Here is a 215,598-nt window from a genome sequence, read left to right on the forward strand (position 1 = left end):
GTGGAAGCTCCGCTATCTAAGGTCCCACGGAATACCGGTTTGGGAGAGAAAGGTTTCATATCTGATAGACCCCCACCTACGACCACTGGACGTGATAATTTTTTCAATCGCTGTGAACATGTGTTAGCCGAGTGACCAAACTGCCGGCACTGGTAACAACATGCAGAGCTTCGCACGGGACGCGGCTTGGGACCGGCGCGGGACACCTCCATAGGTTCAGAAGGTATCAGCTCCTGAGCGGGAAATTTTAGCGGCTCAGAGAAGGTGGGAGCCAACACATCCCTTCGCCTGGATTGCGCACGCTCCAGCCCGCGCTCCGTAAACCGGAGATCAATGCGGGTGGAAATGGCAATCAATCCTCCAGAGTTGTGCCAACCTCTCTGGTTGCTAGAGCATCCTTGACATGCTCCGCTAACCCTCTCCAAAACACAGGGACGAGTGTCTTATCAGGCCACTCCAGCTTGGAAGCCAATGTCCGGAATTGGACGGCGTAATGGCTGACCGAGAGGGACCCCTGTGTTAGGGCTAATAGTTGGAGAGAGGTGTCGTGAGTGACTCATGGACCCCAAAAAGACCTGCTAAATGGATGTGAGAAACTGAGCGGCGCTCAGAACCACGAGGTCATCACGCTCCCACAATGGCGTAGCCCACTCTAACGCCCTGCCCGACAGGAGAGACAATAAACCCCACCTTAGCCCGCTCTGTAGGGAATCGTGTGGCCAGTAGCTCAAGCTGAATAGAGCACTGGCTCATGAATCCCCTACAGGTGGCGCTGTCACCCGAAAACTTGTCGGGCAGCGGGAGGCGGGATGTCAGTGCCGGTGTGAGCGTGGGCATACGTGAGACAGCCTCTGCGACTGCCTGAACAGCGGCCGCAGTAGCATTCGCAGCTGAGGTGGGACTCTCGAGAGCCGCCAACCTGCCCTGCAGCTACCGAATGTACTGCCGCAGCTGCTGTTGGTCCGCCATTACTAGCCAGACCCTGGCGCTAGTATAATGTTAGGGACAGCGGAACGCACTAAATATTAAATAATAGAAAGTGCGCTCATCGCCTGGGGTCCACCATGCAGTGTTAAAACCGCTGCTAGACAATGGCAGACGCGCTATATGGTGGTATAATGCACACGGGTTCAACGTCACCCGATGTGGGCAAAGCGGACTCTCAGAGGCGCTGTAACATAAACATAAACACCGAGCCTGTTAGACTCAAAGGTCTCAGCGAAATTGCACGCATGGTATCTGGTCACAGGACACGGGTCCAAGACAGGGGACGGTGTCCGTCTAGACCTACCGTGCGTGTGGCGTCGCTACTGCGGACGCCGGTAAATGCTGCTGAATGCAACGCGGCGGCAGACACAGCCACTATGCGATAGTGCCGTGAGAGACGTGACACCACCGGACGTTAGTGTAGAGGTGCGGTGTGCACAGTGGCCTAAGGTTTGCTACTGACTGGCGCTGACTCTTTCTATAGTTCCCTATCCACATGCGTAATATCAGAAGGAGGGGAATCTTAATAAGTCAGTCACCAGAATCATACATCCATCACCATTCACACATCTAGCAAGAAGAGTCTAAGCTAGCGCATGGCCGAGCGGCCATGCGGGCCTTTTATAGCCGTACACTGCCGGGACCTTCCAGATCAGGAGAAGGACCTGAGCACGTGACTCCCAATCTCCATTGGGAGATCATCTCTTGAGCATGCCCGGTAGTGAGACGAGAGGACTTAGCCTCTGGAGTGGCTTGCTGCAGGACAGCCTGCGCTGCTATTGCTGACCCAGAGGTGGCAGCAACAACCAGTCCTACAGAGCTGGTCTGAGCAGAGCGTCTGGGATGCCGAGATTGCTGTGCAGGCTCCTGAGTGGACGGTGGAGAATGGGAGACCACTGGATGCAAGGCTCTGGCTTCCCACTGTGCAGCTGCAGGAACCCGATGCCTAACACCACCAGTGCTGTAGAAAAAAAACGGACATTGTCTACCAACAGTTCAACCCTTACAACAACTTTAGAACATCAGGAAGAAAGTACCTGAAGGTCTGGGCAGCCTCCTCGACCACTAGCCAGACCTAGTCGCTTTGGAGGATGATGGGCATGAGGGGCAATCCTTTATCCAATGACCAGATACCCCGCAGTAAAAACAGAGCTGCTTCTCCCAGTGGTGTTTCCTCTCCTTCTGCTTGACCGAAGTGGTGCCAATCTCCATGGGTTCTGGAGCGACACCGGTCTCTTTGCTGCTGGAGAATCTTGGAGGCGTTCAGACAGGTCTCTGCGGAATATGCCCCGAAGGGCGGCATCATCCCATGAGACCTCTGCAGCCCAGCGTTGGAACTCCGCACAAAACCACTCAGCCGAGCGTTTACCCTGATGCACACTCATGACCATATCTTCAGCCACACGTACTCTGTCAGGCTCATCATATATTCGGCCCAGGGCATCAAAGAAGGCATCCACTGTCATTCTCTCGGGGGCGTTGGGAAACAGAGAGAAAGCCCAAGCTTGGGGGGCACCCCGCAGCAGAGAAATAACAACCCCCACCCTCTGGAATTAGTCCCCAGAGGAACAGGGCCTTAAAGAAAAAAAAGCTTACATCCCTCCCTGAAGGACCTAAACTCCTTTTAATCCCCTGAAAAGGGGTCAGGCAATTTGACCGGAGACTCAGGGGATACCACAGATACGTCCCTGGAGACCCTGCCACCATGGCCCCCTGCACGGTGTCAATCAACTGCTGTTGTGTATGGGTCATCGTGCGTTGTTCCACATTAAGCTTTTGGAACATTTGGGTTAGCTGTTTGACTTGATCGGCCAAAGCCTGCAGGGGATCCATAGTGCTAAATAGCCCAGAAAATATACACAACTTTCCCCAACCCTGAAAAATGTGCGGTCGCTTATAATATCAGGATCCTGTCAGCGCCGGCAAACTGCCATGGCTAAGCAGGCTGACTCACCCACACTAGGATCCAATACTGCAAGGAAAGTTCAGACAGAGGACCTGCGACGTTGAAGGTAGTTAGAAGTACAAGGACCTGCGATCATGTGACCACAGGGGGTGGGGCTTAGCATCCCACTGCTTGAGATGATTGTAGGATTCTACTACAGGAATCCTGGAGTAGAGGCGAGGGGACTTCAGGTCAGACAAACGGGGGGGTCATACACGGAGAGGGCGGCGCGGTACCAGAGGGGCGAGCAGAGAGTAGTCAGAACGTAAGCAATGAGTCATACACTTAGATAGCTGCGCAGCACAAGAGGGGTAATCAGAGAATAGTCAGGTCATAGGGAATGAGTCATACACAGAGATAGCAACATAGTACAAGAGGGACAGGCAAAACTCATAACAGGGACAAAACCAGATCAGAACCAAACAAGCATAAAGTATCACAGTCACAAAGCACACCAGGGTCACACACACTCGGCCAAGGGTCTGAGTATAAGCGATGAGGAATGAGCCCACAATGAGGCTATAAAAAGCCTCCCAGAATCTCAGAGTGAATTTTGTCAGATAATACTCAGTTTCTTCCTGAAAATGATTACAATCACAAATTCTTTGGTATTATTATCTTCATTTAATTTGTCTTAAATGAAAAAACACAAAAGAGAATGAAGCAAAAAGCAAAACATTGATCATTTCACACAAAACTCCAAAAATGGGCCAGACAAACGTATTGGCACCCTCAGCCTAATACTTGGTTGCACAACCTTTAGCCAAAATAACTGCGACCAACCGCTTCCGGTAACCATCAATGAGTTTCTTACAATGCTCTGCTGGAATTTTAGACCATTCTTCTTTGGCAAACTGCTCCAGGTCCCTAATATTAGAAGGGTAACTTCTCCAAACTGCCATTTTTAGATCTCTCCACAGGTGTTCTATGGGATTCAGGTCTGGACTCATTGCTGGCCACCTTAGAAGTCTCCAGTGCTTTCTCTCAAACCATTTTCTAGTGCTTTTTGAAGTGTGTTTTGGGTCATTGTCCTGCTGGAAGACCCATGACCTCTGAGGGACACCCAGCTTTCTCACACTGGGCCCTACATTATGCTGCAAAATTTGTTGGTAGTCTTCAGACTTCATAATGCCATGCACACGGTCAAGCAGTCCAGTGCCAGAGGCAGCAAAGCAACCCCAAAACATCAGGGAACCTCCACCATGTTTGACTATATGGACCGTGTTCTTTTCTTTGAATGCCTTTTTTTTCTCCTGTAAACTCGATGTTGATGCCTTTGCCCAAAAAGCTCTACTTTTGTCTCATCTGACCAGAGAACATTCTTCCAAAATGTTTTAGGCTTTTTCAGGTAAGTTTTGGCAAACTCCAGCCTGGCTTTTTTATGTCCCGGGGTAAGAAGTGGGGTCTTCCTGGGTCTCCTACCATACAGTCCCTTTTCATTCAGGCGCCGAAGGATAGTACGGGTTGACACCGTTGTACCCTTGGACTGCAGGGCAGCTTGAACTTGTTTGGATGTTAGTCGAGGTTCTTTATCCAACATCTGCACAATCTTGCGTTGAAGTCTCTTGTCAATTTTTCTTTTCCGTCCACATCTAGGGAGGTTAGCCACAGTGCCATGGGCTTTAAACTTCTTGATGACACTGCGCACAGTAGACACAGGAACATTCAGGTCTTTGGAGATGGACTTGTAGCCTTGAGATTGCTCATGCTTCCTCACAATTTGGTTTCTCAAGTCCTCAGACAGTTCTTTGGTCTTCTTTCTTTTCTCCATGCTCAATGTGGTACACACAAGGACACAGGACAGAGGTTGAGTCAACTTTAATCCATGTCATCTGGCTGCAAGTGTGATTTAGTTATTGCCAACACCTGTTAGGTGCCACAGGTAAGTTACAGGTGCTGTTAATTACACAAATTAGAGAAGCATCACGATTTTTCGAACAGTGCCACCCTCTTTTTTATGTTTGGTGTGGAATTATATCCAATTTGGCTTTAGGACAATTTTTTTTGTTTTTTCATTTATAATAATAGCAAAGAATTTGTGTTTGCAATAATTTTCAGGAAGAAACTGAGTATTATCCGACAAAATTGCAGGGGTGTCAATACTTTTGGCCACAACTGTATGTTTGGGGTAATCACTGTCACGGTTCCACCCCTCAAGGTGTCTGGGATGCAGTTACTGACAGCTCGGCCTTCCAATCTGATATAGGGATGTGCCAAAGCTGTTGGTACTTTGATTGACAGCTTGGCCATCCAATCTAGTACAGGGGCAAGCTGATCTGTCTGGGTTGATTGACAGCTTATCTATCCAATCTGAGACTGTGAGGTGTCGACTGTCTCCAGGTTTTCATTATTTCAGGTGATTGCCATGCTTCTTTACTGAGCTGCGTCTCCCAGAACTCTGCCAGACGTACATTCAGCTTGTGAGGTTTGTGCTTACCTGTGCCATGAGTTCTGTAACCTTGATCTGTTGCCTGACCTTGGACTTCATTCTGACCATCCTCCTGTTTAAACCCTTCAGCTCTGATCCGTTCTCCTCCCAAAACACTGATCTTGGAACGTTACCTGACTACGCTTGTTGCGTTCCCATGCGGTCGGCAGGCACATCAAAACGACGCATCCACATACATCCGCATGTCCTGCATACCCAATGTTAAGCATAGGTACGCAGGACGCATGCAGAAGTAGGCGGACCTAAACAGAAGTGTGGAAGTGGGTGGAGCTTTAGGTAGGAAGTACGCACTGTCCGCAGAGCCCCGGTACGCAAGTGTGAACTTAGCCTAAGTCACTGTCCAGTTGGGGAACCTGAAGGGTTTTTTTCACTGTAATATGCAAAAAAAAAAAAATTAACCCCAGACCACATCATTTGCTGGCCTTAAATTGTTGTGCTTGACTAAGGCCAGGTTCATACAGTGTTTTAAGGCAGCCCGTTCAACACATAGCGTTGATGGGCTGCGTTAACGCTATAGCATAACGTGTGATTCATCTGTGCTAGCGGTGACGGAGCCTCAGACGCTGCAGCCCACGTCCGAAGCTCCGTCAGTGAATGACGATTGCGATGCGCCTGACAATGGAGGGCAATGGCAGCGTTAACGGACTGCGTTACACTGTGCTATGCAGCAGTATAACGCAGTCCATCTAACGGACTGCCTAAATGCAGTGTGACCCCGGCCTAACACTGATAGCGTAGCCATAGGATAGGTCATTAACTCCTTAGTGACCACCAATATGTCTGTTTACTGACCTCAAATATCAGATAATAGCATCCCCTGACTGATGAAAATGCAGCAGCTGTTGACTGTACACTATAACTGACACCTTGCTATATCAGCCTTGATTGGTTTTGGCACCAACCATGACTTTTTAACCCCTTAGATGCTGCTGTCAGTGACTACGGCATCTAAATGGTTAACAGAGAGTGGGGGCTCCCTCACTGAGATCATGATTGTGTAGTTCTGTTTGTCATAGCAATTAACAGCCAAATAACAGCCTTAGAGTCTGTTAGCTATAGCGACCTGTTCAGAAGTTAGCAACATTTATGTGGTAGAAATAACATTTTTCATTCATGTCATGCCACTTTGTATTAATTCCTGAAAAGCAGCCGAATGGTTAATAAACTACCTGACAACAGTTTTCAATATGTTGAAGTGTTCTTAAAATGGTCTTGTGAAGGAAATTTGGTTAGGATAAATCTATCCCTGTGTGTGCTGCGGCCGCTCCCAATCAGGCTGAGTATTAGCACGCTCAAGAATGACACTGTACACCGAGGTGACAGAATAACATTCCATCAATACTGATGGTTTATTGTACATACATGGGTTTATAGGTGCATATAGAAAGGGGTGGTTAGGCTAGTTTCACACTAGCGTTTATGAGCGCAGCGACTGCCTGCGCGCGGCCGCCGCTAAGCCCCGCCCCCTGCCGCGCCTCCGCCGGTAGCTCCGCCTACCGGCGCATGACGCTGCATGCGCCCTGCGTCCCCTATCATTATCACTGGGGGCGCAGGGCGTGCGCAATATGCGTTTGGCGGCGCATGCGTCCTTTTGACGGTGCGCCGACCTGCGTCAAACGCAACCTGCTGCAGTTTGGTTGCGCCGGCGCACCGTCAAAAAGGCACATGCGCCGCCAAACGCATATTGCGCACACCCTGCGCCCCCAGTGATAAAGATAGGGGACGCAGGGCGCATGCAGCGTCATGCGCCGGTAGGCGGAGCTACCGGCGGAGGCGGGGCTCAGCGGCGGCCGTGCGCAGGCCGTCGCTGCGCTCATAAACGCTAGTGTGAAACTAGCCTTAGTTAATTACCATATTGTCAATCTCCTTTGTTATTGGCTATCTAAATATATGGAATATCGTGATTTAGGCTGGGTTCACATTAGTTTATGTGTGCACATACCGATACCTGCATACCGATTCGCATGAGTCTTGCATACATATCTTTAACATTGTGTACGCAGGGACAGGCGTTTGCATGCGGATGCGTACACATGCGTCGTTTTGCTGTGTGCGGTGCACACAACATGCTACATTTTTTGAGGCGTCAATTTCGTGCAGACATACGCATGTGGATGAGTGCATCAAAACAACGCATTACTGTCTATGGGAATGCATTGGTACGCAAGGACTTGCGTACGTATGCATTTGATACGCATGTGTTCTTCACACTAATCATGTCCAGGAAATGATAACACTACCTGCAAAATCCCTGCTGTATAAAAAGGGGTTTGGAGGCACGAATTCTCCTGGAACAGCATTTGCTACATTACAAAATTTGATGAAAATGTGAATGCAAGTGCTGAAAAAACGCAAACGCATGCGAAAATGCATACGCAGCAGTTTTTGGCGTCATGCGTAAGCTGATGCGGATAAAAAAAGAGTAACCATGCGTTGGAATGCGTTTTGGCATGCGTTTGCGCATGCAGATGATACGCTGGGCACAGAGACGCTAATGGGAACGTAACCTTATGCATGGCCAGATGCTGATTAAGCACCTAAAGTATAACTGTAGGTTTTTCTGCAATTATGCTAAAATTCGAGACATTAGTTCAGGACATCTAGTGCTCAGTTCCTCTTTATGCCTGGAAAGTCCCAAACCGTTGTCTGGTTTGTGGCGGCCATTTTAAGCAGATGGAATTATACTGTATATATTAGCTGTGAGTATGAGTATATATGAAAGTGAGATCTATATGAAATCTATACATATTTCTATCACAGTCTCACATTTGGGGATTTTATGACATATACTGTATTTTTCAGACTATAAGACACACTTTTTCCCCCAAAAAAATTGTGAGGAAAATGTGGATTCGTCTTATAGTGCGAACGCAGGCTTACTGGGGGGTTGCGGCAGTGGTGTGGCAATGCTGCGGCGCGGTGGGCGGTACGGCGTGCACCTGAGCAGGGTCCCTTCCTCAGGTGTGGTGACGCCACGGCCCGGTGTCCACGAAGAGCAGAGCCGGGTGAATCAAGGGTTTCTCGATGGTGACGGCCATCTTCCTGAGGCCGCGTGTGTGCAGATTGCATTCTCTGCTTCCCGGGCTTCATGAAAATGGCCGCAGGAGGCCGCGCGTGCACAGAGATCGCGGCAGCCATTTTCCTGAAGCCGAGTGCGCAGATTGAGATGTCTGCTTCAGGAAAATGGTCACCGCGATCTCCATCTGGGAATCCAAGTGGCGCTTTAAAACCTATAAAACCAAAAATACAGTACCTACAATATATGATTTCTAGTCTAGGAGTGCAATGTGCTACAAAGACGATAAATTTAAAGCATCTCTTCAGTGTATTGAGTAATGTAAAAACATATGTTTATTTACTTAACATATATAACAACTGAATTTTTTATTTAGGACATAGGAAAAAACACTCCGATCAAAAATTGTTTAGTTGTTGCTAGTTGATTAAAAGGCCCACTAGTAGTCACTGCTGTGAAGGTTTGTGTAGGTCTCCTCATAGGGCATGTTTCACAATCACCCTCCAGATGGTCTAAAATATAGGGACAATGTTATGAGGACGGTGTTATATACTGCTGACAAGGGGTTTTAATAGGTGACACAAAATAATATCTTTTAAGAAATGTATTATTAGAAAAGTTTCTATAAAGAAAGTGTCAGCTTTTTACCTCAGTCATTGTAACTGACTAGTTGACTCAGTGGCTGTAGTAGTTGCACGGTCAGGTAAAATATGGTCTGCAATAACCAGGCAGTGAGATGGATGTTACTGTTCCATCGTAGGAGGAATGGTAGTTAAGTCTTCTAATCGGCGGTGTGGTTTGAATGGCGCAAGCAGCCTGCGGTGTCAGTGGTGCCGGTAAGCAGCGTTCAGGCACCGGCCGCGGGATAGGGCCCAGAGTTAATGTATTCCTGTGCTCTAAACAGAAAGAGGCACGATGTGTCGGAAAGTGCTATACGAGAGAGATTTCTTGCTTAGTAATAACAAACGATAATGATAGTACCTGCTGATGTAATAGATGCAGAGTGGAAGATTCACAGAAGGTCTGGACGGACTTGAGGGGAGCAGCGCTGGTAGGAAGTCTTGCAGTCGGCGTTTGCGCGTGATTTGGATACTGCACACCAGTTCAATTATAGATACCTGTCGCTATTTGGTGGGTATGAAGTGAGAGTTCAGATAGGCACCATAATTAAAAAGTGGGCAGAATCAGACGCTGTCCTGGCCGGCGGCGAATGTGATTAAAAACTGCCGATAGTTCTGGGCGGATTACCGCTTCAGAGGATGGGGTAGTGACGTCACTCCCAAACCAAAGGTTGGGTCTGTGGGAATAATAGAGTCTAAATCCAACTGGTTTCGGGAGCTAAAACGGCTTCCTTCATCAGGGGTCATTATTTTAAATTTTAATTTAAACTTTCTAACATCTTAACAAAATAAACGGATATTTTAAAAATGGTGCTGATGTAAATCAGACAGGAGGTGTTAATTAGTATTTTATGTAGTATGACTGGCCAAAGTTTGAAAATTACTAATTTTTAGAATTTGTTTACAAATTTCGGATTTTTTTTTATAAATAAACGCAGAAAACGTCGACATAACTTTACCACTAACATAAAGTACGTGTCATGAAAAAACAATCTCAAAATAAATGAGATCTGTTGAAGTGTTCGAGAGTTATTATTACTACATAAAGTGACACTGGTCAGATATCAAATTTGACCCGTCACTAAGGGGTTAAAGGGAACCTGTCACCCCCCCCAGGCGTTTTTTAAGTAAAAGAGCCACCTTGTGCAGCACTAATGCTGCATTCTGTCAAGGCGGCTCTGTTACTTAGCGTCCCTTCCACCGCAGAAATAATCGTTTTTAAAATTGTTCAAAAATACCTGAATTTTGACAGGGGGCAGGTTCCCCCCCCCCCTGACAGACGCCTCGCATCCATCAGTCATTTCGCATTTGGCGCCGCCTCCTCAGTGTTATTTTGATAGGCTTTCATATCGCGTGGCCACAGATCCCGCCCCACAGTCGCTTATGATTTATTCACACTGCGGGGCTGGGAATCTTGGGCATGTGCAGTAGTTCTCTGCGGCTTTCATGCCCAAGATTCCCAGCCCCACAGTGTGAATAAATCATAAGCGACTGCGGGGTGGATCTGTGGCTGCGCAATATGAAAGCCAGGATGTGATCTGAGAGCACGGGCACGTCGGGCAGCGCTAACTGCGCATGCCCACAAAACTATAGTACAGCGCAGGTGCCAGCATTTCAAAAGAACACTGAGGAGGCGGCGCCAAATACGAAATGACTGATGGATGCGAAGCGTCTGTCAGAGGGGGAAAGCAGGGTGGTGGAGTCGGAGTTGTGGAGTCGGAATAAAATGGTCCGACTCCTAAAATATATAATAAATTGGGTACAGTAGTTCAATGCAGAATGTGCTGAATATTTTTTCATAGGAATTTGGGAAAGTTATGAAATGTCCTATAAAGTACTGTTCTATTCCTGATCTAAGGCTACATTCACACACAGCGTTTTTGCTGCGTTTTTTGAGGATTCGTTTTTCAGCTGCAAAAGCAGATCAGCTTTTTAAAAAACCGCATCACCTGAAAGGTTTTTGAGCTCATAGATAATGTTTTGAATAGCAAAAGCAGATTAGAAAAACGCCACACAACCTGACATGCTCATTCAGCCCAGAACGGATCCTCACAAAACGATGTGTCTGAATGTCATATCTTGAAACCCATTGACTTTGCTGGGATGCCCAGAGTCACTGCATTTTACTGCAAAAAACGATTCCGCAAAAACGCTGTGTGTGAATCATGGCCGTAGCCAGCGAGGGGCAGGGGGGCAGCTGCCCCCCCTAGAAGCAGGGGCACGCACCTATCAAAACTCACTTGTATGCTGTAGTGCTCCCGTCGTGCACCGGCTCCAGACTGCAGGGGGCAATCTCCCCTCCTCTGTCCTGTCTTCACCAGAGAGGAGGGGTGCCTGCCCTGCACAGGATCCGATTCCTGGGCCCCGGGCTGGAGAAAGTTGTGCACACGCTGTAGCTGGCAATAGGAGATAGTCTGCAAGAGGGACATGCTGGAAATCTGATTGGAAAAGTGAGGTAATTGGTTAAAATTGATTCCATCTTGAAGAGACGTGCTGGGAAAGGGGCAATTGTCGATCAAGCCACTTGGTGGGGCAGCACTTATTTAATGACTGAGCGATTGCTTGAACTAAAACCGTTTCTTATAGATATGGCGAACCCTCAGGTAACACTACATGAAGGTCAATGGACACAGGTGGCTGAATTGAAAGAATTGCTTAATCACCCATTTACCATGACTAAAAAATTACAAGCTGAGGATTTAACTCCTGGCATTTTCATAAGGGAGTGGAAGAACTTGCTATTTTGCCTGTCCCAAGAGGAGGTTTAATCGCAGATGGCATTTCTGCTTCAATGAAACGGAGAGACACAGCTATTGGAAAATAAAATTTTTCTGGCAGCTGTTTATGTGGACCCAAGTCATCGTATACTGCTTGATGATCAACAGCTTACTAATGGAAAAGAAGCTCTGACTGAGGTAGCAGTTAGGATGAGTGGCCTACATGGGGACTGCCAGGCGCAAGAGAACTTGGGTCCTGACAGTGCTACTGCTGCCATATCTTCATCCTCATCAGATGAGGAGTATGACTTTGACAAGTATTTGGATGACATGGAGCAGGCAAAGCGTTGCCGCAAGGAAAAAGATTTCACTCCGTCTCCTATAGCAAGCAGATTGACCATATTTCAGCAAAATGTTTCACTTGCTCTCAAAGAAATAGAAAAATTCAACCGTTAATAATAATAATCTTTATTTATATAACGCCAACATATTCCGCAGCGCTTTACAGTTGAACAGTTTCAAACACAACAATCATAAGTAACAACGTTAACAATACAATAATTAAAGCGAAATAAGACGACCCTGCTCGTGGGAGCTTACAATCTACAATGAGGTGGGGCAGATACAAAGCACAGGTTTGTATTTACAATGATGTATTTACAATGATGGTCCAGCCATCTTCAGGGGGTGGGGGTTAGATGGAGATAGTCAATGGGCTACACACAAACATAAAATGACTTTGATTACTGAATGTGATAGGCCGCTCTGAACAAATGTGTTTTGAGCGAGCGCTTAAAACTAAAACCGTTCATCAAAACTGTGTATGAGGCAAGTCCTTTATACCCGGAAATTGTTAGAGATGTTGCCCATGTGGTTACGGCTTTGCCTCCAACCCAAGTTAGTGTAGAGAGGTTGTTCTCTAGCCTTAAAATTATTAGGTCAGATTTGAGGTCATCTATGAAGGAGGATCTGATGGAGGCAATTCTGTTTCTTAGAACAAATTCATAGACTGCACAATGAATGTGTTGCATGGATTTATGTCTTTTTACATCAATTAAGGAATTTCCCTTTTAAAACCTTGTGGGGGCATCACAACACAGAACTAGACCCCAATCAGAGGACCATAAAACATCTGGACTCCTTATCTATGAACTGGTCCAATGTTTATATTTATGTTTCTCCCTCTCCCATATTGATAGTTCTGTTACCAGTTTTTCAGTTAGCCATTAAAAGGTATCAACTACTGAGTACTCTCAATTCTGAATATTTTTCTATAGACTGCACAAATGTTATTTAGTATGTTTTTGTTGAAAACTGTTTTTTGCCACTTACATAGTGATATACAGTATATAATATATATACATACAATATATATATATGTTATCGATATTACATAGTGCATTACATATTTACAATTTATTAGTTTTTTGTGTTCTAAAGTTGTATTCCAATAAATATATATTATGTTTTAACTAAATATCTTGATTATTGTATAATAAAAATGATTAAATGTCTGATGTTCACATTGTACTACAATAAATTTTTCACTTAAATATAAGCAATATATGTGAGAGTCAGAGTCAGTGTAAGGGAAATGAGGAGTCGGAGTCGCAGGTTTGGCTTACCGACTTCCACAGCCCTGGGGGAAAGACCTGCCCCCCTGTCAAAATTCAGGTATTTTTGAACAATTTTAATAACGATTACTTCTGCAGTGGAAGGGACGCTAAGTAAAAGAGCCACCTTGACAGAATGCAGCATTAGTGCTGCACAAGGTGGCTCTTTACTTAAAACGTCTGGGGGGGTGGCAGGTTCCCTTTAACCCCTTACCTACAATTGACGTAATATTCTGTCCATGTGACCATGGACCTAATTACCATGGACGGAATATTACGTCATCGCGATCAGCGGCGCCCACGTGGTGAGCGCCGCTGATCGCGGCCGAGTGTCAGCTAATTATCATAGCTGACACCCGGCACAATGTGTCAGGGGCGGTCACGGACCGCCCCCGACACGTTAACCCCTTGCACACCGCGATCAAACACGATCGCGGTGTACCGGGGGTTAAAGGGAAGCATCGGCAGGGAGGGGGCTCCCTCCTTGCTTCCCTGAGCCCCCCCACGGCAGCGCAATGTGCAGCGCTGCTGCGGGGGACTCCTTTCCTGCAGGTCCCCGGATCCAATATGGCGACGGGGACCTCCGGGGGCCTGCAGGAAGCTGGCTTCCTCAGTGCCTGCAAAGCGCAGGCATGAGGAAGCCTGTGCAGTGCCTGTGACAGATCGCTGATCTGTCACAGTGATCTGTGATGTGACAGATCAGCGATCTGTCACAGGTCAGTGATGTCCCCCCCAGGGACATTGTAATAAAGTAAAAAAAAAATAAAAAAAAGTGTAAAAATAATTAAAAATAAATCGCCAAATAAATTAAAAAAAAAAAAAATATTCCCCAATAAATTCATTTTTTGGAAATAAAAAAAAAAAAAACAATAAAAGTACACATATTTGGTATCGCCGCGTCCGTAACGACCCGCCCTATAAAACTGTCCCAATAGTTAACCCCTTAAGCGAACCCCTTAAAAAATAATAAAAAACGAAGCAAAAAATGATTTATTATCATACCGCCGAACAAAAAGTGCAATAACGGGCGATCAAAAAGACGCATATAAATATCCATGGTACCGCTGAAAACGTTATCTTGTCCCGCAAAAAACGAGCCACCATACAGCATCATCAGCGAAAAAATAAAAAAGTTATAGCTCGCAGAATAAAGTGATGCAAAAAATTATTTTTTATATAAAATTGTTTTCATTGCATAAAAGCGCCAAAACATAAAAAAAGACCTAAATGAGGTATCGCTGTAACCGTACTGACCCGAAGAATAAAACCGCATTATAAATTTTACCGCACCCGGAACGGCGTAAACGCACCACCCAAAAGAAATTCATGAAACGCTGGTTTTTGTAAATTCTGCGTCCCAAAAAACAAAATAAAAGCGATCAAAAAATGTCACATGCCCGAACATGATACCAATAAAAGCGTCAACTCGTCCCGCAAAAAATAAGACCTCACATGACTCGGTGGGTTAAAATAAGGAAAAATTATAGCTCTCAATATGTGGTGATGCAAAAACTATTTTTACAATAAAAAGCATCTTTTAGCGTGCAACAGCTGTCAAACATAAAAACCGCCATAAATAGTAAATCAAACCCCCCCGTTATCACCCCCTTAGGCTAATTTCACACTTGCTTTTTTTTGCAGCGCGTTTTTCCCGCAAAAAAACGCATTGAAAAAACGCATAGAAAAGCATACAACTGCTGCGTTTTTTTCAAGCATTTTTATGAGCATGCATGAAAAAAACGCAGCGTTTTTATGCGTTTGTATGCGTTTTTAGTGCGTTTTTACCGCGTTTGCGTTTTTTCCAAACATTAGGTGGCCCCTCACACTAACCCAAACCATGACTTTACTAACCCAAACCCTAACTAACCCTGACCCTGACCCCAACCCTGACCCCAACCCTAACCCTTAACCAAACCATACTTAACCCTAACCCAAACCCTAACTAACCCTGACCCTAACCCTGACCCTTAACCAAACCATACTTAACCCTAACCCAAACCCTAACTAACCCTGACCCTTAACCAAACCATACTTAACCCTAACCCAAACCCTAACTAACCCTGACCCTAACCCTTAACCAAACCATACTTAACCCTAACCCAAACCCTAACTAACCCTGACCCTTAACCAAACCATACTTAACCCTAACCCAAACCCTAACTAACCCTGACCCTAACCCTTAACCAAACCATACTTAACCCTAACCCAAACCCTAACTAACCCTGACCCTAACCATGACCCTAAACCCCCTTAACTAACCCTAACTCTAACCCAAACCCCTAAATTCCATGGTTAACAAAAAAAAACGCATGTGCAAAAAAACGCATACATAAGCATGCCAATGCGCACATATGCGCACCCATAGACTTATAATGGGTGTCTTGCTGTAAAAAAACGCATTGCGCGCGCATGCGTTTTTTTGAGGCAAGTCGGACGCCCAAAAAATGCAACAGGTTGCATTTTGTGCGCCCGAGCGCATACCGCGAAAAAAAACACAAATGTGAAACCAGCCTTAGTTAGGGAAAAATAATAAAATTAAAAAAATGTATTTATTTCCATTTTCCCATTAGGGTTAGGGCTAGGGCTAGGGTTAGAATTGTGGGTTTCCACTATTTGCGCACATCAGGTGCTCTCCAAACGCAACATGGCATCTGATCTCAATTCCAGCCAATTCTGCTTTGAAAAAGTCAAATGGTGCTCCTTCCCTTCCAAGCTCTGCCATGCACCCAAACAGTGTTTTACCCCCTCATATGGGGTATCAGCCTACTCAGGACAATTTGCAAAACAACTTTTGGGGTCCTATTTCTCCTGTTGCCCTTGGGAAAATAAAAATTTGGGGGCAAAAATATCATTTTTGTGGAAAAAAATGTTTTTGTTATTTTCACGCCTGGGCGTTATAAACTTCTGTGAAGCACTTGGGGGTTCAAAGTTCTCACCACACATCTAGATAAGTTCCTTGGGGGGTCTAGTTTCCAAAATGGTGTCATTTGTGGGGGTTTCCACTGTTTTGGTACATCAGGGGCTTTCCAAACGCGACATGGTGTCCGATCTCAATTCCAGCCAAAAAAGTCAAATGGCGCTGCTTGCCTTCCGAGCTCTACCATGTGCCCAAATAGTCATTTACACCCACATATGGGGTATCAGCGTACTCAGGACAAATTGCACAATAACTTTTAGGGTCCTGTTACCCTTGGGAAAATAAAAATTGGGGGTGAAAAGATCATTTTGTGGAAAAAATATGATTTTTTCATTGTACCGATGTACATTATAAACTTCTGTGAAGCCCTTGTGGGTTCAAAGTTCTCACCACATATCTAGATAAGTTCCTTAGGGGGTCTAGTTTCAAAAATGGGGTCACTTGTGGGGGGTTTCCACTGTTTAGGTACATCAGGGGCTCTCCAAACGCGACATGGCGTCCGATCACAATTCCAGCCAATTTTGCATTGAAAAAGTCAAACGGCGCTCCTTCCCTTCTGAGCTCTGCCATGCGCCGAAACAGTGGTTCCCCCCAACATATCAGGTATCAGCGTGCTCAGGACAAATTGCACAATAATTTTTGCAGTCCAATTTCTCCTGTTACACTTGGTAAAATAAAAAAAATTGAACCTGAAGTAATTTTTTTGGTGAAAAAAAGTTAAATGTTAATTTTTTTTTAAATATTCAAAAAATTCCTGTGACGCACCTGAAGGGTTAATAAACTCCTTGAATGTGGTTTTAAGCACCTTAAGAGGTGCAGTTTTTAGAATGGTGTCACTTTTGGGTATTTTCTATCATATAGACCCCTCAAAGTGGCTTCAAATGTGATGTGGTCCGTAAAAATAAAATGGTGTTGCAAAAATGAGAGATCGCTGGTCAACTTTTAACCCTTATATCTTACTAACAAATAAAAATTTTGGTTCCAAAATTGTGCTGATGTAAAGTAAACATGTGGCAAATGTTACTTAACTTTTTTGTGTGCTGTATCTCTGTGATTTAAGGGCATAAAAATTCAAAGTTGGAAAATTGCGGAATTTTCAAAATTTTCGCCAAATTTCCGTTTTTCTCATAAATAAACGCAAGTTATATGAATGAAATTTTACCACTAACATGAAGTACAATATGTCACGAGAAAACAGTGTCAGAATCACCGGGATCCACGGAAGCGTTTCAGAGTTATGACCTCATAAAGGGACAGTGGTCAGAATTGTAAAAATTGGCCCGGTAGTTAACGTGCAAACCACCCTTGGTAGTGAAGGGGTTAAACGGAATCTGTCACCCTTTTTTTCCCCTATTGGCTGCCAGCATAGACATGGAGGGCTTATCTACAGCATTCTGTAATGCTGTAGATAAGCCTCCGATGTAACCTGAAAGAGAAGAAAAACACGTTATATTATACTCACCGAGGTGGGCGGTCCGGTCCGATGGGTGTCGCCGTCCCGTCCGGCGCCTCCCTTCTTCATGCGCATGATGTCCTCTTCTCCCGTCCTGTAATGGCTCCGGTGCAGGCGCACTGCTCTGCCCTGTTGAGGGCAGAGTAGAATTCTGCAGTGCGCAGGCACCAGACCTCTCCCGACGCCTGTGCACTGCAGGACTCTGCTCTGCCCTCAACAGGGCAGAGCAGTGCGCCTGCACCGGAGCCATTACAGGACGGGAGAAGAGGACGTCATCGCATAAAGGGAGGCGCCGGACGGACCACCCACCCCCGTGAGTATAATATAACGTGTTTTTCTTCTCTTTCAGGTTACATCGGGGGCTTATCTACAGCATTACAGAATGCTGTAGATAAGCCCCCGATGTCTATGCCGGCAGCTGAAAGGCCAAAAAAAGGGTGACAGATTCCCTTTAAGGGTGTGTGCACAGTGCACACGCTGCGGATTCTGCTGCGGTTCCGCAGCAGTTTTTGCTGCGGTGTACAGTACCATAATATCCTATGGATATTAAAAACCGCAGTGCAGACGGTGCGGATATTTCCGCGCAGTTTCTAAACCGCAGAATTGACATGTCAATTCTTTCTGCGGATTCCGCTGAGGTTTGCCATCTCCTCCAATGTGGAGATGAAACACTGCAGGGCATAAGCGCGGGCTAATCCGCAAGTCTTTTGACCTGCAGATTTTACAAAATCCGCAGTGTGTGCACGTAGCCTAAATGTCTGATCGGTAGGGGTGCGATACCTCCCTTTTCAGCTGGAACTGCGCATTTACTTAGCTGCGCCATCTCTTGCACAGCGGCCCTGGTCGGTACTGCACATCTGCCCATCACAGAAGGTGGATGGGTAATACCGGCCACTAGTTTTCTCCTCCCTACATTCGGCTGTGTGCAGGCAGCACCATAGCGCTGTTAACCAGATTAACCCCATATCTGCAGGGTAACAGCGTTATTCCTGGGATTACACTCTGAAGAAATGGCGGCGCTATACAGCTGTATAATGAGGCACTGGCTTCACAGTCAGGGACTGGAGAGATAACATTGGAAAGTAGAGGCGCCCAGAGCCCGGTATCCGCGCCGCTCCTGTCACCACCTCATAGCCACGTGCACTGCTGCTGTTTTTCTCCAGTCCTTGCTGTCAGCGGCGCTATTTGTAAGGCCCCGCCTCTTCCCTTGACGTCACGCCTCTCCGGAGCAGATCCATTGGATGTTCACCCAACCGTCACCCGCAAGGCCTACGGCTTCCAGCCAGTCACCTGTCTCCGCTCTTCTTTGCTTGCAGGAGGCCCGTGACTCCTGTGTCGCTATTGGTGGATGCGCGGAGACGAGCGATTGGATGTTCCTAAACTACAGTGGTCGGGAACGCGAGCGGTAGAGATGCGTTGTCCCGGTTACCAGTCCCGCGCCGGTTCTGTTTTGTCGCCCGGTGTTCCTGTCGTAAAGTGACGCGGGCATCTTCTGTGAGGCTTCCTGCTACTTCTCCATGGTTGTCGTGTGGTGGAGCTGTTCCTGACCGCAGTGTAACATCTCCATAGAGGAGCCATGGCTCACCGGCTGTCTAAGGAGGAGTTGGATGAGCAGTTTGAACAGTTCTTAAAGGAGGTAGGTAACCCACAAGGAGCTGGAGTGTCCCGAGCTCTAGGACCCTGCTCTACCTCACACATCTCACAACGTGACAGCGTATGTCAGCTACATCATAACTACCAATGGAGTATGTGGTGACCGCACCTGGGGGGCTTCTGTCCTTCCACATTGTTACCTGCCATTATGGCAGCGCTACCTTATACTCTTATTACTCAGGTCTCCAGGTCGGTCACTGACGCCGTAGCCGAAGGATAGGTCGTCAATGTCACAACAGTGGGGGCTCCACACCAGGGACCGCCACAGATCAGCCTCCAGAATTTCATACAGCTCCATATACGGTGTAGAGCTCCACTCTTAATGAATGAATGGGGGCTGATCTGCTGCACTCGGGTGTACGGAGCTGTGCCGGGTCTGTACGCTGTGGACCACTAAGGCTTACACATGTCAGCACCGCTCTGTACTGGATGCCTCATGTGACCCCCTTCCTCTGATCTTGTTGGACCAGATACAATCTTATTCACCGCACTAAATATCAGTTTTTAACCCCTTCACCCCCAAGGGTGGTTTGCACGTTCATGACCGGGCCAATTTTTACAATTCTGACCACTGTACCTTTATGAGGTCATAACTCTCGAACGCTTCCATGGATCCCGGTGATTCTGACATTGTTTTCTCGTGACATATTGTACTTCATGATAGTGGTAAAATTTCATTCAAATAACTTGCGTTTATTTGTGAGAAAAACGGAAATTTGGCGAAAATTTTGAAAATTTCGCAATTTTCCAACTTTGAATTTTTATGCCCTTAAATCACAGAGATACGGCACACAAAAAACTTGATAACTAACATTTCCCACATGTTTACTTTACATCAGCACAATTTTGGAACCAAAATTTTTTTTTGTTAGGAAGTTATAAGGGTTAAAAGTTGACCAGCGATTTCTCATTTTTACAACACCATTTTATTTTTAGGACCACATCACATTTGAAGCCACTTTGAGGGGTCTATATGATAGAAAATACCCAAAAGTGACACCATTCTAAAAACTGCACCCCTTAAGGTGCTCAAAACCACATTCAAGAAGTTTATTAACCCTTTAGGTGCGTCACAGGAATTTTTTTGAATATTTAAAAAAAAATGAACATCTAACTTTTTTTCATAAAAAAAATACTTCAGGTTCAATTTTTTTTATTTTACCAAGGGTAACAGGAGAAATTGAACTGCAAAAGTTATTGTGCAATTTGTCCTGAGTACGCAGATACCTGATATGTGGGGGGGAACGACTGTTTCGGCGCATGGCAGAGCTCAGAATGGAAGGAGCGCCGTTTGACTTCTTCAATGCAAAATTGGCTGGAATTCAGATTGGACGCCATGTCACGTTTGGAGAGTCCCTGATGTACCTAAACAGTGGAAACCCCCTACAAGTGACCCCATTTTAGAAACTAGACCCCCAAGGAACTTATCTAGATATGTGGTGAGAACTTTGAACCCACAAGGGCTTTACAGAAGTTTATAACGTACAGCGGTACAATTAAAAAATCATATTTTTTCCACAAAAATGATCTTTTCACCCCAATTTTTATTTTCCCAAGGGTAGCAGGACCCTAAAAGTTATTGTGCAATTTGTCCTGAGTACGCTGATACCCCACATGTGGGGGTAAACCACTATTTGGGCGCATGGCAGAGCTTGGAAGGGAAGCAGCGCCATTTGACGTTTTTGGCTGGAATTGAGATTGGACACCATGTCGCGTTTGGAAAACCCCTGATGTACCAAAACAGTGGAAACCCCCCACAAATGACACCATTTTGGAAACTAGACCCCCTAAGGAACTTATCTAGATGTGTGGTGAGCACTTTGACCCCCCCAGTGCGTCACAGAAGTTTACAACGCCCGGGCGTGAAAATAAAAAATTCGTATTTTTTCCACAAACATGATCTTTTAGTCACCATTTTTTTATTTTCCCAAGGGTACCAGGAGAAATTGGACCCCAAAAGTTGTTGTCCAATTTGTCCTGAGTATGCTGATACCCCATATGTGGGAGAAAACTACTGTATGGGCACAAGTCGGGGCTCGGAAGGGAAGTAGTGACGTTTTGGAATGCAGTCTTTGATGGAATGGTCTGCGGGTGTCATGTTGCCTTTGGAGAGCCCCTAATGTACCTAAACAGTGGAAACCCCCCACAAATGACACCATTTTGTAAACTAGACCCCCCAAGGAACTTATCTAGATGTGTGGTGAGCACTTTGACCCCCCCAGTGCTTCACAGAAGTTTACAACGCCCGGGCGTGAAAATAAAAAATTAGTATTTTTTCCACAAACATGATCTTTTAGTCACCATTTTTTTATTTTCCCAAGGGTACCAGGAGAAATTGGACCCCAAAAGTTGTTGTCCAATTTGTCCTGAGTACGCTGACACCCCATATGTGGGAGAAAACTACTGTATGGGCACACGTCGGGGCTCGGAAGGGAAGTAGTGACGTTTTGGAATGCAGACTTTGATGGAATGGTCTGCGGGTGTCATGTTGCCTTTGGAGAGCCCCTAATGTACCTAAACAGTGGAAACCCCCCACAAATGACACCATTTTGTAAACTAGACCCCCCAAGGAACTTATCTAGGTGTGTGGTGAGCACTTTGACCCCCCCAGTGCTTCACAGAAGTTTACAACGCCCGGGCGTGAAAATAAAAAATTAGTATTTTTTCCACAAACATGATCTTTTAGTCACCATTTTTTTATTTTCCCAAGGGTACCAGGAGAAATTGGACCCCAAAAGTTGTTGTCCAATTTGTCCTGAGTACGCTGACACCCCATATGTGGGAGAAAACTACTGTATGGGCACACATCGGGGCTCGGAAGGGAAGTAGTGACGTTTTGGAATGCAGACTTTGATGGAATGGTCTGCGGGTGTCATGTTGCCTTTGGAGAGCCCTTAATGTACCTAAACAGTGGAAACCCCCACAATTGACACCATTTTGTAAACTAGACCCCCCAAGGAACTTATCTAGATGTGTGGTGAGCACTTTGACCCCCCCAGTGCTTCACAGAAGTTTACAACGCCCGGGCGTGAAAATAAAAAATTCGTATTTTTTCCACAAACATGATCTTTTAGTCACCATTTTTTTATTTTCCCAAGGGTACCAGGAGAAATTGGACCCCAAAAGTTGTTGTCCAATTTGTCCTGAGTACGCTGACACCCCATATGTGGGAGAAAACTACTGTATGGACACACGTCGGGGCTCGGAAGGGAAGCAGTGACGTTTTGGAATGCAGACTTTGATGGAATGGTCTGCGGGTGTCATGTGCGTTTGGAGAGCCCCTGATGTACCTAAACTATTGAAACTCCCCACAAGTGACCCCATTTTGGACACTAGACCCCCCACGGAACTTATCTAGATGTGTGGTGAGCACTTTGAACCCCCAAGTGCTTCACAGAAGTTTATAACACTCGGATGTGAAAATAAAAAAATCATTTTTTTCCACAAAAATGATATTTTTGCCCCCAATTTTTTATTTTCCTAAGGGTAACAGGAGAAATTGGACCCCAAAAATTGTTTTGCAATTTGTCCTGAGTAGGCTGCTACCCTACATGTGGGGGTAAAACACTGTTTGGGCGCATAGCAGAGCTTGGAAGGGAAGGAGCACCATTTGACTTTTTCAACTCAGAATTGGCTGGAATTGAGATCAGACGCCATGTTGCATTTGGAGAGCACCTGATGTGCCCAAACAGTGGAAACCCCCAATTCTAACTCCAACCCGAACCCCAACACGCCCCTAACCCTAGCCCTAACCCTAGCCCTAACCCTAACCCTAGCCCTAACCCTACCCCAACCCTACCCCAACACACCCCTAGCCCTAACCCTAGCTCTAACCCTAATGGAAAAATGGAAATAAATACATTTTTTTTATTTTATTATTTTTCCCTAACTAAGGGGGTGATAACGGGGGGTTTGATTTACTATTTATGGCGGTTTTTATGTTTTGCGGCTGTCGCACGCTAAAAGACGCTTTTTATTGTAAAAATAGTTTTTGCATCACCACATTTTGAGAGCTATAATTTTTCCGTATTTTGACCCACCGAGTCATGTGAGGTCTTATTTTTTGCGGGACGAGTTGACGTTTTTATTGGTACCATTTTCGGGCACGTGAAATTTTTTGATCGCTTTTTATTCCGATTTTTGGGACGCAGAATGAACAAAAACCAGCGTTTCATGAATTTCTTTTGGGGGGGGTGCGTTTACACCGTTCCGCGTGCGGTAAAATTGATAAAGCGGTTTTATTCTTCGGGTCAGTACGGTTACAGCGATACCTCATTTAGGTCGTTTTTTTATGTTTTTGTCGGTTTTATGCAATGAAAACTATTTTATATAAAAAATAATTATTTTTGCATCGCTTTATTCTGCGAGTTATAACTTTTTTATTTTTTCGCTGATGATGCTGTGTGGCAGCTTGTTTTTTGCGGGACAAGATGACGTTTTCAGCGGTACCATGGATATTTATATGCGTCTTTTTGATCGCGCGTTATTGCACTTTTTGTTTGGCGGTATGATAATAAATCATTATTTTTTGCTTCGTTTTTTATTTTTATTTTTTAAGGGGTTCGCTAAAGGGGTTAACTAATGGGACAGTTTTATAGGGCAGGTCGTTACGGACGCGGCGATACCTAATATGTGTACTTTTATTGTTTTTTTTTTTTATTATTTTCAAAAAATGAATTTATTGGGGAATATTTTTTTTTTTTTTTACTAATTTATTTGGCGATTTTTTTAAATTTATTTTTACACTTTTTTTTAATTTTTTTTTTACTTTATTACATAGTCCCAGGTGGGACATCACTGTCCTGTGACAGATCGCTGATCTGTCACATCACAGATCACTGTGACAGATCAGCAATCTGTCACAGGCAGTGCACAAGGCTTCCTCATGCCTGCGCTTTGCAGGCACTGAGGAAGCCAGCTTCCCCAGGCCCCCGAAGGCCCCCGTCGCCATCTTGGATTCGGGGGCCTGGAGGAAAGGAGCCCCCCGCAGCAGCGCTGCACATTGCGCTGCCGTGGGGGGCTCAGGGAAGCACGGAGGGAGCCCCCTCCCTGCCGATGCTTCCCTTTAACCCCCGGTACACCGCGATCATGTTTGATCGCGGTGTGCAAGGGGTTAACGTGTCGGGGGCGGTCCGTGACCGCCCCTGACACGTAGTGCCGGGTGTCAGCTGTGATAATCAGCTGACACCCGGCCGCGATCAGCGGCGCTCACCACGTGGGCGCCGCTGATCGCGGTAGACGTACTATCCCGTCCCCGGTCATACGGGCCCGGGTACCGTGGACGGGATAGTACGTCTCATGTCAGGAAGGGGTTAACCAGCATGTTGCAGCATTCTAGAACATATAAAAACATGCATATTTGCCCCCCCCATGTAGTAATGTATCCTGACCTTTCTCCTTACTATCATAATGCCCCCCATCATGGCCCTTCCTAGAACAATGTCCCCCATCCTGAGCCCTTTTCTGGTATAATGTCCCTTCCATGTATAAGGTCCCCCATCCTGTTCCCCTACATAGTTTAATGTCTCTATCCTCTGCTCCTTTATAGTATAATGTCCTATATTCTAGGCCCACAGTTTCCCTCTCCTAGCTCCTTCCTGAATAAATGTCCCTCATCCTGGGCTCCTTCCTAGTATAGTGCCCCCCTCCTAACCCATTCCTGTCATAATGACCCCCTTAATCCTCAACCCCATCCAGTAGCAATGTCCCCCATCCAGGGCCCCTTCCTGGTATAATGTCCCTCTTTATTCTCCAGCACATTTCTTTTTTTAAAATAAACAAATGATTATTCTTATTTTCACCCACTGCCACGATGTATGGGGTCTTCTATAGCCGATGCAAAAGCTGACCTTGGCGTGTCGGCACGGGCAACGCAAGGCGTCACTGCCATGAGCCTCCCGTGACGGGCACACCAATGGCATCTTTCGGCCTCTGATTAGCCATTGCAGGGAACCAGCAGGTCTCTGCACCACAATACATTTCAGCTTCCAAGGAAATATTTGCAGTTGGCAAGCCCTCCTCTCACACCGGCCCTTTTGCAGTCGTAACCTCTAACTGTGATCGTTACGCTTCTAGATATGATGAAATGTTTTAATCTTTTTAGTTGCTGTGTGCATGTCACGTCCTTTGTCACTTGTACTTGTGCAAGCATATATACCGTAGTTATAATGCATGTTTGGATTTTTTTTCTGTTAGCCGTTTCATTATTTGCTTGTATTCAGTCTCTTTCAGATGACTCATTTGATAATAACAAAAAATCAATTGTTCTTGAAAATCTTGGAAAGCCGAAAGTTAAAAAAGCAAACAAGAAAGATACTTCTCCATGGTGGATGACTGAAGAGGACTCTGGTGATGGAGGTATGAAAAACAAGCTTGTCTGGAGGCCTCTTGCTGATTGAAGAACCTAGAAATTGAAAAAAAAAAAAGTAGCTCTATCATTTTGCAAAGGATGAAATCAGGTTAGATACTGTATTGTAATAACCTTCCTGTATGCAGTCAGTGAGAACTACGATTATTCTGAGGATAGAGTCTGTGCTGATCACATACACAGCTTTATACAAGTACAACACCAGAGCTGTATGTTGTCACATCATAGTTCATTGTTATCCTTGTAGGTAAACAATACAAGAGTCCACTATTGGACTAAGATGTCTTCCTGCAATGTCTGTACAACATATTTGTATGATAATCTCTCACTGATAAAACAGTGATAATCCGCAGGTTAATAGCATTCTCAAGCCATGTGGCCACAACACAGGGAGCTCTGCTGCCAGTGGAAATAATCTTTATTCCTTCCGACAGCTTCTGGCTTTTAGTCATAGAGGTGCGGCGTCCGTCACTGTACTGTACATAGTGCACCAATGTACTGCTGAGCAAGTCAGTGCCTGGGATTGTGGTTACAGCTGCCTCTCACTATGTACTAGTGCACCTCTGTGACTGAAAGCCGGAGGCGACCAGGAGGAATATTAATATTCCCTTTCTCCCATGACAGCATCACCTGAGAGAGGGAATCTGCCCATCAAGGACCTACTGAATAAAGTAGTTGTTAGGGCTGGCGGAACGCACCAAATTATAAAACAGAACAAAACAAAAACCCTCAAAATACATTATAATTCATACTGTGCAAGTGCACAAATGCCCCAAGTGAAGTAAAGGAGGTAGAAACGACTCACAAAAACTGAGAAAAAGGAGAAACTGAGTCCAAAGTTACATAGAGAAATAACAACTTTATTTTTCAAGACAATACAGAGAGCAGGACGAGTAAAGGCGCTAATAAAATCAGATGAAGGGAAACAATGTCATATATCACCGGATACAAAAAAGAACCTGTGCAGTGTGGTCAATGGCACATAAGGGTAAGTTGCATTTAAGTCCCTCAATAGGGGCTGGCAAGAAATGGTGTATTATATAATAGCAAAAATTCTCTAGACCCCAGTTAATAAAGTCATATGGAGATATAATACTCCTAAGTAACCAAAGCGGAGTAATAGAGAAAAAAAAAGGTATTGGTTCGTCTATTGCACATAACCCAGTAAAATAATCATGGACGGAGTTAAAACACACCCATCATGTCAGCCACCGACAGCACCGCTAACCAGGAGGACCCCAACGCACGTTTCGCGGTACACCCGCTTCTTCGGGGGGCGTACTGCTCTCTGTATTGTCTTGAAAAATAAAGTTGTTATTTCTCTATGTAGCTTTGGACTCAGTTTCTCCTTTTTCTCAAATTATAAAATAATAGTAGGTGCGTTCGCCGCCCGGGGTCCACCGTCCAGAGGTGTTACGCTGCTGCTAAGCAATGGCGGACGCACAATATGGTGGTATAACACGCGGGTTGAACGTCACCCGGTGTGCGCTGGGCAGGCTCTGTTACATCAGAGTCGCCGAAGCACTAAACACAAATACTGAGCCTGTTCAAGCTCACAGAGCTCAGCGAGATGCACGCTCGGTATACAGTCACAGGACTCTGGCCCAAGTCACAGCGTCAGCGTCTCTCTAGACCTACCGTGCGTGCGGCGTTGCAGCTGCGAACGTCAATAACTGCTGCAGCGAGGCGACAGACTGCCGCGGTACAATAATGCCCTGTAATGGGCCACACTATCGGACGCTAGTACAGTGGAATGATATGCACCGTGACCTGTAGCTTGCCACTGACTTGCGCGGACTCTATCTCTAGTTCCCTGTCCACACACGTAATATCAGAGGGAGGGGAATCTTAATGAGTCATTCGCAGTTCCATGCATTCGTCATCATTCACACATGTAGCAACTAGAGTCTTTACTAGCGCATGGCCGAGCGGTCATGCGAACCTTTTATAGCCGAGACCTTCCGGAAGTTTCCAGATCTGGAGAAGGACCTGTGCATGTGACTCCCGATCTCCAATGGGAGATTGTCCTGTGAGCATGCTCAGTGGAGCGACTGAAGAACTTAGCCTCAGGAGTGGCTTGCTGCTGAGCAGCCTGCATTGCTATTGCTGGCCCAGTGGTGGCAGCAACAGCCAGACCCACAGAGCTGGTCTGAGCAGAGCGTCGGGAACGACGAGACTGCTGAGCAGGCTCCTCTGCGGTCGAAGAGGAATGGGAGACCGCCGGATGCAAGGCTCTGAATTCCTGCTGTGCAGTGGCAGGAACCTGACGCCTAACATTAGTGGTACATCTCCCCAGCATCAGTTTGGTTTCCTGTCCTTGAGGTAACCTTAAAGCGAACTTGTCAGCAGGATTTTGCTAAGTTAACTACAGGTATTGTCAGGTTGGCAGTTTTGAACTGAATGAAATGATACCTTGTGTGAAGAAATCAGTCTTGTGGTACTTGTGTAATCAGTGGTAGATGTTTTCTGTTAATGATATGCCTGTGCTCCAGGACGGGACTGTAGGCAGAGTCTTATCTTCCTGCTCTAAGCCAGAGAAACCAAGAAGAGACCTGTTTACAAACTGCCCCAAAACTCATAGTAAGTGAGCATTTCTGAGAAAATTCCTCATATCAACAAGAACTTCTGGCCGTAAGATATGCGCTCCTTCAATTTCTACCGCATCTGCGGGGGTCTCGTGTACGGATACACTCCGGCAATACAACAGTAGTGGCTTATCTAAACCATCAAGGGGGTACAAGGTCGTATTCCCTGATGAACACCGCAGAAGAAATATTGAACCTACCCGAAACGCAACTCCTCTCCCTGTCGACGCTCCACATAAAAGGGGAGCACAACGTGTAGGCAGATTATCTCAGTCGACATTCTCTAAGCCAGGGAGAATGGACCTTGAGCAGGGAGATCTTCAGGAAAATAGTGCAGTTGTGGGGCCTATCGGTGATAGACCTATTTGCCACAAGGGAAAACAGGCAGTTCAGGAGATTCGCATCTCTGTGAGTGAGGGATCTGCCAGAAATGGTGGATTCCCTTCAATCCCAGTGGGAATTTGTCCTGGCATACGCATTCCCCCCTCTGTGTCTAGTCCCTCTGGTCCTCAGCAAAATGAGGTAAGAAGGGGCGAGAGTAATTCTGATAGCCCCATTTTGGCCCAAAAGGCCATGGTTTTCATGGCTGAAAGCAATGTCTGTGACCGACCCCTGGATATTACCATCGAGCCTGGAGAGGGAGCTACTGAGGAGTAGAGGGTTCTCTGAACCTCTAATTACTACATTGTTAAAAAGCAGGAAGGAGATCACTGCAAAGACTTATTGTAAAACGTGGAGGAAGTTCTTAATGTTTCACCCGACTCCTCTATCAGATGTTATTCCGATTTCTGCAATTTTGGAATTTTTACAGCAAGATTGGGAATTGGGATTGTCAGTCAGCACTCTTAAGGTGCAGATATCCACATTAGGGGCATTATATAACAATAATATAGCGGGCAACAGATGGGTTACTAGGTTCATTTACGCCTGCGAACGAATGAAACCAGTACACATTGCCAAACTACCAGCAGGGGACTTAAACATGGTATTAGATGCATTGATGGTTCCACCCTTTGAGCCGTTAGATTCAACTTCAATGAAGGTATTAACCTTTAAAACTGCCCTGTTGGTAGCATTAACTTCAGCTAGATGGGTCAATGATCTCCAAGCATTATTGGTAGATCCTCCCTTTCTAATGGTCTAGCAAGACAAAATAGTTTTAAAACCAGACCCATCTTATTTACCGAAAGTTCCTTCTAAATTTCATAGAAGTCAAGAAATCTATTTGCCTTCCTTTTATGATAACCCAGTCACACCGGAGGAACAAATGCTCCATAGCCTAGATGTTAAGAGTACTGCTAGAGTAGTTAACAAGGACTCATAGCTGGAGGAAGAGTAGGGCACTTTTTATTGCTTTCCAGGGACAATGAAAAGGGTCAGGTCTCACAAACAGTTCGATTGCTCGGTGGATATGGGATGCAGTCAGCCTGGCCTATTCGGTAACGGGAGAATCGCCGCCAGAGGGAATAAAAGCACATTCAGCACGAGCTATGGCCTCATCATGGGCGGAGAAGGCGGATGTCTCCATTGATGTAATTTGTAAGGCAGCTATATGGGTGTCAACTTCTACCTTTTATAAGAACTACAGGCTTGACCTGTCATCCGCCTCTAATCTAGATTTTGGGCGTACAGTACTTGGTGCTGTGGTCCCTCCCAAATAATAGTCTCTTTAAGTCTCTCCGTGGGTGCTGTCGTGGCGATAGAAAAACCGGTTATTACTTACTGGTAATAGTATTTTACAGAATCCACGACAGCACCCGCATATTCCCCCCCCTTGTAATTATTCACTAGTTTCCTACACTCTGAAGGGAGTTTTTGTATGGTTTCACTCTGGAGAGGTGACGGTGTATGACAATGTAAATAGGATAATGATCATTATGTACTAATTCATGGGTGGTTCCTCTCATACTCTGAAACACAAACTGAGGAGGCAAGGGGACCGCCCCCCTTTTTAACCTGTAGGTTCCTGTCCTGATGGTGGGCGGATCCCCTCTCCGTGGGTGCTGTCGTGGACTCTGTAAAATCCTATTACCAGTAAGTAATAACTGGTTTTTGGTTCCCAAAACATTGCATTAAAATGCAAGAAAGGGGTGATCAAAAGACACCAAAATGGTATCACTAAAAACGTCAGCTTGGCATGCAAAAAATAAGCCCTCACCCAGCGCCAGATCACGAAAAATGGAGATGCTACGGGTCCGAAAATGACGCAATTTTTTTTCGCCATTTAAATGAAAAACAACCTATACATGTTTGGTATCTACGAACTTGTACTGATCTGGACAATCATAATGGCAGGTCAGTTTTAACATTTGGTGAACAGGGTGAAAAAATCCCAAAAACTGTTGTACCCGTCCCGCAAAAAACAAATCCTCACATTGACAGAAAAATAAAAAAGTTGTGGCTCTGGGAAGAAGGGGAGAGAAAAACAAACGCTAAAACAAAAAAGGGCTGCGGCGTGAAGGGGCTAAAAGCAGAAAACCAGTGCCGACTGAGTTATATGGTAGAACTTGGGCAAGGTTCTTGTCTAGTTCAGGGGAAAGCTTGGATGGTGACATACCAATTCATGCCTGTGGAGTCACGGTGGGGGGGGCAGTGGGTGTTCTCGTCTGCTACTCTGAGATAGCATGGACCGGGGCTCATCCCACTGAACGCCAGCTCTCCTTTTATTATGGGCATAATGCTACTCAGACAACGCAATACTTTATTGAACCACAAAACGGGCAAATAACAGATAGAGTAGTCCCAGCAAAATTACAGTGTGTCACCCTTCCGCTGACTCACCAGGATTAGAGCAGCTGTGACTCCAGGACTTCCAGGGCGTAAATGGTGTATGAAGGAACAGGTAGAGACCTGTTCACACAGGAGGTGAACCGCAAGACTGCGAAGAGGTGCTGCAGTTTGCGGAGCACAGGCAGCGTCGCAAGAGTGCGGAGCACAGGCAGCATCGCAAGAGTACGGAGAGGACACAAGGATAGACACAGCAGGGAAAGTAGCCACAGACGAGGAGACCAAGAGACAGAGGTAGGACTGAGTACAGACAAGGTAATGGTACGAGACAAGGTACAGGAACAAAGACACAGAAACCAGGATATTCTGCCTCCTGGAGGGCAGACAGACAGGTACAAGGCAAAGCTAGGAATCAAGCCTCCAGAGAAGGCGAAACACAGGACAGGACTTGGCAACTCAGTAGCAAGACACTAACTGAGTTGAGACATTGCACAGGCAGCTACCACCGGGTGGAGCTGCCCTAAATACTAGAGGCCTCTTGGTATTTGGCCAGGGACACATTAGACAGGTGCACCCTGATTCCATAAGAACCAAAGAGTTCTGGCGCCGCCCCCTTATGCACACAGACAGGAAGCATGCAGAGAGCAGGGAGGAAGCAAGAGGCACACAGCATGGAGCCGGCAGCAGACAGAACACACAGCAAGGCCTGGAGCAATGAGTAAGTTGGGGTGTGGGGGATGGGAAGCCATGCAGTGATGCCGGCAAGGTTGTTACAGTAAGTTGATAGTGCATTGAGGAACATGGCCAGGTGACCGGATTGTCACAACTTGGCTTCTCCGAATGTGTCCATGGAGCCAGGTGATTGGTGGGTCCCAATCCTGGCTTCCCAAATGGTGACTCAGGTGACTGTTGGGTCGAAATCCTTGCTTCCCCAAAGATATCCATGGGTTCAGTGATGGTGAATGGAGCAGATCTTTATTCTTCCAGCCGGGGCCGTGGGTCCCCTAAGCTGACATCCTGTAGAATGTCAAATCTGTGTTCCTTGTGATGGAGCCATGATGTCCTGGCTGCTGTCCTGTAGAGTGTTGCTGGCTGTGATTTTGTAGACAGTCTCTGGTTCTTCTTGCAGAATGATAGAAATACTTTTTTTTTCATACCCACATCTGTGTTTCAGGTCCTCATCCACAAGTCAAGGGGGAGGTGGGATGAGTTTATCTCATTGTTTGAGTATTTAATCAATTTGCATAGTTTTCCCTCCACTGTTTTGCAAGTCAACAAGCCACAGGGTTCCACGCAATGGTCAATCAGCATATAATCAAATATTGATTGTTCAATGACCTTGCATCTGTCTTGCAAAGATAACAGACTATAAACTTTAGGGGCTGATATAAGAGGCAAACGGCAGCCTTTCAAAAATATGAAGAATAAACTTTTAAGACTCATGACAACAGTCTATAGTTCTTGACCAATTGAAAATAGATGTCTGGATAATTAAGATTAAATTCTGTGTCGTCACAATGTCATATTACAATTCCTCCAGAAAGGTATGGAACTGGGCCTATCCTTTAGCACTCTTACAGTGCAGGTTTTGGCCCTTGGGGAATTGTACAACTATAACCTGGCAGCCAATAGATGGATTGTTAGATTTATCAGAGCTTGTGATAGGTCCAGACCAATCCTTAGTCTTAAGATACCTCCCTGGGATTTGAACTTGGTTCTAGAAGCACTAGCTAAGTCCCCTTTTGCACAACTGGAAAGAATGTCAGTCAAGATTGTAACTGTAAAAATGGTAATTCTAGTGGCATTAACTTCGGCCCATAGAGTCAGTGATATACAAGCCCTGTCAGTTAACCATCTGTTTACACAGATTTTTGAAGTTAGGCTGGGCCTGGTCTTAAGACAACCCTATCTTCCAAAAGTCGCCACATAATTTCATAGAAGCCAGGAAATTATTATTCACATCTATTTTAATGAAGAGGAGAAACTTTACACGCTAGATGTTATACGGGCTCTAGTAGAGTACTTAGCCGTGAGAAAACAGTGCAGAAAGAGTTGGTTCTTGTTTGTTTCCTTCTTGGTAACTAGGAAAGCATCAGGGTGACAAGGGGTACCCTTAGCTAGATTGATTAGGGAAGCCATTAGGTTAGCCTATTTCTCTAGTAATGTGTCAGTTGCAGAGAACTTGAAAGCTCATTCTTCTTGGGCTGTCACAACCTCTTGGACAGAAAAGGCGGGGAGGGTGTATATCGACCACAGAAGTAAGGCAGCGACTTGGTCCTCTCTTCGACCTTCTATAAACATTAAAGGCTTAATCTGCCCTCCTCTGCTGATCTACCCTTTGGGAGAAGGGTTTAACAAGCGGTGATCCCTCCGTAAGTTGGATTTTGTTCTATATACTGTTTTGTTAGGACTGTAAGGCCATGTGCACACGTGCAGATTTTTCACGGTATTTCCGCTGCAATTCCGCTACTCCCTGCTGCGGGAAATACAGGAAAAATCCTCATGCTGATTGACAGGTTAGTCACACTCGTCAAACATAGTGTTTGACGAGTGTGACCAACTTTTTTACTATTGAGGCTGCCGATGCAGCATCAGTAGTAAAAGAATGTTAAAAATATTTTTTAAAAAAAAAATCGTGATTTTTCTCACCTTACGGCATCCGCCGCAGCCTTCCCGGTCCTAGTGATGCCTTGCGACAATGACCTCTGATGACGTAGCATCACGCGAGACAGCAACGTCATTATAGGTCATTGTCGCGCAAGGCATCGCTGGGACCGGGAGCATCGCTGAGGCCTGGGGACGCCGGAAGGTGAGAATATCAACGATTTTTATTTATTTATTTTTTTTTACCAGGGATATGGTACCCAGGGCCTGGAGGAGAGTCTCCTCTTCTCCAGACCCTGGGTACCATCCGCACATTTTCCGCAAAAAGAATGAGCCTGCTGCGTATTTTTCGGCGATGCGATTTAGCCGCGGAAAAATACGCAGCATTAGCACAGCATGTGCGGAATGCCATTGAATTCAATGGCTTGCTTATTTTATGCGTTTTCGCAGCGTTTACGCTATGAAAAACACGGCAAAAACGCATAAAATACGCAGGAATTCCGGACGTGTGCACACAGCCTTAGACGCACTTTTTTTCCTCCAAAATTCAACTTTCTCCATGCCCATCGAAGTTGAGCAAGGTGAATATTAATTTCTCTTAAGTAGCGGCACAAGTGACCACCCTGCGCTGCAGGAATGCTCCAGCTGACACTGCGCGCTACTGAAGAGCAATGAATACTCACTGCTCTACGCGCACACAGTCCCGGCGTGCAGAGCAGTGAGTATTTCGGCAGCTTCCCTTCGGCTTGCAAGCAGCGCATGACGTTCCTGCCATGCGCTGCTTACAAGTATAAAGCAGCTGCTTGTATCAGAACGAAATGCTGTTTGGGAGCACTGGAAAAGTAAGTATAATTTTTTTTTTTTATGTTTTCTGAAGGGGCCATACATATCAGGATAGGGATGGGGCCATGCATACTAGAACGAGATAGTGACCCTGCATACCAGGATAGGGAAGAGGAGACATGTATACCAGGATGGGGATGAGGGGGACTATTCCTACCAGGATAGTGATGAGGGGGCCATGCCTACCAGGCTAGAGATAAGCGAGCCATGCATACCACGATGGGGATGAGGGCCATGCATACCACTATAGGGATAAGGGGGCCATGCACACCAGAATAGGGATGAGGAACCTTGCATACCAGTATAGGGATGAGGAGCCATGTATACCAGGGATAGGGATGAGGAGCCAGTCATACCAGCATAGGGATGACGGAGCCATGCACACCAGGATAGGGATGAGGGCACCATGCATACCAGGATGGGGATGAGGGGATCATATATACCAGGATAGGGGATATTAAGTACAGAGTTGACCACATTTTTTTGCTTCAATTTTTTTCTGTAATTTCCTCCTCTAAAACCTAGGTAAGTCTTATGGTCCGGTGCATCTTATAGTCCGAAAAATACGGTAAATCTCTCAGGTGATGTCATGGGAGAAAGAGAAAAAAATCTTAGTTACTTACATGTAACTGCATTTTCCAGAGCCAATGACAGCGCTCTTATATTCCCCACCCCCTATCAATGGTTTCTGTGCACTTTTTGTTTGGTGTGTAGTCTAGACATTGTGGTGTTTGTTGGGTGATGGTTTGTACATACAGTGGGTACGGAAAGTATTGAAACTCCTTTAAATTTTTCACTCTTTGTTTCATTGCAGCCATTTAATAAATTCAAAAAAAGGTCATTTTTTTTCTCATTAATGTACACTCTGCACCCCCATCTTGATTGAAAAAAAAATGTAGAAATTTTTGCAAATTTATTAAAAAAGAAAAACTGAAATATCACATGGTTATAAGTACTCATACCATTTTCTCAGAATTGAGCAGAAGCACCCTTTTGAGCTAGTACAGCCATAAGTCTTCTTGGGAATGATGCAACAAGTTTTTCACACCTGGATTTGGGGATCCTCTGCCATTCTTCCTTTGCCAATCCTCTGCAGTTCTGTCAGTTTGGATGGTGAACGTTGGTTAGCTGTGTTCTTAGGGTCATTGTCTTGTGAACCTTCGGCCAAGTTTGAGGTCCAGAGCATTCTGGAAGAGGTTTTCATCCAGGATATCTCTGTACTTGGCCACATTCATGTTTCCTTCAATGGCAACCAGTCGTCCTGTCCCTGCAGCTGAAAAACACCCCCACAGCATGATGCTGCCACCACCATGTTTCACTGTTGGGATTGTATTGGGCGGGTGATGAGCGGTGCCTAGTTTTCTCCACACATACCGCTTAGAATTATAACTAGAAAGTTCTATCTTCGCGTTATCAGACCAGAGAATCTTATTTCTCATAGTCTGGGAGTCCATGTGTTTTTTAGCAAACTGTATGCGGACTTTCATATGTCTTGCACTGAGGAGTCTTCTGTCAGGTAACTCTGCCCTAAAAGCCCAACTGGTGGAGGGCTTCAGTGATAGTTGACTTTGTGGAACTTTCTCCCATCTCCTTACTGCATCTGTGGAGCTCAGCCACAGTGACCTTGGGGTTCTTTTTTACCCCTCTCACCAAGGCTATTCTCCCATGATTGCTCAGTTTGTCTGGATGGCCAGGCCTAGGAAGACTTCTGGTGGTCCCAAACTTCTTCCATTTAAGTATTATGGCGGCCACTGTGCTCTTAGGAACCTTGACTACTGCAGAAATTCTTTTGTAACCTTGGCCAGATCTGTGCCTTGCCACAGTTCTGTCTCTGAGCTCCTTGACCAGTTCCTTTGACCCAGGGCTGTGGAGTCGGAGTCGGAGTTAGTTTTGGTTGGAGTCGGTAGAAATGTAACGACTCCGACTCCAGCTTTAAAAAAAATGTATTAATATTTCATAATTGAACTTTCATATGAATTTTATAAATGTTACTCAAATATATATGTTCTATCAAACTATGAACAACAGTGATAAGCAGTTCTGCTGGAGATAGAGACATTTCTTACTTCTTGTGTGTCACTGTTCTCCACTGCCCTTATCTAATCTTATACTTGGTTAACCTCATGCTGCCCCAACCCCCCTACTTACAATGTATGAAACTGAAAGTGAAAATGTGTTGCAAATTCTTAGTAGTAAAGCTCCTCCTCTAGACTAGATCATACTAGGTGTGCGTCTTCCAAGCATCTCACAGCTGCCTGCTACTCAGAAGAGGAAGACTGTAAGAAGTATTATCCTTTCAACAAACTTTGCATCAGTTAACTGTGAGTACATGAGGAATAATAACAGTATTACTGACAACTATATCAGTTGTACGACCTGGCAATAATTTTGTACAATTGTTTTTAGGAAAAACAATTGTCATTTGGATTGTGAATGCAGAATTAAAAACCTGAGAATGTCAAAGAAGCATCACATTAAATCAGCTGTATTTGAACATTTCACCATCACTCAAGATAGAAAACATTATGTCTGTCAGTGTATGACAAATGATCCAGACGAAAACAAATGCTGTGAAGCCAAGATGAGTGCATATTCAGGCAAAGATAAAAATGCTCCTACCAGAGCTTCTAATCTAAAGAGACATTTACAGCGCTTTCATCCAGAAGTACTGAAAGCAGTGGATGAGAAAGACTGCATCCAAACCAATGAACCAGTGCCCAGCTCTTCCAGCCAAACAAACAAACAAAGGAGCAGAGAACTTTGCAGCCATCAGTTGCAAGATATTTTGTCAGTGACAAAGTTACTGTGACAATGACAGTAGATACATTTAAAAAACAGATCATAGAGCTTGTTGTAAAGGATAGTGTGCCTATTTCATTATTTTCACGACCAGCTTTTATGTGTCTGAATGGGGAAATGGCCCGCAAGCTTGGTGTTTCTCTGGAGAGAGAGAGTATTAGAAAATTAGTAATCGAAGAAGCTTTTAAACAAAAGGAAGAACTTAAAAAAAACTCTCAAGGGACGCTTTCTGTTTCTTAAAATGGATGCCTGCACACGTCACAGAGTGAACTATTTTGCCATCAATGTCCGATTTGTTTGTGACAAAAATGAAATAGTTACCAAGACATTGGCAGTAAAAGACACCAAAGCTCATCACACCAGTGAGTTTCTCCAGGTCTTGGTGGAAAAGGTTCTGCAAGACTATGAACTTAAAAAAGAGCAAGTTCTTTCTGTCGTAACTGACAATGCTTCAAATATGATAAGTACTATTAAGCTAATGAATGAGAGTAATGATGGTGACCAGCAGCTAGAAGAACATTCTGGGTCCACAGACACAGAAATGTTTGAAATAGAGGAACACAGTATTGTAACTGAGGAGCAAACTGAAGTTGCTTCAGATGAACAGCAACATGATAGTTTAGATGATCTTGTTGAAACTGTGTCAATATGTTCTTTCATTCATCACATGCGCTGTGTTGTGCATACGCTACAGCTGGCTATAAGAGACAGTCTGCAAGAAGGACATGCTGCTGCACTGATTGGCAAGGTGAGAAAATTGGCTACTGTTGCCAGAACCCCTAAAGTTGACTCAATTTTGAAGAGACGTGCTGGAAAAGGGGCAATTATTGATCAAGCCACACGATGGGGCAGTACTTACTTAATGATTCAGCGCTTGGTTGAACTGAAAACCTTTCTTGTAGACATGGCTAACCCTCAACTAACGCTAAATGAAAGTCAGTGGAATCAGGTGACTGAGCTGGAAAAATTGCTAGAGCACCCATTTACAGTGACTAAAAAATTACAAGCAGAGGACTTAACTCCAGGTATTTTCTTAAAGGAGTGGAAGAACCTGATGTTTCGCCTGTCCCAAAGAGGAGTGTTAATTGCAAGTGGCATTGCTACATCAATGAAACGGAGAGAGGAGCTACTATTACAAAATAACATTCTTTTGGCAGCTGTTTATGTAGACCCAATGCATCGGATTCTTCTAGATGATCAACAGCTAAGTAAAGGAAAAGAAGCTCTGTTTGAAATAGCAGTAAGGATGAAAGGGTTGCAGAACAGTCAAGAGGAACAAGAAGAATTTGGTCGTCCTGCCACATCTTCACCCTCATCATCAACTGATGAATTTAATTTCGAAAAATATTTGGATCACAAGGACCGTGCAAAGCGTTCCCGCATAGAAGAAGAGTCATCCCCATCAAGGAACACAGCCAGTACATTTCAGCAGAATTTTTCATGTGCACTAAAAGAAATTGAGAAATTTGACCATTCATCAAAAATAACAGTGCAACAAGCGATTCCTCTGTATCCTGACATTGTCAGAGATGTTGCCCGAGTGGTTACTGCTTTGCCACCAACACCAGTTAGTGTAGAGAGGTTGTTCTCTGCTCTCAAAATAATTAGATCAGATTTGAGGGCATCCATGAAGGAGGATCTGACAGAGGCAATACTTTTTCTGAGGACAAATTTATAGATTTCTTCTTATTAACTGCATAAAAGTGTTTATTGCATATTTACTTACAGTTTAGAAAAGTTTATAAAAGTTATTTGCTATATTCTAATTGTATTCTAATAAATGTAGTTTTTGCTCTAAGTGGTCTGATTACTTATATGATGGTGAGAAACTGAATAAGCACGATGTTTAATATTTTACAACAGTAAATTTGTTGTTATGAGTTGGCCATTTATGAAGGAGTCGGAGCCGGAGCCTGATAAAATCCAGGAGTCGGAGTCGCAACTGTGGCTTACCGACTCCACAGCCCTGCTTTGACCTCATGATTCTCATTTGGTCTGACATGCACTGTGAGCTGTGAGGTCTTATATAGACAGGTGTGGGCCTTTACAAATCAGTTCCAATCGGTTTAATTAAACACAGTTGGATTCCAATGAAGGAGTAGAACCATCTCAAGGAGGATCACAAAGAAATGAACAGCATGTGACTTAAATATGAGTGTCTGAGCAAAGGGTCTGAATACTTATGACCATGTGATATTTCAGTTTTTCTTTTTTAATAAGTTTGCAAAAATGTGTGCATTTCTGTTTTTTTCAGTCAAGATGGGGTGCAGAGTGTACATTAATGAGAAAAAAAATGAACTTTTCCGACTTTACCTAATGGCTGCAATGAAGGAAATAGTGAAAAGGGGTCTGAATACATTCCGTACCCACTGTATAATTGTCCAGATGTCCTCTCATGCTCTGTAACTCCACTAATGCGGGGGGAGAGGTACTGCCCTGTTATTCAGTAGGTCTTCTGTTCTTGATGGGTTGGATCCCCTCTCTTAGGTGGTGCTGTCATGAGCTCTGGAAAATCCTGTTACGAGTAGGTAACTAAGATTTTCCTCTCTTTATTTATGCCAGCTTTCAGTGCAGCCGCACAGCTTCCGAATGTTATTAACCTGCTAATTAACCAGAAATCAGCTGGTCAATAACTTTTTTTTGACAACACAGGTTCCTGTTAATGCCCTATGACTGATACAGTCATATGTTAAAGTTTGGGCACCCCTATTAATGTTAACCTTTTTTCTTTATAACAATTTTGGTTTTTGCAACAGCTATTTCAGTTTCATATATCTAATAACTGATGGACTCAGTTATATTTCTGGATTCAAATGAGGTTTATTGTACTAGCAGAAAATGTGCAATCTGCATTTAAACAAAATTTGACCGGTGCAAAAGTATGGGCACCCTTATCATTTTCTTGATTTGAACACTCCTAACTACTTTTTACTGACTTCCTGAAGCACTAAATTGGTTTTGTAACCTCATTGAGCTTTGAACTTCATAGCCAGGTGTATCAAATCATGAGAAAAGGTATTTAAGGTGGCCACTTGCAAGTAGTTCTCCTATTTGATTCTCCTATGAAGAGTGGCATCATGGGCTCCTCAAAACAACTCTCAAATGATCTGAAAACAAAGATTATTCAACATAGCTTTTCTGGTGAAGGATACAAAAAGTTGTCTCAGAGATTTAACCTGTCAGTTTCCACTGTGAGGAACATAGTAAGGAAATGGAAGAACACAGGTACAGTTCTTGTTAAGCCCAGAAGTGGCAGGCCAAGAAAAATATCAGAAAGGCAGAGAAGAAGAATGGTGAGAACAGTCAAGGACAATCCACAAACCACCTCCAAAGACCTGCAGCATCATCTTGCTGCAGATGGTGTCACTGTGCATCGGTCAACAATACAGCACACTTTGCACAAGGAGAAGCTGTATGGGAGAGTGATGCGAAAGAAGCCGTTTCTGCAAGCACTCCACAAACAGAGTCGCCTGAGGTATGCAAAAGCACATTTGGACAAGCCAGTTACATTTTGGAAGAAGGTCCTGTGGACTGATGAAACAAAGATTGAGTTGTTTGGTCAAACAAAAAGGCGTTATGTATGGAGGCTAAAAAACACAGCATTCCAAGAAAAACACTTGCTACCCACAGTAAAATTTGGTGGAGGTTCCATCATGCTTTGGGGCTGTGTGGCCAATGCCGGCACCAGGAATCTTGTTGAAGTTGAGGGTCGCATGGATTCAACTCAGTATCGGCAGATTCTTGACAATAATGTGCAAGAATCAGTGACGAAGTTGAAGTTACGCAGGGGATGGATATTTCAGCAAGACAATGATCCAAAACACCGCTCCAAATCTACTCAGGCATTCATGCAGAGGAACAATTACAATGTTCTGGAATGGCCATCCCAGTCCCCAGACCTGAATATCATTGAACATCTGTGGGATGATTTGAAGCGGGCTGTCCATGCTCGGCGACCATCAAACTTAACTGAACTGGAATTGTTTTGTAAACAGGAATGGTCACAAATACCTTCATCCAGGATCCAGGACCTCATTAATAGCTACAGGAAGTGACTAGAGGCTGTTATTTTTGTAAAAGGAGGATCTACGAAATATTAATGTCACTTTTATGTTGAGGTGCCCATACTTTTGCACCGGTCAAATTTTGTTTAAATGCAGATTGCACATTTTCTGTTAGTACAATAAACCTCATTTGAATCCAGAAATATAACTGAGTCCATCAGTTATTAGATATAAGAAACTGAAATAGCTGTTGCAAAAACCAAAATTGTTATAAAGAAAAAAGGTTAACATTAATAGGGGTGCCCAAACTTTTACATATGACTGTATATTCTTCAAGGAGCTGGTCAGGATGTATGGAGCAGGCTCAGAAACCTGGATTGAATAGCAAATATGGTTTTTAACACAGTGGCTGGAACTGAGCTCCGCCTGCTGCTGTTAACCATTTAATGCCACTGTCAGTTTCTGACAGCATCCCTTATATGGTGCCATTGCCGGGGCACCTAGTTTTATCGGCTTCCTATGACACTGTCACAGAGCATACCATTGTTTTTTTTCCTGTTAAATTCCATATGGCTATATATACAATGAAAGATAAGTTGAGGTATATTATGTATCCATAGACTGCGGTCAATGAGGTGATCAGAAACTGTAGCATGCAGGCTGCACAGAACTATAATATGGCCGTAGGCTTTCCGTTTTATTGTTGTTCCATTTTAGCAGAGACACCAGAAGGTCTGTGTGCTTTGTCTTAAGTAATATTTTTTTTTAATCATGCTCATTTATGATTGCATGCTAATTTCATATACACGTTAAGTGAATTTTTAATAAAGGGGGTTTTAACACACCTGTAGTTTTTAATGCATATATATGTATTATTTATATCTTTTTGTTTTCATTATAAAAGCACTGTGGGCAAATCTATGCATTTTCCATATACAGCATTAATTTTTGCCATATTTATAATTTTTTATTTTTTTTGGGGGGGTGGGGGCATTGTCAATTTTTCCATAAGAAAGCAAAAAACACAAATATCCTAAAATAAAAAAGTAAAAAATAAACTGCAAATAATGCATAAAGTTAATAATAAGGGTATTTAGTAAACATAATATTGATCAAAATAATGTACAAGCCATCCCACCACGTCACGGCAACCCTTGTGGGACAGTCCCTACTCTAGTATTTAAAACCTTTTCACTTGCCAAGTGACGTGAATGTGAACAAGGATCGAGGGACTGACCCACTAGTAACAGCTTAGGCCGGACTGGATGGCTTTCCCAGCTCAGAAAGAGGGCGGTCACACCCCTATATGCACAGAATGCACAATAAAATGAAGTTCCATAAGGTATGACACTTTTCTGGTGTTCTTATGCAAAGGCTCATGTATAGAACTTCGAATAAGTTAGGAGGAAAAAAAATCCTATTAATTAAAGGTGAGTGAAGGAGCCCTTAGGCTATGTGCACACGTAGTTTTTTTGGTGTGCGGATTTTGTAGAGAAAACCGCAGGTAAATCCGCAGGACAAAAGTCCTGCGTTTTATCTGCGGTTTTGCCCTGCGGTTTTACACCTCATAATGGATGAGGTGTAAAACTGCAGCGTTTCTGCACCAAACAATTGACATGCTGCGTATTGTAAACCGCAGCAAAACCGCGTGGAAAAAAACGCAGCATGTGCACAGCTTTTTTTAATTTCCATAGGAAATAAAGGTACTGTACAACGCAGCAGAATCTGCTGCGGACCCGCAGGTGCAGAAACGCTGCGGAACCGCAGCAGAATCCGCACCGTGTGCACATATCCTAAAACTTGCTTAAACATAAAAGTGCAATGACACCTCATTACCACCATGAGTCAGGTGTGGCTTAGTAAAAAATTTTCTAATAGCTTTTGTACCGTTTTGGGCTCGGGGGGGAACTCAATCTAGTTATCTTCATCTTCAGTCCTTTTTTTTCTGTTCCTCTTTCTGTGCATCTTTGTATTTACATGTCTGTTATGCTTGTTCTCCTTGTTTCTTTTTCTGTTGTCTATTTTTTTTTCTTTAAGTACAACAATCAAGATCATATTTAAAACAGAGGAAGCAAAAGAGCCAGGGGATAGCAGACAGACATCATTCTAAATTGGATGATAATAAGAAACCTGTCTCAACCTTCCATACCGGTATTGCTTTTGTTGTGCTAGTTAAGTTGATTGTATTGTACAGTTTTTTCTGTTTGACACATTTTTATGTAACCACATCTCGCAATGCATGGCAATATTTTCTAGTTGGCTGCCATGTTATGTCACTGATTGAGGACCCTATAGGCTCAAATAAACGATACCACCAATTATATGAGCGTGGCAAACAATACCACGTTCATATCATGGCTGGGAGTATAATGCTTCGGTGTGATTGTACTTAGCACACAAACATGAAAAATAACCTCCTGATCTGCCCATCAACACAGTAAAGGGCGAAACGCGTTTAGGTGACATAGCACTGGTGCTAGGGACTGTATCGTCACGGTCCAGCAACTGTCAGGCTTTAGATTTATCAGTCCCCCTATTATTTAAAGATACAGTTTGTGCTTATGGTGAGGGGTGTTATTGAATCAATGTGAACAGACGTGATTCAATAACTAATCACTCCTCTGCTTCTATTTGTCCTAAGGAGCTTCTAATTTGAGCAGTCTTACAGTGATGCTAGTGACACTGGTTTAAGTCTATGGTACTAGGTGGCAGTTTTTGTCTTGCCATGGTACTTTATATGGAAACTTTCCTTTTCCAATTGAGGATAATGTGCAATAGGTGTTGCACTTTATTAGACTGTTTTTTTTTCATTGCGTTAGAGTCTTATATCAGGGCTCTATGGAATTAATGGTACACGGTCAATGATTAATATTTCCTTATAAAGGGCAAAGTGCAATAATTGGTCGATCCCTATGCGCATGATAAATTTTGGGCTATACTGAGTCCTATATTATGGCTCATTCTATTATTGATGACATATAATCAAAAATATTTCCCCTATAAAGGGCAAAGTGCAGTTATCCTTTGATCTTTATGCACATTATATTTTTCTGGGATATTTTCCTCTGTCGTGGATGCAGTGTGGGAGATGCATTTCTTGTATTTGTATCCATATAGGATACAATATTGGGTCCTCTCATTTTACTATCCTTGATATCCCAGTGTCCTACTTTAATTTTATCAGTGTCCATTACATTACCCTGGTTTTGTCACCTTCGGGGTAGACTGCACAAAAGTATGGTGGATCGGTTATCATTATTTTATTTAGTTTTCTTTATAAGTTATATTTTATGTTGTTATTCTAAGTTTAGGGTATAATTTATGTAAAAGGGGTATTCTCTCAATTTATTAAATTGCTTTAGTTAGCTAGACATCATGAAAATAAGCAAGTTTGCTATTAAGTTGCTTTTGCTTCTTCTATCTGCGAGCATTTTCCTGTAATATGAGCTTTTATCTTTCATAGTGTACAACTCATTTCCATAGAGCTTGGCCACTAGCACCTTCCCAGATCCTGGCCAAAAGTGCACAGTACATACATTCTAGGAAAAAGGTTAACTCCTAACATCACAGTCACCTCTCTCCAGCCCATTTATTGGTATACAGCAGTTATCTGCTCCCCTCCATTTCACTCCCTCAGCTTCTGAGCCTGCAGCTTTCAGAGCAGGTCTTCAAGTCACGACGCTGTCCTCAGCTGTGTTCTTGTTCAAATGCCATGTTATTTCTATATGTAAATATTGTGATTAGAGTGTATACTCCATCAATCAGTAAAGACGGAGGCTTGGCTTGCTAGCAGGTATCATACTCAGGGACACAACATTTGATGTGAACTTTTTATCTGATTTTCCCTATAACTGGGGCTGGAATATTAGTTCCTGTTACACTGTAAATTCATATTACTGCCAGCATAGCTGAGTTGACTTGGACTCCTAGAACCCAGCAGCTCCTTCTCCTTCTTTACACCTAGTATTCACATGATTACTGGGCCCGGAAGAGGAAGCACTGTCAGTGCTTCCTATACTGCATGCACATCTCTTGTTCAGCTCTGTGTTTACAGCAATCAGTAAGAGAGATATGTCAATAGAGATGAGTGAATTTGTTCGGATTTGGTTCCAAATACGATCGGATTCGAAATATTGTTTTTTGCAATATTTGTCCAACACAGCCGAACTTTAATAGAGGCAATGGGAGTAGAAATTACCGAATATGTTCGTAAAGTAACATAAGACATACATTCGGCACGAATAGTGGTCGAATATGGCCCAAATGTGTCAAAATCAGATATAGGGCCAAAATCCGAACAAATTCACTCATCTCTAGCAATAAACTCTGACGTCTATTTGGGGATTCCAGCTGTGTCTGACTTATAGTTGAAATTCTATGCAGCGATATTTTCGAATGGGCTGTCTGCAAGTAGTTACACTGAAGCTTCAGCAGCATCAAAGTCACCTTTATTAGATTCTGTTAAATGTGAGTTGCAGACTTTATTTTTTTTTCCATTTAATAACTCGCTCATTCTTTAATTCTCTTTTCTCCCACTTTCTTTTTCCTAATGACTCCAAATACCCCTTAACCATACAATAGAACAGAATCCTTGTAGACCATCCCTTAACAGGACACTGGATAAATGCATGAAATTGGATCAATATTACAAATCAAAGCAGACATGTTGTTTTGATGATCAAGATGAATCCCTTTCTTCTGAGAGTGCAGAAAGTCCGGATGGTAAAATATCAGTTTATGTATGCCGTTTGGTCATGAGGTCTTGTGATAAAATGCCTTGATCAAGTGTTTCCATCTACCCTAAAGGAGTATTATTGTGACATGTATTGCAATGTGGTTTACAATTTATCATTAACAGTAATTCTGACAAGGAGTATTACAATTGTTTTTCTCCTTTTTGAAATTCTCACATCTGAGCAGTTTTGACTGGAGTGAACAATTGTTGAAAGAACATTGAGCTGTATCCCCATTTTGTAACAGTCTGTTAAAGCCCAAATTGTTCTGAGTTTTTGCTACTTTGTCTCAGAGCAGCATTATGTAGGGGCAGAGACCATGATTCCTGAGATGTATCACTTGATTTGCTGGTTGCTACAATTTGGATACAATATCTGTTTTATCTGCTGCAGATATAATAATAATATTTATATAGCGCCAACATAATCCGCAGCGCTTTATAGTTTAACAGTTTCAAAACACAAGTCATAAGTAACAACGTTAACAATACAATAAAGCAAAATAAGACGACCCTGCTTGTGAGAGCTTACAATCTACAATGAGGTGGGGCAGATACAGAGTACAGGTGTGTATTTACAATGATGTATTTACAATGATGGTCCAGCCATCTTGAGGCAGTTGGGGATAGATAGAGATAGTGGGTGTGCTACACACACTTACACATAAATTGACTTTGATCAGGGATCATGATAGGTCGCTCTGAACAAGTGTGTTTTGAGGGAGTGCTTAAAACTATGCAAATTGTGGATGGTCCTAATTTCTTGGGGTAGAGCATTCCAGAGGATTGGCGCAGAACGGGAGAAGTCTTGGAGTTGGGAGTGGGAGGTGCAGATTAGTGCAGAGGTTAGTCGAAAGTTGTTTGCAGAGCGCAACGGTCGGTTAGGCCGATAGACAGAAATGAGGGAGGAGATGTAGGGGGGGGATGTAGGAGAGCTTTGTGGGTGAGAACAAGTACTTTGAATTGCATCCTATAATGAATGGGCAGCACGGGTAATGATTGGCGAAGAGCAGACGCGTCCGAATACCGATTAGCCAGATGGATCACCCTGGCTGCTGCATTAAGTATGGACTGGAGAGGGGAAAGTCGAGTAACGGGGAGGCCAATTAATAGGATGTTGCAGTAGTCTAGGCGGGAGTGGATCAATGCGACAGTGAGGGCTTTTGTTGTTTCCATGGTGAGAAAAGGGCGGATTCTGGAGATGTTTATTAGGTGTAAGCGGCAAGAGATTGTATATGGGAGGTGAAGGAGAGATTGGTGTCAAACATAACACCCAGACATGCCGGGGTGTTATTATGGTGCCACCCACGGAGAGGGAAATGTCAGATTTAGGGAGGTTAGTAGACGGCAGGAGCAGAAGAAGTTCAGTTTTTGAGAGGTTGTGTAAATACCTTCTGATGGTTTGTATAGTCATTGATTGATGCCTTAGTCTGGTATGTGATGGCTAGTGTCATGATCCCAGTGCAGGTTTTTGAGCTGCACGTCAGGGGTTAATTTCTGGAGCTGAGTGCAGGTTTTGACCTGCACACCTGGGGTTAATGATTGTGGCCTCTCTTTGGTACTGGGAGAGCTTCTTAAACCCCTGGGAAGCTCAAATCCCTGTCAGTTATACTTTTGCCTTTGGCCTGAGTGTGGTGACCTCTGTGTGCCTGTTTGTTGTTATAGCTTGTTTATATGGTTCTGACCCGGTTCTGCTCTCCGGTGTGAGTTTGCCTGTTGATTCTGTACTGCGCTACCCTCTGTGTATGACTCATTGCCTGTGAGCTGACTACTCTTTGCTCACCCCTCTTGTACCTTGCAGCTATCTCTGTGTATGACTCATTGGCTACGTCCTGACTATCCTCCCTGTCTATGCCCCTTGGTAACTTTGTCTCGCAGTTACCCTGCTAGGAGTTCTCTTGCAGCTCCTAGCTCTCTGGAGTTTGGGCCACGCCCACAGCAGTCACGCGCTTCAGGTTCTGCTGTTCTGAAGTACGCACCGACTCGGCTGCTGCCCGCTCCACAGGTATCTTTGAGCACAGTTTACTTTACTCAGGACACGCGCACTGGCTCAGTGAGCAAGTTCAGTGCGGTGTTCCTGACATTATAACTGACCCTGAATTTTTTTTTTTCTCTCCTCACTTCTGCAGCATGGACCCAATGTGTGCTTTATCTGAGAAGGTGAAATGCTTGACTCAGTCGCTGCAGAAGCTTAGTTTGGAACACCAAGCTCTGACCCAGTCCCAACGGCGGGTTGAGGACTCAGTTCAGGGGGTGCTTTCCGCAGGCTTTCAGCAGGTGGGGAATAGAGATGTCATTTTAGTCCCACCCGAATCCCCGGTTAAATTGCCAGATACGTTTTCTGGTAACAAAGATGAATTCAGAGCATTTAAGGAGGGCTGTAAGCTCTTTTTCTCTTTGAGACCCCACTACTCTGGGGATGAGAAACAGAGGGTGGGGGTGGTTATGTCCCTGCTTAGGGGTCCCCGCAAGCCTGGGCATTTTTGCTTTCCTCTTCTGCCCCAGAGAGAATGTCTGTGGATGCCTTTTTTTTAATCCTTTGGGCTTATTTATGATGAGCCTGATAGAGTGCATTTGGCTGAGGATAAGGTGATGAGTGTCTGTCAGGGGGAGCACTCAGCCGAGTGGTTCTGTACTGAATTCAGACGTCGGGTAGCCGAGATTTCTTGGAGTGATGCCGCCCTTCGGGGGCTGTTCCGTAGAGGCCTGTGTGAACGTCTGAAGGATGCCTTGGCACTCCATTCCTCCACCTGACTCCCTGGAGGATGCCATGAGCCAAGCGGTTCACATGGATCGCAGACTACGGGCTAGAGGCGTTATGCAACTGGAAACACCTTTATTCTTCAGTGGGGATGAGACCCGGACTCTTCCTGTGGCTATAGAGGTGAGTGTTGTCACCTGTGAGGAAAAGGAAAGAAGACGCCGCCGGGAGAAGCAGTTGTGCTTCTATTGTGGGGAATATGGACACTGGAAGAAGGACTGCCCCTCCTGTCCGTCATCCTCCAAGATGGCGGGAAACGACTAGGTCTGGGTAGTAGTCGAGGAGGCTACCCAGACCTTCAGGTACAATTTTCCTCCGGTGCAAAAATGGTGCTGCAGGTGGAACTGGAACTTGGTAATGGTCCGGTTCAGACTACTGCTTTTGTTAACTGTGGTTCTGCTGTGAACCTGATTGATACCAAAATTGTGACTCTTATTAAGATGGGGACAGTCAGGCTTCAGGATCCTGTTAAACTTGTGGCAATTGACTCGTCCCCTCTTACCCAGGACGGTATCTGTTGCACGTCTGAACTTTTTCCTCTAAAAGTGGGTTCCACCCATGTGGAAAAACTAAGTTGTCTTGTGCTAGATAACTTGCTTGCAGGACTGGTACTGGGGATGCCTTGGCTTCAACGCCATAATCCTACCATTGATTGGGTTGCAGAGTAGATCACTCAATGGGGATGCAAGGATAAATGTGGTATCCTGGGACACCTTTTTAATGCTGTTCAATCCGTATCTGTGTCGTCTGTCGGTCTGGAACGTATTCCGGAGTACCTGAAGGATTTCGAAGACATTTTTTCCAAAAGTGAGGCTGAGGCGCTGCCACCACATAGACCCTACGATTGTGCCATTGATTTAGTACCCGGAGCCAAGTTACCTAAGGCTCAAATGTTCAATTTGTCTGGGCCTGAGCGCCAAGCCATGAAGGAGTACATAACTGAGAGTCTCCGCAAAGGGCATATCAGGCCTTCTGTGTCACCTGTGGCAGCAGGATTCTTCTTTGTGAAGAAGAAAGATGGTGGTTTGCGGCCGTGCCTCGACTTTCGGGAACTAAACAAGATAACGGTTAGGAACACTTACCCGCTGATTTCCGGGGGGCCTACAATCTGATAAGGGTTTGGGATGGGGATGAGTGGAAAACTACGTTCCTCACATCAGAAGGACTCTTTGAAAACCTGGTAATGCCGTTTGGGTTAACTAAGGCACCCGCTATTTTCCAGAATTTCATCAGTGTTGTTTTCTGACCTGATAGGCCGTTTTGTTATTATTTATTTGGATGACATTTTGGTGTATTCCCCGGACAACCAATCTCACTTGCAACATCTACAGACAGTTCTCCAGAGACTCAGGGAGAACCAATTGTTCGCTAAATTGGAAAAATGTTCGTTTTTTGTACAGGAACTGTCTTTTTTTGGGGTTGATTGTGTCCTGTGAGGGGTTTCGAATGGATCCTAAGAAGGTGCTGGCGATGGCTGACTGGGTTCAGCCTCGAGATCTCAAGGGGCTCAAGCGCTTCTTAGGATTTGCTTACTATTATCGGAGATTCATTAAAAGTTTCTCACAAGTGGTTAAACCACTCACGGATCTTACCCAGAAGGGCGCTGGTGTGAAAAATTGGTCTGTACTCGCTAAGGAGTCCTCAGCTATTAAGAAATGTTTCATGTCCGCCCCGGTGTTGGTCCAACCATATCCGTCCAAACCATTCATTGTGGAGGTGGATGCTTCTGAAGTAGGGGTGGGGGCAGTGCTGTCCCAGGGTCCGGCCACCCTTACCAATCTCAGACCCTGTGCCTTCTCCAAGAAGCTCCCTTCAGCCGAGAGAAACTATGATGTAGGCAATAGAGAACTACTTGTGGTCAAGCTGGCGTTTGAGGAATGGAGGCACTTTTTTGGAAGGGATGGCTCACCCTATCACGGTTGTTACAGATCACAAAAATTTGGCATACCTTGAATCTGCTAAGAGGCTTACTCCTAGACAAGCCCGTTGGTCATTTTTTTTTTCACGATTTCAGTTTTCCATAACTTTTCGACCGGAGTCCAAAAAATGTTAAAGCGGATGCCCTGTCCAGAAGTTTTGACCCGGTGTCTCCCCCCAAGCAGCCATCCTCCATTCTTCCCCCAGGGGTGGTAGTGGCAGGGGTCTCATCTGAGTTGGAACAAGAAATTCTAAGGGCTCAGGCCCTAGCTCCGGCAACCAGGCCAGGGGATAAATTGTTTGTTCCAGATTTATTGCGGCCTAGACTTCTGCAGGAGTTTCATGAGTCTAGGCTGAGTACTCATCCAGGTATCACGGCCACTATAGAGGCAGTAGCCAGGGGTTTTTGGTGGCCTTCACTAAGGTCCGATGTCAAGAAATTTGTTTCTGCTTGTGGTGTGTGTTCCAAAGGCTCGCATAACTGGCCGGCTGGGGAACTCATACCTTTACCGGTTCCTGATAGGCCATGGACTCATCTTTCCATGGATTTTATTACCGGCCTTTCACCTTCCAGGGGCAATACCGTGATCTGGGTGGTGGTGGATAGGTTTTCTAAACAGGCCCATTTCATTCCCTTGGCAGCATTACCCTCAGCAGAAACATTGTCAAGGTTGTTTGTGCAGCATGTAGTCCAATTGCATGGGGTACCCCTGAATGTTGTGTCTGACAGAGGTGTGCAGTTTGTGGCCAAATTTTGGAGGGCGTTCTGTATGAAATTGGGTATCTCACTCTCCTTCTCGTCGGCATACCACCCGGAGAGTAATGGTCAGACAGAACGCACCAATCAATCCCTTGAACACCTTCTCAGGTGTCTGACCTCCGCCAGACAGGAGGATTGGTGTGATGCGTTACCGTTGGCTGAATTCGCTTTTAACAACCGGGTGAGTCAGTCCACCAACATGTCTCCATTCCTAATCAATTATGGGTTTAATCCGCATTTTGGGGAGTTTTCTCGGGTGGATTCCGGTTGTCCAGGGGTAGAGGGGTCCATTCAACGGTTAAAAAACCTCTGGGCTGAAGTCCAGCGTAATATCTCTCTGGCCCAGGGGAGGTACAAATATTTTGCTGACAAAAAGAGAAACATGGGAGACATGTTTCAGGTGGGAGAGAAGGTTTGGCTTTCCACACGTAACATCAACTTAAAAGGACCGTCAGCTAAGTTGAGACCAAAGTTCATTGGTCCGTACGAGATTATGGAGATAGTCAACCCAGTGGCATATAGGTTGCGTCTCCCTGCCTCCTTAAAAATATCCAGTATGTTCCATAAATCTCTCTTGAAATCCGTAGGGTCTGTCAAAGAGGACTCCGAGCCTGTTGTTCCTCCAGTGCTGGTGGCGGGTCAATTGGAGTATGAGGTCGGACATATTGTGGACTCTCGGCGGGTGCGCCGCTCTTTGCAGTACCTGGTCCACTGGAAGGGATATGGACCAGAGGAGCGCTCATAGGTCCCTGCTCACTCGGTACTTGCAGATCACCTGCTTCGGGCTTTCCATGCCAAGTACCCGGGGAAGCCTGGAGGTCCAGAGGCCCCCTGTTGAGAGGGGGGTACTGTCATGATCCCAGTGCAGGTTTTTGAGCTGCACGTCAGCGGTTAATGTCTGGAGCTCAGTGCAGGTTTTGAGCTGCACACCTGGGGTTAATGATTGTGGCCTCTCTTTGGTTCTGGGAGAGCTTCTTAAACCCCTGGGAAGCTCCAATCCCTGTCAGTTATACTTTTGCCTTTGGCCTGAGTGTGGTGACCTCTGTGTGCCTGTGCCTGTTTGTTGTTATAGCTTGTTTATATGGTTCTGACCCGGTTCTGTTCTCCGTTGTGAGTTTGCCTGTTGATTCTGTACTGTGCTACCCGCTAGGAGTTCTCTTGCAGCTCCTAGCTCTCTGTAGTTTAGGCCACGCCCCCAGCAGTCACGTGCTTCAGGTCCTACGGCTCTGAAGTACGCACTGACTCGGCTGCTGCCCGCTCCACAGGTATCTTTGAGCACAGTTTGCTTTACTCAGGACACGCGCACTGGCTCAGTGAGCAAGTTCAGTGCGGTGTTCCTGACAGCTAGTTTCTATTGCAGTATAGAATTGATTATTCTTGGAACCAGGGGTACGGCCATTTCTCCAAAGTGTCACGAGTAATTTTTCAGTATGACAATGTCAGGCTGCATATTGCTTGTGTTACTGTGAACAGTCTGCAAGGCCTAAATGTACTTTTTTTTGCCTGCAGCGCCTCTGAACTTGTCTCCTGTCTAGGACGTCTGGGAGATCATTGGTCGACTATTGCTAATGGAGCTGCTGTTAGCGGATCTTCATGATTTTCGTATCCAATTGCATTTAACTTGGGGGATCATTCCACAGACAATAGTTATTAAAGGGAATCTGTCACCTCGTTTTTGAGCTATGAGCTGCGGACACTGCCTTTCGGGGCTTATCTACAGCATTCTATAATGCTGTAGATAAGCCCCTGATCTAACCTGAAAGATACGAAAGCATGTTTTATTATACTCACCCGGGGGCGATCCGGTCCGATGGGTGTCGCATGTCCGGGTCCAGCACCTCCCATCTTCTTGCGATCTCGTCATCTTCCTCGTTTCATGTTGTGGCTCCTGCACAGGCATACTGATCTGCCCTGTTGAGGGCAGAGCCAAGTACTGCAGTGCGCAGGCGCCGGGCCTCTCTGACCTTTCCCAGTGCTTGCGCATTGCAGTAACAGGGCAAATCAGTACGCCTGCGCAGGAGCCACGACATGAAACAAGGAAGATGACGACATCGCAAGAAGATGTGAGGCGCCGGACCTGCGACACCCATCGGACCGGACCGCCCCGGGTGAATATAATAAAACTTGTTTTTCGTATCTTTCAGGTTAGATCGGGGGCTTATCTACAGCATTATAGATTTCTGAAGATAAGCCCCGAAAGGCAGTGGCCGCAGCTCATAGCTCAAAAATGAGGTGACAGGTTCCCTTTAACATTACTGATAACATGCCAAGGTGTATTTGTGCTCAGGGCGCTCAGACTTGATACTGAATAATCCAAGATGTTTTTAAAATTTTATTTCCATGTTTTCATCATTCGTATATCACTATCATCTCTGTCGATCCTGTGATTTCTATAGATCCATGACTTTTCCTTCTTGGTGTTGTAATTTCAATATTAAGGAGTGTAAATTGACAAAATGATGCCAGCATAAAAGACATATGGAAAAATGATGTCCTTTTCGTCTCTGTCTGTGCTGTTTATCTTTTTAGGACGTTGCAGCAGACCTTGTAGATAGTCACAGCCAGAAAAACCTACCTATACTATGAGATATAGATTTATCTGCAATCTGTCGCAATGGTGGATTGACGCCAAAGCATCCATTCAGACAATAACCACAAATTTTGTGAGCAGCTTGCCTTGAATGGTTTGAATACATGCTCTGTAGTCTTCTGGGATCTCCTGTATAACGTCTAAGAAGATTCACAATCTTTTAAATGAAGCCCCACATTGATATGTTCCTCCAACATATAATAATTGTAGTCCAGCAAACAAATGGTGCCTTTCTTTATTCGTGTATTGAGACGGAATGCAGTCCTGGTGGCCCCAACGACAAGAAGGGTGAGGAGATGCAACTGTTTTTCGCTGACGCATAATCTCAGGACTTGTTTGTGTAATAACCAAAGCATTTAAGTTAAATGCATACATCTAAATTGTACATTCTTTGCCCTTTAGACCTCGTGAGGACAAGCCGCAGCTTTTTAAAGTCTCAAAGTACATCACAGCCCATTGAGGAAGTAGAAGAGGAGCATGTTGAGGAGATGCAGCAATCCATTGATCCTCTGATCACATCAGTAGAAAAGGACAGCTTGGAGATTGACGGTGAGTACACAGGAGGTTCCCCTGTGGAGTTGGCAGGTTTGTTAAGTATTAACATACTTGCAGCAATTGTAGAGTAGACAAAGAATAGGAAATTAATTTTAGCCATAACTATTGGAACCCCCTCAATACCTCTATTCTTGCTATATAAGGCGTGATTGCTGTCATACTGTGAAAAGAATGAGAATTTGAGAAGGTAAAAGTTTATTCATATACTACAGTGGGTAAGGAAAGTATTCAGACTTCTTTACATTTTTCACTCTTTGTTTCATTGCAGCCATTTGGTAAATTGAAAAAAGTTCATTTTTTTCCTCATTAATGTACACTCTACTCTGCACCCTATCTTGACAGAAAAAAACAGAAATGTAGACATTTTTGCAAATATATTTAAGTTTTTCTTTCTTAATATCACATGATCATAAGTATTCAGACCCTTTGCTTTGATCGTTGGGTTTTTCTTTACCTCTCTCACCAAGGCTCTTCTCCCATGATTGCTCAGTTTGGCTGGACGGCCAGGTCTACAGTAGGAAGACTTCTGGTGTTCCCAAACGTCTTCCATTTAAGGATTATGGAGGTCACTGTGCTCTTAGGAACCTTGAGTACTGCAGAAATTCTTTTGTAACCTTGGCCAGATCTGTGCCTTGCCACAATTCTGTCTCTGAGCTCCTTGGCCAGTTCCTTTGACCTCATGATTCTCATTTGGGCTGACGTGCACTGTGAGCTGTGAGGTCTTATATAGACAGGTGTGTGCTTTTACAAATCAAGTCCTATCAGTTTAATTAAACACAGCTGGACTCCAATGAAGGAGTAGAACCATCTCGAGGATGATCCCAAGGAAATGGACAGCATGTGACTTAAATATGAGTGGCTGATCAAAGGGTCTGAATACTTATGACCATGTGATATTTCAGTTTTTCTTTTTTAATAAATTTGCAAAACTTTCTACATTTCTGTCAAGATGGGGTGAGAGTGTACATTAATGAGAAAAAAAATGAAATTTTTTGAATTTACCAAATGGCTGCAATAAAAGAAGAGTGAAAAATTTAAAGGAATCTGAATACTTTTCCTTAGTCACTGTATACACCCTTAGGGTATGTGCACACGTTGCAGATTTGGCCCTGCGGATCCGCAGCAGTTTTCCATGCAGTGTACAGTACCATGTAAACCTATGGAAAACCAAGTCCGCTGTGCACATGCTGTGGAAAATTCTACGCAGATTTGCTGCCGTTTATTTTCCACAGCATGTAAATTCTTTGTGCGGAATCCGCAGCCAAATCCAATCCAAATCCGCAACGTGTGCACATAGCCTTAGGCTATGTGCACACGTTGCGGTTTTTGCTGCGGATCCACTGTGGTTTTGGCCGCTGCCGATCTGCAGCAGTTCCGCAGACAGTGTACAGTAGCATGTAAATCTATGTGATTTACATTCTGCTGTGCACATGCTGCGGATTTCTAACTGCGGAAAAGCTGCGGTTTTGAATCCGCAGAAATAATTGACATGTCAATTATTTCTGCGGATTCTGCTGTGGTTTGCCACCTATTCCATTGTCCAGGTGTCAAACCGCAGGGGAAAACCGCAGGCCAATCCGCAGGTAAAACCGTAGGTGATTTTACCTGCGGTTCCGCAGATACAAATCCGCAGACCAATCCGCAGCGTGTGCACATAGCCTCAAAGTATGGTTGATTGTCGTGGAGCAGGCTCTTTGTAACATAGTATCAGAACATGTATCAGTTTTAACCTGTTGTGTGATGAAAGCTTACTTTACCTGTTCATGCAGGTTTAGACGCCAAAGCTGCATATTTTTGTTCTGTGGGGAAAAAAAATTGACTTGTGTCAAGATATCTATTGTTTTTATGGTTGTCGTGAACATATTAGGGACTTTCCAATAACACCTATAGTAAAATGTTTTTTATGCTGTGATTGCTACAGTTTTGTTCTTTTACTAGGTAGAATCGCCTAGCAAACTGCCGTACTCTAGTCTCCCTGTAGGGCTCTATGCCTCAATAAAGCACTTGAAATTTGCCTTTCCAGACATAGGCACTTTCACAGAAACCTTTTATGTCTTTCTTTAAAAAGACTAACATAAAAAAGAAAAGTAAAACGCAAAAATAACATATTATGTATTTTAGAATCAGTTGTGGCTTCTGGACCAAATCAGACATTTCATGGGGTTGGACTTGATACTTTGGAAGAACAAGAAGAAAAGGAAAGATTTTTTGCAAGACTTGAAAAAGGGGCTTCATCTACCATTGACTATTCTAAATTAATTAAGGAACTGGATTCTACTGATTCCACACAACGTACAGCCTATATGCGGTGAGGTCTTTATTTCTTGTCTACTTTCATCCTGTTGTCTATTTCAAGCGTAGAAAAGGTTTCGTCTAGGTCAGTGTTTCCTAAACTCCTGTCCTCATGCCTCCAACAGGTCATGTTTTCAGGATTTCCATTAGGTTGCACAGGTGAGAGAATTCTGGATGTCTATATGATATTCACACCACTTATACAGTTCTAAGGAAATCCTGAAAACTTGACATGCTGGGGGCTGTGATGACTAGAGTTTGGGAAACTGTGATATTGATAGCCTCCTCTCTATGCAGCATGTGATATACTGCTACTACAGATCACATATGTATGGCACAACCACTAACATTCCATCCACACAAATTTGTACATGGTCATCAACCAAGAACTTACAGGACTGAAATCCATCACTACTGCATTCTTATTTGTATGATTTGATTTGTTAGCAGTGCATTATTACTCTTTGGTCACAGTTTATGGATTTCATATGTGTTTTTAGATTTCTTTTTACTTTTGTAACTCTTAAGTTGCTCCCTACTGTTAGAAGACCCAGTAAAATAATTAAAGAAGTGAATGCTCTGACGGTGGCATGTGGCAAATGCTTGTAGGCTAGCCCTGCCCGATGTGTGTAAATTACTATAAAATAGTGTTTTATATTGTGTATTATATTTTCTTTTATTTTTAGTGATAATGATCATGTTCCAGAGGATGAGCATAAAGATGAAAGTAAAGATTTGTCAGGTAAATTCAGTAGCATGTGGTGTTATGGGCACGTTTTTGTTCCTCACCAGATGTCGTAAACTGAAGGTGGCCCAACTCCGTAGACATGACTAAACACCATACACTTGCGCACTCAGCATATGTAATAATAATAATAATAATAAATTTTATTTTTATAGCGCCGACATATTCCGCAGCACTTTACATTTCAGAGGGGATTTGTACAGACAATAGACATTACAGCATAACAATAATCACATCCAGTAGATTATAACAAATAACAAGAGGAGTGAGGGCCCTGCTCGCAAGCTTACAGTCTATGAGGAAAGAGGGAGACACGAAAGGTGGGTGGTAACAGTTGCCCTGATTGTATGGACCAGCCATAATGTTAAGTGTGTAACAGTACAGACACAGAGGGCTAATGGATGCATAAAGCATGTGGGAACATGATGCTGGGAACCTGGTTATGGTAAAACTTTTGGCTCTGCCACACAGGGATAGGTTAGGTTAATGTGTTGAGGCGATAGGCCAGTCTGAATAAATGCGTTTTCAGGACACGCTTAAAATTGTGGGGATTGGGGACTAATCGTATTGACCTGGGAAGTGCATTCCAAAGAATTGGCGCGGCACGTGTAAAGTCTTGGAGACGGGAGTGGGAGGTTCTGACTATTGAGGATACTAACCTCAGGTCATCAGCAGAACGGAGGGCGCGGGTAGGGTGGTATACTGAAACAAGGGAGGAGATGTAGGGTGGTGCTGAGCCATGGAGGGCTTTGTGGGTGAGGGTAATAAGTTTATACTGAATTCTGGAGTGGAGGGGTAGCCAGTGTAATGACTGGCACAAGGTAGAGGCATCGGTGTAACGTTTGGTGAGGAATATGATCCTGGCTGCAGCATTCAAGACAGATTGGAGAGGGGAGAGTTTGGTAAGAGGGAGACCGATTAGAAGAGAGTTACAATAGTCGAGACGAGAATGAATAAGAGAAACAGTAAGAGTTTTTGCAGAGTCAAAAGTAAGAAAAGGTCGAATTCTAGAAATGTTTTTGAGGTGCAGATGACAAGAGCGAGCCAGTGATGGAATGTGGGGGGCAAAGGAAAGCTCGGAATCAAGTATGACCCCAAGACAGCGGGCATGTTGCTGGGGAGTAATAGTGGAACCACACACAGAAATAGCAATGTCGGGTATAGGTACATTAGTAGCGGGAGGAAACACCAGGAGTTCAGTCTTTGACAGGTTCAGTTTCAGATATAGTGAGGACATGATATTAGACACAGCGTTTAGACAATCGCCAGTGTTTTCTAGAAAGGCTGGCGTGATGTCAGGAGAAGAAGCGTATAATTGGGTGTCTTCAGCATAGAGATGGTACTGGAAACCAAATCTACTGATTGTTTGACCAATAGGGGCAGTGTACAAGGAGAAGAGGAGGGGGCCTAGAACCAATCCTTGAGGAACCCCAACAGTAAGGGGAAGGTGAGAGGAGGAGGAACCGGCAAAAGAAACAGTAAAGGAGCGGTCGGAGAGATAGGAGGAGAACCAGGAGAGAACGGTGTCCTTGAGGCCAATGGAATGGAGCATAGTGAGGAGGAGCTGATGATCCACAGTGTCGAATGCTGCAGAGAGATCCAAGAGAATTAGCATGGAGTAATGACCATTTGATTTAGCTGTTAGCAGATCATTAGAGACTTTAGTGAGGGCAGTTTCGGTGGAGTGTAAAGAGCGGAAACCGGATTGGAGAGGGTCGAGAACAGAGTTTTCTGAGAGATAGCGGATAAGACGGGAGTGGACCAGGCGTTCCAGGAGTTTAGAGATGAAGGGAAGATTAGAGACAGGTCTATAGTTAGCGGCACAGTTTTGGTCGAGGGATGGTTTTTTAAGTAGTGGATGTATGATGGCATGCTTAAATGAGGAGGGAAAAATACCAGAAGAGAGAGAGAGGTTAAATATTTTAGTTAGGTGAGGGGTGACAGCAGGGGAAAGGGACTGGAGGAGATGTGACGGAAATGGGTCACTGGTGCAAGTAGTTGGGCGAGAAGATGCAAGGAGCCTGCTTAGTGCATGGTATGAGGGGATTTGGAGATAATTTCCTGTCGGATCTGGTCAATTTTTTCTTTGAAGTAATTGGCCAGATCGTCAGCTCGGAGCTCCGTGGTTGGGGCCTGTACTCTTGGATTGAGTAGAGAATGAAAAGTGTCAAAGAGACGTTTCGGGTTGTTGGACAGTGAGGTGATGAGGGTGTTGAAATAGGTTTGTTTGGAGAGGTGAAGGGCAGTGTTGTATGTTCTAAGCATAAACTTAAAATGGATGAAATCTTCGTGTAGATTGGATTTTCTCCACAGACGTTCGGCGCACCTGGAGCACCGCTGCAGGAAACGTGTTTGCACCGTGTGCCAGGGTTGTCGCCGTCTGTGTTGTGGTGTTCTATTTATAGGGGGTGCAAATTCATCCAGGGCACTTTGAAGTGTTTCATTGTAATGCTTCAATGCAGAATCAGGACATGAGAGGGTGGAGATAGGGGCCAATGAAGACTGCAAGTTCTTCAGAAGTTTCTGGGTGTTAATGGCCTGTATGTTTCTATAAGTCTGGACAGTGGGGGTGACCTGAGCAGCCTGGCAGTTCTTTATAGAGAATGAAAGAAGATTGTGGTCAGAGAGCGGGAGAGGGGAGTTTGCAAAATCATCCACTGCACAAAGCCGAGAGAAGACCAAGTCGAGGGAGTTTCCGTCTTCATGCGTTGGAGAATTAGTAAGCTGCGAAAGGCCAAATGAGGAGGTTAGAGATAAAAGGTGAGTAGCAGATGGGGAGAGGGGAAGAGCAATGGGGATGTTGAAATCTCCCATGATGAGGGTAGGGATGTCACAGGAGAGAAAATGTGGAAGCCAAGTGGCAAAATGATCCAGGAACTGATGGGAGGGGCCGGGAGGACGATACACCACCGCCACTTGCATGGAGAAAGGGGTGTAGAGTCTGACGGCATGGACCTCAAAAGAAGGGAAGACAAGTGAGGGTACTTGAGGGATAACCTGAAAGGTACATTTTGGTGATAGGAGCAGACCAACGCCTCCACCAGCTCTATTGTCTGATCTTGGGGTATGAGAGAAGTGTAGCCCCCCCGTATGAAAGAGCAGCAGCAGCGGTAGTATCTGACTGCTGGATCCAGGTTTCAGTAAGAGCCAGAAGGTTAAGAGAATTAGAAAGGAAGAAGTCATGAATGAAGGAGAGTTTGTTACACACTGAGCGAGAATTCCAAAGTGCACAATTAAGAGAGACAGATGGCATGCAGGGAATATTAATAAGATTAGAGGGGTTTCTGAGTGTAGCAGTGGGGGGGTTTGACTTTCTATAACATGGGGGACCAGGGTTGGGAGCAATGTCTCCTGCGACTAGGAGAAGGAGGATAGAAAGAGTGAGCAGATGGTTAAGTGATTTGTGAGAGCGTCTCTGGTGTTGAATGGTGGGACTGCCTGGATCTGTGCAATTTAACAATTTGAAAAGAGCGTGAGTGCTATACATAGGAGAGGAAAGAAGCGAGGTGCCAATATGGTTGGAGTGTGGAGAGTTAATGCCAGGGCGGTGGATGTGTGTGAATGCAGCGGCAAGGATATACATTACACAAATGCATATGGTATATATTTGTTGTACTCCAAATGTACAGGGAGTAGATGTATATAAATGTCTTACCTGTCTCCTGCCCTGTCTAACTGCCATGTTATAACTGCCAGAAGTACTTTGATACATGTACTTCGATTACATGTGCATAAATGCCACCCCTGCATAAATGCTCCCCCTAGCTATGTCTGAATATATAGGAGGTTAAGGCTAAGTTTTTTTTTTTGTTTTTTTTTGGCTCTCTCTTCTCGATAATCAATCACACTAAATTGAGACACCAGGACCCAATAAAATGTTGTGGTCAAATAAACACATGTCCAGCACCATAAAGCACTTTGAAAAGTTTCTTGACCTCACAACATAAGGGGACAAGCAGAGTAAGTTGAAAAAAACTATATACCAGATATAAGTTTGCAGAGTTGAAAACACATAGATAGCATTCAGGATTAACTGCTTGCTGACATTGAATGGAGACACAGGAGTGGATTCAGAGCAGAGACTGGAAAAGCTGGTTACCAGATATAAATTTGCAGAGTTGAAAACACAGATAGCATTCAGGATTAACTGCTTGCTAACATTGAATGGAGACACAGGAGTGGATTCAGAGCAGAGACTGGAAAAGCTGGTTACCTGTATGAAGAGAATAGAGATGCTGTGTAGATCATTTTTGTAAAACACTTGCAGAAAAATTTGCAAACTTCTTAACAGTATAGTCCATAATCAATCTATTTTTTCCAAATTACCAGTAAATTATAGTGAAGACTTTGAAGATGAACTTGAAGCCAACACTCATTTTGTCAGAAAATCGGAAGAAGAAAATGATAACCCAATGGAGTCTCCAAATCAGGTGAGATTATAACTTTTTTTTTAAGTTGTATGGTTCTACATCGATATACATCATAAAGTGTAAATGTGGAGATTACAATCCAGCCCACGTACTTGTGACATAAACCAATTTGCAGCTTCCGCTTGTCAGTTTTGTTGTCCATAGAGAAAACTAAAGGCGCAAAAGGTAAAGTATATTTTAGCAACATTTTCAGGGATTTTTTTATTCATTTTCAGAGAACTCTTCTCAATTGCTACTGTGTTGTTTTAAATAAGAAAAAATAGTTTTTCTCGCCCTTCCCAGGTCCATCTGTGCTCCCGGTGTCTGTTCATTTTGTCTGCAGTGTTGACCTCACGTTGAAAGTGCCACAGCCAATAAGTGGGCTCGGAGGCTCTGTCTAAGCGGATGTTAAACGCGCGGCTCAGAGCCGCTCACTGATTGATTGCAGCGTTGTCAATATGACATCAGCACTGCAAACAATAATAGACACGAGAGCAGCGGTGGAGACTCAACACGAGTCAGGGAGGAGTGAGCAAAGCAATGTTTGTGTTTTTTAAGGCCACGTTCACATGTTCAGTATTTGGTCAGTATTTTACATCATTATCTGTAATGTAAGCCAAAACCAGGAGTGGGTGATAAATACAGAAGTGGTGACGTGTTTCTATTCGACTTTTCCTCTGATTGCTCCACTCCTGATTTACAAATACTGATGTAGAATACTGACTCAGAGCTGAACATGTGAACTTGGCCTAAAAGAAACTGCACGTGGAAACAGGGGTTTTCTCAAAACAGAAAACCCATTTTAAACAAACAGTTCTAGTTGTTCTCTGTAAGCTGCTATTTCACACAGTGAGGGGGCTGACGAACGATGGCAAATATTTTGAACACGATAATTAGGTTTTGTTTTTTTCCCCCCCATATTATATGCTAATGACCTATATAGTGAATATGCATTTGCTCACAGAGTGGAGTTGCGTTAGATTCAACAAAACCATTATTTACCCACAAAAAAAACAATAAAAAATGTAATGCCTCTTTGAATCTTTACAAGGATTAGACAACCTGCCATGTATGAGCACATGCACAGGGCTGAAGTGTTCAGCCGTTCATCTCTTCATGTCAGGCAGAATGCACATTGCCATATATTTATATTAGCTGCCTCTTGCCACCAGTGTTTGTTCAACCCAGGACCTGAATGCTCATTCTACTTCACTAAAAAGATAAATTGTGTTCCTGGTTCTTCATATTTTCAAAAGTTGTCAGGTTCAGTTATGATATGAGTCATTTTTATGGTTTTGACCTCATGAATTCAAATCTGACAATGAAAATTTTTAGTTGGCTCTTGTTTCTATGATGTCAAAGAGGTTTCCTTTTACTGCTACATATAATTAATGTAGGAAACTTATCAACCATTCAAGTAACTAAAACATGTCTAAACACTATTGCGAATTATAAACAGTTCCAGAAATTGCAGTACAAAATTTGGTTCTAATTCCGTGACAACTCTTTTTTGCTTGTGATAAGTATAGCGTGGCACTACCGCAGGGTGCACAAGTAGGTTACCCAGACCTAAATGAATAACAAATAGTAACTTGGCACTCAACTTGAATGATCCTTTTTGAAAGAAAATTTTATTATGTGCAGTCTCAGAAACGTTTCGGCCCACAACAGGCCTTCATCGGTCCGACTGATGTCACAGTGTGGTGACTAAATGCAAGTCCAAAATTTCGTATATATTGATTCCTGCTATCAAGGTTGGTGCAGATGTGCACTGTGCACTCACTTGATACTGTTTGCGTATGGGCTGGTAAACTAGCCAGACTCAATATATATTGATTTTGGTGCGGTATCTAACTCCTTGGATTCAAATAAGGATGATGCACATTGTGGGATGCTTGGCCTTGTGGAGGTCGGTTGGGTATGTAGATCAAAACGCGGTATCCACCACTTGTATGACCTACATACAAGTCATACAAGCGGTGGATACCGCGTTTTGATCTACATCGGACCGATGAAGGCCTGTTGTGGGCCGAAACGTTTCTGAGACTGCACATAATAAAATTTTCTTTCAAAAAGGATCATTCAAGTTGAGTGCCAAGTTACTATTTGTTAACTCTTTTTTGCTTGTCTCTTATCCTCCTGCTTCGGATCATCTCTTACAATTGCTCCACAGTTTTTTTGAAAAAAAATCTAGATGCTAATGCAAGAAATGTAATCTTTAAGGACATGTTACAGCCAAGATATGTTTTGAGTAGATTTTCCACCAACTCTTCATAGTTATATGCTCTTAAGTTTCCCAAATAATTAGTTACCTCTAAAGCGAATGCTACCCATGCAACCTATTCTTTGCCTTGCAACAAATAGAGAAACTACTCATCTTGAAGACAATTACAAATCTGAGGTCCAATAAAGACTCCTCCTTTTGTCTTTGCTTCACTCAACCTTAGAAATCTATTAATGAGATACTTCAATGATTTTGTATTTGTATCCATTGCCTTTACAAAGTTCTAACTTGTTATGCAGTGGTGGTAACAATATCTTATGTGGGTCAACAAGTTCGGGATGGACTTTTTTTTTATCCCTGTCTGAACTAAATGTTGGAGAGGCCAGTCTCTTTTATTGTAGTGACATTCTCTTGCGCAACTATCCTACTCACACAGAAAGCAGCAGTTCTTTGCTTATCCACTCTGGAGACTAAGTAAGTGGGTAACCAACTTCAAGTCACCACAAAGGGGCCACAAATGTTGGTCATAGTTCAGGCACCTCAACAGCTGTTTCATAATGCCATAGCTTTCTTTCACGGGGACTTCATAACCAACTAAAATTGAAGGTACCACATTACCATTATGCAGCAAGCTGGCTTTTAAGCTTGTTTTGGGCAAATCGATGAAGTTGATCCATTCAGGAAATCGGAAAACCAGGGGAAGAGTCTTGAGGAGATCATTTGCATATTCCCAGTGCCTTCTGGGATAAGTGAAGAGTCTCCGCGAGCTCAACGATCACTGGGTTTTGGCCGTTGCAGCTGAAAAGAGGAAATCTGAAAACCAGGGGAAGAGTCTTGAGGAGATCATTTGCATATTCCCAGTGCCTTCTGGGATAAGTGAAGAGTCTCCGCGAGCTCAACGATCACTGGGATTTGGCCGTTGCAGCTGAAAAGAGGAAATCGGAAAACATTTTGACTCATCTTTCATCGTTTTTAAGAAATCTCAAGATGGAAGAGGCCAGGAGCCATTTGGTGAGCTGCATTTCTTGCTACATGTTCACAGATTTACCAGTGGAAAAGCCAAACTTCACATGCCACAAATGCAAGCTTGTGACCCTGTTGGAGGAAAAGTTGCAAAATCTCGAAGAGAGGTTAGCTACATTGAAGATCATTAAGGAAGGTGAAGAGTTCTTGGACAGAGCAGAATTATCTCTTCATGTTACAGAAAGAGAAGAAATTCGAAGTGCACCTGAAGAAACAGAGGAATGGAGACATGTGACCCAGAGAAGCAGGAGGATCAGGAGGCAGTCAGCACCCATACTTCTCAGTAACCAGTACCAGGCTCTCACGCAGGAAAACGATGAAGAAATACATCAGGATAAGACTTTGCCAACAAACAGCAACCTTGTACGCCTTCAGAGTCCTCCTGGATGGAGAAAGAAAAATGTTGTGAAGAAGAAACGGAGAGTGGTGGTCATGGGGGATTCCCTGTTGAGAGGAACAGAGGCCGCTATCTGCAGACCGGATATAACTTCAAGAGAAATGTGCTGTCTTCCAGGTGCAAAAATTAAAGATGTGTCTGACAGGATATCAGGACTCTTCAGACCTACAGATGACTACCCATTCCTGCTACTACATGTGGGGACAAATGACACCGCAATAAACGACCTGGAAACCATCTGCAGAGACTTTGAAGACTTAGGCAAGAAAGTGAAAGAACTGGGAGCGCAGGTGGTCTTCTCTTCCATCCTCCCAGTGGATGGCCATGGAACAAGGCGGTGGAATAAGATTCTGCAGGTGAACAACTGGCTACGTCGATGGTGCCGTCAGCAACGATTTGGATTTCTGGATCACGGAGTGAACTACTTATACGATGGACTACTTGCTAGAGATGGGATGCACCTTACGAAGACTGGAAAGCAGGTATTTGGAAGTCGCCTTGCTACACTTGTAAGGAGAGCTTTAAACTAGAACAACGTGGGAAGGGAAGCAAAAGACCAGAAAAAGCCATACACCTGACAAATGCTATTGAGAACTTTGCTATTAGGAGTGGAAAGGAAGAACAAAGACGAAAGAATCTAATTAATAAAAATATTGGAGAAAGAGAAACCAATCACAAACTAAAATGTTTCTATACTAATGCACAAAGCATGGGCAACAAACAAGGAGAATTGGAACTACTAACACAGGAAAAGAAATATGATGTCATTGGAATCACTGAAACTTGGTGGGACAATACACATGATTGGAATACAAGACTAGAAGGATACAACTTATTTGCAAGAAACAGACTTGATAAACGAGGAGGGGGTGTCGCATTGTATGTTAGAAACGCGTATATCTGCACAGAGATTGAAGCTTCAGAGACTGGGAGTTCTGTGGAAACTGTTTGGGTAAGAATACAAGGACAGAACAATGGAAAGGACACCATTGTAGGCATTTACTACAGGCCGCCTGTGCAAGCTGAAGATATGGATGAACTCTTTATGCATCAAATGGCCAAGTTCTCCAAAAAATATGACATAGTTGTCATGGGAGATTTCAACTATCCAGACATTTGTTGGGAATCTCTCTCAGGCAAAACTAACAGGTCAAGGAAATTCTTATCCTCTCTTGCTGACAACTTTATCTTCCAAAAGGTAAGGGAGAAAACAAGGGGAACTGCTACCTTGGATCTAATTCTTATAAACAGGGAGGAAATGGTTGAGGAGGTAAAAGTGGCTGGGACCCTAGGAGGTAGCGACCATGCTATTTTAGAATTTTGGATAACTAGAGGCGGAAGACCTGTGAAGACTCAGACGTCAAGGTTAGATTTCAGAAAGGCAGATTTTAAGGGATTCAGAAAGAGAATTGGAGGGATCCAATGGCTGGATATCCTTAAAGACAAAAATGTCCAGGAAGGATGGGAAATCTTGAAAAATGAAATTCTCAAAGCACAGTTGTTAACAATTCCGAAAAGAGGGAAGAATAGGAAGCATTTAAGGAAACCAGGATGGATGAACACAGAAATTAAGCACATGCTAAAAAGGAAGAAAAAAATGTTTATAAAATGGAAAGAGGGAGGCATATCTAAAGAAGAATATAATGCTGTCTGCAGAACCTGCAGGGCACAAATCAGATTATCTAAAGCTGAAAATGAATTGAGGCTTGCAAGAGATGTCAAAAGCAATAATAAAGGATTTAGGGGATATGTCAAAAGTAAAAGAAAAGTCAAAGATGCTATAGGATTTTTACAGGAAGAAAATGATGAAATGGTAAGACAGGATGTTGAGAAGGCTGAACTTTTAAATTCCTATTTTGCATCTGTTTTCTCTCAGAAAGGAAATGTAACATCAACTGTTATTCACTGTCCTATTAAGGGAATAGAAGAATCCAGGATATCTATAAACAGAAAGATAGTGAGGAAACACTTAGCTAACCTAAATGAATTCAAGTCTCCAGGTCCAGATGAATTACACCCCAGAGTACTGAAGGAGATAGCAGAAGAAATTTTTGAACCCCTCTCCATAATCTTTGAAAATTCTTGGAGAACAGGAGAAGTGCCAGAAGACTGGAGAAGAGCAAATGTTGTTCCTATCTTCAAAAAGGGGAAGAAGTTGGACCCAGGCAACTATAGGCCGGTGAGTCTGACTTCTATACCAGGAAAGATCTTTGAACAAATTATTAAACAACATGTATGTCAATACCTGGATAAGAATTAAGTGATTAAGCAGAGTCAGCATGGGTTTGTAACTAATAAGTCATGTCAGACTAATTTAATTTCCTTCTATGACGGTATTACTGATTGGGTGGATCAAGGAAATGCTGTAGATATAGTATATCTTGACTTCAGCAAAGCATTTGACAAAGTATCTCATACAATCCTTATTGAAAAAATGACTAAGTATGGAATGGACAAGGCAACTGTTAGGTGGATTCATAACTGGCTTAGTGATCGGACCCAAAGAGTGGTCGTAAATGGCTCCACATCCAGTTGGAAGAATGTCTCAAGTGGGGTACCACAGGGCTCTGTCCTGGGCCCTGTATTGTTCAACATCTTTATCAACGATTTAGATGAAGGAATTGAGGGTAAACTGATTAAATTTGCTGATGACACAAAGCTAGGAGGGATAGCTAATACTAGAGAAGAGAGAGAGAGGATTCAAAAAGATTTAAATAAACTGGAGAAGTGGGCAGCAACTAACAGAATGGTTTTTAACAGGGAGAAATGCAAAGTACTACATCTGGGCAATAAAAATGAAAAAAGCATATATAGAATGGGAGGAATAGGGCTAAGTGACAGCACATGTGAAAAAGACTTGGGTATACTAATAGATCACAGACTGAATATGAGTCAACAGTGTGATGCAGCAGCAAAAAAGGCAAATGCAATTCTAGGATGTATTAACAGAAGCATACAGTCTAGATCACGTGAAGTCATTATTTCCCTCTATTCCTCTTTGGTCAGACCTCATCTGGAATATTGTGTGCAGTTTTGGGCACCACATTTTAAAAAAGACATCAACAAACTGGAGCAAGTTCAGAAAAGAGCGACCAGAATGGTGACCGGTCTGCAAACCCTGTCTTATGAGGAAAGGTTGCAGGATTTGGGAATGTTTACTTTGCAAAAGAGAAGACTGAGAGGAGACTTAATAGCTGTCTACAAATATCTAAAGGGCTGTCACATTGTAGAAGGATCAACTTTATTCTCATTTGCACAAGGAAAGACTAGAAGCAATGGGATGAAACTGAATGGGAGGAGACACAGATTAGATATTAGAAAAAACTTTTTGACAGAGTGATCAATGAGTGGAACAGGCTGCCACGAGAAGTGGTGAGCTCTCCTTCAATGGAAGTCTTCAAACAGAGGCTGGACAGACATCTGACTGGGATGATTTAGCGAATCCTGCTTTGAGCAGGGGGTTGGACCAGATGGCCCAGGAGGTCCCTTCCAACTCTACGATTCTATGATTCTATGATTATATGATTCTATGAGGCGGCCATGCATACCAGGATAGGGATGAGGCGGCCATGAATACCAGGATAGGGATGAGGGAGCCATGCATACCAGGATTAAGGACCAGGATAGGGATGAGGGAGCCATGCATACCAGAATAGGGATGAGGCCATGCATACTAGGATAGGGATGAGGAGGCCATGCATACCAGGATAGGGATGAGGGGCCATGCATACCAGGATAGGGATGAGGGAGCCATGCATACCAGGATAGGGATGAGGGAGCCATGCATACCAGGATAGGGATTAGAGGTCATGCATACCAGGATAGGGGTGAGGGAGCCATGCATACCAGGATAGGGATGAGGCGGCCATGCATACCAGGATAGGGATGAGGCGGCCATGAATACAGGATAGGGATGAGGGAGCCATGCATACCAGGATTAAGGACCAGGATAGGGATGAGGGAGCCATGCATACTAGGATAGGGATGAGGGGGCCATGCATACCAGGATAGGGATGAGGCGGCCATGAATACAGGATAGGGATGAGGGAGCCATGCATACCAGGATTAAGGACCAGGATAGGGATGAGGGAGCCATGCATACCAGAATAGGGATGAGGAGGCCATGCATACTAGGATAGGGATGAGGGGGCCATGCATACCAGGATAGGGATGAGGAGGTCATGCATACTAGGATAGGGATGAGGGGCCATGCATACCAGGATAGGGATGAGGGAGCCATGCATACCAGGATAGGGGTGAGGGAACCATGCATACCAGGATAGGGATGAAGGGTCATGCATACCAGGATAGGGATGAGGGAGCCATGCATACCAGGATAGGGATGAGGGAGCCATGCATACCAGAATAGGGATGAGGCCATGCATACTAGGATAGGGATGAGGAGGCCATGCATACTAGGATAGGGATGAGGGGCCATGCATACCAGGATATGGATGAGGGAGCCATGCATACCAGGATAGGGATTAGAGGTCATGCATACCAGGATAGGTATGAGGCGGCCATGCATACCAGGATAGGGATGAGGCGGCCATGAATACAGGATAGGGATGAGGGAGCCATGCATACCAGGATTAAGGACCAGGATAGGGATGAGGGAGCCATGCATACCAGAATAGGGATGAGGAGGCCATGCATACTAGGATAGGGATGAGGGGGCCATGCATACCAGGATCGGGATGAGGAGGTCATTCATACTAGGATAGGGATGAGGGGCCATGCATACCAGGATAGGGGTGAGGGAACCATGCATACCAGGATAGGGATGAGGGGTCATGCATACCAGGATAGGGATGAGGGAGCCATGCATACCAGGATAGGGATGAGGGAGCCATGCATACCAGGATAGGGATGAGGGAGCCATGCATACCAGGATAGGGATGAGGGAGCCATGCATACCAGGATAGGGATGAGGGGGCCATGCATACCAGGATAGGGATGAGGGAGCCATGCATACCAGGATAGGGATGAGCGAGCCATGCATACCAGGATAGGGATGAGGTTTCCATGCATACCAGGATCGGGTTGAGGAGGTCATGCATACCAGGATAGGGATGAAGCGGCCATGCATACCCTGGATAGGGATGAAGAGGTCATGCATACCAGGATAGGGATGAAGAAGCCATGCATACCAAGATAGGGATGAGGAGGCCATGCATACCAGGATAGGGATGAGGGAGCCATGCATACCAGGATAGGGATGAGGTGGCCATGCATACCAGGATAGGGATGAGGCGGCCATGAATACCAGGATAGGGATGAGGGAGCCATGCATACCAGGATTAAGGACCAGGATAGGGATGAGGGAGCCATGCATACCAGAATAGGGATGAGGCCATGCATACTAGGATAGGGATGAGGAGGCCATGCATACCAGGATAGGGATGAGGGAGCCATGCATACCAGGATAGGGATTAGAGGTCATGCATACCAGGATAGGGATGAAGCGGCCATGCATACCAGGATAGGGATGAGGCGGCCATGAATACAGGATAGGGATAAGGGAGCCATGCATGCCAGGATTAAGGACCAGGATAGGGATGAGGGAGCCATGCATACCAGAATAGGGATGAGGAGGCCATGCATACTAGGATAGGGATGAGGGGGCCATGCATACCAGGATAGGGATGAGGGAACCATGCATACCAGGATAGGGATGAGGGGTTATGCATACCAGGATAGGGATGAGGGGTCATGCATACCAGGATAGGGATGGGGATGAGGGGCCATGCATACCAGGATAGGGATGAGGAGGCCATGCATACCAGGATAGGGAGGAGGGGCCATGCATACCAGGCTTATACTCAACTCAATAAGTTTTCCCAGTTTTTTTGTGGTAAAGTTAGGTGCCTTATATTCAGGTCGGCTTAAACGCGAGTATATATGGTACAACCTCCTCTGGATCTGGAAAATTAGAGTAAATCAGAAAATGTAAGCATCATATTTGTTTCAGCACCACAGAATTAGATGAGGTCATCTGTTTAGCTGTAGAACAATATTTATACCCTATATTCAGATGCTGCACATCCTCAAGGCATGACTATGCATCTAGAACCAATGTAGGATTATTATTATTATTTACTATTATAGCGTCATTTATTTCATGGCGCTTTACATGTGATGAGGAGTATACATTATAAAGAACAAGTACAGTAATCTTAAACAGCACTGGTCACGACTGGTCAGGAGGAGAGAGGACCCTGCCTGCGAGGGCTCACAGTCTACAAGGGCTGCCTATTCTCAGTGGTATAGAAATGTCAGACCAGTCTGTGTACACATATAGATTTTTCGTATCTGTGTACAGGAGAATATTTATTTCCTGGGTAAATATTCTTTATTGAACAAAGTATTTGTAAAACATGGTAACATTTTTTTCCTTGAATTAAAAATAAAAAAAAAACGATGATATGCTGTATAATTTATCAACAAAGCAGTTGATTTTCCCTCCCAACTTTGTTTTGTTTTTTTGTTATAACAGCATTGTGTGCAAGATTTTAAGAAATTTCATACCCACGCTGCAAAAATATCCTCATCTGAAATTTACCAGAGCCGTAAATTTGATATCTGCAGCATATCCTGTAAACTGTGAGCCCTCGCGGGCAGGGTCCCCTCTCCTTATGTACTTGTGTGTCCCTTGTCTTACACATGTTTATTATACTTGTCTATATTTCCCCTTTTCACATGTAAAGCGCCATGGAATAAATGGCGCTATATAAATGCATAATAATAATAATAATGATATGTGGAAAAAGGTTGAAAAGTTCCAGGGGGCTGAATACTTTCTCAAGGCACTGAATGAAAATATATATATGTATATGTGACAAAGTTACTGGTACTGTAATAGAGGGCAGATATGTTTCATAATAATAACCATTTATCCTGTGATGTCAATGCAGATTATCAACACTATGTGCATTATGGAGTTACTGCTAGGCCTTTCCACAGCATACGTACTAACGTACTCTGAGAAGTCCGTATTGGTCCTGAAAAAAGAATGCAACTTTTTGGGTTAGTGTAAGATATATAAAAGCACTTTTAAAGGGAATCTGTGAGTAGGATTAATCCTTCTACACCTTCAATATGGGCACGCAGGTCATAGGAAGATGAATAAAGTGATACCTTGATATCTGTGATCTGATGTCTTATTCCGGAGATATCTACCATATTCTCATTTATGTAAATGACCTCCTCCAGGTTATGGGCTGGACTCTGATCTCCATGAGAATCTGCCTCCAGAGCTTATTGTACATAAAATAGGGCATTACCCTTGTGAACCAAGTAATGACTTGACTCTTTTTACTGTCATAATCACACACAGCTATGCAGGGAGATCAGAGTTAACACAGTACAACAGAAATGAGCAAAAAACTGAGCAAAATTAGAATAAAAACTGACCGTATTTGACCTCGTAGCAGGTTCTCTTTAAAGGGGTTGTCCGGGCTTTTCACATAATCTCAGTGCATATCTGGGCTGCTGAATGTTGACAATAAGTAATTTACCTTCTGTCGCCAGTTTGCAGCGTTTGCTAGATATCATCTCTTGCTTGTAAGAAAAACGTCCCGGGGGGGGGTGTTCTGGCATTGAAATGAGAACTGGTCGTTTCCTCCTCACTAGTTTCACTTTCCATAGACCACTGTTCAGTGTGTGCCTGGGGGAGGAGCAGCTGGGTGGTTCTGCTTTCTGCACTGAGGCTGCTAGAGGGGGAGGATTTGCTGTGTGAGGAGGGCTTCTTCATGTGGTAGGGGAGGGCCTGTTGCTATGGTGGGTGGGGTTGTTGCTATAAAGGACATGTTTTTAGTAGAGTAGGAGGAAACAACCAGTTCTCATTTCAATGCCAGAACACCCCCCCCTGGACGTTTTTCTTACAAGCAAGAGATCATATCTTGGAAACCATGCAAACTGGCCACATTAGGTAAATTACTTATTGCCAGCATTCTGCAGCCCAGATATGCACTGAGATTATGTGAAAAGCCCGGACAACCCCTTTAAGGTAGTAAAAAAAAATGTGAAAGCCATAAAATTATTCTTTCTAAATCTCATATTGGTATATAATGACATTTTTTCTTTATTTTAAGTCCCATCATGAAGAACAAAAACATGGAATGCTTGCTAAAGGTGAGTCAAAAACCATGAATAAGATAATAAGTCTATCATATGTCTTAGGCTACTTTCACACTTGCGTCTTTTTGCGCTGCGCACCGTGCGCAGTGCAAGCGCACACAAAAAACGCATCATGCGTTTGTGTGCGTTTTTTTGCGGTTTTGCGCATGTTTTTTTTAAAAAAAAAACGCATGCGCACGTCAGCGCACCCATAGATTATAATGGGTGTTTCAGTGAATTTTGTGCGCATTTCGTGCGCATGCATTTTTTTGGGACAAGTCAGACGCACAAAAAATACAACAAGATGCATTTTGTGCGCCCTAGTGCACACTACAAAGAAAACGCATGCGCATACAAACGCATGTGTATGCGCACACATGTAAAGTATATGGGAAAAAACGCATGCGATTTTTTTGCGCAAAAAAAATGCATGTGTGAAACCAGCCTTAAGTGCGAACATGTCCCCCAGTATCGCATAGACTGACATAACCCCACACCCGCCCAGTCGCCCCAATAATGGCCATAATAACCCACAAAATAGTTGTTTTAATCGCAAAAATAAATATTTATCAATATTTTGGGATATACAAATTACGTTGACTGGTTGAGGAGGGTGTATCTCCACTAAGAGCTTTATTGCCTTACTTGCTGTAAATATTAATTGTGGGCGTGAGTGATGTTCTTTTGACTCCACGTCTTCTCTTCTGCACATGAAACATTGCGCATGTGCAAGAGTAGATGTGCTTGATGGGAGACAATTCTGGAGATGCTACAGGCCTTGGTAGCACGATGGGCCAGATGTGCTGCTCACATTAGCATCAGCAACATGTGACATATTGAAAAATTGCTTCTGGAACACTTTTGCATTCCTTTTTGAAAGCCTCTTCATCGCATTTCCCAATGGTCTCCAGACCAATCTCTGGTATCTTTGCAACCAAGACAAATACGGGACTCATCATTGAAGTCTTTCCAGCTTACATTGCTATCTTGCTTTACACGATGATAGCCGTTGAGTACATTGGCGTGAGTTCAATGTGGAAAACCTATAAGACATTTGAAGAATACAGGAGATTGTTGTTGTTGTTGTCACATGAAGTACACAACCAGTACTTGGCAGAAATTCTTGCAGGTCCTTTAATGTTGCTTTAGGCCTCTTGGCAGCCTCCCATATAAATTATCTTCTCTTCTCAGCAATTTTTGAGTGATGTCCAGTAATAGGTAATTTCACTGTTGTGCCAAATTTTAAGCAATTTTTTAAATATTTTGATTGACAACTATCAACCACGAGATACCTTTGCTGTGTTGTAAGCTGTTTACACAGCATGACAGTTGCTGTAAAATGCAACTAAGGAAATGTCAGGAAAATCTGACTAGAACAGCTATCCTTTATATAGGGTTTATCTGAATCGCTATAAATGATTGCACCAGTGTGCTGGCTACTATTTTATAGGAGTTTAAATGTAATTGGCTAATTATGAAAACAACCACTCCCCCAATTCCAAGAGGGCATACCCACTTACGTAAATTTATTTTACTTTTGTTATCCTCCTCCCCCCCCAAAAGGATTTAAGTTTGCCTCTAAGTGGATTTATACTAATTATGGGTGACATTAACCCCTTTGTGACATGCGCTGTACTAGTACTGCTCTGCGGGAGGTGCGTTCGCGCCAGCTGCAGTACTAGTACGGTGCAGCTATTTCCGGTCATCGCACGGTGACCGGGTTAAGATGGTTTCTGTCAGGCTGCACCCCCCTCCTGCATCAGTGATCACTATGATTTTCAAAAGGCTAAAATTCCGACAATTCCTGCCCAGTAAGAGGTCCATGTATGGGATAAAACTGTACAAACTGTGTGAGAGTACCTAAGGGTACACCCACAGATTTAGGGTCTACGAGAGGAAGGACACCCAGATTAACCCCTCTGAATGCCACCCCGTCATGAGGGTGAGTGGGAAAATTGTGTGGGAATTGTTGCACCCACTGCTGGATAAAGGTTATTATCTCTACATTGATAACTTTTACACCATCATCCCGCTCTTCATGACCCTCTCTGCCAGAGGTACAGTTGTATGTGGCACTGTGCGAAAAAAATCAGCGTTGCCTCCCTGATCTGCTAATTGGGCAAATGCTGAGAAAAGGTGAAAGCAGAGCCCAAAGCAGCAACAACATGCTGGTGGTCAAGTATAGGGACAAAAGGGATGTCCTTATCTTGACCACCATACACCATCACAACAGCTCCCTTGTCACTGTTTGTGGTAACACAACACAAGTCCCAAAGCCAGATTGTGTCTTGGATTACAATCGGTACATGGGGGGTGTAGATCTCTCAGATCAGTTCCTCCAACCATACAGTGCCTTTTGAAAAGCCAAATTATGGTACAAAAAATTGGCTGTGCACATTGTACAGATGGCACTATACAATGCTTTTGTGCTGTTCCGATATGCAGGCAATACGTGGTCCTTTAGTTTGAAGTCTTCAAGGCCCTCTTGTTTGACACTCAGGGAGGTGAGGGTCCCAGTACTTCTGAAACTGATAGGGCCCGTATTGTCCCAGGTCAACATTTCCCAGGACAGGTTCCCCAAACAGCGAGAACAGGACGATCACAAAAACTATGCAGAGTATGCTCCAAGAGGGGAATCCGAAAGGACGCAACTTACCATTATGAAACTTCCCTGACAAACCTGGCCTTTGCTTTAGGGATTGCTTCAAAGCTTACCAATCATCCACAAATTACTAAAATTAGTTTATACCCTGTTGATACAACTCACTTTTATAATCTGATGTAACCCGCACATCTTACACATGTAAAACTAAAAGCATTATAATCATTACTATAAAAAAATGCCACTAGATAAATTCCTTCAGGGGTATAGTTTCCAAAATGGGGTCACTTGTGGAGGATTTCCACTGTTTAGGCACATCAGGGGCTCTGCAAACACAACATGACGCCCGCAGGCCATTCCATCAAAGTCTGCAATCAAAAACGTCACTCAATCCATTCCGAGACCTGCCATGCGCCCAAACTGTGGTTTTACCCCACATATGGGGTATTGGCATACTCAGGAGAAATTGCTCAACAACTTTAGTTGTCCATTTTCTACTTTTACAGTTGTGAAAATAAAAATATTGTTGCTAAAAGATCATTTTGGGGGAAATTTTTTTTTTTTTTTTTTTAATTTTCACGGCTCTACGTTATAAATTTCTGTGAAGCACTCGGGGGTTCAAAGTGCTCACCACACAGCTAAATAAGTTCCTTGAAGGGTATAGTTTCCAAAATGGGGTCACTTGTGGGTGTTTTCCAATGTTTAGGCACATCGGGCTCTTCAAACGCAACATTGCGTCCACTCTCAATTCCAGCCTATTTTGCTTTCAAAAGTCAAAAGGTGCTCCTTCCCTTCTGAGCCCTGCCATGCGCCTAAACAGTGGTCCCCACCCACATATGGGGTATCGGTGTACTTGGGAGAAATTGCGCAACATCTTTCATGGTCCATTTTTTCCTTTTTACTCTTGTGAAAATCAAAAAAATTGGCTGAAAGATCATTTTTGTGACTAAAAAGTTAAATGTTCATTTTTTCCTTCCACGTTGCTTCAGCTCCTGTGAAGCACCTGAAGGTTTAATAGACTTGAATGTGGTTTTGAGCACCTTAAGGGGTGCACTTTTTAGAATGGTGTCACTTTTGGGTATTTTCTTTCATATAGACCCCTCAAAGTGTCTTTAAATGTGATGTGGTTCCTAAAAAATGGTTTTGTAAAAATTGTTGAAAAAATGAAAAATCGCTGGTCAACTTTTAACCTTTATAACTTCCTAATAAAAAAAATTCTAAAATTTGTGCTGATGTAAAGTAGACATGTGGGAAATTGTTATTTATTTTGTGCAATATGACTCTGATTTAAGGGCATAAAAAATTTTGAAAAGTGCGAAATTTTCCAAGTTTTCACCAAATTTCCGCTTTTTTTTAAACAAATAAACACAAGTCATATCGAAGAAATTTTACCGCTATCATAAAGTACAATATAGAAAACAATCTCCGAATCAGTGGGATCCATTGAAGCTTTCCAGAGTTATTACCTCATAAAGTAAGAGTGGTCAGAATTGTAAAAATTGGCCTGGTGACCAAGGTGAAAACAGGCTAGGTCTCCAAGAGGTTAAAAGGAATAAATTCTTAAAGGATTCTTCTTGATATAGTTTTTTTTACATGACAAAATCGTGACATAATCATTTTAACAGGGGTGTGTAGACTTTATATATCCACTGCGTGTGTGTAGATAGATATTAAATATATACAGTCATATGTTAAAGTTTGGGCACCCCTATTAATGTTAACCTTTTTTCTTTATAACAATTTTGGTTTTTGCAACAGCTATTTCAGTTTCATATATCTAATAACTGATGGACTCAGTTATATTTCTGGATTCAAATGAGGTTTATTGTACTAACAGAAAATGTGCAATCTGCATTTAAACAAAATTTGACTGGTGCAATAGTATGGGCACCCTTATCATTTTCTTGATTTGAACACTCCTAACTACTTTTTACAGACTTCCTGAAGCACTAAATTGGTTTTGTAACCTCATTGAGCTTTGAACTTCATAGCCAGGTGTATCAAATCATGAGAAAAGGTATTTAAGGTGGCCACTTGCAAGTAGTTCTCCAATTTGATTCTCCTATGAAGAGTAGCATCATGGGCTCCTCAAAACAACTCTCAAATGATCTGAAAACAAAGATTATTTAACATAGCTTTTCAGGGGAAGGATACAAAAAGTTGTCTCAGAGATTTAACCTGTCAGTTTCCACTGTGAGGAACATAGTAAGGAAATGGAAGAACACAGGTACAGTTCTTGTTAAGCCCAGAAGTGGCAGGCCAAGAAAAATATCAGAAAGGCAGAGAAGAAGAATGATGAGAACAGTCAAGGACAATCCACAGACCACCTCCAAAGACCTGCAGCCTCATCTTGCTGCAGATGGTGTCACTGTGCATCGGTCAACAATACAGCGCACTTTGCACAAGGAGAAGCTGTATGGGAGAGTGATGCGAAAGAAGCCGTTTCTGCCAGCACGCCACAAACAGAGTCGCCTGAGGTCTGCAAAAGCACATTTGGACAAGCCAGTTACATTTTGGAAGAAGGTCCTGTGGACTGATGAAACAAAGATTGAGTTGTTTGGTCATACAAAAAGGCGTTATGCATGGAGGCTAAAAAACACAGCATTCCAAGAAAAACACTTGCTACCCACAGTAAAATTTGGTGGAGGTTCCATCATGCTTTGGGGCTGTGTGGCCAATGCCGGCACCGGGAATCTTGTTAAAGTTGAGGGTCGCATGGTTTCAATTCAGTATCAGCAGATTCTTGACAGTAATGTGCAAGAATCAGTGACGAAGTTGAAGTTACGCAGGGAATGGATATTTCAGCAAGACAATGATCCAAAACACTGCTCCAAATCTACTCAGGCATTCATGCAGAGGAACAATTACAATGTTCTGGAATGGCCATCCCAGTATCCCAGTCCCCAGACCTGAATATCATTGAACATCTGTGGGATAATTTGAAGCGGGCTGTCCATGCTCAGCGACCATCAAACTTCACTGAACTGGAATTGTTTTGTAAACAGGAATGGTCACAAATACCTTCATCCAGGATCCAGGAACTCATTAATAGCTACAGGAAGTGACTAGAGGCTGTTATTTTTGCAAAAGGAGGATCTACGAAATATTAATGTCACTTTTATGTTGAGGTGCCCATACTTTTGCACAGGTCAAATTTTGTTTAAATGCAGATTGCACATTTTCTGTTAGTACAATAAACCTCATTTGAATCCAGAAATATAACGGAGTCCATCAGTTATTAGATATATGAAACTGAAATAGCTGTTGCAAAAACCAAAATTGTTATAAAGAAAAAAGGTTAACATTAATAGGGGTGCCCAAACTTTTACATATGACTGTATATATAGATAGATGAGAGAGAGAGAGATATGGTATATCATGTACATACAGTACTTAGCAGTTTTCAACTTTCTGTTGGTTAGTCTTGGGAACAGTCGAGAAAGTTCCATAGTCCTAAAATGTTGGCTCAAGCAATTCAGCAGAAAGTTGGAAGCATAAATGTAGCAAATGGAAAACATGAAGTTAAAATTGTTACAAAACACACACTTATGTGTGTAGATTTAAACCATGAGTTTTTTTCTGTAAGATTCATAGATTTTACAAAAGAGCAGTCTTCATACTAATCAAATTAATTTCCTCTAGTTTTGCTGATTGATTCAATGGATTCAACAATTGACACTCAAAAGATTTTGCAGCAAACGCAAGACGATGCTGAATCCGTTTTGCCTCAAGGAACCAATGAGGCAATAGGCACGGGTGGGTACTATTCTTTTTAAATGCTAATTATGCAAATTGTCTCTTCAGAGAGGAAGAGGACTAGAACTCTAGTGCCACCTATTGGAAGTAGCAATCCTAGAAGTCAATGTCGACCCTTTAACAAGCCTTGTCACATGACTTAGGATAAAAGCCAAGCCAAAATCTCATTTTGCAGACTCTGTGTTTCGGGGTACTGCCCCTCGTCAGTGCAAAGTGTGAGAACTGGTTTGGCTGTGAGAGAGGCGTCTGACCGATATCCAAGAAGTAGCATGTCATTCTCCTCAAGGCGAAATGATACTTCTTGGATATTGTTTTTAAATGAGAGATTTAAGGTCCTTCTCTGCTACAAACTCCATTGATTTTCACAGCAATATCCTTGTTTTGATTGATAGTGATTGGTCTCCATTTCCATTTTGGAAATCAATGAAACCGATTAATATGTAAGTGCATTCTGTTTCTTGTTCAGCTGTGAGAACAGAGAAATATAATTCATACAGATAATGGATCTGTCACCTGGCAGACACAAAAGACACCTGACTGTTCTCAATTTTTGACTCTCTGTCTTCTAGTAAAAAGAATGGAATATATAATAGAGGTTTAACTCCAATGCATAATTGTGCAAGTTAACAAAATAAAGTTATTTATTCAGTAAATGAAAAGACAAATGTAAAAAATAAAAAAACCCTCTGCACTGTAGCTGGTTTTGTTTTGCATTTCTTATAAAGAATTTATAAAAATTGAGGCAACCTATCTGTAGCAAGTAGTGCATCATACAGGTAATTCACTCCATGGTCAAGAAACCAAAAATGTTGCTCACGGCACCATCGACGTAGCCAGTTGTTCACCTGTAGAATCCTATTCAATCTTCTTTGTCCATCTCCATCCACTGGGAGGATGGATGAGAAGAAGGCCTGCGCTCCCAGTTCCTTCACTTTCCGGCCTAGATCTTCAAAGTGAAGGAGCTGAGAGCGCAGGTCTTCTCAGGTCTTCACCAGCCTGGGGATATCCTTTTTTATGTAACAAAAGAATGGACATTACCGGACTGATGGTTTTTCTAAATATACAGTATGTTAGTGTTAAAAGTATGGAGAAGTAACCTTACTGCTCCTGAAATGGACTCAATTGCTAGCAGAAATCTCGGTCAAACTTCTGGATCGAGAAATCCTGTTATACAGAGTGGGATCCCACAATACTCCGCGACCTCTTTCGTAGTGAACCATTTGGGAACCACTTAGTTATGAATGCGCCAATGCTGGGTTAGTGTCCAAGCCGAGATCTTGCTCTTTCACTGTGAGGCACAGTGTAGTGTTGTCGAATGCCGCTCAGAAAATCGGGCCCTTTCAAAGGGCATTAGGGTTACATTTCTGTGAACTTTTGTCAATAACTTATATTCAGAAAAATCTATTATTAACCCTTTCAGTAAATTTTCATTTTTGTGCTTTCATTTTTTTCTAATCTCTTTCCAAAAGCCATACCTTTGTTATTTTTCCTTCGGCATAGCTGAATGAGGACTTTTTTTTGTAGGATGTCTTGTACTTTTGAATGACACCATAAATTTTTACCATATCATGTACTGACTAGAAGGGAAAAAACTCCAAGTGCTGTATAATGTTTGAAAAATGTGCAGTTTCGACAATTTTTTAATTTTTTGTGCTCATGGTCATGGCATTCATAGTGCAGTAAAAAGAACCTGGAAACCTGGTTCTCCAAGTCAGTATGATTATAGTAATACCAAACATTCTTACATATTTTTTTTTAAGTGAGGGGAAAATAGAGTCCTAAGTTAGGAAATAAGAAAATTTTGTGTGTGTCACCATTTTACGAGACACATAACATTTTTACTTTACCATCAATAGAGCTGTTTGTGGGCTTGTATTTTTATATGGCAAACTGACATTTTCATGGATCCGCTGAATTGTTTTTAGATTATGAAAGATAAGACTTTGAGTAATGTGGCAATACTAAATATGTTATTTTTTTTTAATTCTTTGTTTTGTATGGGGAAAATTGGATGATTTGAGTTTGAATATTTGTGTAACTTTTTAAAAAACTTTTTATTTTTCACTCTTATTTTGTATCCTTCCTGTGCGAATTGAACCTTCGATCATCAGATTGATTATGCTATATACTGCCAAAAAACATATTGAAAATTGCCCTCCTCATAAAGCTGAACTGAAAAGGCAATGATGGAGGCCTGCAGCAGGTCCTCAGCTGTCATGTCATTTAAAGGGACTCTGTAAGGACAGAATGACTGTTCACACCAAGTACAGGTGCTGGGTGCTTCACAGCGCGGCCAATCATTTATATCCATTTTCTCACCTGCTAGGTTTCCATCTATCTCCGCCCTTTTGTATGAAGCCAGAGGTGAGTGATAATCAAAGAAGCATGGGCTGTTGATAAATGGAAATCAAGCAGGTGGGAATGTGTATTTAAATGTTTGGCTCTGCCATGAAGCACCGAGTGGCAGGACTTGGTTTAAACAGTCTTTCTGTGCTGACAGAGTCCCTTTAAATGCCGCTTTCAGAGACTGACATCGGCATCTAAATGGTTAACAGCTACAGCCTAAACTCTTCTGCAACCTTGGCTGATAGACACACATGCTGACTTTGTAATATAGCTGGTCATTGGCTGCATGTGGAGGACACTCAGCTCCTGAGCCCCCTTGATGTGCATTCAGTGCAGCGACGACATACATTTATATCCATACATGCAAAGAGGATAAGCAACTTGTATTTATTCTTTAAGGCCAAATTAGACCTGCTCCTTAAAGGGGTTGTCCACTACTAGGCCATCCTCTTTTCAGGCATCTTGTTCCCCCACAAGTAAAATAATTACAGCTGCACTCGTGTCAGGTGCTGGCACCGTTCCAGCGGTGTCGGCACTGGCACTCTTAGGGCTCGAGTGACATTGGCCACAGGGCCCACATAGCATAACAATCAGCGGTGGCTTCACTCTCCTCTCCTACAGATGCATCTGAAACCTGAACAAAGTCAGAGCTGCAGTTGCCATCTGACTTCCTCCGGATGTTAGGTTTGTCTGAAGAAGAGGAGAGTGAAGCGGCCTCTGATTGGTTGCAGGGGTCACTTGGCATAGCAATGTCATGCAAGCCCCGGCAGGATGTAATCACGTGTCATGTTTTATGGTTGGTCCACTTTTGGGGAAAAATGGAAATTTGTTGGCTATTTACTCTGGCAATAAAAGCTGATCTCACAGGAGAGTTTTTGAAGAGGAACCCCCTCTCTACTATTTCCTGAGTGCAGGAGGGGGGGGGAGTTTACTGTGATAACCCCAATGATCAACTGTTATTGGATTGGTAAGCCGCCAGTAAATCTTTATTTTCCCCAGCAGTAGATAAACTGGGATATTTGCAATATTTAGGGATTGTCATAAATGGACTCTTAATGTATTTTACAGTGGCATTTTTTTAAGTTACCATACATTTTAAGGGAAGTTATTATCTTTTGACTTCAAGAATTACCCATAGTAAGTATGCTTATTCATATTTCCGTTTAACGTTTGTATGAGAGACATGCAATAAGCTCTAAATATGGATGATCGGACCTGTGGATGTTTGGGTTCGTCGGGTTTGACCGAACTTTAGTCAAAAGTTCGATTCGGGTACCAAAACTCTATCCTACTTAAATCCGAACCCCATAGAAGTCGATGGGGATCCAAACTTTGGTGCTGCAAAATAGTCGTAGTAAAGGCTAGGGGGCTGCCAAATGAAGCACAGTCTCTTTTTTTTTTCTCCCTCTCTCTCTTTCTTTCTTTCTTTTTTTCTTTCTTTCTTTCTATTTCTCTTTTTCTCACTCTTTTTCTTTTACTCTCTCTCTTCTCACGGAACTCCGAACACTAAAATGGACTTCCAGGAGAAGTTCATGTTCAGATTTCAGCACTAGGTGTTCAGTATGAACCCCGAACTTTGCAGTTCGACTTTGCTCATCACTAGCTCTAAAAACACGGTTGGATCCCAAAGTTCCAAAGCTCATTTTTTGGAGCTAAATCTGCAGTTCCAAAAAAGAATCTAAAAGCAGTTTCACACTGACCTTTTTTTTCCTAAAGAAAAAGAGAGAAAAAATATCAAACATATTTGCATTATTGATTTATTTTTTTTTATCTAAAGCCAGAAGCGGTGCACCAAGAAGAATTAAATTTATGTTAATAGGCATTGGGACCACTCTATTTATCACAATGTGTCTGCTCATCCACTTGTTTTTGTTTTGATACTTCAATGCAAAAGCCAATTTAAAAGCGGCAAGCTTTCGTTGTTACTCTATAATTGACTTGTCTTTTGTTTTTATTTTATTTATTTTGAAGGTATTTCAAATCAGTACACAAACAGTGACATGGAAGCTCTGCATCAAGCATACCAAAACCTTGACACTTCAGATAAAGGCACAGATGACCAGATGAATTATCTTAAAGTTGCAGACAACACAATTACACCCTATGAGCATGGTATGGATTCAAAAGAAAATAGCATTAACAGAGGGTCTGCTGGTGATTCAGGTGACAATCATTTTTAATGTATCATTTAAAATCAATAGTTTTATTTGTATCAAATCAGGAACGGTTCACACAGGACCTTCTTCACAGCAGCCACATAAAGGTTCTCTCACATACTTTGCTGCTTTCAACAGAGAGTGTGCAATGCTTTATTTCTCTTGTGATGGTGGTGCTGCAGGGAATATGAACACTTGCCACAAATTTTCCTGTATGCAAAACAAAGATTTTGGGTACCTATCGTAAAATCTTTTTCTCGGAGCCTTCATTGGGAGACACAGGAAACCATGGGTGTATGCTGCTGCCACTAGGAGGTTGACACTTTGCAGAAAAAGGGTTAGCTCCTCTTCAGCAGTATATTCCCATCATCTGGCAGAAAGCTAATCCGTTAGTGAGAAAAGCAGTAGGAGAAGTAGAGAACATAGCCACATATATGTAACAGATAAGAACGGAACCTGATACAACAGTAAACAAGGGCGGGTGCCTTGTCCCCCACTGAAGGCTCCGAGAAAAAGATTTTATGGTGGGTACCCAAAATCTTGGTTTCTCTCTCGCTTCATTGGGGGACACAGGAAACAATGGGATGTCCTAAAGCAGTCCCAAGGGTGGGAATAAGTATAATACCCTCAGGTCAGAGCTCAGGCCACTGCCGCTTGCAGGACCTTTCTACCAAGGTTCGCATCCGATGAAGCATGAGTGTGAACCCTGTAGAACTTGGTAAAAATATGAATGGAAGCCCAAGTAGCAGCTTTGCAGAGCTGTGAGGCCGATGCCTGATGGCGAACTGCCCAGGAGGCCCCCACCGAACGCGTGGAGTGTGCCGTGATCCTCAATGGGCATGCTCTACCTCTTAGACGGTAAGCCTCCAGAAAGGTGGGACGGATCCATCAAGCAGTGGTGGACCTGGACGCAGGGAGTCCATGTCATGCACCTTCTGGAATGATGAACAGAGAATCTGAGCGCCAGAAAGGCTCAGTCCTGGACAGGTAAACACGTAGAGCTCTCACCAAATCCAGTTTGTGGAGCGACCGCTTTCGGGGGTGAGAGGGGGACGGACAAAAAGAAGGGAGTATGATGTCCTCATTAAGGTGAAAAACGGAAACCACCTTTGGAAGAAAGGATAGAACAGGACGTAGGACCACTTTGTCCTTTATGAAAAACCAGATAAGGAGAGCAACAAGAGAGCGCTGCTAGCTCTGAAACCCGTCTAATTGAAGTAATCGTGACCAGGAATGGGATCTTCCAGGAAAGGAAAGTGGAAGAGACCTCACACAGTGGTTCTAAAGTGGACTCCTGTAAAACGTTGAGAACCAAATAAAGATCCCAGGGATCCCCTGGGGGGCTGGTGGGAGGGAACGGAGTGAGCAACTCCCTGGATGAATGTTTTGAGCTGTTGGCGATTCGCCAAATACCTTTGGAACAGAATGGACAGAGCTGAAACTTGTCCCTTAATAGAACTAAGGGACAGTCCGGATTCCAGACCCGACTGCAGAACGGACAAAACGGATGGGAGGTGAAAAACCATTGGAGCGATCTGGTGGCTCTCACACCAGCGAAAAAATGCCTTCCAAGTCCGGTGGTAGATGCAGGCTTCCTAGCTCTAATCATGGTCTGAATGACCTAATCTGAGAACCAAGCCGACTTCAAAACTGCGGCTTCAACAGCCATGCCGTTAAATTGAGCAACTGAGAACTCCGGTGGAAGAGGGGCCCCTTCGACAAAAGGTCCGGGAGATCCGAAAGTTTCCATGGCGTGTCCGCTAGGAGGTTCACCTGCTCTGCATACTAGGGTCTTTGTGGTCAATCCGGGGCAATGAGAATGGCGGGAATTCCCTCCGCTCCGCTAGTGCATCGAATCCGATCGCTAGTGGTTTGCGAGATCTGGACACAAAGTGAGGAACCTTATGGTTGAGTCTGGATGCCATGAGGTCGACGTCCGGAGTCCCCCATCTGAGACAGATCCTGTGAAAGACTGACGGATTCAGTAACCATTTGCCTGTGACAGGCCCTCTCGGCTGAGAAAGTCTGCTGCCCAGTTTTCGACTCCAGGTATGTGCTTCGCAAAAATTGCTGGAACATACTGCTCGGCCCAAGACAGGATCTGAGCGACCTCTGACATCACTACCCGACTTCGAGTTCCCCCCTGATTGTTGAGATACGCTACAGCCGTGGTGTTGTCGGACTGGACTCGAATCGTACATCCGTGAAGGAGTTCCTGCCAGTGTAGTAGGGCGAGGAATATCACCCGAAGTTCCGGGATGTTGATCGGGAGGGATGACTCCTGAGCTGACCATCAACCCTGAACCATCATATCTTGGAAAACCGCTCTCCAGCCGAGAAGGCTGGCGTCTGTTGTGACTACCCTCCAATGAATGGGTAGGAGGGACCTCCCAAGAGGGATCGACTGCAAGCACTCCCACCAATTCAGGGACTGTTTTATCTGTGTGGGAATTAAGACACACCTATCCAGGGAGCGGATCGACTTGTCCCATCTCGCTAGGAGGAAAAGTTGGAGAGGGCATGTGTGAAATTGAGCAAAAGGGACTGTTTCCATTGAAGCAACCATCTTGCCTTGCACCCTCATGTAGAAGCAGACAGAGCAGGGAGAATGACCTCTGAGAGACCAAACCCCGCGGATCGACTTGTCCCATCTCGCTAGGAGGAAAAGTTGGAGAGGGCATGTGTGAAATTGAGCAAAAGGGACTGTTTCCATTGAAGCAACCATCTTGCCTTGCACCCTCATGCAGAAGCGGACAGAGCAGGGAGAATGACCTCTGAGAGACCAAACCCCGCGCATCAGTGCTGAAGACTTTTCCTTGGGCAGGAAAATCTTTGCTTTGGCAGTGTCGAAAAGCATTCCCAGGAAAACAAGGCTTTGGACTGGGATCAGAGACTACTTTGTGGTGTTGACGATCCAGCCCAGACGGGAAAGAGTGCCTAGGGTGATCCGTAGACTCTCCCGGCATGCCGAGGGTGTTGCGGCCTTGATAAGAATGTCGTCTAGATAGGGAATGACGAGGTTGCCTCAGCCTCGTAGAATGGCAATCACCGTTGCCAAGATCTTCGAAAAACTCTAGGAGCGGTGGCTAAGCCAAACGGTAGTGCTGTGAACTGGGGGTGGAGGCCCTGAATGGTGAAGCGAAGGAATCTCTCATGCGAATGAAATATAGGAATGTGCAGGTAGGCATCTTGAATGTCCACCGAGCAGAGTAATTCTTCTGGCTCCATGGAAGCTATCATGGATCGCATGAACTCCATCCTGAAATGGCACAGGCACACACTTTTTTTTAGTAATTTGTGGTCCAGAATGGGACGTACTGAACCGTCCATTTTGGGGACCACAAACAAGTTTGAATAAAAACCTGAGAAGCGCTCTTGGTGTGTGGGAAAGGAGGTGATAATGCCAGCCCTGAAGAAGGCCGGAGTGAGGGGGGGGTATTCTTTGGTGGCCGGGACCAAAAAAACGAAACCGAGGGAGAGTAGAAAACTCTATCTTGTAGCCGTAGGAGGCGACGTCTCGGACCCATGCATCATCGACTACGGATAGCCATTCTTCCCGGAACTGAAGGAGATGACTGCCCATCCTGAGACACCTCCCAGGTGGGGGCGACCCATAATTCTGAGAAAAATCTGTTGGAGCCTGACCTGGTTGGCCGATGTTGAGTAGGTATTGAGCACCAGGTTGGGGTTGGTTTAAAGGAGGGCCTTTTCCTTTGTTGACGCACCAGAGATTTGTCCTGTCGGAGGTTAATCTGGTGGAAGCCTCCGAAATTACGATGAAGTGTACGTTTGGCTCTCTGTTGGGGTAGAGATGTACTCATTCCTCCTGTGGCGTTGGAGATAATCTTGTCCAGCTCTTCTCCAAAGAGCCGAGATCCGTGGAAGGGAAGGCCTGTGAGGGACTTCTTTGAAGTCCCTCACAGGCCTTAGAAAAAACTTTTTGACAGAGTGATCAATGAGTGGAACAAGCTGCCATGAGAAGTGGTGCGTTCTCCTTCAATGGAAGTCTTCAAACAGAGGCTGGACAGACATCTGACTGGGATGATTTAGCGAATCCTGCTTTGAGCAGGGGGTTGGACCAGATGGCCCAGGAGGTCCCTTCCAACTCTATGATTCTATTCCAGGCCGTCAGCCAAAGTACCCTGCGGATAGTGATGAGGTTGCCTGCTGCTATGGCTGAATAGGCGGCTGCATCGAGACACGCGGACAATAGGTATTTTCCCACGTGGCCAATCTGGTCCGCTAGGTCCGCCAGCTCGTCTGCAGGGGCACCAGAGACTATAGCCTGGCGGAGTAGCATCGCCCAGGCGAATACTGCTTTGACCATCCAGGTAGCCGCGAAGGACGGGCAGAGGGAAGAACCCATGGCCTCAAAGGCGGACTTGGCCAGGGACTCTTAATGTGTCTGTCGGAGGGTTTCTTTAAGGCAGAACTGTCAGACAGAGGGAGTAAAGTATTTGTGGCCAGCGGTGAGACCGGAGGGTCCACAGAGGGAGACGCTGCCCACTTGTTAAGCAGGTCAGTTGCAAAAGGATACAGGACGCTCATGCATTTTCTTCTCTGGAAACGCTTGTCTGGGTGCTGTCCTTCCACTGCGAAGATCCTGTTGAACTTGTTGTGGTTGGCAAAGGTACGGGGAGGGCGCTTCATTTTCCTGAAAGACAGTCTGTTCAGAGGGAGAGAACTCAGAGTCTTTAACATTAAGAGTCTTCATTAACAGCAACAATCAAACTATCCACCATGTCTCATAGTTTAGGGTCCTGTGCTGAGTCCAGATCTGAATCTGACTCAGAACGTGGGTCTGACTCTAGTGCCTCTGGAGCTTCGGATGAGTGAGATAGGGAGACTGCCGGTGTCCTGGGTGGAGACGGAGATGATGAACAGGATGGTGAGGTAATGCGGGCGTGCTTTTTGGAAATCCTGGACTTCCTGCATGGAGAATCCTTTTCGGTATGTGAGGGGTTAACAGCTGATGCATCCGAAGGGGGTGGTTGTGACCCACTGGCAGGGGTAGGATCAGGAAGCTGTTCCAAAACAGAGACCAAGGTGTGAGATACCTTGGTTAGATCAGCTGCCAACTGAGAAGAGGTGTCACCCACTAAGGAGGGGGCGCACTCTCATTGTGAGCAGTGGGGGGCTCCTGGGAAGACATATTAGATGGCTTGCAAATATGGCAGATGGATGAGTTCTGACCAGAGGGTAACTTCTTGTTACAGGAGAAACATGCAAAGTGTACCACAATGGGAGGAGGATGGGAGTGAGGCTCCCTAGAGTTAGACATAAAGGAGATGAAGGTGATAGAAGAAGACATCTTATGCCAGGGTAGAGCTTCCGGGGATGGGAGCTGACCCCTCAGTGACAGAGTACCCAGACCTGGATCCTGGCCGGGAAATTGTTAGGCAGAACCGCAGAGAGCAGGTTGTAGACCGAGTGCTGCGGGTGGTAGGCCGCAGGGAGCAGGTTGTAGGCTGGATGTTGTTGGAGGGAGGCTACAGATGGCGTGGAAGTGCTGCGGGTGGTAGGCCGCAGGGAGCAGGTTGTAGGCTGGATGTTGTTGGAGGGAGGCTACAGATGGCGTGGAAGTGCTGCGGGTGGTAGGCCGCAGGGAGCAGGTTGTAGGCTGGATGTTGCTGGAGGGAGGCTACAGATGGCATGGAAATGGCGCCCAGTCGTGGGTGGAGCCTGTAGCGCGCGCAGAGTTTCCCGCTCTGTGAGGAAAAAGGGCGCAGTGTTGCCGGGTCCAGGAGAGAGGGCGGTGCTGATAGGCCGGCGGGTTGTGGTGGAGCTAGCTGGAGCGTGGATGATAGGGCGGCCTGAGGGGGCGTGGCCTAGCCCTCTTGTAGGCCGCAGCACTGCCACATGGACATACCTGTCCTGAAGAACCTGCATCCTTCACAGAAATAGCGCTGGAAGACGAACTTTCGTGCAGACCTCAGGGCCACTGAATGTCTTCGGTGGCCGTCGGGTACGATTCTGTCTTCCTCCCCTAAACGACCAGCTCTGGAGGGCTGCGGCGCAGGGGGTAGTGGCAATGACCAGTCCGCATCTACTGTCCCTTGGATGCCCCAAACACTCTTGAAATGTTAGGAGTCATGGGGTCCTGCCTGGCAGACACGGGAGGGTACAGTAGTGATGCATTCCCACACTGTGCTCCCGATCTCTAGGGGGAGAGCAGAGTGACGGTTACTCTCCGTCACCCAGATCACAAGCCGAATCTGAAAAATAGAGATCATTAATAAAAAACAACAATACCTAAAGGTAGATACGGGGCTGAGGGCAGCCCGTGTCCACCTCCTACTGACACTAAGCTAAAACTGATTAGCTTTCTGCCAGTTGGTGGGTATATACTGCTGGGGAGGAGCTAACCCGTTATTTGCATAGTGTCAACCTCTTAGTGGCAGCAGCATACACCCATGGTTTCCTGTGTCCCCAATAAAGCGAGAGAGAAAGCAGTAAAATTTATAGTACCGGCATGATTTTTTTCAGGGGCTATAAAAAATGTAGCTGTTTAATTGGAGACCCTTTAAAATGGAATTGTTCCACTTAATACAGTGCAAAAGATCAGTTAAGCTGATAGGAAAGCAAGCTGATTCTAAAGCTATGTTCACACAGTTTTTTGAGACATTCAAAGACCTACCAATTTTTTCAAGTGGAAAAGTTTTTTGTTTTTTTTTTGAGGGGGGGGGATATTCTTTAAAAAAAAAAAAAAAAAATGTTAAGGAGGGTTTTTTAAAAAAGAAAACTTCATAAATTAACAAAATTTCTCAACTTAGTAAATATTATGTGATCCCCCCAAAACACTGATTACAAACAATCAAAATATACCTATCTAAACAGGATGGCCGTGCTGTACTAAAATATTGTCATGATAGGAAGGCAGAGAAAGGGATAAACCAGAGTATATAAAATCAAGATTATCAGGCAAAAATCCAAAGAACAATATACATATCGATGACACAAGGTCAACTAAGACAATAAATCAACCAGGATGGAAGATCAAAATATTACCCTGAAAGAAAGAGAGAGAAGGGCGCCCCAAAAAAGAAATATGTTTTATACACCGAATAAATAATGTAACAGAATAAAATAGAATTATCTTATACATAACCCAAACAAAACCTATGTCATATATGTACTACAAAGAGTGACCTAGTATAGAACCCACTAAATGGTGTCAGCATTTAGGTAAAGCAAAAAATGGAGTAACACTAAGTCATATGGAACTTATGTGTAGCAAAGGTCATAATAGTCACGTAGTGAACATTAAAGTAAGTAACACACCTAATGGTAGCAATGAATTATGAGTATAGAGCACACTGGGTGTCATCGGATTTAATGAGATTGTCCACTACTTTTACATTGATGACCTATCCTTAGGACAGGTTATCAATGTCTGACACCCAGCACACCCGCCGATCAGATGTTATCGGTGTTGACGGCAGCCGAAGGAGGCGAATGTATAGTTCCCTGTGGCGACCACTACCAGAAGACCGCCAGCTCCGCAAGTTAGTACTACCGGCCGACGGCTGCCGACCAAAACACCGATAACAGCTGATCGGCGGGTGTGCTGGGTGTCGGACCCCGGCTGATCAGATATTGTAGGTCAAGAAGTAGTAGACAACCTCTTTCAGTAAAGGAAAAAAATGTAGAATCACTATGTCATCTAGAACGTGTGCATAGCAGAAGTCATAATAGCAATGTAGAGAGTATTAAGGTAAAGAACACACTTGATAGCAGCAATGAGAGTGCAAATAAATAGACAACTATATAGGATAATCATTACCTATAGACATTGAAGGCGGTAGTGTAAGATACTGGGGAGAGACACTAGGAGGGGGGCACACAAGCACCTTTTTAAAAACTTATTCAGGGGAAAAATAAAGCTCCACATATGAACAACATGGACGATTTCCCATAGAAATGAATATGATGCGTTTATGAGGAGGATTTTGGAGTAGATCTGCTCCAGAAAACTTTGAAGATGGCTTGATAGTAACGAGCAGCACATTAGCGGATAAGTAATGCAGTGTTTGATATAGTTACTTTTTTATGTGAATTAGTTATCTCCACTGTAAAATGTGTTATAAAATGATGAAAGCTGATCTTGTTGTGAGACAGACATGTCTACAGTGGACGAGTTAATGCAGCGTATTCGAGGAGAACACCGCTTTAATGCATCAAGGTAAGCCATGATTAATTTTCCATTGAAACCATATTGGATTCCTTATTAGTTTTTCTACAAATTGATTGATTTGCTTTTTAATATGTTCCTTAGCGTAAGCATGAACACGGACAAGGGGGTGCTTCCACTAACACCGCATCAGCCAGGACATGAGCCACAAGAGTCTTTCTCAGCAGAGGAAGCTTCACAAAAATGGCAAGATTGGAATGATGAAAAACAAAACCCGAGTGATGTTTTTCCCGCTCTTACATTTAACAAGAAAAATATAATAAGCACAGATCAAAAGGATCAGAAAAAGCAAGAACAGCCTAAGATCGCTTTGGAGAAAAGTAATTCAGAAATGTTTACAGTGTACTCCAGTGACAGAAGTGGCCATGTAAGATTGTTGCTACCGGCATTAAATATTGCTCATATTTGCCATATTCCGTCTTGTAAAGAAATCTTAGACTAAAGCAAAAGGTTGTAGCTACTAGAACATGTCAGGATGCCTTTAACCTAGGCTCAAAGGGCTTATGTGTGAAATCTGCATTTGGATTACAGATATTGTCCAGGCTGAAATGAAAAGTCGAATTGTGTCATTGTGATGCCCCTGTATTGCCTGGTTGGTTGGGTTTGTGGCCGTGTGACTGCATATATGCAATTTGCATACTTGCGGCCTAACATTGAGTAGACTCATCCAGCTTCACTCAATGCTCTTCTACTTGAAGAAGCCACGTGAGCCTACTCCTCACGTGTCCGCAAGTGGGCAAATCGCATACATCAAATAAGTTCCAAGATAAATCCACCTCCATTAAAGCATAGTATTTATTAGATATGCTTTAGACAGTTTTTCAGATACGTGCTGCTCAGATGTAACCATGGCACTCACGCCAGAGCCCATGTGTGAGTCTGCTGGAAGCAGCTGATCAGAGCGCTTTCTGGATTGTTTGTGGACCCCACTGGATCTGCTAGACTCTGTGGAAGCCTGCAGGAATCTGCTGATTGGAGTGGTTCCTGGGTTGTCTAAGGATACCTTTAATTCTCCTGATCAACCTTTTACCAGTGGAGGGAACTAATCTAAGTACGTGTATACCGTGGTTTAATCTAGTTTGATTTAACATTTGTATTGGTCTTTAAATAAGCTTAGCATCCGAACTGAGAGGAGTGTTCTAAATCTGATCATGTGTATTTTGTGATTTTGGATACCCTGACTATTAGGTCATGTGCTAATATTGAATTGGAACTTCCTGCAGTGTGTGTCCACGAGGATAACAGTGGCATTGTTGCAGCTAATAAATGGTTAACAACCAATGTTTTTAAGGGTGTGTCTCTCTACCTATAAAAGGAAATGGTATACGGTATCAAACATATCCTGCCATGATTAAGACCTACTGTATATTGTTACTGTAGTTTGTAAGTTATTTCTGTCCTTTTTTAACCAATAATTAAGGAATTTTGACTCGTGCTGGGTTGCATTTTGGAGTCTCCCAGGATCTTGGATGCTTCCTCCCTCTATCTAATACATATTTTGTTTTAATGAGGTTGATTGTTCTGTGAATCTCTTCCGTTATTGTGGTTACTTCCGTGAATGTCTCTAGTTGTCAATGATTCATGTGATTGCCCACTGACATGGGTAATACAAGAGAATCATGAGCTGCAGTTGTATAGTTCACAGATGCAGAAATTTCTAGATTGCGTTCCATCGGGCAAAAGAGCTCAGCGACCCATCCACGTAAAGGAGGTGTTTAATAACTCATCTGAGAGGAGCATAATCTAGAGATAGAGACCCTGATTCCACCAATGTATCACTTAGTTTACTGGGTACAGCAGTTGTAATAGGATCATGAGTTTCTGCTTTCAGATTTAGCTGTCCTCAGAAAGCTAACTCTGCCCACACTACTGTATAGCAGCTTTCTATGTACATTGTATATTGATAGTAATGCGTGGTGGAAGCTGAGTTGGACCAGGAGACATGTAGGCAGCTAGCCCAGCATTGGTAATCTCCTAAAGATGAAGAACTGTATTGAAACAACAGCACACAGCCTAATAAGTGACACATTGCTGAAATTAGTCTCAGCCCCTACGTCATGCTGTTCTCAGGTTACACACCACAAACTGCTGTCAGCTTCCTTTTAAGCCATAAGCCAAGACACTAAAGCTAATGTCTGACATGTACATACTGGTTTTAGCCGTGCATTTATTGACGTTCTGTGCTGTGATGTACACCCTAATTATTGTCAGCATAATCATAACTTAGGAGAATAATATAATAACAGATATATGGCTGAAAAGCACCTATTTTACATACATCTAACCAACCAGTATGATATGGAAAATGCCACAAAAAAAAAAAAAAGGGCAGTCAAATCAAAACATTGGGCTTTGATTTTATGTACAGATCGTGTTTTATTGTAGTGTAAATTAATTTTTCTTAGCAGCAAATCTATTCCATTGATGGCTAAGCAGTATGCTACAGGTGCTAATTTCATGTTTTTATTGAATTCACAGCATCAGGCACATGAATCGCATTAATCCTCCTACAATCTTCAGAGAACTTCTCTTTTTATATACTTCCTCTGGGAATGTTGTCTGTCGTGTTGTGATTTGCTTGGTGTCTTTTATTCATGATAATTGTGAATGCATTCATTTCTTGAAATTGCAAGTGAAATGTTTTTTTTCACATAGGCTGACAAACTTGGAAGTTATCCTGCTGTAAGTACAGCCACTTCAGGCCTGATTCATAACAAGCACCCAAACAAGATGGTCAGCAGTCCACCATCTTATCTAAAAAGAGTACAAAACCCACATTTTTCTCATGTGAAGAGCTCTGGCTATGGAAGGGTTAGCGTACAAATGAAGCGGACTTCTGATGATGACAGCTTAAAGTCCAAGGAATTGCATACGGACATGAAATGGAAGTCACCTACATCTCAGAAATCAAAAGGTTTTGATGATTCCATTAAATGTAACTATACATTAGACTGCTGTTTTCACTACTCCGATAAAAATTATTCCGATCTGCATCGTGTATACACATCAGTGTCCTTGCCCCAGTTGTGTAGATAAGTACGAGAAACAGGACCCTAGAACGAATAATCGGTGAGGAGCCCAGCAATATAACGAGTTTCACCTAATTTGTGAAGAAGCCATAATATTTTTATTGTGGGAAAACCAGTTCCTAGATTCATGTTGCTGTGGAATTTGGCTGCCATGTTTGTCTCTGGAATGCCGCTGCGTTTCAGAGAAAATATCGATTGTAAACCCACCTGGGAACTTTTGGATAGACATGACTAGTCCACACATCCTCGGGCACACTTCTCCATACCCATTGTAAAGTTGATTATCAGGCCTCTCCCTATTTACAGACATGGGAGAGACCTGTCAATCAACTGGAGCAGGGTAGGGACTTAGTCAGGTTTCTCCCCATAGTCTCTGGCCAGCTTTACAAACGTTTTTCTCTGATACAAACTGTAACACGTCTCCACTATGTGTGGACGGGGAGCACTCACTTTGCTGGTCTTCGAGGAATAAGCTGGGACACTCAAGGACAAGTCCGTATGGTTTATTAATATACAGCATAAACCGAATCTCAGGTACTTGGTAACATGCAGCACCCCGTGCACCGTCCGGCAACCATTCGCCTTTATAGAACCCACTGTCCTCGCTGAGCCCAGTGTACCTAATATGGATTAGTGTCCGTTACCTGTCAGCAACGTCCGCACAGGTTCCCGGATACCAGTTAAGCTCAGGGTCCTCCTTCAAATACGTCTTTCTCTGGCTCAGGTTAGCCAGCACTGTCGTTCGCCCACAAACACACAGGCTCCATCTTGGGTGTACACCCACACCCCCTCCCCTTGGGTTGGGGGTATGTAGGTGACTGGACCTACCCATCCCTCCAAGTCACCTGGAAGCCTCCCAATGTATAGCAAAACCCTCAGCAGTAGATCTGCTGAGGAAAACAAGATCAGGCTTCCATCACAGGGCCACCCACCTCTGCGATACATACCGCCTATTAACCACATGGCCAGTCACCATAAAACAAAACATACCCAGATGCAATCGCCAAGCCAGAATGAGAGACATGCTGCCTGTAATTCAGGCAGCATGTTTCTAGTCACAGGTTGCCATGAATTATTGGGGAGTTACTTTTTTGTTTTCGTTTAGTGGAAGCACTAGCTCAGCAACTTTGTTTTTCTCTGTTAGGTGTGTTGTCTGCTACTAAATCTATACGGTTTGCAGAAAATGCAATCAACTTTCCAAAGGACAAAATGGAGCATCAAGAAACCGCTGCTGAAGTCAAAATGGGAGACTCTAAAGACCATGAAAAGGTATGCTAAGTCGCTGGTTTTGAAATTTTGCAAAGTCTGCTCATCTTTAACTGGGTTACTGCATCAGGACCCAACATATTGATGTCCTACAGTGGGTATATGGTAACCTCCTGTCTCACTGCTTTCACTTGAAGACATAGCAGTGAAATTTCTCCTTCGTCTCATTGGGGGACACAGAGACTGTGGGTGTGTGCTACTGCCGTCTGGAGGCTGACACTAAGTATACAAAAAAACAAGTTAGCTCCTCCTCCGCCGCATACACCCTCGCCCCGATAGCGGGCGGAAACCAGTTTTTGCTTAGTGTGTGATGGAGGCACACGCAGTCTGGGTCTCTCCAGACTATTTTTTTTTTTTTTTTTTTTAATATTTTCTTGCTATGAAGAGGAGACAGGGGCGACGGACCCTATTGAAAGGGTCCGATCTCCCCCAAACATCAACGGGCGAGCACGCGCGAGTATCGCCTCCGCGTATCCTTTCCCGCACCGAGGGACATCTCTGGGACTTTTCCCCAGACATCTATTTTTTCTTTTTTATTTTTGAGAAGATATGACAGGGGCAACGCATCCTATTGAAAGGATACGATTTCCCCAAAACATCAACGGGCGACCACGTGCGAGTGTCCCTCCACGTTTCCTCTCCCGCGACGTGGGACAATATGCCAGACTTAGCCCTGTCCACCCCTAGGTAGCGAAACCATGGGCTTGCACAGAGGCACAAGACTAGTCTGTGCGGCCCCACTGCTACACCAACGCTAGACGGCGGTACTGCGTGGTGGCGGACGGTCCCTCTCCTCGCCCAGACGAGGCGAACGGAGCTAGGGTGCCTGCACCGTCCAAAGACGGATTACCTCAGGGTAAGAAGGTATGGTAGCAGGGGAAGGAGGAGCTCCTGGGCAGCGTGAGGATCCAGGCCAGGGCTGCTCGACGAACGCTCCAGGTGCTGGAGCCGGCTCCCCTTTCCTGCCTGCGGTGTCAGCAGCGCGGCAGGAGGCTCCCGCAGTTCCCTCCCTCCCTCCTTCCATCCAGGTACCTGTTAGTGGCCAGGCTGGAGAGGGAGCGCGCGGGGTAGGGTGAAGCGCCAGGATGGAGCGCCCGGCTCCGGCGGTGCTCAAATTTAGCCCGCGGCTTCGGCCTAGGCCGCGGGGGGAAGGCCCACCCCCCGATGTAACGTCAGATCCGGCGCCCGCCCCCCGATGTGACGTCAGATCCTGCACCGCCTCCGGGTCCAGAGCGGGCGCTGGATAAAATTGAGGCCCCGGCTTCAGAATGGGGTAGGCCGCGGTCAGAAAGCATTGCAGCCTACCTAGGGAGATCAGCAGCGGGGAGACAGCAGGAGCGGGTAAGTGCGACCCCGTCTTGGCCACACTAGGGCAGGTTGTCCTCCTCATACCCCTGTATCCCTAAAAAAAAAAAAAAAAAGAGAGAGAGAAAGTTGGCTGTTTTTTTTCTGCAAGTATGTCTGGAAAAGGGAAGAAACACACTTTCCTTTATACCGCATGCGTTTCCTGTGGGGCTGTGTTCCCGCGAGCGCAGACTATTAAAATATGTGAAGCCTGTAGTTCCGAACGCGCCCAAGAGCCCTCCCCTCCAATGGAGCCCAGGGGGTCGGATCCCCCGGAATGGGCGTTATCTCTGTCTCGGTCTATGGCTTCACTTACGAAGGCGATTGAGACCCTTCAGGCCCCGGATAGGGGTAGAGACAATGGCTCGCCTGTTTGGGAGGGTTCATCCACCTCACATGAGCTGCCGGCCTGCAGGGGTCGCACTCTCTCTAAGGAGACGTACAGGGAAAGATCCCATATGGCGTCTCCGGGCCCCTCCGGTGCTTCGGCATCCGTGAGTGCGGCGTCTCGCTCACCGTCACCATTGTCTGGGAGCGAGCAGAGTTCGGATGAGGACAGGCAGGAATCCTTGGATCTGGATACCCACGTGTGTCGGGAGACGGTAGACAGTCTCATTGAGGCGGTCAGTCAAACTCTAGGTATTGAGGAGGATGTCTCCCTGACCGCAGGGCATAAGATATCTTTTAAGAAGGCCAGGCGACCACACAGGGTGTTTATCACTCATCCAGAATTCGAGGACATGGTGCAACGGCACAGGTAACGTCCAGACAAGCGGTTTTCGGGACAAAAAACGCTAGAGACGAGGTACCCGTTTGCACCAGAGCTCTGTAAGAGATGGGCGGAATCTCCGATTGTGGATCCCCCAGTGTCACGCCTGGTCTCAAGATCGTTGTTGTCAGTGCCTAGTGGTTCTTCCATTAAGGACCCCACGGATCGGCTTATAGAAGGTTTAGCCCGCTCGGTGTAGGAGGCATCGGGATCAGCGCTTTTGCCTTCATTCGCGGCAACATGGGTGGCCAAGGCCATGATGTCATGGTCAGAGTCTTTGAATAGAGTCCTGCAAGATAGAGACTTGCCGGTAGAGGTATCTGAGATAGCAAATCAGATCGCGATGGCGAGTGACTATCTAATTAATGCTTCCTTGGATGCAGCTAATTGCGCGGCGCTAGCAGCGGCAAACGCTATCGCCATGAGGCGAGCCTTGTGGCTAAGGCTATGGCGGGCTGATTCGATTTCTAAAAAATCGTTAACGTCCCTGCCATATCAGGGTAATCGGCTTTTTGGAGAGAAGCTAGACAAGCTTATTTCAGATGCCACAGGGGGAAAGAGCAGCTTTCTCTCACAGCAGAAGAGTAGACCGCCCTTTCGTCAACTGCAGGCTCGCTTTTGAGCATTTCGCGCCCCAGGATGGGTGGCAGCGGCCGGTTCTACTGCCCCAGGTCGTCACAACCAAGACAGAGAGCGCCAGGTCACGTATAGAGCCAACCCGCTGGGGAGGATGCGGGGCCGTCCACCCAGGTCAAGGGGAGCTAGGTCCCAGAGGCCCGCAGCAAAATGACTTGAGGCATCAGGTACCCGAGGACAGCAGAGTAGGCGGTCGTCTGCTCAGTTTCCGCCACGTCTGGGTCAAGGTGGCACACGACGCATGGGTGGCGGAATTGGTGTCATTCGGGTACAAGATAGAGTTTATCGTACACCCTCCAAAGCGTTTTTTTCATTCCCGGCTTCCCAAATCGGAATCCCGGGCAGAGGCGTTGCTAGGAGCCATCAGGATTCTTCTGTGCAACGGGGTCATTGTCCCGGTACCAGAGGGCGAAGAAGCTCAGGGATTTTATTCCAACCTGTTCGCGGTCCCCAAGAAGGACGGAACAGTAAGACCGGTTCTGGACCTAAAGCTCCTAAACAGGTTCATCAGAGTCAGGCACTTTCGGATGGAATCCCTCCGGTCAGTGATATCGGCCATGGAGCAGGGAGAATATTTGGCCTCAATCGATGTTCAGGATGCCTATCTGCACATCCCTATTTTTCCCCCACATCAGAAGTTCCTTCGTCTTGCGATCAATGGCCGGAAATTCCAGTTTGTGGCTCTGCCGTTCGGGTTGGCCACGGCACCCAGGGTATTCACGAAGGTAATGGCAGTCGTTATGGCCATTCTTCATTCTCGGGGCATAGTAGTGCTGCCATACTTGGACGACCTTTTAGTGAAAGGGCCGCCCTTTCAAGCATGCGAGGAGAATGTCAGAATCACGCTGGATACTCTATCCCGCCTGGGATGGTTGGTCAATGGGAAGAAGTCATCCCTTACCCTGGCTCAGAGGATTCCATTCCTAGGGATGATTTTCGACACTTCCCGAGGGTTGGTAATTCTCCCTCAAGACAAGGCTCAGGCGCTCCGGCAGGGAGTTCGGAGTCTTCAGCAGCCAGGCCCTCACACGATTCGATTTGGGATGAGGGTTCTAGGGAGGATGGTAGCAGCAATAGAAGCAATTCCGTTTGCGCAATTTCATCTTCGCGCCCTGCAGCACGCTCTTTTAGCAGCATGGGACAGGAGTCCGTTCTCCCTAGATCATCAGTGCAGGTTGTCCTTTCAGGTCCGGCGGGCACTTCAATGGTGGACGCGCGACTCCTCTCTCCTTCAGGGGAAACTCTTTCCTCCAGATCAATGGTTGGTGGTCACAACCGACGCGAGTCTTCTCGGTTGGGGAGCAGTATTTCGTCATCACACAGCACAGGGGCAGTGGTCTCCCCAGGAGGCTCATCTGCCGATCAACTTGTTGGAGCAGTGTGGTTGGCGTTGCAGCATTTTCAGCACTGGCTAGTGGGTTGCCCAGTCCGGGTCCAGTCAGACAACGCCACGGCAGTGGCGTACGTGAATCACCAGGGAGGCATGCGCAGCAAGGCAGCCATGCACGAGATAGAACATGTTCTCCGTTGGGCCGAGAAGCACCACTCAGTAATCTCAGCGGTTCACATACCAGGCGTGGAAAATTGGGCAGCAGATTTCCTGAGTCGGCACGGGGTCGTGGCCGGAGAATGGTCCCTACACCATGAGATTTTCCAGCAGATTTGCCAACGGTGGGGAACTCCGGATGTGGATCTGATGGCCTCCATGGAGAACGCCAAGGTGGGCAGGTTTGTTGCCCGGTCCCAGGACCCACGAGCAATCGCAGCGGATGCTTTGGTTCTTCCATGGAGCCAGTTTCGGCTCCCGTACCTGTTTCCCCCGCTGCCTCTTCTCCCGAGGGTAATCAGAAAGATCAAGATAGAGAGGGTTCCGGCAATTCTGCTGGCTCCAGACTGGCCCCGTCGAGCTTGGTACGCGGATCTAGTACAGCTCCTCGCAGACGTGCCATGGCGTCTACCGAAACGGCCAGACTTACTGTCCCAGGGGCCGATCTACCACCCGAACTTAGGAGCCCTGTGTTTGACGGCATGGCCGTTGAATCCTGGATTCTGACTCAGGCGGGGTTTGGGCGTGAAGTGGTGGCTACGATGGTTAGCGCCCGGAAGCCGGCCTCGGCGAGGATCTATCATAGTACTTGGAAGGTTTTCTTTCTCTGGTGTCGAGAGCACGGGGTTGCGCCTCTGTCCTTCTCGGTTCCCAACATCCTGGCTATTCTGCAGTCAGGCCTAGACGCAGGTTTGGCCCCGAGTTCCCTGAGGAGACAGATCTCGGCCTTGTCTGTCTTGTTCCAGCGAAAGATCGCTAGCAATATGCAGGTCAAGACATTCATTCAGGGGGTGCCCCCCTTTAGAGCTCCCTTAGACGCCTGGGACCTTAATCTGGTTCTGGGTATGCTGCAGGAAGCTCCTTTTGAGCCTTTGCAAGAAGTCGGATTGCCATACCTTACCAGGAAGGTCGTATTTTTGGTAGCTATAACCTCTATTAGGCGGGTCTCGGAATTGGCAGCCCTATCCTGTAGAGCGCCGTTTCTGACCTTTTTTAAGGATAAGGTAGTCTTGAGACCACCTCCGCCGTTCCTGCCGAAGGTTGTGTCCTCGTTCCATATTAATGAGGACATCGTTTTGCCTTCGTTTTGTCCAGCCCCAGTACACAGAGTAGAGAAGGCACTTCCACACGCTGGACCTAGTAAGGGCCCTCAGGAAGTATGTGTCGAGGACAGCACCTTTTCACCAGACAGACTCGTTGTTTGTGATCCCCGAAGGGCGCAGGAAGGGGCTCGCAGCCTCACGGTCGACTATAGCCAGATGGATTCGCCTTACTATTCAAGAGGCTTACCGTATTAGAGGCGCGCCGATTCCATCTGGAATAAGGGCGCACTCGACTCGGGTAGTGGGCGCCTCTTGGGTGCTTCGGCATCAGGCTTCGGCAGAGCAGGTATGCAAGGCAGCAACGTGGTCAACCCTGCACACGTTCTCTAAGCATTACAATGTGCATACTCAGGCTTCGGCGGATGCGAGCCTGGGTAGGAAAATTCTCCAGGCAGCGGTGGCACACCTTTGAACAGGTAGGCATGCGGTTTGGATTGATGAGTTGCTCCCACCCAGGGACTGCTTTGGGACGTCCCACAGTCTCTGTGTCCCCCAATGAGACGAAGGAGAAACATGGATTTTTGTGAGTACACACCGTAAAATCCTTTTCTTCGAGACGCTCATTGGGGGACACAGCACCCACCCTAATAGCCAGTTGGCTTTTGTTTATTTTAATGGGTATAATTCTTTATCGTAGGATGGTCCTTTTTCAGACATATGATTTTCTGCTGTAAGGCTAATTCGCTTTCAGCTTCTCCTACTGCTTTTGCACTAAACTGGTTTCCGCCCGCTATCGGGGCGAGGGTGTATGCAGCGGAGGAGGAGCTAACTTGTTTTTTTGTATACTTAGTGTCGGCCTCCAGACGGCAGTAGCACACACCCACAGTCTCTGTGTCCCCCAATGAGCGTCTCGGAGAAAAGGATTTTACGGTGAGTACTCACAAAAATCCATGTATCTTAAATATATGTAGATATAGCCGTCATTTACTTTAATATATTAATTTCTATGTTAAGTTAAAAGATTTCAATGTTTTAAAGGGAATCTGTCAGCAGGCTTTTGCTTCCTCATCTGAAAGCAGCATGATATAGGCAAAGAGAAGCTAAATTCAATGATGTATCACTTAGATTACTGCGTGCAGCCGCTCTGCTACAATCAGAACTTTTAGATTTAGCAATACAGATCTGAGAAAGCTGCCATCGCCCACACCAAGCTCTGCGTGTACAATGAGCATACATATACGTCCATAAACAACCTTAACCACAACGGTTACACTCCGTATCGAAATATATTTGAGAACCCAAACAAACTGGGAACAAGCAACGATAAGCAAAATTTTATTTATACATTTACATCAAATAAGTAAAAAATGGATGCCTCGTGTCAGACTGTAAAAACACGGCAAAAAGAGACTGACAACCTTTTGTAGGTAACATATGAAGTTGCATTAAGCTATGTGGTTACATTAGTTACCTGCACATATAGCGAAATGTATAGATGTATTTCATTGTACTAACACCACCAGAATTATCAATCATAGGGCACATGTGATAACATAATTTATAGCCTGTTTTTTAATTATGTTTGGTTAGAGGTATAGTTATACCCATACTCATGTAAACAAATAAGACTGACTGAATAGTCATAGAGTGCCTCGGTGCATAGAGAATGAGATGTTGCTACTATATAAAGTGCAATGAATACAGCAATGTAGAAGATCATACCATCGCGTATAGCATATTAACAGTATTGTAGTACAGGTTGAAACCGCATTGAATAAAGTGCATACTAGATAAATTATACCTGGAATGTAAGCCAAGGATTCTTCTTTTTGGGGGCTTGCTCAAATGAGTAGGCTCATGATTATTTAAAACTAAAAATAGGCCCAATGCTATCGCATCGGGAGTGCGTTGAAATTAACATCTGTGTATGCTTAGTGGTGCTGACAGGAGCAGCGCAGTTGTGGCTGTTAAAGCGCATGCGCAGGAATTGCGTCCACGAACTGCGCCTGCGCAAGTGACATACCACGTCACCGCTATTCCCGCACATGCGTAGTAAAGACTTGACTGTTACTGCGCCTACGTGGGAATAGTGGAGACGTGTACCGTATGTTCTCGAGTATAAGCCGAGGCACCTAATTTTGCCACGGAAAACTGGGTAAACTTATTGACTCGAGTATAAGCCAGGTATGCATTGTCCCCCGTCCTGTCCTGGTATGTGTGGCTCCCCCCTTCCCTGTCCTGCTATGTGTGGCTGCCCTCGTCCCTGTCCTGCTATGTGTGGCTCCCCCCGTCCCTGTCCTGGTATGTGTGGTTCCCCCCTTGTCTATCCTGGTATGTGTGGCTCCCGCTCCTGTTATCATGGCTCCCTGGTCCCATCCTGTATGCATGGCTCCCTGGTCCCATCCTGTATGCATGGCTCCCTGGTCCCATCCTGTATGCATGGCTCCCTGGTCCCATCCTGTATGCATGGCTCCCTGGTCCCATCCTGTATGCCTGGCTCCCTGCTCCCATCCTGTATGCCTGGCTCCCTGGTCCCATCCTGTATGCCTGGCTCCCTGGTCCCATCCTGTGTGCCTGGCTCCCTGGTCCCATCCTGTATGCCTGGCTCCTTGGTCCCATCCTGTATGCCTGGCTCCCTGGTCCCATCCTGTATGCATGGCTCCCTGGTCCCATCCTGTATGCATGGCTCCCTGGTCCTATCCTGTATGCATGGCTCCCTGGTCCCATCCTGTATGCATGGCTCCCTGGTCCCATCCTGTATGCCTGGCTCCCTGGTCCCATCCTGTATGCCTGGCTCCCTGGTCCCATCCTGTATGCCTGGCTCCCTGGTCCCATCCTGTATGCCTGGCTCCCTGGACCCATCCTGTGTGCATGGCTCCCTGGTCCCATCCTGTATGCATGGCTCCCTGGTCCCATCCTGTATGCATGGCTCCCTGGTCCCGTCCTGTATGCCTGCCTCCTTGGTCCCGTCCTGTATGCGTGGCTCCCTGGTCTCGTCCTGTATACGTGGCTCCCTGGTCTCGTCCTGTATGCGTGGCTCCCTGGTCCCGTCCTGTATGCGTGGCTCCCTGGTCCCGTCCTGTATGCGTGGCTCCCTGGTCCCGTCCTGTATGCCTGGCTCCCTGGTCCCGTCCTGTATGCCTGGCTCCCTGGTCCCGTCCTGTATGCATGGCTCCCTGGTCCCATCCTCCCATCCTGTATGCATGGCTCCCTTGTCCCGTCCTGTATGCATGGCTTGCCTTGGCTCGGCTCCCCCGGTCCTCACTCGACCTCCCTCGTCCTCCCCCGTCCTCCCCGTGAGGACACGCGCAGTGGCTGAAACATTCCTGCATCTCTCTCTGTTTTCCCGTCTTCCAGCAGCACTTCCTGTATTCAGCAGTCAGGTGATACCGCTCATAGTCCCCCCCCTTTTTTGCAGTCTAAAACAATTAAAGGGAACCTGTAAGCAACATTGTGCTGAGTAACCTACAGACAGTGTCAGGTCAGAGCCGTTATACTAATTAAAATGATACCTTGGTTGATGAAATCCATCTTGTGGTTGTTGTTTATTCTTTATTTTCAGTTTTGAGTAAATGATATGCTCATGCTCCGGGGCGGGGCTGTGGAGGTGTCTTCATGTGGTGGTGCTCTGCTGGTATTCATCTCTATGGCTTCTGACAGGTCACTGATCCCTCAATGAGCTGCCCCTTAGTTTACATAATGAATATTATATATACATTTTTGGAAAAAAAAAAAAAACACTTCTGCAGGCAGGAGCCAGCATAATCACATATGTACTGTGTATATAATTAATGTGTTTCAGGTCATCCTGATATTAAAAAAAAAAATCCATTTGAAAGTGGCGTTCCTAAAATAAAAAAAAATTATTTTAAAATAGTGATCTGATAGCTGCTACAGTGCAGGCGCCAGCGTTGCCATCTTGGTGGAGGATTTTTTTTTCTCTAGCAAGATGGCGCCGCCTGCACAGTAGCAGCTATCGGATCACCGTTTTCAAACAATGTTTTTTTATTTTAGGAACTTCAGGAATACATCAAACAAATGTGTATATAATTCATTACACATGCCATCATGCTGCAGCGCAGATGCCACCACTGGCGCCTGCCTAAGTGGTTTTTTTTTTTCCAAGATATACAAGTGCTTCTCACTAAATTAGAATGTAATCAAAAATTTAATTTATTTCCGTTCATCAATACAAAAGTGAATCTCATATATTATATAGTCGTGATCTATTTCAAGTGTTTATTTCTGTTAATGTTGATGATTATGGCTTACAGCCAATAAAAACCTAAAAGTCATTATCTCAGTAAATTAGAATAATTAACAAAATACACCTGCAAATTATTCCTAAGCGTTTAAAAAGGTCCCTTAGTCTGTTTCAGTAAGCTCTACAATCATGGGGAAGACTGATGACCTGACTGATATCCAGAAAGCAGACATTGACACACTCCACAAGGAGGGTAAGCCTCAAAAGGTCATTGCTAAAGAAACTGGCTGATCACAGAATGCTGTATCCAAGCATACTGTATTAATGGAAAGTTGAGTGGAAGGAAAAAGTGTGGTAGAAAAAGGTGCACAAGCAACCGGGATAACTGCAGCCTTGAAAGGATTTTTAAGAAAGGGCCATTCAAAAATTTGGGGGAGATTCACAAGGTGTGGACTGCTGCTGGAGTCATTGCTTCAAGAGCCACCACACACAGACGTATCCAGGACATGGGCTACAAGTGTCGCTTTTCTTGTGTCAAGCCACTCATGACCAATAGACAGTGCAAGAAGCGTCTTACCTGGGCCAAGGAGAAAAAGAACTGGACTGTTGCTCAGTGGTCCAAAGTGTTGCTTTCTGATGAAAGTAAATTTTGCATTTCATTTGGAAATCGAGGTCCCAGAGTCTGGAGGAAGAGTGGAGAGGCACACAATCCAAGCTGCTTGAGGTCTAGTGTGAGGCTGTGTTCACACGTTGCGTTTTTTTAGCAGTTTTCCCACGGATTTACCAAAGAATTCGCTCAAAAAATGCCTAAAAGCTCCCCATTCATTTTAATGCATTTTGCACTTTTTGTGCACATTGATGCGTTTTTTACCGCGAAAAAAATGCTTTGCGGTAAAAAACGCAGCATGCTCATTAATTTTGCGTTAAATTCCGCATTTATGGCTATTTTCTATGTGTCTGGGGACGCTCCGGAAAAAATTGCGGCAAAAACACGCGGTTTCTGGGAAGGAGTCTGGTTTTCATACAGAAATTTTCTGCATACCTGTGCACATAGCCTGAAGTTTCCACAATCAGTGATGGTTTGAGGAGCCATGTCATCTGCTGATGTAGGTCCACTGTATTTTATCAAGACCAAAGTCAGCGAAGCCGTCTACCGGGAAATTTTAGAGCACTTCATGCTTCCCTCTGCCTACAAGCTTTTTGGAGATGGAAACTTCATTCCCCAGCAGGACTTGGCACCTGTCCATACTGCCAAAAGTAGCAATACCTGGTTTAAAAACAACAGTGTCACTGTGCTTGATTGGCCAGCAAATTCCCCTGACCTTAACCCCATAGAGTAGAAGATGTGACACCAAACCCAACAATGCAGACAAGCTGAAGACTGCTATCAAAGCAACCTGGGCTTCCATAACACCTCAGCAGTGCCACAGGCTGATCGCCTCCATGCCACACCGCATTGATGCAGTAATTGATGCAAAAGGAGCCCCAATCAAGTATTGAGTGCATTTACTGAATATACATTTCAGTAGGTCAACATTTCGGATTTTAAAATCATTTTTTCAAGCTGGTGTTATAAAGTATTCTAATTTACTGAGATAATGACTTTTGGGTTTTCATTGGCTGTAAGCCATAATCAACAACATTAACAGAAATAAACACTTGAAACACTCTGTTTGTAATGACTCTATATAATGAGTTTCACTTTTTGTATTGAAGAACTGAAATAAATTAACTTTTTGATGATATTCTAATTTAGTGAGAAGCACCTGTATATAATATTCATTATGTAAACTACGGGGCAGGTCACTGAGGGATCAGTGATGTCTTAGAAGCCATACACATGAATACCTAAGCAGAGCACCACATGAAAACACCCCCTTCCCCCACAGTCCCGCCCCGAGCACAAAAATCTCAATAACTCAAAACTGAAAATAAAGAATAAACAACAACCACAAGATGGATTTCATCAACCAAGGTATCATTTTAATCAGTATAACGGCGCCGAGCTGACACTGTCTGTAGGTTACTGTGCACAATCCTGCTGACAGGTTCCCTCTATTATTAGTGGATTGGCAATCCCCGATGTAGCTTTGTTTCTGTGTTTCTGCAGCATTCCCATCGTATAAGTACAATTTACTCTTTTCTTCTCAACCCCCCCCTCCTCGTCCCCTGCCACACACCCACTCATTTTGATCCACTCACCTTCTAGCCTACCCACTTTTAAATTTCACTTGTACAGTCACATTTTCTCATTTAGATATCTTTACTACACATGATGCACTTTTATTTACACCTCGTATTTTGGCAATTGGTATTCGTCCATGGACATTTTAAATAATCATGAGCCTCTCCATTTGAGCATGGCCCTGGAAGAAGAATCAGCAAAACGCACATTGTGGTGAAGGTTCCACCATCCTTGGCTTACAATCCAGGTATAATTAATGTAGCATGCACTTTATTCAATGTGGTTTCAACCTGTACTACAATATTGTTACTATGCTAATGTATATATTTGTTTTATTGCTGTATTCTTTGCACTTTATATAGTAGTAGCATCTCATTCTCTATGCACCGAGGCACTCTAGGACTATTCAGTCAGTCTTATTTGTTTACACGAATATGGGTATAACTATACCTCTACCCAAACATAATTAAAAAACAGGCTATAAATTATCTTGTTATCACATGCGCCCTCTGATTGATAATTTTGGTGGTGTTAGTACAATGAAATACATCTATACATTCCGCTATATGTGCAAGTGACTAATGTAACCACGTAGCTTAATGCAACCTTATATGTTACCTACAAAAGGTTGTCAGTCTCTTTTTGCCGTGTTTTTATAGTCTGACATAAGGCATCCATTTTTTATCTATTTAATGTAAATGTATAAATAAAATTTTGCTTATTGTTGTATACAATGTCTATAGATAGTGAGGTGCTCATCAGGGCTGTGGAGTCAGTAAGCCAAACCTCCGACTCCTCAATTTCACTGACTCCAATCCCACAGCCCTTCCTCATTACTGAGCATATACATAAAGTGCAGCACAGATTATATAACTGTGGATGTGTCTGGAGCGTGCACACTGCTATGTTAAGCCCTCGTTACACATAGCGATATCGCTAGCAATATCGCTGTAACATCACCGATTTTGTGACGTTATAGCGATATTGCTAGCGATATCGCTATATCTGATACTTACCTCCGACCGCTCCCCCGCTGCTCATCGCTGTTCGCGCGAGAAGGTCCTGGACCATTTCTCGTAGTCCGCTTCCTGCTGTGGAGACGAGCGACGTGTGGACGTGGGCGGGAGGACGTCAGGATCGCTTCGTCTGACAGGTAAGTAGCGACCCCCGACCCCTGCTATGTCGCTGGTGAGATCTGCCTGTGTGGCAGCTCACTAGCGACCACTTAACGATGCACCAGCGATCCATATCGTTGTCGGGATCGCTGGTGCATCGCTAAGTGTAACGGTACCCTTAATGTGTTAGTACATTGCTTCAATGAAATGTTGCCGGAATCAGTGCATGTGCATACCGCGTAGAATGATTTCAATAGCTAGATTAGACAAGCGATTTTTATGAACAGTTAGGACATATGAAAGGGGGTCAAATAGTAGTGGAAAACTCTTTTGAACTAAAAGGATTAACATTTCTCATTATGCAGTTGAATGTTCCTGGTGGTCCTAAGAAGATAACTTCAGAAATCCATTATGCGGAAGTCGGAGTCAATGATCTGACCATCCTTCAGAGACTCCAGAATGTTGAAGACAAGTTAAATGCAGGACATAGGCAGGAAGTGACTTTCCTAGAAGGCTCTTTAAGAAAGGATCATAAATATTCACATGAAATAGAAGAGATGAAAATAAATTATGAAAAGGAAATCGAAGAGCTAAAACGAGAAAACTTCATTCTTCAAACAAAGGTTGGTTGTAGAGTATTGGAAAAGTAGCTGGTCAGCTTTGTTCACATCTTGATCAGGGGTTATATTTGAGCTATGGACCCCACATAACCACATTTCAGCACCTCACTGGCTTTACACATCATATCGAATATGCCACGTTACATTATGTTGTGAAAAGCAAGTGTATTTTCATCAAAGGCTCAACCACTGCATAACCATGCTCAATTCTACCTGCTAGCAGAGCTATAGCATAGGGAATTGAGCGCAGTCAGTGTTTAAGGTGGCGCAGTTACCTTCTTACATGCCATAGTCAAAAGCAACCACTGTATTACGGGAGATTAACAGAGGGAGATGGCTCACTTTGTCACTCCATGGACTTCCAGTGCGATCACGGGGTGCTGTTTGCTGATTTGTTTTTAGGTGTTTAAAGTTAACTTGTCATTTAAAAAAATGTTGTTTACCTTTAGAAATAGGGATAATCAGCATTAAAGTGCTGCTTGCTACTGAAAGCACAGCTATCGGTAGAAAATGAACTATCCTTCTTGGAGCCCCTTGCTTTCAGTCATGGCGATGTGCATGTATCTGTTATGGCGCTTTAATTGACAGCTTGCGCTGCACATGTGTGCATTTGACAGGTTCCCTTCAAAAAGAAAATGCAAAAAAAAGAAGAAAAATACAATTGTTAAATACAATATAGTCTAATATAAAAAAAAAAAACCTCCAAAAGAGAGACACATCATATCAGAGTCTCAGTAATAACCAGTAAATAAAATAAAAATCTATAATTTGTACTGCCAGGTGAATACCGCATAAAAAAAATCAGCTACAACAGAATTACCATTTTTTATTCATCTTGCCTCCTATAAAATGAAACAAACAGTCTAAAAAATGTGGATGTATCATAAAGTAGTGGCATTAAACACTACAGCTTGTTACACAACAAAAAACAACCCTCATAGAGCTCCTTAGGCAGAAAAATAAAGTTATTGCTCTCAGAATATGATGCAAAAAAAAGTTGTTTTTTTTCTTTCTCTCAAATAGTGATATTGTACAAAAGTCATAAAACAGAAACATTATAAATTGAGTATCACTATAATCATACCTACCCTTACTATAAAGTGGGTGCAGACATCTTCTGATAGTTTGGATGGACAATTTGACGCCTTAGTTTTGGCCATTCTTCTAATCTGTCTGTACAGAGGTTTACTTCTGCGCACCTCTTCCTGTGATTTCAATTCTTTGTATGATCTGGTGTACCACGGCAAATGTGTTGCAAGTGAAAGCGTATTTTCAATGCAGCAAAAGTGTCTGTACAGAATTCAGGCAACTTTCGGCCCTCAGACCTTGCTCACGGCCAGCCAAATATGTAGGTAATATTAGGTGTATGTGCTTTATACTTTAGGCTCGGTGTACACTATGTGCTGTTTCCTTCAGGCTTGGTGTACCCTATGTCATGTATAACTCAGGCTCAGTGTCTCCTATGTGATGTATAGCCCAGGCTCAGTGTCTCCAGCAGTCAAGGTGTCACGATTCTGTTGTCAGGTGTCCCGGGACCAGCGGCTTCTTCCCGGTCTCTAACATTAAGAGCGTTCTATCTCGCCTCTCCCTGTTTCTCAGATTACTTCTGATGGTGAATACGCCGGGGCCACGTACCTTGCCTTACCTTTGGAACTCCTGGATCCGCCCTCAGTCTGTACTCTTCCCCCACCCAGGAAAGAGGAGAGTAGTAGTGTATCGTAATGCACCAAAAGACTAACAAGGTAATACAAATAAGGATAACGAAAAGTACCAAACATACATATATAGTCACACATGCAACATAGGAACTGGGGAGTGCAGGATGTGGTTAAACCAAAGTAGGAGAAGAAAAGTAATTATCAAACACTCTTAACCTAGCAACAGTCAAAGATAAAGCCACCAAACGCCTTCTCCAATAACAACCACCAACAACCTCCAGCCAGTCAGCAAAAGCTCGCTCTGACAATGAGTGCTTGCCAGGACTCAGGTTATGTAGGAGATGGGAGAGGCTAACAATGCGCTGCTGAGCTGAGCAGATTAACCCTTTCTGTGCTAAAAGAAACTTGCACCATTTACTATGAAGGTGAAGTGCTTCTAATCAGTGCAAGAGTAGGAGAAATTAGACACTGCGGTCTTCTGGCTCTTTTCTGTCGCAGTAAACCTGTGACACAAGGTGTATCATGTGATTTACACAATTACCTTTTCCTGCTGCATGTTTTATTTAGGGGAGGATGCTATTTCTAATTACTGAACTGGATCTTTCGGATCTCCTATGTGACTTTTAGGTACTATTATTTTCTCTTGACATTTATAGTTGCTATGTTTTGCATAATAATTTCACTGACTTGATGCTGAAATTATTTTGCTCAGACATGCTTTTGATTTTTTAGTTACTTTTCTTAAGGAAGTGGTGATACACACTACAAATGGCCACTAAAAAGAAAAGTGAAGGCAGAGTGTCAATCTTTTCAAGATAAAGGGTGAAAATATTTTTGTGTTGAAGTCAAAAGCAAGCCTGTGTGCCTGGTTTGTGGTGATGCATTAGCAGTAATGAAAAAAGCCAATCTTTGGCGTCATTACAGCACTAAACATGCAAAGCTCAATGCACTGCAAGGTCAAATGTGTCTGATAAAATCAATGCTCTGAAGCGGAGTTTGGAATCACAACAAGCCTGTTTACTAGGCCTCATTATGACAGAGACACCGTTATTCAGACAAGCTATGTAGTGAGCGAGCTAATTGCAAAGAAGCTGACACCTTATGTAGAGGGAGAGTTTGTGAAAGAGGGCATGGTGGCTGTTGTGGAGTTGTTGGAGCCAGACAAAGTAAAATTGTTTCAGTCTGTTAGTGTGTCTCGGAGAACCGTCTCAGATCGCATTACTGGTTTCGCCCAAGACATTGAAAATGCACTATTTAGGGAAAGATTCAAAGATGTCAAAAGTAAACATATGGCATTGAAAATCTTTGCTACACCATTTAATGTGGAACCAGCTGATGTGCTGCATAACCTACAGCACAAAATCGTTTAGCTGCAAAACGATGATGAGCTGAAAGCTAGGTTCAACAACCTACCACTGCTTGAGTTCTATGAATGTTATGTGAGCAGTGATAATTTTACTGCTGTGACAAGACATGCATTGAAATATGCAACTGTGTCAGAACAATGTATTGTTGCGAGCAGTTCTTTTCAAAACTTTCCATCATGAAATCTTAACTTCGCTCCAGATCGACTAATGCGAACTTGGAAAACCGGTTACAAGTAGCAACATCATCAATACCCCCAAGCATCAAACGGACTCGCCAAAGACAAGCTGTTCTAGCCATCACAATAGGGGGGGATTATTTAAAAGTTTGACTAAATATAGTGGGCTAGTGTGTTTGAGTTGTTGGATGGATTTGGGGATTGGGGTGTTTGTTTGAAATGGCTTTTATAATTCAATAAAAACACAAATTAAAAAAAATCTATAATTGGCTAATGTTTAAGTTGATAATTTTGAACAACCCCTGAATGATTTTATAAATATTCAAATTGCCGTTGGCAGAAAATAGTTCCGCCCCCCCATTCTAGACACTTTGTTTTCTAGAATATTAATTTGTCCTACAAGGACACGTAAATAGCTGTCACGCACAGTGTAGGAAAGACTAAGTGCAACATGAGGGGATGAGGGGAAGGAAGCCCAGACACATGGGAAAGGATGAGTGGAGACCCCTAGGCAAATCTGATAACACCCTACCTGCCCTACCGTCCTTAAATTGATTCCTTACCAATCACTGAGCAGGAAACCTAAGCCGTGTATCACCCTAGAGTTAAGCCCTGGATAGGTAGGGGGTGGGATGGGCACTGGTCAGTTCCCACTGCACACTAAAGACAAAAAGGTAGACAGACAAGGGGGAATGAACTCAGCTTGAGCAGACTCAGAGAGGTAACACCAATTGTCCTCAAACAGTTCCAAAGAGGCAGTTAGCCAACTGCTATAGCTCCAAGCCTTCACAAGGGAAAATATAGATATCACCGGCGACTCTTTGCAGCAGACTGGGGATTTATAAACTCCCAGGTCCATCTGACACACCCGTGACAATATCACCCTTTGATCACTTACTTATTACACTGCGCTGCTTATGAAAAAAATTCCATGTAGACTAGGGGTGGGGGAGCCTTTTCTTTGACGAGTCATTTGTATGAGCAAAACCTCATTCTCGGGCCGTACCAAATTATCAATTTTGAAAATTATCTGGCTATATTTGATCAAATAATCAATTCACAAAAATGGGATGGCTGTAAATGGTCTTCTTTGCTGTGAGGCGTGTGTTGTTAGATGGTGTTGATGATCCTACTAGCAACTGCTTTTCCAGGTTTACATCTGTGTGGAGCGTAGTCGACTCTCTATAAGTTTTGTAAAAACAAATCATTGCAGGAAGTTCTTCCGAACACAAATTATGTATTTGGACAATGACAGAATTTTCATGATTTCAGCTCTGCGTGCCACTATTTTATCTTAAAAAATTAAACAACTGAGGTGCAATTGAAGTGTAGACTTTCAGGTTTAATTAAAAGGGTTGAACCAAAATATCCTGTGAAACATTTAAGAATTTCAACTATTTTTCTATTTATGCAAATTGTCTCTTCAGAGAGGAAGAGGACTAGAACTCTAGTGCCACCTATTGGAAGTAGCAATCCTAAAAGTCAATGTCGACCCTTTAACGAGCCATGTCACATGTCTTAGGACAAAAACCAAACCGGAATCTCAATTTGCAGACACTGTTTCGGGGTACTGCCCCTCGTCCCTGCAAAGTGTGAGATCTGGTTTGGCTGTGAGAGAGGCGTCTGACCGATATCCAAGAAGTATCATTTCTCCTTGCGGAGAATGACATGGTAAGCATGTTGAGATGAGGAGATTTATAGCTGCAAAGCTCCTCTGGGAAATATGCTAATTTTGCAAATTGTCTCTTCAGAGAAGAAGAGGACTAGAACTCTAGTGCCACCTATTGGAGGTAGCAATCCTAAAAGTCAACCTTTAATGAGCCTTGTTACATGACATAGGATAAAAGCCAAGCCAGAATCTCAATTTGCAGACACTGTTTCGGGGTCACACTTTGCACTGACGAGGGGCAGTACCCCGAAACACAGTGTCTGCAAATTGAGATTCTGGCTTGGCTTTTATCCTAAGTCATGTGACAAGGCTCGTTAAAGGGTCGACATTGACTTTTAGGATTGTTACTTCCAATAGGTGGCACTAGAGTTCTAGTTCTCTTCCTCTCTGAAGAGACAATTTGCATAATTAGCATATTTCCCAGAGGAGCATTGCGGCTTTAAGTCTCCTCATCTCGACATGCTTAGCATGTCATTCTCCACAAGGAGAAATGATACTTCTTGGATAACCATTTTTCTACAAAGCCTCTTTATTTCAGGGACTTTAAAGTAATTAGACAAATTAACTTTACCATAAATAAAATGTTCATTTTTGATACTTTTTGGAGGATTATTTGCAGACTATGACTGACTGATGTCTGGAAGCCATGGACGTGAACAAATGCTGGGTTTCCACCTTTGTGATGCTTTTCCAGTCCTTTATGCCTTTACTACACTTGACTTCACTTGTTGCTTGTTTGTGGTTCTTTCTGTCTTAAACATGTGTAATGTATGCTCAATGGGCTTGAAATCAGGTGAGACCTGGTGACTGCTTTGGATCATGAGCCATTCCCAGGCTCCTCTATACTTTCTTTATCTCATTCTGGTACAGGTTGATCTTAGTTTCATCTGTCCAAAGAATTCTTTTACAGAACTGGGCTGGCTTCTTTTCCAGATTTTTTTTTTGGCAAAGTCTAATCTGGCCTATTTTTAATAGGAACCTGTCAGCAGGATTGTACACAGTAACCTACACACGATGCCAGATTGTCGCCGTTATACTGATTATAATGATACGTTGGTTGATGAAATCTATCTTGTGGTTGTTTAATCTTTTCATTTTTAGTTAATGATATGCCCATGCCCCGAGGTAGGCCTGGAGGGGGGGGGTCTTCATGTGGTGCTCTGACTAGGTATTCATAATGCAGACTGCTGACAGGTCACTGATCCCTCACTGACCTGCCCCCTAGTTTACATAATGAATACCTGTACATACTGAAGATAAAACAAAAAAAACCCTTCTACAGGCAGGTGCCAGCAGTGGCACCTGCGCTGCAGCATAATCAGATGTTTAGTATCCTATGATATACAAAAAAACTGAGTGTAAATCCAATAGTAATAAAAAATCCAAATTTTATTCAAATAAACAATATATTACACAAAATCCATAAAAATACACATAGACCAAAGACAAGGTTCAAATACAGGGAAGGAACAAGCAAGCAAATATGTAAATGTTTTTTAGTACCGTACTTTTTTTTTTTTTTTTTTTAAGAAAGCTTTAAGAATTTAATGGTTGTACAAGTCAGTGATTACCCATTAATTTCTCTCTAGCTACCCTGAATAAGTTTTGCTGTAGAAAATAAATTATATCTTATTAACCAGTCGGAGATCTTAAAATTTTAGAGGCTTCTTTTGAACATAAGACTTGATAAAAAGCCCACAGTAAGGTTTTACTGGCCAACAGATGTCCCGTATGATACCTCAATTTATAGAGATGTAATGAAGCTCCAGAGGTTAGATGGCATAATGCGCTTCATACATTTATAGCGATAATTCGTTGTTTCATTAGTGACCCCAGCCATGATTTGCACTAGAAACCTCTAATTACCCACTTTTAATGAAAATTTTCTCAGTTCCAATCTCTAGTCGTTTTCATTTCATCAATACCTTCCTAGCAATTGGGGCATGTAGGTTTCTAAAATAAGTGAAAGTGGTATCGGCATAACTATCAATTTAGGGTAGAAAAACCTTGCGTATCACCCTACCCCCATTCCTAAAACTAGTGACTGTATAGTATGGAACTTGATGTACCCATTACTAGATAATGGGTATGGCTTGTATAAAAGTTGTCAGTATACCCCTTTCCAAGTGCCTTGCAAAAAAACAAACTGATCTTTTTCAATATAATTCAAAGCTAACGAGCCCTCGCAAAGCTCCTTTAGAATTCACTTGTTTTAAAGGGGTTGTTCAGGCTCAGGTCAGAAACGTGCTGTCACTTGGAGACTACAGAATGCCGAATCGTGACAGCGTGCAATCTGTATATATACAGTCATGTTCCTTTTTAGTCTAATCCAGGTTCTCTCAATTCACTTCACAAAGAAGCTGAAGGTGTCCAGTCGGTGCATGACTGCACTTATGCATATCACGTACATGTGGTAATGTTACCGCTCGTTCGCATTTGGAATACCGAGAAATCATGATCACATGCGCGTTGCACGCTGTCACAGTTTGGAAGTCTACAGTAACATAAATTGAGGGCAGACTTTTGTCCCAAGTCTGGACAGCCCCTTTAACCTCCACCCTTCCAGATGAGAGGAACCCTGCACCCATAGGTGGGACAAATGCCATCAAATGAAAGCCATACAGCAGTGCAATAAAAATAAGGGCTGCGTTGACCTTGCTGACCTCATGTTGTAATCCTATTTTGTTACCAAAGGAAACTTGTGACCAAAAACAAACAAACCATGATCCCAAAATTGCTTGAATGTGCAAAAGATCTCTGGAGTTATTCTCTGAAATTTTCACACACAACAGAATTATGAAAACTGGCAGTGTCATTAAGGGGTTAACACCATAAGGGTGAGTGCTGATTTTCCCTGTAAAGCCGCAAGTAAAATGACCTGCGGATTTGCCTGCGGTTTGCCCCTGCATTTTGACACCAGTACAATGGAACAGGTGTCAAACCGCTGCGGAATCCGCAGAAAAAATTGACATACTGCGGATTAAAAAAACCGCAGGCAAATCCGCAGCATGTGCACTGTGGTTTTTAAGATCCATTGGTTAACATTGTACTGTACCTTGCTTGCGGATCTGCAGCGGATCCGTAGAGGCAATCCGCACCGTGTGCACACTCCCTAATAATTAGTGTCCTCTTACACTAGCATCAGCTACAATCCAAGTGTCTGTGCCCCTCATAATGATAAAAAGCTTTTAGCAGTTAGTAGCAAAAATGCAATTTTCCATGTGCTTTTCTGTGATCAATTGATCAACCATCTAAAAGTGTAGTTTGTTTTTCGCCATGACCTTTAAGGGTGTGTGCACACGTAAGCATTTTTTTCGCGTTTTTTAAGCCTTTTTACTGGCAAAAAACGCTTACAAGAAGCATCCCATTCATTTGAATGAATTCCGCACTTTTTGTGCATATTGATGCGTTTTTTTTCCACAAAAAAAATTCATCGCGGTAAAAAATGCAGCATGCTTATTAATTTTGCGGAAAAATCCGCATTTCTAACTATTTTCTTTGAGACTGGGGACGCTCCGGAAAAAAACGCATAAAAAACTCGCGTTTTCTGGGAAGGAGTCCGGTTTTCAGTCAGGAATTTTCTGCCTACATGGGTACATAGCCTCAGTCTTCATTTTTGTTCAGTTACATGCAGGGGAAGAAAAAATCAAGAAAAGGAGCCATCTGTTCGGAGATCAAAATACCCCTGTATCAGAAGAGAAAATGCAGCAAATAAGACAGGAAATAGTGGAACAAGAGACTCTTCTTCATGGCTACCAGCAGGTACTGTCTTTAGCTTCTCTGTAAGTCCTCATTCAGACATCTGTGAGTCACATGTTCTGTCCATGATTTTCACAGACAGAACGCATACCCATTATAGTCTATGGGGCTGTTCACATAACTGTGTTTTTTTGTGAACTGTGTCCCCAAAACAACCCGGGAGACCTGTCCGTTTTTTTATTGCAGTCATATATCTAAATTCAAATTTACTAGCCTATGGTGCTGTGAAAGTCGCGCACAGCGTACGAGTGGGATCAATGTGCAGTCCGTGGTTAACATTGCAATAGATAGGAGAATCTTTGTCATTTAGATCCGTACCAAAAAATGTAGCAAACTATTTTTAACTGAAACAAAATAGGGTTTTCAAATATTATTCACTTGATGCATAAAACGTGGTGGGGATATTAGAGGTTGCTGCAGATTTTCATATTCCAGCATGCTCTATTTTGCAGTGGGAACGTTGGTGGGTTTCACTCTTGCTCTTTGCTTCACAGTGTACAGAGATTATGTAGCAATTGTTTTTGTTGATTTGTACATTTACAAAACTATTTTTTAGCAACTACATCACATTTGAAGTTGCTTTGATGGTCCATTGTGACAGAAAATACCCAAAAGTGACACCATTCTAAACAATGCACCCATCAAACTGCTCAAAACAGATTCAAGAAGTTTATTAACCCTTCAGGTGCTTCACAGGAATTCAAGCAATGTGAAAGGAAAAAATGACAATTTTACTTTTTCCCACAAGCATATTACTTTAGCCCTAATTTTGCATTTTCACAAGGGTAACAGGAGAATGTGCACCTTAATTTGTTGTGTAATTTCTCCTGAGTACACCGGATATGTGGTGGAATACTTCTGTTGGCGCAGGTCTCGGAAGGGAAGGAAAATCATTTGACTTTTGGACTGCAATATTGGCTGGAATCAATAGCGGATGCCATGTTGTGCTTGCAGAGCCCCTGATGTGCCTAAATAGTGGAAACCCCACCATAAGTGCCCCATTTTGGAAACTACACCCCTCAGGAAACTTATCTAGACATCTGGTGAGCATCTTGAATCCCCAAGCGCTTCACAGAATTTTTTTTAACGTTGACACGTGAAAATAAACAATCACATTTTTACCATAAAAATGTTGCCTTAGCCCCAAATGTTTTATTTTCACAAAGGTCATAGGAGAAAATGAAACCCAAAACTTGTTGTATGGGGAGTACGCTGATACCAAATATGTGGTGGAAAATTACTATTTGGGTGCACGGAAGGGACGGAGCGCCATTTAACTTTTTGATCGCAAAACTGTCTGGAATCGATAGCGGATGCCATGTCGTGTTTGCAGAGCCCCTGATGTGCCTAAGTAGTGGGAACTTGTGCGGAGCACATCAGAATATAAAAGTGTGTTGTCTTAACAGGATAAAAACAAATTTTAGCAATCCATGGACATGTGGTACAATATGAAGCATTCCTTAATGCAAAGGCCAGGTTTCTCAGCAGGTTTCACAATGGTAAATTGTGTCCATATTCCTCTTTTGGAGCATATTCTGCACTTTTTTTGTGTTCTTCCCTTCCTCATAGTTTGGGAAACCTCACCTGGAAAATGTTAAAATGTTAACCTGGTACAATGCAAGCACAATCAGTTTCAGAATTACTTACACTTTCACCTCCCTGACTGCCAAATTTGCTGCCTTAATGACTTCCTCCTAAAACTGATGGAAGGTCCCCATATTGCCTGACAGGGCTGTGGAGTCGGTAAACCAAACCTCCGACTCCGACTCCTCAATTTCCCTTACACCGACTCCAACTCCGACTCCACGACTCCGACTCCGACTCCCACACATATTGCTTATATTTAAGTGAAAAATTTATTGTAGTACAATGTGAACCTCAGACATTTAATCATTTTTATGATCCAATAATCAAGATATTTAGATAGAACAGAATATATATTGGTGTACTACCCGGTTTTCATTCTTTTTGGTACAGATACGATATGGATAGACAGATATGGATAGATAGAGCAGATTTCTAATCTGCTTTTGCTATTGAGTAACATTATCTATGAGCTCAAAAACCTTTCAGGTGATGCAGTTTTTTAAAAAGATGATCAACTTTTGCAGCTGAAAAACGTATCCTCAAAAAACACAGGAAAAACGCTGTGTGTGAATGTAGCCTTAGATCAGGAATAGAACAGCCATTTATAGGACATTTCATAACTTTCCCAAACTCCTATGAAAAAATATTCAGCACATCCTGCATTGAATTACTGTACCCAATTTATTATATATTTTAGGAGTCGGAGTCGGTCCATTTTATACCGACTCCGACTCCGACTCCACCAAAATGAGCACCGACTCCGACTCTCCGACTCCGACTCCACAGCCCTGTTGCCTGAACATCAAAACAGCCCAAAAGCATTGTACAGTGCCATCTGTACAATGTGCACAGCCAATTTTTTTATACTATACTTTTGCTTTTCACATGGCACTGTATGGTTTGAGGAACTGATCTGAGAGATCTACACCCCCCCCATGAACTTATAATTCAAGATGCAATCTGGCTTTGGGTCTTCTGTGGTGTTTCCTCGGACAGTGAAAAGGGAGCTGTTGTAATAGTGTACAGTGGTCAAGATAAGGACTTCCTTCTTGTCCCTATAATTGAGCACCAGCATGTTGTCGCTGCTTTGGGTTCTGTTTTCGCCCTTTCTTAGCAGTTGCTCATTTAGCGGTTTAGGGAGGTCTCTCTGATTTTTTTCGCCATGTGCCGCATGCAACTGTACCTCTGGCAGAGAGGGTCTCGAAGAGTGGGATGCTGGTGTAAAAGTTATCTATGTAGAGGTGATAACCCTTATCCACCAGTGAGTGCTGCAATTCCCACACAATGTTCCCACTCGCCCATCATGACCGGGTGGTTAATCTGGATGTCCTTTCCTTCGTAGAATCTAAATCTGTGGGTATACCCTGAGGTACTTTTGCACAGCTTGTACAGTTAAATTCCGTACCTGGCCCACTTACTGGGCAGGCATTGTCAAAATTTTAGCCTCCCTATGAAATGAACCAAAGATTCATCAGCATCTGTATTGAAGTGTTCAACTACTGGCCAAATTTTATATAGACGATCAAAGTTAGATTTGTCACAGGGAGGACACTGCGCATTATCACTATAATGGAAACATTTTTTTCGGATCTCTTCAAATCGTGTTGTCACGATCCCACCCGCCGACACCAATATGTCACTGACGGAGGGACGCGACGCACTACCGACACACGGCTTTCACAGGCACAGTGGGGGCTTATCTTAGTTATCCCACCGCTGGCACCATGTGACAAAAATACTGCAAGCTAGTCTTGCCCGAACAATTTATCGCAGGGGTTTTTTTTGGATGCCCCATCACTGCTAACAACCTTCCACGAACTGCGGGGATTTATGTATATCCCACTTTCTCAGTTCCACTTTGGAACTCACAGCTCTCCGGCGCTCCCCTCTGGCCACCCAATCAGCATATAAAACCCCTCCGTCACTGCCAACTAGCCCAACCAACCAAAACACACCACAATGCCACCAGCTCCAGGTTTCTCTGCTTAAGTTATAGACTTAATAGAGGGGTTCGAAGCCAACCCAATCAGTAGCGTAATTATCTTAAAGGCGCTAAAGTTCGTTTCTTAGCGCATGAAAACAGACTAATAAGTTTACGATTTATTCCCCAAAGTGGGGCAGTGATTACAAAGATAAAACGATTTTACAAAGTTGAGACACTAGATATGTACATTGCAAATATAAAATAAAAGGGGATTAACATAGATCAACACTTACAGTTGCTTAATGGTCTTTAGGCAAGCCATGTGGCCGGGGGAAGGGCAGCCAGCCATATATCCCCATTCATCTGCGATCCTCTAGGCATGAAGTCTCAGGCAGAACTGACTGGTGTGTTCAAGGGAATGCCTTATGGCCTCTGCTGTGTGACCTCACGAAAGGGGCAGTCTGGAGAGGGTCTGCCCCCTTTCTCTAAGTTGCAATCTAACTAAAAACTTCTAATGATTATATCTCGCCGAGTGTAACTTGCATAAACAAGTACATGGTATCATTTTTTCCCGTTTATCGAATACAATAATTAAAAGCCAAACATGCAGTAGTTTCGTTACACCATTTGGGAGTAATCAATTTCTCAGTTTCTGGGGGTGCTAGGACCGTGAAAATTATGGGCCAGAAAGCTGGTGTCGTGAGCCTTACGCAGATATGTGGTTTTTATTACTCTGCCAAGAGCGAGGTGCACGGTAGAGCTTCTTTTAATATTTCCCATAATTTGTCCAGCCTCATGGCTTCAAACAAAAGAAATCCTTCCCTAGCTAGGGGGAAGGGAGAAGAATCCTCACTAGATTCTCAGATTTCACAGAGCTGTGACTGAGGAAGGGGGGGGGTTTCAGCTATGACAGGCAGATTTTCATCTGTGTGTAGAGGAAGGGAAGATTCTAGACTGTTCCACAAGACAACTCTCACTTAACATTACACGTGTCCATTTCATGGCCATACAGAATACTGATGTGTTGTAGAGTATATCAGTACTCCAGTATTGCCAAAACTCTGGTTTTCTGACTATGCCCATCCGAATTATGAAGATGTGGGATTTTGGATGAAAAATTGATGAGCATATAAATTTGTCTAAGCCATCATAACATTTATTATATATATTCTCACGAAGGAAGACTATGAAAAAGTCAGTTTCAGTGAGTTGACCATGAATTATGGAATAATTTTCAGTGAGTGGAGTTCATATGGGATCAGTTGCTGAAGGGTTTGCCTCGGTCTTAGGGCGCTTTGCTGGGGGTCCCTCCTCACTACATGAGGAGGAAGAAGGAAAAAAAGAAGAATGTTGGATCTTCTCTGCCTGAATCCATGTCGGAGGCAAGGAAAGTGTATGCTTCCTCTGCTGAATAGCATCATCTTGACGAATGAGCCATTTTTATTTTATTCTTCTAATCAGTGGGGATGTGTGTGTAAGTGGTGCTCTTAGACGTGTATTGTGGTATGTGTAAAGGGTATTATTAAATTTATTATAGACAGTACTGAAAAAAAGGCAAAGGCAAAAATTGAGAAAAATCATTAGAAGGAAAAAAAATTTTGTATAAAAAATGACAGTGATGTTCATTACACTAATGTGCTAACTGTAAAACTGCTTGACACTTATTTTTTCAGCAAAATAAAAACACACGTCACTAACACTTCGACGTACAGTACAGTACAGTACATCATTTATTTTTCAACAGGACAATGACCCCAAACCCACCTCCAGGCTGTGTAAGGGCTATTTAACCAAGAAGGAGAGTGATGGGGTGCTACGCCAGATGACCTGGCCTCCACAGTCACCAGACCTGAACCCAATCGAGATGGTTTGGGGTGAGCTGGACCGCAGAGTGAAGGCAAAAGGGCCAACAAGTGCTAAGCATCTCTAGGAACTCCTTCAAGACTGTTGGAAGACCATTTCCGATGAATACCTCTTGAAGCTCATCAAGAGAATGCCAAGAGTGTTCAAAGCAGTAATCAAAGCAAAAGGTGGCTACTTTGAAGAACCTAGAATATAAGACATACAGTATTTTCAGTTGTTTCACACTTTTTTGTTAATGATATAATTCCACATGTGTTAATTCATAGTTTTGATGCCTTCAGAGTGAATCTACAATTTTCAGTCATGAAAATAAAGAAAACTCTTTGAATGAGAAGGTGTGTCCAAACTTTTGGTCTGTACTGTACGTTCCCCCTAATGCATTAGATAAGGAGTTACTCGGCGCTAACTATTCATTTTTTCTGCAAATATAAAATAGACGTCATTAACACTGCAACGTATGACCCCCTAATGCGCTAACTATTATTTTTCTACAAATGTAAAACTGACATCTCTAACTTTGCGACGTCCGCTCCCCTTATGCTCTACCTCTCGTCCTATAAAGTCACGTAATACTAACAACTATTATTATTTTTTTCTTTACAAAAATATCCGATGTCACTTACACTGTGATGTCCGCTACTAGACTTATAGAAAAAGTCACTTTTCGCAGACTCTGATCAGCAGCAATATCCAGCGTCAGACTGGAGCACCTTGGGCACACCAGAGAAAATCATTCTTGGGGCCCACTATGTAGCTATATAGAAATAAATAAAAGACCACCAATTGTGCAGTAAAACGTGCTAATATCAGGGTATAGTATAAAGTAGTACATGTCTTAATTATGTAGCAGGGGTTGGGGTAGCCCCCTCATAGAATATAAAGTAGCCTCCTCATAGAATATAAAGTAGACCCTCATAAAATATAAAGTAGCCCCCTCATAAGGTACAATGTAGCCCCCTCATAGTATATAAAGTAGCCCCCTCATAGTACAGTCATATGTTAAAGTTTGGACACCCCTATTAATGCTAACCTTTTTTCTTTATAACAATTTTGGTTTTTGCAACAGCTATTTCAGTTTCATATATCTAATAACTGATGGACTCCGTTATATTTCTGGATTCAAATGAGGTTTATTGTACTAACAGAAAATGTGCAATCTGCACACTTTAACATATGACTGTATATAAAGTAGCCCCCTCATATAGTATAATGTAGCCCCCTCACAGAATATAATGTAGCCCCCCTCATAGAATATAATGCAACTAGCCTCATAGAGTATAATGCAGCCCCTCATAGGGTATAATGTAGCCCCATTAGAGTATAGTGCAACCCTCTTATCAGGTATAATGCAGCCCCCCATAGAATATAATGTAGCCCCCCTCAGAGTATAATGCAGCCCCTCCATAGAATATAATGCAGCTCCCCTCATATAGTATAATGTAGTCCCCCACAGAATATAATATAGCCCCTCCACAGGGTATCATGCTGCCCCCCTCCAGTAGGGTATCATGCTGCCCCCCCCTCCACAGGGTATCATGCTGCCCCCCCCTCCACAGGGTATCATGCTGCCCCCCCCTCCACAGGGTATCATGCTGCCCCCCCCTCCACAGGGTATCATGCTGCCCCCCCCTCCACAGGGTATCATGCTGCCCCCCCCTCCACAGGGTATCATGCTGCCCCCCCTCCACAGGGTATCATGCTGCCCCCCCTCCACAGGGTATCATGCTGCCCCCTCCACAGGGTATCATGCTGCCCCCCTCCACAGGGTATCATGCTGCCCCCCCTCCACAGGGTATCATGCTGCCCCCCCTCCACAGGGTATCATGCTGCCACCCCCTCCACAGGGTATCATGCTGCCCCCCCCTCCACAGGGTATCATGCTGCCCCCCCTCCACAGGGTATCATGCTGCCCCCCCCTCCACAGGGTATCATGCTGCCCCCCCCTCCACAGGGTATCATGCTGCCCCCCCCTCCACAGGTTATCATGCTGCCCCCCTCCACAGGGTATCATGCTGCCCCCCCTCCACAGGGTATCATGCTGCCCCCCCTCCACAGGGTATCATGCTGCCCCCCCTCCACAGGGTATCATGCTGCCCCCCCTCCACAGGGTATCATGCTGCCCCCCCTCCACAGGGTATCATGCTGCCCCCCCCTCCACAGGGTATCATCATACAGTTGAATGCGCTGCGCATTGGGGGGCGCACTGACTCCGGGTCTTCCTGACATACAGCCCCATAGGGGCCGCGTGGGCTGGGGGAGCGGGGGACCTGATACGGGGGCACTGATAGTGGGCAGTGTTAGCTGCAGCCTGCGGCAAACAATGCCCGTTATTAAATAAAGTCACTCCTCTCCACGCCTATGGGAGCATGGGGAAGTGTGAAAATTAATTTTCTTTAGCAGCGGGTACAGACTTTAGCTGTCACCTGCTGCTGCTCCACTGGCATAGGGGACCCCCATAGCAGCTGCATAGTGTGCCACTATTAGCGACACACTGCTGGCTGGGGGCCGTAGGCTGCTGCCGGCCCTGTATGCCAGCAGGTGTCAGTGCCTGGGCCCACCGGAGAATCCTTTGGTTCTCCGGTGGCCCAGTCCGACCCTGGCAATACCGATCAGACCAATGTGACCTCGGGAAGCTTACACACTAAAAATTCAGCACAAAATGAAATTGGTGTGTGCTTGCAGGATGCACACACTTAAAAATGTACCAGAAAGAAATGTGCCAAAAATGCTACCGGGGGAGGAGGACAGGGGTTTTCTGGAACAGGGATTTGGGTACTTCTGCCTCTGCTGCTGTGATCAAATATCGGTCACACAGACAACACACCATATAAGATCAGATCGCAGGAGGATCGCACTGGCCGCCAATGAATTTTCTCTCTTTTAGGCAGCTCACGGGGTATAAAACCGCTCTGCATGCTAGATCTGAGGAAAATGACGCGCAGAGCAGCGATCGTCATGTTAAATCAGCCCTTTTGGCGCCGATTGGTCAGTAACTATTGATCAGCCAATCGACACAAAAAGAGTTAACAAACAGCAGTGACTACATGATCACAGTATCCTATTTGACTGCTATGACTGATGCTGTCTCAGACAGCACCAATACCAGCATATCACATTTGGTTTTTTTTGTTTTTAACAACTTTATTTTAAAACTCTGTGATTGGCTGGTCACAATTGAGCGACCAGTCACAGCGATTGCCGACTCTGGAGGGGGTGGGGGAGGCCATACAGCCACCCTGGGCGATGTGTAGGGAAGGTCTGCTGTCCGAGCCAGCAGGCATCTTAACCTGCTGCATCGTGCTGCGTACATGTACTGCGGTTTGCGAGAACGCACTTCTGGAGATACATGTATGGCGGATGTCGTAAAGGGGTCAATGTAAATGTTAGAAAACAAATCACACATGGACATGAAAAATGGACACATGGATGGCACACAGATTAAAATCATCAACGTTTTCTGAGTGAATCTTAGATCATTTTTCACACAGCCATCTGGAGCTGGCCTGAAATTGAGTAAAAAATAGATTTTTTACCATGTTCATCAAATGCTAAAACTGACCTGCAATTATGATTCTCCAGGTCATTAGGCATTCGTAGATACCAAACATATCTAGGTTGTTTTTTTTATTTTAATGGTGAAAAAAATACAGACTTTGTAAAATAAATTGTGTCATTTTCCTAGACCCGTATCGTCTCCATTTTTCCTGATTTCAGGTTGGATGAGGGCTTATTTTTTGCGTGCCTATCTGACGTTTTTAATGATGCTATGTTGATGCAGATATGATCTTTTAATCGCTCATTATTACATTTTAATGCAATGTTGCGGCGACCAGAAAAACAAAACTTAGGCGTTTTGACTTTATTTTTCACTACGCCGTTTACCGAATATTTTTTTTTTATATATCTTGATAGATCAGGCGATTCTGAACTCGGCGATACCAGATATGTGTATTTTTTTTATTTTTCTTTGTTTTATTTTGAATGGGGGTTGATTTGAACTTTTATATTTTTTAATTTTTTTTTATTAAGTTCTTGGGCTTCTTTCACACATCAGTTTTTTCCAATCAGTCGCAATCCGTCAAAGTTTGAAAACAACAGATCCTGTGCAGATTGTGATAAACTGATGCGACGGATCATTCTTTTTAACGGGTTCGTCGCAGCAGCTGTAGCTTGAGGTACACTTTGTCCCTTGTGCTTCTGAAGAGAGAGAATGGCGCTGGATCCGTTGCTGTCTAACTTTTCAACGTAGACAAAAAACGTTACTTTGTCCGTTGTCTCTGGCCGACGGACAAAGAATTTGCAGCGGATCTGTCGAACGACGGATGAAACGTGTGGCCATCCGTCACAATCCGTCGCTGATACATGTCTGTGAGAAAAAACGGATCCTGCAGTATCAGTGGCTGGATCCGTTTTTTTCTAAAAACGACAGATTGTAACTGATGGCAAAAAACTGATGTGTGAAAGAGGCCTTAAAAACACTTTTTATTACTTTTTGCATGCTTCAATAGTCCCCATGGGAGACTAGAAGCTGCAGTTGTCTGATCGCCTTTGCTACACAAAGGTGATGATCAGATTGCCTGTGTGTAGCAGAAATTCTCACTTGCTATGATCGCCAACCACCGGGTGGCGCTCATAGTACTCTGCCAATGATAACCACAGTGGCCTCCTGCAGACTCTGAATTGTCATGCCAACCCATCAGCGATCCGCGGTCATGTGACACAGGCACAATCACATTAAATGCCGCTGTCTGAGACTGACATCAGCATTTAACAGGTTAACAGCCGCGGAAGTATCGCGATTCTAGTAATGGAGATAAAATTTCATGCCAATCATTTGTTTCCTATTTGGCCTGGGATTATAAAACCCTCTTTCCTCTGTCCAGCAGGAAGTCCAATATTCTCCAAGCTTTGAGGAGAAAGTTGGCACCTAGCTCAGCAGGGAGTGTTCAGCCTCCAAAGGCTGTGAGTGATAGATCTCATATCCTGAGCCATAAGGAATTTTTGTACAGGAATTTTTACAAGAGTTTTTCTGACATACCGTATATAAAATTCATGTTACTTTAGAAAAGGAATTCTATAGAATAAGAACGAAAATAGAATTGGAATAAATTATTATTTTACACTACCAAATAACTTGTTTGAATAAAAACCTCTTGTAAAAATTCCTTATTTAATTCCTTACCTAATTACATATCTAATAATTCATATAATCAAATAATGCCCCACTTCATAAACATGTACATGGGCCATACCTCCTAACAGGAGTTAGGAGTTTATCCAATCTGGCTTATATCCTTCACTTGCGCATCCATTTATTACCACTTCAGATAAATAGCCAACTATCTACTTCACATAAACACCTCATTTAAAGTGCTTTTATCTGTGGGAGAAGATTGGTGCAACTGTCAGTCATATGATCAATTATACAGATCAGTCCTGCTATTTAAAGTTCACCCGATCTGGGCTGCAACATCCCTAATGAAGAAAGCCGCAGCTTTTGAAATGCGTTAGATATTGCTTCCTTACCAGCCCGACTTTGTGTTGGGACTTTAGTAATGTCACTCTCCATGATCTGTTAGCGGTGCATTACTGCTCGAGTCAACCAGCAGTGACCCCTCAACCACTCCACCGGCCAGGGCTGCACCTCTGCACTTTGATCGTCTTACCTACTCCGGACAGCGAGTACTCACCTGCTGGACCAGCTTGATACCCTGCAATCCCTCAGTATCCAACATCAGGATCTATGCACCACGGCACCTTCTCCCATTGCTTCTAGGATTAGAAATAACAGACTTCACGCATCTCGCACAGAGTGAAACCTCAGCAGGAGTAGTGCCTCACGGGACTTTCTCTCACCGCTCCCAAGGACCAAAGACCGCAAACGTCACACATCTGCTACACAGTCACTTAAAAGCTGGTAAAAAAAAGCTTTCCTTTCCCAAGATTATCTTGTCACACATATTTATATATATTATTCACAAATGACACCTATTATACCAATCTACTGAGCAATTACTTATGCGACTATCTACTAGAGACAACATCTGAACACCAGTCTCACTTTATACTATTTGTGCACACCTTAATCTGCCCAAAGTGCCGTTTGGACTTCTTTAACAATTTACATAGTCCATCTGCTTATATCGGTTGTACTTCACCTGTATTTGCATATCTAACCATAGTATACAGTATATACTCGTGTATAAGCCGGGTTTTTCAGCACATTTTTAGTGCTGAAAACGCCCCCCTCGGCTTATACACACGAGTCAATTGTCCCAGAGGGCCCACAGGGAAGGGGGAGCAGCAGAGCAGTGGGTCACAGGAGGTAGGAGCCGGTAGTTGCGGCTGTAACTGCCCGCTGCTAAAGAGAAATTAATATTCATTTCTCTTATAGCGTGCACAATGACAGTCGTCGGCTTCCAGAAGACATCCATTCCTACTCACCTTCCTGTGCGCCCTCACTGCATCTCTTTGGTTCCGGCGCTAGCAGCATTTTCGGCCAAGCGATCATGTGGCCCCGCTCATTAGGGTCATGAATATGCACACCTCTCCACTCCCATAGGCGTGGAGTGAATATTACCTTAATGAGCAGGGACACGTGAACAAGATGCATCCAGGGCGCGCAGGAAGTTGAGTAGGATGTTTGTTTGTTGTTTTTTTTTTAATAGGAAGCATGCATACAAGGACAGAGATTGGGGAGCCATGCATACAAGGATAGGGAATAAGGAGCCATGCATAACCAAACATTGACTGGGGAGCCATGCACTCCAGGACAGGGATGAGGGAACAATGCATGCCTGGCTTATACTAGAGTCAATAAGCTTACCCAGTTTTTCTTGGCAAAGTTAGGTATCTTGGCTTATACTCAAGATATAATGAACAAGGTCCATTGTCTGTTAATGGATATATAGGAGGTTTCATGTTACTGGTAGCACAAAGGCTCTGGAAAAGTGACATAACTCCTCCCATAAGAAGTCTAGTGAAAATTGCTCTCCGAAATAACTTCTGAGCCCCACAGTGTGCCTAAACCGCAGTGAGCGTCCACATGCTTGTCAGTACAGGAGCGATGAGAGCCCACTTAATTACAGGGTACATGTCTCCAGAAGCACAAACTGGGCGCAATATTTTAGGCTCCAAGCTGGCAGATTTGTACTGTGTAACAGCCAATGCATATTTGTTTCTGGAAATCACCCATGGAGTCAAAATTGTCCCTACGCCTGTAGATGAATTCTCAAAAGGGTATAATTCCCAAAATGGGGACACTTGAGGGGGTTTTCTGCTATTCTGTCACTTAGGGGCTCTGTATATGGAGTCCGTAAACTATTCTAGGAAAATCTATTTTCCAAAAGTCAAATAGCGCTCCGTCCCTCCCAAGCCCCATCGTGTGGGCAAACAGTACTGTACATATGGGATACTGCCACATTCAGGGGAAATTGTATAACAAATTTTTGGACCATTTTTAACTATTTTCTCTTGTAAAAATAGAAATTCTTGGGTTAAAACAATATTTTAGTGGTAAAAAATGTAATTTTTTTTTCTCTACGCCCAATACTATGTTATTCAGTGAATCGCCTGTGATGTCAATTTGCTCATCGCACCACTCGATGAAAGAATTGATGGGTTATGGCGCTTCTTCCGTTTGATTTGTTGTCTAGAGAAAAAAATTAACATTTTATCATGCTAGATTTTCTGTGAATGCAGTAAATAAGATTCAACTTAACAAAATAAAAGCTTTCATCTCCACTGAGTTTCTTGTCCATCTTTCCAGGAAAATGAAAGGCTCTATAATCAAGTCAAAGACCTCCAAGTTAAGAACAAACAGAATGAGCGGCAAATGTTTCAGGAAAATGAGGCATTAAGAACCGAGCTTATTTCATTAAGGTGAGTTGACATAATGTATCTATATATATAATTGCCTTAAATTGTCTGTCATCCACTTCCGTTTGGATGTCCCCGAATCCCACAATCCACCGCGCCACACCGGAAGTACGCCGACCGCCATATTGGAATACCCAACTGATGGGTATTCCAATATGGCACCCGCTGGTGGTGTCAGGCCCTTCCACAGTACCACCAGCGGGACACCGCCGGGACCCCCCCGCCGCCACTGCTGCTGGACCCGCCGCTGCCTGCCCACCCACCTCTGTCACAGCCGACAGGAAAGACCCCATCTCCAGCACAGGCTGCAAGCCGCTGCCTTTCCTGCCGGCTGGCCCCCCCGCCCACCCACCTCTGTCACAGCCGGCAGGAAAGACCGCGGCTTGTGGTCTGTGCTGGAAATGGGGTGCGGGCGCCCTCCGGTGGCGCCGCACCCAATCTCCAGCACAGGCCGCAAGCCGCGGTCTTTCCTGCCGGCTGGACCCGCCGCTGCTGCCTGCCCACCATGTACATACACACACATGTACACACATACACACGTACCCACATACACACACATACTCACATACACACACACACTCACATACACACACACGCTCACACACTCACATACACACACTCACATACACACACGCTCACACACTCAAATACACACACTCACATACATACACACACACACTCACATACACACACTCACATACACACACACACATACATACACTCACACACACACACGTACTCATACACACACGTACTCACATGCACACACACACACACACTTACTCACATATACAGACACATGTTCTCACATATACCCACACACATAATCACATACACACACACACACGTTCTTACATACACACACATAATCACATACACACACGTACTCGCATACACACACACACACACACACGTACTCACATACACACACACACACGTACACACATGTACTCACATATACACACACACACGTACACACATGTACTCACATATACACACACACACACACGTACTCACATCTCCAGCACAGGCCGCAAACCACCCTCTTTCCTGCTGCTGTGACTGCAAGGAGGTGGGTGGGCAGGCAGCTGCGACACACACGCACACATACACACACACACACATGGACGTACACACACATATGTACTCACCCCCCCCCCCACACACACACACTTCCCTCCCGATGCTACACCCCCCCACACACACGCACTTCCCTCCCGATGCGATAGCATCGGGCACACCTCTAGTGTAATAATAAGTGCAGCAGTATGAGTAATGCATATTATCCACTTCCAGCAGAATGAAGCTGTGCTACTCACAAGCAAACTTTAAAAGCTTTTTTCATCAAATATATCACAGCATGGTGGATGCAATCAAAGGAAACACAATGAATATTCATTTCTCTTAAGTATCGGCACACTTGACTGCCGGCAGCAGGAAGCCAGTGGCTGACACTGCACGCTACTGAAGAGCAATGAATACTCACTGCTCTCTGTGTGCACAGTCCCAGCGAGTATTCTGGTAGCTGTGCTCTGCTTGTGAGCAGCGCATGCTGTCCCTGCCATGTGCTGCTTACAAGCCAAGCATAAAGCAGTTGCTGGCACCGGAGCAGAATGCTGTGAGGGAGCCCTGTTAATTAAGTGTAATTTTTTTTAAATGTTTTCTGATGGGACCATGCATACCAGGATGGGGGTGGGGGGCAATTATAAGGATGGGGCCATGCATACTGGGAACGGGATTGAAGGCCAATCATACCAAGATGCAATGAAAGAGAAATTAATATTCATTGCCATCAATGCCCATGGGCGTGGACTGCAGTGAATATTCATTTCTCTTTAGTAGCGGGAACAGGAGTTAGCTCCGCCGATGCTGCTCCCCCACCTCCCCACCACAGCCTGAGCTGGTATATCTGGACTATAAGGCCTCTTTCAAAATCCGTTTTTTTTCTCATAGACTTGCATTAGCAACGGATGGCCGTCCATTTCATCCGTCATTTGACAGATTCGTCGGAATTTCAGCATCCGTCGTTTGGATACAACGGACATAGTAACTTTTTTGTCTGCATCGAAAAGACGGGCGTTGACGGATCTGTCGCCTGTTAGAATGGACGTCTATGGGCGACGGATCGGTCGCCGTCCGTCACATAACGGAATCCAGTGACGGAATCCGTTTTTTTAAACTGAGCCTGCTCGGAATAATTTCCATTCTTTTAATTTAATCCCGAAAGCCGTTCTGGCACAGAAAGAAAAAAAATCTCTCTCTCTCTCTCTCTCTCAAAAATCAATTTAAACCATAATCTCCTCAGTAGCATAAGATATTGTAGACTAATACACATGTATGAAGGTCTATCCACTTGAATAATGAAAATATATAATGCCTCAGGGGGCCCACTGAAGAAGCGACATCCTAAGATTTTATACTGATGAGTTAGTTGTCATTCCATCATGTTGTTATTTGATAAATCATGCATTTAATAGATTTAATTGGTATTTTGTTTTAATATTATTATCCTGACCATAGCCTTCGCCATCTGTTCTCGTTTGCACCTTTTTGGATCATAAACTTTATGTACCCACACATACAAAAAACTTTTACATTATGTTTATTGTAAATAGAAAAATATTTTTTTCTGTGTATAAATAAAATTGCATATTGTTATATTCAATGTCTCAGATCCTCCCTTTTATAAAAAAAAAAAAAGGGAAAATAAGTGCAGCCTTTCCGCCTAAAACAGAAAACAATAAACACTGCAACACAGTTCATACGTATGCAGGTTTAGACTCTCTTCAGGACACAACAACCACTGTAGAATCCTCTCTCCAGTCTAGCTAAACAAAGACTGCCTGTAGGGCCCATTTATTTAAACCTCAGACCATGTGACTGACCACATGACCATGACATCACACAGGTCATGGCAGCTCTGCAGGTGGAGATAATGTGGACCTCTTCCCACCTTTTCTATGAAGGTCCACATGAAACCAGCCCATTATGCAACTTAACCTTCACAACACATAGTGTGCTGGAGGAAAACACTCTGGTTTCATATCACTGACGCCATTAAGCGCAGTGAAACATATCTCCCCTCTATTACAGTACCAGTAACTTTGTCAATATATATATATATATATATATATATATATATATATATATATATATATATATATATATATATTAATATTCAGTGCCTTGCGAAAGTATTCGGCCCCCCTGGAACTTTTCGACCTTTTTCCACATATTATTATTATTATTATTATGCCTTTATATAGCACCATTTATTCCATGGCGCTTTACATGTGAAAAGGGGAAATATAGACAAGTATAATAAACATGTGTAAGACAAGGGACACACAAGTACATAAGGAGAGGGGACCCTGCCTGCGAAGGCTCACAGTCTACAGGGATGGGTGAGGATACAGTAGGAGAGGGTAGAGCAGGTCGTGCGGTGGTTCAGTAGACCGAGGATCATTGCAGGCTGTAGGTTTGTCGGAACAGGTGGGTCTTCAGGTTCTTCTTGAAGGTTTCCGCTGATGGTGAGTGTCTGATGTGTTGCAGCAGAGAGTTTCAGAGTATGGGGGACGCACGGGAGAAGTCTTGTATGCGGTTGTGGGAAGAAGAGATAAAGGGGGAGTGGAGAAGGAGATCTTGAGATGATTGAACGTTGCGTGCGGATAGGTACCTAGAGACCATGTCACAGATGTATGGAGGAGACAGGTTGTGGATGGCTTTGTATGTCATGGTTAGGGTTTTGAATTGGAGCCTCTGGGCAATAGGGAGCCAGTGAAGGGCCTGGCATAGGGGGGAGACAGGTGGATTAGTCAGGCAGCAGAGTGTAGGATGGACTAGAGCGGAGCCAGAGTGCTAGAGGGGAGGCCAGAGAGTAGGAGGTTGCAGTAGTCGAGGCGGGAGATAAGAGCATGCACTAGTGTTTTTGTGGTTTCGTGGTTGAGGAATGAGCGGATCCGGGAAATATTTTTGAGTTTGAGGCGGCAGGAGGAGGCGAGGGCTTGGATATGTGGTTTGAAAGAGAGGGCAGAGTCGAGGATCACCCCAAGGCACCGAGCGTGCGGGACTGGGGAAAGAAAGCAGCCATTGACATTGATGGATAGGTCTGGTGGAGGGGTAGAGTGAGATGGGGAAAGATGATGAATTCTGTTTTGTCCATTTTCAGTTTGAGAAAGCGAGCAGAGAAGAAGGCTGAGATAGCAGACAGATATTGTGGGACTTCAGTCAGTAAGGAGGCGAGGTTGGGTCCAGATAGGTAGATCTGCGTGTCATCGGCATAGAGGTGATACTGAAACCGTAGGATTCTATGAGCTGTCCCAAGCCAAAGGTGTAGATGGAGAATAGTAGGGGTCCTAGGACAGAGCTTCAAACATAAAGATACCAAATGTAAATTTTTGGTGAAGAATCAACAAGTGGGACACAATTGTGAAGTTGAATGAAATTTATTGGTTATTTTAAATTTTTGTGGAAATTCAAAAACTGAAAAGTGCGGCGTGCAATATTATTCAGCCCCTTTACTTTCAGTGCAGCAAACTCACTCCAGAAGTTCATTGTGGATCTCTGAATGATCCAATGTTGTCCTAAATGACTAATGATGATAAATATAATCCACCTGTGTGTAATCAAGTCTCCGTATAAATGCACCTGTTCTGTGATAGTCTCAGGCTGTGTTCACACGTTGCGTTTTATTTCGTGTTTTACCAAAAAAATCCGTTCAAAAAACGCCTAAAAGAAGCTTCCCATTCATTTTAATGCATTTTGCACTTTTTGTGCATATTGATGCGTTTTTTACCGCAAAAACACGCTTCGCGCTAAAAAACGCAGCATGCTCAATTTTGAGGTAAAGTCCGCATTTCTGGCTATTTTCCATGTGTCTGGGGACGCTCCGGAAAAAACCGCGGCAAAAACGCGCGTTTTCTGGGAAGGAGATCGGTTTTCATGCAGAAATTTTCTGCATATGTGTGCACATAGCCTCAGGGTTCTGTTTGAAGCACAGAGAGCATCATGAAGACCAAGGAACACAACAGGCAGGTCTGTGATACTGTTGTGGAGAAGTTTAAAGCTGGATTTGGATACAAAATGATTTCCAAAACTTTAATCATCCCAAGGAGCACTGTGCAAGCGATCATATTGAAATGGAAGGAGTATCATACCACTGCAAATCTACCAAGACCCGGCCGTCCCTCGAAACTTTCATCTCAAACAAGGGGAAGACTGAGCAGAGATGCAGCCAAGAGGCCCATGATCACTCTGGATGAACGGCAGAGATCTACAGCTGAGGTGGGACAGTCTGTCCATAGGATAACAATCAGTCATACACTACACAAATCTGGCCTTTATGGAAGAATGGCAAGAAGAAAGCCATTTCTCAAAGATATCCATAAAAAATGTCGTTTAAAATTTGCAACAAGCCACCTGGCAGACACACCAAACGTGAAAGAAGGTGCTCTGATCGGATGAAACCAAAATCAAACTTTTTGGCAACAATACCAAACAATATGTTTGGCGTAAAGGCAACACAGCTCATCACCCTGAATACACCATCCCCACTGTCAAACATGGTGGTGGCAGCATCATGGTTTGGGCCTGCTTTTCTTCAGCAGGGACAGGGAAGCTGGTTAAAATTGATGCGAAGATGGATGGAGCCAAATACAGGACCATTCTTGAAGAAAACTTGTTGGAGTCTGCAAAAGACCTGAGACTGGGACGGAGATTTGTCTTCCAACAAGACAATGATCCCAAACATAAAGCAAAATCTACAATGGAATGGTTCACAAATAAACGTATCCAGTTGTTAGAATGGCCAAGTCAAAGTCCAGACTTGAATCCAATCGAGAATCTGTGGAAAGAGCTGAAAACTGCTGTTCACAAACAATCTCCATCAAACCTCACTGAGCTTGAGCTGTTTGCCAAGGAAGAATGGGCAAGACTTTCAGTCTCTCGATGTACAAAATTGATAGAGACATACCCCAAGCGACTTGCAGCTGTAATCGCAGCAAAAGGTGTCGCAACAAAGTATTAAGTTAAAGGGGCCAAATAATATTGCACGCCCCACTTTTCAGTTTTTGAATTTCCACAAAAATTTAAAATAACCAATAAATTTCATTCAACTTCACAATTGTGTCCCACTTGTTTTTGATTCTTTACCAAAAATTTACATTTGGTATCTTTATGTTTGAAGCATGATATGTGGGAAAAGGTTGAAATGTTCCAGGGGGCCGAATACTTTCGCAAGTCACTGTGTGTGTGTATGTATGTATGTATGTATGTATGTATACATAGTGAGGCAGTGACCCCTGTTACAGCTGGGGAGCGCTGTATATGCTCCTCAGGATACACATGGAGGCGTAATGGTGATAGTGAGACAGTGACCGGAGTCATTGTGAATCGCCGGTATGTGTTGCAGAGGAGATCCTCTGCACTGTAAGCCAGTAGTGTTCTGGGACCTGTAATCCTACGAGATTTGTTTTTGTTTGTGTACTTATAACGGAGGCTTACAGGGTTAGTTGGAGAGTTGGGTGGGACTGACTAACCACACATACACCGCCCACTTGTGGGGCTGGTTACAGCTATATAATGTGACCATGGTTTGGGTCACATGTGCAGAGTGTATGGACCTGAATGGTCAGAGTGTAAGGTCCTGCATGGCCTGTGTTGGAAGATCCCTGGAGTAGGATCAGATTCCTGAAAGCACATGGTGAGGCCATATACCTGAAGGCCTGTGTGTGGAAGGTCCAAGGAGTGGACTTCCTGAAGAGCACATGGAGAGGCCATAGGTGCAGAGTCCGTGACGGCACTGCGTTGAGAAAGCTACTGTTCCTTCTGCGGATCTGGACTGTCGGGAGTCCCCTGGTCACAAGGATGGTGATCCCAGTAAGGCAGCTTCCCCAGGAGAGAGGACTGACAGGAGTCAGCGTGTGGAGCAGGAGCTCCTGTAAGGTGACTCCAGGGTTATGTGCAGACAAGTATATGCCAGTGGAACAGACTATTTAGTGTCTCTGATGTTCCATGGATGTTTATGAACTGTGCCGTTACCCATGGTAACTGAACGGAGTAAGGTCCAGCATGTTTAGAGACTGCAACTTAATGTCATCTGTTGGTGCCTGTTGTGTTTCCTGGACACTAATGAACTGTTCGGCGTGCAGTCATCCACGGTAACTGGGCAAAGAAGTTCGACGTGTTTAGAGACTGCGAGTTAGAGCTGTAAACTATAAAGTGCTATGGACTATGTGTTAAGTCTGTGATGTGCAACATGGCCTACGGTGTTGTTTATGATGTTTTAATAAACCAAATAGACTGTTTAATGGAGAAAATCATTCCTGTGTGACTGCATCCCGTTGCCAAGCGAATGTCCCCCAACACTATATATGAGTGCCGTAAAGAGGCAGACAACACACGTTATGGCTGTCAGAGTATTGGAATGTACATAGGATACAAAGATTAATGAAGCCTGGGACAGTAAAGTACAATAAGAGATTATGATCTGAATGGCAAATAGTATGGGCAGTGTGGTTAACCCCTTAACGACTTATGACGTACAATGTCCATCATAAGTCGTCCTTCTGCCTAGGTTAGCAAGCCTAGCACACAACTTTCCCAGCAGTTAATGGCTGAAGTATTCAGCTATCATCTGCCTCTAACAGACAAGTGGAGCAAAGCTCTTTCCACAGCTGTTAACCTATTAAATGCTCCTGAGACGTTGCCATGACAGACAAGTGTCTGCTAAAGACCCCTGTGTCAGTCATCACGTCACCCCTGTGAAAACCATCTGTTCACAGGAGACCATGATTTTAGCTACCGTGTATATAGCAGTGCTGTAGCACTTCTATGAGCAGGAATGTATAAGAAGCTAACAAGTACTGTGAAACGTAAAAAAAAAAATGTTTGAAAAATAAAAAAAAAAATCAAATCCTCTCTCTTTTACCCCATTAAAAATTAAATGAAAAGAAGAAAACAAAATTCATATTTGGTATAACTTCATTTATAAAAGTTCAGTGTATCAAAATCTAAATTAAATTGATCCAATCAGTAAACAGTATTTTGAGAAAAAAAATCAAAATGCCACAGTTGCAGTTTTTTATCCTCTGCAACAACAGAAAAACATTGTTAATAACAGGTGATCAAAACATTGTATATACACCAATATTATTTGAATAGAAACATCAGCTAGGGGTGCATAAAGCAGTATATCTTGCCAAATCAGACAAGGTGATTTTCTGGATTTGTTTTCTCATTTGGACTCTGATAGTTGTGGTCTACCTATGATGTCAATTACAGGCCTCTCTCATCTTGTTAAGTGGGAGAATTGCACAATTGGTGGCTGACTAAATACTTTTTTTCCCCACTGTAACTGCGTAATCGTATTGAATCATATTGTCAGGTCAGTTTTACTGTAAAATCAATATTGTAAATAAAAAACACTTTGATTTTTTTTCCACTTTCTAGTACATTGTATGACAAAATGAATGTTGTCACCTGAAAGTACAACTCGTCCCACAAAAAAACAAGCCCTCACACGCCTATATCAACGGAAAGATAAAAAAAAGTTATGACTCTTGAAAGGGAGGAAAAAAAGGAAAAATTGCCCAGTCCTTAAGGGGTTAAAAATAAATCTCAAATAAATGGAATTCAAACCCTGAAGTGCCAGCTGAAAGTGTTAGTGGGGAAGGAACGCTGTCTGTCTGACACCCCCACTACTAACCCCGTAGTCAAAAGAAATAAACACACAAGAAAAAGTCCTTTAATTGTAAAAAGCACTCCCAACAATTACCCTCTTTTACCCATTTATTACCATATACATATAAAATGATCCAAAGAGGTCCGCCGTAAATCCATAATAAGGAGGTCCCATGAAGATCCTCGACTCTGATGCTATGGGGGTGCTGTGATTTCCGTAATGGATCTCAGCTGAAGACCCCTGTGCTTGTCATGGCGCTACTTTGTGAACGCCAGCTTGTAACTGGTGTTCATAGGAGAACGTAATTTTTTTCTATATACAGTTGCGCATGCGATCGGAAGATAGCAAGGTTCATGTACCCTAAGGGGACTAACAAGTGCAGTGAAGAGTGAAATTGAAAAAAAATGTGAAAAAATAAAAGTTTTAATCAAATCTGTTATTCCTCCATTAAAAATAAAGAAATAATAAAACCACATGTGGTATTGCTACATCTGTAAAAGTTCACTCTTATAAAACTATAAAGTTAATAAATCGATCGGTAAACGCTGTAATGGGAAAAAGAGAATCCAAATGGCAGAATTATGTTTATTTCTGTCACAGCAATGAATGCAATAAGAGGTGCTCAAAGCATCATATCTACCCCAAAAGGGTATCGATAAAACATCGCTTCAGGATGCAGAAAACAAGCCTTCACACCGCCCTATCGACCAAAACATTACAGATCTCTGAATGTGGCGATACAAGAAAAAAAGTCCATATTAAAAAAAAAAAAAAAAAACTTAAAGGGATGTCATGATACACCTTTTTGATACAAGCTCTTAAAAAGGTACATATGTACACAAAAAATATTTAACTCCTTAGTGACCAAGTCAATTTTAACCTTAATGACGAGGCCAATGTTTTAAAATCTGACCAGCTATGTGGTAATGCGGTAACTCTGGAAACCTTCAACTTATCCCAATGATTCATGACATATTGTGCTTTATGGTGGTGGATAAGGTCAATGTGTTTTACGTTTATTTGTGAAAATATCGGAATTTTGGCGAACATTTTGGAAAATTTGCAATTTTCATTTCCTTAAACCAGTGAGTTATGCTGCACAGAATAATTAATAAAAAAAATTCCCATAATATCTACTTAACAGCTGCATAATTTTTCAAACATAAGTTTATTCTGTTAGGATGTTAGAGGAGTGAAAAGTTTATTCGAAATTTCAAATTTTTTCAAGTAATTTGCAAAAACTAATTCAGGGACCTATTCAGATTTAAATGGACTTTGCGAGGCCCATATATTGGAAACTCCCCAAAAGTGATGTCATGTTAAAAACTGCACTGATCAAATTCTCCAAAACTGTTGTCAGGAAATGTTTTAACCCTTCTGGTGCTACACAGGAATTAATACAAATTCGAATGAAAGAAAAACATTTTTATTTTTACTGTAAAATGTTGCACTTGCTCTAATTTTGCACTTTTGCAAGGAACAACACAAAAAATGGGCCCCACAATATGTTTAGTTTCTTTTGAGCACAGTGATGCCCTACATGTTGCCAGTAACCTCTGTTTGGACAAGGGGCAGGGCTCGTAAGGGAAGGAGCACCATTTGAATTTTGGAACATAAATTTGGCTGAAATACATTGCAGGCGCCATGTTACATTTGCAGGGCCCCTAAGGCGCCAAAACAGCAGAAAACCCCTTCAAGTAACCCAATTTTGGAAGCTACACCGCTCAGGAATTTTATCTAGTTGTATAGTAAGCATTTTGAACTTGCATACAGTGCGCATAACTTGATAACATTAGGTCTTCATATTGAACATCTTCATTTTTTCATGAAAATGTTGCTTTAGCTCCAAATTTTTTACTTTTGCAAGAGGTAACATGAAAAATTGGACCACAAGATTTGTTGTTCACTTCTGACCATGTCAATAGTCAAAAAGTTTTATTAGAACATATAGCAGGGCTCGGAAGGGAAGGAGTACCATTTGAATTTTGGAGCACAAATTTGACTGAAATGGATTGCAGACACCATGTCACATTTGCAGGGCCTCCAAGGTACCAAAACATCAGAAAGTTCCCACAAGACAGACAGACAACAAAGATACAGTCATGGCCGAAAGTGTTGGCACCCTTGAAATTGTTTCATAGAATGAAGGATTTCTCACAGAAAATTATTGTTATTACATGTTTTGTTCTACACATGTTTATTTCCTTTGTGTATATTGGAACAACACAAAAAATAGGGATAGAGAAAAAAATCTACCGTAATTAGACATATTTTCACACAAAACCTCAAAAATGGGCCAGACAAGATTGTAGGTACCTTTCCAACATTGTGGGTAAACAACTTTGTTTCAAGCAAGTGATGTTCGTTCAAACTCATCTGTGGCAAGTAACAAGTGTGGTTAATATGAAAATCAGACTTGAAACCAGATTGAAAAGGGGAGAACTTGACTCAGTCTTTGCATTGTGTGTCTGTGGGTGCCACACTAAGCATGGAGAACAGAAAGAGGAGATGAGAACTGTCTGGGACTTGAAAACCAAAATTGTTGAAAAATATCAACAATCTCAAAGTTACAAGTCCATGTCCAGAGATTTTGATGTTCCTTTGTCCACGGTGCGCAATATAACCAAGAAGTTTACAAATTCCCTGGACATGGACAGCAGAGATAAATTGATCAAAGGTTCCAACGCAGAATAGTCCGGATGTTGGATAAGCAGCCCCAGTCAAGTTCCAAAGAACGTCAAGCTGTCTTGCAGGCTTAGGGTGCATTACTGAGCGCAAACTATTCGTCGACATTTGAATGAAATTAAACTCTATGGCCAGAGACCCAAGAGAGTCCCACTGCTGACACAGAGTCATAAGAAAGCTAGACTGTGGGTTGCCAAAATGTCTGTAAGCCAAAAATACTTCTGGAAAATAGTCTTGTAAACAGATGAGACCAAAATACAGCTTTTTAGTAAAGCATATGATTTTACTGTTTACTGAAAACAGAATGAGGCCAACAAAGAAAAGAACACAGTACCTACAGTAAAATATGGTGGAGGTTCAAAGATGTTTTGGGCTTGCTTTGCTGCTTCTGGAACTGGATGTTTTATCTGTATCCATGACATCATGAAATGTGAAGATTGCAAAAGGATTTTGGGTCACAATGTAGTGCCCAGTATCAGAAAGCTGGGTCTGCGTCCTAGGTCATGGGTCTTCCAGCAGGACAATGATCCGAAACATACTTCAAGAGGCACCCAGAAATGGATGGAAACAAAGTGCTTGCGAGATCTGAAGTGGCCAGCAATAAGTCTTAAGATCTAAATCCCATTGAACACCTGTGGAGATGTCTTAAAATTGTTGTTGGGAGAAGACAACCTTCAAATATTAGAGACCTCGGGCAGTTTGCAAAAGAAGAGTGATCCAAAAGTCCAGTTGAGAGGTGTAAGAAGCTTGCTGATGGTAATAGGAAGCCATTGATTGCAGTTATTTATTCCAAAGCGTGTGCAACCAAATATTAGATGGAGGGTGCCAATAATTTGGTCCTGGCCATTTTTGGGGTTTTGTGTGAAATTATGTCCAATTTGCCCTTGTTTTCTCTTTTTTTTTTTTTTGTGTTGTGCCAACACACTCAAAGGAAATACATGTGTGTAACAAAACGTGTAATTGCAATAATTTTCAGGGAGAAATGGTTCCTTTTCTGGAACAACTTTAAGGGGGCCATCACTTTGGGCTATGACTGTAGATGTCCTGTAGATATATAATTTCGCAAGCACCCTATCTATAAACTTGCACCCTTTAGTGCCTTTCATGTGCCACTAAAGGGTGTTTAGCCTGGTTATCCTAATAAATAATTATAAAAATAAAACGACGTGTGGTTCCCCCCATTTTTAATAACCAGCAACGGTAAAGCAGACAGCTGCGGGCTGATATTATCAGGCTGGTAAGGTTACTTGTTATTGTGCCCTTCCCAGCCTTACGAATACCTGCCTGCAACTACTGCAAAAGTGGAACATCACATGAGATGTGCCAATTCTGGTGCTGTTCCTTGCACTTTGCCCTGGTTCGGTGGCAATTGGGGTAATGGGGCTTGGGATTGATGTCAGCTGTGATTTGTGAAAAACCACAGCTGTCATCAAGCCCTGGTTATAGTATTAGAAAAGCGACTATCACACACCCACATTTCTAACCCAATAATCAAAAATAAAAACGCACAAAAAATACTTTATTTAAAAAAACACTTGCCCACACTTTTCCTTATTCACCAATTTCTTAAAAAAAAAAAAACATACAGGTCCGATGTAGTCCACAAATTGGATACCTTAAAACATAAAAAGAGAGAAATAAACAAGACACTGTCCCTCGGTCACCAATATACAGTATGTGAAAAAATACTTTTAACAGGCACCAGGTACTGACATCACTGCTCATCAGAATTACCGACTCCCGCTCTGCGAGACCTGGCAGCTCTGAGCAGCAGTGATGTCCGTAACTTTCTCGCTCCTCAGAGTCAGCGAGGCACACTGCTGTCTGTGAGACCCGGCGACTCTAATGGATGATATAGTTGCTGATGTCACCGTTGGCTGCCAGATCTCGCAGAGGGGGAGTCGGCAACTCTGATGAGCGGTGAGGGCAGTACCCAGCACCTGTGAATAGCAGTACCATTATTTACTGCTGTTCTCATTCACCGGGGCCAGATTCGGGAAACTCCGTGGACTACTTAAGTGTTCAAACCAAAGAAAGTGTGATATCTGATAAACATCCATGGATATGTGTAACTGATATTTATCAGATATCACACCTTCTTTGACATTACTCTTATTTAAGGTACTGTCACACTTAGCGATGCACCAGCGATCCCGACCAGCGATATGACGCAGTCAGGATCGCTGGTGCATCGCTAAGTGGTCGCTAGTGAGCTGACAAACAGGCAGATCTCACCAGCGACATAGCAGTGGTCGGCGGTCGCTACTTACCTGTCTCACTTGGCGATAATGACGTCCTCCTGCCCGGCTCCACGCTCGTCTCTCGTCTCTCCACAGGAAGCGCTGCAGGAAGCTGACGACGAGAAACAGTCCTAGACGTTCTCGCGCGATCAGCGATAACCAGCGGGGTAGCCGGTCGGAGGTAAGTATCAGACATAGCGATATCGCTAGCAATATCGCTATAACGTCACAAGTTATAGCGATATTGCTAAGTGTGACAGTACCTTTACTCTTACTACATGCTGCTTATCTCATAAAAACTCCTTTCCTATTAATCTCTACCAAACACTCACTGCATGGCGCTTATTTTATTGACAAAATACATACAGGCAGTCTCCAGGTTTCGAACTAGATAGGTTCTGCGGGCAGCACGGTGGCTCAGTGGAGTCCTGGGTTCGAATCCCACCAAGGACAACATCTGCATGGAGATTGTATGCTCTCCCTGTGTTTGTGTGGGTTTCCTCCGGGTACTCCGGTTTCCTCCCACACTCCAAAGACATACTGATAGGGAATTTAGATTGTGAGCCCCATGAGGGACAGTGATGAAAATATGTGCAAACTGTAAAGCACTGCGGAATATGTTAGCGCTATATAAAAATAAAGATTATTATTATTATTCTGCAGGTTTGTCCATAATTCGAATTTGTTTATAAGGTGGAACAGGAACATTTTTGGCCTATTCGCTATAGGCCAAGACTTATGGGTGCATCCAGGCCTCAAAGGTCACTGTGAGTTATTAAAGTGTGAATAGAAGATGTGCTCCATAACCTTATGATGTGCAGTGATCTATGAAGCTTAGAGACGGACGGACAGATTTGGTATCACTACATCCGTAAGTCTGTTGCATCCAAAAATTAACCTGGCTGGTAAATGCCGTAAAGAGAAAAAAATATCAGAATGCCAGAGATGCAGATTTGCCTTGATTAATTTGCATTCAGCGAAGCTGCCCACATCTAGTCTCATGTGACCACATGTCTGCAAATTGCATATTTGCCCTCACACGTCCGGCATCGGAGAATCCTCACAGTACGCAGTGTGCGTGCTGTGAGGCTTCACAAGTCTGCAGTCATAGAGTGACTTCAGATTTTTAGCCTAAGAACAGACAACCCTTTTAACCTAATGCTAATCCTAAAGTTTATTATAATGTTAGTGATTTTTATTTTTTTTTTAATGAACACTTTTAAAAAAAATAAAAATAAAAAAATTGGGAAAATCCCTCCCAGCAAGTGTCTGTCTACCCTCTCACAAAACAAGTGAAAGAGGAAACTGGAGCTGTGGGAGGGCTGGCAGGGAGTATGGAAGAGACATAAATGCAGTAAAACCCTCCGCGGCTTCCTTGTCATCTGAGTGCAGCAGTTGTGATGAGTTTCAACACTGATGATTTGGGGTATGTGCACACATTGCGGATTTTTTCGCCCGGATTTTCCTAAATCCGCAGGTAAAATGACCTGCGTTTTACCTGTGGATTTTCTGCAGTTTTTGTGCGGTTTTTACACCTGCGAATTCCTGTAATGGAAGAGGTGTAAAAACGCAGCGGAATCCGCAGAAAGAGTTGACATGCTGCGGATTCAGAACTGCAGCAAATCTGCTCAGAAAAATCCGCAGCATGTGCACAGTGTTTTTTATTTTACATAGGTTACAGTCGTACTGTACACCGCAGCAGAATCTGCTTCAGATCTGCAGGGCCAAATCCGCAGCAGAATCCGCAACGTGTGCACATACCTTCAGGCTGGTTTCACATTAGCGAGCTCTATGATCTGGATCTCTGCCTTTACATAGCACAGCAGACAGATGACAAACTTATCACAGATCCTGCACGCTGCGCTGTTAGCAACAAAGAAGGGAAAGAAGCTGCTGCCTGTTTCACTGCCTCGGCTCCTGGAAGAGTGGGGAAGGAGAGAGCAGGACCTGGAGAGCTGTGGGGAATGGAGGACATGTGGGAGGAGAGTCAGGACCATCAGGAAAACAGACCGTGAGGGCCAATGGGAGAAGCAAGAATATATGGGAGCTTATTCAGTGAAGCAGGCAGTGGCTTTTTATTCATTGCTGACCGTGCAGAGTGCAGCAGTTGTGCTAAATTTGTCATCTGACTGCTGTGCTATGCAGAGCCAGTGACCGAGATCACAGCGCTCACTTCATTACAATGCTCTGCCATCCCTGTCGCTCCGTGTTCTTAGTGCAGCAGTCAAGCCCATCACAATTACTGCGCTCTGCATCGGCAGCAGCAACTGAGAAGACTAGGCAGCCACTGCCTGCTTTACTGATTTATGTCCCACCACAATTAAGAAGCAGACCAGCAGGGTGTACTGCTCATCATACCTACTGTGTGGCAGGGCAGAAGCTACTGCCCTGGTGATGTGCTGGAGTGTCTACATAAAGGCACTGTCAGTCCATCTGTATGAGATCCGGCTGGCTGAGATGCGTGGAGGGACCCTCCTGCATAAGGACCTTTCAAAGAGAGTTGTAACTGTGCATGCTCAGCCAGTAAGAAACACAAGGGGGCGCCATACTGAACATCATAAATAGTTATCTCTTAAAACATGCATTATTTTTAATTCAATTAAATTACAAAAATCTTTATTTACAAGATGTCCACGGCATTAACGATAGGCTGTACCATAGCACAATCCTTTTAAATAAAAATAAAAAAAATCTGTGGATGTTCGGTATCTCTGCAATCGTACTGACCTGGAGGATCATATTGCTGGCTATTTTTTGCCGGAAAGGGAACACCCTAAATAAATAAAAAAAAGCTAAACCTAATTGTAGAATTGCATTTTCTTTGCAATTTCGCTGCACATGGAATTTTTTTCCCTGCTTTTCAGTACATCACATAATAAAATGAATGGTTTGATTTCTTTTCCTGTGTGGATTGGATGGGTCGTTAACGACATCTGGTGAGTATTTCATGTTAATATTACCTTTAGAAATATATTTATTTAATAAATTGGTGACGTATTCTATACTTATTTCACCCGCTGTATTACCTACCTTGAGCTGGTTCAAGAGTGTGCACAGCAATCTGCAGTGACTGCAGAAACGCATTAATAAAATCCGATTTGTAATCTCAAGGATCTTCATTCCTGCAGTCCACCTAAAAGTACCAATTTCCATTTTTGTAATTTTTTAAATGCTGATCTTGCGGTAAGGCATTATACAGGCTGACTACTCCAACTGTACAGAACCGTTTACTATTATTTAGCTGTTGAAATCGCCTTTCCTCCATGGTCTCCTGGTGTTTTGCAAGGTCTTTGTCAGGAATAAATCATGTGCCAGTTCTTTGTATTGACCACAGACATTTATTCATATAAATGAGATCTCCTCTGAGGTGTCTTTTTTTTTTTTTTGTAAGCTAAACAAACCCAACTATTCCAACCTCATCCCTTGTAAAAAATCAAGTTGCCTGCCTTTGAACTGTCTTTATATGAGTAATTTGTACAGGGGTAGAAATACATTTGGATTACAAGATTTTTTTTATTTTTTAATTCACCCTAAAATCTTGTTTGCTTTTTGCGGCTGCTGCCTGACATTGAGTACTGTTGCTTTGCTTATTTGTAACTAGAATACCCAAGTCCTTCTCCTGTTCTGTAATCCTTAAAATATTCCCATGACGCTGCACAATTATGTAACACTAAACATATTTTTGCTAACTGCACATTGACATGTATTCCTAAATTTCCTTTGTCCAATTCTAAACTCTTTCTCATCATTAAAGGTGTTATATTTTCGTATTTACGATATATTATGACATATACCTTTTTTGTATTTGTAGGGAAAAGGTGAATAGTATCACACCTCACAATCCATATACAGGTAATGAATTGGACCACAATACCAGGAGTCATAATGACTTGGCTGCTGAACTGCGTACTGTTCAGGTAATTAAAACTGTAGAAGGCAGACATTGTTCTTCGATAATGCAATGAAGACTATGTAACACATTGGGGCTTTACACTTTTTTTTATCTGTAATTTTTCCACCTTTCTCCTGCTTCAGCCACTGGTAACATTTCACTCTACTGCTTGTGTACTGAAATATTTCCCATTACATTGATGCATCTAGCATTGCTTATTAACAAATAGTGACCACTTTTATGCTATTTTTATATAAATATATCCATGTTTATTCAGCCACCATTGGATTTTATAATGCTGATGTTTTATTGCCTTGAAAAATATATTTTGACTCTGTGCGCTTTTTCAATTTTTTTCAGGTTACACCCATAAACTTAAAAGTATTTTACTGGTATTTTATAAGATAACCCAACACATCGTATCAAGTATTTGTGAAATGTAAAGGAGATGATGCATGGTTTTATAATTATTTTAAAAATATAAATCTGAAAATTGTGCATTTGTATTCAGCCCCCTGTAGTCTGATGCCCCTAAATAAAATCCTGAGTGACCAATTGCTTCCAGAAGTCAAATAATTAGTAAATTGAGTCCTTTTGTTTGTAATTTATTTGCAGTATAACTACAGCTGTTCTATAAAGGCCTCAGAAGGCTATTTTTTAGAACATTAGGGATCAAACAGCATCATGAAGACCAAGGAACACACCAGACAGGTCAGGGATAAAGTTGTGGAGAAGAATAAAGTAGGATTAAGTTATAAAAAGAAATAGCCCACGCTCTGGACATCTCCTGGAGCATTGTTCAATCCATCATCCAAAAATGGAAGAAGTATGCCACAACTGTAAGCCTACAAAGACTTGACCGTCCACTTAAATTGACATCCCAAACAAGGAGAGCACTAATCAGAGAAGCAGCCAAGAGGCTCATGATCACTGTAGAGGAGATGCAGAGATTCACAGCTTAGGTGCGATAATCCGTCCACAGAACAACTATTAGTTGTATTTTCCACAATTCTGGCCTTTATGGAAGAGCGGCAATAAGAAAGCCATTTTTGAAAGCAAGCCATGAGATGTCCTGTTTGCAGTTTTCAAAAAGCCATATAGGGGACACAGCTAATATGTGAAAGTATGTGCTCTGGTCAGATGAGACCAAAGTAGAACTTTTTGAGCTAAATACCAAATGCTATGTGTAGGGAAAACTAACACTGCACATCACCCTGATGCATCAGTCCCCACCTACAAACAACGAAAACCTGTGAGAGGCTGCAAAATACTTGAGACAGGGGCGTAGTTTCACTGTCCAGCAGGAGAACAACCCTAAACATATTGCCAGAACTGCAATGGAAGGGTTTAGATCAAAGCATATCCATGTGTGGAATGGCCAGTCACAGTCCAGACCGAAATCTCATTGAGAATCTGTGTCAAGACGTGAAAATTGCTGTTCCCAGATTCTCTCCATCCTAACTCACTGAGCTTACAGCTAATTTACAAAGAAGAATGGACAAAATTTCAGCCTCTAGATGCGCAGAGTTGGTAGAGACATACCTAAAAAGTCTTTCAGCAGTAATTACAGCGAAAGATGGTCCTACAAAGTATTAACTCGGGGGCTGAATACAAATGCACTTCACAATTTTCAGATTAATATTTTAAAAATGATTAGAAAACCAGGTATGATCTCATTTACACTTCACAAATGCTTGTTACTTTGTGTTGGTATACTACATAAAATCCAAATGAAGTACATTTAAGTTTGTGGGTCTAGCGTATTAAAATGTGGAAAGGGTCACAAAATATGAACACTTATTCAAGTACTTTTGTAAAGCTGTGTTTCATCACTGTCAGTTGAGCTGTTCTGTGCCATCATATGGGTAGAATGCTGAATATGCCAGAAAGCCAGATCATTCACAAAATAGACACCATCATCTTATAGTAGATCATACAGCTCTGGCAAAAATTAAGAGACCACCACATCAAAACCCTGTCATGGCCAGCCCAATCTCCAGACCTGAACCCCATTGAAAACCTCTGGAATGTAATGAAGAGGATGATGGATAGTCCCAAGTCATCAAACACAGAAGAACTGCTTACATTTTTGCGCCAGAAGCAGTGTGAGAGACTGGTGGCAAGCATGCCAAGACGTATGAAAGCTATGATTAAAAATCATGGTTATTCCACAAAATATTTATTTCTGAACTCTTCCTGAGTTAAAACATTAGTATTGTTGTTTCTAAATGATTATGAACTTGTTTTCTTTACATTATTTGAGGTCTGAAAGCACTGGTTCTTTTATTTAATTTTGACCATTTCTCATTTTTAGAAAAAAAAACTAAATTTATTGCTTGGAAATTCGGAGACTTGTTGTCAGAAGTTTATAGACTAAAAGAACAATTTACATTTTACTCAAAAATATACCTATAAAGAGAAAATCAGACAAACTGAAAATTTTGCAGTGGTCTCTTAATTTTTGCCAGAGCTGTATCTTGGTTTCTTGGGCTGCAAGCTGTTCTGTTTCTGTTCCTCCTGCCTAATGTGATGGAATCTACAATAAAGCATTTAACACAGAGCTTAATATTTGTACTTATACTGATTTTCTCACATTATGTAGTGGATGTGCGGATATTAATGGGTACATTCCCACTTTCTGCTTTTCTTTTGTTTTGCAACAGAAGAGAGAGGTCAGTTTGCTAGAAGATATAGCTAGGTACAAGAAGGATAAACAGGCATTGGAAGTAGACCTGTTGCAGATGAAGAAAGAGCGTGATCTCCTGCGAGACCAGTTAGCCAACATTTCAGGTAAAACTTATAGAATCATAGAATGTTAGAGTTGGAAGGGACCTCCAGTGTCATCGTGTCCAACCCCCTGCTCAATGCATGACTTACTAAACCACCTCTGTTTGAAGACTTCCATTGAAAGAGAACTCATCACCTCTCGTGGCAGCCTGTTCCACTCTTTGATCACCCTCAATGTCAAAAACTGTTTTCTGTTATCTAATCTGTATTTTCTCCTTTTCAGTTTCATTCAATTTCTTCTCATTTTCCCAATTAGCAAATGAGAATAAGGATAAACCCTCTATACTGTGACATACTTTAGATATTTGTAGACTGCTATTAAGTCTCCTCTTAGCCTTCTTTTCTTGCAAACTAAACATTCCCAGATCCTTTAATCGTTCCTCGTAGGACATACTTTGCAGTCCGCTCACCATCCTAGATCTTCTCTGAACTTTTGTCAGTTTTTCAATGTCTTTTTTTAAAATGTGGTGCTCAGAACTTTTTAAATAGACATATAAGAATTTATTTACCTTCCTTGCTGGACGAAAACCCATATTTCATGTATATACAACTTACTTCTACATTTACATGAAATTGAACCTCACTAATACTACTACTAATGCATTCTGATGGTTTCTTTACGACCTGCATGTTCTGAGCTGGTATACCTCTGTAGTTAATGAGGGTTTTTACTCCATCTGATCATTGATTAATTAACCCCACTCCTGACATGGATACTTTTTTGTTTTTGCTCTTTTGTTTTTCAAGCTGTACTTTTGAATTAACGCCAACCATTTTATCATGTGACTCACTGGAAAGCAGGAAGAAATAAAAAGTGCAGCAAAACTGCTGAAAAAAACTAAATATCAGAAATGTTTTTGTATTTTTTTTTTAATTTACAGCGTTACAGTATAATGATACTGTAAAAAAAAATAACTTGTCACCATTTTCCCATGCCCATAACAATTTACATTTTCTTGTCTTTTTGCACCCTTAGCTGACATTCATATTGATACTATTTTGGGGTGGCTATGACATTTTGTTTGCTACTTATTGCATTTTTTTCAGAGTGTTGTGACTGCCGAAAAAAATCACTATTTTTGGCTTTTTAATATTAAGCCTGTTCTGTATTTATTGATATGCACACTCCATGCAGTGCTATTCAGTTTGTGATAATTCGTATTTGCTCATAGATGATAAATCATATGAAATCAAGATCATGGAAGAGACATACAAGAAGGACATTGCCCGACTGAATAAAAGGTTACAGTGGTTTGCAGAAAACCAAGATATACTGGACAAAGATGCTGGGCGACTTAAAGATGCGTATGAACAAATAGAAAATCTGAAGACACAGGTATTTAATTTCATTACATTTTGCCATCAGGGCCATTCCCAATGCATATTACTATTTTTCAGTTAATTTTCGCTAACACTAACTGGTGGCAGTTATCAAGTGGCTGGTCAGCGGTCAATAGAAAACCCGCTTAGACAGGCAGACCGCTCTGACAGTGATTTCTGAGTGATATGTAATCGCTTAGTACTCATATGCTGCCATTGTTCTTAGTCGTGTGAGTCCTGTTGAGACAGATTTTTTTTATGTGCCAGAATGGAAAATGTGTGCAGATACCCTTAAAAACAGAATCCGTCGCCAGATTCCGTCTTTTGACGGACAGCAACGGATCCTGCGCCCATAGGCTTCCATTATAGCCTACGACAGATGGCGTTGGATCCGTCGCAGTCCGACTTTTCGACGTACACAAAAAACGTTCCTTTGTCTGTGCGTCCCGCGGGCACCCAAAACGCCGCATACAGACGCATCCGCATACAACGCATGTCCCTGCGTACCCAATGTTAAAGATAGGTACACAGGACGCATGCAGAAGTAGGCGGAGCTTAAGGGAGGAAGTACGCAGCCATACACAGACCAGCCAAACGCAAGTGTGAACTTAGCCTAACTCCACTCACACCTCTTATTGGCAACTTTCTGTGTATACTGTGTTTTTGAAGAAAGCTGCCAGTCAGTGGTTTGGGGGCATGGTAAGACTAAGCGACATGAAACACCTAGTCCTCTTTTGAAAATCATCTGCTAACAAAGCACTGAACTTATTGAAACAACAGCATACAACCCAGTAAGTGACACATCGCTTGAACCCAGGATCTTTGCCCCTACTCCATGCTGCTCTTCAGGTTACACTATAACAGCTTTCGTATAGCTTCTCTTTAATGACTTGATTCAGTTAGTGTACAGCATTTATATGGGGTAATCCCTTTCCATATTCTCCAGTAGGACATATACACTGCATAGAGGGGAGTCTGGTTTGAGACCTTGCTCTATTAGCAGATGTGTGCATTGGTTGCACCCACTCTGACACACTTGAGCCATTACTATATTGTATTAGATAGCCATTCAACTAAACTGGAGAGGTTCACCACTTTCCAGAAGATTTTCTTTATGAGTGTTGGGCGTATGCACAGATACATCAGATTGGGCTCCCCATAGATGGTGTGGGGGATGGATTTACATGAGTAAATCTGACTACATCCATCTTTAGTGCTATGGACACCGCAGCCTCCACTGCCTAGATTAAACAGCAGACAGTAGAGGTCTTTAAAATGTAGCCCGGGCTAAACAATGAGGATATTTTGTGATGTCTGAAAAAATCTGGCCAGAAAGTAGCCTCCCCCTTTAATGTTACTGTGTGTAATGAGACAAACCTTTTAGCATAATGCACTTATTATTAAGTGGTAATAGCTTAATGTAAAGTAAAAAGAAGTTGGTTAGCTCTTTATACTTATTTTTATTAGGTTGAAAAGCTCCGACATGATGCTGGGTATCAATCTGTCCAACAGCAAAATCGTCTAAAAGACAGAGCTGCCGATGCAAAACGTATTCAGGATCTTGAGCGGCAGGTAGGGTTTCATTACTGCTAACAAGAAGCCTTGCTTTTCTCTGTAACACAATCCGTTTGTTTGTCTGTACAGTTATATAGCCAGAGTTATGAGCTTTTATAACTGTTTGCCATTTGTGACCCTTGAAGAGAGCACTAATTGGCACTTCTGGCAACCTTTTTTCTTTATCGCCTTACTGAGGACACAGATTACCATGGGTGTATGCTGCTGCTGCTAGGAGGCTGACACTATGCAAAATTAGAAAATTAGCTCCTCCCCAGCAGTATACACCCACCTACAGGCACCAATTACCTCAGTTTGTGCTTAGTGTCTGTAGGAGGCGGACCGGGATCTCCCCAGATCCGCATTTAACGAATTCTTTTTCCTTTCAGGTTTTAGTTGTGTGTATTTTTTTCAATTTATTTTTCAGCTTCAGCATCAGGAAACAGGATGTGAGTTCATCCTGCTTTTCCATATCAGGCGGCTGAGCGAGCAATGTGGTATTGCCCACATCGCAACTCTCAGGACCGAACGCAGGACCTTCCCCTATCACCCTCGGGTGCTATGGGCTATTGACAGGTGGCCGGTCCTAGCCGATTCCCCTCCTCACCCCTCTCCAGGGACAGGGCTGAGTGGAAGATGGCGGTCGCCAGTGGTGACGTTTCCCCTGCCAGCATGAGTTTGGCCCCATCTTCTGCACCATACGGACATGGTGCGGGTACAGAGGATCGCCTCTCCCAGCAGCCTGCTCTCTATCGTGGGCCCCTGCGGTCATCCTCTTCAGGGACGTCAGGAAAGCTGATCTGAATGTCTCCTCCAGCCCCGCTCTCAAAAATGGACCCAAGCTGACCCATTCAGTCCCATTACAGGCAGTACAGCGCCCCCTGTTTGAAATACCCGCCCTGCAGTCTCTCCACATTAATGTTATCAGGATCGGTGCCTCTCAGGGCCGATTTGAATTTCCCGCCCCTTTTTTCCCCGAGTGCTCTGTCAGACGCACGCCTCTTCTGCTATCACCGGGGGGTCCAGCTGTGGTTTCCGCGGGCAGCAACCTACCCGGTACCTTCACTGTCCCTGCGGTTTCACTGGCTCCAGACGTGCCGTCGCATGTTAGTGCTGAGGAAAACGCTTTCACTTTCCCTTTCAGTTTGAAAGCTTCCTCTTCCCTCTCTGCGCGCGCTTTCTTCGTGCGCTTTTTAGCCCATCACAGGGCTGCTTTCACTTCAGTGCTGTCAGTCTGACCTTAACCGCGCCTTCCCTCTGTCCTCTTCCAATCACGCGGCTTGGCGGTTAAGCCCCGCCCACCGCTAGCGTTTCCTGTCATTTCTGGATATCATCTTCTATCCCTTCACCGGATCTCTTCCTGGGGGACACCACGGTGTTTTGCTCCGCATCTGAACCTCGGTAGGCTCGGCGCTTCTACAGTCTGACGCTATAATTAGCTCTCCACGGCAGTTCCCTATCAGGTAGCGCTACTACCGCATAGACATATGCCCAATCATGCAGGGGCTCTCTGTTCTAGACGCACCGCTATTCACTACACCTGTGCGCGCTGTCAAAAGAAGTGGGCATCAGGTCTCCTTTCTGCCCGTCCTGCAGCCCTTCCACCATGTCTGCCCCTCAGGAGCACTCCGAGCCCCGGAATGAGAGCACCCCACCCCCTGAGTGGGCCGTTGCAATGTCTCAGTCGGTCTCTGATCTGACTAAAGTTTCTCAGTCTCTGGTCCAGGTCTTAGAACGGTTACCCTAGCTATCTACAGCCACCTGTGCGCCGACCGCCCCTCACGGTGAGTTGCCTGCACCTGACCGCGACCTTCAGACGGACAGGCCGGGTAGGGGCTCTAGGAAGCGGGTTCTGTCTGGCTCTTCTTCCAGCTCGCAAGGTCCTTCCGCTTCTCCCAGGCTATGCTCCTCGTCATCCTTATCTGCAGATGACCCTAGGTCAGACGAGGATTCCCAATCTGGATCTGACTCAGAGGAGGACAACATAGCTAGAACTCGGGACATGGTGGATAGTCTCATATCGGCTATATTCCAAACCCTCATGATAAAGGAGGATAAAGCACCCCCTCAGGAATGCTCTGTTTCTTTTAAGTGAGCGAGGCCTCCCTCTCAAACCTTTCCTAATCACAAGGAGTTCGACACTTCCTTAGCCAATCACTGGCAACATCCTGAGAAACGTTTTTCAGGCCGCAAGTACTTAGATGTGCTATATCCCTTCGATGCGGATCTAGTCACAAAATGGACCAAAGCTCCCGAGGTAGATCCACCAGTTTCCCGTCTGTCTTCTAAGACGGTTCTGTCCCTTCCGGACGGAGCTTCGCTTATCCGACAGACAGGCAAATAGAATCGTTGGCTAAGTCAATTTTTGAGGCATCCGGCGCCTCCCTCTGTCCTATTTTTGCCTCCGCTTGGGTGGCGAAAGTCATTTCAGCTTGGGCAAAAATTCTTCGCAAGGGCATTTCGACGGCAGCACTTCAGGACGAGCTGGCAGATTTAGCAGACCAGATTAATCATGCGGGTAAATACCTTTTGGCCGCCTCCTTGGACGTGGCTGGGTGCGTAGCAAGAGCTAACAGCAACATAGTAGCCATACACCGCATCCTTTGGTTGAAGTCGTAGATTGCGGATACCACCTCAAAAAAGTCGCTCACCAACCTGGCGTTTCACAGCTCTAGGCTCTTCGGCGCCAAGCTGGATCAGATAATCTCGGATGACACTGGTGGTAAGAGTACTTCCCTTCCTCAGTCCTGGCCTAGAAGGTTTTTTAATAGGAAAGCTTCTCTGCCGTTTAGGTCCTTTCGCCCCTTCTCTCACGCAGAAGGTTCATCCCAGCAGGACCGGCCCTCCGCTTCCATAGACCGGAGAAAACCATCTTATAAACCCGCCCCCCCACTGGAGATCAAAAGGTCAGCCCTCCAGGTCTTCAGGCCCCCGGTCTGGTAGATTTTCATCTAAGTGACGGGTCACCCCCACCTGGAAATCCTTCCAGGGTGGGAGGCAGGCTTTCCTCTTTCAAGGATGCATGGCTATCCGTTGTCGACGACGCTTAGGTCAGGGAAATCATCACATCCGGATACAAAATCGAATTTTCTTCCCCCCCAAACAGTCGCTTATTCCTGTCTTGACCCCCAAGACAGCGGTCTCAGATTCCAGGGTTCCTTCAGGCCGTCTCCTCCCTCCTTTCCGCCGGGGTTATTGTTCCTGTTCCTTCAAACGAACGGTTTTCAGGGTTCTACTCGAATCTCTTCGTAGTCCCGAAAAAAGACTGCTCCCTTCGTCCAATTTTGGACCTCAAGTTGCTCAACCGCCACTTGAGGATCCTCCACTTCAAGATGGAGTCTCTGCGCTCTGTAATAGCCTCGATGGAACCCGGAGAGTTCCTCTGCTCTGTGGACATACAGGATGCCTACCTCCACATCCCTTTTTGGGCATGGAATTCGACACGAATCTAGCCCGGGTGTTTCTACCGAGGGACAAGTTTTCAACCCTTTGCAAGGGAATCCGATCCCTAAAACGCTCGAGGATCATGTCCCTTCAGTCCTGCATGAGGGTCCTGGGGAAGATGATAGCTTCCAGGGAAGCAGTGCCTTTCGCACAATTTCACTCTCGCCCTCTCCAGCTGTTCCTCCTTTCAGTCTGGGACAAGACTTCGTTTTCTCTGGACCGCCCCATCCTCCTTCCGCTCAGAGTCAGACAATCGCTGACTTGGACTTTGCCGGCGCCAGTTCTCCAGGGAAGGTCCTTTCTTCCGCCTCAGTAGCAAGTCATCACCACCGATGCCAGTCTCCTGGGATAGGGGGCGGTTTACCATCGGAAAACTGCCCAAGGGCGCTAGAGCGCCCAGGAGGCTCTTCTTCCCATCAACCTTCTGGAGATCAGAGCAATCTTCTTTGCTCTCCTTCGTTGGCAGCCTCTCCTCGTAGGCAAACCAGTCCGTATTCAGTCAGACAACGCCACGGCCGTGGCGTACATAAACCACCAGCAGGCAGGTAATGTCAGAAGTGGCGAAGATACTGCGTTGGGCAGAGCGTCACATTCCGGCGATCTCCTCCGTTCACTTTCCAGGGGTGGAGAATTGGGCAGCCGACTTCTTAAGTCGCCCGGGTCTAGCGTCAGGCGAATGGTCCCTTCATCCCACAGTCTTCAATCAGATAAGCCAGCATTGGGGCACCCCGGACGTCGATCTCATGGCATCTCGGATGAACAACAAAGTTCCTCACTTTGTAGCCAGGTCCAGGGATCCTCTAGCTGTCGGTTGCGACGCCCTGGTAATTCCGTGGTCCCAGTTCCAACTGCCTTACCTGTTTCCTCCCCTTGCCCTAATCCCAAGGGTGGTCAAAAAGATAAAGTCAGAGGGCATCCCAGTCATTCTGGTGGCTCCAGACTGGCCAAGACGTCCTTGGTACGCGGAGTTGGTGAACATGCTCGCGGACGTCCCCTGGAGGCTTCCAGACCGTCCAGATCTTCTCTCACAAGGCCCCCTTTACCACCAGAATTCTCAGTCTCTTGAGTTTAACGGCATGGCAGTTGAGGCCGCAATTCTGAGAGAATCAGGGTTTTCCAGCCGGGTCATTCAAACCATGATCAGAGCTAGGAAGCCAGCCTCCTCCCGCATTTACCATAGGTACTGGAAGGCATTTTTCCGTTGGTGCGATGATAACTATGTTTTTCCATTGTCGTTCTCCATTCCATCCATACTTGGCTTCCTTCTGTCCGGTTTGGATGCGGGCCTGTCTCTCAGTACCCTCAAAGGCCAGGTGTCTGCCCTGGCAATTCTCTTCCAGAAGGATCTGGCTTCCTTACCGCAGGTGAAGACTTTTCTCCAAGGAGTTGCCCATGTGGCTCCTCCTCATCATTCTCCGATAGATCCGTGGGATCTCAATCTCGTTCTTGGCGCTTTCCAAAAGGCGACATTCGAACCAATCCAGGACATTCCTCTGTCCCTTCTCTCATGGAAGGTGGCTTTTCTAATCGCCATTACATCCATCAGGAGAGTTTCTGAGCTGGCGGCTTTATCCTGTCGTTCCGCGTACCTAATTCTCCACCAAGATAAGGTCGTTCTCAGGCAAGTTCCTTCCTTCCTTCCTTCCTTCCTTCCAAAGGTGGTATCCCCCTTTCACATATCCCCCTTCCATCGTTTTGTCCTGCGCCTGCTCATCCTCTGGAAAAGTCGCTCCACAAACTGGATGTAGTGAGAGCCTTGGGAGTTTATCTTGCCAGGACCGCTTCTTTTCGCCAATCCGACTCCCTGCTTGTCATCTCTGAAGGTCGCCGGAAAGGTCTTCCGGCATCCAAATCCACAATTGCTCGCTGGATTCGTTCTACCATCCTGGAAGCCTACCGACTTCAGGAAAAATGGCCAACTCCGGGAGTGAGAGCCCACTCCACCCGGGCTGTAGGGGCTTCTTGGGCTGTGCGACACCAGGCTTCGGCCTTACAACTTTGCAAAGCCGCGACCTGGTCGTCTGCACACCTCTGCGAGGTTCTACAGGGTTCATACCCAGGCCTCGTCTGATGCAGCTCTTGGTAGGAAGGTTGTGCAGGCGGCAGTCGCACATCAGCCGACCCAAGTCCTTCCCTCTTTCGTCCTTTATGGCTGTTCCCACCCTCGGGACTGCTTTGGAACGTCCCATGGTAATCTGTGTCCCCCAATAAGGCGATAAAGAAAGAGGGATTTTGGGTTCTTACCGTAAAATCTTTCTTGGAGCCTTCATTGGGGGACACAGCACCCTCCCTGTTTAAGTTGTACCGTGTTGGGTCTTCGAGTCCCATGTTGGGTTGGTACATATATTCATAGTTTTTGGTTGCTTCTCCTACTGCTTTTTCACCAACTGAGGTACTTGGTGCCTGTCGGTGGGTATATACTGCCGGGGAGGAGCTAATTATCTTTGTTTTGCATAGTGTCAGCCTCCTAGCAGCAGCAGCATACACCCATGTAATCTGTGTCCCCCAATGAAGGCTCCAAGAAAGAGATTTTACGGTAAGAACCCGAAATCCCTCTATATCCACTTTCATGGTAATCATAGTGTTCTTTATATGCAATGTGAATTGGAAAAGCATTCCAATCTAAAAAATAACCTTGAAGTCACTATTTCTCTGTATATTTTCTTCAATATCTGATTTTTGTCTACCTTTTGGATATGTGCCAGTAACAGAGCACTTTGATTGCTGATTGCAGACTGGCTAAGTAGTTTTCTAGTTTATCAACCATTCTTTCCTAACATGGTTCCTGAGCACTGAGCAATGGATTCTTAGAACAAAACACTACATTTGGGAAGGTGAAGACATTTAAGCTTGGTGAAAAATGTTTTGCAAAGCATTTATAACACTGGTCAACGCAATTTTTTTGGCAAAAGGTTTTAAAACATATTTTAAGTCAATTTTGGCTGCTGAATACGAATATGAACTCTGTTATTGGCTATCACATCTGGATTTCGAGATATTTTCAATTTTTGATGAAAATTACTCCTATCGAATGTTTTATGATAAAAACACATGATTTTCGGTACTACATTTTGTATATTTTTAATCAAGGAATAACAAAGATTACAAATTCCATGTACAGCAAATCAAATATACTTACAGAATTAAACTACAAAATATACAAACACAAATATATATGGCACACAGATGAATGGCAAATGGCAGTTATTTGAACTTTCTTTTCTTGGCTGATCTGTGATGTACAGCTTCTGGGTTGTCTCTCATCAAGCTCCAGCAACAGTCAGCCATCATGTGAGTCCCACCGGCCTTGATACCGTTCTTCCATTGTTTTAATGTCCTGATGAAAACACTCCCCTTGTTCCTCGCTCACATCCCCAAGGTTCTCTGGAATAAAGTACAAATGGCTGTGTAAATAGTGAATCTTGAAACTCATTCTACATCCAAGATTTTGCAGACTCATTAGTAGTTCTTCCACAATCTCTTCATAGTTGTCTGCTTTCTTATTCCCTAGAAAATTCTGCACCACATTACAAAATGCATTCCAAGCTCTTTCTTCTGTCTCATTCATTGATGTGATAAAATTTGGGTCTCTCATAAGTGTTCTTATTTGAGGTCCATCAAATATTCCAGCCTTTTTCTTCTCTTCACTAAGACCAGGAAAAGTTGAACATATATACCGTATATACTCGAGTATAAGTCGACCCGAGTATAAGTCGACCCCCCTAATTTTGCCACAAAAAACTGGGAGAACTTATTGACTCGAGTATAAGTCTAGGGTGGGAAATGCTCCATAGATTATTCCCCCATATGGTGTCCTCAGAAGAAGCTCCATAGATTATTCCCCCATATGCTGCCCCCATAAGAAGCTCCATAGATTGTTCCCCCATATGCTGCCCCCATAAGAAGCTCCATAGATTGTTCCCCCATATGCTGCCCCCATAAGAAGCTCCATAGATTGTTCCCCCATATGCTGCCCCCATAAGAAGCTCCATAGATTGTTCCCCCATATGCTGCCCCCACAAGAAGCTCCATAGATTGTTCCCCCATATGCTGCCCCCACAAGAAGCTCCATAGATTGTTCCCTCATATGCTGCCCCCACAAGAAGCTCCATAGATTGTTCCCCCATATGCTGCCCCCATGCTGCTGCTGCATGTAAAAATAAAAAAAATGACATACTCACCCCTCCGTCGCTGGGTGTCAGATTCTCACCTGTCCTGCGTCCATGGCTGCTCACCGCTATCTGCCACGTCATCAGTCAGTGACGTTCAGACTGCAGGGGGCGCGGCGCGCACTATCCACGTCACCGCACCCTCTGCTGTCTGAAGTCACTGACCGATGACAGACAGCAGCAAGCAGCCATGGACGCAGGACAGGTGAGTATCGCTATACTTACCCATTCTGACGCTGTGTCTTGAGCCCCCAGCTTCTCCGCGCTCTTTCTTCCTGCCTTCAGCGGTCATGTGGTACCGCTCATTAAAACTCATGAATATGCACATATTCATGAGTTTTAATGAGCGGCACCACGTGACCGCTGAAGGCAGGAAGAGAGAGCACGGGGAGAAGCTGGGGGCTCAAGACAAAGTGTCAGGACGGGTAAGTATGACCTGACACATCCACCCCCTCCGACCCCCTTTGTATATGACTCGAATATAAGACGAGAGGGGGACTTTCAGCCCAATTTTTTGGGCTGAAAATCTCGACTTATATTCGAGTATATACGGTAGTTAAAGCATTCTCCACTGTGATTGAGAGCTTTGACGAACTGCTTCATCAATCCAAGTTTTATGTGCAAGGGAGGAAAGACAATGTTCTTCCTATCCACTAGAGGATCATGGATGACATTCTTATTGCCGGATGCCAAACTCTGTCGCTGAGGCCATTCAGTTTTCACCCAATGCTCTGCTGTAGCTCTGCTGTCCAAGTAGCACAGAAAACAAGGGTGTTTTGTGTTCCCTCCTTGCAGACCAAAAAGAAAGTTAACCATTTTCAAATCAACACAAATTAACCACCCATGAACATTATATTGTAACCTCTCTAGAACAATCTTGATTTACAGAATGACCTATTGGTACAGAGCCATACTTATTTCCATTGTGTAACAGAACACATTTTAAACTTCCTTTGGAACGATCAATAAAAAGCCTCCAATCCCTTGAATCATATGCTGGAAGTCCCATAAACAGAAGTAGCTCTTCTTTTTTTTTTTTTTTTAAACCAGTTATTTTTATTTAGGTTTCAAAATATTTTAAACAATAAACAGTGGATATCAATATACATGTAACAATTCACATATCTTGTAGTAATACAATCAAAGCCATCCCCCCCTCCCCCCTCCCCCAATACTCCTTATGCCGGGTATACTTGAGAGTCTTAGCAATCATATCACCGCCATCCAGGCGGACCATATTTTTTCGAAAGTGCTTTCACCATGCCTTCGCCTGTAAATGCTTTCCTCTAAATGCATTACCGTACGTGTCTGAGCAATAAATTCCCTCCTAGTGGGGGGTTCCGAATCCTTCCATTTTCGTGCTATTAGTTTGCGTGCCACATACAGCAACCTCGCTATTGCCACTTTGTAATGTTCTGAGACAGGTATCCCATCCACCTCCCCCAAAACACACAGCAGTGGATTCCTGTCGAGCGTACATGCATAAGCTCTCTCAATTTTGTTGATAACGACCAGCCAGTATGCCACCAGCCGCGGACACGACCATAACATATGTAACAGTCCGGCCTGGTCTGTGCCACATCTAGGGCAGCTAGAGTCTCCCCTCAAGCCCGCCTTGAATAGGACCAGCGGTGTTTTGTATGTTCTATGTATTACATATAATTGGGAGAGCCGTGCCTGCTCGCTTAGAGAGATCTTCGGGACATATTCAAGAATAGTCTCCCATTGTTCTGTTGTGAGGGTACCCACCTCCCTCTCCCATTTACTCTTTGCAGTGAGGTGATTGTCCCCCAGATAGGAGTGTAGTAGATCATGATATATGCTCGATATAACTCCCCTCGTCCCTCCTTTCATACACACAAATTCTAGTACAATGTCGCCCTGAACCGTCATGGCTCCCAATCTACACTGTGCCCTCCAAGCATGTCGAAGCATATAGTATTGAAACCCCCATACCGAAGGCAAATCAAATTCCTCTCTAAATGTCTCAAAGGTCTTCAGGTCCGTTCCACTCTGCAGCTGGCACACATATCTTACTCCTTTCGCCTTCCAATTGCCCATTTGACGCAGCTTATTAAGTTCCGGCAGATGCTCATTGTCCCACACCGGTGAGTACCTACAGAAGTAGCTCTTCAACATCAGTACAATAGACAAGCTGGCCATCTGAATGGAAGTACTTACGCAGTTCTGCTTCCCTGTTACGATAAAATGAGACACTTGTTGTTAGGAACGGCGGAACGCACTAAATAAAAATAATAATAAAGTGCGTTCGCCGCTCGGGGTCGACCGTGCAGTAGATGATATGACTGCTGCTAAGCTGGCAGACCCGCATTTCCGGGGCATTCCTCCAGCTGGTACCGAAATTTTAACCCCCGCCCCCCCCCCCCGGCTTCGGCCTGTTATAGGCTAGTGGCCCCGCCCCCAGGCACGTGTATTTCTGGCAGCCCCGCTTGGTGCTTCTCAGAGAGGCGCCTCTTTTGAATCTCGGACAGGGGCACCACTGACAAGCCGCAGGTCCCAATCCGATCCCACTGCAGAGCGAAACAACCCTCCAGGATGCTCTCGGATACAGGACCGGGGTAAGTGCTGACTTTTAGTACTGCGCTTCATATATACTATAGCAGCCTCCCCAGCAGTATACAGCCCATATCAACCAGAGGTACAGCATCTGTAGAAAGGCCAATAAGACTCATACGGTGTTATTCATCTCATGTACCTCCTGTCGGACTGCTTTCCCGCGAGCGCAGAATTTGATATAGATCTTGAAAGGGCTGTTCTGTTTCTGGCCAGATTGTTGGATCAGTGCACTGCACTCAAATTCTGCAGAGGAAGGGCTTGCAGCATCTCAACAATGCCACTGATATGAACAGTCAATCATCAGTAGCACACCGTTACCCTACCAGGCAGCAAGCCAAGAGGCTCGGGAGCTGCGCGCTCCTGAATCGCTATGTTGAGAACAAACCTTTCACTCCTAATTATACTTACAATTCATTAAAAATGGACAATTTGGAAAACATTGAGTGTTTTCAAGATAGGACAGCAACATCACCAGGAGTATGTTTTTGTTTTTTTGCTACCTTACCTTGCAGGTTTTAAATTTCTGTTTTAACATCATCTAATTTTGTGTTTTTAAACAGGTTAAAGAAATGGAAGCAATTATTAAGAGAAGACACCCCAACTCCATACCTGCACTCATGTTTGCTGCTGCAGCAGTCTCTGAAACTGATGAGCCTTCAAAAAGTCGTACAGAGGTCTACTTGGAGAGAAGGATACAAAAATTAGAAAGTGACCTTGAAAGCAAAGATGAAGATGCTAAGAAAACTCTGCGCAGCATGGAGCAGAACTTTCAAAAAGTCAAGGTGAATTTTCCTTTCATCACAAATTTCTATAACCTTTCAGAAATATAATTTTACGTTTAAAAAAAACAATGTTGTTTTCTCAGTTTCTCATTGGGGAACACTGTATCCATTGTTGTTGGCTGCTGCCACCAAGTAGCTGACACTAAGATCAAAAGAAAAGTCAGCTCCCCTCTTATGCATGCTACACCCACCTACTGGCACAGGGCTCAATCAATTTAATAGAACCAATTTAGATTCCAAATAGACACAGATGCTTTGTTCTCCATATCAGTTTTTTTGTGTATAGTGTGCCAAATTTTACCCTTTTTTATCTCTAGATTTGGAAAAAGAGTGGGTTAGGCCACTCTGACAGTCCCTTTGTGTGCAGGGGAAACAATGCTGAACTAGTCATACTGTCTCTCCTCTCTTCGAGTGGCAGGACCAGGGCAGTTTTGTCTAAAAGGTCTCCAGCTCCACAAGTATTTGGTTCCTGCCCCATACTCCTGTCCTTCCACTTCCCAGAGTGGTGCGTTGCAGTGATTGAAGATTTTTATCTAGTTGAAAACCAGACTACAGGACAAGGCCAGTTTCTCCCTTGCAATGTACTCACACAGCACTCCCTCCCTCTGCAGTGCAGCAGGTGTGTTGCGTCAAAATGACCGCAACTAGTGAATGTAGACATAGAGGTTGGATTCCTCAAATCAGTGAAGAGCACACTGTCATAATTGTGACCAGAGTAATAGAAACAACTGGAAAGACTTTTTCAGAGCCCAAACATTCAGCTAATTCCCTACCCTCGTGGATGCAACAACTTTTAAGGGTCTGCCTGACACATGAGTTCATAGTGAAGTCTGACCTTGAGTCGGCTGGCTCCGCCTTTTGTCCATCTCTCGGTTACCCATTCCTAGGAGTTTTCCCTTATAGCTGATCAACTTGCGCACACCGGCATGTAGCTTCAGTTGAACTTATTAGGCTCTGCCAAATTTTTTTTCATTCAGACTACTGGCAAAATGGTCACACTCCTCAGGATCTTTGGCTGATAAAATGGAATGCAGATGCAGCCTCTAAACATACCTGACAGGTTTGCCATCTCAGGAATTTGTCTTTGTTACCAGACTAGCTATTTGAGACAATCATAAATGATAGTCCTGTTTTCCTACAAACAGGTCCAAAATATTCCAGCCAGTAGCCTTAACGTCCTTTTACAAACTGAGCATCTTGTGTCTTACGGGAAATGTTTATCAAGGCCATAGAAGACACTATTGTCAGTCTTTTTTGCTGGAAGGCTTCCATCTCTAGATAAGATAACATCTTCTTGAAGCCTCCTGGCACCAATTTGGTATTATCAAGTCCTCCACATGATCAGCTGCGTTTTAGGTAAGAGGTTGACTTCTCATCTAGACTGTCTAGCTCGATGTATTAGAGGTTATCTGGATCAGAGAGACTGTGTGGGGCTCATGCCATACATGAGTAGGCTGTGTGGGGCTCATGCCGTACATGGGGAGGCTGTGTGGGGCTTATGCTGCATATAGGGAGGCTGTGTGGGGCTTGTGCTGTATATGGGGAGGCTGTGTGGGGCTCATGCCGTATATAGGGAGGCTGAGTGGGGCTTGTGCTGCATATGGGGGAGGCTGTGTGGGGCTCATGCCGCATATGTAGTAGGCTGTGTGGGGCTCATGCCGTATATGTAGTAGGCTGTGTGAGGCTCATGTTGTATATAAGGGGCTGTGGGGGGGTTTAAATATATATAGGGGTGTCAGCATACTTAATTTTGCTCAATATTAAGTATCATAGTAACATAGTAACATAGTTATTAAGGTTGAAGGGAGACTTTAAGTCCATCTAGTTCAACCCATATCCTATCCTAACTTGCCCTAACATGTTGATCCAGAGGAAGGCAAAAAAAACCCATGTGGCAACAAGTAAGCTTCACATTGGGGAAAAAAATTCCTTCCTGACTCCACATACGGCAATCAGACAATTAATATTAATAAATTAATATTGAGTAGAATTAATTGCAAGCTATTGGTTCGGCCCTCCACAACAGTCATGGTCTCTCATGTGGCCCCTCGGGAAAATTAATTGCCCATCCCTGCCTTAGAAGAACCAACCAATGTTTTTTAAGAGCATTTAGTATTTTTGTCCATCCGGATTTAAAAGACTTAATGAATCTGACCAGTTGGTCAATACTGGTAGAAAGGTTTTTTGTCTGGGTTAAGAGTTGATTTTGAGGAGATTGTTTAGATCTCATATAACCTGTTTTAATCATTTCATATCGTTTGAGATTATGGTGAGAATGTTTGCTTGCTGCTCAAATTTAGAATTGTGTGAACATATTCTTTGCAATTCATATAAACTATAGGAATAGAAGAGCGCAATAGGGTCTTATCCGGGTTGATTTTAAGAAAGAATAAAGAAATTTACTCACCCTTTCCAGGAGAGATTCAAGCATATAGAATCAGTTGTCAGCTTGCTGCACGTCCAATGGTCCACTCGGTGGCCGCAAACATAAACTTTTATGGAATAAAATTCTTGGACTTATGTGAATTGCTAAACAAGATACCAAATCCAGGTTACGTAGATAGATTAATCATTTATTTCCCAACGCGTTTCGAAGTGCATAAGACTTCTTCCTCAGGGGATGACATATATAGGGTATATGTCATCCCCTGAGGAAGAAGTCTTATGCACTTCGAAACGCGTTGGGAAATAAATGATTAATCTATCTACGTAACCTGGATTTGGTATCTTGTTTAGCAGCGCACATAATTCCAAGAATTTTATTCCATAAAAGTTCATATTCTTTGCAAGCATAGGAATTGACCCACGGGGATAGCTTTTTTTTAATCTTTTGGTTATGTGATGGGGTGGCATACAGAATTGTGTTAGTAGCAGTTAACTTATCAGATCGCATTGGTAGTGACAAAGCCCTCCTCATTTCTTTCAACAAGGACATCGAAAAACTCAAACTTTTCCTTACTATAATTCCAGGTGAGTAGAATGTTACATTGTTGTTGTCATTCAGTCTATTGAAGAAATTGTTGAGACATTCAAGTTCACATTCAGACAGACATTGCCACAGTAGTTGCCTACTCTACCATATGGATAGAACTCACATGTGACCAGCCATGGAAGAAGTCTCCTGGATCCTCCAATGAGCGAAGAACTGAATTTCTGCAATTTGGGCAGTCCACATTCCTGGTAAAGCTAACTGGGCTAAAGACTATTTCAGTAGAGAACAGCTGTGTGCAAAACGAGTGGCCCTTTTATCCCTTGATCCTCTCCCAAATACTGTATGTGTATGTTGAGGCACATTGGATGTCGAACTGTTGACATCCAAGATGATTGGGATCCTTGCTTTGTGTCCAGAACCTCCTCCTTCTAGCTAATGCCTCCGATGTTCTGTCGATCTTGTGGTCTTAATCCAACCTTCCTTAAATCTTCCCACCTTTCCATCTTTCCAAACCAAAATACTTCTCTCCTGGTACATAGATGTGGTCAACCCCTTTGTGAACGACTCTTGGAACCTCCAAAATATCCAAATCTCCTTTTTTCAGACTGCCATCTTCCACATGAGTTTTACAGCATGCTTGTGAACTACTATTCTAAAACTCTCTGAACTTTTGCATCAGATCTTTCAAACCAAGTGAATAAGCCCTACTTATCTTGCATATATCACCCTCATGCTAAGCCTCTTTTTCTGGTGGTCCTTATCCATTTTGTTTAATCTCCTATTTCTAAAATCTCTTTCCTCCAAATCTATGGTCAGTGTATTTGTCTAAGGGTCCCTTTCTTTCTGCCCTGCTGCGCTTTTTCAGGACCTCAACATGGTACCAGACATTGTCTGGTCATCTCCATTTTATACCCTAAGGCAGACCTGGGCAATATCTAACCCTCTGGCTGCTCCAGTCCGGCCCGCAGACCAAGGCAGCTAACCCACTGACAGCATGCCCTACCCCGCCCACTGTCCATCTGCAGCCTCCCGCTGTCACTGCTATCTGCATCATCAGACAAACAGCTGTGAATACATTGATGGAGGTCAGAGCCGACAGCTCCATCAATCAGCGTGTGAGACTCAGTGCACAGGAGACCAAAGCAGAGCGTCTGGAAAGGGGACAAGGTATTTGATGTTTTTTTCATGTCTGTGGGATCTTTGTATGTATATAGGAAACTACATGGGGCTCAAACTGTGTGTATGGAGGCCATGTGAGGGTCACACTGTATATATGGAGGCTATGTGAGGCTCACACTGTATATGGAGGCTATGTGGGGGCTCACTCATGTTGTATATAGGAATATAAGAGGCTATTTGGGGGTTCATGCTGTGTGCAGGAGGCTATGTTGGGGCTAATGCTGTATATAGGGTTCTATGTGGGGGCTCACATTGTATATAGGAGCCTATGTGTGGGGGCTCACACTGTATATAGGAGGCTATGTGGGGGCTCTCTCTGTATATAGGAGGCTATATAGAGGCTAACGCTGTATATTGGATGCTATGTGGGGGCTCACACTGTATATGGTAGGCTGTGTGGGGGCTCACAGTGTATATAAGAGGCAATGTGTGGCATATACTGTATGTAACAGGCTATATGGGGCTCACGCTGTACTTGGGAGGCTATGTGGGGGCTTTTAGGATATATACAGGAATATTCAAATACTTTGAACTAATTCTGCTCAATATTAACATAATTATTAATCTATTGGTTCGGCCCTCAGCAATAATCACTGTCTCTCATGAAGCCCCTCGGGAAAATTAACTGCCCAGTTCTGCGATAAGGGAAACCTCTCTGCAGTTGTTTTCCTTGTCACAGTCACGTCCATCGAGGGCAGCTGTTTAAAGTCTCTCTCCTTTTTGCATCCTTCTGGACTTAAAACCCTGAGTCTTTTCTTCTTATTGAAGAAATTGTCCTTCCTTTTGGCCTATCGTATCTCAGAGAATATTCTTTCCTCAGCCAATTTTTTTCAGAGCCTTTTGTTGCTACCTGTCTATCTGTTTCCTGTTTTTGCTTACTGCTTCTGTTTCCCATTCAGTTATTCTGACTTTTTCCTTAGACTATGTGCACACGTTGCGGAATTCCATTCCGCGGGAAAACCGCTTTTTAAATTCCCGCTATTTTCCCATGGAAAAACTAGCGATTTGCAAGCGTAATTAGCTTGCAGAATGCTTAAGCTTTCCAAGCGATCTGTAGCATCGCTTGGAAAACTGATTGACAGGTTGGCCACACTCGTCAAACATAGTGTTTGACAAGTGTGACCAACTTTTTACTATTGAGGCTGCCTATGTAGCATCAGTAGTAAAAGATAGGATTTAAAAAATAATTAAAAAAAATAAAAAAATATTGTTATTCTCATCTTCCGATGGCCGGCGATCTTCTTCCCGCCTCTCTCCACACTCCTGTCATCTTTTGGTCCCAGTAATGCTTTGCGCGAATGACCGCGAGACCGTGACATCACCGCGGTCATTCGCGCAAAGCATTACTGGGACCGGAAGATGCCAGGTGCGTGGAGAGAGGCGGGAAGAAGATCGCCGGCCGTCGGAAGGTGAGAATAACAATATTTTTTATTTTAATTCTATTTTTTACAGGGATATGGTACCCAGAGCCCGGAGGACAGTCTCCTCTCCTCCGGACCTTGGGTACCATCCGCAAATGTTCTTACTTTTCGCATGGTGGGCACAGCCACATGGGGAAAGTAAGCAGAACAATGCATTCCTATGTGTGCGGGATCGCCGCGATTCCGCAAAATTAATGATCATGCTGCGTATGGGATGCTGGGTTTTTTTTGCGTTTTCGCTGCAAAATCGCGCGTTTTAAATCGCTGCGAAAACGCCAAAAAAAACCGCTACGTGTGAACACAGCCTAATTCTTGAAACATTCCGCAAGGGTCCTTTTTGAAATCCCAGCTCAATCCACCCTTGTGGTAGGTAACCTGTGGTAGGTAACCTTGGGTGCTGGGCAAAAGGCCTTAGCTCAATTTTTTTGAACACTACATAGCATAGGGCTTACCTTTGCATATGTGACTGAGGATCTTTTTAGGAATGTTATATAGGCTGCTTTTTTTTTGCTATATACATTTTTAAAACCAACCTAAAGCAACTGCTTTAGGATGTCCCATGGTTCCTGTATCCTCCAATGACGCGACCAAGAAATGTTTCTTACAGCCTTCTGTGGGGGACACAACCCCCCTTCCTTTATAGGCCTTAATGGGAAATTTGCTTCTATTTTTATTTTCTTTTGATTGTTGATCAGTAGATTCTCCTACTGCTTGCCACTACCTGGTTTAGCCCTTTGCTTGTAGGTGAGTGTAGCCTTTTTACTATTCGCCTCTTCGTGGCAGAAGTCAACAGCCACAGTTTCTGTGTTCCTCAGTGAAGGCTGCAAGAAAGAGATTTTACAGTGTTGGAAATTCTAATATTCATACATTTCTAACACCTATTTCTTCAAAAAGTCTTAGCTCTCAGTTGCTTGTAGGTAGTTTTCAGGAATAGGGTGAAATTTAAATCCACAAACTTAACTTTTTGGGCATAAGGACGTCAAAGGGGCCCCCAATTGGGAACCAACTGCTGCTATGGCCAGGTCAGAAATTAGCTCCTCATTATATTGGCTCCATTAATTATCACATTTTTTTCTAAAGCAAAGCATAGATTCCTTCAGCACTAGCCACTAGTTGCTGACATCTTCAATAAGATGTAAGTGACTTACCTATAAGTATCATCATTAATTTTTCCTCAGGCACTTAATTGAAAAACAAATTGGATTTTATGCATAGGAGCGCAGTGGTGGTTAGAAGAGAAATTTGCAATGTGCAAGGCATTTGTATTTATTAGAAATACAAGTTTGTAAGATTAACAAAAATCACCATATGCCCAAAAAACAACCACATTCTCCTTATTGTCCTGTTTAAGGAACTAGGAGGACTATAGGACTAGATATTCTCAGAGTTGACCTTCTTGATGCTTTTTTTCTGAACACTGCCTGCATTACTCTGGCATGGTGGCGTCATTTTATAAAGGAGCCATGCAGCGGTGATTGATCAATTTTTAGAGTTCAACAAATCTGAATTGCATCAACTAAATGATTGCTCCATCTGGTTGTACAGAGTTTTTGATCCCGTGGACAGCCCCGAAAACTTTGTTACTGTTGTCAAAATAGTTTGCAAACTGAGCCATTTAAGGTTTATAGGGCTCTTACATTTGGAGACTGAGGTCATTCTTTTAGTCACTTTGACTTCCAATAAGCTTTTGCAATAGAATTTTCTACAAAAAGATGAAATAGCCATCTGTATGTCTGTAATATGCAAATTGCCTCTTCAGAGAGAAAGAGGACTTTTACTCTACAGCGCCACCTATTGGTAGTAGCGTTCCTACAAGTCACAATCAACCCCCTTTAACGAGTCTTGTAATATGACTTAGGATAACAGCTAAATCAGAATCTCAATTTGCAGACACAGTGTTTCGGGCTATTGGCCCTCGTCATGTGCAAAGTATGAGATCTGATTGGGCTAGGTGAGAGGCTCTGGATTGAGGTCTAAGGGGTAAGGTTTCTCCTTGTGGAGAGTAACATGCCAGCTCTGGCTTGTCAAGGTAAGGAGGCTTATTCGCCGTGCAATGCTCCTCTGGGAAATTTAATATGCAAATTGCCTCTTCAGAGAGAAAGAGGACTTTTACTCTACAGCGCCACCTATTGGTAGTAGCGATCCTACAAGTCACAAACAACCCTTTAACGAGTCTTGTAATATGACTGTAATAGAAATTCTAGTAAAATGCATTGATGCATTTCCAATGTCTCATTTTGCTTTCATTCTGTTTAGATACAGTATGAGAGAAGAATAAGTGAGCTTGAGGAACTACTTGCTCGAGAACCGCTAAATGAACCACAAAAGAATATGAACAACACAGTAAAAGTTAAAGCCCTTGAGCAGGAACTTTCTATATGTAAGGATGCCCATCACTCCACTGTAATGAATTTTCAAAAAGAAATAGACGCCCTTAAAGCGAAGAACCTGTTGCTTAAAAATGGAAATATTAAGTCACATAATAACGAGGAAGAGAATACTGGTCAAGCAAGAATAACAAGACTGAACCAGGAACTTGTTTCTAAAAGTAAGGAGATACAAGAACTTTCCAAAACTGTGGAACGGCTTCAAAAGGAAAGGATGATGATGCTCACTTTGAAACCCCATTCAAGCACCGTCAGCAGCAGTAATAAGCACGCCGGTCCGACTGCTGATGATTTACCTCCTGCCTGTGGGAGCACAATAGAGAAGGAAGCTTTTCCTCTTATGTTGGATGAAAAATTATATCAGCTAGATACGTTTACAGATTTTAACATTTCTGACCAGCAACAGGAAAATAAGAGACTAAAAGCTGAAGTAGTCAGATTATCAGAGGAAGTGAACCAACAAGTTATACATTATAAAACGTCTCTGGTTAATGCAGAGTATGCCTTAAAAAGGTCAGTACTGTCCATTCTTGATATTTGAATGGTTGTCTCCACAAAATGTACTTCTGCGCTGTAAAAACAAGGGGATAAAACCAAAGGGCTTTCATGTGTATAAATGGGCCTTAACCCCCTTACTATCTGCAACCACTTTTCATTTTTGAGCTTATGTGCCATTGTCAGGGATTGACAGAGGCATTTTCATGATTAAACAAAAGGGATTGGCCTAAGCTCTGGACTCTGCCGTTATAGACAGATGTCAAGTATAGCATCCACCCATTTAGGAGGACAAGTTGAAGGACGTTCGGAAGAGTTTAAGAGAACTGATAGGGTAAAGAGCAGTAACAGCAATACTGAGTATCCTTGTATTATGGGTTGTAAATCATTCACCCCTTAACGACCACCGATACGCCTTTTAACCCCTTAACGTCCAGTGACGGACTCTGCCCCTCATGCCAATGGCGTGGAATGCGGTGAATATTCATTTCTCTTAAGTAGCAGCACACGTGACCGCTGGCAGCTGCAGGAAGACTCCGGCTGACATTGTGCTCGTTATTAAAGAACAAAGAATACTCACTGCTCTCCGCTCACACATTCCCGGCGTGCAGAGCATTGAGTATTCCGGCACCTGCCCTTCGGCTTGCAAACAGCACTTGATGTCCCTGCCATGTGCTGCTTACAATCATAAAGTAGATGCGGGCATCAGAACAAAACGCTGCGATGGAGCGCATGGAAGGTAAGTGTAATGGTTTGTTTTTTAATACAATGAAAAAACTCAAGGAACCTAATTTATCTAGTAGATGCAGAAATGATACAGAAAATATGCAATTCCAAATACTGATGCTAAGTTCACACTGAGTTTTTGACAAGGATTTCGAAACAGATTGTGCTCCTAAATCTCCATCAAAAACTCTGAATAACTTTCCTGACTGAGTTGAATTGGAAAAGCTTCTATAGTGCACGTAGTGCTGTTTTTTAACATTATTTTAAACATTTCCCAGTTAAACTAATAGGAAGCTTATTCAAAGATTTGCATGCACGGCCACCTGTCTAATTCACATACTCCTTTCTGGAATGTCAAACATGTTAATATACCCCATTTTACTTATTTATGCGGCATCCAGACATGTCCACACTGGGCACCATTAGTGCTTGCCAGTCCCTGATTGCTTCTACTCTTCTGTGTGTGGCTGACCACATATAGTTAACCTGTCAGTCATTTTTCTGCCCATATGGTTGGGGGCCACACAGAATGGCATTGCGAGCCGCCGGTTGTGTACCACTGCTGTAAATGAATGTTACTGTGCAAATTATTATATACCATACTTTTCAGACTATAAGACGCACTAAACCAAAAGATGCACCTAGGTTTTAGAAGAGGAAAATAGAAAAAATGTGAAAAAAATGTGGTCCATTCTGTACCAATATCCCCCATCTTGGTATATATGTCCCCAATCCAGGTGTACATAGTCCCCTCATCCACATTCTAGTATACATGGTCCCTTTATCCATATCCTTATATGCATGGCTCCATCCTTATATACATGGTCCCCTGTGCTCCCTTGCGGCATCCTGTTCTGATGCCAGCAGCAGATTTATGGCAGGGACGTCATGCGTTGCTTACAAGCCGAGGACAGCTGCCGGAATACTCACTGCTGTGAGAGAATATTAATTTTTCTTTAATAGCAGGCACACAGTTAGCCGCAGCCGCCAGATTCCTTCAGTTGCTGGGCAATCACTTGAGCCACTACTAAGGAGACTGAATATTCCCTACTCTCCACTCCCAAGGCGGGTAGAACAGTGAATATTCATTCTCTTCAATAGCGGGTACATGTGATCGCCCAGCAGCTGCTGGAGGCTGACATTGTGCCCGCTACTAAACAGAGTGAATATTCACTACTCTCCACTCCCATAGTCTCTCCCACCTGAAGCGCCGGTTTCAGTGCATAGAGATGTGTGGTACTATGGGCGTGGGGAGCAGTGAATATTCATTTCTCTTTAACAGGGTTAGCCACAGGAATTAGCTCCTGCCTCCTGTGACCCGCTTTTCCGCCGCTGCAGCTCCCCCAGCCACAGCAGGTACATCAGGTCTATAAAACGCACCCCCAATTTATCTCCAAATTTTTGGAGGAAAAAAATTCAACTTATAGTCTGAAAAATACTATACATATTTATTGTTGATAAAAACATCCTAAAATTTCTCTTTACATTTCATAAACAGTACAATTTTAAAATGTATTAATAACAAAGTAAAGAAAATGCAAAGAGCATGTGTACCACTGTACCCACAATGCCACTACGAGTATTTCTATGACTCAAGCCCCAGTATACTGTTGGCTACCATGGAATGTATTTTTAAGGTACCATGTCCTATGTGTTTATCACAGCATTGCACTAAACTTATGCCTATGTAATTGACAGCCAGATTCCTGCTTTTAATGACTGGGATCAGGAAAAAAAATGTTAGGATTGTCTAATCCCTTAGTTAGTATTAGACTGCCACTCATGGTGTAGTTAGAATGCTAAAAGCCTGTCTTCCAGTCTTTAAATAACATAGGTGCTAGTCCTTCACTTCCTCCAAACTACTGTATATGTGAAATCCTGCATCTGCAGACATATACCCACCACATGCAATGAACCTTGCCCTCTACTTCTTACTGGCTTCCCAGAGCTCTGTCTACACTGTGAATTACTTCAGAAGTGGAAGGCAAGGTTCTGCATATGTGCTGGGTAATAGCTTGCAGGATTTCAGGTAATCATATTTTATGGAACTGTCAATTAAAACAGAGTATAAAGCTCTGACAAAAATTAAAGGGAGTCTGTCACTATCAACTGCCGACACTGCCATCAGGGGCTTAACTACAGCATTCTGTAATGCTGTAGATAAGCCCCCGATGTAACCTGAAAGAGAAGAAAAACGAGTTATATTATACTCACCCAGGGGCGGTCATGGTCCGGTTTTGGTCCGATGGGTGTCGCGGTCCAGTCCAGCGCCTCCCATCTTCTAGCGATGACGTCCTCTTCTTTTCTTCGCGGTGCAGGCGCACTGCTCTGCCCTGTTGAGGGCAGAGCAGAGTACTGCAGTGCTCAGGCACCAGACCTCTCTGACCTTTCCCGGCTCAACAGGGCAGAGCAGTGCGCCTGCGCAGGAGCCACGACGGGAAGCAAAGAAGAGGACGTCATCGATAGAAGATGGGAGGCGCCGCACCGCGACACCCATCGGACCAAAACCGGACCGCCCCTGGGTGTGAGTATAATATAACTCGTTTTTCTTCTCTTTCAGGTTACATCGGGGGCTTATCTACCAGCATTATAGAATGCTGTAGATAAGCCCCTGATGGCAGTGCCGACAGCTGATAGTCAAAAAAATAGGTGACAGATTCCCTTTAAGAGACCACTGCAAAGTTTTCAGTTTGGCAGGTTTTTCTCTTTATAGGTATATTTTTGAGTAAAATGTAAAATGCTCTTTTATTCTATAAACTACTGACATGTCTTCGAATTTCCAAGCACTAAATTTTGTACTTATTTTCAGAGAATGAGAAATGGTCAAAAGAATAAAAAAAAGCAGAGCTTGCAGACCTCAAATAATGCTAAGAAAACAAGTTCATAATCATTTAGAAACAACAATACTAATGTTTTAACTTAGGAAGAGTTCAGAAATCAATATTTTGTGGAATAACCATAATTTTTAATCACAGCTTTCATGCGTCTTTGCATGCTTTCCTCCAGTCTGTCACACTTCTTTTAGGTGACTTTATGCCACTCCTGGTAAAAATTTAAGCAGTTCTTCTTTGTTTGATGGCTTGTGACTATCCATCTTCCTCTTGATTACATTCCAGAGGTTTTCAATGGGGTTCAGATCCAGAGATTGGGCTGGCCATGACAGGGATTTGATGTGGTGGTCCTTCATCCACACATTGATTGAACTAGCTGTATGGCATGGCGCATTGCCCTGCTGGAAAAACCAGTCCTCATAGTTGGGGAATATTTCCTGAGCAGAAGGAATCAATTGTTTTTCCAGGATAACCTTGTAGACGGCTTGATTCCTATGTCCTTCGCAAAGATTAACCTTCCCAATTCTAGCCTTGCTGAAGCAGCCCCAGATCATCACTGATCCTCCTCCAAATTTCACAGTGGGTGCAAGACACGGTGGCTTGTACACATCTCCAGGTCTCCGTCTAACCATTAGATGACCAGGTGTTGGGCAAAGCTGAAAATTAGACTCATCAGAGAAGATTACCTTCCTCTATGGTCCAATCCTTATGGTCTTTGACAAACTTCAGCCTGGCTCTCCTTTGGTTCTCATTCATGAAAGGCTTTTTTTCTAGATTTACATGACTTGATCCCTACCTCTAGGAGCCTGTTAAGAACTGTTCTTGCTGTGCACTTCACCCCACTGCCATATACCATTCCTTTTCTAGGTCACTTGATGTCATCCTGCGGTTGCTGAGTGACAGTCGAATAAGATGACAGTCATCCCAGTCAGTGGAGAGTCGTTTTCACCCTCTGTCAGTCTGTAGATTTGTTGTCCTCAATGTCTGCTGCTTGACCTTGTTGTAATGGACTGCCATCTTAGAAATTTTAAGGATGGAGACAACATGATGCGCACTCTATCCTTCTGCTAGTAAAGCCAGAATTGAGCCCTTCTTTTCCTCACTCAAAACTTTTCTTGAGGTGTTGTCACGGTCACGTGTGTCTGGACGCAGATGTTTCCGCAAGGTAAACCCATAACACACGTGACCCTGGATACAGCGCCTCCAGTGGGGCGCATTTAAATAATAAAACGTGCAGGTGGATACGCCGCCTCCACCTGGCGAATTTAGTTATTACACGTTATACAATAATTCTGGAAACCCCGCCTCCAGTAAGGCGAATTTAAATAATAAAGGGGGAACCTGGGAAACTTTAACAATGGTGGGCCCTGCAATAGGGAATGGGGACATGGAGACCACCTGCACTCCCCTGAGCCAGCGTCCCTGCACTCCTAACGTTCCCTATACCGGTTCCGCACCGGGCGCCGCACGCGTACCTCAAAGCCCTTGCTCGCCCTGACCCTAAACCCTCACTAGGGAATTGGTCGGTGCGGAAACTAATCCCACCACTGCACTAACAACACACATGAGGAAAGAAGACAATACAGGGGAACACCACTTAGCTTTATGCTCTGTGCTTCTGCTCCTGCAACAGAGCCCTCCACCTGCGTGCGTCTTCTCCTCCACCCGGATCCATCACCATAACAGGATCCTTCACCTTAGTGCAGCCTTGGAGCAGAGTCCACCACCAGTTGCTGCTGCTTAGTAACAGAGTCCCAAGGATGAGTTCAGCTTCTGACACGAAGTCAAGCATGCTTGAGTCCAGCTCAGCAGCCAAGTCCCACATGGTGAGTGCCACTCTCCATAGTCGCCACTCCACCAGTCCATGCAGACACTTCCCGCTGACACCATCACTGCGACCCCACCACGCCATGCCAGCCCTTCGTCCAGACACCATAGCTGAAACACGTCCCCCCTGGCTAAGCTGCGCAGGACTCCTCACCAGCTCCATCCTTCCACCAGGCTCTCAAACTCCGAGTGAACACAATCTCAACAATATCACAGGCAGTGATTGCACACCCCTAGCACACCTTTATAGGGTGTCACACCTGATCCATAATTACGTGCACAAAAAACCTAAAGTGCGATACCACTAACCACCACCGGGGACAGTCAAGACACCTTGGAACTTTCCAAAGTAAAAAAAGTTCACCCAGTGCAATTAAAAACTGTCAGATCATGACAGGTGTACTCTGGTTGGAGTTCAACTGACACTGGAATGGAATGGCTGTCAGACAAGTAGAGAAGCTGATATTTATAACACATTGAAGTGGTCTCTTAATTTTTGCCAGAGCTGTATATGGTAAGTTCAGAGAAGCTGATTAACATTAAAAGTCAAGCCAACTCAATTCTGCTTGTTAATATACAACACTGAACATTTGAGGACCGAGAATTGGTCTGGCTGGCAAATTTTAGCCAGAGGTGGAGGAGACCAGCACATGTCACCAGACCTTAAATTGTGGTCTTTGTTTAACCTGTTTAAGTCTGACTGCGGCATAAAAGTTTCAACTCTACACCAGCAGTTGCTTGCTAATGTGCAGTCCCTTATATCTGATTTAGCTGTTAGTGAAATCTGACTGCTGTAAGTACTTTACTAGAACAAAGAATACTACAAAGATATGGAACTTTATCCAAGCTTACTATGTAGATATGGTAACTGAACCGAACTTGCTACATAGATATAGCATCTGAACCAAGCTTACTAAATAGATACAGCATTTGAACCAAGCTTGCTACATGGATGCGATACCAGCATCAAGCTTATAGATCCAGTACCAAGGTTTTTACATACAACGGGTGAAATAAGTATTGAACACATCACTAATTTTCTAAGTAAATCTATTTTTAGAGGTGCTATTGACATTTTCACCAAATGTCGGTAACAACCTATCCAATCCGCATGGGCAAAGCAATCAAACTATAGATATCCATAAATTGTTATGTGTAATTATGAGAAATGACACCAGAAAAAGGATTGAACACGCTTACTTACATTTATTTAATACTTTTGACAAAAGCCTTTGTAGATGATTCAAGATGCCTCCTGTATGGAGAAACTAGCTACATGTATTGCTCTGGTGTGATTTTGGCCTAGTCTTACACACAAACACTCTTCAATTCCTGTATGTTCTGTGAGCTCCTTCTATGAACTCTGAACTTTAGTTCCCGCCATAAATTTTCTATTGGATTCAGGTCAGGTGATTGGCTTGGGCATTCTAGCAGCTTTATTTTCTTTCTCTGATAGCAATTGAAAGTTTTCTTGGCTGTTTGATTGGGATCTTTGTCTTACTGAAATGCGCACTGTCATTTCATCTTCATTCTGGTAGATGGCATCAGATTTTTATCAGGAATGTCTCAGTATATTTATCCATTCATCCTTCCTTCAAAGTTATGAAGTTTGCTTGTGCTGTATGCTGAAAAACAGCCCCACACCATGATGTTCCCACCTCCAAACCTCACTGTTGGTATGGTATTTTTGGGGTGACATGTAGTGCCTTTTGGCCCAAAACATAGTTTGTATTATGGTTCTATTATATTTGTAAAATGGTTCTAATTCCGTCAGTGATTATGTTCCGAGTTTCATCAGATTTCCATCATTGCCATCCTAATGTAGTCCGAGTTTTATCAGTTTTTCTCAGAAGAGAAAAAAACCTTTGCCCACCTAACTGTCCGTGAAAAACTGACAGCACACACAGATGACAACAAAGTGCTGTCCGTTTTTTTTTTTTCTTTTTTATTTCACGGACCCATAGACCTGCATTGCTAATTTGATCCACAATTTTGTGCAGACCACTCTGATAGGACTCATACACAAAAACATATGTCTGAATGAGCCCGTAGACTGCCACACGTTTACAATGCTATTTACCTGCAGATTACCACTATGTCTGCAAGTAAGTGGTTTTGTTTTTAGCTGAGAGGTTTCCTTTTATGTATGTTTTGTGCGCTTCCCAAAAAATGTGGATTTTGGTAGCAATAGCTTTCTGAGTCACACTGGTGAGTAGTAATATTGTTATTTTATTCTGAAAATGTACACTTTATACACATACAGACTAGAAGGACAGAGGAGCGCAAAATATGCCATTATCCAGACAACTCTTGTTTATAAATGCCGAAAAATCACTTGGTCATGTTGTGAGAGAGGCTCTGAAATAAGAAGCCCAGCCACTGCTGCTCCGTGGGTTGGCAAATCCAACATTGAAATGAATAGATGTGGAGAAGCAGTTATGCTTTGCTTCTGGCGCCTCGATAGATAAAGATTTCAGAAAACACTTGATAGTAGAGCAGGTAATGTGGTTTTATTCTCAAGACGTTATGAAGTGCATTCACTTCATCAGAAGACCACAAATACAGTTGTGCTCAAAAGTTTACATATCCTGGCAGAATTTTTGCTTTCTTGGCCATTTTTTAGAGAATATGAATGAATGATAAAACCAAATCTTTTTCTCCACTCATAGTTAGTGGTTGGGTGAAACCATTTATTGTAAAATTTATTGTGTTTTCTCTTTTTAAATCATAATGACAACCCAAAACATCCCAATGACCCTGATCAAAAGTTTATATACCCCATTTATTAATACCGTGTATTGCCCCCTCTAACATCATTGACAGCTTGAAGTCTTTTGTGGTAGTTGTGGACGAGGTGCTTTATTTTCTCAGGTGGTAAAGCTGTCCACTCTTCTTGGCAAAAAGCCTCCTAGTTCCTGTAAATTCCTGGGCTGTCTAGCATGAACTGCATGCTTGAGATCTCCCCAGAGTAGCTCAGTGATATTGAGGTCAGGAGACTGAGATGGCCACTCCAGAACCTTCACTTTGTCCTGTTGTAGCCAATGACAGGTCGACTTGACCTTATGTTTTGAATCCTTATCATTTTTCTAATGTCCAAGTACGTCCCATGCGCAGTTTCCGGGCTGATGATTGCAAATTTGACTCCAGTATTTGCTGATAACGTGCTGTATTCATCTTTCCTTCAGCTTTGACCAAGTTTTCTGTGCCTTTGTAGCTCACACATCCCCAAAAGGTCATCAATCCACCTCTGTGCTTTACTGTAGGAATGGTGTTCCTTTCATCATAAGCTTTGTTGACTTCTCTCCAAATGTAACTTTTATATTTGTGGACTAAAATTTCTATTTTGGTCCCATCACACTAAATAACCTTGTTCCAGAAGTTTTGAGGCTTGTCTCTGTGCTGTTTTGCGTATTGTAGACAAGATACTTTGTGGTATTTGCGCAGTAATGGCATTCTCCTGGTGACTTGACCATGCAGCCCATATTTCTTCAAGTGCTTCCTTATTGTGCATCTTGAAACAGCAACACCACTAGTTTTTATAGAGTCCAGTATTTAAGCTGATTTGTGGGTTTTTCTTTGCATCCCAAACAATTTTCCTGGCAGTTGTGGACAAAATTTTGTTGGTCTACCTGACCATGGTTTTGTTACAGAACGAGAAAATAGGGGGGGAAGCCAGCACTGCTTAAGGTTAGAACGCATAAATTGAAGTGCATATGCACATAATATCCAGCTGTATTCAAAAATGAGATATTTGGCAAAAAAATTGATCAATTCAATTGAGCCACCCCGCCGCGCCAAGGCAATCTCATGTGGGGGGTCCTACTCTACATTTATAATAAATACTGTGCCATTACGGCCTCCTAAGAGCATGACCACATCAAGTGCAATCTGTACCTGAACATTGCTGGATCGCTCCCATGAAGCCAGATGAATGGTTGGCCTTCATCTGCACTTGTTTCATCTGGCTTCATGGGAGCGATCCAGCAATGTTCAGGTACAGATTGCACTTGATGTGGTCATGCTCTTAGGAGGCCGTAATGGCACAGTATTTATTATAAATGTAGAGTAGGACCCCCCACATGAGATTGCCTTGGCGCGGCGGGGTGGCTCAATTGAATTGATCAATTTTTTTGCCAAATATCTCATTTTTGAATACAGCTGGATATTATGTGCATATGCACTTCAATTTATGCGTTCTAACCTTAAGCAGTGCTGACTTCCCCCCCCCCCCCCCCCTATTTTTTTGTTACAGAACCCCTGATTTTCCATTTGGTAATTACAGTGTGAACGCTGCTGACTGGCATTATCAGTTCCTTGGATGTTTTTTTGTATCCCTTTCCTGTTTTATACAGTTCAACTACTATTTCCTGTAGATCTATTGAGAATTCATTTGATTTTACCGTGACTCACAATGCAGAAAGATCAGTGGCTGGATGAAAGATTCAAGAGTCTTTCTAGATCCCAGAAACTCACTCAGCTTTTATGCACATGCTGATTACAAGCAAACAGGTAGGTCACACATAAGGATGTTACCTTTAGTAGTCATTCAAACCTATTTCTGTCAACTTCTGTGGATATTATCAAGCCAAAATCACCAGGGTGTGTAAACTTTTGGTCAGAGTCATTTGGATGTTTTGGTTTGTCATTATGATTTAAAAAGAGAAAACACAGTAGTTTGACAATAAATGGCTTCACCTAACCACTAACCATGAGTAGAGATAAAAGTGTTGGTGTTATCTTTCATATTCTCTGAAAAAAGGCCAAGAAAGCAAAAATTCTGCTGTGGTATGTAAACTTTTGAGCACAACTGTACACCTTGTGTAGAACCTGGTGTACTTGTGGTTCTGATGCTGAAAAAGTAAGTGCACTTCGAAACACGTTGAGGTAAAACCACATTACCTGCTCTACTATCTCAAGTGTTTTCTGACATCTGTGTCTATTGAGGCACGAAAAACGAAGCATAACCGCTTGTCCACATCTATTCATTTTTTACATGTAGTCACTTAATGCATCTTATTCCATAAGCCTGATATTGTATTATTTTCTATTTACTATTTTCTATTTGTGATGAGCTGTACTGCCAGTGGACCGCTCAGCTCATCAGACACTGCCAAAGGAGCAAAACTAAAGAGGAGGAGGGAGATGGGGGCAGGTGAAGCTAAAGCTGTAAAATGTGCAGGTGCCAGATTCCCAGCCCCGCAGTGTGAATACTTCATAACACACTGCGGGGCTGGGATCAGGGGACTCCAAAACACGCAGGCGCGATAGCCTGATGTCAGTTCTCGGGCAGCGCGCACTGCGCATGCCCAAGAACTATTGGAACAACGCAGGCGCCCTCCGGCATCCAACACAGGAGGAGGCGGCGCCGGATGCTACAGGGAGGTTGATGGACAGCTGGGAGGTGGCTTAAACAGAGGGACACGCACTCTGTCTGAATCCAGATATGAGGACCTAGTTATAAAAGTCAATATTTTGCCGTTAATGGGGGTCAGAAACAGAAGCGCCACCTTCACAGAATGCAGCCTTAGTGCTACTGAAGGTGGCTCTTTTAGTTAAAAACGCCCTGGGGGGTGACAGGTTCCTTTTAAACTTTTGAACAAATTAACACCTTTTCATAGACTGATGATCTAATGAAAATTATTTATGGTAATTATTCAATTAAATGCAATTATTTTCTTTTTCTGCATTATAAAATTATTTCTGTGATAAAGTAGGAAAAGTTTGTTGTAAAATTTGCATATTTTATCTGTTTTAGTTTTGGACTTTGATAATATCCTTTCCTTTTTTATGTTGACTTGTAGATCAAAAGAAGAGGCGGCTCAACAGGTTGCTTCCCTTAGACAGTCCCATCAGAGGGAGATGGAAAAGCTAATTTGTCAGCAGGCATTAGAACATTCTTCATCGAGGGTGGCTGAGCTAAGTAGTAAACTTTCAACTCAAGAGGTAATCTTCAAGTTTCCTAATTTGCTGTTTTGTTTTTTGTCAGGCATTTTTTTTTTTTCTATTGATTTTCAATGTTAAATTTCAAAGTTTTTTTCTTTTTAAACAAGCATTTTAAGAATTGACATGTTGATTTTCTTTCCTCCTCGCTGCAAAATTACGCCTTAAAGAGCAAAAGACGCACAGACTCGATGTGCACAATAGATGTATTTTTCCATTTAAATCAATATGAAGCTTATTCGAAGAGTATTTTTTTAAGTAGGATTGACTCCAAATTCCATGTTAAAAAAGCTGTGAATAGCCCCAAAAAATAGCCATTCATCCTGCCAATATAAGGCCAAAGGAGCAGTATTAGACTAGGTTCACACATGGAGAAACAATTTTCGATGCAGCTGTCATACTTTGCAAAAACTTGTCAATTCTGCTGCAAAGTTAACATGTTACACGTAGTATTTTTCACATATTATGCTGTGATTTTTACCCTGTACATTACATTAAAACGGTGAAATGTGGCGTGATAATTTGTCACATGCTTCCCTGCATATTTTTACCGCTACTTGAGGATGGGTTTTTAAATACCCAAACACCCATTCTCTGTACTGTATATTACCAGAAATCTGCACTTGGCAGTCTGCATCACAAATCCATTGCAATTCTTCAAGGTGTGACCTGGACCGAAAGCTTTTAATTATTCCCAAATAGTTTTGTCTCTAGCTATTAACAAAAAAAAAAAACAGGTTAAATATTTTCAGAAAACCTATAAATTTCACCTTGGAGCTCAGGTCACTAAGCACTAAATACTGGAGTAGTAACCTGACATATTTTCTTTTTCCTTGATTACATATTATTATTTTTATAAATCATTTAGAAGTGAGCGAATCAAATCACAAGACCACATTCCAGCATCCACATCCGTTGTTTGTGGCCGCCAAATGGTAGCCTTCGAGCTGTCGGAATCCCTGGTGCCGCGTTCTGATTTTTAAGCTTAGCGCTATATCCTCATCATTGCAAGACCAGGATCCTGTGAATCGATTTGCTTATTAGCCCCTTCCCACCAAAGCTAGTTTTAGGCTGAGCTGTTTTTTTTCCTCCGTCCACTTTGTTATTGTTGAGTCTGACAAAACATAACTTTTAATGTCTTTGCTGATGTATCCATATGAGGACTTGTTTGTTTTTTTTCGGGGTGATTTACATTGGTCAGTGGCAACATTTTTGAGAATATACCCAGTTGGATCTAATACATTGTAGTATATGGCAGACCCAGAGCCCATATTTAGGCTTCATGTTGCCATAGCAACCCATCGCCACCCCATAATTGTTTTGTGAAGGCTGCTGATGACCTGTAAAATTGGGTTGGTATTACAGCCAACTCGTGTTGTGGATACTCTTGTGCCTTCTTTGGGACGTAACTGTTCGTCCTGATACGGTAACTGGCAATTCAGGTAATAGTTACTTCCTGTGGCAGGAAGTGTTTCATGCATAAAATGTTTCTTTCCGTAATATAAAACATTACTTACATTTATTCCTAAAGATTCTCATAAAGCACCTCCAAAAGCAAGTTGTTGAGCTACAGAAGGACAGAGAGACCCTGGCGGTTTTACGAATCAGAGATGAAGCTCTACAGAAGGAGGTACCATAAATCAGAAACAGCAATATTTTGTTTTAAAGAAAAAGCAAACATTTTATAGCTGCACAAAAAGAATGAAAAGACCAAAGCAAATTACTATCGGATGAAAATGAAAACAAAAAAACAGTCCCAAGAATGTTGTCCAGCCCTCAATTGTTTTTCTAAAAAAAAACCTCTCAGAATGCTATAAAAATATTAACTTGCCAATCCCACACAGCTCCAGTACCAGTACGCCCCCACTTTCTGTTGTTTCCAGATGTGCTTATGATTGCTGTAGCCAATAACTGGTAACAGTGTCTCATTTTGTAATCTTTGTAGTCATTGATTGGCTACAAAGATAAAATGTCTTTCACAATGGAGCAGAAAGTAAAGTGCCAGTGTGTTTACTTTCTCTTTTGTAAGGACTGACATGAACACTGCAGCCAATCATAGGCTATAGCTGTGGGGGCCTATATTCTGTATTAACATGTCAACACAGAGGCAAGGCTCCCAGGCAGATAACCGCTATATCCATGCATTTTGCATGCTTCTTCTGGATAGTATCATTTTCTTGCAGTCAGAACTCCTGTGCTCTAATTGGGTCCAAGGCAGTCAGTTTGCAAACCCTCTCATGCAATCCCCACTGCTTAGCTCACACTGGTTCAGGGATTGTTATCCCTCTCAAAGACAACTAAATCCTGCCACTACCGTTCCCTCTGATGTTGTGGAAGTCACAGCTGCATGAGAGTGCCATAAACGGCTAAGGTCCTATGTTAATAATAATCTATGTATTATTATTAGAATAATAACTTTATTTAAACAGCGACTTCTTATTCCATAGCGCTTTACATACATTATCATTACTGTCCCCAATGGGACTCACAATCTAAATTCTCTATTAGTATGTCTTTGGAATGTGGGAGGAAACCGGAGTACCCGGAGGAAACCCGCGAAAACATACAAACTCCTTGCAGATGTTATCCTTGGTGGGATTTGAACCCAGGACTCCAGCACTGCAAGAATGCAGTGCTAACCACTGAGTCACTCTGCTACCCGTTCTAGGCAGATATTCTCATCCCCTGCCTTGTCAAACTCACTTTCTCCCGGTCCACTCAGACATCTCTTATAGAGATGAACACCTCTCATCCTCCATTCAGATTTTGATGAGGACCAGTCTTCCAAGCTCTCCTCTCTTGTTGACAGCTTTATTGTGGTACTCAAGAATCCTTTAATGTCACCTATAAAGACGCGTCTTTTTCCCAGAAGGGAGTTTCCTTTCGACACCCTCAACCAAGTCCCCAAAGTATTTCCCTTCACAATAAGTATTTGAGGAAGAACAAACAAAATGATAGAATTTAAAAGACAAAGTTTTACAAAACATCTAGATGTTTGACTTTCTGGAAGACTCATTGCAAAAATGGTCTTCCTCGCTGTCGGTTGATACACCAGTTTCTCATATTAAAATCATGCTGCCAAAATAAAACACCCTCTTTGTAAATTACACTCTTCCTGGCATCATCTTCTTCGAATCTCCAAATCCTCCAAGTCCATCTTGACACGAAGGGCATCCCCCACCCGTCATGTGTGAGATATGGGACATCTTCTCTTCAGAAAATATCTGGTTGTTCAAGATTATTGGATATGAAGCTACAAAATAAAATTTTCTTACATGTCCCAAACCGTTTTTTTCCACCCTGTTTCATACCATCCCAACTCTTTTGGAGAAGGCGGAGATAGTTTCAATCAGACTGCTTCTATGGATTTTATATAAACTTTTTGTCTTCAAAAACGATGGGTTAGTGTGCTGAGTTTTAGACCTCAGATGGCTCAACTGCTATGTCCGTTGTTAAATATTTCCAGATTGAATCTTCTAGGACAGTTAGTGCAGCCCTTTGAACAGGAAAAGCTCTCTTCTCCTTAGATATCAAGGATGTATTCCTACACACCCTGTCTGCCAGACTTGTCAACATTTCCCCGATTTTATTAACAGTCGCCGTTACTACCAATTTGTGGTCCAAAAAAACCCAACCTGGCTACAGCCTCAATGGTCGTAACTAAATTTCTTGTGATTTCATAAGCCCAGTTTCACACTCACCCCCTCAGTGAGCAATTCTGATGTTGTAAAACAAGTCTAAATATTCTCTTGCTCAGACTACACTCCTTCACTTATCACTCAGTCACTCCCTTCAGTGGTGGGTCTCCATCATGAATGTGTAGAACAAGCAATCTGGTTACCTCAAGAGTTCTGACTTCAAATTAGATCTCCTCTGTCGGGGTTCTGTTTTCCACTCGAATTTACTTGCACTTCATTTAACAGCGTAGCTGTTGAAGCTGTTTTTCTCCGCAAATCACGCAGATGTGCTCAAGGCAAGAAAACAATCCTGGACTCTGATTTACCACCATATATAAAATACATTTTTCTGTTGATATGAAAACCAATATATGCATTTCAACCTTTTTTGGCTAATTTCCTCCTTTCAGGATAGTCTGGTCTTGGGCCAAAATTGAATCATTAGAGACAGATTTCAACGCCCTCCATCTTATTACATGTCTCTAACTTAGGTTTACACACCTTCTTACAAAGAGATGTCCTTACAGTTTCTTCTTATCATAATTAGAAAGCACTATAGGAGTTTCAATTTAAGGACAGCAGTCTTTCCTTTTTTTTTTTTTAGTCCTTCTTTCTAGTTCCTCTGCAGTACCTCTGTACGTCTATTCTTTTAGAAAATCTATTGCTGGTGGCTATTACATCCAACTGGTGAGTGTCAGAATTGGCAGCTCTGTTCTGTAAATCAGTTTTTAAATTTTTTCATCTGGATTTGGTAGTCCTCCACCCTATAACTTAATTTTTGCCCAAAATGTTATCCGCATATTGTGCTGTAATATTTTTATTCCTCATCTTGCAATCTCAGTGAAAAGTCACCTCATATTCTGGACGGGTTTCTCTCATTGCACATTTATTTATCTCATACCTGCTCCTTCCAACCCTTTTTTTTCAGTCTTGCACTTTTAATAGAGGGTCACTGGCAGAGTCTTGCGATATCAAAAGTCTCTATTGCCTGTTGTATCCAGTCAGTTATAATTGAGGTCTACTGCTCAATGAGCAAAGTGCCACGCCTCCGTATGACGGCGTACTGTACCTCAGCGGATGTGGTGTTTTAAGCTTTTCATCACAAAGCCTCGGTCTTTTAAGTGTTTAAAGTAGACATAGTAACATAGTTTTGAAGGCTGAAGGAAGACCTTATGTCCATCTATAGTAGTTCAGCCTATTTTTAGTGCAGCTGTTCTGCATTGTTGATCCTGGGAAAGGCAAAAAACCCACAGAGTAGAAGCCAATTTTCTCCATAGGGAAAAAAATTCCTTCCCCTAAGCTGGGTCAACCATCTACCTATAATATTATGTTATTTGTAACCTTCTATACTGTTACTCACAAGAAATGCATCCATTCCTTTCTTAAATTCATTCAGTGAGTTGGCCATCACCACTTCCTCAGGAAGAGAATTCCAGAGCCTCACTGCTCTTACCGTGAAGAACCCTCTTCTATGCTGGTGCAGAAATTGTCTTTCCTCCAAACGAAGAGAATGCCCCCTTGTTCTTGTCACAGTCCTTGGTACAAACAGTTCATTGGAGAGATCTCTGTATTGCCCTCTGATATACTTGTACATATATATTAGGTCTCCCCTAAGTCTTCTCTTTTTTTTCTAGAGTAAATAGACCTAATTTTGATAACCTTTCTGGGTATTGTAGTGAACCAACTCCATTTATCATTTTAGTAGCCCGCCTTTGAACCCTTTCAAGTTCAGTAATGTCTTTCTTAAGCACCGGCATCCAAAATTGCACACAATACTCCAAGTGTGGTCTGACGAGTGATTTGTACAGAGGGAGAATTATGTTTTCATCTCGTGTCCCCAGACCTCTTCTAATGCATCCCATGACCCTATTTGCTTTGGTGGCAGCTGCCTGACACTGGGCACTCCAATTTAGCTTCTTATTGACTAAGATGCCTAAGTCTTTTTCCATGTCTGATTTCCCCAGCAGTTTCCCATTTAGTAAGTAATTATAGCATCTGTTTCTCCTTCCCATGTGCATAACCTTACACTTATCTGTGTTAAACCTCATTTGCCATTTTTCAGCCCAATTCTCCAATTTACTCTAATCTGTCTGTAGTTGAAAACTGTCCTCCTTTGTGTTAACTACCTTACATAGTTTTGTATCTTCTGCAAATACTGATATTTTACTGTGTAAGCCATCCACTAGATCATTAATAAATATATTAAATAGTAGGGGGCCCAATACAGAACCCTGTGGTACCCCACTAGTAACCCTGGCCCAATCTGAGTATGCCCCATTAATAACCACTCTCTGTTTTCTATCACTAAGCCAGCTACCTACCCATCTACACACATTTTCCCCTAGCTCAAGCTTTCTCATCTTACTTAACAATCTTTTATGTGGGACAGTGTCATGCTTTAGAGAAGTCGAGATAAATGACATCCAATGATTCTCCTTGGTCCATTTGAGAGCTTACATCCTCATAGAAGCTGATCAGGTTAGTTTGACAGGAGCGATCCTTCATAAATCCATGTACCCCTTAGAAACCCTTCAAAAATGTTACCCACAACAGATGTTAAGCTTACCGGCCTACAGTTTCCAGGTTCCCTTTTACACCCCTTTTTGAATATTGGTACCACATTTGCTTGCCGCCAATCAAAAGGAACAGACCCTGTTTCTATAGAGTCTTTAAATATAAGGACTAGAGGCATGTCTATCACATTACTTAACTCCCTTAATACCCGAGGGTGAATGCCATCAGGGCCTGGTGATTTGTCCATTTTAATCTTACTAAGGCGGTTCTGCACTTCTTCCTGGGTTAGGCAGGTAATACTTAATGGGGAGTTTACATTATCACTCTGCATTTCCCCTGGTAAATCCTTTTCCTGTGTGAACACTGTTGAGAAAAAAGTATTTAAAACATTTGCTTTTCCCACATCGCTCTCTATGATTTCACCCTCATTGTTCTTTAAAGGGCCGACACCATCAATTGTAATCATTTTACTGTTTATATAATTAAAGAATAGTTTGGGGTTTGTTTTACTTTCCTTAGCAATGAGTCTCTCAGTTTCCACTTTTGCTAAATGTATTTGTTTTTTACACATTTTATTTTTTTCTCTATAATTTTTTAATGCTTCTTCATTGCCTTCTTGTTTTAGCTTCTTAAATGCCTTGTTCTTGTTATTTATTGCCCTTTTTACATCCTTAGTTAGCCACATTGGTGTTCTCCTGTTCTTACATTAATCATGACGTTACACTTTTGTCAAATTTTATAGGATGCACATTTCTGCATCTGCTGATGCATCTCTAGGTGGCAGAGGTTTGCAGAGTACTGTTCACTAGTCTGGGCCATCCTCTCATTGATGTCCCACATCTATGGACTGTTTTGGAATGTTCCACAGTCTTATGTCCGCCCAAAGGCATGCATGCAAAAAAATAGCTTTTTGTTACTAACCAGTAAAAATCTTTTCTATTTTTGTCCATTTGGGTACACAGCACCCACTGAATGTCATTCGTGTGTCACTTGCTCTATGGGAGGTTTCTTGTTCCTTAAGATCTATTGTGGTTATTATTGTTCATTGTGTTTCATGCATCTGTTCTTTAATAAGTTGTTGCTTGTCCTACTGAGGAAAAAAAAAATATTGGATTACCCTTATGCTATTGGGAACCCTTAAAAAACAGAATTTAGTGACCTTGATACTTGTGCACTACAGTCACGATGTGCCACTCTAAAGTAAGGGAAAGAGGGTCTGCAACTGTCCCAGGAGTACTCTTAAAGGTAGAGAGGCCTGGGTCTCCAACCTTACTATTCTCTTGAATGCACACTGAAACTATTCCCTCCCCCAACCAGAGAGGTGTGGGACTGACATGCAATGGATAGCACAAACCGGACAGACAGGGGTAACAGACTGGGATGAAAGGAAATGGCAGTCAAACAAAAACGCTCATGAAACAACAAAGTGGGAAACAAGGGAACAGTAGGAGCAACCAACCAAATGTGAGAGGATAAGGAAACACACACAGCCAAAACCATGCAGAAAATGCCAAGAGAAAACACAAACAGACTGTCACAAAAAAGAGCTACTCCTTCACCACCAAACTGGGTAGTTGTAAGCTATCACCAGCTGGGAACAGAGGTAACAGGTTTAAATAGAAGCCCCTGCAGAGTGATGGGTAAAGGCCCCTTTACATTTAGCGATGCACCAGCGATCCGACCACGATACGACTCGGTCAGGATCGCTGGTGCATCGCTAAATGGTCGCTAGTGAGCTGCCAAACAGGCAGATCTCATCAGCGACGCAGCAGCGGTCGTTACTTACCTTTCACACGCAGCGATGCTGACGTCCTCCCGCCCGCGTCCACGTGTCGCTCGTCGGCGCCAGCAGGAAGCGCCCGGCGAGAAATGGACCCGGCCGATCTCGCGCGATCAGCGACAGACAGCGGGGGAGCCGGTCGGAGGCAAGTATCACACATAGCGATACCGCTATCAATATCGCTGCTGCGTCACAAAATCGGTGACGCTTTAGCGATATCGCTATGTGTAAAACCCCCTTTAGGCCAAATAGCAAATGGAAAACACCTGCTGTAAGAAACGAGTGGACGAAAAGACAAAGGGTAATCAGCACTCGGACGAATCTCCAGTGGCTCAGCAGATAGAGATGCCAGCAGACAAATACAAGACTGTCCAATCAAATTCTGAGGCGTGACAACTACTGCCTAATTCTGTTGAGCTGTGCTGGTAACAGAGTGATTGTCCGTCCTTGCATTTTAAAAGGGAAAGAAAATCAAAAAGCAAATAGATTTGATTTGACTTCCGAAGGCACTAACCAAACTGGCTAAAAGATATAACTGCTGAGGAGGTGCAAACACTTCACTTTGTGCAAACACCCAAACTATAGTTTTCCCCAATGAATGGTGCGAGAAAAGGCTTTTATTATAACAAGCCATTTAAGTAACAAAATATCCTTTTTTACATTATAGCATTCTGTGAGGTTTTCTCAGGCTTGGGAACGTCTTTAAGATGTTATTGAATGTTTATTTTTCTTACATTGCACTCCAGTGTTTAGATCTGATCTTTTGCAGAGGTAAATGTAATAGTACATATCTCTTACTGATAATATGAAACAAAACTCCTTATCTAAGCTCTGAGTCAATCCTTGCAATACTCTGAAATCAGTTCTGCATGCTCTGAACTTCTTCAGAATTTGTCCTTGCACAGCATATACGAGCCTGTATGAGGTAGTAAAGTAAAGCATTGAGGAGAGACCACAGTTGTGTTACATATTTTTCTGATTATTGAACATACTTTCCCTACTAAAAACTATGAAGTACCATACTGTAGATGAGTGGTGGTTTAGAGCTGCTTGTCCTTAGGCATAATTACACCTTTTCAGAAGACATTTGCTTGGAAGTGTCAGATTTTACAGATAATACAGCCATTTGTACACACAGTACAGAAAATCTGTGCCAGTACCTTTAGCCACAATCGCATGTTGTGCATGCACAGAAGCATCTAGGAGGATCTCTTCTACATCATGATGGGAAGTAGATTCACCACCAATATCCCTTTCACTTCTACTGTCTGCTACGCTGAAAGTTATGAGGGACTGTGATTGGCACAGCAAGGGGGTAATGTGGCCAGCAAAATGAGGAGGCTTTGCAGCCAGCTTTCTGAGGCCCCTTTCACACGTCCGTGTCTCCTGTATGTGTGGTGACAGTTTTCACATGTCCCGGAGACACTGACACACGTAGACCCATTCAGATGAATGGGTATATGCACATGTCAGTATGTTTCCATGGACCATGTGTCCGTGGGCAAAACACGCTGACATGTCCGTTTTTTGCCATCACGGATGGCAAAACGTCCCGCACACGTGTGCATGAAGAACACATTGATGCCCTGTGTGTGCACGGACGGCCGCCGGATAAGAAACGCTACTATAAGCGCTGTTCCCCGGCGGCAGATGCCTAAGTTGGCTGTCATTCTCCCCTGCTCTACTGGCGAACAGAGAAGAATGATGACGCTATATTAAAGTCCGAACGACAGCAGGTAGGGGCTTTTGCTGTTGCTAATAACAGTGACAGTAGGTGCGGATGATCGGGGTATTCCACAGACCCCACCTGCTGTCGTTTGGACTTTAATATAACGCTCATCATTCTCCTCTGCTCGCCGGCAGAGCAGGGGAGAATGAAGACAGCCGGCTTCAGCACCAGTCGCTGAGGAACAGTGCTTACAGTAGCGCTTCTTCCCCGGCGGCTGTCCGTGTGGTACTGATGCGGCACACGGTTGCCACATGTAGTACAGGCACGGATATCTCCAGTACTGATTTTTCCAGTACTGGAAATATACGGACTTGTAAAAGAGGCTGAGATAGCATTCTGGTTTTAATATGTTGCCCATAGAGTGGACCCTTTTTTGTGTCTTCATGTTAGGTCAGGTCCAGGGAGATGTGCGGCCTTCGGCTATGTGCAATCGATGCGGATTTGTTACAGATCCGCACTGTTTTTTTCTGCACGGAATTGCACTAAAACCGCAAAGGATTCCTAAAGGAAGGTTAATCAATTAGTATCCAGAATTGTTGTGCAGATGATGCGGAAAATTCCGTCCTGATTCGCAGCATTTTATTTTCCGCAGTATGTCTATTCTTTTGCGGATCTGCGGCGTTTTTCACCCATTGACTTCCATTGAGTCACTTAAATCCGCAACAAAAACACAGATGTAAAAAGGTTTGGGAATTTGGTGCGGATTTGATGCCAAAAACGCAGCGGATTTGTAAAATGAAATGACAGAAGGAGGAAGACTGTGTGGGCTGAGAATCTAGAATAGAGCCTATCTTAGTTGAAGCACATCAACAATGGAGGTTGGACTTGAAAATGACCGTTTTTGTTTTTTACATTAATATATCTTTATTGAGCTAACAAATCCGCAAACAAAGCCACATACAAATCCGCATGGAAATCCACATGAAATCCGCACAAAAAACACCCTGGAAACTAGAGATGCAGAATCCGCCCAGAAATTTCCGCAACCAAATCCGCAACATGCGCACATAACCTTATAGTCCAAAAAAATCCAATTCTGTTCAGGGGACAGATGGTTATTTGGTTTAATGTAAATCATTGTTATAATCATCATTATATTTTATCCAGGGTTTATAAGTTGTGTTCATTATGAAATTAAAGGAGGAATATTGCGAGCTTTTGTGCTCCTTTGAAACACAATGACTTTTAACTTTAATATATCCTTTGTAAAAACCTCTCCATAATTATTCTCTTTTCCCCTCTCTCTAAAAGATGGCAAATCTGCTGGGTGAACTAAAGATGGCCAAAGAATGTCACAGTCCAGAAATGAAGCACTTTTTAACACTTGAATGTAAAATCAAACAGATGGAAATCCGGCATTCAGAAAGGGAGCAAGAACTCCAACAGGTAGAGTGGCAGCCCCTTTACAATCTGCCATCCAAGCATCATTAATATTTATGCAGTCTCTTTTACAAGACAAGCTCTGATCAGCTCACCTTACCCTATCATTCCCTAAATGCCATAATACATCTTTTACTGAATAGATACTAATAACAAGCCCTGAAAGCGGTTGACATGTCTCATTTGATGAGTAAGCAGAGAATACTGGAGTGATTTGACACTAACAGGAATGTTGCTAATGCCATTAATCTCAAACCGCCAATTACTTAGAATTCATTGAGCACATTCTGATGTTACGCACAGAAACAGTTGGCAGAAATAGAAAATGCATTGGTCCATGTTGTAACATATCTGATGTGTGTACACACCTTTATATTCATACAAGATGTTTGAGACAATTATGCTATCCTGCCCCCAAAGTGAAAGCTACATTATATATGCAGATTTTTTGCCGCATAAGAACAGACCGTTTGCCATCCAGTTATATACACAAGTTGGCATCATCATCTACAAGAAGTTCTGATTGGGTGCTTTTAGTGCTAACAAATGATTAAACAGGTGTCCACTACTTTATCATTGATGACCTATTTTTCGGATAAGTCATCAATGTCTGATCTGTTGGGATCTGACACGCGGCACCCCTGCTGATCATCTGCTCTCTTAGTCGGCAGCCGCCAAAAGGAAGTGCTCAATGGCGGAGCTGCTCTGCTTTCTGATAGTGGTCGCGGCCGGGTACTGTACATTCGCCTTCTATTAGAAGACAGAGCAGCTCCGCAATTGAGCATTTCCAGCCGCCAACACGGAGAACAGCTGATCGGCAAGGATCACTGGTATCGGACCCCAATCAATCAGACATTGATGACCTATCCTAAGGATAGATCATCAATGATAAAGTAGTGGACAGTCTCTTTAAATCAATGGATGTAGAATTTAACAGGCTATACTTATAAATCTGTGACATTTTACATATTTTATATTACAGACATACACACGAACACATACACTTGCGCTTGTATTGTTCTTTCACTCTGTCACTTCACTTCCTGTAGCCAAGATGGAAAGAAATTTAGACGTGTTTTTACACCTATTTGCAGATAATTGATCAAACTCGTCACGCTGCTGAAGCTACACAAGTTAAGGAAATTGAGAAATGGAGGAGGCTTGTGCAACAAAAAAACATGGAACTCGAGAAGTTTAGAACAGAGTTAGATGCAATATTAGATGTTCTCCGAATGTTACAGAAGCAGGGCGTTGTCATACCCACATCAGCATCGGAAGCATCAGAATTATACTGACAAGTATAACTTATTAATAATACAATGCATCCTATATTTTAATGTTAAAAGATAACATGTATACGTTTGTATTTTGTCATAAAGATTTTTTTGATAAATTAATTTTCCTTTCTTTATTTATAATATAGTAGATTCGCAAGTCAATATAGTACACAATTCTACAAATTAAGAAAGCACAATTTATTACAGAAATGACACTTGGACATCACCCATAAAGACTGTCCTGAAACAAGCTGACATCAAATCAAGAATTAAACGCAGTTCTCATGTGAACTCAACAAACTGCATAAATCGCCGGTACTAGCTAACATAAACTTTGTAATGTACTGCAACCTATCAGAGAAATATGATTCTTTATCCATTGCTCCATTTCCCTGTCTCTTGAACTCTCAAATTCATACTGATCAAAGTAAGAAGGACTGCCTTCAAATTTAGGTATCAGGGTACAGTGTCTATTAAACTATGGATGGGTTAAAATGAGTGTGGATTTACAGCTACACTGCTCAGTACTGCAGTATAGCGTTCTCCATGCTGCAACTTCTGTCTGTATACAAGGAAAAAAGAGCAGAAATGCATCTTTCTCTGTGTACATTCTAGAAGGCATCATAGCAACCTGTCTGCACCCTCTAGGTTTGAGATTATTGATCGCTGATTTTGTGACGCCACAGCGATCTCGCCAGCGAGATCGCTGTGTGTGACGGAGATCAGCGACCGGCCCCCCTGCCGGTTATCGCTGATCATGCTCGATCGGCCTGGGCCGTTTTTCGATCGCTGTTCTCCCGCTGGCCAGCACGCATCGCTGCGGGTGGCAGCGAGAGATCAGCGACGCTGGTTTCTAATGTAAACATCGGGTATCCAGGAGCCGCGGCTCCTGGATACCCGATGTTTACATTAGAAACCAGCGTCGCTGGTCCTGATCGCTGGAGGGGCTGTCTTGTGACAGCTCACCAGCGATCAGCCTAGCGATGTCCCAGCGATCCCATCATGTCCGATCGTTGGTGGGATCGCTGGGACATCATTATGTGTAACGGGGCCTTAAGTCAAGAAGCAAGAAGAACAGTGTTGACCCCTTTAACAGTACTGCCAGCGGCGATGTCAGTGAGAGACGGAGTTCTGCAGACAGCGGCAGATCCAGTCGGAGGAGTTCCATCAAAGTGGACGAGTTTTCAGCCTCCCGGAGATGGTCTTTTGGCTGAGATGTGTCCCCCTCTAAATCCGGTATCATTTGATTGCTTCAGGCTGGTAAGTGATCTCCGTAAAAGTTTACTTGGTGATGTAGCCTTTCTCTTTTTTGTAATTTATTGCCAAGGAAAGAAGTGTACAGCAAAGTCAAAGCACAAGGATTTTGCGTTTTTCAGAGATTTATTGACTGACTGCTACCCAAAAAGATATTGCCAGTCTTGTATAGAGCAGACAGTAGCAGAGGAGACCCCTAACTTTGCTACTGATTTAAGGACAATCATTGGGGTGGAAATTAGAGAGTGCCTTAAATCCCTTTCCCAGGAAAAGTTTCATAGGGGAAAGTAGAGTAAGAGAGCTAGCCAGTGGTCCCCGGAATGGTAGGTGTCTAGCTTTTCAAAAAATGATTATCACAGCTGTGCCAGGGGCGGTCACGGACCGCCCCCGACACATTAACCCCCGGCACACTGCGATCAAACATGATTTCAGTGTACCAGGGGTATAGGGAAGAATCACGCAGGGAGGGGACAAAAATATTGGGGGCAAAAATATCATTTTTGTGGAAAAAAATGTGGGTTTTTTTATGGCTCTACGTCACAAAATATGGAAAAATTATAGCTCTCAAAATATGGTGATGCAAAAACTATTTTTTGCAATAAAAAGAGTCTGCCATGTGCCCAAACAGTGGTTTACCCCCACATAAGGGGTATCAGCATACTCAGGACAAATAGCACAACAACTTTTGGGGTCCAATTTCTCCTGTTACCCTTGGGAAAATAAAAAAATGGGGGGCGAAAAGATCATTTTTGTGGAAAAATATGATTTTTTGTTTTTACAGCTCTAAATTATAAACTTCTGTGAAGCACTTGGGGGTTCAAATTGCTCACCACCAATCTAGATAAGTTCCTTGGGGGGGTCTAGTTTCCAAAATGAGGTCACTTGTGGTGGGTTTCCACAGTTTAGGCACATCAGGGGCTCTCCAAACGCGACATGACACATGCAGACCATTCCATCAAAGTTTGCATTCCAAAACACTACTTCCCTTCTGAGCCCCGACATGTGCCCATACAGTAGTTTTCTCCTACATATGGGGTATCAGCGTACTCAGGACAAATTGGACAACAACTTTTGGGGTCCTGTTTCCCTTGAGAAAATAAAAATTGGGGGTGAAAAGATCATTTTAGTGGAAAAAATTATTGTTTAATTGTACGGCTGTACGTTATAAACTTCTCTGAAACCCTTGGGGATTCAAAGGTCTCATCACATATCTAGATAAGTTCCTTGGGGGGTCTAGTTTCCAAAATGAGGTCATTTGTGGGGGGTTTCCACTGTTCAGGCACATCAGGGGCTCTCCAAACATGACATGACGTACAATCTCAATTCCAGCCAATTTTGCGTTGAAAAAGTCAAACGGCGCTCCTTCCCTTCTGAGCTCTGCCATGCGCCGAAACAGTGGTTCCTCCCCACATATCCGGTATCAGCGTACTCAGGACAAATTGCAAAATAACTTTTATGGTCCAATTTCTCCTGTTACCCTTGGTAAAATAAAAAAATTGGACCTGAAGTAATTTTTTTGTGAAAAAAGTTAAATGTTCATTTTTTTTTAAACATTCAAAAAATTCCTCTAAAGCATCTGAAGGGTTAATAAACTTATTGAATGTGGTTTTGAGTACCCCTCAAAGTGAGTTCAAATGTGATGTGGTCGCTGAAAAAAATGGTGGTGTAAAAATGAGAAATCGCTGGTCAACTTATAACCCTTATAACTTCCTAACAAAAAAAAAATTTTGGTTACAAAATTGTGCTGATGTAAAGTAAACAGGTGGGAAATGTTACCTATTAAGTTTTTTTGTGTGCCATATCTCTGTAATTTAAGGGCATAAAAATTCAAAGTTTGAAATTTTCAAAATTTTTGGCAAATTCCGTTTTTTTCATAAATAAACGCAAGTTATATGCATGAAATTTTACCACTAACATGAAGTACAATATGTCATGAGAAAACCATGTCAGAATCACCAGGATCCATGGAAGCGTTCCAGAGTTATTACCTCAAAAAGGGACAGTGGTCAGAATTGTAAAAATTGGCCTAGTCATTAATGTGCAAACCACCCTTGAGGGTAAAGGGGTTAAAATGCTGGCGAATGGATATTCAGACTAGAGCAAAGCTGTGAGCCATTCTGTGTAAGGGGGAATACTTGTTTGGGCAAGCTTTTCGATGAACTTCTGGAAAGGGCTGGCGACACTAAAAAGGAATTTCCTAACTTTTCCATCCCAGCCTGCAAGCGATTCTTCTGAAAAAGAAGGTTCGCCCTAATGTAGCCCACCAGATATCAAGACAAATGGGAAGACCAAAAAAGGAAAGGTAGAGGTTTCATTTTGGGAACCTCCTCCCAGGACTCCAAGAAGCCAGGCCAATGACTGACAACCCAGGTGGAGAGGGAGGCTTTCGTCCTTCTTCCCTACCTGGGAAAAAAAATATCAGGAAGCAGTTGGATTTTAGACCTGATAAAATCCAGTCTAAAATTGAAGTTCCACTCAAACTCACAGAGAAGGTTCGTGGTAATGTCCTCTCTGTCTTTATCAGCAGAGCAACGTGTCCTAGAGGCCAAAGTCTCAGAGCTAGTACAGAAGGCTGTCCCCTTAAAAGTTCCCGCATCAGAAAGAGCGAAGGGGTTTTTCTCTTTCTAATTAAAAAAATAGACTGCTCTTTTCAAATGATAATACATTTGAAGGGCTTTAATACATTTTAAAATTTCCTTCCATTCAAAATGGAATCTGTAAAATCTGCAGTAAAGTTACTCTTCCCAGGTTGCATTGTAGCAGTTTTAGATCTGAAGGATGCTTATTACCATGTGCCCATACATGTAGAACACCAGCAGTGCCTCAGAGTTGCGGTAGCCATTAGGGGGTAGTCAGACACTTACAGTTTACAGCTCTCCCATTTGGCCTTGCTGCTGCTCCTCTTGTCTTCACCAAGGTGATTACAGAAATGATGGCCCATCTCTGGGAAAATAATGTGTTGATTGTCCCACATTTGGATGATTTTCTGGTGGTATGCAATTCGGCTTGGCATTGCAGTAGTCAGCTGGAGGGGATGATGTCCACTTCAGAACATTTAGGCTATGTGCACCTGTACGGAATTGCTGCGGATTTTATGCAATTTTGCCGCTTTTTTTCGCTGAGAAAACGCATGCAATAAGCAACACATTGTATTCAATGGCATTACGCACATGCTGGGCTAATGCGTATTTTTCTGCGGCGGAATTGCATAGCGGAAAAATACCGCAGCATACTCATTATTTTTGCGGAATCGTGTGGATTCCACACACCTAGGAATGCATTGTTCCGCTTATGTTCCACATATGGCTATGCCCAACATGCGCAAAGTAAGCGGAAAATGTGCGGATGGTACCCAGGGTCTGGAGGAGAGGAGACTGTCCTCCAGGCCCTGGGTACCATATCCCTGTAAAAAATAGAATTAAAATAAGCAAGGGTTGTCTTAAACGCTTTCTTGTGGTCCTGAAAACCATGGTTCTCCTGATTGAGGACAATGTCCATCACCAACCTTCTATCATGAAGGACCACAATATTTGAAGCCATCTTACCTTCCAAAAATAGCGTCCCGGTTTCATAGGTTACAAGAAATAGTTCTTCCTTCTTTTTGCTCTAGCTCAAAAAATCAGAAGGAAGAGAAGCTTCATACGCAAGACATTAGATGTCTACTGAAATACCTGTCTCTTACTGACACCTGGAAGGATAGTTCTTTGTGTCCTTCCAGAGATGCAAAAAGGGGGGTAAAGGCTTAAAAATCCACAATAGCTAGATGGATTACGGAGGCCATTTTAGTTTATTCTACTAGTGGCAAAGCGGTTCCAGTAGGTCTGAAGGCTCACTTCACAAGGGCTGTGGCAACCTCCTGGGCAGAGATCCAACGTATCTAGCAGATCTGTAAGGCGGCAATCTGGTCTTTTCCTTACACTTTCTATAAGTGGTACAACCGTCATCCTGGATAGCCAAATAACAGGCCACTGATGTTCTGTGGAAACAGTGTAAGCAGAATACTAAACGGAATACTGCAGAATTGCACACAGAGCAGACACAGAACCAGAACTAGTAACAGTAGATACTCGTTGCACCAGTGCCCTCCCTATGGCAGAGGGGCCAGAAATAGCAATCATTGTGCTGCCATTGGTTTATTACTCTTTTTGGAAAATGCATGTTGTCCCTAGAGAGCCCACGAGCACGGCCTTAATCTCATACCAGGGGATGCCACACGCCAGGAAGTAGGGGGAGCAGCAGGACAGCAGGCAACGGATTGAGAGCGAGGGCCCTGTCAGGGGTCTCGCAGAGGTACGGCCCTCACAGCATGAGAACAGGAACCCCGGCGAGGGTCTCGCTGAGGTACAGGCACAGATGTAACACTCTGTAATTCAAGTGATGCGTGGGAGAGGTGCCGCCTTTTTTGCCTGTATGTTTTCTGTCCTTAAAGGGTAGATCCCCTCTCATAGTGCTGTCTTGGGTTCCGAAATATCGCATTACCGGTAAGTGATTTTAGGCTTTCCTGCCCACTCTTTCATAAAGGCCATCTCTATGGAGTGTACGGCTTATTGTGGTTGTAGGAACAGATACTCTAGTCACTGCTTAGGAATTCTGCATTTCCGTCAAGGTTACCTTTGGTGTCTGAGCTGACTCTGATTAATGCCCTCTTTGCCTGGGCTGAGTTTTGGTGGTGGCTCTCTTGACAGGTTTGTTGTGATACCATGTTCTTTCCATTTGCTGATAATGGATTTGATGGATCATCAGAGATATCAGGTGAATATCACAGGTGGCAGGGGCCTGAGCCGCCCGGTGACACCGGCACCTGGCTACCAGCAACGAGAAGTGAGTATGTCTTTTTTTTTTTTTTAATCGCAGCAGCATTATATGGGGCATATTATAATATGGAACATCTTATGGGGCCATCAACCTTTATGGAGCATATTTTAATATTGAGCATCTTATGGGCCATCATTAACCTTTTGGAGCATTATATGGGGCATATTTTAATATGGAGCATCTTATGGGGCCATCATTAACCTTTGTGCAGCATTACATGGGGCATATTTTTCTATGGAGCATCTTATGGCGCCATCATTAACCTTTATGCAGCATTATATGCGGCATATTTTGATATATGGAGCAATCTTATGGGGCCCAACATGAACTTTATGGAGCATCTTATGGGGCCCATCATGAACTTTATGGAGCATTATATGGGGCGTATTTTGTATGGAGCATCTTATGGGGCCCATCATGAACTGTATGGAGCATTATATGAGACTCCTGATTAAATATGGATATTCAAAAACATTTAACCTACTGATGTCTCAATTTAACTTTTATTGGTATCTAGTTTTATTTTTGAAATTTACCAGTAGCTGCTGCATTTCTCACCCTAGGCTTATACTCGAGTCAATAAGTTTTCCCATTTTTTTGTTGCAAAATTAGGGGGGCCTCGGCTAATACTCAAGTATATACGGTATGTATATATTTGGTTTTCACAGTAGGAACCAGAGATGTGTATCTAAAATGCAATTTTAACCTGGCGTTAATTGTAAAATGCAAAAGCACAAAACATAAAGCAGTCAAGTCAAATATCCAAAACTACAAATTAGTGCATTTATTGTCAAAAAGTACAGAAATTTTTGTTTTGTTCCTGTTTTCAGTAGCATTTTAACATAGAAAGCCGATTACCCAGCGCTAAACAAGTACAGAAGATCAAGTCTTCAAATCCCTGTTAAAATACCAGGTTTTTGTCATGTAAAATAAAAATCATATCAACAAGAATCGCTTCAGATCTCTTTCCTTCTTTAATGTCACACATAATTTTTTACAATCTATTGAGAAGTAAACAAATAATTTTAAGGGAAAAAATTTAAATAAAACTAATGTAGTTGAATAAGTGTGAACACCCTCTTATAACTGCGGTTGAGTTCAGAATTGGCCAATAAAATGTAAACTCTTGTTAAATAGTAGTCAGTACACAGCTGCCATAATTTATAGCAATTGTAATTAACTCATGGCAGCACGATAGCTCAGTAGTTAGCACTGCAGCCTTGCAGCGGTGGAGTCCTGGATTCAAATCCCACAACATCTGCAAGGAGTTTGTATGTTCTCCCCGTGTTTGCATGGGTTTTCTCTGAGTACTCCGGTTTCCTCCCATATTCCAAAGACATACCCCATCAGGGACAGCGATGATAATGTGTGCAAAAACTGTAAAGTGCTGCGGTTTATGTTGGCACTTTAATAAATAATTATCTCTTTATTTATAACTAGTGTTGAGCATTCCGATACTGCAAGTATCGGGTATCGGCCGATATTAGCGGTATCGGAATTCCGATACTGACTTCCGATACTTTTGTCATATCGGATTCCGGAATCGGAAGTTCCCATCATGCTATGAGCCTGCTTGCTTTGATTAAGCCAATGGGAATCCTCCGAAGTGTGGGCACATCCTGTTAGGCATGTAGGCATGTTAACTATTGGCATGGCTGTGATTGGCTGCCGAAATGATGTCATGATGCACTATAAAAGCCACCGCAGCCGCCATTTCTGGTTCACTCTGCTGTGAATTCAGTTAGGGACAGGCTGCTGTAGAAGACTGTGAGGGACAGTTAGAAATAGCGATTCCACCAAACTTCTAGTGCTTTACCCAGGCTACATAAACCACCACTGTAGCCTTCTTTGCCCTAGCAGCAGTGTTCACAGCTGTCTGCAAGGGCTGTGTGAGTGCAGCTCACGCTGTGGAGTGGGTCCTGCAGCCACGTCAGGCTGTAGGCCACCCAGTGTGATCACTGCTGCCTCATACATCTTTTAATTTTTGAGCTGCATTTTTTACATAATTTCAATCTAGTGTGCTTCCATCCGTATCCATATACGTTGGTTGCAAACACTAGTAGTAGACAGCGGAGCCTTTCTGCAGCCTTTCAGTGCTAGTGTCCACTTTGCTGCACTGTTCACGGCTGTCTGAGAGGTCTCTGACTGTGTGTGAGTGCAGCTCACGCTGAGTAGTGTGTCCTGCAGCTACGTCTGGTTGTAGGACGCTCAGCGTGTCACTGCCTCACACATTTTTCTTTTATTGCAGCTCATTTTTTCTTCTATTAGTGTGCATCCATCCGTCTCCATCTACGGTGGTTGCAAACACTATATAGGAGTACACAGCGGAGCCTTTCTGCAGCCTGTCAGTGCCAGTGCCCACTTAGCTGCACTGTTCACGGCTGTCTGAGAGGTCTCTGACTGTGTGTGAGTGCAGCTCACGCAGAGTAGAGTGTCCTGCAGCTACGTCTGGTTGTAGGACGCTCAACGTGCGTCACTGCCTCACACATATTTGTCTTTGAGTGCAGCTCATTTTTTCTTCTATTAGTGTGCATCCATCCGTATCCATCAACATTGGTTGGTTGCAAACACTATATAGGAGTAGATAGAGGAGCCTTTTTTTCTGGCTTGTGCCCTGCCGGCGCAGCCAGATTAGTATTACCCAATTTTTTTGGAGCCTCATCTTTTGCATTGTAGGATACCTGCCTGCATTGTAATAGCTCCAAAAAGTTGGTGATACTATCAGTTTCAATTCTTTGTTCACATACTTTGAGTTTGTTTCCAACAAAGAAACCACAAAAAAATTTCACCAAACACTACATTTGGAACTTGTGTAGGCCACATCATCTCCTATTAAAGTGTAGTCCACACACACACACTTCATAAAATTAGTGTTTCTTGTACCTGTAACCAGCTGTTCAGGAATAAGCACACTAAGGCCCCCCTTTGTACTTTTCTGCCTATCTTAAGCAGTCTGGCAAGATGAAGAAGGCAGGGAGTAAGGCGCGTGGGCGTGGAGTTTCAGCAGGGAGAGGATGTGGGGATTCTGCAGGGAGAGGACGTGGGGATTCTGCAGGTAGAGGACGTGGGGATTCTGGGCCTGCTGCGGGCACCAGTGGATCAGCATCCCCCAGTTTTAGCAGGCAACAGTCCTTTATGCGCAGCTTTGTAGGACCTCAACGTACCCCACTGCTGCGGGAGGAACAAATTGAAGCCGTTGTCGGATGGATGGCAGCTAACGCATCGACTTCAATTACTTCCACATCCTCTCAGGGCCAGAGCACCGAAGAGCAACCATCTGTCTCTTCACCACCTGCCAAAGTGCCCTGGCCGTCAGAGAGACATGGACAGGAGCCATCACAGTCTCTACTTCTGTTCTCGGAATCTGTTGGCTTGGAAAGGGGGCCAGCCAAGCAGCATTCCTGAATGTGAAGAAGAGGGAGTATGCAGTGATGCGCAACTTCTTTGTCCCTCTGAATCTGAAGAGGCGAGTGGGCCAGTGCCTATGGTCAGCACACCTCAGTACGCATCAGATGATGACGAGACTCAGTTGCCACTTTCTGGTGCGTACGGTGCTGGCGAGACAACCCCGGAGAAGCAGCTGTTTGAAGAGGGGAGGGAAGATGATGAGGTCCTTGACCCATCATGGCGTGAGGAACAGGAAGGTGGTGGGAGCAGCTCGGAGGAAGAGATTCCCCTACCGGCCAAAACAGGAGGCAGAGGGAGGGGGAAGACTTGGTTGCCTGTACCCTCCACTTCGGCACCCGTTAGGAGCATTCCTCATTCCAAAGGCAAAACGGGCGCTCCCAAGAGTTGCAGTGCGTGGTCCTTTTTTGACACAGTTGCAGATGACATTTGCTTTGTCAAATGCAAGCTGTGTCATCAGATAGTCAAAAGAGGGAGAAATGTCAGCAACCTCAATACCACAAATATGTGGAAACATGTGCGCACCAAGCACGAGTTGGAGTTGCAGAGACACCCTGAAGACGTAGGCCAACGTACAGCACCACCTACCACCTCTTCAGTTCGTGTTGGGGCCTCTTCCTCCAGCTCACGCACTGCAGGTTTGGCTTCCTCACAGGATCGCCAAGGAAGAACCTCTGCCACTGTTGTCCGGAGACCCTGTCAGATTCCACCCATAGCAGCACGTTCCCATCCATCACAGCCATCGGTAGCACAGGCATGGGATAAAAGGCGCCCTTACTCGGCAAACCATCCCCGAGCACAGTCTCTGAATGCTGGCATTGCCAAACTTCTGGCAGTTGAAATGCTGTCATTCAGGCTGGTGGACAATGACACCTTCCGGGACTTAATGGCATTGGCAGTCCCCCAATACAACGTGCCCAGCCGCTTTTATTTCAGCAGGCGAGCCGTCCCTGCCCTGCAGAAACATGTTGAGGGCAAAATAAAACATGCGCTACTAAACGCCGTTAGTAGCAAGGTCCACCTGACCACCGATGCGTGGACCAGTAACCATGGACAGGGACGATACCTTTCCCTCACTGCCCACTGGGTCAATGTTGTGGAGCCGGGTACAGATCTGGAGAGTGGCGCTGTACGTGTTCTTCCAACGCCACGGATTGCAGGACTCCAGTCTGTACACATAGACTCCTCCTCCTACTCAAGTTCCTCAGAAACAGCAGAGCAGGAGCCTGTTACGACCGATATGAGCACAGCCGTGGCCAAACGTCAACAGGCTGTACTCAAATTAATTTCTTTGGGGAATCGAAGCCACACAGCGCAGGAGCTCTGGAATGCTATCAAGCTGGAGAGCGATGTGTGGTTTGGGCCAGCGAATCTCCAGCCGGGCTTGGTAGTGTGTGACAATGGCCGAAATCTGGTGGCAACTCTTGGCCTAGGCAACCTCACACACATCCCATGTCTGGCACATGTGCTTAATTTGGTTGTGCAGAGCTTTCTGAGGGACTATCCGGATCTTGATGCACTGTTGCACAAGGTCCGCATAGAGTGCGCTCACGTGCGGCGTTCCAGCACGGCATGATCGCGCCTCGCTGCTCTGCAGCGACGATTTGGCCTTCCGGAACATCGCATCATATGTGACCTACCCACCCGGTGGAATTCAACGTTACATATGTTGGAGCGGTTGTGTGAGCAGCAGGCAGCAGTCATGAAGTACCAGCTGCATCAGGCGCAAACAAGTCGCACTGTGCGCCGTTCACACTTCAGCACCATTGAGTGGGCCTCTATGAAGGACATCTGCCTCGTTTTGCGTGCCTTCGATGAATCCACGCGGATGGCGAGTGCAGATGATGCACTAGTCAGCATGACTGTCCCCCTTATCTGCCTGCTTCAACAAACACTGCAAGCACTAAGGGATGAGGTTTCGGAAGAGGTGGAGGATGAGGAGTCCCAAATGCCATCTGCTTCTGGACAGTCTGCGCTACGTGTTTCCTCACAAAGGCCTAGGCAGGGGACACTTTGTGAGGAGGATGAGGAGGAGTCGATGGAGGAGGAAGACATCTCTCCAGAGGAGGGAGGTACACAAACCTCTACTCAGTATGTACAGCGAGGGTGGGGTGATGCAGAGCAGGCCGAGGTCACGCCTCAAACAGGGGACAGCGGTTCTTTGGCAGTTGGGAGTCTGCAGCACATGGTTGATTTCATGCTGCAGTGCCTGAGAAACGACCGCCGCATCGCCCACATTCTCGTCTCGGCTGATTATTGGGTGTACACCCTCCTAGATCCTCGCTACCGGGACAGCGTACAAAGGCTCATACCAACGTTGAACCGGGAGCGTAAACTGCGGGAGTACGAAGAGTCACTGGTGCAGTCCATAATGTTTTCCATTCCACCCGACAGCATTGTTGCTAGTGCTTTACAAAGCAGCTATGTGCGTCGAGGCAGTGGAGGAAACTCTGCACAAAGAGGGAGCAGAGGCAGCGCCGCAGCACAAGGCAAGACCACTATGGCCCAAATGTGGCAAAGTTTTGTGTGTCCACCACAATTGTCTACACCATCAGCGACGCCTCGAGTCAGCAGGAGGCAACGCTTCCGTCAGATGGTGTCAGACTACATGTCTTGCCCTGTCACTGTACTCCCAGATGGTTCTTCCCCCTTCAAGTTTTGGGTCTCTAAGCTGGATACATGGCCAGAGCTTAGCCAGTATGCATTGGAGGTGCTGGCTTGCCCTGCTGCCAGTGTATTATCGGAACGTGTCTTTAGTGCCGCAGGTGGTGTACTAACAGACCGTCGCACGCGACTATCTTCCGATAATGTTGACCGGCTGACTTTTCTGAAAATGAACAAGGCCTGGATCTCCAAAGACTTTGCCATTCCTCTTACACACTAAATTAGTGGTTGGCAACTGTATCCAGGTCTGCTGGTGTGTTCATTTTTCTACCACCTGAACTATAATCCCTGTGCTTCAACACAGTCAGTTGTCGCTCAGATGTGTCGTCTGCACAGAGAAACACACTAGCTCCTGTGTTAGTGGGGTTCAGTAACGCCAGCTGATCCCCTGCTGTGTGGACGGCAAAGTCACCAGCTCCATCAACATTCAAACCACTACTGATTTTTAACCGTGCCCAACTTAGGTCTCTGGCTCCACTGTCTCTACTATTTCCCCTGACCTCCAACCCCGCCATCTACATCTCTGAAGTGGCGTCAGCACAATCTACACTTGTTCCTGTGGCTCAGTCCCATCAGTTTATCCCCTGATGTGTGTCCGGCAAGGTCTCCTGCTCTGTCCACATTCCCATAACCAGTAGTGGGAATGTGGACAGAGCAGGCGGCATTGCCGGACACACATCAGGGGATTAACTGACCGGACTGAACACCTGGAACACAGGAACAAGTGTGGATTGTGCAGACGCCACTTCGGAGCTGTAACTGGCGGGGTTGGAGGACAGGGGAAATACGAAAATCAGTGAAGCCACAGGCCTAAGTGGAGCACGGTTAAAATTAGTAGAAGTCTACAACCGATCTTAAAATTTCTTCAATGCAGCCTCAGCCTGCTCCGTGCTTGTCCCTGGGCTTCAACACAGTCAGTTGTAGTTCGGAAGTGCCGTCCACACGGAAAGAGACACTTGCTCCCGTGTCTCAGTGGGGTTCAGTAACGTCAGCTGATCCCCTGCTGTGTGGATGGCAGTCTCTCCTGCTGTCTCCGCATTCCAAAGACAGTAGGCCTCAGCCTACACCCTCCTATTTCCTGGGCTTCAACACAGCCAGTTGTAGCTCGGAAGTGCCGTCCACACGGAAAGAGATACTTGCTCCCGTGTCTCAGTGGGGTTCAGTAACGTCAGCTGATCCCCTGCTGTGTGGATGGCAGTCTCTCCTGCTGTCACCACATTCCAAATACAGTAGGCCTCTGCCTACACCCTCCTATTTCCTGGGCTTCAACACAGCCAGTTGTAGCTCGGAAGTGCCGTCCACACGGAAAGAGACACTTGCTCTCGTGTCTCAGTGGGGTTCAGTAACGTCAGCTGATCCCCTGCTGTGTGGATGGCAAAGTCTCCTGCTGCCTACACAGTCATACCACTACTGATTTTTAACCGTGCTCCAATTAGGCCTGTGGCTCCATTGTCTCTCGTATTTCCCCTGTCCTCCAACCCTGCCAGTTACAGCTCCGAAGTGGCGTCTGCACAATCCACACTTGTTCCTGTGTTACAGGTGTTCAGTCCGGTCAGTTAATCCCCTGATGTGTGTCCGGCAATGTCGCCTGCTCTGTTCACATTCCCATAACTAGTTATGGGAATGTGGACAGAGCAGGCGACATTGCCGGACACACATCAGGGGATTAACTGACCGGACTGAACACCTGTTACACAGGAAGTGTGGATTGTGCAGACGCCACTTCGGAGCTGTAACTTGGGGGGTTGGAGGACAGGGGAAATACGAGTATCACTGATATTTGTATTTCCCCTGTCCTCCAACCCCGCCAGTTACAGCTCCGAAGTGGCGTCTGCACAATCCACACTTGTTCCTGTGTTACAGGTGTTCAGTCCGGTCAGTTAATCCCCTGATGTGTGTCCGGCAATGTCGCCTGCTCTGTCCACATTCCCATAACTAGTTATGGGAATGTGGACAGAGCAGGCGACATTGCCGGACACACATCAGGGGATTAACTGACCGGACTGAACACCTGGAACACAGAAACAAGTGTGGATTGTGCAGACGCCACTTCGGAGCTGTAACTGGCGGGGTTGGAGGACAGGGGAAATACGAAAATCAGTGAAGCCACAGGCCTAAGTGGAGCTTGGTTAAAATTAGTAGAAGTCTACAACCGATCTTAAAATTTCTTCAATGCAGCCTCAGCCTGCTCCGTGCTTGTCCCTGGGCTTCAACACAGCCAGTTGTTGCTCGGAAGTGCCGTCTTCACAGAGTAAAACACTAGCTCCTGTGTTTGTGGGGTTCAGTAACGTCAGCTGTTCCCCTGCTGTTTTGATGGCAATCTGTCCTGCTGCCTCCCAATTGACAGCACATCAGGCCTCAACCTGCTAAGTGCTTGTCCCTGGGCTCCAACATCGCCAGTTGCTGCTCATAACTGACTTTGGCATGGGTACTCCCTCCTGCACAGCTTGGTTCCAGCCCTGCCTGCTGTTTCCGGGAAGTGTCAATGTCAGTTTGCCACCCCAAGTTGCCATGTCGTGTTGCGGTTGGGTTAGCCGAGGCTAGGGTGCCAGCAGTTTAGGTGCTTCCTATGTGGACTGCGGGTTCTGGTAAGAAAGGCTTGTTCCGTAGTGCCAGTAGGACAAGCACCCCCTGTAGGACTGTGTGATTCGGTAACTGCGGCCAGCTTGCGGCATGCCAACTTTGCTTTTCAGGGGTAACTTCTGCTACCCCTCCGGGTTCCAGCACCGTCAGCTGGTTCTCGTCAGAGCCTTTGGCCTAGGTGCCTCCATCTCGGTATCCGAGTTCCGGCAACGTCTGCTGGTCCTTGGTAGTGCTTTGTAGCACAGGTACCTCCTGCTTAGTAACCGGGTTCCAGCACCGTCAGCTCGTCCTCAGTTGTGCCATTGGCTCTTATTCCTTCTGCTGCCCCTCCGGGTGCCAGCACTGTCAGCTGGTCCTCGCTATTTCCATTTGCTCTTGCAGCTTCTGCTACCCCTCCGGGTTCCAGCACCGTCAGCTGGTTCTCGTCAGAGCCTTTGGCCTAGGTGCCTCCATCTCGGTATCCGAGTTCCGGCAACGTCTGCTGGTCCTTGGTAGTGCTTTGTAGCACAGGTACCTCCTGCTTAGTAACCGGGTTCCAGCACCGTCAGCTGGTCCTCGGTAGTGCCATTGGCTCTTGTTCCTTCTGCTGCCCCTCCGGGTGCCAGTACCGTCAGCTGGTTCAAGAGGACAAAGAACAGGAAGACAACCACCAAGATGCAGAACAACAAGAGAGAGAAGACAAAGAAGCATAAAAAAACAAAGCAGAAGAACATTAAGCATAAGACTAATACTCTGAGCAAATGATATTATCTTATTTATAAGCAGAAGAAGACTAAGCAGTGTATGGGGGTGAGTCCGTTCCTCCTCGTGGTGCCCCTGGAAAAGGCCTGCTGCTGCAGGCCAAACTGAACGCGGACAAATCCTGTTGTAAATCTTTTGTGACAGGCAGAACGGAAGGTGTAAACTTCTAACTTTTCTAGATAACAACTACAGGAATGCCTGACACAAACAAGAATATGATGAAGAAGAATAGGAAGAAGATGAAGAAGTTGAATATGTAGAATAATAATTGTTGAATAAGAAGAATATGAAGAATGTAAGAAAAGGAAGAAGAAGAAGAATGTAAAAAAAGGAAGTAGAAGAATTTAAAAAAAGGAAGAAGAAGAATGTAAAAAAAGGAATAAGAAGAAGAATGTAAAAAAAGGAAGTAGAAGAATGTAAAAAAAGGAAGAAGAAGAAGAAGAATGTAAAAAAAGGAATAAGAAGAAGAAGAAGGTAAAAAAAGGAAGAAGAATAAGAAAGAAGAAGAAGAAGACATACATGTCTGGCAAAATATAAATGAGGCTAACATAGTCAATATCTTTGTAACTCCTAACGTCTTTAAAAAAAAAGTTTAATTCCTGCTATTCCATTTGATTGGGCTAAACCTCTATGGCTTTAATGTCTCCTCCACCTCCCACAATACATTCTACATTATTCTTAGTTGTTTTTCTTCATGTAGAATTAACCTACAAGGAAAGAAAGGTTTTTTTTAATTCCGATATTTTGGCCCCATTGACTTGCATTGGTTCCCGGTATCGGAATCGGCGATACCGATACTTTTTTTTAAGATCGGCCGATCCATTCCGATCCGATATTTTCAAGTATCGGCTGGTATCGCTCAACTCTATTTATAACTCAATATGAAGTTTAGCTGTTCTAGTAGGATTTTCCTGACAATTTTTTAGTTGCATATTACAGCAAAAGCCATTGTCAGTAAACAGCATACAACACAGCAAAGGGATCTCATTGTTGAAAATTACCAAATCAGGAGATGGGTACAAATAAATTTCCAAATCATTAGATATACAATGGAACATTGTGAAGACTGTCATCAATAAGTATAAAGTATAGAACATTATATTACTTAGACCTGGACGTCCCCTAAAAATCTATGAAAAGACTAGCAGAAAATTGGTCCAGGAGGCTGCCAAGAAGTCTACAGCAACACTAAACGGGCAGCAGGAATGTCTGGCAAGTACTGGTTGTGTCCTGTATGTGACAGCAATCCCCTGTATTCTTCATGTGTCTGTTCTGTGGGGTAGGGTAGCAAGAAGGAAGTCTTTCCTTACAGATGAAAAACATCCAAGCGGCAGCGTAATGAATTGGAGCTGTTTTTTAGCAGATGGAACTGAGGCTTTAGTCAAGGCAGAATAAATTAT

General features: G+C 43.8%; 1 protein-coding gene across 5 annotated transcripts; it reads left to right on the forward strand.

The window, feature by feature from the left end:
• Nucleotides 1-18,947: 18,947 nt before the first annotated feature.
• On the forward strand, nucleotides 18,948-198,856 carry CEP162 (centrosomal protein 162). Of its 5 annotated transcripts, none has more exons than XM_073589643.1 (26): nucleotides 18,949-19,353; nucleotides 25,592-25,727; nucleotides 54,462-54,608; nucleotides 56,736-56,922; nucleotides 57,593-57,648; nucleotides 61,981-62,081; nucleotides 73,798-73,837; nucleotides 80,067-80,180; nucleotides 84,498-84,689; nucleotides 92,801-92,864; nucleotides 92,958-93,240; nucleotides 95,529-95,808; nucleotides 97,047-97,171; nucleotides 110,376-110,633; nucleotides 119,125-119,262; nucleotides 132,402-132,514; nucleotides 149,928-150,033; nucleotides 152,672-152,798; nucleotides 153,968-154,131; nucleotides 155,583-155,687; nucleotides 166,420-166,641; nucleotides 174,430-175,073; nucleotides 186,241-186,382; nucleotides 187,911-188,009; nucleotides 197,331-197,465; nucleotides 198,554-198,856. In XM_073589643.1, the coding sequence occupies exons 1-26, from the start codon at nucleotides 19,294-19,296 to the stop codon at nucleotides 198,752-198,754; spliced, it is 4,239 nt and encodes a 1,412-aa protein (XP_073445744.1). In that variant the 5' UTR covers nucleotides 18,949-19,293; the 3' UTR covers nucleotides 198,755-198,856. The 5 variants fall into 5 exon arrangements, with proteins under 5 accessions (XP_073445748.1, XP_073445744.1, XP_073445746.1 ...); XM_073589645.1 differs by having other exon boundaries at nucleotides 84,498-84,638; XM_073589644.1 differs by having other exon boundaries at nucleotides 18,950-19,353; nucleotides 95,529-95,787.
• The last annotated feature ends 16,742 nt before the right edge of the window (nucleotides 198,857-215,598 follow it).

Source organism: Dendrobates tinctorius, unplaced genomic scaffold, assembly GCF_039654945.1.
Source record: "Dendrobates tinctorius isolate UK_male_01 unplaced genomic scaffold, ASM3965494v1 ptg000111l, whole genome shotgun sequence".
In the NCBI taxonomy this organism is placed as follows: Eukaryota; Metazoa; Chordata; class Amphibia; order Anura; family Dendrobatidae; genus Dendrobates; species Dendrobates tinctorius.

Coding starts and splice junctions, on each gene's coding strand:
- CEP162 (XM_073589643.1), top strand. CDS start 19,294: ATGGCTCACCGGCTGTCTAAGGAGGAGTTGGATGAGCAGTTTGAACAG. Junction 54,609..56,735: donor GGACAGCTTGGAGATTGACG/GTGAGTACACAG, acceptor TATGTATTTTAG/AATCAGTTGTGGCTTCTGGA. Junction 155,688..166,419: donor TTCAGGATCTTGAGCGGCAG/GTAGGGTTTCAT, acceptor GTTTTTAAACAG/GTTAAAGAAATGGAAGCAAT.